This window comes from Musca autumnalis, unplaced genomic scaffold (assembly GCF_047663935.1).
Source record: "Musca autumnalis isolate F117 unplaced genomic scaffold, ASM4766393v1 scaffold_5, whole genome shotgun sequence".
Lineage (NCBI taxonomy): Eukaryota > Metazoa > Arthropoda > Insecta > Diptera > Muscidae > Musca > Musca autumnalis.
In genome coordinates this window covers 31182774-31471131 of record NW_027412088.1, presented here as the reverse complement: position 1 = coordinate 31471131, position 288358 = coordinate 31182774, and the positions used below count along the sequence as shown (strand labels likewise).

Genomic DNA, 288358 nt, shown 5'->3' with positions numbered 1-288358 from the left:
TGTCCAAACATAGTTTAAATTTGAAGATAAGCCACATCGGTCCACTCCTTCAGGTACCTCCCCCACAAAAGTTTAAAAATGTTCGGAAAAATTGTTCGTACGGTAACTCTTGAAGGGAGTGGCCGAATTTGTCTATACTTTACACATCCTAATATATCTACCAGATATAGATCTGGTTCAAATATGGACTATATTTGTCCACTCCATCCGGTACCTCCCACACAAAATTTCGGATAAGTTCACTTTAAGAGCTGCTATCGAATCACTTTAATTTTTGTTGAAGCAACTTGCATTCGCTGCCTCAATTACGATGGTAAAAGTTTTTTAGGGGCAAGTCCATACTTCTTGAGCAAACAGCCCGAAGATTGTAAAAACCCCCTATGGCACTATATGTTGTGGCTGGAGATCCACTTCCATAACGGTCAATGTCGATCCATTCCTTTTAGTATCTCCTCCGCAAAACTTTTTATCTTTAATCCTAATCAAAATTTTTGTCGGTTCAAACGGCCAAAATATTTAAAACCCCCTAAATACATACGTATTTTGGGAAAAAATTTTTTTCAATATACACAGGCTGAGGGTATACCTCTGTCGGCAAAGCCGACTGATACATTTTTACTTGTTTACAATTAAATTAATAGCTGAAGCTTCAAAACACGGATATTGAATGGATTTAACAAAAATGTCTGTCGTTTCCGTTATTTTAATTGTATGATTTTCTCATCTGGCAACGCAACTACAGTTGAGTTGCTATCCATAATAGTGGTCTTGCTTTATTTGCTGTTTATGAGACATGGTTGAAACCCTATGTTTCAACCAGAGCAGTTGCTATCCCTGGCTACTCGTTTGTGCGATATGATCGCCCGAATGTTAGGGTGGCGGTGTTGGCATTTATATTCGCGAAGGTCTTAAATATAAAGTTGTATTTCAGTCTGGGCACCCTTGTGTCTGCGAATCGCTCTTTATAAACTAATCTTGGGGTTTAGGAGAGTTCTGTTTGGAGTGGTCTATCTTCCACATGGTAATATTAATATACATGGATATATTCTGGCGCAGTATGACTATTGTTGTGGTTGGTGACTTCAACTGCACCTTTTTGATATATCCAAGTCTACAGACATGAGGAGCATCTGTCTTCGGCTTGGCCTTTCTCTTCAACATAATTCTTTGCCTACATACTACAATGTTGCTACTGAGTTTGTGTCGTTAATCGATTTCTGTGCCTGCAGCAATTCTTGTCCACTCAGTTTTTCTGGTCAGGTACAAAATCCAGCAATTTCGCACCACGCCTTTATATTTGGTGTAGTTAATATAAACTTAACTGTTTCGGAACGCATCGTAGAGTATCGTGACTTCAACAATATCGATTGGGAGAGTATGCTTAACTATTTAATTCAGACCGACTTTAGCTGGATATATGACACCTCGGATGTTGATGCTCAACATTCTTTTTTTGATTCGCTTATTGAGAATCTTTTTTCTTTTGTCCCGATTATCACGAAATGAGTTGTTAATGTTGTTGATCCCTGACTAAAATGTCGATCTGTAATTTTGGCTAACTCTCTACGTGGTATGACATATAAGGAGTATTTGCGAAACCCTTCTCAGCCTAATTGGACAATATATTGCTCTCTTAGAAACAGAGCGAAGTCTGTCCTTAGGAGTGAGCGTAGGAGACACTATACAAACGTTTTTGGTACGCTTGGCCCAACACAGGTTTGGAAATATCTACGTGCAGGAGGTTTTGTTGGTAATGACGACAATCATGAAACGAACTTTGATGCTACAGTCTTGAATGACTTCTTTGTGCAAAATGATATTGTTGGTAGTGCAGTTTTAGTAGATTCAAGCAATGTGAATGGTAACTATTCCTTTTTTATTTAATTGTGTTTATGAGGTGGATGTTTTTCAAGCCTTGTCGCGGATAAAATCTCAATCCTTAGGTGTAGACGGCATACCTATAAGATTTATTAAATTCATTTTACCATATATTGCTAGACATGTCACCTATTTCTTCAATACTATATTGACAACTTCAGTCTTTCCAAAAGCATGGAAAGTTGCACGCGTAGTGCCAATACCCAAATATAGGGAGTTAAATGGTATTGAAAACATGAGGCCTATTAGTATCTTGCAGGCCTTATCTAAAATCGCTGAGCAAATTGAGCATTTTATTGATAACTATCTTCTTAAATCATGCCAGTATGGTTTCAGACGAGGGCTTAGTACTACCTCGCTTCTGAGTGATTTAACTGATGCCATTAGAGAGACAGTTGAAAGAGGTGAAAATGGAGTTCTCGTTGCATTGGATTTATTCAAAGCATTTGATCGAGTTGATATTTCGAAGATGATAAGTAAACTTCGATCGCAACGTATAAATAAATAAAAAGATAGGATGCATCGCAAATAGTGGAAGAAATTACAGTTTGGAACTATGTATAAAAATCAAGAACAGAGGCAAAAAATTATTTAAAAAATCGCAAAGATCCTTTCTGGCCGCTTCCAAAAATTAACCGGTTCTTGCAGATATTTGATCTTAAACTCTCCACAAACATACTACATTCAAATATTCCATTTTTTGACGACTAATTTGGTGGTTTAAAACGAATTTATTGAAATTTTCTCAATTTTCTAAAGAGGCAAAATACTTAATTGACTCACTGTATGTATTTTATTGTTGTTATCAAGACTTATTGACGTTTTTTGAGAAGAACTATTGGACCCCACATCAGATCAATTCGTCCTTGGTCTTCTATGAGAAGATCCATTGGTCTTCTAATTGTTCTTCTATTGTTATTCAATGAGATCTTATCTTCTATGAGAAGACCAATACTTCTATGAGATCAATTGGCCCTCAATGAGAGGCCCATTGGCCTCCAATGAGAAGACCTATTGGTGTTCTATGAAAATAACTATTGATCTTGAGAGAAGCTATTGGCATCCTATGAGAAGTCCTATTGTACCCCCACATCAGATCAATTGGTGCCCAATGAGAAAACCTATTGGTCATCTGAGAGAAGATCTGTTGGTCTTCTATGAGAAGACCAATTGTTCTTCTTTGCCAAGACCTATTAGTCTTCTATGAGAAGATCTATTGGTCTTGTATGAAAAGATGTACTGCTCTTCTAACAGAAGACCTAAAAATCTTATATTAAATATCACTTGGTCTTCTATGAGAAGACCAATGTTTCTTATATGGGAAGACCTATTAATTTTCTATGAGCTGACCTATTGGTGTACTACGAGCTGACCTATTGGTGTTCTATGAGAAGAACTATTGGACTTCTATGAGAAGACCTACTGGTCTTCTATGAGCTGACTATTGGGTTCCATGAGAAGACCTATTGGTCTTCTATGAAAAGGCCTTTTGTGTTTCCATGAGAAGACCTATTGCAATCCTATGAGAATACGTACGCGGAGCCACATCAGATCAATTGGTCATCAATGAGAAAACTTATTGGTATTTTATGAGAGAGCATATTGGTCTTCTATGAGAAGACCTATTGATCTTCTATGAGAAGACCTATTGATCTTCTATGAGAAGACCTATCTTCTATGAATACACCATTTGTTCTTATATGGGAAGACCTATTGGTCTTCTATAGGAAGTCCTGTTGGCGTTCTATGAAAAGTCCTATGAAATCTACTGATTTACAGTTTGCGCAGCAGGAGTTAGGGAAAACTTCAAACGAAAGGTCATGTTGGAGGCCGCATTGAAGGTTAGGAAGTTGTTGCTGTGGTTACGCAAAATGTTTTTAGATATATCTTTCAGTTATTTGGTCCTGGTTTATCGGTGTCTGAGTCGGCCTCATCGTGCGGATCTTACTTGGGCTAAAACCACTCGTGTTTGGCTTGACAGCTGCGATTGTTGGGGTTGTCTACGAGTACGCTTCATATTCGCACTGTAACTAGGTTAGGTTAGGGGATGTGCAGCCACTAACATGTGACTGCGTCACTCGGTGACCTTCCGGTCCATTGTGATCATCCAGTAGAAAAAAGCTGCAAGAAAAGAGGGGATGGAAAAGAGAGGATAGGGGGAAGAAATAAAAAGAGGAAGTTGTAAGAAAGGTAAAGAACAAATAAATTACAAGAAAGTTTAAGAGGGGAGGAATAGTTTATAGGATGAAAAAATATTTATTGTTAATGGTAGGCATAATAGTTGAATTAATTTACGCGTTCAGGTTGCGCTGTCCCAGCCACTTCAGATTTTTGATGATGTTGTAGATCACAGCAGGTTCCACAGTTGAGTAGAAAGTTAGACACAGTGGAAAGTGAACACCTACTAATCTATGCCGTCTACGAGCCAAGGCTGGACAATGACGCAGGATGTGCTCGATCGTCTCTAACTCCTCCTCATTCTCACAGAGTCTGCAGTAGTCAGTAACAACCTCATCAAATTTGATCGTATGGGCCCTGATATAGCAGTGTCCAGTAATGACTCCCGTCGTTACTCTAACTTCAGCTTTACTCAGGTTCAACAGAGAGTTCGTTCTTTTGACTGACAGAGACGGCCATATGGATCTTGCCACAATGCACCTAGGTTCATTATGCCACAATTCACTGGCTCTTTCGTCAGAGAACGTTTCAATTTTTTGAAAGAAATGACAAATGGGTGGTTTGATAGAGGCAGCGATAGCTAGATCTGTAGACTGCGATCCTCGTCTAGCTAATTCGTCTGCTCATTCATTACCCAAATAGTCGCGGTGTCCTGGTACCCAGCATAGCCGGAAGCTGTTAGTTAGCGTTTCCAAGGCTGATCACTTAAGGACGACATCGGATTTGATGTTGCAGGATTTGATGGCTTTAAGAGCCGCTTGACTATCCACAAAGATAGTCACCGGTTCAAAGATTTCTGCATTCAAACTTTTTATCAATTCCGCTGCGTTCCAAATCGCGAAGATTTCAGCCTGGAAGACACTACAGTTGCTGTCTAGCCTGTAGCTGTACTCAAGAGATAGCATTTCACAGTAGACGCCAGCCCCGGTACCTTCCTCCATTTTGGAACCGTCTGCATAAAAAGCCAGACCGTCCAGAGGGGGGCTACTGCGGTTCCAGTCGTCTCTACTAGGTATAACGACGTCTATATCGTCAAATCTCAGGACCGGTGATATATAGTCGCTCAGTTTTCCGCGTTGGTTCACATTTATGCCTGATTCGTTCAGGATACATCAATGTCCATAGGTACAACCGCGCCAGAGATCCTGTTCATGCAGCCGTAGGGCCTGTCCACTAGATTGTGACAGGGATGCTCACGGCGATAACCCCCAAGCAAGTACTGCATCGACAACATAATTTTATGCTGATTTATTGGTAAAATCATCGAATGCTCATGAAGGTGGTCCGATGGTGTCGTGAGTTTTCAGGTCATATTGGCAGGTTTGCCTATTCAAATTATTTTCGTAAATGTGAACATAACCCATTGGGACAAAACCGGCATATTCTTCGACTGCGAAACGCAAACATTTACATACCACACCGTCGCCGCATAGCTTTACATAGTCTTACAAAGGTAAGACACCGACGAGATGTTTTTGTCAGCAATCCAAATGCTGCCGGTCGGCGATTTGAGAGCGTTGTTCCTACTTCTGATCTTGTTGCAAATAGCAGAGGGTTATGCGGAGGATTTACACGTGCTATTGGGCGTTACTCCCAATATCTAGATGTAGTTGGTGGTCGGAATCTGAACACCATCAAACAGGGTGGTAGTCAAAAAAGCATCTCGAGATCATTCCGGGCGGCCAATGGTCGAAATTTGAACGTTTTCACGTAAAATATACGAAAATTTTCTAAAAATTACGATTTCTGAGGCGGGCTACGTCGGTACCATCGACCCATATGTTCATGGAGACCTTCATTTCAGCCGTCTTGGTGGTGAACAGTGTGTCAGTGGATTTAGCGGCCGATATTTTCATACTACACAGATGGAAGAAATGGAAAATTTCGTAGATATCACCCCGCCTTGGGGAACTCCCAGTTTCACTTTACAGGTCTAAAGCAATTCGAATTCAAATTCGTTCGAATTTTCAAACTCCTGTTGTAGAATTTTTTTTGATTGAAAACAACAATTGATGAAATATTTTCTCAAAAAACAGAAGTTTGGTAGTAGTTCGAACGAGTTTGTATTATACCCTAGACAGACGGCAGCGTTAATTTGCATTAACTGCCTTAATTCAAATTAATTCGTGCATTATCCACATTCTTAATGCACAAAATCAAAGGAAATTTAAACTGAATTTAGCAATTTCAATATGGCAATGCTGTTGAAAATCAATTGTCTTTTATCAAATTTCCATGTTTAAGAAAATAAAAAGGGAAAGCAAATCAGCAATTTTCGCGTTTCTTCAAAATAAGTAGTGGTCTTTCGCGAGTAGAATAGCAGCTAATCGTTTTTCACGCCTTCTAACAAATATCTTTTTCAAATTTTTATTTTCGCAAAAAATTTCATTACCCACCATACCAATTCTATCGAAAATTATATCTTCCTCAAATGTTTTCTAAAGTTTTGCAATATTTTTATAATATTAAAAAGACTCAAAAATATCGCGAATAAATTAAATTTATTTTTGCTTCATCGTGGTGAAAAGATCAAAGGTAGAAAGTGTATTTGTTTCGCATATTTTGGCGAACTTTTGTAAATCTTTATGAAATGGTCTGCTGGGCACAAAAAAAAACAACACAACATAAATGCAGATACTATAGTCTGTCAGGGTGAAAAATTAATTCAAATTAGGACATTTTTAATGCAAATTAACTCTGCCGTCTGTCTAGGGTATAAGAATCGTCTAAGTGAAACAGGCCATTAGACTTATTTCCTTCTTACTTTTTATTTCCGACTTCCACAAAGACTGTTCTCGGCTGATATGACATATGACGGAATCCATGTTGGAGTAGTGCCTCTAAGATGTTCGCTACTGGCGACAGGAAGGAAATCGGCTTGTTTGACTCTCCTCTGTTGGTTATCGACAGATTGAGGACACTTGTCAAATGCTCATTTCCTCGTTTATTCAGTTACTTAAGCATTACCATTATCGGTGATAAATAGAGAACCACCCGAGAACCTTTGTTTTTATTGTTGTTTCGTTTCGTTTATTTTAATTTTTATTTCTATATAAACTATGTATATATTATTGAATATAAATATATTTGTTAGAATTTTTATTCCTTTCGTAATTTATATAAAATATGGTAATTATTAATGAAGAAAATATATACACAAATTATATAGAAATACAATTATGATATTCTACAAATAAATCAAGTGTTTTGAGTTCTGTTTTAAGAAAAACAATAAACCTTTAATAAATTCAAACCAAACCAAAGTCTTTTAATAAGCGAAACGGGGATAAGGTTATTAGAAATTACCAAAATCTTAAAAATCATCAATCATCAAATCATTAAAATCTCAGAAATAATTATCAAAAATCTTTAGTTTCGGGTAACATATATTTATTTATATAAAATAAATTTAAAAATATTCAATTTACAAAATATTTAAACACTGCACAAATATATATGTATGTAAATACTATGTATTTGGCTACACGTGTAATACATATTGATAAATTATTCTAAAACACATTGATATAAACTAATAGCTTCTGTCTGTTATTAGTATGGTCATATTTCATAAAAGAGGATACGCAAACGAGAGCTGCTTCTAAATTTTCCACTATGTTCTTTTTTTACAAATTTTATTTTTTATTTTTCTAATAGAAATGTTTTTGGCAATAATTCCATAATACTAGTGCACAAAACACGAAACGGTGGACTTAGGGGCTTGGCAGCATACAAGGGGAAATCCTTTTTAACCCCAAATTCGGCTAAAAACTGACGACAAACACCACAAGGTGTGGTGAATGAGCCCTCCTGTTGGGCAACAACAGCACATGCAACAAAATCACGTTTACCTTCACTGCAGAGAAGACACACAAGAAAAATGTTTATTGACAAATTGAGTTCATCATTGTAACTTATTTATTTCGAAATGTATTTGTTGGGGTTAATGGAGGGTATGGTTATTAGCATAGACAAATGAATTGTATAGACAAAGAAATGCTCTCACCAATGTTGTTAACATTGAGTTTGTTGAAAGAACGACTCAATTAAAAATGCCAATAAACACGATTTAATAATCTATGTGGGGTTAGTATTTGACGAAATCTATATCCTCAGATAGAAATAGAGAAGAAAATCTTTCCATTTTCCCCAAAAATCGCCTTCGAACAATTTTGAGTTTTTCTGTTTGAGTCGGTTGACAGCACATTACATGAGTATTTCTTTGTCTATATGATAATTTGTCTATGTTATTAGATTCATGGATGATTAGATATGGAAATGCTGGCTTTGATAATTATGATGATAAAAATATGATATTGATGTTTTAGAAGAAGAAAGATTTAAAAGATAGGTTCTTAAAATCGAAACACAATGGACGAACTGCCTCCGAGTAAAGCAGTCACCCAAACTATGAGATTGCATCGCATCCTTGAACCTGAGCCTAAAAACTGCCTAAAATCGAACATTGTGTATGCATTTCATAGAAAAAAACTTGGGCCAATATTTTTTTTCATATGACCTCAAAATTGGTAGGTTGGTAAGTTTTTCATGGTTGGTTAGTCATGACCAAACATCAAATATAGGTATGAGGTAGAGAAGCTTTAGGGGTTGATTACACTGTGCGACACGGCGTTTTTCCCTATCACTTCAACTTTCGCGGTTATGGGCTCCCAAAGACCTGAGGCTTTGAGGTCAAAAGGGATCATTTTGTACGACACATATCTTCTTAACCGCTTGGAATTTGGGATTACTCGTGGAGGCAATGTTGTAGTCCTAAAGAATAATAATTGTGAACACATAAAATCCATTCAGCTTCATCTTCAAGGTCAAAATTGTCAAGGTCAAATTTCCATTCTATTTTTTTCTCTGATTTTAGTCTGCAGATATCAAACCGATAAAAATTGAAGCAAACAACCAAATAGTAAAACGTTGCTTAGATTTCAATAAACAATTCTAGAACAAACGAACTCTGTAGAAACGGTACTTAATGGCCAAAATAGATAAACAAATGAGATTTGTATCCTCTTTTCTCGGTTTCACCAGCTGATCAAATATGAAAAGTCAAATCCCTTTATAAAAAAATTATTTTTGTTGTAATTTCCCCAACAACATAAAGAAAGTTTTGACATAACATATTCAAAATTTTACGATGCCACTACCTGGGTAATTGTGCCACGATCTATAGCTAAAGGTTCAAACACTTATTTTAATTGTATGTTTTTCTCTTCTGGCAACGAAACTTCAGTTTAGTTGCTATCTATAATCGACACCTTACATCGCGGTTTCAAAATATATGGTGGTAGTAAGCAGTACCGAATTCAAACAGCTTGTTATATCGACGCCTCCAAACAATAGTATGCTAAGTCGACTTAGCATGTTTTCAAGTTCTTTACATTTTTACATTTTACGTCCTTTAACTTAAATTCTGTCAAATTTTGGTAATGATCGGTCAATCCGAACAGAAGTTATAAACAAATGTTTACTTAGCATTGTAAATAAGGTCAAAGAAAACTATAAACTTTGAGAGCTTCTCCTGCAAAACTCACTTTTCAGACTTAGCATACTATTATTTGGAGGTGTCGATATAAACAAAAAATTTTTGCAGTCACCATATTAGACCCCCAGACGGCATTGAGATCGTAACGTATGCGGATGATTGTACGTTTCTGGCGTCGGGTACCTATCCTGATGATATCTATGAGAGACTGAACTCCTATTTAACCGATCTTACCCCCTTATTCCACGCGAGGAATATGCAGATATCCGCCACTAAATCGATGGCCACTCTGTTCACCACATGGAAGAGAGTTGAATATCAGGGTCGATGGTAGCAGAATTCCGACCACAAACTGCCCCAAAATTCTAGGGGTCGCATTCGACACCACTTTTACGTGGTCCTCGCATGCCACAGTTATCTGCTATAAACTGAAATGTAGGAACAAGATCCTCAAGTCCCTAGTCGGCAGCACTTGGGGAGCAGATAAAGAAACCACGTATAAAGCGATATGTCGGTCTGTGGTTAGCTATGCGGCGCCAGTTTGGTCCACGAATTTATGTGACACGTAGTGCGATAAGATTCAAATTTGTCAGAATGCCGCCTTGAGAACAGCAACAGGTTGCCTCCTCAAATCTACAGTGGACCATCTACATGAGGAAACAAAGATTCTTCCAGTACGACAACATATAGGAGAGAACCTCTAGATCAATAGGCATATCAGGCAGGTTTGAACAGCATTCACACAGACACAATTGCTAAGGCCATAAGCAATTATTGTGTGAATGCAGTCATTGGAGTACATCCCCCATCTATAGCAGCTGAAGAGTGTCAGCTGCCACGACAAATCAGAGTAGTTAGTTTTGGCTCAATTACGCTCGGGATATTGCAGTCGCCTAAATTCCTATTGGGCGGGAATCGATCGCACCGTGCAAGACATCAGCCCAGTATGCGGCATGGGCCCGCACGATACTAAGCACCTATTCAACTGCCCCGCCAAACCTACTCATCTAACTCCAGTGGATCTGTGGTTACATCCCATCGAAGTAGCCACTTTCCTGGAACTGGAGTAGACCCAGATCCAGATTGAACAGAGCGACGAACATACGAATATAATAATAGAACACTGTTACAACAACAATAACAACCAGAAAACAGAACAGAAATACAGAGCACCCTGAGAGTGACAGGGCGAAAAGGAGTGTGCTAGGGCGAAAAGGAGTGTCCTACGCCGTAAAAGAGCCCTCTCAGCCTAGCTGCTATCACCACAATTTATGATGAGAGATGTTTTCAATTTTTCAGCAGTTTCCAACCGATCATCAAACCTATGCTGCTACAACAACAACAAGAGCGGTATTGTTGACGTCATACGAAACTTGAGATCATCCAAAGGGCTACACGAAATCTGAATGGTATGCTCAATCAACTGGATGATCCTGAAGCTTGATACTATTTAATAGGTATCTTCAATTTATCGTTAACCTCTCATGTTTTACAAAAAGTTTGGAAAGTTGGTAGGGTGATCCCGCTAGAAGAGCGTGACAATGATATCAGCAAAGGTAAATCGTACAAACCGATTTCCCTTTTGGTCGCCAATAGCGAATATTCTAGAGGCACTACTAGAGGCACAAATGTTAGCGCTACGCAGTGGAAGAATATTCAAATCTGTCAGAATATCGCCCGCAGGACTACAACAGAGTGCCTCCTCAGTGACAGGCTACCCCCAACCAGGGACGTCAGGAAATATCTTCATGATCTAAAGAGAAGTCCAAAGGTAAAGAACGATAACCTCTAGACCAACGAGCCTATCAGGAGAGGATATCATTCACATCGATGCAGTCGCGCAGGCAGTACGGAGATAAAATCCCCTTTCTCCAGATTTTTTATGGACGTAACCAATCCAATTTGCAGAATTTTTGAGTCTGAGGAAATAGAGCCATTTGCGTTGCTACAACAACAACATAAGTGCGAAAGTTTTAAACGTGTGTGAGGTACTGAAAACGTTGTCGAATATAGTTCATATTCGAACATACTTTAAGTTTGAGAGAAATATTACGATATGCATAGTTTAGACCATTGTCAGTTGCTCCTTTCATGCCAAACTCCCATTTTAGTGTATCATCGTAGGATTTTTTAGGGCTTCAGACTATGTCAGGATGCCAACAAAAAGCAATATATCGCCTTAAACAGGACCAAAACGTGTTCCTATGGTAAACATTTAAAAACCATCCTTAGAGGAAAAGGATGACATTTTGTGAGGGTGGTGTCCAATATATTCAATCTTGGAACTTGTTGTGCGTTTGGAAGACCTTTTACGATGTGCTAAGATTCGGACAAATCAATTCGAAAATCATGGTGCTGATCGGAAGAGGTCTTGGCTCCCAAAAATAATTGTACTGACTGTGAAGCAAAATGCTTCAACAATTTTAAAACGATCCACGACACAAAAAACTGATCTTTTCCGAAAAAAAATTCTGGAAGAAATATTACGTTGTACAAAGTTTTCAGTAAATAGTGAACCGATATGGCCCATCTTTGAGCTTGATCTAAGTCTGGCAAAATGCTATGAGGTGCAAAGTTTGAACCAAATCGATCAGCCAGCCAGTCGGATGGACGGAGATGTATATATTGCCTCCAAATTGTCAGAAACGAATTTCGTCCTAACATGCTCGAGTCCTAAATCAGTACATAAAATCAGGGTTGTTGTGCAGACACATCGCTTGCTGAAGATCTGGAAGGGTCATCGGGTAATAGAAATCCATACCCTATGATTGGAACCAAAGGGTTCTATATCCCCTTTGCAAAAAAATTGGATAATTCTGTATGTTCAATGAAATAAAAAGTTTGGACCAAATGGGTTGTTCTTTTTTATGCCCTAAGCATTTATGCTAACGAGGGTATATACACTTTCATACGGCCAAAATGTGCCTCATCGAAATAATGGTTTTAGACCCCAAGTATGTTTGGACGAAATGTGTTTCAGACAATTTGGAGTTGATTTAGCCATGTCCGTCTGTCTGCCTGGCTGGGGCGCGCGATCAGTCGAAAACGGAGCAACGGATTCGGTTCAAAATTTGGCTTTTTTAATATTTTCCCCCAACTTAGTTTAAGTTCGAAGATGGGTTATATCGGTCCACTCCTTCCGGTACCTCCCCCACAAAAGTTCGAAAATGTTCGACAAATTTGTGCGCACGATAACTCTTGAAGGGAGTAACCAATTTGGCCCACACTTTGTACATCGTGCAAGTTCTACCAGACTTAGATGAAGTTTAAATATAGACTCAATCGATCCACTCCTTCGGGTACCTCCCACACAAAATTTCGAAAAGGTTTAGTTTAGGACCTGCTCTCGAATCGCTTTGATTTTTTTTGTACCAACTTGTATTTGCTGTCCCCCATACGACGGTACGAGTTTCATAAGGGGCAAGTCCATAATTCCTAAGAAAATAGCCTGAAAGGTGCAAAAAACCCCTATGACACCGTGTATAGTGGTTGGAGCGCAAGATAAATCTCGAACGGATCTGCCAATTCGGTCCAAAATTTGACCTTCGTAATATTTTGTCCAAACATAGTTTAAGTTCGAAGATAAACCATGTCGGTCCACTCCTCACAAAAATTCAAAAATCTTCTGAAAAAATATGCGCACGATAACTCTTGAAGGGAGTGACTGATGTAATCCATACTCTGCACATCCTAATATATCTACCAGATATAGATCAGGTTCGAATATTCTGCACTCCTTGGGGTACCTTCCACACAAAATTTCTGATAAGTTCACTTTAAGACCTGCTCTCGAATCACTTTGATTTTTGTTGAAGCGATTTTCATTCGCTACCTCCATTACGACCGTAAAAGTGTTTTCAGGAGCAGGTCCATATTTCTTGGGAAAACATTCCTAAAGGTGTAAAAAGCCCTATGTCACCATATGTGGCTCTCGAACTGTTCTACCGATTTGGTGCAACATTTGGTCTTCGTCATATTTTATCAAAACTTAGTTTCATGGGGGCAATACCGGTTCCCAACTTCCGGTACTTCTCCCCAATATTTAAAAAATGTCACTAAAATGTTAAGACGATATCACTTGAATGGTGCAACCAATTAGGTCCAAACTTTGGATCTCCTAATATTTTGTCAAAATTTAGTTTAACTTCTAAAATGGCCCATATCAGTCCTCCCTAAGGGTACCTCCCCTACAAAAGTTCAACATTTGTGTTAATGAAAAAGGGCCACAAAATTCTGAAGATACGCTAAATACATTCGATCTGTCCGTAGATGAAAGTTTCAATTCACATTGGCTGAGGGTATACCTCTGTCGGCAAAACCGACTGACACTTTTTTACTTGTTAGTGATTTTTTTAACTCTTGTGGGTGATTTACCGCCATCATTATACTTTATCTAAGATTCGCAGAAATATTACGATATGTAAAGTTTGGACCAATGCAGTACTCAGTTCGGGAGTTATCATGCGTACCAGCCGCAACACATGGTTGCCGTAGGTGCTTTTTTATAGGTTTTGTCAATTTCCCTAGGAACTATGGACTTACCCCTGAAAAAATTGTACTGCCGTAATAGGGGGTCCGAGGACAACCTGTTGCACAAAAAATCAAAACAATTGGAGAGGTGGTCTTAAACTGCACTTTTCCCAAATTTTGTGTGGGAGGAGCAGAAGTTGACCGATATATTCCATATTCAAATCCATTCTATGTCTGGTAGAAATATTGCGATGTGTAAGATGTGGACCATATCAGCTACTCCCTTCGAGAATTACTTTCGTGATCACTTTTTTTGCTAAAAATTTTGAATTTTTTGTGAGGGAGGTAGGTACCCGAAGGTGTGGACCAATATGGCACATCTTCGAAATTGAAGATTGGACAAAATATTATAATTGTTCCACAAACATCCCATAAGGAATAAGGGAGAGCTGACATGAATCGGGGTACACTCATTGATATGAGAGAAGTCTCCCTTGGACAAAATATTACGTCAGCCAAATTTTGGATCGAATCAGTTGCTCAGCTCGAGAGTTATCGTGATATCCAGCCAACCCAGACAGACGGATGGACAATGCTAAATCGAATCCAAATTGTTTGTCTGGAACGGATATCGTCTAAACATACTTGGGGTCTAAAACCATAATTTGGATGAGGCACATTTTGGTCGTATAAAAGTGTATATACAATCGCTGCCTAAAGGCTGATGGCACTCAAGATGGCATTCCATCGAACATCAATCAAACTTGGATATCGTTTAATTTGATGTTCGAACACCATGAACATTTTGAATAGAAATTAAGACAATTACCAAGTAGTGCGCCACAAATAGGGGTAATTGCAGCAGTCATATTATTGTTGCACATTGAGTTGTCAGTCCTTGGCTAGTAACTTGGCTGGATTGTGATTGAACGCCAGACTGCAGTCCTAGTTGTTCGTATAACACAAACAAAGTCGAAGCAATTTTGTTGGTTTATTTACTATTTTTGCAATAGTAATACGAATTGACTGAAAATTGCCAGTACGAGCTTTGTTTTTTCACTTCCATTCAGCTTACGTGTCTCTCCTACAAACAGAGACTTGGCGCAAGTAAACTTGGCTAATGTTTATTGAGACTCTGTATGTTATTCTATAGCAATGAGCAATTTTATGCAGGTATGTACAGTGACACAGAAAAGTGTACATACACCCTACAAAAATGCAGTTTTGGCTAAATTGTTGGGTTTTTTACAGCAACAACTGCACTGTGTGGCTCCTTGGTGACAAAATAACCATAATTACACAAATTTATTTTAATCTAATGCGTATATTTAATACAATTGAAGAAATTCAATTTTCACAACACAGAAAAGTATACATACACCCCAAGGAAATACGAGTATTATCGTAAAATTTATGGAATTAGTAGCAAAATTTATAAATTTTTTAGTTTTGGCGAGTGTCTCTGGGTGTCTGAGATATATTTTAGAGAAAAGAAAATAATTTTGTGGGGTCAAATGCCGTTATTTAGGGTCAAATTTCTTATATACCTCGTTAAAGCTGACCCTGGCTTAATTTTTTGCGTTTTTAGGTATTGTACCTTACGAAAAGCACAAAATTCGTATCAGATGGCAAATCTTGAGACCCTAGAAAGCTTTGAAGTTGTTTTTGTGCGTAATATACGTTCCTGAACGTCGATAAATGCACGTTTTCCCTCAGATTTCTCAGGAAGTGAATAGATTCCGCGGAATTCTTGGTGCAAATTACATATAGATGGCCTTGAATTGCCTTGTAATATTGTCGGATACAATCCTTGGGCATCAATTGACTCAGAAATGTACAATTATACGAAACGTTTCGCGCCTATAGTAACGGTAATGATCATAATACGATAACGCCGTTGTTCACAGTACAAATTTCATGCTTTTTTGGTAGTGCTTATATTTTGTTGCTTTAGAAGCTTTGGGAACAGGTTTGTAACAAAATATGTCTCATTTCTGATTCAATTAATGCCCAAGGATTGTATCAGACCATATTACAAGGCAATTCAATGCATTTTGTATGTAATTTGCGCCAGGAATTCAGCGGAATATATTCACTTCCTGAGAAATTTGAGGAAAAACGTGCATTAATCGACATCCAGGAAAGAATATTTTGCTCAATAACAACTCCAAAGCTTTCTTGGGTCTCAAGATTTGCAATCTGAAACTAATTTGGTGTTTTTATAAAGTACAATACCCAAAAAACGCAAAAAATGAAACAAGGGTCAACTTTAACGAGGTATATAAGAAATTTGACCCTAAATAACGGCATTTGACCCCCAAAAATTATTTTCTTTTCTCTAATATATATCTCAGACACTCAGAGACATTCGCCAAAACTAAAAAAATGTATAAATTTTGCTATTAATTCCATACATTTTACGATAATACTCGTATTTCCTTGGGGTGTATGTATACTTTTCTGTATTGTGAAAATTGAATTTCTTCAATTGTATTAAATATACGCATTAGATTAAAATAAATTTGTGTAATTATGGTTATTTTGTCACCAAGGAGCCACACAGTGCAGTTGTTACTGTAAAAAACCCAACGATTTAGCCAAAACTGCATTTTTGTAGGGTGTATGTATACTTTTCTGTGCCACTGTATGTATGGGGTGTATGGCGTTATCAGAAATGACAATAATTTGTATTACGAAAAAGGGGGTTTCCCACTTACCTTATGGCTTTTGCTGCGGCTGTTCTTTCAGCACATATCCCAGCAGTATAGGCTCCATTTTCAATATTACATCCAGTGTAAATTGAACCATCTGAAGTGCGAATGGCTGCTCCAACTGCAAAATTGCTGTATGGACAATAGGCATGTTTGCGAGCTTCCACGGCAGCTAAAATTAATTCTCGTACTGGAGCATCTGAAAGAAATTAAAAGGAAATATCATTCGTAGTTGGTTTAAGTATTTACAATTGATGGTTTCACTTAAGGACCCAGGAAAATGTTGTCCAAAAGAAAGATTTCGGTAAAGAAACCAATAAAGTGTTACCCAAACGGAAATTAAGATTTTTTGAAAGGTGCATAAATTCTTTTTATTGGCCATCACACCATTGCAGACACACCTGCCTGGGAGGGAGGCATTTATCAATGGCTAATATATTTAATGGAACACATCTTCTTGATAAACTGATAATATCACTCAAACTGATAATATCACTCATGTACCAGAATCAACAATAGAAGAATTCGAGATTTTCATCACATCTCCATTTCTTACCTAATGTATCAAATTCCCGAATGTTAGCCTCATCTTTGACACCATTTACAAAATAATTAGACATTTTGGTATAAACTTTGGTATAATTTAGACAATTAAAGCCAGTGATATGATGGGAAAGTTCCAATTAGGATGAATTCTCGTCTTTCTTTGTCGCTTTGTTGTAGTGGACTAAAATGACAGCTTGTGTTGGTATACAGAAAACAGCTGATTGTTTGGCAATAATTAAGGGAGACACATACTAAAAAGAGGATTCATTATTTTGCTAAATAAACAAACAAAATTATTATTTTTATGATTTCAAACTAATAATAACTTGTTATTAAATAATTTCAATGAAGATAAATTGTATAATTTTAAATATCTTCTATAACCTCTTCATTTCTTCTATGAAAAGTTATTTTCTTTCAAAGAGACTCTTAACTCTCTTTCCATTATAACTCTCCCCTGGACAATTGTTGTTCTTTTTGACAATTTATGTCTTTGTCACATGGCTGTATAATTTGCGTACTAAATTTTGGGTACTAAAATTATACCCTACGTCAACCGTGATTCATCTGGGTTTATTTTATGAAATAATTGAAATTACAAGCAGTGCAAGACAAATTAGACCGTGGACGTGTATTATAAAGTGTGCCTACGATCCCCAAGAAAGTCGAGCAGGCAATAACAACAAAGTTATTGCAAATCACAAATAAAACGTGTCAAAATAAGGGCAGCATTTTAACGCCAACACCACCTCCAACTTCATCAATAACAACAACACAACAACCACTGAAAAAATGGTAGATGTGGCCTCCGATAATCTTGAATTGCCACCTTTACGTAGTCTCGATGATTTTGTACTGGGTTCGGCTAGATTCCAAATACCCAACATCAAGGATTTCGATAAATGGGGCAATCGTGTGGTGAAGAATTTACTCTACTATCAAACCAATTACTTCCTCCTGTTTTTGGCCATCTATGGTCTAATGATGATTGTCAATCCAGTGAAAATCATTTGTGGATTAACCGTGCAGGCTATGATTATTGCCATTATCTTGCATTTCTTCAGTGGTCAAACGAGGTTTGTTCGCTTGAGGGTTCCCGCTGGCGGCGATCAACAGAAATGGTATATTCTTGGTGGAGCATTGTTGGTTGGATATTTATTGCTGCATTGGTTTGATGCTATTCTGTTGTCTTGCTTTACTCTATTGTTGCCATTTTCTCTTACATTCATACATGCTTCCTTACGTCTGAGGAATTTGAAGAATAAGGTCACAAATTTGGCTACTGGTGTTAGTTTGAGTCCCTCCACTCCAATGGGTGTATTTTTGGATGCATTCAATATTGCTGCTGATCGTGTGATGAGTTAAATTAAGTAAAAGAGGAGCGGGAGGACGGACGATGAGAAGGAGTTTTATGGAATGAGACAAGATTCATACAGCAACAACAATTACATAAACAATAACAACAAGATTTATTTTTAATTAAATGATGGTGGTAATGAGAATGATTTGATTAGTCGTTGGAAACGTTTTTATATACCAACCAGAAGGAGGAGCTGGAAGATAATCAAAAACATTTGGTAAGTCGCATACATTTGTACATCATAATTTATTAAATCAAAGCTTTTACACACCTTATTTTAGTGGGGTCGTCTTTATGTGTGCTATGGTGTAGGGAAAAGAAGATTAATTAGTTTCAAGTTTATTGCGTGACCGTAAAAAACAAAATCAAATGTCTATACCAACCTAAATATATTTGCTAAACATCACAACAATCACATTTTGGTTTTGTAGTACGATAATAACTGCACCATTATCTCAAAAGGGCTTAACCCACTTAGCGCCGAGAATTTTTTTTGCGAGAAAACTTAAAATTGCTTATGAAAACAAGTAAGAAAGTATCAGTCAGCTTTGCTGACACAGATATACCCTCAGCCTGTATATATTGAAACAATTTTTTTCCAAAAAACGTATGTATTTAGGGGTTTTTAAAAATTTTGGGAATTTGAACCGACAAAAATTTTCATTAGGATTAGAGATCAAAAGTTTTGCGGAGGAGATACTAAAAGGAATGAATCTACATTGACCATTATGAAAGTGGATCACCAGCCACTACTTATGGTGCCATAGGGGGTTTTTACATCCTTCGGGATGTTTGCTCAAGAAGTATGGACTTGCCCCTGAAAAAACGTTTACCATCGTAACTGGTAACTGAGGCAGCGAATGCAAGCTGCTTCAACCAAAATTAAAGTGATTCGATAGCAGGTCTTAAAGTGAACTTATCCGAAATTTTGTGCGGGAGGTACCGGATGGAGCAGACAAACATATTCCATATTTGAACCTGATCTATATCTGGTAGATATATTAGGATATGTAAAGTATGGACCAAATCGGCCACTCCCTTTTTTTCGGAACATTTTTGAACTTTTGTGGGGGAGGTACCTGAAGAAGTAGACCGATATGGCTTATCTTCGAACTTAAACTATGTTTGGACAAAATATTACTAAGGTCAAATTTTGGACCGAATCGGCAGATCCGTTCGAGAGTTATCTTGCACTCCAAACACCTCACATGGTGTCATAGTGTTTTTTTTTTGCAACTTTGGGGCTATTTTCTCAGGAAGTGTGGACTTGCCCCTGATGAAACTTGTACCGTCGTATGGAGGGCAGTAAATACAAGTTGCTAAAACAAAAATCAGAGCGATTCGAGAGATGGCCCTAAACTGAACTTTTCCGAAATTTTGTGTGGGAGGTACCCGATGTCTATATTGAAACATTATCTAATGGGCCGATTCCTTACAGCGAGGCGACTCGTGTCGCGTTGCCAGTTGCAATTTTTCCATTACGTATGGCAAAAGTCGCACGACGCGTCCAATTTTGTCGCCGTAATGTTCATTTTCCGGCGACAACAAATTAGCTGTCGCCGTTCATTTTTACTAACGAATAAAAATAAAATAAAAAAAAAATAAAAATAACTTGTTATCGACGATTATTTTCTATCGCTGTACGTAGTGCATTTTTTAAATTTTGTCGCAGAGACGATAGACGACGCGACATGACTCGCCTCGCTGTACGGAATCGGCCCATAAGTTTAGTACACATTTTACGATGAGCAAAATATGGACCAAATCGGTTACTCCCTTTAAGAGTTATCGTACATACAAATTTTCCGAACATTTTCGAACTTTTGTGGGGGAGGTACCGGAAGGAGTGGACTGATATAACCCATCTTCGAACTTAAACTAAGTTTGTACAAAATATTACGAAAGCCAAATTTTGGATCGAATCGGTTGATCCGTTCGAGAGTTATCGTGCGCTCCAGCCAGGCAGACAGACTGACGGACGGACATTGCTCAATCGACTCCAAATTGTCTGAAACACATTTCGTCCAAACATACTTGGGGTATAAAACCATTATTTCGATAAATGCTAAGGGTATAATAACGTAATATTTTTTCCAAAATTTGAAGATAAGCCAAATCTGTAAATTGCTTTGGGTACCTCATCCAGAAAAGTTCACAATTTTTTGCTAAAATAGTGCACACAATAACCCTCGAAGGGAGTAATCGATTTGGTCCAACTTTTCTCTAGAAGATGGACCATATTGATACTCCTCTTAGTTGACTTCCCACACAGAATGTTTCGGATCGTTTAATTTATTTTGTAGCAGGTTGTCCTCGAGGCGCATATACGGCTGTAGGCTCTGAAAAACCCGGCCGGCACCAACTGAAATAACTGATGATCAGGAGTTTTTCATCTGAGCAATATGGAAATGTCCGCCGCCAAATCCACTGCTACACTGTTTACCAGGTGGAACGTTTGAAATGACTCTTCCTCTGGATATATTGGTTGATGGTGTCCTGAGAGCCACCGTGGTGCAGTGGTAAGCACGTCCAACTTGCACTCAAAGCTTCTGCGTTCCAATCCCTGACCAGAACATAAAATTTTCAAAATATCATTGATGTTGTTGGAACATATGTCCTGATTCCGACCACTAGGTACCCCAAGATATTTGATGGTGTTTAAGTCGTCCGATCAAGCCACATCTCGAGGGTGCTGACGAAGAAACCTTGTTGACTTCTTATAAGGCAAAATACCGGTTATGCGACGCCAGTGTGGTGTGCAAATGTTAGCGCAACGCAGTGGAAAAATATTCAAACCTGTCAGAATGGCGCCCAGAGGACTGCAACGTGAAGAGACGAAGATTTAAACGGTACATCGACACAAAAAGATGTTGCTGGACAGTTGGACAGGCTTTCCTTTCCCAGGCATGTCAGAAGAGATCTTCATGATCTGGAGAGAGAGGTCCATAGGTACAAGCGAGCCTATCAGGCATGCTTGTGTATGCTTATATTGTTTCGCAGGCTGTATGGAAGTGCAGTGTGGATGTCGTACTCGGAGACCCCCCCCCCCAGCTGCCAAAGCAAAAATGAGTGATTTTAGCCCAGTTAAGATCCGGACTATGCAGCCGCCTCAATCCATATTCGGATCGAATTGATGGTACGATACCCAACAGACATTTTTGGACACAGAGGAAACAGGATCAGATAACTGCATACAATATACCCTTTGCTATAATAACAAAAATTATCAGCATAGGTTAGGTTAGGGGATGTGCAGCCGGAAGTTTAAGAGGGGAGGAATAGTTTTAGAGAAGGAAAAAGTTTTATTTTTAATGGTAGGCAGAATATTTGAAACATGATTTACGCGTTCAGGTTGCGCTGTCCCAGCCACTTCAGATTTTTGATGATGTTGTAGATCACAGCAGGTTCCACAGTTGAGTAGAAAGTTAGACATGGTGGAAAGTGAACACCTACTAACCTATGCCGTCTATGAGCCAGGGCTGGACTACGACATGCTCGATCGTCTATAACTCCTCATCATCCTCACAGAGTCAGTCTGCAGTAGTCAGTAACATCCTCATCAAATTTGATCGTATGGGCCCTGATATAGCAGTGTCCAGTAATGACTCCCGTCGTTACTCTAACTTCAGCTTTACTCAGGTTCAACAGAGAGTTCGTTCTTTTGACTGGCATAGACGGCCATATGGATCTTGCCACAATGCACCTAGGTTCTTTATGACACAATTCACTGGCTCTTTCATCAGAGAACGTTTCAATTTTTGAAAGAAATGGCAAATGGGTGGTTTGATAGAGTCAGCGATAGCTAGATCTGTAGACTGCGATCCTCGTCTAGCTAATTCATCTGCTCTTTAATTACCCAGATAGTCGCGGTTTCCTGGTACCCAGCATAGCCGAAAGCCGTTAGTTAGCGTTCCCAAGGCTGATCTACACTTAAGGACGACATCGGATTTGATGTTGCAGGATTTGATGGCTTTAAGAGCCGCTTGACTATCCACAAAGATAGTCACCCATTCAAAGATTTCTGCATCCAAACTTTTTATCAATTCCGCTGCCTTCCAAATCGCAAAGATTTTAGCCTGGAAGACACTACAGTTGCTGTCTAGCCTGTAGGTGTACTCAAGAGATAGCCCTTCACAGTGGACGCCAGCCCCGGTACCTTCCTCCATCGTGGAACCGTCTGTATAAAAAGCCAGATCGTCCAGAGGGGGGTTACTGCGGTTCCAGTCGTCTCTACTAGGTATAACGACGTCTATATCGTCAAATCTCAGGACTGGTGATATATAGTCGCTCAGTTTTCCGCGTTGGTTCACCTTTATACCTGATTCGTTCAGGATACATAAATGCCCATAGGTACAACCGCGCCAGAGATCCTGTTCATGCAGCCGTAGGGCACTGCGAGTTGCCTGACACTTAATGCTGAGACTCAGTGGTTTTAAGTTCAGCATTGCGTTCAGAGCAGCCTGTGGTGTACTCCTGGTGGCTCCAGTTATGAGAATCGAGGCAGCTCTTTGTACCTTGTCAAGCCGGATGTCGATTTTTGGGGCAGTGATTGCCACCAAACAAGAGAACCATAGGATAAGATGGGTCTAACCACGGTGTTATACAACCAGTGTATAATCGATGGGTTTAGACCCCAACATTTCCCAATATAATTCTTACATGAATAAAGTGCAATCAATCCTCTCTTCGCCCTTTCCTCAGCATTCCTGTTCCATCGCAATTGACAGTCCAGGTCTGTGCCAAGGTACTTTACCTCGGGCTTTGAACCGCGCACATGTCACCGTTACTGTAATTAGATAGAAAGATTAGATTTAAGCTCTTTTTACCTACTGTACAAGTCCTCACCTTGTCCCCCTCGGACGCGGCGAAGATGTCGAAATTGACATTGCTTAGTCCAGAAACCTTATTTTTATAGATATAAGGCTCCTGGACTAAGACAATGTCCACTTCAGAGGTCGTGAGGAACAAGAGTAGTTCAGCGGCGGCGGCTTTGCAATGATGTAGATTAATATGTAAGATGCGCAGCCTTTGCCGCTTCCCTACCCTTACTGAGTTTCGTGGGATGGACTCAGTCGAAACCACCGCACCCATCCTGAACTGAAATTCAGTTTTCCCTCACGTTCTCAAATTATCAGCATAGCTTACAATTTGAGAATCTGATTAGACCGAAACTATAAAGGACAACACCTTCGGGTACCTTCCTCATAATTTTTTTTTGTTTAAGTGCAGTTTGAGGAATGTTCTGAAATTTTTCAAAGGTCATGTTTACAGGGATATGATGCTTTTTCATGGGCAAGTCCAGGCTTTCTGACATAATGACCAAAAATATCTAAAAACAATCGAAAGGAGCTGCTGGCGTTGATCCAATCTTCACACATCTTAATATTTTCTCTCAAACTGAAATAAAGTTCCAACATGGACTATATTGAACTACTCCTTTGAGTAACTCCCCCGGAGCATATTGATATTTTAATTGCTGGTAGTTTTTGTGATCATGGCTTCTATCCCGAAATGTTCCAATATTTAGAACCATTCCTTCATACACCTCTCGCACTAGAGTTTTTAAAATACCTTCTAAAGTCTTCTCTAGATGGCAGAAAGTGTTCACTAGGTCCTTTTAAGGTCTTCTACAGTGGACAGAGGACCTTTAAGGTCTTCTATAGTATACAGACGACCTTTTAAGGTACATATTCGCTAGTAGACAGAAGATCTTTTAAGGTCTTTCCTAATAGACAGAAGATCTAACGTCTTTTATAGTAGACAGAAGAACTTTTAAGGTGTTCACTAAGGTGTTAAGGTATCCGCTAGTAGGCAGAAGATCTTTTAAGTATTTGCTAGTAGACAGAAGACCTTTTAAGATGTTGTCTATTAGATACAAGATCTTTTAAGGTCTTATATAGAAGAAAGAAGACCTTTTAAGGTATCCGCTAAAAGACACAAGACCTTTTAAGGTATCCGCTATAGACAGAAGATCTTTTACGGTATTTGCTAGTAGACACTAAGGTGTTAAGGTATCCGCTAGTAGACAGAAGATCTTTTAAGTATTTGCTAGTAGACAGAAGACCTTTTAAGGGGTGACCACTAGTAGATAGAAGACCTTTTAAGTTCTTCTTTAGTAGACAGAGGACCTTTTAAGATGTTCTCTATTAGATACAAGACCTTTTAAGGTCTTATATAGAAGAAAGAAGACGTTTTAGGGTATCCGCTAGTTGACACAAGACCTTTTAAGGTATCCGCTATAGACAGAAGATCTTTTAAGGTATTTGCTAGTAGTCAGAAGACCTTTTAAGGTTTTCTATAGTAGGCAGAGGATCTTTTAAGATGTTCACTAGTAGATACAAGACCTTTTATGGTTTTCTATAGTAGAAAGAAGACCTTTTAAGGTATCCGCTAGTAGACAAAACTCTTCTCATGTTCCAATATTTAGAACCATTCCTTCATACACCTCTCGCACTAAAGTTTTTAAAATACCTTCGAAGGTCCTCTCTAGATGACAGAAGATGTGTACTATGTCCTTTTAAGGTCTTCTACAGTGGACAGAGGACCTTTAAGGTCTTCTATAGTATACAGACGACCTTTTAAGGTATTCGCTAGTAGACAGAAGATCTTTTTGGGTCTTTTCTAATAGACAGAAGATCTAAGGTTTTTTTTATACTAGACAGAAGAACTTTTAAGGTGTTCACTTAAGTGTTAAGGTATCCGCTGGTAGACAGAAGATCTTTTAAGTATTTGATAGTAGACAGAAGACCTTTTAAGATGTTCTCTATTAGATACAAGATCTTTTAAGGTCTTATATAGAAGAAAGAAGACCTTTTAAGGTATCCGCTAGTAGACACAAGACCTTTTAAGGTATCCGCTATAGACAGAAGATCTTTTACGGTAGTTGCTAGTAGACACTAAGGTGTTAAGGTATCCGCTAGTAGACAGAAGATCTTTTAAGTATTTGCTAGTAGACAGAAGACCTTTTAAGGGGTGACCACTAGTAGATAGAAGACCTTTTAAGGTCTTCTTTAGTAGACAGAGGACCTTTTAAGATGTTCTCTATTAGATACAAGACCTTTTAAGGTCTTATATAGAAGAAAGAAGACGTTTTAAGGTATCCGCTAGTTGACACAAGACCTTTTAAGGTATCCGCTATAGACAGAAGATCTTTTAAGGTATTTGCTAGTAGACAGAAGACCTTTTAAGGTTTTCTATAGTAGGCAGAGGACCTTTTAAGATGTTCACTAGTAGATACAAGACCTTTTATGGTTTTCTATAGTAGAAAGAAGACCTTTTAAGGTATCCGCTAGTAGACAAAACTCTTCTCATGTTCCAATATTTAGAACCATTCCTTCATACACCTCTCGCACTAAAGTTTTTAAAATACCTTCGAAGGTCCTCTCTAGATGACAGAAGATGTGTACTATGTCCTTTTAAGGTCTTCTACAGTGGACAGAGGACCTTTAAGGTCTTCTATAGTATACAGACGACCTTTTAAGGTATTCGCTAGTAGACAGAAGATCTTTTTGGGTCTTTCCTAATAGACAGAAGATCTAAGGTTTTTTTATACTAGACAGAAGAACTTTTAAGGTGTTCACTTAAGTGTTAAGGTATCCGCTGGTAGACAGAAGATCTTTTAAGTATTTGATAGTAGACAGAAGACCTTTTAAGATGTTCTCTATTAGATACAAGATCTTTTAAGGTCTTATATAGAAGAAAGAAGACCTTTTAAGGTATCCGCTAGTAGACACAAGACCTTTTAAGGTATCCGCTATAGACAGAAGATCTTTTAAGGTATTTGCTAGTAGACACTAAGGTGTTAAGGTATCCGCTAGTAGACAGAAGATCTTTTAAGTATTTGCTAGTAGACAGAAGACCTTTTAAGGGGTGATCACTAGTAGATAGAAGACCTTTTAAGGTCTTCTTTAGTAGGCAGAGGACCTTTTAAGATGTTCTCTATTAGATACAAGACCTTTTAAGGTCTTATATAGAAGAAAGAAGACGTTTTAAGGTATCCGCTAGTAGACACAAGACCTTTTAAGGTATCCGCTATAGACAGAAGATCTTTTAAGGTATTTGCTTGTAGACAGAAGACCTTTTAAGGTTTTCTATAGTAGGCAGAGGACCTTTAAGATGTTCACTAGTAGATACAAGACTTTTTATGGTTTTCTATAGTAGAAAGAAGACCTTTTAAGGTATCCGCTAGTAGACAAAACTCTTCTCATGTTCACAGAAGACCTTTTAAGGTATTCTATAGTAGACAGAGGACCGTTAAAGTCTTCTATAGTAGAAAGAAGTTCTTCTAGGGTCATATCTAGTACACAGAGGACCTCTAAGGGTCTTCTCTAGTAGACAAAAGATCTTCTAAGGTCTTTGTGGCCTTTTTACAACGCAAGCCCGATTGGCTCCTTTTTACTTGTTAAATTATGTACTATACTATTATTGTCTTTATTTTTGTTCACATGACACAATTCACAGTATTATGTGTACGTTCACATGTCAGTACATTCTACACCTAAACTATTTTCTCTTAATAAGATTATTTGTTTAAAATGTTAAAAAAATATATATTTATTCTTTCTATTCTTTCTAGATGTCCCCAATATGGACCTTTTTACTAGAACGTCGAAGGAATGGATGTGGATCATCTTTTTACCTTGTAGTGTTTAAAGCCAAATATATAATGACACAAAACTAATGTTTTATTATCTCAATTATAATACATCAACGATTTTTCAAATCTATACAACAGTTGATAGCACGACTAATCAAAACGTATCTTATTTATAAACCTTTTTGAAAAATGGGAAACAACGTGTTTGTTTCAGTTTACGTTATCTTATGCAAAGTTCATTTAATACAATGATAATGTATGTATGTGTATATAAATAGAGTATTGAATTTATATCAATATAATTTATTGTCTTATAACATATTTGTAAACATAAACACTCTTCAAGATGTGTGTCTTGTCCACGAAATGAAAAAAAGAAGAAAATTTAAAACTCTTTATGATTAATTGTGTTTTTTCCCTTCTTTGCTTTTATATTTATTCTCCTTTCTCACCACAGAAAATATAACGAATTTTTTTTATAAAGTATTTCCGCAATTTTTAAATAAAACCAACAAAAAATATTCAAATATTTTTAATTTCATTGTTGTTATATATGAAAGAAAATACGAATACGAACAAGAATAAAAAAACCAAACTCCATTAAAATTCTTTAGTATATAATAATTTATTTTTTATATACTAATGACATATATATTAAAATGAAAACAGTTAATAAAAAAAAAAACAAAAACTTATAAACTTATTTTTTCTTTCAATTACAAATCCTAGTAAATCTCAATGTTTGATTAACAAATTAGCAACAATGTTTGTTGATACATTGGCGTTTATCATCTTCTAAGAGAAGCGATAATAAATGCCACAACAAAACCTAAAGGTCTATGAAAATGACGTAATGCCTATTTGTATACAAATTAATCATTGGTAATTTTGTACATTGTGTGTGTTTGTAGTTTGTACAGTATATTTCATAGGAATTGATTGTGATTGACGACAATCAGAGATACATAATTTCTTTCAAATGAATCAACAGAACATAAAAGTTAATTTTTTATTCAAGGGAAATATTGTTGGGACGATTATTAACGGTTAATGACAAACTATTATTTAATTTATATTCCTTAACTTCATTTTATTAACACCTTTAAAATAAAAATTCACTAATCTATCTATATGTATATGTATATAAAGTAGAAAAATGTTTGTAGGTTTGTTGGTTTGAAGTTTATGGACCCAAAACCGCTGAACCGATCTTCATGAAATTTTCAGAGTATATCACTCATGGCCTATGCCAAAATCAAGGATGTTTGAACACGTATGTTAGATATATTCACTGGACAATAGCCGTAGACTATCCCCGCATTTTCAGATACAATATCAGGAACCTATGACTTATCCTGATGACGTTATTTTAGTTTATAGTACTAAAATACGTAATTTTTCAAAGTCCGATCTGGGTTGTCAATAGTTTCCCTATATATATTCACCACAGATATTCCAAAAACAGTTTGGATCGAGCACATGTAATCTTCTGAAAGAATTTATTATGAAAAAACATCAATAAAATATGTTTTGCGACCGCAGATAACCAAAATGTGAATAAAAATGGTAGAATATGGTCCTAAATCATATATAAAGAGTGAAAGCTTCTGGAGATGTTGAATATTATAGTTATAAATTTCTTTTGTTCAGAGACTCATAATGAAATTTGATTTGGAACATTTCTTCTTTTGACACAATCCCCAAAAAGTGAAGTATATTAGGAGATGTTGACTCAGTATGGAATTAATTTTAATTAAGAGTCTAAAAGTTTAACAAATAATTTCTACCTGTAATATCTAATTTTGTAACGTCATTATTCTTAACAAAGTATTTAACTTAGATATCTAGTTTGTTCTGGGACTTATAGTGAAATTTTGTGTAGAATATTTCTTCTTTTAACAACTTTCGTCTAAAACTAAATTTCATGTTACTTTCATGCATCAACCCGAAAAAAGAACAAAACAAATTTATTCAAAAAATATTTGGGTGTTTTGGTGGCAAATTTGATGTATATATTTTCTTGATATATATTACAAATACATATTTCATTTATTCACCGACTTATATTGAAATTTGATGGAGATCTTTTTGGTCTTTGACGTCTTCTATCTAGAATGAAGTTTTGTGGGACAAAACTTAATAATCTCAGATATAGTACAACATTAACCCTAAAACGTGATTTTACTTTTGGCAGTTTCCTGGCGTTTAGGTACGATATAGAGTGTATTCGGGGACCTATAGTAAAATTTTATGACAAATAATTTTGTAGAATATTTTGACCTGTTACGATCACATTTTAAAGAAGTTTTTAAAACTTTTTGAAAAAAGGGACCAAAAAGACCCCTTTAGTGACTCGCATGAGGATTAATTTTTTCATAAAAAGATACCTCGCATTCTTGTCAGTAATATTGCCAAAGACACTATATACCTAAAATGCAAGGATTCCAAGGAATGTGATGTCGAATATTTCAAAACCTGTAGAAATGGGCGGAACTTGCCACGCCTATTTAGGTTACTTCTCGACGTAAACTTTTAAAACGCCGATACACGTATCTTCTTTTTTCGGTCCTCTTTCATAATCTGTGCGGGGTTTCTTGTAATTTTAATAAAAAGTTCAATTTTGTTGTACAGTGTTATGTTCTTGAAGGGACAATATTTCGAATGCTAGGTGCACTATGACTACCTTTTTTTTTAATTTCAACACGATCTGGGAAGTGTCATTAAATTCAACTAAATCACAAGAACTATCTTCGATGAAAGTTCCAAAACGGTCCTCTAACAGCCCTTAAACTGCAGACTGCAAAAATTCCAACGGCGGGTTCTTTCGTAGCGGATTGGCCCGAAACCATAGTACTTCGACCAGCGGCTGCCAAACCACCATCAAACCTATGCTTCTACTTAGGTTTCTATGTTGCTACAACAACAACCTCTTTGAGGTACCGAAAGAAGTTGTCCGATATAGACTTTATTGGACTTCTTGAGGAAATAAAACGAATTTTTTTTAAAGAATTCTCATCTGACCTCTAGAAGCAAAAAAACTTGGATTTTTTTTAAACAATTTAAGGGGGACGGACTTCTCGAGGAAAATAAACGTGGATTTTTTAAACAATTTTAGGTGGACTTCTGGAGGAAAATAAACTGGGATTTTTTAAACAATTTTAGTTGGACTTCTAGAGAAAAATAAACGTGGATTTTTTTAAACAATTTTGGGTGTATATCTGGAGGAAATAAACCAAGATTTAAAAAAAAAAATTAGGTGGACTTCTAGATAAAAATAAATGTGGACTTCTTGGGGAAAGAAACGAGGATTTTTAAACAATTTTAGGTGGACTTCTTGTGGATTTTTCGAACAATTTTAGGTGGACATCTTGAGTGAAATAAACGTGGAATTTTTAAATAACTTCAGGTGGACCACTTGGGGAAAAGTAAACGTGGATTTTTCAAACAATTTTAGGAGGACTTTTTTAGGGAAATAAACGTGGAATATTTAAAAAACATATTTTAAGAATTTTTATTGGACCTCTTGACGAAAATAATGGGCCGATTCCGTACAGCGAGGCGAGTCGTGTCGCGTTGCCAGTTGCAATTTTTCCATTACGTATGGCAAAAGTCGCTCGACGACGTCAAATTTTGTCGCCGTAATGTTCATTTTCCGGCGACAACAAATTAGCTGTCGCCGTTCATTTTTACTAACGAATAAAAATAAAAAAAAAAAAAAAATAAAAATAACTTGTTATCGACGATTATTTTCTATCGCTGTACGTAGTGCATTTTTTAAATTTTGTCGCAGAGACGATAGACGACGCGACATGACTCGCCTCGCTGTACGGAATCGGCCCATAAACGTGGATTTTTCTAAGAATTTTTATTGGACTTTTTTAACAATTTTATGTGGGCTTCTTGGGAAAAAACGTGAATTTTTAAACAATTTTAGGTGGACTTCTTGAGAAAAATAAATGTGGATTTTTCGAACAATTTTAGGTGAACTTCTTGAGTGAGTTAAACATGGAATTTTTAAATAACTTCAGGTGAACCTCTTGGGGAAAATAAACGTGGATTTTTCCAAGAATTTTTATTGGACATCTTGAAGAAAATAAACGTGGACTTTTCTAAGAATTTTTATTGGACATCTTGAAGAAAATAAACGTGGATCTTCCTGCCACACCAACATTAAACCTATGCTTCTACTTAAGTTTCTATGTTGCTACAACAACAACCTCTTTGAGGTACCGAAAGAAGTTGTCCAATATAGACTTTATTGGATTTCTTGAGGAAATAAAACGAGATTTTTTTAAACAATTTAAGGTGGACTTCTCGAGGAAAATTAACGTGGATTTTTTAAACAATTCTAGGTGGACTTTTTGAGGAAAATAATTGTGGATTTTTCAAACAATTTTAGGTGGACTTCTTGAGGGAAATAAACGTGGGATTTTTATTGGACCCCTTGAAGAAAATAAACGTGGATTTTTCTAAGTATTTTTATTGGACCTCTTGAAGAAAATAAACGTGGATTTTTTAAAGAATTTTTATTTTTTTTATCTCTTGAGAAAAATAAACGTGGATGAACGTTTGGGAGAAGAAATATTGCCGAATTTGTGCCGCCAACGCTGGATGGAGTGCGGTTGGATCTCTCTACGGAGGCGAAATACCTGGGAGTGATCCTGGACCATCGGCTAAGATGGAATAGGAACACAGAGGAGCGTACCAAGAAGGGTTTAATCGCGCTTTATTCCTGTAAGAACTCCATAGGCAAGAGCTGGAGTCTCAGACCACATGTAATACATTGGCTGTATAGGACAGTGGTCAGTCCCATTTTGACCTATGGTTGTATCCAGAGCCAGGGGAGATGAGACTGACTACATCTCACCAAGCCTGGACTTTGACACAGCTGAAGTATTAAACCCCGACAGGAGTGAGTGGGCACGAGGCAGACCACTTCCCGATAGTCTGTCGATCTTCACCGATGGGTCGAAGATGGAAGAAGGCACGGGATCTGGTGTGTTTTGTGAAGAACTAGACATCAGGAACTCATACAAGCATAATGACAATTATAGTGTTTTTCAGGCAGAAGTTTTTGCGGTTTTGAAAGCCTTGGAATTAATAGTGGGAATGGCGGATCTTATAGATAAGGCAGTCACTGTTTATGTGGACAGTCAGGCTGCTCTAAAAGCGTTAGGGTCATACAGTATTAAGTCCAGGATAGTTCAAAGATGCAGGTCTCTCTTAAAAACATGTAACATAGTTGTTAGGTTTTGTTGGGTTCCAGGGCATTGCAATGTTGAGGGAAACGAGATAGTTGATGAATTGGCTAGAAGAGGATCCCAATCCTCGGACCTCACGGTAGAGGATTGTGTCAAGCCACCTCTCTGCTTTTTCCTCGACAAACTCAGTAAGCTCTACGCAGAGAAAACCGTTAAAGTTTGCCAAGATGTGCCTGGATGCAAGGAATCTAAGTCAATCTGGCCGGTTATCTCATGGCGTAGAACTTCGTCCCTCCTCTCGCTGTGCAAATCAGAAATCAGAACCGTTGTGGGGTAATAACCGGTCACTGCGGAATAAGATCCATGACTTGCAAGTGGGATGGCAATAACATTGAGTACTGTAGGTTATGTGAGGATGAGGAGGAAACGGAGACAATCGAGCACCTTCTATGTAGATGTCCTAGACTGATGGTCAAAAGACATAGACTATTTGGTGAACATGTAATTGAATCTCTTTCCTACTTCGCCTCTATTGGTAGTTTACTGCAAGAGCCTTAAGTTGCTCTGGGGCAGGCCAGCACTGACCTAAAACCATTAGTAATTAAATCGTAGTTAGGTACTAAACCATTTTCCTTCTTTAAATAATCTGATTTCTCCAGTACAGTCACTAATTATTCTTACTCTTCTCTCTTGTCACACCAATTTCGCTTCCCTTCCTGTCCAACCTAATCATCTCCCCCCACACAGCACATTACATCAACAGACATATATCATCACCCACAGTCACACAGCACCACATACTCCATCCACAATGGGCACCACATCACTTGTCTTCCACACCACCAATATCTTCACACACTATCATCATCTGAAATAGCCACGCATCATCATCTACATCAGCTACTCCGAGTGGAGTAGCTGCCAGCATGGCAGTAACGCATCCTGAACCTAACCTAACGTTTGGGAGATACTTTCGATCAAAACGGTTACTCCTATATACCTCAGAAGTTCTTTTTAGTTCTTCCATATACCAAAGAAAACAGAGCACCTCTTGGGGTCTTCTATGGAAAACAACAATTCTTCGGATCCTTTAGAGACCTCTTCAGTTTTTAGGGTTTTCTAGAGACAAATAAGACCTGTTGAGGACTTCTAGAGACAACGGAAGACTCTTTGTGTCTTCTAGAGAAAATATAAGACTTCTAGTGACAACAGAAAACCCTTAGACTTCTTAGAGACAAGAGAAGACCTCTTTAGGTTTTCTAGAGTCAGCAGAAGAGTCAACAAAAGCCTTTTGGAGACAACAGAAGAACTCTTAAGGTCTTGTGGAGACAGTAGAAGACATTTAGCTTTTTATAGTACTGTAGAAGACTCTTGGGGTGTGCTATAAACAACAGAAGACTCTTGGGGTTTCTAGAGTTAACGGAAGACCCCTTGAGGTACTTTTAAAGGCTTCGAGAGACAGCAGAAGACTCTTAGGGTCCTTTAGAGAAAATAAAAGACCTCTTGAGGTCTTCTAGAGTCAAGCGAAGAATTTTAGGGGTTTTTAGAGGAAACACAAAAATTCCTAAAGTCTTGTGGAGACGGAAGAAGACATTTAGGATCTTCTAGGACAATAAAAAATGACCCCTGATATCTTCAAGAGCCAACAACAGAAGACTACTTAATGGCTTCTATATACACCAGAAGACTCTAGAGTCAACAGAAGATTCTTAGGGTATTTTAGTGTAAACAGAAGGCAGACAGAAAAAGGTTTTGATGGCCTAACAGTATCTAAGTTAGGTTCTTCTAGAAACAATAGAAGGAAAAGAAGAAGAAAATTACGTAATGCCTATTTGTATACAAATTAATCATTGGTAATTTTGTACATTGTGTGTGTTTGTAGTTTGTACAGTATATTTCATAGGAATTGATTGTGATTGACGACAATCAGAGATGCATAATTTCCTTCAAATGAATCAGCAGAACATAAAAGTAGGTTTTATTTAAGGGAAGTTATGTCGGAGGCGATTATTAACGTTTCATGATAAATTATTATCCCTAAGGCCTTATTCACCTGTTTTAACTCTTGTGCCAGACACTGAAAATAACACATGAAAATATTTTAGCTTTTAGGAGAGGACGGAGGTGAAGGAGCTCCCTTTCTCCCTTCTTACCCATAAGCTCAAAACATTTACATGAATATTTTCATAGTCTGGCACAAGACTAACCTCTCTATAACGGAGTGTTTTATTGCACAAGTGGGAATTCTCACACAAGATAACCACTCTTTAACGAATTGTTGTCAAAACAGAGAAAATATAAATGAGAAAGAAAACACATTAATAACGCTCTTTTTATTAAAGTGCACATTAAAAAAGAGAAGCAGAACCCATTTCAAAACGAATATTGTTTCAAAATAAGTGCCCTGTTGCTCGAAAATTAGACATCTGAAGGAAAACAACTGACAATAGTCTTAAAAAGGCTGGTATTGAAATGCTGATATTGAAATACAAAAATAGGGTTTTAACACGTATTGAAGATGTTACGATTGAAGACCATGTAATGTCGAAGGCGATACTTTAACCCACCCAGTCCATTTGTCGAATATATTCGACATTAAGCAATGTTTTACATGGACAGAAATTATTTTTGACACTGAAAGGGTTAACTAAGAATTATCCCCTTTTCGAGTCTCGAAACAATGTTCCCGATCATATTTTTTGTACCATTGCAAATTGTGAAGACTTTGATCAATCAAAGTGGCAAAGTGGCAAAAACAAATGCACACCTAAATAAAAATTCAAATTATGTTTATTCATATACTCACATTTGTTTCTTTATTACTCATGTATGTAGGTCAAATAAACCATTTAGCCTTGGTTTCCCTAGTAATTCTTCGGTCCCCAAGTGCTACGTTATAGAGTAGTTCGATTGTATTTCTTATTTTTTGCTGTGTTCCTGAACCTGTTATCGAAAAAAATTAGTAGATTCTTGCAGTACTGGAACAGACCATTTTATTTTATATGTATATTTAAAACAAAAATTATATAAATATAAAAATATAAATATAAAAAATAAAAATATATATAAAAAAACAAATAAAAAATATAAAAAAAGATACAGCAGTGCCTGCTGGACCATGTCAATAACAGACATATTCCAACCAAATCTAAAATGATTCCCCAACATGCAATTGAATTCTTTATCAATATGAGACGGGTATTTTATTTTTGAGGGGAAAATTCCCCTGCAATTTTAATTGTTAGCAGGTATGTATATACATACATATGTATATGTGTACGAGGTTCATGAAAAGAGAACAAGGAAAGATAATAATGTACATATGTACATATATAAAATCCATATAAAATATTTCCGATTTTTTAAAATTATTTTGCAGTAGCAAGTGTTTGCGCTGATTACGGGAATGTATTATGTTCTTCGAGGGAAGATGATCACAATGACTACCTGCTTTGTTTTTTCAAAATAGTCTGGCTTAATCCCATTGTTGTTGTTTTATTATTTTAAAACAACTAATTTATTAGTGGAAAAAGGTTTGGCATTTGTTCGCCAAGGGGTAAGGCAGGGAATACTAGTTTCGATCCACGCCACTGGATCTCATCAGTTCCCTTGTTTCTTGTTTGTGGATATTCTCCACCGAAGTTATTTTTCAATAACTTCTTCAACAAGAAACTTTTTACACCCAAACATCAATCGTCAGCTCGAAGTATAAATGTAAACAAAGAAAAAAACTTCAATGAGAAGTTTTTCCTTGGCAACCTAATACAACTCCGACGAAAGTGTTTACGAAACAAACTAAACCTTTTCCCACTGCTATGTGTCGTAGAATTTCTACGAATGCACATAACAAAATGTTGGTGGTAGCTAGTCGATGGACTCTTGAGGTCTTCTAGAGACAACAGAGAACTTCATGGGTCTTCTAGAGATAAGAGAAGACCTCTTGAGGTTTTCTAGAGACAACAGAAGAATCTTAGATTCATAAGACCTTAAGATCCTCTGGAGACATCAGAAGACCTCTTGCTGTCTTTTAGAGACAACAGAAAGTTCTTAGGGTGTTCCAGAGGCGTCAGAAGACCTCTTACGATCTTCTAGATGCTAAAGAAGACCTTTTGAGGTCCTCTGAAGGCAATAGAAGACTCCTAGGGTTTTCTAGAGACAACAGAAGACCTCTTGAAGTCTTCCAGAGACAACAAAAGATCTCTTGAGATCTTTTGGAGACAACAAAAGACTGTGGGGTCTTCTAGAGAAAACAGAAAACCTCTTGAGGTCTTTTGGAGACAACAAAAGACTTTTGGGTCTTCTAGAGAAAACAGAAAACCTCTTGAGGTCTTCTTGAGACAAACATAAAAACTTTTAAGGCCTTCTAAATACAACAGACGTTGTCTTTAAGTCTTCTGAAGACAACAGAAGATTCTTAGGGTCTTCTAGAAACAACAGAAGACATCTTAAAAACTTCGAGAGACAACAGAAGACCTCTTGAAGTCTTCCGGTCTAGAGACAACAGACAACTCTTAGGATCTTCTAGAAACAACTGTAGTGCGATTCTCTAGCACATTTTTTGAGTTACCGACCATTGTCGGTAAAATTAAAATGCTTATAATTTCGGTAATTACCGATGTTTTTCGGAAAGTTAGCGACGAGTAAAAAGCAGTCGTAAACTTCTACCGATAGCAAGAGTGTTGTCAACTTTTATTTGAACTTTTCATTCATAATTTTGCGTTTTAATTTTACCGATTTTTGTCGGTAGCTCAAAAATGTGTTAGAGAATCGCACTACAGAAGACCTCTTACGATCTTCTAGAGGCTAAAGAAGACCTGTTGAGTTCCTCTGAAGGCAATAGAAGACTCTTAAGGTGTTCTAGAGACAACAGAAGACCTCTTGAAGTCCTCCAGAGACAACAAAAGATCTCTTGAGGTCTTCTCTAGACAACAAAAGACTCTTCGGGTCTTCTAGAAACAACAGAAGACCTCTTGATGTCTTCTAGAGACTACAGAAAACTCTTTGGTCCTTTTAGAGACAAGAGAAGACCTCTTAAGGTCTTTTAGAGATAACAGAAGACTTCCTGAGATCGTTATATACAAAAAAAAAAAACCTCTGAAGGCAATAAAAGGCTCTTAGAGCCTTCTAGAGACAACAAAAAATCTCTTGAGGTCTTCTAGAAACAACAGAAGACATCTTAAGAACTTCTAGAGGCAACAGAAGTCCTCTTGAAGTCTTCTGGAGACAACAAAATACCTCTTGAAGACTTCTGGAGATAACAGAAGACTCTTCGGGTCTTCTAGAAACAACAGAAGACCTCTTGATGTCTTCTAGATACACTGGATGAGTCATAGGGTATTCTAAAGAAAACAAGTAAAAAAGTGTCAGTCGGTTATGCCGACAGATATATACCCTCAGCCAAGTGAAACTTTCACCTACGGACAGTTCTAATGTATTTAAGGTCTCTTCAGAATTTTGTAGCCCTTTTTGGATATTTGAACTTGCCGACAAAAATGTGGATTAGGCATTAACTGCACTAAGACACAAATGTTGAACCTTTGTGGGGGAGGTACCCTTAGGGAGGACCGATATGGGCCATTTTATAAGTTAAACTAAATTTTGCCAAAATGTTAGGAGATCCAAAGTTTGGACCAAATTAGTTGCCCCATTCAAGTGATATCGTCCTAGCATTTTAGTGACAGTTTTTAAATATTGGGGAGAAGTACCGGAAGTTGTGGTCCGGTATTGCCACATGAAACTAAATTTGGATATAATATGACGAAGACTAAATGTTGGACCAAATCGGTTGAACAGCTCTCCGACCGCCACATATGGTGACATAGGGATTTTTTACATCTTTCGGGCTGTTTTCCTAAGCAATATGGACTTGCTCCTGAAAAAACTTTTACCGTCGTAATGGAGGTAGCGAATGCAATTCGCTTCAACAAAAAAAAAGTGATTCGATTGCAGGTCTTAAAGTGAACTTATCCGAAAATTTGTGTGGGAGGTACCGGATGGAGTGGACAAATATAGTCCATATTTGAACCTGATCTATATCTGGTAGATATATTAGGATGTGTAAAGTATAGACCAATTCGGCCACTCCCTTCAAGAGTTATCGTGCGCACAATTTTTTCGAACATTTTTGAACTTTTGTGGGGGAGGTACCTGAAAGAGTGGACCGATATGGCTTATCTTCGAATTTAAACTATGTTTGGACAAAATATTACGAAGGCCAAATTTTCGACCGAATCGGCAGATCCGTTCGAGAGTTATTTTGCGCTCCATCCACTACACACGGTGTCATAGGGACTTTTTGCACCTTTCAGGCTATTTTCTCGGGAAGAATGGACTTGCCCCTGATGAAACTTGTGTCGTGGTATGGGGGCCCATGAATGCAAGTTGTTGCAACAAAAATCGAAGCGATTCGAGAGCAGGTCCTAATCTAAACTTATCCGAAATCTTGTGTGGGAGGTACCAGAAGGAGTAGACAAATGTAGTCAATATTCGAACCTGATCTATAGCTGGTAGATATATTAGGATGTGCAAAGTATGGATTACATCGGTCACTCCCTTCAAGAGTTATCGTGCGCACAATTTTTCCCAACATTTTTGAACTTTTGTGGGGGAGGTACCTGAAAGAATGAACCGATATGGCTTATCTTCGAATTTAAACTATGTTTGGACAAAATATTACGAAGGCCAAATTTTAGACCGAATCGGCAGATCCGTTCGAGAGTTATCTTGCGCTCTGTCCACTACACACGGTGTTATAGGGGCTTTTTGCACCTTTCAGGCTATTTTCTCGGGAAGAATGGACTTGCCCCTGATGAAACTTGTGCCATCGTATGGGGGGCCATGAATAAAAGTTGTTGCAACAAAAATCGAAGCGATTTGAGAGCAGGTCCTAATCTGAACTTATCCGAAATCTTGTGTGGGAGGTACCCGAAGGAGTGGACCGATTGAGTCCATTTTGAAACCTCATCTAAGTTTAGTGTGCAAAGGTTGCTTCCTTCAAGAGTTATCGTGCGCACAAATTTTCCGAACATTTTCGAACTTTTGTGGGGGAGGTACCGGAAGGAGTGGGCCGATATAGCCCATCTTCGAACTTAAACTAAGTTTGTACAAAATATTACGAAAGCCAGCCAGACAGACAGACGAACGGACATTGCTCAATCGACTCCAAATCGTCTGAAACACATTTGGTCCAAACATACTTGGGGTCTAAAACCATTACTTTGATGAGGCACATTTTGCCCGTATGAAAGTGTATATACCCTCGTTAGCATAAATGCTGAGGGTATAATTAAAGACCTCTTGATATCTTCTAGAGGCAACAGGAGACCCCATTAATTTCTTCTAACGTCAACAGAAGATTCTTAGTGTCTTTTAGAGACATTTAGGGTTTTCTTGGACAACAGAAGGCATTTTGAGGTCTGCTAGGGACAACCAACAGAAGGCCTCTCGTGGTCTTTTAGAGGCAAAAGAAGACTTCTTGATGTCTTTTAGAGAGACAAGGGAAGATTCTTAGGGTCTTTTGGCTATAACAAAATACCTGTTGAGGTCTTCAAGAGACAAAATACACTTACAAAAGACTTACGTTCTTCGTAGAGAAGACCTTTAAGTTCTTCTTATATAAGAAGACTTGTTAGCTCCCTCTATCTATCGAGAAATGCTTCCAGCGTAATGTTGACATTTCATATTCTTCTAAACTAATTGCAACAGTGATGACCATACAAATCTGCCCTCGTATATTCCTTGATCTTTTTGACTTTAAATTATTATCAAAATAGCAATCAGCAATCTCAACATGAACCACTGAATATGCAATAATTTTATTCATTAGTCATTCTACAACTTTTGCAGAATCCTAAAGATGTTGTTGAAATCATATTTTTATTTAACAATAATTTTATTATTATCGGAACCACTAGTTTTTGGTGACACTATTGATGAGGAGGTAATAATTAAAAAATGTGTTTGTCTATAAAAATAAATAACTTTCCCTATTTTATTGTACAACAACAAGTATACCGAGGATGAAAAGAATGAAATTGAATTATATCGTCAACTATTTCGTCGTTTAAATTTGATTATCAAAAGCAACATCAATGTGGAGGGAGATATACGAGAGCTGAAGGAGGCATTGGAGACTTTCAATAAAAAGTAAGTTCGAAAGAAAATCTTCGGAAGTATAAGTACCTTAAATGAAGCTTCATAGTCATCATTGTCGAAGATCTAAAATAACCCCATAAAATGATCCACTCTCCACTTATATTTTACAGATTTGACAATCAAACTTCCACGAGAATTCCCACTCCAACAACAATACCCATCTGTTGCAATAATACTCCCCACAAAAACAAAGATCCCTATGTAGACGATAAATTCACATGTTTTGGTGATGGTTGGATAATCATACAAAGACGTTATAATGGTGCTGAGAATTTTGATCGATCTTGGCAAGATTATAAAAAGGGTTTTGGAAACAATGCCCATGAATTTTTTATTGGTTTGGAAAAGCTCTATGCCTTGACACTTATCAAACCTCACGAACTGCTGATCGTTTTAAAAGATTTCGATAATCAGGTGCGTTATGCCCACTATGATAACTTCCGTTTGGCACCGGAAAGTGAAAGTTATCGCATAGAAGAATTGGGCCGTTATAGTGGTACAGCTGGAGATTCACTAAGTTATCATAAGGGGGCAAAATTTTCTACACAAGATCGTGATAATGATGCTCACGCGGATTTACATTGTGCCAAGAAATTTGGTGGCGGTTGGTGGTATCAGGCATGTCATGAGAGGTAAGTTTTAATTCGGAAGATTAAGAATGGTGATTTAAATGTTGTTTTATTCTATTTACAGCAATCTCAATGGCCATTATATTAAAAGTGATCACAATCTCAGTTATGCCTCTGGTATTCATTGGAAAACTTTTCGTCCCAATTGGTATTCGCTGAAATTCTCGCAGATGATGGTGCGACCAAAATGAATAAAAAAGGGATTACCAAATGGAAATATATACAGATTTTGGATCAAATAAAGTTGAGAAAATTGATGTAGAGGAGATTTAAATGGAAATGGCGACTTATTGAGATTTTCTATAGACAACAAAAAATTACTTGCGTTCTTTTAGAGACATCACTGATGTCTTCGGAAGAGAAAAGTGGATACTTGACGTCTTCTAGAGTGTATCAGAAACCTCTTGAGGTCCTCAAGAGACCACAAAAGACCTCCTGGGATCTTCTAGAGACAACAGAATACCTCTTGAAGTCTTCAAGAGACAACAGAATACCTCTTGATGTCTTAAGAGACCACAGAAGACGCCTCAAGGTCATCTAGAAGACACAGAAGGCTTCTTGAGGGTTTCTATAGCATACAGAAGACCTCTAGAGGTCTCTAGCGGAGACAACAAAACATCTCTTAAGATCTTCTAGAGAAAAAAGAAAACTTCTTGAAATCATCTAGCAACCACAAAATACCTATTGAGGTCTCCAAGAAACAAAAAACATTTTCAGGTTTGCTAGAGTCTACAGAAGGCGTTATGAAGTCTTCAACAGACCTCACAAGCCATTTTCAAGTCTTCTAGGGACAACAGAAGACTCTTGTGGTCTACTACATACCGCATAAGACCTCTTGGGGTCTTTCAGAGCTTATTTCTTTTAGAGACCACAGAAGACCTCTTCATGTCTTCCAGAAGCAATCTTGAGGTCTCCAAGAAACAAAAAACATTTTCAGGTTTGCTGAGTCTACAGAAGGCGTTATGAAGTCTTCAACAGACCTCACAAACCATTTTCAAGTCTTCTAGGGACAACAGAAGACTCGTGTGGTCTACTACATACCGCTAAAGACCTCTTGGGGTCTTCCAGAGCTTATTTCTTTTAGAGACCACAGAAGACCTCTTCATGTCTTCTAGGAAACGCAGAAGCCATTTTGGGGCCTTTTAAAGTCCACGGAAGACCCAATGAGGTCTTCTACAGTCTCCAGAAGACCCCAAGATGTCTTAAAAAGAACACAGATGATCCCTACAGGTCTTCTAGAGAGAACATAGGACCTTATCTGGTCTACTAGTGGCAAAAGTTCTTCTAGAGAAAACAGAAAACCTCTTGAGGTTATCAAGAGATCACGAAACACATTTTCAAATCCTCAACAGATTATGGAAGACATATTCAGGTCTGCTAGACCAACAGAGGACCTTTTCAGGACTTCTAAAGAAAAGCGAAACATAAGACCTCTTGTGGTCTTCCACAGCTAATTTAGGGACCACAGAAGACCTCTTCATGTCTTTCAGAAGCAACTTTGAGTTCTTCTAAAGTCTACGGAAGACCCAATGAGGTCTCCACAAGGCCTCAAGACGTCTTAAAAAGAAACACCTTTTCAAATCCTCAACAGATTGAAAGACATTTTCAGGTCTGCTAGACCAACAGAAGACCTTTTCAGGACTTCTAAAGACAAGCGAAGACCTCCGCAGGTCTTCAAGAGATCATGGAAGACCTTTTCAAGTCTTCTAGAGTCTACGGAAGACCTTTTCAGGTCTTCAAGAGACAATAAAGAACCTCTTGGGGTCTTTGAGGGAGTACAGAAAACTTTTTCCGGTCTTCGACCTGAAGACATTGAGGTCTTCCAGAGACCAAAGAACATCTCTTGAAGTCTTCGAGAGGTGACAGAAGGTCTATTGGAGTATTCTAGAGTCAACAGAAGATCTCTTGAGGTCTAGAGACAAAAAGTCCATTTGACATCTTCTACAGAATACGTTTGGAGGTCTTCTTAATTCTACAGAGGATCCCATGAGGTCTTCTACAGTAGCAGAAGACTTATTCAGGTCTTCTAGAGGCAAGAGAGGACCTTTTTAGGTCTTCTAGAGACAATAATAGACCTATTGAGGTTTTCTGAAGACAATATAGGACTCTTGGGGTCTTCTAGAGGCAACGGAATACAATTTCAGGTCTTCTAAAGGTAAGAGAAGATCTTTTCAGGTCCCCAAAAATCACAAAAACCTTTTCAAATCTTCTAGATACAATAGAACCCCTTTTCAGGACTTCCAAAGACAAGCGAAGACCTCCGGAGGTCCTTTTCAAGTCTTCTAGAGTCTACGGAAGACCTTTTCAGGTCTTCAAGAGACAACAAAGAACCTCTTTGAGGGAGTACAGAAAACTTTTTCAGGTCTTCGACCCGAAGACATTGAGGTCTTCTAGAGACCACAGAACACTTCTTGAAGTCTTCGAGAGGCCACAGAAGGTCTATTGGGGTATTCTAGAGTCAACAGAAGACCTCTTGAGGTCTAGAGGCAAAAAAGTCCGTTTGACATCTTCTACAGAATACGTTTGGAGGTCTTCTTAATTCTACAGAGGACTCCATGAGGTCTTCTACAGTAGCAGAAGACTTATTCAGGTTTTCTAGAGGCAACAGAGGACCTTTTTAGGTCTTCTAGAGACAATAATAGACCTATTGAGGTTTTCTGAAGACAGCATAGGACTCTGGGGGTCTTCTAGAGGCAACGGAATACAATTTCAGGTCTTCTAAAGGTAAGAGAAGATCTTTTTAGGTCCCCAAAAATCACAAAGACCTTTTCAAATCTTCTAGATACAATAGAAGACCTTTTCAGGACTTCTAAAGACAAGCGAAGACCTCCGGAGGTCCTCAAGAGATCATGGAAGACATTTTCAAGTCTTCTAGAGTCTACGGAAGACCTTTTCAGGTCTTCAAGAGACAACAAAGAACCTCTTGAGATCTTTGAGGGAGTACAGAAAACTTTTTCAGGTCTTCGACCTGAAGTCATTGAGGTCTTCTAGAGACCACAGAACACTTCTTGAAGTCTTCGAGAGGCCACAGAAGGTCTATTGGGGTATTCTAGAGTCTTCTAGACGCAACAGAGGACCTTTTTAGGTCTTCTAGAGACAATAATAGACCTATTGAGGTCTTCTGAAGACAGCATAGGACTCTTAAAAATCACGAAGACCTTTTCAAATCTTCTAGATACAATAGAAGACCTTTTCAGGACTCAAGAGATCATGGAAGACCTTTTCAACTCTTCTAGAGTCTACGGAAGGCCTTTTCGGTTCTTCAAGAGACAACAAAGAACCTCTTTGAGGGAGTACAGAAAACTTTTTCAGGTCTTCGACCTGAAGACGTTGAGATCTTCTAGAGACCACAGAACACTTCTTAAAGTCTTCGAGAGGCCACAGAAGGTCTATTGGGGTATTCTAGAGTCAACAGAAGTCCTCTTGAGGTCTAGAGGCAAAAAAGTCCGTTTGACATCTTCTACAGAATACGTTTGGAGGTCTTCTTAATTCTACAGAGGACTCCATGAGGTCTTCTACAGTAGCAGAAGTCTTCTTCTAGAGACAACAGAGTACCTTTTCAGGTCTTCTAGAGACAATAATAGACCTATTGAGGTCTTCTAGAGGCAGCGGAATATAATAACATGTCTTCTAAAGGTAAGAGAAGATCTTTTCATGTCCCCAAAAACTATGAAGACCTTTTCAAATCTTCTAGAGACAGTAGGAGACCTTTTCAGGACTTCCAGGGACAGAAGAAGAGGACCCCATTAGGTCCTCTAAAGTATCAGAAAACTTATTTGGTTCTTTTAGACACAACAGAGTACTTTTTCAGGTCTTCTAAAGCAACAGAAGATTTTTTTCAAGTTCCCAAAAATCACGAAGACCTTTTAAGGTCTTTTAGAGACAACAGAGGACCTTTTCAGGATTTCTAGAGACAACAAAAGACCTTTTCAGATCTTTTAGAAACAACAGATGACCTCTTGAGATCCTCAAGGGATCACGGAAGACCTTTTCAGGTCTTCTAGAGCCAATAATGTACCTATTGAGGTCTTCTGAAGACAGCATAGGACACTTGGAGTCTTCTAGAGGCAACGGAATACAATTACAGGTCTTCTAAAGGTAAGAGAAGATCTTTTCATATCTTCTAGATACAATAGAAGACCTTTTCAGGAGGTCCTCTAAAGTATCAGAAGACTTATTTGGGTCTTTTAGAGAAACAAAGTACTTTTTCTGGTCTCCTAGAGCAACAGAAAATTTTTTCAGTTTCCCAAAAATCACGAAGACCTTTAAAGGTCTTTTAGAGACAACAGAGGACCTATTCAGGATTTCTAGAAATAACAAAAGACCTTTTCAGATCTTTTAGGAACAACAGATGACCCCTTGAGATCCTCAAGAAATCACGGAAGACCTTTTCATGTCTCTAAAGACAATAATAGACTTATTCAGGTCTTCTGGAGACAGCATAGGAGTCTTGCGGTCTTCTATAGGCAACCGAAGACCTTTCCAGGTCTTCTGGAGACAACAAAGATATTTTCAATACTTCTAGAGATAACACAAACCGTTTTTAGGCCCTTTGGAGACAACATAAAACATATTGAGGTCCTCAAGAGATCACGGAAGATTTTTTCAGTTATAAAATGTTACGGAAGACCTTTATAGGTCCTCAAGATATAACGGAAGGCCTTTTCAAGTTGTTTAGAGACAACTGAATACCTTTTTAGATCTTTTAGAGACAAGAGAAGACCTCTTCAGGTCTTTTTAAGACAACAGAACCACTTTTAAGACCCATAAGAGATCACGGAAGAGTTTTCAGGTCGCGGAAGAACTGTTTAGGTTTTCTAGAGACTATAAAATACCTATTGACCTCTACTTGAGACAACAGAGGAATTTGGGTGTCTTCTAGAGGCAACAGAAGACCTTTTCTTGTCTTCTAGATGTATCAAAAGACCTCTAGAGGTCTTCTAGTGTCTCCAGAAGTTCTCTTGAGGTCTTTAAGATAGTTAGAATACCTTTTCGGCCTTTCTAACGATAACGGAACACCTCTTATTATTATTATTATGACTTAAAGGTTTAATTAAAGAAAACTTTTAAGGTCTTCCTAGAGTTAAGGCTTCTTTTCTTATAGAAGAATTGTAAAATCATTTTATAAAAGAGTTTAAAAGATCTTCTTCAATGGTTTCCTGTAGAAAAAGTTAAAGTTGTCGGCTAATATTTCCATTTGAAACTTACAGCTAACTTTACCCAAACATCTCATTTAATGCTAAATACTTCCTAATAACGCCATGAACTTGCAAAATGTTGTTTTCAAAGTTTGTAATACAAGAATTGTTCGGTGGCTATTGTAAAGACATATATCGTGACTCTTATCAATTTGTAACTGTCATATTTTATTAGGCCCATAACACGAGTGAGAATGGGAACACCCTCTATTGCGACTTGCAAACAACCCAAAAACAGCGGTTAATGGCAATATTCCGATTGATTTGATGTGACGAAACCACAAGGCAAAAAACACAAAATAACTGAGTTATTGATATGCCATTTGTGTCAACTCCGCCTCCCCCTCCAATTAGGTGGGAAAATTATGAATGCAACATAAACAGTTTGGATGGGGGAGGTAATTTACTTCAGTTTAGAAATTTGTCACACAAATTAGTTTTGATTTTCTTGTTGGGGTCTTGTCATTCGCATACTCGTAGAGAGATAGGTCATGGATAAACACGGCTATCGGGTGTGTGAATATAAAAATCGTTTGCAGGCCCAAAGTAACGGTTGGCGTAGTACATTTTATTATCCTGGCGGTGGTAATTATCGTGGCTATTGGTTGAAATCTCAACATCATCGTTTTGGTGTTAAGGAATCAAAAAGACATTTGATCTACGATGGCCAATGGTGTGAAGGAAAACGACATGGTTGGGGTATGATGCGTCGACGTTTGTCTGATGGTACAATGGAACGTATTTACGCCGGACAATGGCAAAATGATAAAAAATCGGGTGAAGGAAAACAATTTTATGCCGATGGTAGTATCTATTATGGTTGGTGGCGGGCAAATCGTCGTCATGGCTTGGGTATACAATGGTTTAGCACGGGTAATATTTATTTGGGTGAATGGCAGGTGGATATGGCCCATGGTCTGGGTGTGTGGTTTTATGGTAAGGATGATAAAATGTAAATTATATTTTTTTAATTTATTTATTTAATAGCTAATGGAAACCGCTATGAAGGCTACTTTGCAAGGGGGTTTAAGAATGGCGAGGGTACATTTTATCACATGCACAGTGGTCAAATACAAAAGGGCATATGGCAAGATGATGTGTGCAAAGTTTCCATGATGCAAGATGAGTTTCGTCAGCAGGCACAGAAGCCTACTTCGTATCCAATACCAGCGGTAAGGGCAAAGATTCTATGAGAAGATCTTAAAGTCTTCTATGAGAAGACATTTAAAGTCTTCTATGAGAAGACCTTAAAGTCTTATATAAGAAGATCATAAAGTCTTCTATGAGAAGACCTTAAATACTTCAATGAGAAGACCTACGAGTCTTCTATGAGAAGATCTTAAGGTCTTCTAAGAGAAGAAGTCTTTTATGAGAAGATCTTAAAGTCTTCTATGAGATGACCTCAGTCTTCTATGGGAAGATCTTAAAGTCTTCTATGAGAAGACCTTAAAGTCTTCAATTAGAAGACCATAAAGTCTTCTATGAGAAGACCTTAAAGTTTTCTATGAGAAGACCTTAAAGTTTTCTATGAGAAGACCTTAAAGTATTCTATGAGGAGACCATAAAGTCTTCTATGAGAGGACCTTAAAGTCTTCTATGAGAAGACCTTAAAGTCTTCTATGAGAAGACCTTAAAGACGTCTATGAGAATAACTTAAAGTCTTCTATGAGAAGACCTTAAAGTCTTCTATGATGAGAACTTAAATTCTTCTATGAGGAGACCTTAAAGTCTTCTATGAGAAGAACTTAAAGTCTTCTATGAGAAAATCTTTGTCTTCTATGAGAAGATCTTAAAGTCTTCTATGAGAAGATCTTAAAGTCTTCTATGAGAAGACCTTAAAGTCTTCTATGAGAAGATCTTAAAGTCTTCTATGAGAAGAACTTAAAATCTTCTATGAGAAGACCTTATAGTATTCTATGAGGTGACCATAATGTCGTCTATGAGAAGACCTTAAAGTCTTCTATGAGAAGACCTTAAAGTCTTCTATGAGAAGACCTTAAAGTCTTCAATTAGAAGACCATACAGTCTTCTATGAGAAGACCTTAAAGCCTTCTTTGAGAAGACCTTAACGTCTACTAGGAGAAGACCCTAAAGACTTCTATGAGAAGACCCTAAAGACTTCTATGATAAGACCTTAAAGTCTTCTATGAGAAGACCTTAAAGTCTTCAATGAGGATTTTATTGACATCCCTTGGACATTTCAGTTACGCCTAGCATGTCCCAAGGAATTCGTAAAAAAACTTTTTGCCGAATATTGGCTTTGTACCAACACCGCAACTAAATCACATGAGGTAAGTTGTGATGATATCCTGATATTGAACCAAGTGTCTTTGTAACCATATTAACACAATTAGGAAATCAATTGTTTAAAATTTGTGGAAAAATTCTGTTATCATATAAAACTGGAACCAAAAGCTATATCACAGTCAAAATTTATATTGGATGATTTATATTTTCCATGTACCTGCAAACTCCATGAAAAGCTAATAAGTTTACGTGAATTATAATTATCATCTCTTTACTTTCTCTTTCCTTAAAAAACAGGTCTTTCCAACCTCAATAAATAATGAATAAATCAATTTAGATCACAGTGTTTTAATTTGTTTAAATTTTTTAATGAATAACTAATATGTATGTACAAATATTAATTAATTCAGAAGGAAGAAAAATAACTGATCAAACAAGACTGTGCAAGAATCATGATACAATGAATAGGTAGCAGCAACTGCCGTTTTTGGTAACATAAGATGTCAAAATTTGACATAAATTCAATGCAATTGACACATTATGTTACCATCAGCTGGGCTTCAGCTGGGCTGATAATGCTACCTATTCATTGTATCATGGCAAGAATTCAAAATCATAAATACCATGTTGCCATATACATATTAAATTTATAGAGTTACCATACTACTGAACAATGTGGGAATTCAGTACATTAAAAAGGTAATACAAGAATAGTTACTAATTTGAAATTGCGAAGTCAAAAGGTAATGCTGGGTTTACATTTACAAAATCCACTCGATTTCTACGGTCAATTCCATTGCTTAAACGTCAAATGAAATCCCATGGATTTCAGATGAGTTTTTATTTGAAGTATACGCAAAGGAATTGAAACTTGAAATAGACTCGATTTCGTAAAAAACATAAACGTACTATAAGTCTCCAACATTGGCAGTCTCGGGGAACCTAACACCCCGTTTAACTTAACCGGATTTAATAAAGCCACTGGGTTTCAAATGTCGATTACATATCAACAACGTCAATAAATCCTCATAAAGTAGGTTATACCCCGGTTACACTATTGAAGGTTAGCCCACTGGGTTTAATAGATCCAGTGGGTTAATCTTTGCTGGTTACACTTAGCTTTTCGAGGATATAAACTGTCAGCTGATGTTTGTTTACGTATACATACAAAATAACTAATAAAAGGTCTGTCTGGTTACCCTAAAATTTGTAACAATTTGTACCAATTGTTGCTGGAAGTCGTCTGTTAACACAAAAAGTCAGCAAAAAAGAGCGATTCGAGAGAGACATTTTGACAGTTCTTTCACTGAGAGCTTGCAAATTCTTGCTGGACAAATTTCTTCTAGCAAGCACTTGCACTCTTCTTCTTCCTGCAAACAATCAATCATCTGTTTTAAGTTTTTCGTTGATTTATGTTTGTGAAAATCGAAAACAATTTTATTGTGGAAATAGCAAGCCTAATTGTATTGCTTTTTTGGCGAACAAAGTTGTAAAGTGGGAAAAATCCATTTTTGGGCCATTTTCTTTTTTATTTTTAATAAAATACAACATTTTTGCTTCCTCCATTGGCGGACAAATTGTTCTGTTTTGCCAAGTCAGCTGATTGCTTGCTGGTTTTTGCTGGGAAGGTGTCTGTTTACTTTTTACAATTTTCTAGCAAAAGAGAATAAAAACACCTTGCTCTCTGAGAAAGTTCTTGCTGGACAATTCTTGCTGGGAAAGTAACCAGACAGACTTAAAGTCGTGTGTTACACTTTTACAATTTCTCGTATGAGATATCGTCCTCTCTTTGGTCATATTGGTATATTTTACACACAGGGATACATATTTGTATCATGGTAACAATCGTAATTTTTGTTAAAAAAGTGTCTAATAAAAAAATAAATAATTTTATGATTTCCAAATAATTTTAGATTTATTAGCTCCATAAAATCTCATGCGACCAATCGTAAACGTGTAAAACACGACAAACTCTGTTGCAAAATCAGTTGCAACTTTTGGTACTTGTTTGCACAAATACCGAATACAACACAGTATTTTTGGTGGATTTGTGCCGGATTTAAAATAAACCCAGCCATGAGAGGACTTAAGTCCAATTTACATATGCATATTAAATGATTTCGTTTTACGAAATCCTAGAATCAAATGAAGTGTATTTACATCTGTTTTTTTTGCGTCATTTGCTTACGCACACAATCGCACATACACACTTATACAATAACACAAACACACGCACACAAAACCCAGTTGTTCAATAAATAGCAATTGTCTACTTTGACATAGGCATGTTACTAGTTACTCATGGATCCTAGTTACTTTACACCCAAAAATGGCACACAAAATAGCCTATAGCCCACTTTTGTCACTGGAAATGGGCTTCCTTGCCTATCATGTCAATTCACTAGTTACAGGTAATGCGGCGAGTAATATATTGACTATTTTATAGACTACCGATGGATAGTGTAATAGACAATGTTTCTCTCTTGTAATCTCTTTTCAACATTATTTCTTTTTTTTAACAAAATAGAAAAAATATTCTATCATTTTGTTTGTTTATTCATAATTAAAAAAACTTATTGACGCGTTTGTTGGGAAAAATTTAAGATGCAAAAAAAAAACGTTATACCAGCTGAATCATACGAAGGATGGATAATTTAAGAAGAATATTTATAATATATATGTATGTGGTAAGTATTGATAAATATCTTGTCACAATTCATTATAGCGACATTTCATAAAACTTCTATACATTTTATTTCAGGAAATTTCGAATGATCTGAATGACCCACGAGAAAAACATTCAAAGGACCAAATAAACATCAGTCGCTGTATCAAGTAGTCATACATTAGTTCCAGTATCAAGGATCAAGGTCTATATGTATACAAGATTATATTGTCCTTTGTAAAATATTTGCACTCCATGTATTAAAATAAAGTGTTGCTAATGCATATATGCATTAACCCATTTATCTGACTTCAAGTTACTAGTATTTTTGGCTATCATTTCTGACTACCGAATTGACTGGTTACTCGTAATGCACTGAGGAGACAATTGCCTTTCACACGACTATCGAATTGGGTGGTTACTGGTAATGCAGTGAGGGGACAATAGACCCCTTCCTATGACATACCCATGTTAAATTCACCAGTCTATAACATTGCGAGTAGATTGGGTGGTAACTAGGGATGTTTACCAGTAGCCAGCAAAATTACTAGTTATTCCCTAGTTACCCGAACAACTGGGAATATTTATTCAGAAAAATAGGAATTTCACAACACAAATGTGTATCAAATAACTTAAATTAATTCCAAAAACAAAAAAAAAAACATAATTTTTGCAAGTTTTTTAACCATTTATTTTCATTTTTGTCATCGTTTGAGTATTTTTGTTTTTCTACAACACACACAAACAAACAAAGACATCATAAAACAGTTGCATTTTTTGGTAGTTTACGACGAAAAAGCAGGGTTGCGTATAACAGTATGTGTTTTCGTGCGTTGTTTAGAATAAATGACGTAGCTATCGTCATTTATTATTGTATGGTAAATGACGCAAAATGTTGCCTCTTTTAGCAAATAAATGACGAAACAGCTCCAAATGACGAAAAAGTTGATAATGTAAATTGGACATTAGCTTTTCGAGGATATAAACTGTCAGCTGATGTTTGTTTAAGCAAAGACATAAATACAACTAAGACTAGACAAAATGCATGCAACAAAAAAATGTTTACGAAACTTTGTATAGAAACATTACCCTTAACAGGTTGCAGTTAATTCAAAATCGCAACCAAGGAGGAACATTTCATGTAATGGTATCAGAAACGAAATTTATGAATTCAAGGATCTATTCAAGAATAATTCTATGTCAATTGGATCGGTAAATTCGGTTAAATACGTAAAAATGTATAAAAGAAAAAAATTTTATATCACCATATCGTGATATAACCCCAGCAAAATTTGACGGAAGGGGTTCCATGCGATGACGTGATTTCATGGCATGTTTTGCATTGGTCCAAACGAAGTCGTGAAAGATCCGATCTTTTCATTAGCATTTGAACCCATGCAAAGGAAGTCGTGAAAGATCCGATCTTTTCATCAGCATTTGAACCCATTCCATCGATCCAATAGAGGTGAATTTTGTGTTTTTATTTATACAATTTTTCTTAATATATAAGATTAATTATTTACAATAGGCTTGATGTTGTCGGAGACTCGAAATCACAACCAACGTTGTTAAAACGCTCGTCGTAATGATAATGTCATTGCAAAGGGTTGGTGAAAATGACATGCCAAAGCATTGGTGGAAATGACATGCCAAAGCATTGGTGAATATGACATGTCAAAGCATTGGTGTAAATGACATGCTTTGGATCCAAAAGTGAATAACATCTTTTGGGGTCCACGCTCATATAAAATTCATCGATGAAGATGCTAAAAAGATGACATGCCAGCTTACTTGCACCCATGATTGAATGGCATCTTTGGCATCGAACATTTTGCTGGGAACATTATGTTAAATTCAAAAGCCATTCACTGAAGAATGATAGCAAACAAAATGTCTTATCTTGTTGTATTTATGTCTTTGGTTTAAGTATGCATACAAAATAACACATATGGTCTGTTCCTTTACTTCTGAAAATGGTAAAACCGGCAAACGTAGTAAAAGTTGAAAACTCCTCCATATGAATTGTATTGTGTCTGAAGTAAAGTAACGCTTTTCGAGTAAAAAGTGGTAAAACTTGAAGATTCTTGAACGTAAAGGAACAGAGCTATAAATATCAAAAAACACATTGACATTTTTTGTAAAAACAAGTGAGATAATAAGTGTGTCGTACTCGATAATTTGTAATAATTATTACAAATGTTTCAAAATTTGACAGTTATATAAAGGAAAAGTTGCTGAAAAATTTGTTTCAGCAACATTTAGTAAGTAAAAAGACACTCCAAATAATTGAAATATGTTGGAAACAAAAGAACATGAAAAAAAAAAAACAAAATATGTGAAAGGAAAACAAAAAGAAATCTACGGTTTTTATTCATAATTTTGCAACTGTTTTTGCAGTTGTCTGGACGCCTACGTCACACAGGCAATTTTCTATCATGTGTAAACGTAGGGTAATGCCTGGCGTTGTTTTTCGTATATATTAGTGCTGTTTTACATTTAAGCGACTTGTCTTACGATTTTTTGTCTTCTCTTTGCTCATCTTCGTAAATTTCACACACAGGGTTGCATTTTTTTGTAACATGGTACCAAGTGTACATTTTGTTAAAAATACTTAATGTAAAAAGAAGGTATTTTATAAAAATATGTTATACAAATTTTAAAATGCTTATAACAAATAATCATTTTATGCTTTAAATGATTTTTTATGCACAAAATTCATTGCAAAACTAAATTTTGTTTCAATTTCTCTTACTATGTTTTGCAACTCTGCCTAACAAGAATAACCACCACAAAGAGGAGACAAAAAATCGTAAGACAAGTCGCTTAAATGTAAAACAGCACTTATACCATTATTTACATCCCTGTGAACTCTCTGTTGACGTCCCCTATGAACAGCTGATCAAATCAAAACAAACAAATTAGATTTTTCAAATTCTTACACGACACCAAACCAAATTCCGAAAAAAATTCCTTCAAAATGGACATCTCAGCATTATCTGAGGATAAATTTGATGCTGTCGATTGGATAAATGAGAATTTCAAAAAATACAGTGAAGAAAATCATCGTTCACAGACTAATAAGAACGCTGCAGATTCTAACAGTGGTGGTGATGATAAAGTGGCAATAGAATTTATCAATAACTATGTTTCCAAACTCCAGTTGTATGTCCAACAAGTCAATTATGCTGTTGAGGAAAGTAGCCAACAATTAGTTGCTAATTTACCAAAAATAGTTAAAGATGTTAAGTCACTCCATTCAGATGTACGATCTCTTCAGGGCCGTATGTTGGAAATGCGTCAAGGTAAATGCACAAAACGACCACAAAAACGCGACAAAATCGATTTGTCGTCAATGAGAGACGTACCTAAAATTTTCTGACCGACATTTTTGCAGAACATTTCGAAGCTGAAAAACGTCATCTTGTGATACTTTTATAGCGGCTCGTAAAATAAAGGAATAGAAATTTCATTAAATTTTTTCGTTATTTTTTCATTAAATTTTATATTATGCTTTCATTTCCTTTCTATTTCATTAAATTTTATCCTAAATTTCATTAAATTTTATCCTATGCTTCTTCTTCACGACGATACTCTTTTCATTTCCTTTCTATTTCATTAAATTTTTTCGTTATTTTTCATTAAATTGTATATTATGCTTTCATTTAGAAGTGGCAGCTGTGCAAGAAGAAACCGGCGACTGTATGGCCACGTTAGAAAAGTTAAATTCCAAACAAATTAAGTTGCAGACAGCCAAGGAATCTCTACAGGAATCAGATGGTTGGGGTAACTTATTGTCACAATTGGAGGATAGTTTTGAAAAGAATGATTTGAAGGTAAGATTTAATTTAAAGTTAACAAGAAATTAGTGTCTTTTCAGAGATCTTCTGCCGATAGAAAACGTCTTCAAATTTAGAATACTAGGCAGTTCTGCAAATAAGATCTCAGGAGATCTTCTGTTGTATCTACATAATCCTAACAGGTGCGCTGTTTTCTCTAGAAGAAATCAAGAGGCCATCTGTTGTCTCTAGAGGACATTGCGAGGTCTTCTGTTGACTCTCCAGAATACCTCAAGAAGTCTTCTGTTGACTCTAGAAGATATAAAGAGGACTTCTGTTGACTAGAAGACCTGAAGAGGTCTCCAGATGATTTTCAAAAGTTCTTCTGTTCACTCTGGAAAACCTTAAGATGTCTTCTTTTGACTCTAGAAGATCAGAAGAGGTCTTCTGTTGACTCTAAAGGCCTTAAAAGGTCTTCTGTTGTCTTTAGAAGACCTCAAAATGTCTTCTGTTGACTCAGGAAGACATTAAGCGGTCTTCTTTTGATTCTAGAAGACCAGAAGAGGTCTTCTGTTGACTCTAGAAGTCCTTAAAAGGTCTTCTATTGTACCTAGAAGGCTTCAAAACGTCTTCCGTTGACCCTGGAAGACCTCAAGAGATCACCTGTTGTCTCTAAAAGACCTTAAGAGGTCCTTAAGTGGTCTTCTGTTGTCTCTAGAAAATCTATAAAGGTCTTCCGTTGACTCTAGAAGACTTCAAGAGGTCTTCTGTTGACTCTGGAAAAACTCAAGAGGTCTTCTGTATTCTCTAAAATACCTTAAGAGGTCTTCTGTTGTCTGCAGAAAACCTTAAGTGGTCTTCTGTTGTCTCTTGAAAACCTATAAAGGTCTTCCGTTGACTCTAGAAGACTTCAAGAGGTCTTCTTTTGACTCTGGAAGACCTTCTGTCGACTCTAGAAGGCCTTAAAAGGTCTTCTGTTGCCTCTAAAAGACCTTAAGAGGTCTTCTGTTGTCTCTAGAAAACCTATAAAGGTCTTTCGTTGACTCTAAAAGACTTTAAGAGGTCTTCTGTTGACTCCAGAAGGACTTAAAATGTCTTTTTTTGTCTCTAAATGACTTCAAAAGGTCTTCTGTTGACTTTGAAATACCTTAAGAGGTCTTCTGTTGTTTGCAGAAAACCTTAAGAGATATTCTGTTGGCTTTAGAAAAACCTAAAGAGATCTTCTGTTGACTCTAGAAAACCTTAAGAGGTCTTCTGTTGTCTCTAGAAAACCTAAAAATGCCTTCCGTTGACTCTAGAAAACTGCAAAGGTCTTCCGTTGACTCTAGAAGGTTTCTAGAGGGTTTCTGTTTACTCTGGAAGACCTCAAGAGGTCTTTAGTTGTATCTAGAAGACTTCAAAATGTCTTCTGTTGTCTTTGGAAGAACTTAAGGGGTCTTCTGTATTCTCTAGAAGACCTTAAGAGGTCTTCTGTTGACTCCAGAAGGCCTTAAAATGTCTTTTGTTGTCTCTAGAGGACTTCAAAAGGTCTTCTGTATTCTCTAAGAGACCTTAAGAGGTCTTCTGTTGACTCTAGAAAACCTGAAGACGTCTTTAGGTCTTCAGTTGTTTGTAGAAGACCTCAAGATTAAGATCTTCTGATGTCTCTAGAAGACCTGAAGAGGTCTTCTGTTGTCTCTAAAAGACCTGAAGAGTTCTTCTGTTTTGTCTAGAAGGCTTAAAGTGGTCTTCTGTTGTCTCTAGAAGACTTCAATAGGTCTTTTGTTTTTTTTTTTTTTTTTTTCAATATAGAAGGTCTTTTTACTATAGATGACCTTTAGACGATTCTACGAGGTTCTATTGGGTCCAAAAGCCATTATGTCAATTTTCATTACCCATTCTTAAACTTATTTTCACTTTTCTATTTGCAGAGTGTTTGTGATAAAATCGCCGCCTTACAGAAGAGCTTACAAGCCCAGGAACAGTTACCTGGTCACGAGGAACGTAAGTCTCAAGTTGAAGACTTTAAAAATCGCCTTGAAGCCTTAGCCTCCCCCAGTTTGGTGCAATGTTTTGCCGAAGGCAATATTGAGCAAGCTCAGCGTTACGTCAGTATCTTTGCTGCCATACATCGAAAACCACAATTATTGCAATATTATTCCACAGTACAGAAAACAGCATTACAACAGCAGTGGAAACAAACCATTGAAATGCAGGCCACCGAAACGGCTGGTCAACAACAACATTTTCTCAATCTATTCTATGATCAACTGTTGGAAAATTGTCAAAAACAAGTTAAATGGTGTGGTCAGGTATTTGGCGCAGGAGATGAAGAAGCCATCCAGCAGCCGTTGCGCATGTTGGCAGAATTATTGCCATCGCTGCAGCCTTCACGGGATAATCACATTTTACAATTGTTGAAGACATGCAATGAGCGTTTGGAACTTTTGCAACAATTTGCCCAGGCTAATCACAGCTTTGTCCTGCAATTGAATGCGTATTTGGAACAATCATCCATACAGATAGGTGATGATTTGAAGCAACAATTGGCTCATGCCATCTATGAATATTTCCATAAATTCATACAACAATACCCACGTTTGGAGGAGACACATCTTTCAACACAGGTCGATAAGGTTTTGGTGTCACAATCACATGCCAGTGATGCTGTGAGGCATTTAAAGGATAGTACCAGCAAGCTGTTCGATTGGCTCCACGAGGCCCTTAATCGTTGTTCTAATATTACCAACGATTTGGCTCTCTGCAAGTTCATCAATTTATTGGGAGGCATCTTCAAACGTTTGCTGGAACAATTTTCCAAGACGCAACGTCAATTGACTTTGAATATTGGCTCAAATGCCAATCAAACGAATTCCGATAGTAATTGGTCAATGCTGCAATATACTTTGGCCTTACTGGAATGTCTTGCCGATTATCATCAGAAGCTGCAAAAATTTGAAAAGACCCTGCAGGAACGTTTGACGCTATTAAAACAAAAATTGGAAGAATCCAATAAGAAAAACCTCAACATCTATCAAACCTATGATTCGGGAGAAAGGCACAGGATTCTAAAGAACATAGACGACTTGCAACAAAAACGTTTGGAGTCACAGTTGGACAATGCCTTGAATAATGTGGGTATTTTCGCCAATATCTATGAGTCGTTGAAAACATTCTTTGGGGAAACCCACGACATCACTTTGAGCATATTACTACAACCCTTGGAATCCCATTTGGCTGAAATCCAACCACCAGCCCAATTGCAACAGGGTCATATGCAAGATATGCCCACCTTTAGTTTTGCTCCCCAGGAAAGTATTACACAAATTGGCCAATATCTTTTGACATTGCCCCAGCATTTGGAACCACTACTGCTGTCACCGTCCACCCTACTCAAACAAGCCTTGGAAATGTGTCACATTAAATATGCCCAAGCCATACCATCAGCCGATATTCTCCTCTCCCTTGTGGTGGCACAATGTTGTGTTCTCTACCAATCTCAGATACTACAAATCAAATCTTTATCGAATGCCTCTTCTAAACAATTGGCTGTTGACATAGAATATCTGTCAAGTGTTGTTGAGGAATTGGGTTTGTCATTGACCACATCGTTAACGCAAATCTTGACATTGCTCAAGGCCTCGCCGGAAAATTACCTGTCGTTGAGTACAGGTTGTGAGCCACGTTTAGTAACGGCCATAAGACAAATGCGCAATATTATTTCAACACAATAAGTCGCATGGCTAACGGTTTTTATTGTTGGTTTTCTTTTTTGCATAATTTACGACTTTGCCGCCCGTTAAATGTGTCGTCTATCTTTTTTGTAATAATTACTATAAAATAGTATTTTTTGCGTAGGCATTCCGAAGAATTTTAATTTTATGTTTACAACAACAGCAGCACATAATTTGCATAGTCTGGCTATAAAAATATACGGTAATAATAAAGTAACAAGTGGCTTATCGAACCGCATCGATCGCCACCTACCCTTATATGGAAGTGAATTGAAAAAATGCAACACTTTTAAAATCAATTTTTGTTCTCAATAAATATTCTTATCTTAAAATATGCCCGAGAAACCATATATGTAGGTAAATGCATACATATATAGAATGGATGTTACAAGAGCAATGCAACCGCATTAAGTGTCGAGAGGTAAGAATGAAAATATTTTTCTTTTCAATTTTTTTTCGTTTTATATATCTATTTATTTGATATTTTCATTTCGTGGCCAAAATTCGATCAAAGTATAGTAGATTCCATCACAATTTATTTATAAGCTTTATAATTTTAATATCCTGATAGAATAATGGTCACCATTCCGGTCTTACTCGCTTTAAGCTTGTATACGATTCTCTAAAAAAATATTGTATACTCAGCATTTGTCGAAAAATCGATATTCTGGAGGGTATATAAAGTTTGTAAAGCATAGAAATAATTATTTGCGTCGCTCTTTGAGTAAATGAGCGATATGACTGATCCTGATGAAATTCTGAGTCGATCTAGCTGCATGTTTGGTCCGAACTAGCTTTAATTTGAGGATCCCAGTGGCCACAAAACTTCTCCCACCAAAAGTTGCCAACATGGGTCGATGTTTTGGTATAGCCCACATATAACAGTACCTCCCGGTTTTAGGTATTTTGAGGATTCTAGCTACAATTTTTAGCCGAACTAGCTGTAATTTGACACGGTGTGCCTTAACCAAATTTAAATGGAAGGTGCTTACACCTGGGAAGTTTTTGCAGATTCTGAAACTACAATGCTCATAGATGAGAAATATCAAGAAACAAAAAAAAAAAAAAAAAATCGCCGGAAGGATTTTCAAATAAATCTCGACTTAAATTCACATTTTTAGGGGTTCTCTAGGTTTTCACGATTTTGCTGGGAAACCGCGAGTCCTACGTAAATGGACTGTATCGCCTCCTTATAAAACAATATCATGCTCAGTGCGCCTTAACTAACTTTTGATGAAAACCGCTTACACATGGGAAGATTTAGCGGATTCTGAAACAGCAATGTTCATAGATAAGAAAAAAAAAAAAAAAAAAACAGAAAAAAATCCTCCGGCGAATTTTTAAATAAATCGCGATCAAAATTCACAATTTTAGGGGTTTTTTAGGGTTTCACGATTTTGCTTGGAAACCGCAAGTCGTATCGAAATGAGTCTAAAGAAAATGTTGTAGCCGTGAAAATTCTCTAGGTTTTACCAATTTTGAGATATAGAGGTTCAGTCCAAATTTTTAGGTTTTTATCTTAAGTCTTGAAGATTTTTCTTGGAAACCGCAAGTTATATCCAAATGGGACTAAAGAAAATGTTGAAGCTGTGAAAATTCTCTACAAGATTGTATGATTTATTTTTTCCTAGGTTGTACCATTTTCAAGATAAATAAGTTTAATTTGGGAAATTGCAGTAATGAGATTGTTTTATAAGGAGGCGATACAGTCAGTGCATTGTCTCAATTTGAACTTCTATATCTCAAAATCGGTAAAACCTACGAAAATATCATAAAGGTCAATCTTGTGGAGCTACAACATTTTCTTTAGGCCCATTTACATAGGACTCGCGGTTTCCAAGCAAAATCGCGAAAACCTAAAGAACTCCTAAAATGTGAACTTAAATCGCGATTTATTTGAAAATCCCTTCTGCGATTTTTTTTTGTTTCTTGATATTTCTCATCTATGAGCATTGTAGTTTCAGAATCTGCAAAAACTTCCCAGGTGTAAGCACCTTCCGTTGAGAGACGATTGAGCACTTATTATGCCGTTGTCCAATGCCCAGGACCGGGAGAATTCAATTGTCAGAGATGATAACGTATGTTCTATCATCTCTGACAACATTCTGCCAAGCCGACAACACTGCTTCTTCTCGCCAAGGGTCTGAAGTGGCTTCAACATGAACAAACTACAGCATCTTAATACGGCAAACCTCCTTACTCGCTCTCTCTGTCTTTACAAATAATTTCTCAATCCGTAGCACTTACTTAATCATTCTCAACTATCTTCTAATTTACTTAATTATTCCTTTTTCTTACTTCTAAACTCGATACCTCCTATGCTATTATTTCCTTTCTTTTCTCCTACCCTTACTATAGGATGAACACAATGGACCATAAGGTCTCCGAGTGGAGTGGCTGTCCAACACGACAGCTGCGCGTCCTTTAACCTAACCTAAGCACCTTCCATTTAAAATTAATTAAGGCGCACCGTGTTGAGGTTCCCAGTTATCGAAAAACTTGTCCACAAACAATTTTCAACATAGATCCAAGGTTTTTGGTACAACCCACATATTTTATATAAATTTTTTAAGCGAACTACCTGTAATTTCACATTTGAGGTCCCCACTTGTCACAAAATTTCTCCATATCAAATTGTCAACATTGGTCCATAACACTTTGATATAGGCCCCATATAAAGATGGCGCCCGATTAAAGACATTTTTAGATACATTTTCTGACCTAATTTGTGCATTTTCACGGATAGCTGTGGTCATAAAATATCCCCATTTTGAGCTGTGGACAGGAAAAAATTCTAATTATTCCAATTTACTTACTTAGCTGGCCCATTACATTGTTATGTCACCCTCGTTGCGCCCTCTACAATCCATGCGACGCATTACATCTATTTCACCCTTAAATTGACAAACGTTTTCTGCAAGGTGGCAGCATTGTTGCTAAATGACGTGGCACATGAACTGCAACCAACTTCAGTTGCAACCGAAGGGAACACGATCTTTTCTTGTGGATGCAGTAGCAGCGAATAGACAACAAAAGAAACTTGCAAAAAAAATTGTAGTCTGGACATAACATCTAACACTGTCCGTTTTAACAAACCGCCGAGTCACGTGCGAGTGCAATTTTATTTTTGCAAATAATTGCTTATTGTGCTCTTTGGATTAAATAAAACAAACCATAAATTACATCAGGGTAAGTTTTCCTTTGCCGCAAACAAGAAAATTGCAATAGGAAAAAAAAAAACAGAAATTTATGGAAATTTCCATTGCAGACCATAGCACGAGGGAATGATAACGGTACTCCCTCGTGCCACCATTATCATTGGTACCCGTCAATGGACATGCAGTTAAGGTCCAAGAAACGCAACAACGTTTATCCATGACAGTTTCCAGTAAATCCAAAATGGCCACAAAGATCGACTGCTGCCATACAATGATGTCATCATAAGCTTACGCCACATAACCTCCACCTAACGTCGTCCATAGCCAGGTTACACCACCATCCGCAATATTGCACAATTTGCCTCAAACAAACGAAATAGCCCAATATCAATCATCTACAATAATTTTGCGAAAAATCATTACGCGTGATCGGATAAAAATCCGTACGGAAACGTGCCTTAACTGCCCATGTGTCCAGCTGTACCGCGCTGCTTCACAGGTGACCTCAGCAAAACGTTCGCCACGCAACAACCCTTGATAGTTCGTCTGTACCAAACGAGTGATACCATCCTATAAAAGCCATCTAAATCATATAAAATCCTCTGTGATGAAATCTACCACAGGCCCGGAACGGTTCAGCCTATACCATCGCACTCATCTGTTCAGAGACATCACCATGGATGCGTATATCAATTTTTGAATCGACAGTGCCGATAACCTGTGAGAAGTCCGGAACTTTTCAGCCCCAACCACCATATACCATCTGTCAATAGTCCGTACTCGGCAGCCCTCTACACCACAATAGCCTCACATTCAATAGCCTTCATCGCCGTCCGGATTATTCAACATCTGCCCAAATCAGTGAATATCATCAACTACCATCATTATACTCTCATAGTCCGTGACTTCCAACATCATCACCTGACAAAAGACCGCAACTTTTCAGCCTCAATCATCATCCCTCAATAACCGAAACTTATCATCATTTTATCAATCATCCCTTCAATAACAGTACTGAACTTTTCAACATCATCATTCTATTGTAGCAGACCGGAATTTTTCAGCCTGGTATCGTCATAATCACCTGCCAATAGCACCGAATTTTCTTTTACCAATCTCAACCCACCTCATGGCCTATCGACGACATCCACCGTCACCATTTGCAGCTAGGAACCTGATTTTATTCCAGTCTTTGTCTACGTCACTTCAGTATTTAAGGAATTATCATCAGAACATTCTCATCATCACAACAAGTAAAAAAGTATCAGTCGGCTTTGCCGACAGAGATATACCCTCAGCCTGTGTATATTGAAACAATTTTTTTCCAAAAAAACGCATGTATTTAGGGAGTTTTAAAAATGTTGGGCGTTTGAACTGACAAAAATGTTGATTAGGATTTAATATCAAAAGTTTTGCGGAGGAGATACTAAAAAGAATGGATCTCCAGCCACTACATATAGTACCATAGGGATGTTTTGCTCAAGAAGTATGAACTTGCCCCTGAAACAACTTTTACCATCGCAATTGAGGCAGCAATGCAAGTTGTTTCAACAAAAATCAAAGTGATTCGAAAGCAGGTCTTAAAGTGAACATGTATCCGAAATTTTGATTGGGAGGTACCGGATGGAGTGGACAAATATAGTCCATATTTGAACCTGATCTATATCTGGTAGATATATTAGGATGTGTAAAGTATGGACCAATTCGGCCACTCTCTTCAAGAGTTATCGTACGCACAATTTTTCCGAACATTTTTGAACTTTTGTGGGGGAGGTACCTGAAGGAGTGGACCGATATGGCTTATCTTCGAACTTAAACTATGTTTGGACAAAATATTACTAAGGCCAAACTTTGGACCGAATCGGCAGACCTGTTCGAGAGTTATTTTGCCCTCCAACCTCCTCACACGGTGTCATAGGGGTTTTTTGCAACTTTCAGGCTATTTTCTCAGGAAGTATGGACTTGCCCCTGATTTAACTTATACCGTCGTATGGAGGGCAGTGAATACAAGTTGCTAAAGCAAAAATCAAAGCGATTCGAGAGATGTTCCTAAACTGAACTTTTCCAAAATTTTGTGTGGGAGGTACCCGACGGAGTGGACCGATTGAGTCCATATTAAAACCTGATCTAAGTCTGGTACACGCTCCACGATGGGCAAAGTATGGACCAAATCGGTTACACCCTTCAAGAGTTATCGTGCGTACAAATTTTCCGAACATTTTCGAACTTTTGTGGGGGAGGTACCGGAAGGAGTGGACCGATATAGCTCATCTTCGAACTTAAACTAAGTTTGGACAAAATATTACGAAAGCCAAAATTTGAACCGAATCGGTTCATCCCTTCAAGAGTTATCGTGCGCTCCAGCCAGCCAGACAGACAGACGGACGGACATTGCTCAATCGACTCCAAATTGTCTGAAACACATTTCGTCCAAACATACTTGGGGTCTAAAACCATTATTTCGATGAGGCACATTTTGCCCGTATGAAAGTGTATATACCCTTCATAGCCTAAAGGCTGAGGGTATAAAAAAATGAAATTAGTCATCAACAGCTGACAAGACAAAATACCTTGCAAGTAAACAAACCCCATGAGAGGGCATTCAGACAGTAAGTCAAAGATTGTAGAGATTAAATAGAATTGTTGCTCAGTATTTGTTTTGCGTCTTAACCCAAATATGTTATCATGCTAATCAATTCTATTTCAGCTTTATTTAAAATTGTTGACAATTATTAGAGATAATAATTTTTTTGCCATTTATACTACCGAATTTATTAACGCATTAATTATACCCAATACGTCATAAGTCATATTGCCTTTAATTATTAAATTTCTGCACTGTGTGCAAATATCATTGTGAATAGTTCCGATAAACTCGATTTTATTCATCATTCCGTTCAGATAAGAACTGAAGCATATTTCTAGGCATATTAGTTAATTTTTGTTATCTAGTATTAAGCAGTGGATAACTATCAAATTTCTGTTAACATCCGATGTTAGTCCCATCTGCTTAATAACAGTAGTGTGTTAATAACAGACCCCGCATTCAAACGAGCTCGTTAGGAAGGGAAGGGTTAAAAGTTATTCATCTTTTATTTGCATAGTGGCACTCAAATGTAGAGATGGGATCACCATATGGGTGATTAATTGTACATATTTCAAATTCCGAATTTTCTACGCATCTGACTGAATTTTGTTAGTCATAATTGTACTGATTAAACAGTAGCACCTGTTTTCAAAATCTCATTTTTTTTAAGAATTTTGGAGACGATCCTTTTATTATTAGCTATATACTAGTTTATCATTCCATATGATTTTTTTTAAATTTGTTAATGTCTATCCCAGACTATTAATAATACTTTTTCCTGAATTTTTAACTGAATTGATCTAGTATTCTGAAATCTACGTTAAGCTCAATTAGACATCAGGATTCAAAATTATAGATATACTTATTAATACCTTTCGATTTTCTAAAAAATAGTGCACAATGGCACAACAAACTGGGATGGACATCCGTTCATTTTGAATCATTTTTTTTAGTTATCCGGTGTATGCATATTTACACCTAATAAACAAATTGTCAATTATTCACGTCGTACTTAAGTAATCAATATTCCCAGAATTTATTGTTGATCTAGTTTCTTATATGTAAGAAATTTTCTATATTGAGTTATTACCCTCTGAATAAATGGATAAGTGAAATGTTATACGTAAATAATTCTTGAGCATTATGGTGTGCTAAAAGGCTTTCGGTAAAGGTAAGGTAGGAGGAAAGGGTCAGCCAATGAAAGTTTTTGGGAGTCCTCATCATCGATGAGATTTTGTAGAAAATCCATTGGGAGGGCATGGTATCCCAACAAACACCTTGGGTACCCATATCAACAACAGCAACATCATATCATTTTTCTTCTTTAAATAAAGCATCCTGTTTGTGGTTGTGAATTAATAATGAATCAATTTTGTTTATGGCTAGTCAGGAGTGGCCACTGAGCTAGACCGAATTTCTTCAATGGCAAGTGTATACCAGCGACATCTTGGTATGCCTTATTCCCCTTTACACTCCAAGCTAGTTACATAACAACATAACATTTGTTCCATAGACCGAACTAAGAAAAGATCTCCAAATCTCTCTGTTTAGTGCTTCGCTTTTTGGAATACCGCGCCTCCATCGACTTGTTTGCGCCATCTATTCTTTAGCCTGCCAATTCTGCGTGCACCGCCATGTGGCTCGAATTTATACGCCTTTTTAGCGGGTTCATCATCGCTTATTCTTATTATATGGCCTAGCCAACGCAATACGTTTAACTATATTGATGTCGTTGTATATCAGATACAGCTCGTGGTTCATACGACGTCGATATTCACCGTCAACGCAGATAGGTCCGAACAATTTTTCTCTCAAACACGCCAAGCACTGCCTTATCTGCTTGCGCAAGTACCCAGTCTCCGAAAGCATACATCAGAACGGGTAGTATCAGTGTTTTGTAAAGCGTTATTTTTGTTTGACGAGTTGTGGCTTTGTTTTTAAAGTGTTTACTTAAGCCAAAATAGCGTCTGTTGGCCAATACAATTCTTCTTTTTATTTCACAACTGATGTCGTTTGTTGTGTTTACGGCGGTGCCGAGGTATACGAAGTCTTTTACTACCTCAAAACTAAAGGAACCAACTTCAACAGTTGGTCCGATCTCAATGGACGCATTGCGCGTCGACACCATCAATTTGGTCTTTTCTCCGATCACCGCCAGACCCACTTTAGCAGATTCTCCTTCGACGTTCATAAAGGTATCAGTTACTTCTTTTACTGATCGTCCCATGATGTCTATATCATCAGCATAAGCAAGTAACATGTGATTATTGGTGTAGATTGTGCCACTTCTTTTGACGTTTGCCTCTCGTATAACCTTTTCCAGCAGGATGTTGAAGAGATCACACGAAAGGCTGTCTCTTTGTCTGGGTCTTCTCCAGCATTTGCCGAAGGGACCAGATATTTGGTCAATGGTGGACTTGCCAGGTCTAAAGCCACATTGGTATGGTCCAATTATTTCGTTGACCATTGGCTTTAGTCGTTAGCACAATATCCCTGACACTACCTTATAGGCAATATGGAGAAGACTTATGCCCCTATAGTTGGAGCATACAGTCTTATCTCCTTTCTTGTGGACGGGACACAGGATGCTCAGGTTCCAATCGTCGGGTACGCGTTCTTCCTGCCAGATGGTGCTAACTAGCGATGCATACACCTTATCAGCGCATCGCCTCTGGTTTTAAACAGCTCGGCTGGTAAACCATCGGATCCTGCTGCTTTATTATTCTTTAGCCGGTTGATTGCTGTTTTTACCTCATCTTGGCCGGGAGGTATACATTCTATACCATCTTCTGGGATTGGATCTGTGGTATCATCGTCTTCGCTAATATTGGATACCAGCAGATTAGAAAAATTTTCCTTTCATATCCTGAGCACGCTATCTGTATATGTTACCAGATTACATTGCTGGTCTCTACAGGAGGATGTGCCTGTACCAAAGCCATCTGTTTGATGTTTCACTCTTTGGTAGAATTTTCGGAGTTCATTCTGGCTCCTGTACATCTCGATTTTTTCACACTCCCGATTTTCCATTTCTCTCTTTTTCTTGCGGAAAAGACGTTTCTCTTCTCTCCTTTTCTCCCGATATCTCTCTCGTGCGCTACGCGTTGCTACTGATTGTAAAGTTGCTCTATATGCCGCATTTTTCTCTTCGGTAGCAGCCCGACACTCCTGGTCATACCATGAATTCCTTTGTGGAGGTCTCTGGTATCCAAGTATGGATTTTGGGGCTTTTGGAGTGGACAATATTTTGCCATTGTGTTGTTATGTTATCGGGACAAGGAGTGCTCTCATTAAGCAATTGGGGTAGTTGAGTGGAATATGCTGTGGCTATCTGTTGTGTTTGCAGCCTATCGATGTCCAACTTCCGCATTGTGTCTGTTTGTGCTTTATTTGCAACGTTTAGACGGGTACGTACCTTTGCTGCAACAAGGTAGTGGTCAGAATCAATGTTTGCGCCTCGGAACGATCGTACATCCACCACGCTCGATGAATGTCTTCCATCTATCTCAACGTGATCAATTTGATTTCTTGTTCTTTGATCTGAGAGCCAGGTGCCCTTATGAATATCGAGATGCTTAAATCTGGTACTGCTAAATACCATGTTTTTCGCAGCTGAAAAGTCTATCAGCCTCCTACCATTGTCAGATGTTTAACTGTGGATACTGAATTTCCCGACTGTTGAGCCAAAGATATTCTCCTTTCCAATTTTGGCATTAAAATCGCCTAGAATGATTTTTATGTCATGGGCAGGGCAACGGTCATATGTTTCTTCTAAGCGCTCGTAAAATATATCTTTGGTCTGTTCGTCCTTTTCTTCAGTGGGAGCATGAGCGCAAATAAAGCTGATGTTGAAGAATTTAGCTTTTAATCGAATTGCAGCAAGTTTTTCATTCACTGGGGTGAAGCTGGAGACCAGATGTTTTAGTCTCCGACTAACTACGAATCCGTAACCAAACTCATGCTTTACGTCATGGCAGCCATAATAAGATAATAAGTCCGAGTAATGTCACATGGGCTATAAACAGCTTCTCTCCCTAGAAATCTCCGGGGTCAGATGGTATCATACCAAGAATGCTGCAAAGTACTGAGACCATAATAAATCCTTGGCTAGTGTACATTTATAGTAGATGTATATCCCTTAACTACGTTGTAGCGAGTTGGAGACAATTCAACGTTATCTTCATACCCAAAGCAGGAAAGCGTAGTCATAAAAAAGCTAAAGACTTCAGACCCATAAGCTAACATCATTTCTACTTAAGACGCTCGAAAGATTGATCGACGTGCATATTCTAGATTCTAGAATCTAGAAAATATGGACAACTTTAACAACATATCTTCCAGTCAACACGCTTACATAAAAGGACGCTCGACAGATACAGCCCTACACGAAGTCGTTAGGACACCTTGGCTGCTTTTCTGGATATAGAGTACCACAGCGATAAAACGAGCTCTAGAGAACTTCGGCGTGGAATCATTCATCGGTAGCTGGATAGCCACCATGCTCCAACGTAGAGTTATTACTGCCTCACTGGGAAACAGTACGCTGTCAAAGCACGTAAATAGAGGAACTATATCGCCACTGCTTTGGCTCCTTGTCTTTAATGAAACCCTTATCAAACTTGACCATATGGAGATTAAGGTGGTTGCTTATGTGGACGATGTGGTAATACTCGTCTCAGGTTTGTTCTTCTCCGTGATAAGTTACATCATGAACGGGGCCTTGAAATCACTAGATACTTGGGCCACAAGCTGTGGCCTGGGTGTGAACCCAGAGAAAACTGAGATGGTGCTATTCACCACAAAGACCAAATATTCAATCCCCAATCTACCACGACTAAGAGGTCAAGAAATACCTCTATCAGGGCGAAACCTATAACTCTGCGTGTTGCGTGTGCGTTAAAAAAAAAAAAAAATACATGTATTTCAATTTGTATTTTTGAACGCACACGCAGAGTTATAGGTTTCGCCCTCATATCACGCTAAGTACCTAGACGTCATCCTAGAAAGCTGTCATGGAAACGTAACATGGAACATCGTGCTCACAAAGCAACCGTTGCATACTACACATGTCGCAAAATGTTTGGGAGCCGTTGGTGCCTTAAACCTATAATGTTATGGATGTACACCAGCATAATAAGACCAATTCTCACATATGGAGCACTACTATGGTGGCCAACAGTGGAAAAGAAAACTACACAGAAAAAACTATATAGTATACAAATATCCGCATGCATCGGGGTGACAGGGGCAATTCGAACTTATCCGGCTGAAGCCCTCAATATTATGATGCACATTCTGCCAATAGACATACACATCAAAGTAATTGCAACATGTAATGCGGCAAGGCTGCGGGCTCTAGGAATATGGAGCGATAGAGCCTACGGACATGCGTGCGTGCTTCACAAACTACCTAAAGAAATAGCAACTACTGCTGATTACTGCGCTCCTACAATGACATTTGATCAGCCTTTTGAAGTCAAATTTCCAAGCAGGAAAGAATGGAATAATGGATCACCACTGACAGGTCATGACATCAAGGTATACACAGATGGCTCCAAGATGAAATGTGGAGTCGGCTCTGGTGTCTTCTCAGATGACAATTCCACACATCAACTCGACAGTCAAGCGGGCACATCGAAGCTAGTGAAAGATTGTAAAGAAGAACTTGCTAAACTAGAGCGTCTGTCAAGAGTAAAGGTAGAGACACAATGAAATACGCCGCTTTTTCACGCTCAGTTTCATGTAAGAGACTAAAGGCCAAGTAATACCTAATTCAAATGAATTAGGCAGCATTTGAATTAGGTAGTACTTGGCCTTTAATCTTTTACATGAAACTGAGCGTGAAAAAGCGGCGTATATCATTGTGTTTCTACCTTAACTCTCACCGGGATCCCAGGCCATAAGGTACTTGATGGGAACGAAAAAGCGGACGAACTAGCCAGAGCAGAATCCGCCTCTAACGAACTCCCAAAATCGTCAGTCGCAACACCAATGGGAGTGGTTAAAGGGGATATCTTCAAAAACTATATATCATTGGCCGAAAGAAGATGGGACAAAACGGAAACATGCCGAATATCAAAATCTACATGGCCTCAATACAACGCCAAACGCACAATGTTCCTAATCAGCCAAAATCGAAGGAACCTGGCAAGACTTATTGCAGTGTTAACCGGTCACTGGGCTATTGGTAACCACGCAAATAAATATACCACACAACGACCACTGTCGCAGCTGCGGAGATGAAGAAGAGGAGGAAACTGTGGAGCATCTCCTCTGTTCCTACCCTGCACTAATGCAACGACGATTTAAAGCTATAGGACGACCGTTCCTTTATAATATCGCCGAGATAGCCGAAGTAGGTCCGGGAGACCTTTTGCGATTTCTCAACTCATCAGGCTGGATTTAACAGCCAATTTATTAATACGAAATAACAATCCTTGAACGAGGGGTGTGGTTTTCAAAACGGTATTCCTTACATACTAACCAACCAACCAGACAGGATGCCATCCATATCTGACGGATCTTTTCACACTGTGCTGGTGCTAGAAGGGTTAGATTTAGAGGTTGACCTCTTTCTCACACAGGCCTAGCGGGAGATACAATGTGTAGCTTTATGATGAAGATTGTCTATGTCCTCAGAGACCAGGGCTTGTAGGATGCACAGGGACTCACCACTCCGTCAAATTTATCAAAAAACTGTTTTTTTTTTTTTTTTTTGAAAAAGGTCCATAGCAGAAGCACAACATGTTATGGCTTAAGGCCTCGACGCATAAGAGTTGCCGCATCTCTACGCGGCTGAATGTGTGCTGAAACACGATTTTCGTATGCTTTGACTTTTGACTTAAAGCCGGAAGAACATGCAACTTATAAATTAAGAAATAATCTTATATGACGAGGCCTTTACACTTTAACCTTTCCAAAATGGTACCATAGGTTAGGTTAAAGGACGCGCAGCTGTCGTGTTGGACAGCCACTCCACTCGGAGACCTTATGGTCCATTGTGTCACAAGGGTGGCTTGATTGAGTTATCGATTTCGATGTCGTTTGACTTAGATCCGCGACGCGCCATTTCATCCGCTTTTTCATTTCCCTCGATGTCGCAATGCCCCGTGACCCAGCACAAGGTAACGATTGATCTTAGGGCCTCCAAAGCTTTCCTGCAGTGCAAGACCGCAGCAGACTTGATTGAATGGGATCTAAGTGATTTTAGGGCCGCTTGACTATCCACATAGATAGTCACCGGTCCAGCTATGTCCCCTTCCATGTTTTTTATCAACTCTGCTGCAAAGATTTCGGCTTGGAAGACGCTACAATTTTCGCTTAGCTTGTACGACATCCGTAAGTTGAGGGTATCGCTGTAGACGCCCGCTCCTGTTACCCTTTCCATCTTGGAGCTGTCGGTATAAACCTCTATACCGGGTAGAGGTGAGGAATTATGGGTCCAGGCTTCTCTGTCAGGTATACGAACTTCAATTTCGTCGAAGTGTAATTGTGGTGATATATAGTCACTGATTACCTCCGATAGTCCAGATCGTCGTAAAATAACTGCGTGGCCATAGTCGAAGTTGCGCCATGAGCTTATCTCCTTGAGTCGGAGAGCACTCTTTGCTGCCAACTTTTGCACCACGAGATTCATCGGATGAAGATCCAGTAATACATTGCGGGCAGCCTGTGGAGTGCTTTTCATGGCACCGGTATGAACGGTATTAATCTTGTGGAGAAGGGATGTCTTACTTAATGCATTCCACCATACCAATGAACCATAAGTTAGAATAGGGCGAACTATGGCCGTAAAAATCCAGTGGATGACCTGTGGTTTCAATCCCCTACTCTTACCAATAGAGTTCTTGCATGCATAAAGGGCTGTAAGGACTCTCTTGGCACGTTCTTAGACATTCCTTTTCCACGTTAGTTGGTGGTCCAGGATAATGCCAAAATACTTGGCCTCTAGATAGAGCTTTAGGGTCACTCCATCCAGCGTGGTGTAGTTGCTATCGCTTAACCCAGCAACCTTATTTTTGTATAAATGGGGCTCCTGGATTAAGACGATGTCAACTTCGGATTTCTTGAGGGCTATAAGAAGTTCAGCAGCAGTGATGCAGATTAATCTGCATTATGCGAAGCGGCTGCTGCTTCCGTTCCTCCACTACTTTCGTCCTAGGCGGAATCTGATCCATCCTAGACCAAAATGTAGTTTGCCCTCTCGAGTCTTTAGGTAATCTTGCCCCTGAGTGTCTATTGACACCCTGATGGCAACACCTCCATTTTCTGGATTGTGGCTGACCAGATTCCATGTGCTGGTCTGAATAGTGGGGTTTTGTCTGCTGAGTATAGTCAGTATGCGTGCGGGATCCACAGGTGGAGGTGGCACCCATGCTGACAACACTCTTCTGAAAGGGACATCTTTGACACCAACGACTGCCAGTTGACACTCCTCCCAGAGTTCGCCAAGGCCCTCTATCGTGGAACTGAGGAAATCCAGAGATTTCCTATTTTCACAACAGATGACCCTAACGCCTCTGTATGGAGCGGCACTGCCAAATTGGATGTGTTTTGGAGGTTCCCCATTCGCCTGCGAACACGATGTCACGGGATCCACAGGTGGAGGTGGCAACCATGCTGACAACACTCTTCTGAAAGGGACATCTTTGACACCAACGACTGCCAGTTGACATCCCTCCCAGAGTTCGCCAAGGCCCTCTATCGTGGAAGTGAGGAAATCCAGAGATTTCCTATTTTCACAACAGATGACACTAACTCCTCTGTATGGAGAGGCACTGCCAAATTGGGTGCGTTTTGGAGGTTCCCCATTCGCCTGCGAGGACGATGTCACGCAGACGAGTTTCGATAAGTAGCCATCGATCCCCTCTGATTATCCAATCAGGGTCAGATCTATCGATGACCGCTGCTCCCAACTCGTCCGGCACCATCGGTCTGCCCGTTCTTTTTCCCCTGCTGTTGTTCTTGAGATCAGAACCGGAAGATTCCTTGTGGGCCAAGTTAGCTTGTGAGGCTGAACTGGCTGCGACATCTTTCCTGTTCCCAGTCTTAGGGCAACCGCCTGGGGAGGTATGGATATTGGGTTGTTGACCTGGAGTGGGTCTCTTAATACTAGGGGTGGCTCCTCCATTGACCTATCTCTCTTCACCGCACTTTTTGGTGGAGATGGATTGGTGCGGAGATCGGTTTTCGGTCGGACTTCCCAGATTTGGAGCTCTTATGATGCTTCCCCTTCGACTTGACTGCCTTTTCCTTTGATGTTTGTCCTGTCTGTGTGTCGGGACATCCCTTTGAAGAGAGCTTTGAGGTCGAAGGAGACGAATCATTTAATGGTTTTAGGATCATGTCAGCATCGCTCCCGGTTTAGCCCTTGGGGGCTGTGGGAGTCGATGTAGGCATTGACCTAACCTCTTCATTAGCCATTAAGAGAGAAAGTTTACTGATATCAGGATTTTTCTTGGGTAAGTGAGGGTGAGGGTGAGATCTTTCGATCTCACTCACTACCTTGAGATTAATCTTGATCAGCTTACATTCTCTCAGCGTTATAGATGAGGGTTCCTTGTCAATGTACTTCCTAAGGAAGTGCATTGCTCTGTGGTACGCCCTCCTCTTTTTGGCCCATTGACTTGCAGGGCTATCTGAGTCCTTGTGAGCCAGCAAAATGGTACCATAGTTTGCAGTTGCTCTGTTCGAGAACCTGCAAGAGTCTACTATTTTTGAAATACTTATAATTTTTTCTTTTATAAATTTTTTTAAAAAGTTGTAAATTTTTGCAGGTTCTGGAACAGAGTAAAAGTCAGAGATATTTGTCTAGAACTCTCACGGCGTGCATTGTCTCAATTTGAACTTCTATATCTCAAAGACGGTAAAACCTACGAAAATATCATAAAGGTCAATCTTGTGGAGAATTTTCACAGCTACAACATTTTCTTTAGGCCCATTTACATAGGGTTCGCGGTATTTAAGCAAAATCGTGAAAACCTAAAGAACCCCTAAAAATGTGAACTTAAATCGCGATTTATTTGAAAATCGCTCCGGCGATTTTTTGTTTCTTGATATTTCTCATCTATGAGCATTGTAGTTTCAGAATCTGCAAAAACTTCCCAGTTGTAAGCACCTTCCATTTAAAATTAGTTAAGGCGCACCGTGCTCATGGAATCTATTCGGACTTTTGGGTCATCATTAAAAAAATCGGTTTTTAACTTAAAATGAGTTAAGTTTATTGTCGTAGGCCCAGAGCAGAGGTGTTAAAACTTGAAAATGTGTTTATCCGTTGCAGTCCAAACAACGACTGATGCTTACTCTCAATTTACGCTACCGTGAAAAAACGAAGGAACAAGTGTCGTTTAGGGGCACCTCTCGGATCGGTCCGAAATTTTAACCATAGGGAGCCCTTGGGACCCTGAACACAACGATATTTAATTTTCCGGGGGGAAGTCCATACTTCCCGAGATATGGGTCTTGTCATTTCGGAGATTTCGTACTTGTTACACCTTTAGGTCGTTTATGGGCACCTCTCGGATCAGGCTGAATTTTTTACCATAGTTAGCCCTTGGGACGCTGAACACAATGATATATAGTTTCCAGGGGGGAAGTCCATACTTCCCCAGATATGGGTCTTGACATTTCGGACAGGGGGAAAAATTGGGCTACTCTATTTTGATTTGAGACTTTCTCCTATGGACAGGGACAAAAATGGGCTACGCGATCAAAACCCTCTTTTAAATTGAAAGTGTTCTTAAGTAGCCGGCCTTCGGCCGGTGATTTAAGACTTTCTCCTATGGATAATGACAAAAGGGGGCTACGCAAACAAAACTTTCTTGTAAATTTAAAGTTTCCTAAGTAGCCGGCTTCGAACAGGAATTTAATACATTCTCCTATAAACAGGTGTAAAAATAGGTCGCGTGCATAAAAGTACTCTCCGTAAGCTTTAAAATGATGCCCATATTGCCCACGTTAGAATTGTAAAACGGTCAAGACCCATATCTCGGGAAGGATGGACTTCCCCTTGGAAAATTATATATCGTTGTATTCAGGATGCCAAGGGCTACCTACTGTAAAAACTTCGGCCCGATCCGAGAGGTGCCCATAAATAACCTAAAGGTGTGAAGAAAGTATGAAATTTCCAAAATGTCAAGACCCATATCTGTGGAAGGATGGACTTCCCCCCGGAAAATATATCGTTGTATTCAGGATGCCAAGGGCTATCTACTGTAAAAATTTCAGCCCGATCCGAGAGGTGCCCATAAACAACCTAAAGGTGTGAAGAAAGTATGAAATTTCCAAAATGTCAAGACCCATATCTCGGGAAGTATGGACTTCCTCTCGCAAAATTATATATCGTTGTATTCAGGATGCCAAGGGCTACCAACTGTAAAAATTTCAGCCCGATCCGAGAGGTGCCCATAAACAACCTAAAGGTGTGAAGAAAGTATGAAATTTCCAAAATGTCAAGACCCATATCTCGGGAAGTATGGACTTCCCCCCGGAAAATTATATATCGTTGTATTCAGGATGCCAAGAACTATCTACTGTAAAAATTTTAGCCCGATCCGAGAGGTGCCCATAAACAACCTAAAGGTGTGAAAGTACGAAATTTCCAAAATGTCAAGACCCATATATCGGGAAGTATGAACTGCCCCCCGGAAAATTATATATCGTTGTATTCAGAATGCCAAGGGCTACTACTACTACTGTAAAAATTTCAGCCCGATCCGAGAGGTGCCCATAAACAACATAAAGGTGTGAAGAAAGTACGAAATTTCCAAAATGTCAAGACCCATATCTCGGGAAGTATGGACTTCCCCCCGGAAAATTATATATCGTTGTATTCTGGATGCCAAGGGGTACCTACTGGAAAATTTTCAGCCCGATTCGAGAGGTGCCCCTAAACGACATTTAAGCCGAAACGAACACCCTTGGCCTAGGAAAAAATTTCACCCGGCAAACTTGTTTTTACTAAATTTATCAACTATCTACCCCATTGTGTGTAGTGCATTCATGAAACAAGGGAATTATTCCCAACACACTCTTTAATTTAAAATTCTCATCATTCTTTTGTTTATTGCACTTCGTATTTTGGGGAAGAGAGAATAAAAATATGCATTCTCAATCTGACCAGTTTAATATGCGGGCTCCGGCTCCCTATGAAAAATCCAACTGGTTCTTAATGTGCGTTTGTCTGCCTTGTTTTGTATGCGACTCTTCTACCATCAGACATGTCCACACACTATCGTTTTCGTGACAACAAATTACCCGTATACTTTCTTTGTTTATATCTGTCATTTACCCTAGAAAAAGGCTCTCCCAAATACCAAAATGAAAAGTTGTGTGAACACCCCTGTTCAACTAACTAAAACAGATTCTCTCTTGCTGCCTCATATTAAGTGTTACTCACAGCAGAATCTATCTTTTTGTTGTCAACTCAACCAACCACATACGAATTACCGAATTACTCACAGAAGAAAATAACTAAACAACACAACAAAATTCTGAATTCAGTTAAAGCATAACCGAGTACCAGTGAATACGTCGTGTTTCTTACTTCGCAAAAACAACGGAAAGGCGTGCGTTTTGAAATAAAAATTTTAGAATTTTCTTTTTGAATGTCTCAATGACAGACCGTATGACCGGACGACAGTGCGTTAAAGAACAACAACTAAACAAAACAACCAACCAACAAAATTGTTGTTTCTCCGCACAGAAATAACAGAAAGTTCTTGAAAAAATATTAAAAAAGAAAATAAGTAAAGCCAACCAAGAAATAGTGAAGAAAATCAGTGAAAAAATAGTGGATAAATTGTGACCAACAAAGTTATCATCTACTTTTTTAGAAGTTAACAAACAAAGCAAAAAGTCATCGTCTCCTTCAAAACAAAACCAACAAAACCCGGAAGAAAGGCAAGTAGAAAACAAACGTTTTGTGTTGTGTGCAATTCAATAGCTCAGAACGCAAAGTCTGACATAAAATTTAGATGCGAGCTCAATGAATCATCGTCATCATCCATTCCGGTTAACATTTAATAGTTCCCACAGTGTTTTTATTTTTGTTAAGTGTATTACTTTAATACACAATTTTATGTCATCATTATTATTTTTTTCTAAAGTGTCCCCCAAAAAAGTGTTACCCACATTTGTATCTGCCTACCTACCTGCCCACCTTAGTCACTTGTCCAGTGAAAGTTGTGGTGTACTCAAAACTAAATTATCATTGCATCTTCCGCCCCTGCCAGCAAATGTGAACCAGCAAAACAAAACAATACTCCAGCAACAACAATTCTGTGTAAAATTGTTAGTTGATGAGTCTTTGTGGCGGCTTGAATAATATTGCACTTCTCGCCCGTCATGGCAACAAAATATTGGTTTGGCGTTTTATGTGTTGGTTGGTTGTTATTGTTGGTAGTAGAATGTACTTAAAAAGGCAGTCATTAAAAACAAATTCATAAAGTTTTTCTATTCTAGCGAGCAGCTCACGAACATTTAGCCATATACCCTACACGCTATGTTTACCTGGGGGATAATGAACTGAATTCTTAATTCGTTGGAATCGAAATTGTAACCCAAATTTATAATGAAATTGTAACCCACAAAAATTTGTTAAAGGTTTCACAGAAAACACGTAAGAAAGTATCAGTCAGCTGGGCTTAAATGTCGTTTAGGGGCTCCTCTCGGATCGGCATCCTGAATACAACGATATATAATTTTCTGGAGGGAAGTCAAGTCCATACTTCCCGAGATATGGGTCTTGACATTTCGGAAATTTCGTACTTTCATACCTTTAGGTTGTTTATGGGCACCTCTCGGATCGGGCTGTAATCTTTACACTAGATAGCCCTTGGCATCTTGAATACAACGGTATATAATTTTCCGGGGGGAAGTCCATACTTCCCGAGATATGGGTCTTGACATTTTACAATTCTAACGTGGGCAATATGGGCATCGTTTTAAAGCTTACGGAGAGTACTTTTATGCACGCGACCTATTTTTACACCCGTTTATAGGAGAATGTATTAAATTCCTGTTCAAAGTCGGCTACTTAAGAAACTTGAAATTAACATGAAAGTTTTGTTTGCGTAGCCCACTTTTGTCATTGTCCATAGGAGAAAGTTTTAATTCCCCGGGCGAAGGCCGGCTACTTAAGAACACTTTCAATTTAAAAGAGAGTTTTGATCGCGTAGCCCACTTTTGTCCCTGTCCATAGGAGAAAGTCTTAAATCCCCTACCGAAGGCCGGCTACTTAAGAACACTTTCAATTTAAAAGATAGTTTTGAACTCGTAGCCCAATAATAACTTAATAAATTATTATTAGAAAATCTAATTACCATTATTAATTATTGGCGGCATTGGAAAGTACTCTTCGTGAGCTTTAAAACGAGTCCCATATTGCACAGGTCCCATAAAAATAATGGTGATAAAAGTAAAAAAGTCAAGACCCATATCTCGGGAAGTACGGACTTCCCCACCGAAAGCTATATATCGTTGTGTTCAGTGTGCCAAGGGCTATCTACTGTAAAAATTTCAGCCCGATCCCAGAGGTGCCCATAAACAACATAAAGGTGTTACAAGTACGAAATTTCCGAAATGTCAATACCCATATCTCGGGAAGTATGGACTTCCCCCGGAAAATTATATATCGTTGGAATCAGGGTCCCAAGGGCTACCTATGGTAAAAATTTCGGACCGATCCGAGAGGTGCCACCTAAACGACACTTGTTCCGTCTATAGGAGTTTTTATACCCTCAGTATTTATGCTAACGAAGGTATATACACTTTCATACGGGCAAAATGTGCCTCATCGAAATAATGGTGTTAGACCCCAAGTATGTTTGGACGAAATGTGTTTCAGACAATTTGGAGTCGATTGAGCAATGTCCGTCCGTCTGTCTGTCTGGCTGGAGCGCACGATAACTCTCGAACGGATGCATAGATTCGGTTCAAATTTTGGCTTTCGTAATATTTTGCCCAAACTTAGTGTAAGTTCGAAGATGGGCTATATCGGTCCACTCCTTCCGGTACCTCCCCCACAAAAGTTCGAAAATGTTCGGAAAATTTGTGCGCACGATAACTCTTGAAGGGAGTAACCGATTTGGTCCATACTTTGCCCATCGTAAAATGTGTACCAGACTTAGATAATGTTTCAATATAGACTCAATCGGCCCACTCCTTCGGGTACCTCCCACACAAAATTTCGGAAAAGTTCAGTTTAAGGCCATCTCTCGAATCGCTCTGATTTTTGTTGTAGCAACTTGTATTCACTGCCCTCCATACGACGGTACAAGTTTCATTAGGGGCAAGTCCATACTTCCTGAGAAAATAGTCTGAAAGTTGCCAAAAACCCCTATGGCACCGTGTGAGGTGGTTGGAGCGCAAGATAACTCTAGAACGGATCTGCCGATTCGGTCCACAATTTGGCCTTAGTAATATTTTGTCTAAACATAGTTTAAGTTTGAAGATGGGCCATATCGGTCCACTCCTTCAGGTACCTCCCCCACAAAAGTTCAAAAATGCGCGGAAGATTTGTTCATACGGTAACTCTTGAAGGGACTGGCCGAATTGGTCCATACTTTACACATCCTAATATATCTAATAGATATAGATCAGGTTGAAATATGGACTATATTTGTCCACTCTATCCGGTACCTCCCACACAAAATTTCGGATAAGTTCACTTTAAGATCTTTTCTTACAAGGTCCATGGGTCTTCATACAGAAGATCAGTATATCTTTCCAGAAATTTTAATAGATATTTCAACAGAAGGCCTATAAGTCTCTTCACGGCAGATCAATGAATCTTCTCAAAGAAGATCCATAGATATTCGCAAGAAAAACCCGTAGATTTTCTCATAAAAGGTTCATAGATCTTTTCACAGAAGATCAAAATATCTTCCCAAAGAAGATCTAATATCTTCACAAAGAAGATAAACAGATCTTCTTACAGAAGATCCTGACATCATCTCACGGAAAAACAATAGGTCACAATACGAGTTCTCATAGAAGATCAACAGATATTTTCTTAGAAGGTCCATGGGTCTTCATACAGAAGATCAGTAGATTTTTTCAGAGAATCTTAATAGATACATATTCCCACAGAAGATCTATAGGTATCCTCAAAAGATCTTCTCACAGAAGATTTAAAAATGTTCTCAAAGCAGATCCATAGATTTTCTCAAAAATATCCATAAATCTTCCCATAGGAGATCAGCAGATCTTCTTACTGAAGATCAACAAATTTTCTCGCAGAAGATCAACAGATTTTCTCACAGAAGTTCCATAGATCTTCTCACAGAGGATCAACGAATCTTCTCACAGAAAAGCAATAGGTCCTTTCACAGACAATCTACAATTCTTTCTTTAGAAGATCCATGGGTCTTCATACAAAGACTCAGTAGATGTTTTCAGAGAAAGTCAATAAATATTTCCACAGAATATCGATAGGTCTTTTCACGGAAGATCAATATATCTTCTCATGCAAGATTAATAGATGTTCTCACAGAAGATCGTTAGATCTTCTCACAGAAGTTCAATAAAGAAAGAAGCTCCATCGATTTTCTCCTAAAATATCCTAGATATTCTCAAAGATCAATTAATCTTCTCACAGAAGTTCCACAAATCTTCTCACAGAGTAGATCAACAGATCTTTTCTTAGAAGGTCCATGGGTCTTCAGAAAATGTCAATAGATATTTCTACAGAAGACTTACAGGTCTCCTCACAGAAGATCAAAAGATCTTTATAAAGAAGATGAACAGATCTTCTCACTGAAGATCAATAAATCTCTCAATGAAGATCCATAGATCTTCTCAAGGCACATCCATTGATTTTGTCATAAAATATCCATACATCTACTCACAGAAGATCAACAGATATTCTCATAGAAGATCAAAAGATCTTCTCACAGAAGATCTACAGGTCTTTTTTAGAAACTACAAGGGTCTTCGTACTGAAGATCAGTATATCTTTTCACAGAAATTTCAAAGGTATTTCCACAAAAGAGCAATGGGTCTCCTAACGGAAAATCAATAGACCTTCTCACAGAAGATCAATAGATGTCCCACAGAAGATCAATAGATGTTCGCATAGAAGATCCATAGATTTTCTCAAGAAAGATCCATAGATTTTCTTATAAAAGATCCATAGATCTTCTCGCAGAATATCAACCGATCTTCTTAAAGTGGATCAAAATATCTTCACAAAGAAGATCGGCAGATCTTACCACAGAAGGTCAACAGATCTTCTCATGGAAGATCAAGATGCGGTGATCACAGGTGATCAACGAGATCATAAAAGATCAACGGATCATTTTCTAGAAGCGTCTTCATACAGAAGATCAGTAGACTTTTCACTGGATGTCAATGAATATTTTCACATAACATCAATAAGTCTCCTCACGGAAAATCAATACATTTTCTCACGGAATATCGACAGATCTTCACTCAGAAGCAGCATTCCGCAGCTCTTTACACGCAAAGAGAGTTTCTCTCTCCACTCACTAATTGAAAAACCATGCACTGACAACAATGTTTGCTCAAATTTTTGTTGTTGTATGCCGATTGCTGCTCAGAAGATCAATAAATTTTCTCACAGATCTTCATGCTGAAGATCAGCCATGCACGCGTCTTTACGAAAAAGTTAACTAAAACTCTCTTTCCCATACAAAAACCCAAAATAGCATTCTCTTCTTGTGCACCATTGCTGAAGATAGACAATAGATCTTCACGAAGAAGATCCATAGATTTTCTCACAGAAGAGCTATAGACATTATCACAGAAGATCCATAGATCTTCTCACAGGGCATCAACGAGTCTTATCAAAGAGGGCAAATGGGGATTTTCAAAGGAGATCAACGGATCTTTTTCTTAGAAGGTCAATGGGTCTTCATACAGAAGATCAGTAGATCTTTTCACAGAATGTCAATGCATATTTCCACAGAAGATCAATAGGTGTACTCACAGAAAATCGATAGATCTTCTCACGGAAGATCGACAGATCTTTTCATAGAAGATCAATGATCTTCTCACAGAATATCAGAAAATCTTCTCTGAGAAGATCAATATATCGTCTTGTAGAAAATCAATATATCAACAGACTCTCTCACCGAAGATCTATAGAAGATATATCTTCTAAAAGGAGATTAGTAGATCTTCTCACATATGGTCCATAGATTTTCACACATACAGTACCCAGAATGCGGATCGGATTTAAGAAGAACATTTCAAGGCGTAAAATTAAAAAAAATTAAGACGTCTATTTTTTTATAAAAAAAAAATTGTAAAAATTTATTTAAGAAAAATGTTTTTAGGCATGGTAGAATAAGAAAAGGTAGCAGCAATACACAGCTGACTAAACTGGGTTGTAACGTTAGTGTCAAATTTCATATGACATTTTTTACATATATTTCTATTTCGATGTACATTAGGGACATATATTTTTTGAGAAAAAAATATATCATTCGGAAAAAACCATTTCCCAGAAAGACTTCTTCATATCAATGATATGTAACCTCCTCCAAGTTCGAACGATAAGCCGCGCTGTAAATCCCCGCTTGTAGAGGCGATACAACGTTTGTTAATATGTGAGGTATTTTGTTAAAATTTAAAAAAATAAAGCCCTAATAAACATGTGCTTCTTTGATTTCTAAAACAAAACATTGAAACAGCTTCTCCTTTTTCTATGAATTTCCAGCGACCCCAAACTTTTCTGCAAGAATTCTACTTTCTGCGAAAATTTATGCATTTAGTGGAATGATGTGGAACCATAAAAATTGAAAATGTAACGAATTTTCATTCATGTTTTCCAAAATATTCAACCAAATGTGAAAAATTATTAGTTTTTTAAATTCCAATAATTTATAGACATTTCCTTGTTTTGTTTACAAATACAATTGGCAGTAACGTTACAAACAAAAACAAATTGCTTTGTGGTTGTTGTTCGAGTTGTATTTGTTGTAGTATTAACTTTACCTTGTATTTGTTCTACCATGGTTTTTAGGAGGGAATTTATTTGTTCAAGGAAATATTGTTAAATTTTGGAATTTTTAAGAAAAAGTTTTCACGGCGTGAATTTTATTTTAAAAAATGTTTATGGCGTTGATTTTTTTAACAAAAAAAAAAATTCAACTCTCAAATTTTTTGAAGAAAAAAATTTTCAAAAAGCGGTATTTTTTAAGAAAACATTTTCAGGGCGTGGAGTATTAAAACAAATTCAAGGCATGGAGTTTTATAAGAAAAAAATTTCAAGGCATGTTTTAAAAAAAATGTTCATGGGTTGAAATTAAAAAAAAAAATCAAGGCGTGGGATTTTTTAAGAAAAAATTTCTAGGCTTGGAATTTTTTAAGAAAAAATTTTCAAGGTGTGGAATTTTTTAAGAAGAAGGATTCAAAGCGTGGAATTTTGTAAGAAAAAAATTCAAAGCGTGGATTTTTTAAAGAAGAAAAATTTAAAGATTGGAATTTAAAAAAAAAATTAAAGCTTGGAATTTTTTAAGAAAAAAATTCAAAGCTTGGAATTTTTTAAGAAAAAAATTCAGGTCTTGGAATTTAAAAAAAAAAAATTTCAGGGCTTGGCATTTTTTAGGAAAAAAATTTCAGGGCTTGGACTTTGTTAAGAAAAAAAAGTTCAGGGCGTGGAATTTTTTAAGAAACAAATATCAGCGCTTGGAATTTAAAAAAATCAAGGCTTGGTATTTTTTAAAAATTTCAAGGCGTTGAATTTTTTAAGAAAAAAATTTCAAGGCGTTGAATTTTTAAAGAAAAGGTTTTCAAGGATTAATTGTTTTATGAAACAGTTTTCAAGGCTTGAATTATTTAAGAACAAATTTCCAAGGCTTGAATTTTTTATGAAACTAAGGCATGCATTTTTTAAGGAAAAGAACAACATTTCAAAGCATGGATTTTTTAAGTAAAATATTTAAATTTTTGGATTTTTTTTAAGAAAAATATTTTAATTTTTGGAATTTTTTTTTGAAGAAAAATATTTCAATTTTTGGAATTTTTTAAGAAAAATATTTAATTTTTTGGAATTTTTTTAATAAAAATATTTAATTTTTTTTAATAAAAAATATTTCAATTTAAAAAAAAATATTTCAATTTAAAAAAAAAATATTTCAATTTTTTTAAGAAAAATATTTCAATTTTTGGATTTATTTTTATAAAAAATATTTACCTACTTACTTAGCTGGCCCATTACAGAACATTTGTTCCATAGACCGAACGAAGAAAAGATCTCCAATTCTCTCTATTTGTTGCTTCGCACTCTGGAATACCGCGCTTTTTCATCTCATCATCTACTTGTTTGCGCCATCTATTCCTTGGCCTGCCAATTCTGCGTGCACCGCCACGCGGTCCGTATTGATACGCCTTTTTAGCGGGTTCATTATCGCTCATTCTAATGATATGGCCTAGCCAACGCAGTCGCTGCATCTCGATACGTTTAACTATATTGATGTCGTTGTATAGCAGATACAGCTCGTGGTTCATGCGACGTCGATATTCACCGTCAACGCAGATTGGTCCGTAGATCTTTCGAAGAAATTTTCTCTCAAACACACCAAGCAATGCCATGTCTGCTTGCGCAAGTACCCAGGCTTCGGAGCCATATATCAGCACGGGTAGTATCAGTGTTTTGTAGAGCGTTATTTTTGTTTGACGAGATGTGGCTTTGTTTTTAAACTGCTTACTTAAACCAAAGTAGCATCTGTTGGCCAATACAATTCTTCTTTTTATTTCACAACTGATGTCGTTTGGTGTGTTTACGGAGGTGCCGAGGTAGACGAAGTCTTTTAATACCTCTAAATTATAGGAACCAACTTCCACAGTTGGTCCGAGCTCAATGGACGCATTGCGCGTCGACACCATCAACTTGGTCTTCTCGCCGTTTACCGCCAGACCCACCTTAGCAGATTCTCCTTCGACCTTTATAAAGGTATTAGTTACTTCTTTTACTGATCGGCCCATGATGTCTATATCATCAGCATAAGCAAGTAACATGTGGCTATTGGTGTAGATTGTGCCACTTCTTTTGACGTTGGCCTCTCGTATAACATTTTCTAGCAGGATGTTGAAAAGATCACACGAAAGACTGTCTCCTTGTGTGAAACCTCTTTTGGTACCAAACTCTTCGGAGAGGTTCTTTCCTATTTTAACTGAGGACCTCGTGTCAGTTAAAGTCATTTTACAAAGCCGGATGAGCGGGGATACCAAATTCAGACAAGGCTTGGAATACCTTTGAACGCAGCGGGCTGTCGAAGGCTGCTTTATAATCGACAAAAAGATGGTAGGTGTCGATTTGCATCTCTTGGGTCTTCTCCAGGATTTGCCGCAGGGTAAATATCTGGTCAATGGTAGACTTGCCAGGTCTAAAGCCGCATTGGTATGGTCCAATTATCTCGTTGACCGTAGGCTTTAGACGTTCGCACAATATCCCTGACACGATCTTGTAGGCAATAGGGATTAGACTTATGCCCCTATGGTTAGAGCATACAGTCTTATCTCCCTTCTTGTGGACGGGGCACAGGATACTCAGGTTCTAATCGTCGGGTACTCGTTCTTCCTGCCAGATGGTGCTAACCAGCTGATGAATACACCTTATCAGCGTGTCGCCTCCAGTTTTGAACAGCTCGGCTGGTAAGCCATCGGCTCCTGCTGCCTTATTGTTCTTCAGCCGATTTATTGCTGTCTTTACCTCATCTTGGCTGGGCGGTATACATTCAATACCATCTTCTGGGATTGGGACTGTGGTATCTTCGTCGTCTTCGCTGCTATTGGATACCAACAGTTTTGAAAAATGTTCTTTCCATATCCTGAGTACACTATCTGTATCTGTTACCAAATTACCTTGCTGGTCTCTACAGGAGGATGTGCCTGTACCAAAGCCATCAGTTTGATGCTTGACTCTTTGGTAGAATTTTCGGACTTCATTCTGGCTCCTGTACATCTCGTTTTTTCACACTCCCGCTTTTCCATCTCTCTCTTTTTTCTGCGGAAAAGACGTTTCTCCTCTCTCCTTTTCTCCCTGTATCTCTCTCGTGCGCTACGCGTTGCTAGGTATATTTTCAAATCGTGTAATTTTTATGAACAAGTTTTCAACGCGTGAAATTTAAAAAAATGTCAAATCTTATAATTTTTAATAAAGAATTTTTAAGGGGTAGAATTTTTTTGAGAAAAAAATTGCATGGTCTGGAATTTTTTTAAGAAAAAACTTGAAGCCTTGGAACTTTTTTTTAGTAAGAAAACTTTTTCAAGGCTTGGTTTTTTAAAGAAAACTTTTTCAATGCGTGGAATTTTTATAAAAAAAAAACTTTTCAAGACGTGTTTATTTTTAAGAAAACTTTTTTAAGGCATGGCATTTTTTTATGAAAAAAGTTTCAAGGCTTGGAATTTTTTAAAAAACTTTTTCAATGCTGGATTTTTTTAAGAAAACATTTTCAATGCTTAGAATTTTTTTAAGAATAAATTTTCAAACATTGGATTTTTTTTAAGAAAAAAATTTCAAACTTTGGAATTTTTTAAGAAAAAAATTTCAAACTTTGGAATTTTTTAAGAAAAATATTTCAATTTTTGGATTTATTTTTATAAAAAATATTTTCAAATCGTGTAATTTTATGAAAAAGTTTTCAAGGCGTGAAATATAAAAAAATGTCAAATCTTATAATTTTTAAGAAAGAATTTTTAAGGGGTTGAATTTTTTTGAGAAAAAAATTTCAAGGCCTGGTATTTTTTGAAGAAAAAAAGTTGAAGGCTTGGAATTTTTTTAAGAAAACAATTTCAAGGCGTGTTTAAAAAAAAAAAACTTTTTCAAGCGTGTTTTTTTTAAAGAAAAAATTCTTAAGGCTTGGAATTTTTAAGAAAACTTTTTCTATGCTTGGATTTTTTTAAGAAAAGTTTTTCTATGCTTGGATTTTTTAAAGAAAAAATTCTCAAGGCTTGGAGTTTTTTAAGAAAAGCATTGAATTTTTTAAGAAAAAATTCTCAAGGCTTGGAATTTTTTGAGAAAAAATTTTCAAACGTTGGAATTTGTTAGGAAAAAATTCTCAAGGCTTGGAATTTTTTTAAGAAAAAATTTCTCAAGGCTTGGAATTTTTTTAAGAAAAAAACATTGGAAAAATATTCAAGCCGTGGAATTATTTTTTAAGAAAAATTGTTCAATGTCGATGCATAGATTTTTATACCCTCCACCATATGGAGGGTATAATTAAATTTGTCATTCCGTTTGTAGCACATCGAAATATTCGTCGGAGACCCTATAAAGTATATATATTATTGATCAGCATAAAATTCTATGTCGAATTGACCATGTCCGTCTGTCCGTCCGTCCGTCCGTCCGTCTGTCTGTCTGTTGAAATCAAGATACAGTTCGCAATTTAAAAGATAGAGAGTCAAAATTTGGTACAGAAGTTTCTATTACTTGCAGGATGGTTGGTATTGAAAATGGGATATATCGGTCCACGTTTTGATATAGCCCCCATAGAACGGTACCTCCCGATTTTCGGTATTTTTAAGGTTTTAGCTTCATTATCCTACCAAAATGGCTGAAATTTGGTACGTAGTCTTCCTTGGGGGTATAAAACTTTCCCCCAGAATTTTGTCGGTATCGGTCTACACCTTCATATAGCCCCCATAGAACGGTACCTCCCGATTTTCGGTATTTTTAAGGTTTTAGCTTCATTATCCTACCAACATGGCTGAAATTTGGTACGTAGTCTTCTTTAGGGGTATAAAACTTTCCCCCAGAATTTTGTCGGTATCGGTCCACACGTTCATATAGCCCCCATAGAACGGTACCTCCCGATTTTCGGTATTTTTAAGGTTTTAGCTTCATTATCATACCAAAATGGCTGAAATTTGGTACGTAGTCTTCCTTGGGGGTATAAAACTTTCCCCCAGAATTTTGTCGGTATCGGTCTACACCTTCAAATAGCCCCCATAGAACGGTACCTCCCGATTTTCGGTATTTTTAAGGTTTTAGCTTCATTATCCTACCAACATGGTTGAAATTTGGTACGTAGTCTTCTTTAGGGGTATAAAACATTCCCCCAGAATTTTGTCGGTATCGGTCCACACGTTCATATAGCCACCATAGAACGGTACCTCCCGATTTTCTGTATTTTTAAGGTTTTAGCTTCATTATCCTACCAAAATGGCTGAAATTTGGTACGTAGTCTTCTTTAGGGATATAAAACTTTCCCCCAGAATTTTGTCGGTATCGGTCCACACCTTCATATAGCCCCCATAGAACGGTACCTCCCGATTTTCGGTATTTTGAACGTTGTGACCTGAATATTCTACCGAAATGTCTGAAACTTGGTATTTAGACTTCGTTGGGGGTACCTAAACTTCCCCTTTACATTTGTCAGTATCGGTCCACGCCCATATATAGCCCCCATGGAAAGGTATCTCCCGATTTTTCGTATTATGAAGGTTGTGTCTTTAATATTCCACATAAAATGGCTGAAATTTGGTATTTAGTCTTCAATGTGATATTAAATTGTGTACTTCTTGATTCTCTTACCGAAATATAGGAAATTTGGTATTTAGTCTTCTTTGAGCCTAAAAACTTTCCGTCAGAAATTTGTCTGTATAGATCGACGTTTTGAAATAGCCCCCATAGAATGGTGCCTCACATTGTTTTACCGAAATTGCTGAAATTTAGTATTAAGTCTTCTTCATACACGAAAGAAACTAATTATTCCATTTTACTTCAATACAACTTGTGGTGGAGGGTATAACAAGTTCGGCCCGGCCGAACTTAACGCCGTTCTTACTTGTTTAATACATTAAAGTCTCCTCCACTTTATAAATCTTTATATATTCAATCACTTCGTTTCTTGGAGTCCTGTCATTATTAATCTGTCACAACTGTCTGTGGTGATAAGAACTTACTGAATATTGTCACCAACCAAAAAAAAAAAAAAAAAAAAAAAAAAAATTAAACAAAAATCAATATTTGCAACAACAACAACCAATGATGCAAAATACGAAAATCGACAACAATAATCTGTCGTTAACCTCGATTAAGGTTCATCAATGTAAGCGGTTACCGCCACCCCACATAGAGCAAAAAATGTGCTGACATGCGGAATTAGGGTTTTCGTTTTTAAAAAATTCTCGTTGAATTGTTTGTTGTTGCTGCTGCTATTCAACTATTTGCTGGGGGTATGTATATCGCGGGGCTATTATCTCTTGGTTTTTGTTTTTTCTACAGATTCGTAAATATGTGTACCCACAAACAAAAAAGGTGTCTCCAGCTCAGAGGGTGCCCTCAGTCTGACAGGCGGCGTGAAAAGCTAAAAACAACAAACTTTTTTTTTGCAAAAACAATAAACTTTGTCAATATTTTTGCAAAAACAACCAATCATATGTTTGTTTCTCTCACTATCGCTCTCTTTATGGGAGCTTAATTAAGAGATTTATGACCAAGAGAAATCTTATCAATGGGGAGAACGAACCTTTTTTAGTGGGGCCAATTTACTCTGTGCCATAAATATGCGTGAGAATTAGCAAATCTCTTCACACTTCACTATAGGTAATTTGCCCAGTTTTTGAGGCAAAAAGTCGATTTTGCAACTTTTAATAATAATAATTTTTTAGTTGGCATTAAAAAAAGAACATGTCAAAATTTATTAATATGAATGATATATTTCAAAATAGCGTCATTATCGCGGTTTAAATTGCAGTCAAAGTGAGAATTTCGAAGAAGAACTAAAAAATATATATATTGTAAGACATATTTCAATGTATTTAAAACCGCGGAAAAATAAACCAAATGTAAATATATGTAAAATGGAATAGATTGGTAATTGCGAGAGGAATTTATTTAATATATAATATAGCTTAAACATTATGGGTAGCGACCAAAAAACACAAAAAGTCAAAAATAAATATTTTATTTTTCTTAAACTCACTTCATATAGACTTATACTAAATTGGCCGTGTTTGGCCGGGATTCTGCTATTGGGAATATCTTCAGGTTCAGGGTTCTGAATCAACTACATAATTACCAAGGTGCGATTTTTTGCGTTTTTTGAGTTATATCACTTTTTTGAAGGTGCCCTCCTTGCAGAAAAATATATATTTTTTTAATTTTTTGTTTGGTGAAAGAAATATTAAATACGAAAAAGCATCCGATTTGACCTAAAAAGACATTTTCTTTAAAGAAATATTCACCATGTGTTCTAAAAATGTACATACGTGTTGTGGTCAACATTTTTGTTAATTATAGCTGTAATAAGTTCTAACTAGGGATCATGATTGCGTGATTTATTTGGACCTTTAAAAATATAATATTTATACAGATCTTTTCGCGAATAAATATTTTAAACATATCAATGTTTATAAAAATCTTTTGGCGGATCAGTACTTTAGTTCATTGTAACCGTTTTTCTGTTATTGTAACCACTTTTATTGGGTTGGAACGGATAAAATAGGTAAAATGAGAATAGGGGGTAGGAAAAAGAAAAGTTGTTCGTTATATCCTGCGTTCGTTATAGACGTATTCGTCTGTAAAATTTTTATTAAAGCCTACTTTTAAATATCATATATTTAAATATTTGAAATAGTGCTTAAATTCGTCGCTATCCGCTTCTGCTTTAAAGCGGGCCTGAAAATCGTAACAAATTGTAAAAAATTCTATTCGCGGGGTAACAGCTTTTGTTTGTTATAGTCGTGGTTGTTTTAAGAAGTTGAATGTGTGTACAAATATTAAGAAAAATTCTTTGGAAACATAAAACATTGTTCGCTATAAACGCAGTTTCTTATAACCGATGTTCGCTATATCCGAATTTTACGTTGTAATTCTTTGTTTTATCTTACTTTTGCATATAAAGCAATAAAAATGTATAAAAAGCCCACATATCCACCGCTATTAATTTTTGCCTCAAAAACAGGCCAAATTACCTATAGTGCACTTCTGGGGGATATTGGAATAAAAAAAAAACGTTACAACAACAACTCAATAGGAAATAATAAATATTCGTTTTGTATTTGTAAATAAGTAAACGAGCCTATAATAAACAAATATCAGTTTTTATTGTTGCTTTTTATGAATAAATATTTTTGACGAGAAGACTATTTGCTAATAGGCTGTATGAATGTTTTTAAAGTTTTATGTTTATTTTTCATTCAAATTTTTAGCCTAGTCTAGAATTTTTTTTGGAATTTTTGAAAATCATCAAATTTGCATTTCATTAGATTTTGAATTATAAACACAAAACATATAGTATATTTTTTTTGATATGGTATAATAATATACATATTTATGTTGTTGGCTAGAAATCAAAAGTATTTGCCTTTGATACATAACCATATGTATTTATTTACATATGTATATTATCCATATGTATGGAATGTTTAATTTATTTCTTTGTCACAATATAAATAAATACTTCGCATAATTAACGAAAGCAGGCGTGGATTTTTATAAGAATATTTTTTCAAGGCGTGGATTTTTTTAAGAATATTTTTTCAAGGCGTGGATTTTTTTAAGAATATTTTTCTAAGGCGTGGATTTTTTTAAGAATATTTTTCTAAGGCGTGGATTTTTTTAAGAATATTTTTCTAAGGCCTGGATTTTTTTAAGAATATTTTTCTAAGGCGTGGATTTTTTTAAGAATATTTTTCTAAGGCGTGGATTCTTTTAAGAATATTTTTCTAAGGCGTGGATTCTTTTAAGAATATTTTTCTAAGGCGTGGATTTTTTTAAGAATATTTTTCTAAGGCGTGGATTCTTTTAAGAATATTTTTCTAAGGCGTGGATTTTTTTAAGAATATTTTTCTAAGGCGTGGATTTTTTTAAGAATATTTTTCTAAGGCATGGATTTTTTTAAGAATATTTTTCTAAGGCGTGGATTCTTTTAAGAATATTTTTCTAAGGCGTGGATTCTTTTAAGAATATTTTTCTAAGGCGTGGATTCTTTTAAGAATATTTTTCTAAGGCGTGGATTCTTTTAAGAATATTTTTCTAAGGCGTGGATTCTTTTAAGAATATTTTTCTAAGGCGTGGATTCTTTTAAGAATATTTTTCTAAGGCGTGGATTTTTTTAAGAATATTTTTCTAAGGCGTGGATTTTTTTAAGAATATTTTTCTAAGGCGTGGATTTTTTTAAGAATATTTTTCCAAGCCACTGATTTTTTTAAGAATATTTTTCCAAGCCACTGATTTTTTTAAGAATATTTTTCTAAGGCGTGGATTTTTTTAAGAATATTTTTCTAAGGCGTGGATTTTTTTAAGAATATTTTTCTAAGGCCTGGATTTTTTTAAGAATATTTTTCTAAGGCGTGGATTTTTTTAAGAATATTTTTCTAAGGCGTGGATTCTTTTAAGAATATTTTTCTAAGGCGTGGATTCTTTTAAGAATATTTTTCTAAGGCGTGGATTTTTTTAAGAATATTTTTCTAAGGCGTGGATTCTTTTAAGAATATTTTTCTAAGGCGTGGATTTTTTTAAGAATATTTTTCTAAGGCGTGGATTTTTTTAAGAATATTTTTCTAAGGCGTGGATTTTTTTAAGAATATTTTTCTAAGGCGTGGATTTTTTTAAGAATATTTTTCTAAGGCGTGGATTCTTTTAAGAATATTTTTCTAAGGCGTGGATTCTTTTAAGAATATTTTTCTAAGGCGTGGATTCTTTTAAGAATATTTTTCTAAGGCGTGGATTCTTTTAAGAATATTTTTCTAAGGCGTGGATTCTTTTAAGAATATTTTTCTAAGGCGTGGATTTTTTTAAGAATATTTTTCTAAGGCGTGGATTTTTTTAAGAATATTTTTCTAAGGCGTGGATTTTTTTAAGAATATTTTTCCAAGCCACTGATTTTTTTAAGAATATTTTTCTAAGGCGTGGATTTTTTTAAGAATATTTTTCTAAGGCGTGGATTTTTTTAAGAATATTTTTCTAAGGCGTGGATTTTTTTAAGAATATTTTTCCAAGCCACTGATTTTTTTAAGAATATTTTTCTAAGGCGTGGATTTTTTTAAGAATATTTTTCTAAGGCGTGGATTTTTTTAAGAATATTTTTCTAAGGCCTGGATTTTTTTAAGAATATTTTTCTAAGGCGTGGATTTTTTTAAGAATATTTTTCTAAGGCGTGGATTCTTTTAAGAATATTTTTCTAAGGCGTGGATTCTTTTAAGAATATTTTTCTAAGGCGTGGATTTTTTTAAGAATATTTTTCTAAGGCGTGGATTCTTTTAAGAATATTTTTCTAAGGCGTGGATTTTTTTAAGAATATTTTTCTAAGGCGTGGATTTTTTTAAGAATATTTTTCTAAGGCGTGGATTTTTTTAAGAATATTTTTCTAAGGCGTGGATTCTTTTAAGAATATTTTTCTAAGGCGTGGATTCTTTTAAGAATATTTTTCTAAGGCGTGGATTCTTTTAAGAATATTTTTCTAAGGCGTGGATTCTTTTAAGAATATTTTTCTAAGGCGTGGATTCTTTTAAGAATATTTTTCTAAGGCGTGGATTCTTTTAAGAATATTTTTCTAAGGCGTGGATTTTTTTAAGAATATTTTTCTAAGGCGTGGATTTTTTTAAGAATATTTTTCTAAGGCGTGGATTTTTTTAAGAATATTTTTCCAAGCCACTGATTTTTTTAAGAATATTTTTCTAAGGCGTGGATTTTTTTAAGAATATTTTTCTAAGGCGTGGATTTTTTTAAGAATATTTTTCTAAGGCGTGGATTTTTTTAAGAATATTTTTCTAAGGCGTGGATTTTTTTAAGAATATTTTTCTAAGGCCTGGATTTTTTTAAGAATATTTTTCTAAGGCCTGGATTTTTTTAAGAATATTTTTCTAAGGCGCGGATTTTTTTAAGAATATTTTTCTAAGGCGTGGATTTTTTTAAGAATATTTTTCTAAGGCGTGGATTTTTTTAAGAATATTTTTCTAAGGCCTGGATTTTTTTAAGAATATTTTTCTAAGGCCTGGATTTTTTTAAGAATATTTTTCTAAGGCGTGGATTTTTTTAAGAATATTTTTCTAAGGCGTGGATTTTTTTAAGAATATTTTTCTAAGGCCTGGATTTTTTTAAGAATATTTTTCTAAAGCGTGGATTTTTTTAAGAATATTTTTCTAAGGCGTGGATTTTTTTAAGAATATTTTTCTAAGGCGTGGATTTTTTTAAGAATATTTTTCTAAGGCGTGGATTTTTTTAAGAATATTTTTCTAAGGCGTGGATTTTTTTAAGAATATTTTTCTAAGGTGTGGATTTTTTTAAGAATATTTTTCTAAGGCGTGGATTTTTTTAAGAATATTTTTCTAAGGCGTGGATTTTTTTAAGAATATTTTTCTAAGGCGTGGATTTTTTTAAGAATATTTTTCTAAGGCGTGGATTTTTTAAGAATAATTTTCTAAGGCCTGGATTTTTTTAAGAATAATTTTCTAAGGCGTGGATTTTTTAAGAATAATTTTCTAAGGCCTGGATTTTTTTTAAGAATATTTTTCTAAGGCGTGGATTTTTTTAAGAATATTTTTCTATGGCGTGGATTTTTTTAAGAATATTTTTCTAAGGCGTGGATTTTTTTAACAATATTTTTCTAAGGCATGGATTTTTTAACAATATTTTTCTAAGTCGTGGTTTTTTTTAACAATATTTTTCTAATGCGTGGATTTTTTTAAGAATATTTTTCTATGGCGTGGATTTTTTTAAGAATATTTTTCTAAGGCGTGGATTTTTTTAAGAATATTTTTCTAAGGCCTGGATTTTTTTAAGAATATTTTTCTAAGGCGTGGATTTTTTTAAGAATATTTTTCTAAGGCCTGGATTTTTTAAAGAATATTTTTCTAAGGCGTGGATTTTTTTAAGAATATTTTTCTAAGGCGTGGATTTTTTTAAGAATATTTTTCTAAGGCGTGGATTTTTTTTAAGAATATTTTTCTAAGGCGTGGATTTTTTTAAGAATATTTTTCTAAGGCGTGGATTTTTTTAAGAATATTTTTCTAAGGCGTGGATTTTTTTAAGAATATTTTTCTAAGGCGTGGATTTTTTTAAGAATATTTTTCTAAGGCGTGGATTTTTTTTAAGAATATTTTTCTAAGGCGTGGATTTTTTTAAGAATATTTTTCTAAGGCGTGGATTTTTTTAAGAATATTTTTCTAAGGCGTGGATTTTTTTAAGAATATTTTTCTAAGGCGTGGATTTTTTTAAGAATATTTTTCTAAGGCGTGGATTTTTTTAAGAATATTTTTCTAAGGCGTGGATTTTTTTAAGAATATTTTTCTAAGGCGTGGATTTTTTTAAGAATATTTTTCTAAGGCGTGGATTTTTTTAAGAATATTTTTCTAAGGCGTTGATTTTTTTAAGAATATTTTTCTAAGGCGTGGATTTTTTTAAGAATATTTTTCTAAGGCGTGGATTTTTTTAAGAATATTTTTCTAAGGTGTGGATTTTTTTAAGAATATTTTTCTAAGGCGTGGATTTTTTTAAGAATATTTTTCTAAGGCGTGGATTTTTTTAAGAATATTTTTCTAAGGCGTGGATTTTTTTAAGAATATTTTTCTAAGGCGTGGATTTTTTAAGAATAATTTTCTAAGGCCTGGATTTTTTTAAGAATAATTTTCTAAGGCGTGGATTTTTTAAGAATAATTTTCTAAGGCCTGGATTTTTTTTAAGAATATTTTTCTAAGGCGTGGATTTTTTTAAGAATATTTTTCTATGGCGTGGATTTTTTTAAGAATATTTTTCTAAGGCGTGGATTTTTTTAACAATATTTTTCTAAGGCATGGATTTTTTAACAATATTTTTCTAAGTCGTGGTTTTTTTTAACAATATTTTTCTAATGCGTGGATTTTTTTAAGAATATTTTTCTATGGCGTGGATTTTTTTAAGAATATTTTTCTAAGGCGTGGATTTTTTTAAGAATATTTTTCTAAGGCCTGGATTTTTTTAAGAATATTTTTCTAAGGCGTGGATTTTTTTAAGAATATTTTTCTAAGGCCTGGATTTTTTAAAGAATATTTTTCTAAGGCGTGGATTTTTTTAAGAATATTTTTCTAAGGCGTGGATTTTTTTAAGAATATTTTTCTAAGGCGTGGATTTTTTTAAGAATATTTTTCTAAGGCGTGGATTTTTTTAAGAATATTTTTCTAAGGCGTGGATTTTTTTAAGAATATTTTTCTAAGGCGTGGATTTTTTTAAGAATATTTTTCTAAGGCGTGGATTTTTTTAAGAATATTTTTCTAAGGCGTGGATTTTTTTAAGAATATTTTTCTAAGGCGTGGATTTTTTTAAGAATATTTTTCTAAGGCGTGGATTTTTTTAAGAATATTTTTCTAAGGCGTGGATTTTTTTAAGAATATTTTTCTAAGGCGTGGATTTTTTTAAGAATATTTTTCTAAGGCGTGGATTTTTTTAAGAATATTTTTCTAAGGCGTGGATTTTTTTAAGAATATTTTTCTAAGGCGTGGATTTTTTTAAGAATATTTTTCTAAGGCGTGGATTTTTTTAAGAATAATTTTCTAAGGCGTGGATTTTTTTAAGAATATTTTTCTAAGGCGTGGATTTTTTTAAGAATATTTTTCTAAGGCGTGGATTTTTTTAAGAATATTTTTCTAAGGCGTGGATTTTTTTAAGAATATTTTTCTAAGGCGTGGATTTTTTTAAGAATATTTTTCTAAGGCGTGGATTTTTTTAAGAATATTTTTCTAAGGCGTGGATTTTTTTAAGAATATTTTTCTAAGGCGTGGATTTTTTTAAGAATATTTTTCTAAGGCGTGGATTTTTTTAAGAATATTTTTCTAAGGCGTGGATTTTTTTAAGAATATTTTTCTAAGGCGTGGATTTTTTAAGAATATTTTTCTAAGGCGTGGATTTTTTAAGAATATTTTTCTGAGGCGTGGATTTTTTTAAGAATATTTTTCTAAGGCGTGGATTTTTTTAAGAATATTTTTCTAAGGCGTGGATTTTTTTAAGAATATTTTTCTAAGGCGTGGATTTTTTTAAGAATATTTTTCTAAGGCGTGGATTTTTTTAAGAATATTTTTCTAAGGCGTGGATTTTTTTAAGAATATTTTTCTAAGGCGTGGATTTTTTTAAGAATATTTTTCTAAGGCGTGGATTTTTTTAAGAATATTTTTCTAAGGCGTGGATTTTTTTAAGAATATTTTTCTAAGGCGTGGATTTTTTTAAGAATATTTTTCTAAGGCGTGGATTTTTTTAAGAATATTTTTCTAAGGCGTGGATTTTTTTAAGAATATTTTTCTAAGGCGTGGATTTTTTTAAGAATATTTTTCTAAGGCGTGGATTTTTTTAAGAATATTTTTCTAAGGCGTGGATTTTTTTAAGAATATTTTTCTAAGGCGTGGATTTTTTTAAGAATATTTTTCTAAGGCGTGGATTTTTTTAAGAATATTTTTCTAAGGCGTGGATTTTTTTAAGAATATTTTTCTAAGGCGTGGATTTTTTTAAGAATATTTTTCTAAGGCGTGGATTTTTTTAAGAATATTTTTCTAAGGCGTGGATTTTTTTAAGAATATTTTTCTAAGGCGTGGATTTTTTTAAGAATATTTTTCTAAGGCGTGGATTTTTTTAAGAATATTTTTCTAAGGCGTGGATTTTTTTAAGAATATTTTTCTAAGGCGTGGATTTTTTTAAGAATATTTTTCTAAGGCGTGGATTTTTTTAAGAATATTTTTCTAAGGCGTGGATTTTTTTAAGAATATTTTTCTAAGGCGTGGATTTTTTTAAGAATATTTTTCTAAGGCGTGGATTTTTTTAAGAATATTTTTCTAAGGCGTGGATTTTTTTAAGAATATTTTTCTAAGGCGTGGATTTTTTTAAGAATATTTTTCTAAGGCGTGGATTTTTTTAAGAATATTTTTCTAAGGCGTGGATTTTTTTAAGAATATTTTTCTAAGGCGTGGATTTTTTTAAGAATATTTTTCTAAGGCGTGGATTTTTTTAAGAATATTTTTCTAAGGCGTGGATTTTTTTAAGAATATTTTTCTAAGGCGTGGATTTTTTTAAGAATATTTTTCTAAGGCGTGGATTTTTTTAAGAATATTTTTCTAAGGCGTGGATTTTTTTAAGAATATTTTTCTAAGGCGTGGATTTTTTTAAGAATATTTTTCTAAGGCGTGGATTTTTTTAAGAATATTTTTCTAAGGCGTGGATTTTTTTAAGAATATTTTTCTAAGGCGTGGATTTTTTTAAGAATATTTTTCGAAGGCGTGGATTTTTTTAAGAATATTTTTCTAAGGCGTGGATTTTTTTAAGAATATTTTTCTAAGGCGTGGATTTTTTTAAGAATATTTTTCTAAGGCGTGGATTTTTTTAAGAATATTTTTCTAAGGCGTGGATTTTTTTAAGAATATTTTTCTAAGGCGTGGATTTTTTTAAGAATATTTTTCTAAGGCGTGGATTTTTTTAAGAATATTTTTCTAAGGCGTGGATTTTTTTAAGAATATTTTTCTAAGGCGTGGATTTTTTTAAGAATATTTTTCTAAGGCGTGGATTTTTTTAAGAATATTTTTCTAAGGCGTGGATTTTTTTAAGAATATTTTTCTAAGGCGTGGATTTTTTTAAGAATATTTTTCTAAGGCGTGGATTTTTTTAAGAATATTTTTCTAAGGCGTGGATTTTTTTAAGAATATTTTTCTAAGGCGTGGATTTTTTTAAGAATATTTTTCTAAGGCGTGGATTTTTTTAAGAATATTTTTCTAAGGCGTGGATTTTTTTAAGAATATTTTTCTAAGGCGTGGATTTTTTTAAGAATATTTTTCTAAGGCGTGGATTTTTTTAAGAATATTTTTCTAAGGCGTGGATTTTTTTAAGAATATTTTTCTAAGGCGTGGATTTTTTTAAGAATATTTTTCTAAGGCGTGGATTTTTTTAAGAATATTTTTCTAAGGCGTGGATTTTTTTAAGAATATTTTTCTAAGGCGTGGATTTTTTTAAGAATATTTTTCTAAGGCGTGGATTTTTTTAAGAATATTTTTCTAAGGCGTGGATTTTTTTAAGAATATTTTTCTAAGGCGTGGATTTTTTTAAGAATATTTTTCTAAGGCGTGGATTTTTTTAAGAATATTTTTCTAAGGCGTGGATTTTTTTAAGAATATTTTTCTAAGGCGTGGATTTTTTTAAGAATATTTTTCTAAGGCGTGGATTTTTTTAAGAATATTTTTCTAAGGCGTGGATTTTTTTAAGAATATTTTTCTAAGGCGTGGATTTTTTTAAGAATATTTTTCTAAGGCGTGGATTTTTTTAAGAATATTTTTCTAAGGCGTGGATTTTTTTAAGAATATTTTTCTAAGGCGTGGATTTTTTTAAGAATATTTTTCTAAGGCGTGGATTTTTTTAAGAATATTTTTCTAAGGCGTGGATTTTTTTAAGAATATTTTTCTAAGGCGTGGATTTTTTTAAGAATATTTTTCTAAGGCGTGGATTTTTTTAAGAATATTTTTCTAAGGCGTGGATTTTTTTAAGAATATTTTTCTAAGGCGTGGATTTTTTTAAGAATATTTTTCTAAGGCGTGGATTTTTTTAAGAATATTTTTCTAAGGCGTGGATTTTTTTAAGAATATTTTTCTAAGGCGTGGATTTTTTTAAGAATATTTTTCTAAGGCGTGGATTTTTTTAAGAATATTTTTCTAAGGCGTGGATTTTTTTAAGAATATTTTTCTAAGGCGTGGATTTTTTTAAGAATATTTTTCTAAGGCGTGGATTTTTTTAAGAATATTTTTCTAAGGCGTGGATTTTTTTAAGAATATTTTTCTAAGGCGTGGATTTTTTTAAGAATATTTTTCTAAGGCGTGGATTTTTTTAAGAATATTTTTCTAAGGCGTGGATTTTTTTAAGAATATTTTTCTAAGGCGTGGATTTTTTTAAGAATATTTTTCTAAGGCGTGGATTTTTTTAAGAATATTTTTCTAAGGCGTGGATTTTTTTAAGAATATTTTTCTAAGGCGTGGATTTTTTTAAGAATATTTTTCTAAGGCGTGGATTTTTTTAAAAATATTTTTCTAAGGCCTGGATTTTTTTAAGAATATTTTTCTAAGGCCTGGATTTTTTTAAGAATATTTTTCTAAGGCGTGGATTTTTTTAAGAATATTTTTCTAAGGCGTTGATTTTTTTAAAAATATTTTTCTAAGGCCTGGATTTTTTTAAGAATATTTTTCTAAGGCGTGGATTTTTTTAAGAATATTTTTCTAAGGCCTGGATTTTTTTAAGAATATTTTTCTAAGGCGTGGATTTTTTTTAAGAATATTTTTCTAAGGCCTGGATTTTTTTAAGAATATTTTTCTAAGGCCTGGATTTTTTTAAGAATATTTTTCTAAGGCGTGGATTTTTTTAAGAATATTTTTCTAAGGCCTGGATTTTTTTAAGAATATTTTTCTAAGGCGTGGATTTTTTTTAAGAATATTTTTCTAAGGCCTGGATTTTTTTAAGAATATTTTTCTAAGGCGTGGATTTTTTTAAGAATATTTTTCTAAGGCGTGGATTTTTTTAAGAATATTTTTCTAAGGCGTGGATTTTTTTAAGAATATTTTTCTAAGGCGTGGATTTTTTTAAGAATATTTTTCTAAGGCGTGGATTTTTTTAAGAATATTTTTCTAAGGCGTGGATTTTTTTAAGAATATTTTTCTAAGGCGTGGATTTTTTTAAGAATATTTTTCTAAGGCGTGGATTTTTTTAAGAAGACCTTCTGTAAAAGGCCTTCTAAAATTTCTGTGCTATTATTTCAAGCTTGGATTATTCGTGGTTCAATTTTGCCTCAGATGAATCAACCTCTTCATCTGTTTCCGTTCTTCGTGCTTCCATACACGTGTGCCAATTGTATACGACATAAATTCCGTTCCACTTAGCAAATTAAGCCACAACGCATGAATATCCCACTTTGATACTACCGCTGACGAATTTGACATGAAGACAATAAAGATGACAAACATATCATTTTCAACAGCAGCGCTCTAACCTGTCTGGGTCAGAAGACCATGGTAATTTATTTATTTTTATTAATTTAAATTAATCAACAAAATTTCATTCAAAAAAATCCAAAGCAAAATGCACATTTTTCAAAAGCCATTGAAGAGGAATGTCAATGTCGTGGGTACGGCTGTGGGTTAAGTACTTTGGATTAGAATTCTAATGATGTACCACCTGCCGTGGTGTTTGAATGCAGCGGCAGCAGCCAGCACCAGATTACTGTAACCATCATTTGTGGTTAATTTACAGAAGCTGTACGAGTATTTGGCTGAATGGCTGGCTGGTTGAGTGCTGCTCTAAATGTTGTGCGCATGTGGGGGAGTAAGGAAAAGTTGTCCAGCTTTTTTTTGTGCACACCAACGTCATCGCAACTCTGGAGCTCACACAGCAAACTGTTGGACAAATTTGTAGTCAGTTCATTTTTAACCGTTAACGGATGTAGTTGCCTTGCTCGGAAAACGCCAAAGCGAACGGTGAATAAATTGAAAGTGTTCCTTAATTTAATCAGGAGAGAAGTGAAGTGACAAATAGAAAACAACAACAATAAAAAAGAAAACCCAACAACAACAACATAACAAGAGTTAACACATCGATTAACACATTTGGCAAAAAGGAGAGCTTAGAATAAAGATTTTCGCATTAAGTTTTTGTTTCAGAGGTAGAAGTCCGGAATTTAAAACGTAAGACATGGCAGTTGAAATGTCTAGGGAGTACAAAGAAAAACCAAATTTCGAAGAAAACAGTTTGCGAGTGGGTTGATTTTCGGAATAAAAAGGATATTCGTTTGTAACTTTAGGAAGTGCTGGGATTCCCTTGTGAATATTTAGAGTAAATTCGGGAGGCCATTTTTTTAATAGACCTTAGAGGTGCTGTATTCTCAAGAGGGGTTTTATTTGATTTGATACCTAATACGTGGAATGTTTTTAGAAAGTGAGGAGCAATTCAATGTGGATAAACAAATGGGACAACGTGGAACGGAAAACAATAGAGAAAGTTTTAAAAAGGATGAAATAGGAATTTAATGCAATAAGCTTGGATTCTTATAAACTATTTGTCATGTTGTGCATTTTTTAATAATATTCTTGAAGGCTTCGATTTTTTTACAAAATATTCTTTCAAGGCGTGGACTAAAGCATTTTTTTTTTTAAAGTTTGGATTCTTTAAAAAATATGTTTTCAAGGGGTAGATTTTTTAGATATAGTTTTTCAGGGCATTGATTTTTAAGAACATTTTGCAAGGCGTACATTTTTTATGAATATTTTTTGATGGCGTACGTTTTTTATAAAACAATGTTTTAAGGCGTAAATTTTTTATACAAAATACTTTTTCAAGTCGAAATTTTTTTAATTATTTTTTTCATGGTGTGAATTTCTTATAAAATATTTTTTCAACTCGTAAATTTTTTATAAAATATTTTTTCAAGTCGTAAAATATTTTTGAGGACGTGAATTTTTTATAATTATTTATCTAAGTTTTAAGTTTTTATATAATATATTTTTTTGAAATCTTTAATTTTTTATATAATATTTTTTTAAGACGTGGATTTTTATAAAATATTTTTTTAACTCTTTAATTTTTTATATAATATTTTTTCAAGTCGTGAATTTTATAAAATATTTTTCCAAATCTTTAATTATACCCTCCACCATAGGATGGGGGTATATTAAGTTTGTCACTACGTTTGTAACTACTCGAAATAATCATTGTAGACCCCACAAAGTATATATATTCTTGATCAGCGTGCAATTCTACATCGATATAGCCATGTCCGTCCGTCTGTCCGTCTGTGGAAATCACTCTAGCGTCCGAACGGATTGACGTAGGTTGATGAAATTTTGGGAAAATATGTTATATTTACGTAGGACTTTTGGTATTGAAAGCGGGCTATGTAGGTCCACGCTTTCGTATAGCCCCCATACAAAATGACGCGTGACGCGTCGTCGTTTTAAGGAATTTTTAAGATATTTGGCCCATTTTACCACCGAATTGGTTGTAATTTAGTACTTTGTGTCTCCAGAGGCCAAAAAATATTCCTACCAAAGTTGGGTTATATAGGTCCACGTTTTGGTATAGCCCCCATATAAGGCCCCATATAAAGTACGCGTCATTTTAATATATTTTGAATGTATTAGACCCATTTGACCACAGAATTAGTTGTACTTTGGTATTTTGTGTCTTCAGAGGCCAGAAAACATTCCTACCAACGTTGGGTTATATAGGTCCACGTTTTGGTATAGCCCCCACATAAGGCCCCTTATAAAGTACGCGTCATTTTAATATATTTTGAATGTATTAGACCAATTTGACCAAAAAATCGGTTGTAACTTTGTATTTTGTGTTTCCAGAGGCTAAGAAACATTTCTACCATAAAATGTTTATATAGGTCCACGTGTTGATATAGCCCCCATAATACAATACCTCCCGATTTTCGATATTTTGAACGTTTTAGCCTCATTATCACACCGAGATGTCTGAAATTTGGCATTTAGTCTTCTTTAGGCGTATAAAACTTTCCCCCAGAAATTTGTAGGTATAGGTGCACGCCATCATATAGCCCCCATAGAACGGTACCTTCCGAATTTCGGTATTTTGAAGGTTGTGGCCACATTAATCCACCGAAATGGCTGAAATTTGTGGTGGAGGGTATAAAAAGTTCGGTCCGACCGAACTTAACGCTTTTCTTACTTGTTTTTTATATAATATTTTTTTTAAGACTTGGATTTTTATAAAATATTTTTTCAACTCTTTAATTTTTTATATAATATTTTTTTTAAACCCTGAATTTTATAAAATTCGAAATTTTTTTAATTATATTTTTCTCGGTGTGGATTTCTTATAAAGTATTTTCTGAACTCAATTTTTTTTATAAAATATTTTTTCAAGTCTTAAAATATTTTTGAGGACGTGTATTTTTTATAAATATTTTTTCAAGCTTTAAGTTTTTAGAACATATTTTTTCAAATCTTTAATTTTTTATATAATATTTTTTGTAAAACTTGGATTTTTATAAAATATTTTTTCAACAATTTATTTTTTTATATAATATTTTTTTCAAGTCCTGAATTTTATAAAAAAAATTTTCCAAGGCGTAAATTTTTCAATGTAGTAAAGTTTTTTTAAATATTCTTCCAAGGCTTGTATTTTATTATAAATATTTTTTTCAAGTCCTAGTTTTTTTTTAAATTTTTTTTTAAAGGTTTCTCGTTTTTAAAAATATTTTTTTCAGAGGCGTGACCTTTTCTATTTTATAAAAAGTTTTTTTTCCTATTTTACAAAAGTCATGCCTCTGAAAAAAAAAATATTTTTAAAAACTAGAAACCTTTAAGAAATATTTGTAAAAAAATCTACGACTTGAAAAAAATATTTATAATAAAATACAAGCCTTGGAAAAATATTTAAAAAAAATTTGCTACTTGAAAAATTATTTTTGAAAAATTTACGCCTTGGAAAAAATATTTTATAAAATTCAGAACTTGAAAAATATTGTATAAAAAATTAAAGAGTTGAAAAAATATTTTATAAAAATCCACGTCTTAAAAAAATATTACATAAAAATTAAAAATTTGAAAAAATATTTGAAAAAATTCTTCAAGACGTAAATTTTTTATAAAAAAAAACTTTTCAAGTCGAAATTTTTTTAAGTATTTTTTTTTACGGTGCTGATTTCTTATAAACTATTTTTTCAACTCGAAAATTCTTTATAAAATATTTTTTCAAGTCGTAAAATATTTTTGAGGGTTTGGATTTATTATAAATATTTTTTCAAGTTTTAAGTTTTTGTAAAATATCTTTTCAAATCTTTAATTTTTTATATAACATTTTTTTAAGACGTGGATTTTTATAAATTATTTTTTTAACTCGTAAATTTTTTATATAATATTTTTTAAAGTCCTGAATTTTATAAAGTATTTTTCCAAGGCGTAAATTTTTTAAAAATATTTTTTCAAGTCGTAATTTTTTTTAAATTTTTTACCAAGGCTTGTATATTATTATAAATATTTTTTTCAAGGCGTAGATTTTTTAAGAACATTTTTTAGGCTTGTAGTTTTTAAAAATATTTTTTTTTTCAGGGACGTGACCTTTTTATAAAATACTTTCTTCAAGGCGTAGATTTTTATAAAATATTTTTCAGGGGTATGTACACCCGTCTTGCACGCAGAGGGTCTGAGGTTCGATTCCCAAGCCAAGCAACGTCAAATTTTCAACGGTGGCAAAATACCTCTCAGTTAGGTTGGTGACATTTCCTGAGTATTTCAGCCATGTACAACTTCTCTACAAGTGGTGTCTTCAGACACAACGTTCGGACTCGACGTTAAACAGTAGGTCCCACATCATTGAGCTAATATGAAACGGGGTGCACTCATTGATATGAGAGCAGTCCCCTTGTCCGTTATGGGATGTTTGTGGAACAATTATTATTATGTTTTTAAGAATATTTTTTCACGGCGTGTAGTTTTTAAAAATATTTTTTCAAGGCTTCGATTTTTTTAAGAATATTTTTTCTAGGCATGTAATTTTTTAAAACATTTTTTTCCAGAGGCTTGACATTTTTATAAAATACTTTTTTCAAGCGTGACTTTTTTTCAAAATAATTGTTTTCAATGCTTGGATTTTTTAAAAATATTTTTAATGCGTAATCTATATATATATAAAATTCTCCTGTCACGGTGTTCGGCTTTGAACTCCTCCGAAACGGCTGGACCGAATTTGATGAAGTTTTGTATGTGGAGTTTGTAGGTCTGAGAATAGGTTTTTAACTACTTTTTATAGTGGTCAGTGGAGTGACCAGGGTACCTCCCACACATTTTTTTTAACAAAACGTAAAATCGAAGATATTTTTCAACCTATTGCTTAAAAATTTTTTGCAATGCTATAGTAATTATTGCCCTGACCCTGAATGGTCATCGTGGAAGTGCAAAACCGCGGTCCACATTTTTTTCCAAAATGTATAATTGCAGATAATATCCTTAAAGTTAGTACGCGTGTCTTTAAAAGCGCTATAAACACTGGCTTCAATAAGCTAGACATTGCGGTTAACTTCACAATTTTCACAGTAAAATTCGGATAATTTGAAATAGCACTTGACCAAAATTCCAAAACAATCGATTGGGAAATCAGCCAAAGTTCTTCAAAATATCGAAATAACAGCTTTCAATGCTAATTCTCATAGTATAACGGGAGGCAGTGGTCTCGGGTAACCTCCCCCACAGCTGTTTTGACCAAAACGTGAAATTTCAGATATTATTATTGGTAAACATGACACTGGTAATTGTGGTCTACATCATTAGTTGGTGTGTTGGTAGTAGAAATCCGTTGTAGAAAAAAGTTGTTGTAAATGTTTATACCGGGACCTCAAAAACGGGCCAGCAAAGCGGACCGGGTCAGCTAGTTTTTTTATAAAATATTTTTTCCAAGGCGTGTATTTTATTAAAAAATATTTTTTCAAACCTTGGATTTTTTAAGAATATTTTTTCAAGTAGTAGTTTTTCAAGTAGTTTTTAAAAATATTTTTACCAATGTCGTGACCTTTTTATAAAATACTAATTTCAAGGCTTGGATTTTTTAAAAATATTTGTTAATGCGTGATCTTTTTATTAAATATTTTTTTCAATGCTTGGATTTTTTAAATATTTTTTTTTCACGTTGTAAATCTTTAAAAAAGAGTATAAATGAAAAAATCCTCGACATGAAAATTATTTTAAAAAATCTCTAAAAAATATTAAAAAAATACACGCCTTGAAAAAATATTTTATAAAAATCTTGGAATTCAAAAATATCTTATAAAACATTTACTACTTGAAAAAGTATTTAAAAAAAAATCTTCAAAAATCCACGACTTGAAAAAATGTTTTATAAAAAAATCTACGACTTAAAAAAATACTTTATAAAAAATTTACGACTTAAAAATATTAAAAAAAATCAAAAATCCACGCCTTGAAAAATATTTTTAAAAAAATCTTCAAAAATCCACGACTAAAAAAATATTTTATAAAAAAATTACGACTTACGAAAAAATATCTTAAAATCCACGCCTTGAAAAAAAATATATTTAAAAAAAGAATCATAAAAATCAACGACTTGAAAAAAAATTTTATAAAAAATCAACAACTTAGAAAAAAAAATTGTATAAAAAATGTACGACTAAAAAATCATTTATAGAAAATGTGGATTATTTGTTGGGCATAGATTTTTGTTAAAGGCGTGAATGTTTTTACAAATATTTTTTCAAGTTGTAGATTTTTTAAATGTTTTTTTCTCAAGTTTTAGATTTTTTAAACAAATCATTTTTTCGAAGCGTGGATGTTTTAAAAATATTTTTTTCAAGTTTTAGATTTTTACAGAAAATATTTTTTAAGGAGTGGATTTTTGAGGAAAATATTCGTTCGAGGAGTGGATTAAAACAAATCAATGCCTGGATGTTTTAAAAATATTTTATCAAGTTTTGGATTTTTAAAGAAAATATTTTTTTTAGGAGTGGATTTTTTAAAAATCATTTTTCAGGAGTAGATTTTTTGAAAACTTTTTTTAAAGTCGTACATTTATTTATTTAATATATAATATTTTTTCAAGTCGTAAATTCTTTATAAACATATATTTTCGAGTCGTAAATTTTTATATCTATATATATATAAAATTCTCCTGTCACGGTGTTCAGCTTTGAACTCCTCCGAAACGGCTGGACCGAATTTGATGCAATTTTGTATGTGGAGTTTGTAGGTCTGAGAATAGGTTTTTAATTACTTTTTATAGTGGTCAGTGGAGTGACCAGGGTACCTCCCACACAATTTTTTTTAACAAAACGTGAAATCGAAGATATTTTTTAACCTATTGTTTAAAAATTGTTTGCAATATGGTAATTATTGCCCTGACCCTGAATGGCCATCGCGGAAGTGAAATATCGCGGTCCACAATTTTTTTTTTCAAAAATGTATAATTGCAGATAGTATCCTCAATGTTAGTACGCGTGTCTTTAAAAGCGCTATAAACACTGGCTTCAATAATGTAGACATTGCGGTCAACTTCACAATTTTCACAGTAAAATTCCGATAATTTGAAATGGCACTTGACTAAAATTCCAAAACAATCGATTGGGAAATCAGCCAAAGTTCTTCAAAATATCGAAATAACAGCTTTCAATGCAAATTCTCATAGTATAACGGGAAGTAGTGGTCTCGGATGACCTCCCCCACAGCTGTTTTGACCAAAACGTGAAATTTCAGATATTATTACTGGTAAACATGACATTGGTAATTGTGGTCTACATCATTAGTTGGTGTGTTGGTAGTAGAAATCCGTTGCAGAAAAAAGTTGTTGTTGTAAATGTTTATACCGGGACCTCAAAAACGGGCCAGCAAAGCGGACCGGGTCAGCTAGTATTTTATAGAAAAGGTCGTATTTGTTTTATAAACATTTATTTTCAAGTCGTATATTTTTTATACATATTTTTTCAAGGTGCGTATTTTTTCAAAATATATTTTCAAGGCGTGAACTTTTTATAAAACATTTTGTTGATGCTTGGATTTTTTAAAAATAATTTTTTCAAGTCGTGAAATTTTGATAAACTCTTTTTTTAAAGTCTTATATTTGTTATTAAAAAAATTCAAGTGGCAAATCGTTAAAAAACAAATTAAAACAAAACCGCGCTTAGAGAAAATATTTAAAAAATCTCCAAAAAATTACGCCTTGACAAAATATTTAAAAAATCTTAAAAAAATCCACGACTTAACAAAAATTATAAAGATTGTACGACTTAAAAAAAAAATATTTAAATAAAATCTTCAAAAATCCGCGACTTGAAAAAATATTTAAAAAAATCCATGAGTTGAAAAAATCTTTTATAAACAATTTACGACTTAAAAAAATATCTTTAACAAGTAAAAAAGTATCAGTCGGCTTTGCCGACAGAGATATACCCTCAGCATGTGTATATTGAAAAAAAATTTTCCCAAAATACGTATGTACTTAGGGGGTTTTAAAAATTGTTGGTGTTTTGAACAGAAAAAATGTTGATTAGGATTAAAGATCAAAAGTTTTGCGGAGGAGATACTAAAAGGAATGGATCGACATTGACCGTTATGGATGTGGATCTCCAGCCACAACATATGGTGCCATAGGGGATTTTTAAACTCATCGGGCTGTTTGCTCAAGAAGTATGGACTTGCCCCTAAAAAACTTTTACCATCGTAAATGAGGCAGCGAATGCAAGTTGCTTCAAAAAAAAAATCAAAGTGGTTCGATATCAGGTCTCAAAGATAACTTATCCGAAAATTTTGTGTGGGAGGTACCGGATGGAGTGGACAAATATAGTCCATATTTGAACCTGATCTATATCTGGTAGATATATTAGGATGTGTAAAGTATAGACCAATTCGGCCACTCCCTTCAAGAGTTACGGTACGAACAATTTTTCCGAACATTTTTGAACTTTTATGGGGGAGGTACCTGAAGGAGTGGACCGATATGGCTTATCTTCAAACTTAAACTATGTTTGGAGAAAATATTACTAAGGCCATATTTTGGACCGAATCGGCAGATCCGTTCGAGAGTTATCTCGCGCTCCAACCACCTCACACGGTGTCATAGGGGTTTTTTTTGCAGCTTTCATGCTATTTTCTCAGGAAGTATGGACTTGCCCCTGATGAAATTTGTACCGTCGTATGAAGGGCAGTGAATACAAGTTGCTAAAACAAAAATCAAAGCGATTCGAGAGATGGCCCTAAACTGAACTTTCCCGAAATTTTGTGTGGGAGGTACCCGAAGGAGTGGACCTATTGAGACCATATTGGAACATCATATTACTCTGGTAGAAAGTTTACGCTATACAAAGTATGGACCAAATCGGTTACTCCCTTCAAGAGTTATCGTGCGCACAAACTTTCCGAACTTTTGTGGGGGAGGTATCGGAAGGAGTGGACCGATGTTGCTCATCTTCGAACTTTAACTAAGTTTGGGCAAAATATTACGAAAGCCAAAATTTGAACCGAATCGGTTCATCCGTTCGAGAGTTATCGTGCGCTCCAGCCAGCAGGACAGACAGACAGACAGACGGACGGACATGGCTAGATCGACTCCAAATTGTCTGAAACACATTTCGTCCACCCCATACTTGGGGTCTAAAACCATTATTTCGATTAGGCACATTTTCATCGTATCAAAGTGTATATACCTACCCTCCTTAGCCTAAAGGCTGAGGGTATAAAAACCTTCACAAATCCGCGACGTGAAAAAATATTTTATTAAAAATCCACGACTTGAAAAAATAGTTTATACAAAAATTACGAATTGAAAAACTATAAAAAAAATCTTCAAAAATCCAAGCCTTAATTTTTTTTTTTTTAAATCTTAAAAAATGCACGCCTTGGAAAAATATTTTTTTAAAAAATCTTAAAAAATGCACGCCTTGAAAAAATATTTTTAAAAAAAATCTTAAAAAATCCACGCCTTGAAAAAAATATTTTTAAAAAAATCTTTAAAAATCCACGCCTCGAAAAACTATATTTTAAAAAAATCTCCAAAAATGCACGACTTGAAAATTTTTTTAAAAAATCTTGAAAAATTTAAAAAAAAAATCTTCAAAAATTTTAAAAAAAATTCAAAAATCCACGTCTTAAAAATATTTTTAAAAAAATTTTATAAAAAATCCACGACTTGAAAAATTAGTTTATAAAAATATAGGAATTGAAAAAATATTTTGTAAAAAAATCTTCAAAAATCCACGCCTTGAAAAAATATTTTACAAAAATCTTCAAAAATTCACGCTTTGAAAAAATATTAAAAAAAACGATCAGTAAAATTTTGCAACACTGTCAGTTCGTTTTGAAAAACATTACTCTCTGTAATAGAGGGTAATAAATGAAGTTAAGCCATTGGGGGAATACTCCAGCTTAAGCAATCAAATGAGATTGAATCTTCAACAATAAACAAAACAAACAAAAAACAGCGAAAGACACGCGCAAGGGAGTTTGTAATAAATTCCAACAACAATCACTCACAGACAACTGTGATGATGTTTTTCAACTTACAGAACTCGATGAGTTCTTAGTTGATACGTGTTTGAAAATATTTTGGTTCTGATTTTTTTTTTGGAAAAGCCGAAAAGATAGTTTGATTCTCATTTATTTGAGAATGCTAGACACTTAAAGAGTTCGGTTTTTCGCTAAAAAAGGCATAATTTCAAAAAGCTGAAAAGCCAATTGATAATTCCCTTCGCCGGGATAAAATCATGATATTGGCAGCGATCAGTAAAAATTTGGAACACTGTCAGTTCGTTTTGAAAAACATTACTCTCTGTAATAGAGGGTAATAAATGAAGTTAAGCCATTGGGGGAATAGTCCAGCTTAAGCAATCAAATTTAAAAAAAAATCTTCAAAAATTCACGACTTGAAAAATTCTTTAAAAAAATCTTCAAAATTTCACGCCTTTGAAAATATTTTTAAAAAAATCTTCAAAAATACACGCCTTGAAAATTCTTTATAAATAATTTAAGGCTTGAAAAAATATTTTATAAAAAATCTATGGCTTGAAAACATATTTTTTTAAAAAATCTAAGCCTTGAACAATATTTTAAAAATATATTAAAAAATCCGGGCCTAGAAAAAATATTTTAAAAATATATTCAAAAATCCAGGCCTTGAACAAATATTTTATAAAATATATGAGAATTGAAAAAATATTTTATAAAAAATACAAGCCTTGAAAAATCCCTCAAGAAAGTTCACAATTTTCACTTAAGTGCAGTTGAAGGACTGTTTGAGGGTAGTTATGAAATTTCATCGATTTTTCATCGCAGTGACTAACTAAAATGGCTAGTGGACATGATAACCATCGTAAAACTTAAATCAAGTTCGAAGATGGACTATATCGGACAAAACTCTCCACAAAAGTTAAAAAAAATCGCATAGAAGATCTAAAGATTTATTGTATCAATAGAAAACCTTAAGATGTCTTCTGTCTATAGAAATCATTAAGAGTACCCTAGGACATCTTATGTCTATAGAAAAAATCAATAATTTTTTATCTATAGAAAACCTCAAGAAGTCTTTTATCTGTACTTTAAGATGCTTTCTGTCTTTAAGAGGAGGTCTCCTGCCTATAAAATACCTCAAGAGGTCTTTTGTCTCTTTTTGACGTTTGTCTATCCAATCTCACTTCCTTTACTCGTTCCTATTAGATTTTTGCATAGTGTATTTTTTGCTACCGATATCTATTTACGCTCTGTCCTTTTTTTACCCTGTGTTATGTATACCCACAAAAAAAAAAAAACACAACAACAACAAAGAATACAAAGTAATGATAAATTCCGATACTAACAGGATAAAAGTTGAAGTGAAAAGAAAACAAGTAAATCAAATAATAAACTGATTTCAAGTTCGCGTGTGTGTGCGTAACAAATATTGAATAAATAAATACACAAATGAACTGCAAATATTTATTATTTGCACATTTAATTTAGTGTGAATAATTTTTCATGTGCTCCCCCCTTTTGTGTCCCTCTTTTTCTCGCTAAACAACAAATAGGAGTCAGTCCTTTGAAAATCAATGTTCCTTCCATTGTGTGGCTGTAGAAAATTTTAAAATAAAAAAAGAGAAAACAAAAATTAAGCAAAGAAATTAACCTAAAACCGTCTCATACTGACTTGCCAACCAACAACAACAACAATTTGGAAAATAAAAATATTTTTTAACCATTTTTTGGAAATTAAGGTAAGTTTCTTAATAAAAAAATATTTACATATCCTTTTTTGTTGGGTTTTTCCTTTTCCTTTAATGGTTGCCAAAGAGAGTTTTTTTTCTTCGTTATCTCTCCCACGTAATCTCCTTGAAGCCACAGACATGTGTAGCTATGCTGTTGTTGTTTTTTTTTTCTTCTTCCTTATAACAAAGGATACCCCCCAGAAGAGCAAGAGAAAGACTTTGCAACTGAAACCCCTTACTGGGAGCAAAGAATCCTAGAGACAGAGTAAGAGAGAGCGCTCTGGGAAAAGAGATGTTGTTGATGGGCGACAGAAAAAGTGCGTTTGTCTTGTTTTGTTTGTTTGATTGGATGGTTGGTTGGTTGTCTTAACAACAACTTGTGAATGGGTTGCATTTAACCTATTGCTTAGTTTTTCAAGGACATTCATTGCCAAGCATTACGTATGTATGCTTGCCAATATCACACATACACACATATTAATGGCTGTGTGTTCATAGTTTCCTTTTTCCTTACTCTATTTATTATGGCTTTTCCATTTTTTTTTCGTAGATGTTTTATTGTTGTTATTTGTGGTTGCTGGGGCATCTTCTGTTTTTATTCTCCCTCGCCACCACATTCTCACTTAACATTCATCAACTTTGTAAAATAACTTGTTAGCAAACATGCCATGCCATGACTAGGAACATTAATATACATTCCTCCAAACTTATATAGACATACAAACTGTCTTATATTTGTATGTATGTGGATATGTGTGTATGTGTGTATGTATAACAATAGCTTTAAAGCAGGCGAATAATTTGCATGCGAATTTGTTGCACTATTCGCGTGCAAGAAAAGTTTATCCTTTAGACAACAAATTTGTTGGATCAAATTGACAGCAACAATTTACTGCCTGAAGGGCAAAATAATGGCTGTCATTGAAATTTGTCGTTACGCTAATAGCTTAGCTAAGGATAACGAATATCTTTAAAATAAAAAGAAAACAAAATAAAGATATAAAATAAAATCAAACCGAAGTGAAAGTCTTAATTAAAAAGTATCAGTCAGTCGGCCTTGCCGAAAGTGATATACCCTCAGCCTGTGTGAATTGAAACTTTCATCTATTGACAATATCGAATGGAATACCGGCTACGCAACCGAAACCCTTTTCCACAATAATTATGTATTAGGGGGTTTTCAGATTTTGTGGCCCTTTTCGAGGAGGTATTAACTTGCCGACAAAAATATAGTTGGATTAAAGCTGAAAAGTGTTGCGGAGGAGGTACCTGACAGCCATATCTAAAGATAGATAGCGCTCTCTTCAGTGATTTCAGTTGATCACCGCATAACTTAAATGTTTTGGGCCACTGTGTCAGGAAGCATGGAGTTGATCCCAAAAAAAAAAAAAAAACATAGTATCGCTGTAAACAAGACCGCAAGGAGTACCTTTGGTAAAAATTTCCAAAGGATCCGCAAAACAAACCTTAAACTGCACTTAAACAAAAATGTTGGACTTTTGGGGGGTGGTACCCTAAGTATCTAAGATTCGCAGAAATATTACGATGTGCAAGGTATGAAGCAACTCGGTTACTAACTTCGCGAGTTATCGTGCTCACGATTTTAGCGAAAAATTTTGAACTTTTGTGTGGAAGGCACCTGAGGAAGTTGGCCGATATGGCTCTTCTTCGAAGTTAAACTAAGTTTGGGCAAAATATTATAATAATTAATAATTGTTCCACAAACATTCCAAACGGGACAAGGGAGACTTCTCTCATATCAATGAGTGCACCCCGATTCATATTAGCTCAATGATATGGGGGACTTACTGTTTATCGCCGAGCCCGAACAGTGTGTCTTAAGACACCACTTGTAGGAAAGTTTTACATTGCTGAAATACTCAGGAAATGTCGCCAACATTACTGAGGGTCATTTTGCCACAGTTGAAAATTGGTTGATGTTGCTTGGCCGGGGAATCGCCGCCGTGCAAGGCGGGTGTGCATACCATTGCACCACGTGGCAACCAAATAGGCAAAACATTACAAAGGCCAAATTTTGGACCGAGTTGGCTGAATCCGAATCCGTTCGAAAGTTATCGTGCGTACCAGCAACTACCCATGGTGCCGTATGGTTTTTTAAGCTTTCGGACCATTTTATCAGGATGTACAGACATTGCCCCTTAAACAACTTGTACCGTCGTAATGGGGCCAGCGGATACCAGTTGTTGCAATATAAAAACAAAGCGATTCGAGAGCAGGTCTTAAACTAAACTTATCTGAAATTTTTTTGTGGGAGGTACACGAAGGATTCCATATTCGAACTTGATCTATGTATCGCAGAAATATTACGATGTGCAAAGTATGGACCAAAACGGTTACTGCCTCCGAAAGTTCCCGTGCGAACCATTTTAGTGAAAAGTTTTGAACTTTTGTGGGGAACGTACCCTGAAGGAGTGGACCGATATGGCCTATATTAGAACTTGATTTAATAATAATAATAGTAATTGTTCCACAAACATCCCATACGGGACAAGGGAGACTTCTCTCATATCAATGAGTGCACCCCGATTCATATTAGCTCAATGATATGAGACCTACAGTTTATCGCCGAGTCCGAACGGCGTGTCCTAAGATACCATTTGTAGAGAATTTTTACATGGCTGCAATACTCAGGAAATGACGCCATCATTACTGAGGGATAATTTGCCACCATTGAAATTTTTTGATGTTGCCTGTTCGGGGAATCGATCCCACGATCTTCAGCGTGCAAGGCGGGTGTACAGCTTAAGGCCCATTTTCCCAGGGAGAATGGACTTGCCCCTGAAAACTCTTCTACCGTTGTAATGGGGGCAGCGAATACAAGTTGTTACAACAAAAATTAAAATGATTCGAGAGATGGTCTTAAACTGCACTTTTCCGAAAATTTGTGTGGGAGGTACCCTACGGAGTGGACCAATATAGTCCATATTTGAACCTGATCTATATTTGGTAGAAATATTACGAAGTGGAAAGTATGAACCAAATCAGTTACTGCCTTCGAGAGTTATCGTGGGCGCCATTTTAGCGAAAAATGTTGAACTGTTGGTGGGGAAGGTAACCCGAAGGATTGTACCGATATGGGCGATCTTCAAACTCAAACTAAGTTTGGACAAAATATTACGAATGGTAAATTTTAGACCCAATCAAGAGAACTTCTAGCTATATATGCCCTCCTAAATGCCTTCTAGCTATAGAAACCCTCCTAAAGATCTTCTAGCTATATCCCTTCTAAAGGTCTTCTAGCTAAAGAAGACCTTCTAAAGGCCTTCCAGTTATAAAAGACTTTCTAAAGGTGTTCTAGGTATAGAAGTCCTTCAAAATGTTCTTTGTCTATAGTAGATCTTCTAAAGGACTTCTATCTATAGAAGGCCTCAAAAGGCTTTCTATCTATAGAAGATCTTCAAAAGGTCTTCTAGCTATAGAAACACTCCTTAAGGTCTTCTCTATAACAGATCTCCTATAGTATTCTAATCATAGAAGATCTCCTAAGGTCTTCTAGCTATAGAAGACTTAATAAAGGCCTTCTAGCTATAGAGGACCTCCTGAAGGTCTTCTAGTTATAAAATACCCCTAAAAGGTCTTTTAGCTACAGAAGTCCTTCTATAGGTCCTCTGTCTATAGAATACCTCCAAAAGGTATATTAAAGGTTGTAGAATACCTCCGAAAGGACTTCTATTTATAGAAGATCTCCATCGGTTTTCTATCTATATAAGACCTCATAAAGGTCTTCTAGTTATAAAAGAGCTTCAGAAGCTATTCTAGCTATAGAAGTACTTTTGAAGGTCCAATGACTATAGTACACTTCCTAAAGGTCTTATAGCTAAAGAAGCCATCCTAAAGGCCTTTTAGCTATAGAAGACCTCCAAAAGGTATTCTAGCTACAGAAAACTTCCAAAGGATCCTCTACACGCAGAGAAAAAATATTGTAGGAACAACCATATTCTAAGAACAAAATAGTGTCTTTTAAAATTCTTAAAATATGTATTGTTGGCGCCACAATATATTTTGTCTCATTATGCTTTCTAAGTCCCGGTCCACACTAGCGTGAATTTCATTAAAAAATTGCATGAAATTTGGCGTTTCTAGATCGAGTCCCATAGTAAAGTAAAATCATGAAATTGCTGTGGTGGGGAATTCGATCTAGAGACGCCTAATTTCATGCAATTTACCAATGAAATTCACGCTATTGTGGACCGGGACTAATAAAAAATATATGGTTGAAACAACAATATATATTTTCAGATTTTTAAAATAAACTATTTTGTTCTTAGAATATGATTGCTCCAACAATATCTCTTCTCTGTGTTTAGTTATAGAATAGCTCCTAAAGGTCTTCTAGTTATAAAAGATCTCCAAACAGCCTTTTTGCTATAGTAAACCTCGCAAAGGTCTTCTAGCTGCGGAAGACCCCAAAATGTCGTCTAGAAATAAAAGAAAATGAAAATGTTTTGCAGCTATAGAAGACCATTTAAAAGGTAGACCGTCTAAAAGTTCTTGGTATATAGAAGGTAAGGTATTTATATGCCGGAGACCTCTTATAGTTTTCTATATGCAGAAGATATCGCAGGTGTTCTTTCTATGAAGATCTGCCAAGGTCATCAGTCTATAAAATATATTTTTTTGAATTATTTTTTGTTTTAAATTGTATTAATTAAATAAAAAAACGGATTTTGAAAAATATAACATTTTTTAAAAAAAATTCTTTGATGTAAAGAACAATTTTTAATTTATTCAAAATTTTTTTTTTTCAATTTGAAAAAAGTAATATGAAAAAATAATAATTTTCTTTATAAAGAATTACAATTTTACTTTTAAAAGTACATATTAAAAAATATATTTTTATTTAATGTTTGTTTTATTTGGGTTGAAGTTTCAATCTCATTTGATTGTTTTTAAGTCTGGAGTATTACCCCAATGGCTTAACTTAATCAGTACCTTCTATTACAGAGAGTAATATTTTTCAAAACGTCCTGACAGTGTTGTAAAATTTTACAGATAGCTACCAATACCATGATTTCGTCCCGGCGAATGATTTTTTTTAGAGAAAAACCAAACTCTTTAAGTGTCTAGTATTCTCAAATAAATGAGAAGCGCACTCACTTTTCAGAACAAAAATATTTGCAAACAACTATCAGCACGTATCAACTAAGAACTCATCGAGTTCTGCAAGTTGAAAAAACATCACCACAGTTGCCTGTGAGTGAGTGTTGTTGGAATTTATTTCAAATTCCCCTTGCGCGTGCCATCCGCTGTTTGTTTTGTTTTGGTTGAAATTTCAATCTCATTTGATTCTATTTAAGTCTGGAGTATTACCCCAATGGCAATGGCTTAACTTCATCATTATCTTCTATTACAGAGAGTAATGTTTTTCAAAACGTACTGACAGTGTTGCAAAATTTTACTGATAGCTACCAATATCAAGATTTCATCCCGGCGAAGGGAATTCATTCAATTTTTTTTTTAATTTGGAAAAAATAATTTAATTTAATAATTATAATAATTCATTATAAACTATTTTATTTATTTTAACTAAATTGTTAGTTCAAATATTATTGTGAGGATAATTAAAAAATTTAAAAAAAAATTCAAAAACTTTTTTGAATTTTTTTTTAATAATCTTCAATCTTAACTTTTAATTGCGAAAAACAATATAATATTAAATAGAACATTGGTGGCGTTTATTTATTTAATAATATTAAAAAATAAAACAAAAAAATAAAAAATATTTTTTTTTTTGAAAAATAAAAAATAGTTGTTATTTATTTTGTTTAGTAAAATTTTTTAATTAAAATATATTAATTGGGAGCAAAATTAAAATCTCTTTTTCCAAAAAATTAAAATTTTTTTAAATAACATTTATTCAAGTTTAATCTCTAATTGCAAAAAAAAAAAAACAATAATTAAATAAAATATAGTCTATTATTCGTTATAAAAACAATGAAACGAAAATAAATTTTTTTGCCAAAAAATAAGCCAGACTATTTTGAAAAATCAAAAAATAATAAAATAAAATAAAATAAAACATAGTCTATTATCCATTAAATTTAGTTGAACTTTTTAATTATAAAATTTTAATTGCGAGGAAAATTATGATCTGTTTTTTTTAATTAAGATTTTTTAATATTTTATTTTTTACAATTTTTTTTTTTGAAATTATCTTTATTATTTATCATTATTTTTTAATTGAGAAAATACTGTAATTTAAAAATAAACAACAAATTTAATTTTCTGTTTTTTTTTTGAAAATTTAATTTAAAAAAATAATCATTTTCATCACATTTAAAATATTATAATATTGGTATTTTTTTATAAAACTGTTTAAAATAATAATTTTTAAAATATTTTTTTTTAAATTAGAATATTTTAAAAATTATTATTTTAAACAGTTTTATAAAAAAATACCAATATTATAATATTTTAAATGTGATGAAAATGATTATTTTTTTAAATTAAAGAATGAATATACAATTTTATGGGGAAAAAAATTAATTTAGGTTTAGAAAAAATAATTTTGTTTCTTTTTAAAGAATTATTATTATTTTTTTTTTGAAAAGTATTAAAAGCTTTAAAAAATATTGAACTTGTTTGAACAAATGTCTTCTTCATTCTAAGGAAAAAATTGCAGTAAACCACGAGAAAATCGTACATTGGAGCCTTAGACTAAATTCCATTTCCACGAAATTAGCTCATTATCTCTTACTCGTGTTAGAGACAGCTGCCCAGGTGACACCACCACGTGCTTAGCGAGCTTGATATTATAGAGGTACCATGATTTATCCTCGACTTTGCCAAGTTAAAGCCAATTGCTTACCATCTCCTACGTTACCCTAATACTTTTATTAAATTTTATTATTCACAAAAAATAAATCTTCACTACAAATATGCATCACGGATTTCCCTTCCGATGGTGATAATCACATTGTCGCCATAAACGCTTTAATCAATAAAGTTTTTGCCTCAAAGATAATAAAGATCAAATTTGTTAATAAAAATTACCGCAAAACATCCTTAAAGTTATTTGTTGACCAAGTAATAAATGAACATTGTTGGTTGGTTGGTGTTGTTGTACAGATATGAAAAGGAAGTACTGTGGATGATGAGGCTGCTGATGATGATGGCCTTGTTAACTAACGTTCATTGTGTTAATATTGTCGTAAAAGTTAAAGAATTTTTCTTTTATAACGGAAAATGTCAATAAACCAAAGTTTTGTCTTGTTGGTTTGGCTGGCTGGTGGACTGCTGACTGGTATAGCCTTTTGTTATGACACATTGATTTCTGTGACAACAAATTGTGTAAAATGTCAATGATTTGTTTGTTAAATTTATTGAGACATTGTTAACAGAATGTTTTTTGGTGAGGAGAGAGATATGGCAATGAATGGTCTTTGATCTGCTGACCATTCAGGGAATGTCAAAGTGAGAAGTTATGGCTTTGTTGGAAAGCAACAAAATAATTCTGTGTCTTAGTTAGTGACCAGGAATTACTTTTAGTAAAAATTTTTATTATCTGGGATTAAAATTCTCTCAATAAATGAAATTTAATATATAGTAATACTCGATTTGTTCTCAAGATAGCTCTTGAAGGGAAGGACCGATTTGGTCCATACTTTACGCATCCTAATATATCTACCAGATATAGATCAGGTTTGAATATGGACTATATTTGTCCATTCCTTCGGGTACTTCCAACACAACCCGATTTGGTCAAAAATTTGGCCTTCGTCATATTTTGTCCAAACTTGGTTTAACTTCTAAAATGGCCCATATCGGTCCTCTCCTTAGGATACCTTCCCCACAAAAGTTCAACATTTGTGTCCAAGTGCAGTTTAGGGTCTGTTCGGAGATCCTTTGGAAATGTATGTTTTCCGTGGACAAGTCCATGCTTCCTGGCATACTGGTCCAACAGGTGTACGATAACCCACTGAAATGACTAGTGGGCGCGATATCTATCGAAAAGATATGACTCTCAAAATAAGATCCACTTCCGTAATGCACTATGTCGGTCCATTCCCTCCTCCGCAAAACTTTTGAACTTTAATCCTTATCCACATTTTTGTCGGCAAGTTCAAATGTCCAAAAAGTCCCACAAAATTCTGAAAAGTTCCAATTCATATAGGCTGAGAGTATATCTCTGTCGGCAAAGCCGACAGATACTCTCCTAGTGCCTCCCACTATTGCTTAAATTACATTGTGAACACAAATGTTGGGGCAGAGATAATGGAGATGAAAGACCTTGGTATGTGTATATTAAAAACCCCGAAGGACAGATGCGCCGTGAGTCGAACTTCCGCGTTATGGCGTGATGAAGTTTTTGCAAGAGACCCTGTAAGCCATCATGAATTAGCATTATATCTCTCACGGCGGATTTGTCCTTCGGGGTTCATAATATACTCACCAAGGCCTTTCTTCCCCAAGAGGAATTTTCCGTGCCCCAGACTTTCACCTCCCTTTTGTTGCACAGTGTTATCTAATCTAATCTAATCTAATCTAAAAAAATGTGTTCAGCTAGGTGAAAGGTACCACCTAAGGGGCTATATCAAAGAGTCAACCTATCTTTAAATTTTTTGGCGGAAAAGTTTTATAGCTGCAGGGAAATTCAAGAGTCAAATTGAGGGTAGTTTCATCAACACAATGTAGACCCTCAAAAATGGACCCATGTTGACGAATTTTAGTGAAGAAATTTCGTGACTACTGAAAATTCCCCGAAAATCGGGAGGTACAGTTATAGGGGGGGGGGGGGGAGATATACCAAAACATGGACCTATATTGACGATTATTTTTGAATAGACAAAATTGTAGCTAAAATTCTCAAAATATCGATCATTACATCTCCCGAAAATCGGAAGATACCGTTATATGGGGGCTATACCAAAACATGGACCTATGTTGACGATGTTTCGTTGGAGATGTTTTATGACCACTGAGAACTTCAAATGTCAGCTATTTCGGTTAAAAACTGTAGCTAAAATTCTCAAAATACCGAAAATCGGGAGGTATCGTTATATGGGGGCTATACCAAAACATGGACCTATGTTGACGATGTTTGATGGAGATATTTCGTGACCACTGAAAACCTCAAATGACAAATTACAGCTAGTTCGGTTAAAAATTGTGGCTAAAATTCTCAAAATACCGAAAATCGGGAGGTACTGTTATATGGGGGCTATACCAAAACATGGACCTATGTTGACGATGTTTGATGGAGATATTTCGTGACCACTGAGAACCTCAAATGTCAAATTGCAGATAGTTCGGTCACAAATTGTGGCTACAATTCTCAAAATACCGAAAATCCGGAGGTACCCTTATATGGGGGGCTATACCAAAACATGGACCTATGGACCATGGACCATATCCTTTGGGATATAAGTTTGTTGATCACTAGGAACCCTAAGTGCCAAATTATACCTAATTTGGTCTGCAAATGTGGCGAAGAACGTCAAAATACCTCAAATCCGGAGGTACCGTTATATGGGGGCTATACCAAAGAGTGGACCGATATAGCCCATCTTCGAACTTGACCTGCCTATGCAAAAAAGACCCTCGGGTGCAAAATTTCAGCACTCTGTCTCAATTATTGCGGACGCTAGAGTGATTACAACAGACGGACATGGCTAGATCGTCTTAGAATTTTATCCTGATCAAGGGTCGCAAATGATTAGTTCGATGTGTTACAAACGGAATGACAAACTTAATATACCCTCCATACTATGGTGGAGGGTATAACAAGTTGTAACAAATTAAAATATTTTCCAAAATTTTTAAAAGTTAACATTTTGTGTTTAATTAAATACAAAATTTAATTTTTTTCAGGAAAAGGGGATTAAAATAGGGTTTGGAAAGATAATCATGTTTTTAAAAAATATTCAATTAAATGTTTGGGAAAAAATAAAATTTGTTGTGAAAAAAGAAATTATTTTAAATAAAAATTTTTGAATGAATACAATTTGTTTGCAGCAAATTGTTTTGTAACTTTTCTTACTTTTTTTAATTTTTATCACCTGTTATTATTTTATCTAAAGTTTTTTTTTTTAATTTATTTTTTTCAGGTAAAATTAAACAACAAAAGCATATTGGCTGGGTATGTGGAACTTGGGTAGGGTTCACATTTTCAATACAAACTGCTTAGGTCATGATAGCACAATTAATTTATTTTGCTTCATTTTTCTCAACTTTTTTATTTTTTCAGGAAAAATAACAAAAAAAAAAAGCAAATCTTTAAAGAATTAATTTTGTTGAAAAGAAAAATAAAAATTGTTATGAACAAATAAACATTAAATGAAAAATATTTTTTGAAAAAAAAAATTCACAAATATTTTTTTAAAACAAAATACATATACATATGTATATTTTTTGAAAAAAAAAATATTTTTTTTTTTTGAGAAAAATAGTTTTTGGAAAAAAATATTTTTTTTTTTGAAAATAAAGCATTGTTGGCGTTTTTTCATTAGGATAGCTGTTTCAACATAATGCACAAAGACGTAATACCCTTTACCACAGTGTGTAGGGTATAAATAGAGTTTCTTCAAACAAATTTTTAATTTTTCCAAAAATATTTTTTTAATTTTTTTTCAAAGTTTGGTTTTCCTAAAAAAGACATAATTTTTCTAAAAAAATTTTAGTTTTTTTCTAATTTTTTTTAAATATAAAAAAATAGTCTGACTTAATCCCATTGTTGTTGTTTTAATATTTTCAAAGAACTAATTTATTAGTGGAGAAAGTTTGGCATTGTTCGCCCAGGGGTAAGGCAGGGAAGACTAGTTTCGATTCTCGAGCTGACGATTGATGTTTGGGTATAAAAAGTTTTTTGTTGAAGAAGTTATTGAAAAATAACTTTAATAACTTTTTCCTAAAAAAGACATAATTTTTCTAAAAAAAAAATTATTTAAAAAAATTGAATTTTTTTTTTTGAAAAAAAATTTAATTTTTTTCTAAAAAAAAATTTTAAAAATATTTTATCGGAAAATTTTTATTTTTTCAAGAAAAAAATAGTCTGGCTTAATTCCATTGTTGTTATTTTAATATTTTAAAACAACTAATTTATTAGTGTAGAAAGTTTGGCATTGTTCGCCCAGGGGTAAGGCAGGGAAGACTAGTTTCGATCCTCGAGCTGACGATTGATGTTTGGGTATAAAAAGTTTTTTGTTGAAGAAGTTATTCAAAAATAACTTTAATAACTTTTTCCTAAAAAAGACATAATTTTTCTAAAAAAATTATTTAAAAAAATTGAATTTTTTTCTGAAAAAAAAATTATTTTTTTTCTAAACAAAAAAAATTTTAAATATTTCTAAAAAAAAATTTTAAAAATATTTTATCGGAAAATTTTTATTTTTTCAAAAAAAAAAAAAAAAGTCTGGCTTAACCCCATTGTTGTTGTTTTAATATTTTAAAACAACTAATTTATTAGTGGAGAAAGTTTGGCATTGTTCGCCCAGGGGTAAGGCAGGGAAGACTAGTTTCGATCCTCCAGCTGACGATTGATGTTTGGGTATAAAAAGTTTTTTGTTAAAGAAGTTATTGAAAAATAACTTTAATAACTTTTTCCTAAAAAAGACATAATTTGTCTAAAAAAAAAAATTATTTAAAAAAATTGAATCTTTTTCTGAAAAAAAATTTAATTTTTTTCTAAAAAAAAAAAAATTAAAAATATTTTATCGGAAAATTTTTATTTTTTCAAGAAAAAAATAGTCTGGCTTAATCCCATTGTTGTTGTTTTAATATTTTAAAACAACTAATTTATTAGTGGAGAAAGTTTGGCATTGTTCGCCCAGGGGTAAGGCAGGGAAGACTAGTTTCGATCCTCGAGCTGACGATTGATATTTGGGTATAACAAGTTTTTTGTTGAAGAAGTTATTGAGAAATAACTTTAATAACTTTTTCCTAAAAAAGACATAATTTTTCTAAAAAAAATAATTTAAAAAAATTGAATTTTTTTCTGAAAAAAAATTCAATTTTTTCTAAAAAAAAAAAATTTAAAAATATTTTATCGGAAAATTTTTATTTTTTCAAGAAAAAAATAGTCTGACTTAATCCCATTGTTGTTGTTTTAATATTTTAAAACAACTAATTTATTAATGGAGAAAGTTTGGCATTGTTCGCCCAGGGGTAAGGCAGGGAAGACTAGTTCCGATCCTTGAGCTGACGATTGATGTTTGGGTATAAAAAGTTTCTTGTTGAAGAAGTTATTGAAAAATAACTTGGGTGGAGAATATCCACAAACAAGAAACAAGGGAACTAATGGGTTCCTGTGGCGAGGATCGAAACTAGTCTTCCCTGCCTTACCCCTTGGCGAACAATGCCAAGCTTTCTCCAGTAATAAATTAGTTGTTTTAAAATATTAAAACAACAACAATGGCTTAAGCCAGAATATTTTTTTTTTGGAAAAAATACAAATTTTCTGATAAAATATTCTTAAATTTATTTTTTTAGGAAACATTTTTTCTGAAAAAAAAAAATTAAATTTTTTTAAATTAAAATTTTTTTTTTTTAGAAAAATTAGTCATTTTTTAGAAAAAAATTCGTTGAATAAAATAAAAATATTAAAAAAATATTTTTGGAAAAATTAAAATTTTTTTTGAAGAAATACTATTTTTTTAATGAAAAGAAAAGAAATGGAAAACAGTTTTCGAAAACAACATTTCACCACTTTTTTAAGCATTTACCCAAAATTTTGTATTTTTTAATTAAATTAAAAATTTGAGATAAAAAAAAATTGACAAATTAAAAAAAGAGAGTTAAAAAATATTTTTTTTAGCTCTCAAAAATAAAAAAAAAACATTTTTCCACAACATCCCGTACGGGACAAGAAAGACTTCTCTCATATCAATGAGTGCACCACGATTCATATTAGCTCAATGATATGGGACCTACTGTTTATCCCGAGTCCGAACGGCGTGTCTTAAAACACCACTTGTGGAGAAGTTTTACAAGGCTGAAATACTCAGGAAATGTCGCCAACATTACTGATGGGTGTTTTGCCACCGTTGAAAAATTTTTGATGTTGCCTGGCCGGGGAATCGTACCACCGACCTTCTGAGTGCAAGGCGGGCGTGCATACCATTGGTGATCCTTTTGAAATTTCCATCTAAGGTTTTGCTTGTGGTCCTGTTTACAACGATATAATGCTTATCGTGGGCAAGTCCATGATTATTGACATCTCTAAAAATCCTACTGTGACGAACAAACACTACTGGTGGGCACGGTAAACCGAATAAAAACAGATGGGATGCAAATTAGACTAATTCCTTTATATTTAGGGAGCCTGGAAGATCTAAAAACTTATAGTGTCACCGTATATTGTGGGTCACACTTATATGGGGGTTTAACAATCCGAAGCCCCAATCCATGCTGTTATCTTTCTTATGCATACATATATTAGCTAATAGCCTTTAACGGCTGTTAAAAGTAAATTTCACCGGGTGACAACACAGGGTATTAAATTTCCGTTTGATATGATGGGACATTCAGGATAAATCGAGTCGATCGGGACCAATTCTATGTTGTTGTTGTTGTAGCAACGCATATATGTTCGGTTGTGTATTATTTCAGTTATCAAGTTCCTCTGTATCCAGACTCAAGAATTCTGCATCCTGGACTGGTTGCGTCCATCAAGAATGAGGAGACAGGTGAGTGGGGTTAGCTGGGCAGTTGAATAAATGCAGAGTATCGTGTGGTCCCAATCCACATGCCGGTCATATGTTGGGTATCGTGGCGTCAATTCTGGCCCAATACGAATTGAGGCGGCTGCATCGTCCGGATCTTAATTGAGCTAAAACCACTCGTGTTTGCCTTGGCAGCTGGCGTTCTTCTGCTGCGATGGATGGGGGATGGTTTCCAAGTACGGCATTCACACTGTATCTTCGTACTGCTTGCGCAACCATGTTGGTGTGAATGCGATTCAAGCCTGCCTGATAGGCTCGCGATTCTCTTTTATACCTTTGGACCTCTCTCTCTAGATCATGAAGGTCTCTCCTGACGTTTCTGGGTGGGGGGAGCCTGTCCATTAAATCGTGACAGGGATGCTCACTGCGGTAACACCCTAGCAGGTACTGCATCGACAACATCTTATTGTGTTGACGCACCGGTAAAACCGTCGCCTCCTCATGAAGATGGCCCACTGGTGTCATGAGGAGGCATCCTGTTGCAGTCCTCAGGGCGGCATTCTAGCAGGTTTGAATCTTCTTTCACTGCGATGCGCTAACCTTTGCGAAACACGCTGGCGCCGCATAGCTTATCACAGACCGGCCTATTGCATTGTAGGTGGTCAACAAGGTTTCTTTATCAGCAGCAGCTGCCGGCCAGCGACTTGAGAACCTTGTTCCTACTTCTGATCTTATTGCAAATAGCTGTGGCATGCGCGGACGACTTGAACATGCTATCGAACGTTACACCCAGTATTTTAGGGTAGTTAGTGGTCGGAATCAGTGCACCATCGACCAATATGTTCAGTGGGAGAACAGCGTGGCTGTGGATTTAGCGGCGGATATTTTCATATTCCTCAGATGGAAGAACTGCACAAGGTCAGCTATGTAGACATTTAACCTATCACATATGTCATCGACGATAGGACCCGACGCCAAGATCGTACAATCATCCGCATACATCACGGTCTCTATGCCGTCTGGAGGGTGTGGAATTTCAGAAAGGTAGAGGTTAAACAGTTCCGGAGAGGGTTTTGGACTTCTTGTTTGTGAATTCTACAAACGACCGGCGTCCACACATATAGTTGATTACCCAACGTTTCAAACATGGCTGATGATTAGTTTTCTCTATATCCTCAAACAGCTTGGCATGGTTGACGGTATCGAAGGTCTTCGATAGGTCAAGAGCCACCATGACTGTTCGGTCGCACGGCCTTTTCTGGTTCAGTCCTCTACTGATATGTGTGGATATGGCGTCTAATGCTGTTGTGGTACTGTGCATTTTCCGAAATCCATGTTGATGTTGGGCAACTGGAAAACACCTTCTCATCGTGGGGAGGAGTAGCGCCTCTAGGATCTTTGCTACTGGCGACAGGGGTGAAATCGGCCTATACGATTCACCTCTGCTGGCATCCTTGCCAGGCTTCAGTAGCGGGACCACCCTGCCAACTTTCCAGGCATCCGGAACAACATGGGTGGCTAACGATAGGTTGAGAACACTTGTTAAATACTCAACTCCAGGTTCATCCAGCTGCTTAAGCATTACCATCGATATTCGGTGCAGGCCCAACGCTTTGGATGATTTAGAGTTTCGGATGGCATCTGCAAACATCGCTCATCGTAAATAGTGTTGTGGTACCTCCTCGGCTGGAAGAGCTCTTCTTATACGGCGTAGCACACTTCTCTTCGCCCTATCACTCTCGAGGTGCTCTATGAACTGCGGGTTAAAATAACACGCGCACCTCTTTGGGTCAGTTACTGTCACGCCGTTAAAAGTAACAGCCATTCTGTCATCCTTCTTTTCCGGACTCGAGAGTGATTTAACCCTTGCCCACAATTTACTTATTCCAGCACCAATGTTGCATTGCTTCAGATGGTCTAGCCACTTTTTTCGCTTATGTTCGCCCACTAGCCTGTTGACGTCAAGAGTAAGTTCTCTAACTCTTGGGTCTTCAGGGTTCGTACGACGAAGCTCATCACGCTCATTTGCTAGTCCCGTCGCCTCTGCTGGGAAATTTGGTCTTATTTCGGGTAATCGACCAGCAGGTATGTAACGAGCGGCTGCTGCAGTGATGATGTCCGGAAAGTTCTCTCAGCTACCCGAGGATCTATGAAGTCGGGTGGTCTATTTACGGAGACGATGATAGGGAGGTGGTCCGAACTAAGGGAAATGACGGATTGCCAGGATACGTCATTTATCAGACCTGGTGCCACAATGGTGATATCTGGCGAGCTGTGGCAGTTTCCTCTAATCCTCGTAGGAGCGTCTTCATTCACCGTGCAAAACGTGGAGCTATCAATTTGCTCAGCCAGCGCTGTACCCCTCTGGTCATTACCTAGGACGGAGTGCCAAAGCTCATGATGAGCATTGAAGTCCCCTAGCACCAGACGGTTATCGCCCTCTAAAAGCAAACTAATATTGGGCATATAACGCCGGGCACAGCTATTCATCGGCGGTATGTACACATTAAGCAGCTCTACCTCGGCAGTACCACACTTTACTGCTACCCCCATACACTCCATGTATGGGTCACTAGAGCCAAGCTCAAGCGAGATAGGTCTGTACTGGACTGTACTGGTGTATTAGGAAGGCAAGTCCTCCTCCTCCTCCGCTTCTTGTGCGATCCTTCCGCAAAACGTTGTAACCATCACAACGTAAGCTACAGGTGGCGGTGAGCTTTGTTTCCTGGATCGCGGCGACCATGATGTTTTTCCGACTCATTAAGTCCACAATTTCACTGACCTTATTGCGGAGACCGTTGCAATTGAATTTCAGGAATGATGCATTTCCGTGCCGTTGAACAACAACATGTGGTGTTAGATGCTGCATTTGTTGTTGTTGTTGTTGGGGAGACTGCAGGGGCGTCTCGTATTCCGACGACGACGTAGAAGAAGCACTGGGTGATGTGCTGACGCAGCAAGCAGCAACATACCTGCCGCTGTAATCCCGGGTGCTACTAAGGCCAGAGCACCCACGAAAATGCACCCATTCCATACATCCATTACATCTCACCGTTGTTGACATGTGGTGGCCCGGGGTTCATTTCTATCCCGGCACGGACCAGAAGAGCTCGGAGCAGACATTCCGCGATAAATTGCCGCTCCCATGGTGAAAAAAATACACGAACACAAACACATACTTGTTGAGGTGACGGCCCCCGGTCGAAGATTCCTCCGAGTCAATCCGGTGCATAGAACCGGCCGTCGCGGGATTGACCAATTCTATGTTACGCTCCTTACATAAAATAATTAAAATAGTATACCCATAAAAATTTAAGCTAACACAAAATTATATTAAAATATTTAATTGAACCATAAAAAAAATTATACCTTCATAGAATAGAAAAAACAATAAACATAAACACGAAGCCTTCTCATCTTAATTTTCTCGAGGAAATTCATTAAACATTATTTTTTATAACGCATTACACAGATAGCTAAAATGTTTTGTAGCGTTACGACGTTATATCGTCTCGTTTTTGTTTCTTTTTTCTCTCTGTTATTCATGACTTTGTAACAGACATGCGAATAAAAGCAAACAAATACCGGAGAGAACAGCTGGAACAAATTGCTTTATGTAAAATTCATTGCCGACTTCATTGTTGTTGACACGAGGTGTAGAAAATGAAGAACATTTCTCCAAGAATGATTAGAAGATAGCTGCTGCTGCTGCTGCTATGGTCGGTTGCAAGAAGTTTCTGTTTCTGGGTTTCGGCGTTGTTCGTTGTACAGCAATGAGCAGTGAACCATTTTTCAAATGTCAAATGTCTTGAACAAAAGAATGGAAAATCAGTTTATATTAAAAGTGAAAAGGTTACATTTTCTTCTTCTTGGAAGCTCTTGAAGTATTAATGTAACAGGTAGAGAGACAGGCGTCTAAGAAACAAGTAAAAAAGTATCAGTCGGCTTTGCCGACAGAGATATACCCTCAGCCTGTGTATATTGAAACAATTTTTTCCCCAAAAAAGTATGTATTTAAGGGGTTTTAAATATTTTGGGCTTTGAAGCGACAAAATTTTTGATTAGGATTAAAGATACAAAGTTTTGCGGAGGAGATACTAAAAGAAATGGATCGACATTGACCATTATGGAAGTGGACCTCCAGCAACTACATATGGTGCCTATGGGGTTTTTACACCCTTCGGGCTGTTTGCTCAAGAAGTATGGACTTGCCCCCGAAAAAAATTTTACCATCGTAATTGAGGTAGTGAATGCAAATCGCTCCAACAAAAATCAAAGTGATAAAAGAGGAGGTCTTAATGTGAACTTCTCCGAAATATTGTGTGAGAGGTACCAGAAGGAGTAGACAAATATAGTCCATATTCGAACCTGATCTATATCTGGTAGATATATTAGGATGTGCAAAGTATGGATTTCATCGGTCACTCCCTTCAAGAGTTATCGTGCGCAAAATGTTTTTGAAGTTTTGTGGGGGAGGTACCTGAAGGAGTGAACCCATATAGCCCATCTTCGAATTTAAACTATGCTTTGATAAAATATTACGAAGGCCAAATTTTGGACCGAATCGACAGAACCGTTGGAGGGTTATCTTGCGCTCCAACCACTACACAAGGTGTCATAGGGGCTTTTTGCACCTTTCCGGACATTTTCTCAGGAAGTATGAACTTGCACCTGCTGAAACTTGTACCGTCGTATGGGGGGAAGTGAATACAAGTTGTTGCAACAAAAATCAAAGCGAATGGAGAGCAAGTCCTAAACTGAACTTATCCGAAATTTTGTGTGGGAGGTACCCGAAGCAGTGGGCCGATGAAGTCCATATTGGAACCTCATCTAAGTCTGTTAGAAATTTCACGATGTGCAAAGTATGGACCAAATCGGTAACTTCCTTCAAGAGTTATCGTGCCCACAAATTTTCCGAACATTTTGGAACTTTTGTGGGGGAGGTACGTGAAGGAGTGGACCTATGTGGCCTATCTTCGAACTTAAATCAAATGTGGACAAAATATTTCGATACCCAAAATATGAACCGAATCGATTGATCCGTTCAAGAGTTATCGTGCGCACCAGCCAGACAGACAGACAGACGGACGGACATTGCTAGATCTACTCAAAATTGTCTGAAACGGATATCGTACAAACATACTTGGGGTCTAAAGCCATTATTTCGATGAGGCACATTTTTGGTCGTATCAAAGTGTAAATACCCTCTTTAGCCTAAAGGCTGAGGGTATAAAAGGTATTAGTCGGTTTTGCCGACTCTCCTCAGCCTGTGTGAACTGAAACTTTCATCTATTCACAATATCCAATGGAATACCGCCTACGCAAACAAACTCTCTTTGCCCAATAATTATGTATTAGGGGGTTTCAGATTTTCTGGCCCTTTTCGGGGCATATGAACTTGCCGACAAAAATTATATTGGAATTAAGGCTTAAAAGTGTGGCGGAGGAGGTATCTGAAGAAATTCATCGCCATAGTCCCTTTTAAAATTAATTTTTTTTTGGGAGTCATTTCTGTTCGATAGATAGTGTACCATCCAGTCATTTCACTTGGTCATCGTATAGCTTAGAGGTTTTGTACCACGATGTCATGAAGACTGGACTTGCCCATGGAAAACATAACATCGCTGTAAACAGGATCATAACGAGTAACAACGGCATACATTTTGAAGGATCTTCGAACAGACCCTAAACCGCACTTAAACTAAAATGTTGAACTTTTGTAGGGTAGGCTCACCAAGGCAGACGAACAATATGGACCTTTTTCGAAGTTAAACTAAATTTGAACAAAATCCAAAGGACCAACTCGGTTAGTGCCTTCGAGTGTTATCGTGCGCATCATTTTAGGGTAAAGTTTTGAACATTTGTGGGGGAGAAACCACAAGGAGTGGGCCGATAAGGGCTCTTGTTTGAAATTAAACTAAGTTTGGACAAAATATTACGAAGGCCAAATTTTGGACCGGAAAAAATTTTATCTTCGTAAATGGGGGCAGCGAATATAAGTTGTTACAACAAAAATTAAAGCAATTCGAGAGCAGCTCTTAAACTGCACTTTTCCGAAATTGTGTGGGAGGTACCCGAAGGGGTGGAGAGATATGACCAATCATCGAACTTAAACTAAATTTGGACAAAATATTGTCTGTGAAAAAACTTCAACCTTCGTAATGGGGGCTGCGAATACAAATTGTTGCAACAAGAAACAAAGCGATTGGAGGGCAGGCCTTTTACTGCACTTTTCCGTAATATTATGTAGGAGGTACACAAAGGAGTGGACTGATAGTATAGTCCATATTCGAACCTGATCTATGTCTGATAGAAATAATTTTAATTGTTATACAAACATCTCAGGCGATACTTGCCCCTGAAAAAAATTGTACCTTCGCGATGGAGGCAGGGAAAACAAGTTGTTACAATAACAAGTAAAAAAGTATCAGTCGGCCTTGCCAACAGAGATATCGGCCTTTTTGTAGAAAATTTACTTCTGTTGAAACTGAGGTATGGGGTATTGTATCTCGCGAATTGTTGTAATATACCATAACTTTTGAACGCATTTAGGTAAAATGAACTGTTTTAGCACGATTCACCGATGGATTTCTTAAAATTATAATTTGAGCGGAAGCTGTGGTCATATTAATGTAAAAAAATAGAAAAAAATCGTTGAAGGAAACGAGTTTTTTTAAGTCAGTTTTCAATTAGTGGCTTTACAATACAATGTAGAGTATAATGTTCAAAGAAGAAGTTAAAGATTACACTTCAGAGATGAAGTTTCTAATGTATGATTTTTTAATATAACCACCGCATCAATCTCAAACGGATGCTGACATTTTGAAGACTAAAAAATTGGGTTTTTGAATTTTTGCTCTAATCGGAACGCGCAACTGTACTCGTTTAAAAACTGATTATGAGATTGTAGTACTCGCGATTACGAATTTTTTGATGTATAACCAGGGCGTGTAGCCTTCAAAGGTTCACAACAATCTCAGCTTAAAGTCGAAATTTTTGTGCGTATTTTTTTTAAAAAAACCAGTTTTTTGGATTCAAAACTTACAAATGCCTTTCGATTTCAGTGGAAACCCGCGTGAATTTAGTTTTTTTACGTTCTGAATCTAAGAAGCCTTTGCGCGTCTAAATCCATCCACTAGATCGGCGGATATGATACCCCTCAAATTTCGAAAATATGCAAAAATATTTTTGAAAATATCGCGTATTTAGACGCCTTTTAGATGTGTTATTCCTACTTAGATAAATAGAGCGAAACACATATTTAAAATGTGCGAAAACAGATATTGAAAAAAGTTCGCGAATCCGGAGATATAATAGATTTTTTCTAAAAACTGAGTGCGATGCTACATCCACGGTTCTTGATGGATCGCATTGAAATGACATAGGATGATGTATTTTTTAATGGTGATCATTGAAATCGGATGCGCATAAAATGCAAATGTACTTCGTGGAAATTATGGGCATTTTACAGTTTTTTGCACCATAACATGCAACTGATGCTACATCGTGGTCGTCAAATGGAATTTCACAAAGTGTATATCAAGCAAGAGGGATTGATTCGCTGTTTTGGAAAATCGGATGCGCATCATGTCATTTTCACTATTACGCGGTTTATATGCGTTTCAAATGTTGTAATATTCAATATAACATTATTTTAATGTTATGCCACAATTGGAATTCCTTGTGATTTAATATAATGTTCTAAAAATATTCGCCAATAGGAAAACTATAAGTGAAAAAGTTGTTGCAACGGAATATCTTCATTATTGCGTGAAATTTGGACGAAAATTACGAAGAACTCAATCATTTTTTCTTCAACATCTATATATATAAAAAAGGATGATGTTAGTTACTACGCTTATAACTCAAGAATGGCTGAACAGATTTTGACAATTCGCACCAATTCGGAATGGTCTCATGGCAGAAAAGGATAAAACCTAAAAAAATCGCGAAAATTTGCGAAAAATTTGCAAAAACATTTTTTCAATAAAGTCAATTTTTCCACAAATTTCTATCGAGCTTCGCGTTTGCAGTAAATCTTGGCACTTATTTGGACAGTTTTTGGCGAAAATTGTATTTGCACCTACTGTGAGGGTCCATTGTACGCCTCAGTTTTGTCAATTTTTGAAAGTTGTATAGAAATTTTTATTCACAATCAAATCAATTTTCATTTATTTTCAAGCGTCTTTTTAGGAAATTAACAGCGAAAAATGGTTAAAAGGGCTTAGTTTAGAGTTTGTAAAGATTAGTGGTGGTTTCGGTCAGATACCGATTGAAAAGACTAAGATGATAATGCCAAAAGTGGTTTCCAGAGTTTTGAGGAAGACGTACAAATCCACAAAATTGGTGGGTTAATTGAAACATCAAGAGCTCCGAGGTAATTTCATTGAAGATGTGGCATATATGTATACTTTTAAACCGTAGGTAAAAACATCATCGAAAGATAAACTTCCGATGTATGCGGTATAATATTTAAGCTGTACCAGATATATTTTGATACTGTTTAGATTCTGCCATGATACAAAAAAAAAAATTATTCCCCCACTGTAAAAGGAGTATGAATTCAATCAATTTAGTTCCAGCAGAGCTGGAAGGCAATTACAAACGGCGAAATTAAATATAGGGTGACCAAGTAATCGACAACAGTCACGTGTTAGTGTGACAAGACTTCAAGCATCCGAAACACACAAAGAACGCAACTAATCGAAAAGCTCTGTCCATGTTACCAGAGCCATTGCATCTAATACCGAATTTGCAGTGCAAATATAATTCGGGAGATCACATTATATAGAGAAGTCAGAAAAAATAAGTAAAAAAGCGTTAAATAGAGAAGTTAGAAAAAATAAGTAAAAAAGCGTTAAGTTCGGCCGGGCCGAACTTTTTATACCCTCACCATAAAATATTTTGAACTAAAACGGAATAATAATATTCTTTCCTGTCCACAATTTTAGACGAAGATATTTTGTGACCTCTGATACCTAAATAAGGTAAAAAACATAAAAAATGTATTCAATCGGTAAGGAACCTTATATGGGGCTATATCAAAGTGAAAATCGGGAGGTACAGTTATATAGGGGGCTATACCTAAACATGGACCTATGTTGACAGTTTTTGGTGGAGATATTTTGTGATTACTAGAAACCTCAACGGTATAATTACAGGTAGTTCGATCAAAAATTTTAGCTAAGATACTCAAAATACCAAAAATCGGGAGGTACGTAATATAGGGGGGCTATACCAAAACATGGACCTATGTTGACAGTTTTGGTGGAGAAGTTTTGTGACCACTGGGAACCCCAAACGTGAAATTACAGGTAGTTCGGTCAAAAAATGTAGTTAAAATCCCCAAAATACCGAAAAAGTGTTCCGATATAAGATGGGTTATATCGGAACACTTTTTCGGTATTTTGGGGAACTTGACCTGCCTATGGAAAAAAAGACGCTCGGGTGCAAAAATATAGCACTCTAGCTCAATTATTGCGAACGCTAGAGTGATTACAAGAGCTGGGCAGACAGACAGACGGTCATGGCTAGATCGTCTTAGAATTTTATCCTGATCAAGAATATATGTGCAAATGATTAGTTCGATGTGTTACAAACAGAAAAACAAACTAAATATACCCTCCATACTATGGTGGAGGGTATAAAAACAGACGAAGGAGGTTACCTGATAACGATCGGATCAAAATGGGTAAATAGGTTAAAATGGGTTAATTGATTAAAACGCAAATTTAAATAAGCACTATATTCAGCATTAAATTCAAATTCATATTCAATTGCTTGAGTGAAATATCGTGTTCAGTGGTGGAAACAAGAATTGCAGAAAACCATCGATTATGAAACGAGTAGGGCGTTATGATATTTTTTTGCTTCAACTGCGCTACCAAATATTTTTATTTACATCGCAAAACGTGTTATTTGCTTAAAAAATATATCTTCGTCCCGATTTAGAGATACCTAATTTTTTTCGCGGCTATTGTCAGTTTATAGAAGAGAGAGTCGAGGAAAATAGAAACACTTTGCCTCTCAGTACCTTATATCTTCGTCAAACTGACAATTGTCGAAAGTACAATTGTCTAATGTGCATCTGCTTCAAACATCGTCCTAAACAGTTCAAAACAAAGAAATATTTGCCATTGAACAAGGTGATAGCAATAATAGTATTATAGGTTTGAACCAAAGCCATAAAGTTCTGTACCTAACAAACTGCGAGACGAAGTTCGCCGGGTCCCCTAGTTTCCTATAAAACCATAAAAAAATAAAATTAGAATAACATATTTTTTATTTTTTTCGTCACATTTTCATTGTATTTTTGCAAATAACACGAACACTATAGCTCTAAACTTCACGACTTAGGTTTCATTTTATTCCTCACAATGTCTGGATGCTGCTATAATTTTTTTATATATTTTTTTGTAAGTATAAGCGCTATTGTTTCAAAAATATGTTTGTAAATACGTGAAATTATTTAATAAATTTAATTTTTCGCGAATCCATTGAAACTTTTTGAATTTTTTTTTGCATATTCTCAAAGGGTGCGAATTCAGTTAACGACAATTGGATATAAGAGCTTACTATATTAAGCCGCGATTTTTTTAGAATTTTTTCTAATAAGCATAATTAAAATGGTCATATCTTTTGCGCGCAACAATCAAAGTTTGTAACGAAAACAGATTTGGAATGACGATTTTTTTCTTAATCTATGTACCAAAAATCATAGATGTAGTATCAAAATTTTTTTTTGATTTTTTTGAAATGGAAAAGACGATTTTAGACATTTTTGCTGATATACCCTCAGCCTGTGTATATTGAAACAATTTTTTCCCAAAAAAACATATGTATTTAGGGGTTTTTAAAAATTTTGGGCATTTGAGCCGACAAAAATGTTCATTAGGATTAGATATCAACAGTTTTGCGGAGGAAATACTAAAAGGAATGGATCTACATTGACCATTATGGAAGTGGATCTCCAGCCACTACATATGGTACCATAGGGGGTTTTTACACCCTTCGGCTGTTTTCTCAAGAAGTATGGACTTGCCCCTGAAAAAACTTTTACCATCGTAATTGAGGCAGCGAATGCAAGTTGCTTGAACAAAAATCAAAGTGATTCGATACCAGGTCTTAAAGTGAACTTATCCGAAATTTTGTTTGGGAGGTACTGGGTGAAGTGGACAAATATAGATATATTAGGATGTGTAAAGTATGGACCAATTCGGCCACACCCTTCAAAAGTTACCGTACGAACAATTTTTCCGAACAAAAATCAAAGCGATTCGAGAGCAGGTCCTAAACTGAACTTATCCGAAATTTTGTTTGGGAGGTACCCGAAGTAGAGGAACGATTTAGTCCATATTGGAACCTCGTCTAAGTCTGGTAGACATTTCACAAGTTGCAAATTATGGACCGAATCGGTTACTTCCTTCAAGAGTTATCGTACGTACAAATTTTCCGAACATTTCTGAACTTCTATGGGGGAGGTACCTGAAGGTTATGTTGCGCTCCAACCACCTCACACGGTGTCATAGGGGTTTTTTGCAGCTTTCAGGCTATTTTCTCAGGAAGTATGGACTTGCCCCTGATGAAAGTTGTACCGTCGTATGGAGGGCAGTGAAATCAAAGCGATTCGAGTGATGGCCCTAAACTGAACTTTTCCGAAATTTTGTGTGGGAGGTACCCGAAGGAGTGGACCGATTGAGTCCATATTGAAACCTTATCTAAGTCTTGTACAAATTTCACGATGGGCAAAGTATGTACCAAATCGTTTGCTCCCTTCAAGAGTTATCGTGAGCACAAATTTTCCGAACATTTTCGAACTTTTGTGTGGGAGGTACCGGAAGGAGTGTAAACTAAGTAAACTAAGTTTGGACAAAATATTACGAAAGCCAAATTTTGGACCCAATCGGTTGATCCGTTCGAGAGTTTTCGTGCGCTCCAGCCAGACAGGCAGACAGACAGACAGACAGACGGACGGACATTGCTCAATCGACTCCAAATTGTCTGAAACACATTTCGTCCACACATACTTGGGGTCTAAAACCATTATTTCGATGGGGCACATTTTGCCCGTATGAAAGTGTATATACCCTCGTTAGCATAAATGCTGAGGGTATAAAAAGATGACAGCACTGTTGTTAACGGTACGGTTGAGAGGCTACCTTATTTTGATCGATAACTCATAGAAAAAATCGTTAAATACCGAAATGAAAATAACATTTTACTTAAGATGTAAGAGAGGCCAAAACGAATCTGGACTCTGTAAACTTAAAGCCCGATTAAAGATTTATTTGTACTTATCATCACCTATGTCAACCATTGATTGACATGGGCCTAATTTTTTTTGTTACACATATAAACAGGGATTCTACTGTAGAATTCTACTCATTATTCATCTCCATTACAGCCAACTTGTTTCGTATATTTTCCCTTGTTATTAAATACAAAAATGATTCTAGGAAGATTAATTTAAACCATTTGAAAAAAGTTCTCAATTGTCATCCACAGTTTCATTGCTGGTAATGGATTTCAATTGTGGTGATTTTGTTTTCAACTGCGAACAACACCTCATTCTCGTGGCACTTTGGAGGGTGGTACATTGCATTGCGTTGATTCAATCCAATTACCGGATAATAGATGACAAACAAATCGACTAGTCGCTTGGTTGGTGGCAATGGTCAGAGAAAAATTTGTGTACAAAACTGTGAATTAGTCAGAGATGGACAACTATTGCCATTTCACAACAACAATATTTAGGGGCTCTAAAAAATTATAAAAGATAATTTAAAAAATTACAAAAGATAATTTTAATAACCTTTTAAAAAAGGCTATTTTTTAAGAATTCTTTTATAATTTCTCCCCAAAATTTTTTGAATTATATTTCTATTTTTTTTTATTTTTAATGCGTGATACCACAATTCTTGTCTTTGAAAACTTTTTAATTTTTTTAATTTTTAAAATAAAAAATTATAGTTTTCTACAAAGTAAATTTAAATTTTCTGCTAAACAAAAGAATTTTTTTAATTTTGTTTCTAAAAAAATTAATTTAAAAAATACAATAAATGGGAAAAATACGAAAAATGTGGAATGATGTTTTCGAAAATATGTTACATATTTTCATTTTTACTCTTTAAAAAATATAATTTAAAAAAATAATTTTTTCCAAAAGAACATATTTTTTTTAATTAACATTAATTATTTTAGATAAAAAATAATTTTTTCCAAAAAAGAAAACAATGGTTTTTTTCCAAAGACAAACAATTATAATAAAACATTTTTTTTAAACAAAAATGAAAAATATTTTTTTGAGTAAAATAAAAAAATTGGACAAAAGTTATAATTCATATTGATTAAATTATATTTATTTTTATTACATGTCTATTTTCATTAATTTTAAAAAAATTATAGTTTTCTCCAAAGTAAATTTACATTTTTTCCTGCACAAAATTATTTTTTTTTTATTTTTTCCTAAAAAATTAATTAAAAAAAATACAATAAATGGAAAAAATACGAAAATGTGGAATGATGTTTTCGAAAATATTTTACATATTTTCATTTGTACTCTTTAAAAAAATATAATTAAAAAAATATTTTTTTTCCAAAAGAACATATTTTTTTAAAGTTATTATACCCTATACCACAATGTGGAAAAGGGTATAATAAGTTTGTTTTCCCAAAAATTCATGTAACGCCGCGAAATATTCGTCGTAGACCCCTCATGTGGTATACCAAACTTCATATCTCGACGAGATAAAGCGATTTAGCGATGTGTGTCCGTCCGTCCGTCCGTCCGTCTGTCCGTCCATTAAAAATTGTAATCAAGCTAGAGGCCGCAATTATGGACCGATTGTCACGAAATTTAGTATGGAGGTCGGGTTTGGACCAGAATAGAACTGATTAGTTTTTGGCGATGATCGTGAAATGTTAAAGGGATGAAATGGACCAAAAACAAAATTTTTGCTCGATTTTGTAGCCGCTCTGTAGGTCGCAATAATAGTCCGATCGGCGCGAAATTTTAAACGTAGTTTTGGTTTGAGATGAAGAAGTAGCGTGCAAGTCAACGGTATGATCGGATAATATTTAGCGGGTTAAATTGATCAAAACTTTTGTGTGAAAATTGGTAAAATTTCTAATGCACATCTTATAACTTTATCCCAAGAAGACGCGTTTAGTGGTATAGGGTATCACATGGTCGGCCCCGTCCGACTATAGTCTGTTCTTACTTGTTTTTTTTTTAAATAATTTTTTCCAAAAAAAAAAAACAATGGATTTTTTCCAAGGACAAAAAATTATAATAATTATACCCTCAGCCTTTAGGCTAAGGAGGGTATATACACTTTGATACGATGAAAATGTGCCTCATCGAAATAATGGTTTTAGACCCCAAGTATGTTTGGACGAAATGTGTTTCAGACAATTTGGAGTCGATCTAGCCATGTCCGTCCGTCTGTCTGTCTGTCTGTCTGTCCTGCTGGCTGGAGCGCACGATAACTCTCCAACGGATTAACCGATTCGGTTCAAATTTTGGATTTCGTAATATTTTGCCCAAACTTAGTTTAAGTTCGAAGATGAGCTACATCGGCCCACTCCTTCCGGTACCTCCCCCACAAAAGTTCGAAAATGTTCGGAAAGTTTGTGCGGGTGATAACTTTTGAAGGAAGCAACCGATTTGGTCCATACTTAGCACATCGTGAAATTTCTATCAAACTTAGATGAGTTTCCAATATGGACTCAATCGGTCCACTCCTTCGGGTACCTCCCACACAAAATTTCGGAAAAGTTCAGTTTAGGACCTGTTCACGAATCGCTTTGATTTTTGTTGTAGTAACTTCTATTCACTGTCCTCTATACGACAGTACAAGTTTCATCAGGGGCAAGTCCATACTTGCTGAGAAAATAGCCTAAAAGTTACGAAAAACTCCTATGACACCGTGTGTAGTGGTTGGAGCGCAAGATAACTCTTGAACGGATCTGCAAATTCGGTCCAAAATTTGGCCTTCGTAATATTTTGTCCAAACTAAGTTTAAGTTCGAAGATAAGCCATATCAGTCCACTCTTTCAGGTACCTCACCCCCAAGAGTTCAAAAATGTTCGGAAAAATTCTGCGCATGATAACTCTTGATGGTAGAGATCGATTTGGCCCATGCTTTGCCCACCCCAGTATATCTACCAAATATATATCAGGTTCGAATATGGACTACATTTTTCCACTCCTTCGGGTACCTCCCACACAAAATTTTGGATAAGTTCACTTTAAGAACTGCTCTGGAATCAATTTGAGTTTTGTTGAAGCAACTTTCATTCACTGCCTCAGTTACGACGGTAAAAGTTTTTTCAGGGGCAAGTCTATACTTCTTGAGAAAACAACCCTAAAAGTGTAAAACACTCTATGGCCCATGTAGTGGCTGGAGAGCATGACAACTCCCGAACCAAATACTGAGTTGATCCACACTTTGCATATCGTTATATTTATTCGAATATTAGATGAAATTCGAAGGCGGTGCTTGTAGGTCCACTCCTTCCGGTACCTCCCCCTCAAAGTTCGATAATATTAGCTAAAATAGTACACGCTATATTTGTCGGTTCATACTCTTAAAATTTTCAAAACCCCTTAAATATATACGTTTTTGGAAAAAAGTGTTTCAATTCACACAAGCTGAGGGTATATCTCTTTCGACAAAGCCGACTGATCCGTTTTTACTTGTTTTTTTTTTAATGAATAATATTTTTTTGAGTAAAATAAAAAAAGTGGACAAAAGTTATAATTCATATTGATTAAATTATATTTATTTTTATTATATTTCTATTTTCATTAATTTTTGAGAACTTTTTCCTATTGTTTTTTATTTTTTTTTTAAATTACACTGTACAACACAAAAAATAATTACAAGATAATTCGAACAGATTAGGAAAGAGGACCGAAAAAAGAAGAAGATACACGTATCGGCATTTTGAAAGTTTACGTCGGGAAGTAACCTAAATAGGCGTGGCAAGTTCCGCCCATTTCTACAGGTTTTGAAATATTCGACATCAGATTCCTTGGAATCCTTGCACTTTAGGTATAAAGTGTCTTTGGCAATATTACTGACAACAATGCGGGTTATCTTTTTATGGAAAAAATTAACCCTCATGCGAGCCACTAAACGGGTCTTTTTGGTACTTTTTTTCAAAAACATTTGAAAACTCCTTTAAAATGTGGTCGTATCAGATCTTTTTTCATTTTTACTCAAAAAACTTCAAATGAATGAAAATGTCGAAAAAAGGTCTTTAAAAAATTATAATTATTTCCAAAACAATTAAGTTAATGTTTTCTAAAATATAAGTTTCCCAAAAAAATGTATTTTTCCTAAAATTAATTAATTTTAATTTTTCCTAAAAAAAATTACATTAAAATAATTTAAAATAATAATAATAAAAAAAAAATAAAATAACCATGGAGTTTTTTCTCTTTTCATTTTTACTCAAAAACATCAAATGATTCAAAATGTCAAAATAAATGTCTTTAAAAACTTCAAATTTTTCCAAAAAAAAAAATTTAAGTTTAATTTTTTCTAAAAAACATATGTTTTCCAAAAATGTATTTTTTTCCCAAAATTAATTAGTTTTAATTTTTCAGTTAATTTTTTCAGTTTAATTTTTTCTTAAGAAAAATATTTTTTTTTTTAAAACAATGGAATTTTTTCTCTTTCCATTTTTACTAAAAAAATCTATTTTAAAAAAAAAAAAAAAATAAACGTTCTTTAGTTTAATTTTTATTATTTATTTTTTTCCAAAAAACAATGCTGTTTTTTTATCAGTTTTACTCAAAAATGTCAAAATAAATGTCTTTAAAAAATCTAATTTAAAAAAAAAAATAAATAAATAAAAATAATAATAATAATTTATTTACTTTTTTAATTATTTATTTAATTTAATATTTATTCATTAATTATTTATTTATTTTTCCTTTATTTTATTTATTTATTTTATTTATTCTTCCTTTATTTTATTTATTTTTTATTTATTTATTTATTTATTTACATGAGTTTTTTCATTTTTTCATTTTTACCCAAAAAACGTCAAATGAATGAAAATGTCAAAAAAATGTCTAAAAAATTATAATTATTTGCAAAACAATTTTTTAAAATTTAATTTTTTCTAAAAAATAAGTTTTCCAAAAAAAATATTTTTTCCTAAAATTAATTAATATTAATTTTTCCTAAAAAATTAAAATTAAAATAATTTAAAATAATACAAAAAAAAAATGTAAAAAAACCATGGAGTTTTTTCTCTTTTCATTTTTGCTCAAAAAAAATCAAATGAATGAAAATGTCAAAATAAATGTCTTTAAAAATTCCAATTTTTCAAAAAAAAAAAAAAAAAATTAAATTTAATTTTTTCTAAAAAACATATGTTTTCCAAAAATGTATTTTTTTCCTAAAAATAATTACTTTTTAAGAAAAATATTTTTTTTTTCAAAAAAAAAAAAAAAAACAATGGAATTTTGTCTCCTTTCCATTTTTACTCAAAAAATCTATTTTTCAAAAAAAAAAAAAAAATACGTTCTTTAGTTTAATTTTTATTAATTTATTTATTTTTTATTATTATTTTATTATTTTATTATATATTTATTTTTTTTTTTCAAAAAACAAATGGAGTTTTTTATCAGTTTTACTCAAAAATGTCAAAATAAATGTCTTAAAAAATCTAATTTTTAAAAAAAAAAAAATAAATAATAATAATAATAATTTATTTATTTTTGTATTTATTTTATTTAATATTTATTTATTTATTCTTCCTTTATTTTATTTATTTTTTTTTTTATTTATTTATTTATTTATTTAATTTTTTTTTGTTATATTTTTTCTAAACTTATGTTAAGTTCAGGGATAATCTATATCGGACAATACAAAAGTTTAAAACATTCACTTAAGTGTATTATTTATTTATTTATTTATATTTTTATTTATTTGTTTATTTATTTATTTATTATTTGTTTATTTATTTATTTATATTATTTTTATTTATTAATTAATTCATTTATTTATTTATTTATTCATTCATTAATTAATTTATTAATTAATTTATTTATTTATTTAATTTATTATTTATTTATTAACTTATTTATGTATTTGTTAGTTATTTATTTTTTGTGTTTTTGTGAAGTAAATATGAGAAATAAATTTTTCTCAATTTTTTAAATTTTTAATACGACAGTATTAAAAAAATCCCAGTTGCGTTTATTTCAGTTTGTTATGGCAACACTGTTTTAGTGGCAAACAAATTACATTTATGAGGGAAAACGGGAAATGAGACTAAAAGAGAGCAAACTAACCCAGTAACTGTAAAAAAGAATCGCCTGCACATGGCTGAGTGGTTTTTGGGGTACATGCTGACTGCCTACAGAAAAACGATGATGTACTTGACACATGACAGGAAAAATATAAACTTGTCATCGTCTCATAAAAGTAACAGTTACATGAATTAGCAAACTTGAAATGTAGCAGAGCAGAAACTAAGAGAGGTTGGTGTCACTCACAAGCACACAAACATACCCATAGATAAATATAAACTAGGCCTTTGTAGTTCTAAAGAGGGGAGTTGGGGGTTGATTCTCTTAATGACCCCTGCAATAAGGCTTAACTTCCCCCACTCAATGAGGGTTTACAACAATGTCAAATGGGGCACCAGTTAGCAACCACAACGGCGTCATCACAGCATCTCTCGTTGTTCGCTGTCATTGTCCACCACAAAATGGTCAATGTGTGGTGGCCTGACCATTAGTTTACCCTTGCAATTACATTGTTGGGTGGGGGACGACAAATAAATGCCTCGGTTAAAGAGTGTCAAACCAATGTCGGAAGTGTAAAACAAACTGTTGCTTATATTTCATTGTCCGAGTTGTTGTTGTTGCTGCTGTTTTCCTATATGTATTGTTTTGTATACAATTCAATTAACGTACTCGCCTGCTGGTTGCAGCCTACTGGTGGTGATGGCGATGTTGATATAGTGACAACAATATTTAATGGTCATCATGTATTAAAACAAATTATTCTATTGTGATTTACATACACACATACCTTCTTTATAATAAATTAAGAAGTGTATTGAAGGCAAATAGGGGAAAAAATCTATTTATGGCTTTATTGCAATATTGTACATAAAAAAATGTATCTTAAACACCAGCAATCTATAAGCTGGTTATGGTGATAGGATAGGAAATGTACCACTTCGAAATACTGGTATTTTGGAAAGCAAGTATGTTTGATCGGAATCCGTTTTAGACAATTTGGAATCGATTTAGCACTGCCCATCCTTCGTCGATTTATTTGACAGGCAGGTGCGCTCAATAACTCTTGAACAGATGAACCAAACTTGGATCAAATTCGAAGATGGGCCATGAGTTATTTTGTCATTATCTCAGAAAGCATGCACCACGAACACAAAATAATGTATATCGGTGTGATTCCGATCACAAGGACTATCTTCGGTGGAAACTTCCAAACCATTTTCGACCCGTCTTTAAACTGCACCTAAGCAGAAGTTTTGATTTTTCGGGAGTGTTGTACACGAATGTCAACCAAGTGCTCCTACTTCTGATATTTTCGCAAATAGCAGTGGCTTGCGCGAACGCTGGCACCATCGACCATATGTTCAGGTATGAACGGTGTGACAGTGGATTTATCGGCGGATTTTTTCATATTCCGCAGATGGAAGAACTGCACTAAACCTGCTAGGTAGATAATTAACCTATCACATATCCTGGGCTGAGAGGACTCTTATATGGCGGAACACACTCCCCTTCGCCCTATCACTCTCAGAGTGCTCTATAACATGGACACCTTTTCGGATATGTTACTGTAATGCCATCATTCATCCTTTTTCCCCGGATTCAAAAGTTATTTAACCGTTGCCCCCAATTTACACAATCCTGTGTCAATGTTCCAGTGCTTCAGGGGATTAGAAGCATCCTTTCTGTACAAAAGGGTCCTTAGAAACACCCTTTCTAGTGGAAACACTAGGAACACTCTTCTATAGAAAAATATTTTTAGAAGCATAATTTGCTATAGGAAACAGTCCTTAGAAGCACCCGTTATATTAGGAAGGGACCTTAGGATACCCTTTGTATATGTAAGGGTAACAGCCTTTGTACAGGAAAAGGGCCTTACCTTTCTGTACCTTTTCGGTTCTAGTAGCACCCTTTTTGTAGGTAAAGGTCCTTACAATCAACCTTTTTGTAGAATAAGGTCCATAGAAGACCCCCAAAAACACCCTTTCCATAGGAAATATCGTCTAATTTCGGCGGCAGTAGTGCCTGTACCTTTTCGGTCCATAGTAGCACCCTTATTGTAGGTAAAGGTCCTTACAATCATATTTACAGAATAAGGTCCATAGAAAACCCTTAGAAACACCCTTTCTATAGGAAAGGGTCTTTGGAAGCACCCTTTCTATAGGAAAGGGTCTTTGGAAGCACCCTTTCTATAGGAAAGGGTCTTTGGAAGCACCCTTTCTATAGGAAAGGGTTTTTTGAAGCACCCTTTCTATAGTAAAGGGTTTTTTGAAGCACCCTTTCTATAGGAAAGGGTTTTTGGAAGCACCCTTTCTATAGGAAAGGTTTTTTGGAAGCACCCTTTCTATAGGAAAGGGTTTTTGGAAGCACCCTTTCTATAGGAAAGGGTTTTTGGAAGCACCCTTTCTATAGGAAAGGGTTTTTGGAAGCACCATTTACGTTCATTTGCTAGTCCTGTTTACTCTGCTGAGAAATTTCGTCTAATTTCGGCGGCAGCAGTGCTGATATCCTGGAAAATTCTTTCAACTACTTGAGGGTCGAATGGGCTGGACAGCTTTATCAAGCAGTGATTGGTCGATCAGCGTTTCCATGGTTGAGAAAAGTCCCTCTATCAGAGTTTTAAAGTCAGGTGGTCGTTAACGGAGATGATGTTAGGTAGTTTGTCTGAGCCAAGGGTCGTGTTGGCAAGACACGTAATTTATTAGACAGGTTGTCACAATGGTGATATCTGGCAAGCTGTCGCAATCTCCTCTTATCCTTGTGGGAGCACATTTGTTCACAGTACAAAATGCGGAGCTATCAATATGCTCCACCAGCGCTGTTTGCTTCTGGTCATTGCGTAGGACCGAATGCACCAGGCACCAGGTCAGCCTCAGAAGTTCATCAATTCCCTACATCCATTACATGTGGTCAATGCCGAACTGGCAAACGGAACAGATCAATACCCGGGAAACTTTTCTATCTCAACACGGGCCAAATGCAGGTTCGGAACAGGCATTTTGGGATATTTTGTAACTATCAGGTGATAAAATTACACGAAAATAAACATATAATTATTGAAGTGACGGTCCAGTTTTTGAGTTGTTATCTCAAGATGTATCAGAGCCACTGGGACAACACTCGGTAGAAATTCCATAAAGTATCAGGAACTACCCTTTAACAGCATTTAAGCACTCATTTTAAGCTATTGTGAGGGAGGTACCCGAAGGATTTCTTAGGTATAGACCTTAGTAGATCTTGTGGATCATTATCTTAGGAAGGATGGACTTGCCCACGAACAAATTATATGATTGTAATCAAGAGCTCAAGCACTACCTTCTGTGAAAAATGTAAACACGTCCTCGAACAGTCCTTAATCTGCACTTGATGTAAAATGTGTGCAATTTTATCTCATTCGGATAAAAATTTCTACAAAATTTTTACATTTCTTTAAATAATACCTATATTGTTAATCGAATTTGTACCTTGAAACCCTTAACCACAATTGCCTCAACACATGCATCCCTGGTATGTGTGTAAGGGCACACGGTTACTGTTGTAATAATTGCACTTATTGTAATTGTTTATAGAAGAAGAAGAAGAATAAATCTCATTTGCTCACAGTTTAATTTGATTTATTTATTATTATTTCTCCTTCTTTTTTGTTTTGTTTATTTATTTGTTTATTGCAATTTCAATTGCATTACTTAACGGCGAGTGTGGCTATGAGGGAACAGAGAGGAGGCAATCACAGTTCTCAGGAAAGTTCCGTTTTGTTCTTCTGTCATCATCATCCATGGTGATGATGTGATTGTGGCAGCATGAAACCCAACTACAGTCATGCAAGTTAACCAACAGCACCGCTAACATGGATTTGTTGATGACTGTAGATTGAACTGATGCCGTGGCTTACTGTGGCCTCCTTACTGTGTACCACAGACACCCGAGTATCATCAATTTAATTAAATGGCATTACTGCTGGCTGTTTGTTGGGGCTTTGAGTTTATTTCGTTTATTACATTTAATTCAAATGGCTTTAATTGAATTGATTGCAATTGGCTATATAATAAAAATCGGTAAGGGAATGGCTTAAATGATTATTGGCATGTGTGAGTATTATTTAAACTATCAGCTGCACTTGATGTGTAGACCATATTATGTGTAGACAGGCTATCTCTAACATAAGTGTAAATTACAATCTCGCTTTAGGTTATTGTCCGTATTCATCAATAGGGCTTTCCTTTTGTTGTCATCTTGATTAGAATTTTATTCAGATTCATATCCAAAACGGATGGATAGTGGTGATGATGATGATTGATATGTGTCAGATGTTGTTTGTAAAGATGGACTGTCATCATCACCCTTCTTAGATTGAATTACATATGCTACATAGCTAATGGGGATTTATGTCAAGATGTAGAAATTTCATAGAATACCATTAGTTGCTAAAACATTTATTTCCCAACAACAAACAAACAATTCAATTTATTAAACATTTTCTAATTTTAGTTCAATGATCTGTTGACAGATTACATGTTTTAAAAAAAGGTAATATTTGGCTTTACCACCTAGAATTGTCATACAATGTAAAACGTATTGTATCAAAAAATTATAGCAATGCCAAGCATGCACTTTACAACGTCACACAATGCACATAATATTTTGTTCACTTTCTGCTTGTGTGTGCCATTCTTTTTCCGCCCCAAACATACCTAACCTTGGCTAAACAAAGCGTGTTGGCTCTCATCAGCCATGCGATTTTCAATGTTAAGTATTTCTGAAAAAGTAGAACAAACATCGTTTTGTACGAGTTTCAATTTGCTTCCTTTTCTCAACGAAACATATGGTAAAAACATTATAGAAACAAGCAAAAAAATCGTTTATTTAGTGATGCGGATCAGTAAACACATAAATAAAATCTCATCGGACTATTTTAAAAACAAGTCCATATTTACATTAGGCAATTTTCCTTGCGGCAGGCATTTGTTAGTTTGTCGGTGAGAGAGGGTGTTGAGCGACAAAGGGTTACCATATGCCTCACCTCTCTCTCTCTCTCTATCAAACTGACAATTGCCGTATGGAAAATTGTCTAATGTAAATATGGACCAAATAATTATAAACATAGTTAACAGAGTTTGCATGCAATAAAAAATATGATATCGTAATTTTGAAATTATTTTGGAAATTTGGTTTAACGACAACACGAAGCGTATGATTAACATCGACGATACAACATAAAATAAACATACGCAACCGTGTACATTTATGTTTATAGCCTCAGCCTTCAGGCTAAAGAGAGTATATTAGGGTTATGACTTTTTGACTTTTTTTCTCAAAAATGATTTCCTGTAGCAGGGATGAATGGACTTTTGCCTAATAATCACTACACTATCGTTTATTCCATTGAAATATAAAAAAAGTTCACGCACAAATCGATTTTAAAAAAATAATTTTTTGAAAAAATATATGAAATGAAAAAAATTTTTTTTTTTTAAAAATTATTTTTTTTGCACGAATGAATAATTATAAGTTATAATATAACTATAATAACGTTTATTTCATTCAAATATTAAAAAAGTCGCGAAAAAAGTCACTTTGAAAAAATTTTAATTTTTTTGTTAAAAAATTATATTTTTGTTTTTTCAAAATAGTCTGGCTTAATCCCATTGTTGTTGTTTTAATATTTTAAAACAACTATTTTATTAGTGGAAAAGATTTGGCATTGTTCGCCAAGGGGTAAGGCAGGGAATACTATAGTTTCGATCCACGCCACTGGATCTCATCAGTTCCCTTGTTTCTTGTTTGTGGATATTCTCCACCGCAGTTATTTTTCAATAACTTCTTCAACAAGAAACTTTTTATACCCAAACATCAATCGTCAGCTCGAAGTATAAATGTAAGCAAAGAAAAAAGTTCAATGAGAAGTTTTTCCTTGGCAACCTCATACAACTCCGACGAAAGTGTCTGCGAAAACAATTCAAACCTCTTCCACTTGTGTGTGTCGTCGAATTTCGACAAATGCACACACCAAAATTTGGTTGGTCTGCTTTACAGCAAAAACAACACACGTCGTGCCAGTGTCTTCAATTGATGTTTGGGTATAAAAAGTTTCTTGTTGAAGAAGTTATTGAAAAATAACTGCGGTGGAGAATATCCACAAACAAGAAACAAGGGAACTGATGAGATCCAGTGGCGTGGATCGAAACTATAGTATTCCCTGCCTTACCCCTTGGCGAACAATGCCAAATCTTTTCCACTAATAAAATAGTTGTTTTAAAATATTAAAACAACAACAATGGGATTAAGCCACAGTAAAAAAACGCCACAATGCTTCAAATTATATTTTTGAATAAAAGCGTTTACGACATTTTTACGATACTCAGAATTGAAGAAAAATAGTGAGAAATAAATTTTATGTCATTTTAATTATCTCATGCGGCTCTGAAGTTTATTTTCAATTATATATCTGTTTTCAGTGACTTCAAAAAATTGTCCATAATTTTGATAAATTCAAATTTTAAAATCATTTTGTGCGTGAGGTTTTTTCACCGAATCACCTTATAATTAAGATTTTATGTAATCTTATGGCAAAACTCATCACGCAGGGATATGAGATTGTAAAAAAGTCATAACCCTAGAGTATATACTAGGGTGATGAATTTTCGACAATTTTTTTTCTCAAAAATGATTTCCTGTAGCACGAATGAATGAACACGGTGTGCCTTAACCAAATTTAAATGGAAGATGCTTACACCTTGGATGTTTTTGAAGATTCTGAAACTACACTGCTCATAGATGAGAAATATCAAGAAATCGCGATTTAAGTTCACATTTTTAGAGGTTCTTCAGGTTTTCACGATTTTGCTTGGAAACCTCGAGTCCTATGTAAATGGACCTAAAGAAAATGTTGTAGCTGTGAAAATTCTCCACAAGATTAACCTTTATGATATTTTCGTAGGTTTTACCGTTTTTGAGATATAGAAGTTCAAATTGAGACAATGCCCATGACTGTGTCGCCTCCTTATAAAACAATATCATGCTCAGTGAGCCTTAACTAACTTTTGATGAAAACCGCTTACACATGGGAAGATTTCGCGGATTCTGAAACAGCAATGTTCATAGGTAAGAAAAATAAAAAACAGAAAAAAATCGCCGTAGGGATTTTTAGATAATTCGCGATCAAAATTCACAATTTTAGGGTTTTTTAGGTTTTCACGATTTTGCTTGGAAACCGCAAGTCGTATCGAAATGAGTCTAAAGAAAATGTTGTAGCTGGGAAAATTCTCTACAAGACTGACCTTTAGGCTTTTTTTTGTAGGTTTTACCATTTTTGAGATATAGAGGTTCAGTTCAAATTTTTAGGTTTTTATCTTAAGTCTTCAAGATTTTGCTTGGAAACTGCAAGTCATATCAAAATGGGACTAGAGAAAATGTTGAAGCTGTGAAAATTCTCTACAATACTGGATGATTTATATTTTCCTAGGTTGTACAATTTTCAAGATATTTATGTTTAATTTAGGAAATTGCAGTAATGAGATTGTTTTTTCTAAGGAGGCGATGCAGTCAGTGCATTGTCTTAATTTGAACTACTATATCTCAAAAACGGTAAAACATACGTAAATATCATAAAGGTCAATCTTGTGGAGAATTTTTTTACAACATTTTCTTCAGGCCCATTTACATAGGACTCGCGGTTTCCAAGCAAAAACCTAAAGAACCCCTAAAAATGTGAACTTAAATCGCGATTTATTTGAAAATCCCTCCGGCGATTTTTTTCTTGATATTTCACATCTATGAGCATTGTAGTTTCAGAATCTGCAAAAACTTCCCAGGTGTAAGCACCTTCCATTTAAAATTAGTTAAGGCGCACCGTGTGAACTTTTGCCCATAAATTACTAAAAAAGTATAAAAAGTTTTACGTACAAATCGATTTAAAAAATATTTTTTTTTTTTGAAAAAAATTATGAAATGAAAAAAAAAAATTAAAACAAGAACGGCATTAAGTTCGGCCAGGCCGAACTTTTTTATACCCTCTACAAACGAGTTATATTGAAGTAAAATGGAACAATTAGTTTCCTTTCGTTTGTGAAGAAGACTATTTACCAAATTTCAGCAAATTTCGTCGATCTATACCGACAAATTCATGCGGAAAGTTTTTAGACTCAAAGAAGACTAATTACAAATTTCCGATATTTCGGTAAGATAATGTGGCTAAAACCTAAAAAATACCAACATTAAGAGGTATGCTTCTATGGGGGATAAAGGAAGACGTGGACAATATTCAGTCATTTCGGTGGGTTATTGACGTCACAACCTTTAGAATTACGGAAATCGGGAGCTTCCGTTCTATGGGGGCTATATAAAGGTGTGGACCTATACCGACAAATTTCATATGGGAAGTTTTATACCCCAAATTATGACTAAACACCAATTTACAGTCATTTCGGCTTTATATTGAGGCCACAACCTTTAAAATACTGAATATCGGGAGGTGCCGTTCTATGAGGGCTATGTGAACGCGTGGACCTACACCGAAAAAATTACGCGGGAATGTTTTATACCCCCCAGCGAAGACTAAGTACCAAACTTTAGCCATTTCGAAGGAATATTTGGCCCACAACCTTTAAAATACCGAAAATCAGGAGGTAGCGTTCTATGGGGGCTATATGAAGGCGTTGACCTATACCAACAAAACTCTGGGGGGAAAGTTGTATACCCCCAACGAAGACTAAGTACCACATTTCAGTCATTTTGGTGTGATAACAAGTAAAAAAGAGTCAGTCGGCTTTGCCGACAGATATATACCCTCAGCCAATGTGCAGTGAAATTTTCACCTACCGACAGATCGAATGTATTAAAGGTCTCCTCAGAATTTTGTGGTCCTTTTTGGACATTTGAACTTGCCGACAAATATGTGGATTAGGAATTAACTGCACTAAGACACAAATGTTGAACTTTTGTGGGGGAGGTACCCTTAGGGAGGACCGATATGGGTCATTTTAGAAGTTAAACAAAATATTGACAAAATATTAGTAGAACGTTTGGATCAAATTTGTTTCCCCTATTCAAGCGATATCGTCCTAGCATTTTAGTGATATTTTTTAAATATTGGGGACAAGTACCGAAAGTTGTGGACCGGTATTGCCCCATCAAACTAAGTTTAGATATAATATGACGAAGACCAAATGTTGGACCAAATCTGTTGAACAGTTCGAGGGTTGTTGTGCTCTCCGACAGCCACATATGGTGACATAGGGATTTTTTACACCGTTCGGTTCGTTTTCCTAAAAAATATGGACTTGCCTCTGAAAAAGCTTTTACCGTCGTAATGGAGATAGCGAATGCTAATAGCTTCAACAAAAATCAAAGTGACTCGAGAGCAGGTCTTAAAGAGAATTTATCCAAAATTTTGTGTGGGAGGTACCCGAAGGAGTGGACTAATATAGTCCATATTCATATAGTCCATATTCATAAAGTATGGACCAATTCGGCCACTCCCTTCAAGAGTTACCGTATGAACAAATTTTCCGACAATTATTGAACTTTTGTGGGGGAGGTATCTTCAAACTTAAACTATGTTTGGACAAAATATTACTAAGACCAAATTTTGGACCGAATCGGCAGATCCGTTCTAGATTTATCTTGCGCTCCAACCACCTCACACGGTGTAATAGGGTTTTTTTTGCAACTTTCAGGCTATTTTATCAGGAAGTAAGGACTTGCCCCTAATGAAACTTGTACCGTTGTATGGAGGGCAGTGAATACAAGTTGCTAAAACAAAAATCAAAGCGATTCGAGAGATGGCCCTAAACTGAACTTTTCCGAAATTTTGTGTGGTAGGTACCCGAAGGAGTAGGCCGATTGAGTTTATATTGAAACATTATCTAAGTTTGGTACGTACATTTTACGATGGGCAAAGTATGGACCAAATCGGTTACTCCCTTCAAATTTTCCGAACATTTTCGAACTGTTGTGGGGGAGGTACCGGAAGGAGTGGACCGATATACCCATGGACCCATCTTCGAACTTAAAGTAAGTTTGGGCAAAATATTACGAAAGCCAAATTTTGAACCGAATCGGTTGATCCGTTCGACAGTTATCGTGCGCTCCAGCCAGACAGACAGACAGACGGACGGACATTGCTCAATCGAGCAATGTTGTCTGAAACACATTTCGTCCAAACATACTTGGGGTCTAAAACCATTATTTCGATGAGGCACATTTTGTCCGTATGAAAGTGTATATGGCAACAAGTAAGAAAAGTATCAGTCAGCTTTGCCGACAGAGATATACCTCAGAATGTGTATATTGAAACATTTTTTCCCAAAAAAACGTATGTATTTAGGGGGTTTTACAAATTTTGGGCGTATGAACCGACAAAAATTTTGATTAGGATTAAAGATCAAACGTTTTGCGGAGGAAATACTTAAAGGAATGGATCGACATTGACCATTATGGGAGTGGATCTCCAGACACAGTATATGGTGCCATAGGGGGTTTTTACAACCTTCGAGCTGTTTGCTAAAGAAGTATGGACTTGCCCTTGAAAAAAATTTGCCATCGTAATTAAGGCAGCGAATGCAAGATGCTTCAACAAAAATCAAAGTGATTCGATTGCAGGTCTTAAAGTGAACTAATACGAAATTTTGCGTTGGAGGTACCGGATGGAGTGGACAAATATAGTCCATATTTAAACCTGATCTATATCTGGTAGATATATTAGGATGTGAAAAGTATGGACCAATTCGCCCACTCCCTTCAAGAGTTACCGTACGACCAATTTTTCCGAACATTTTTAAACCTTTTTGGGGGAGGTACCTGAAGGAGTAGACCGATGTGGCATATCTTCGAACTTAAACTATGTTTGGACAAGATATTACCAAGGCCAAATTTTTGACCGAATCGGCCGATCCGTTCGAGAGTTATCTTGCGCTCCAACCACCTCAAACGGTGTCATGGGGGTTTTTTGCAACTTTCAGGCTATTTTCTGAAGAAGTATGGTCTTGACCATGATGGAACTTTTACCGTAGTGTAGGGGACGGTGAATACAAGTTGCTAAAACAAAAATCAAACCGATTCGAGAGTAGGTCCTAATCTGAACTTATCCGAAATTTTGTGTGGAAGGTACCCGAAGGAGTGGACCGATTGAGTCCATATTAGAACCTCATCTAAGTCTGATAGAAATTTCACGATGTGCAAAGTATGGATCAAAACAGTTACTTCCTTCAAGAGTTATCGTGCGCACAAATTTTCCGAACATTTTCGAACTTTTGTGGGGGAGGTACCGGAAGGAGTGGACCGATATAACCCATCATCGAACTTAAACTAAGTTTGAACAAAATATTACGAAATCCAAATTTTGGACCGAGAGTTATCGTGCGCACCAGCCAGCCAGACAGACGGACGGGCATTGCTCAATCGACTCCAAATTGTCTGAAACACATTTCGTCCAAACATAGTTGGGGTCTAAAACCATTTTGCCCGTATGAAAGTGTATATACCCTCGTTAGCATTAATGCTGAGGGTATAAAAAGTACCATTTTAGTACTTTTTGAAAATTTTAATTTTCCATCCCTGCCCTACACCATTTTACCCCTTTTGCATAAGCCACTGGTAAACATTTATTTTAGGGAATATTATCCGACTATCAGCAAACTCAATATCCTTTTTCGTCTCTGGAACTCCCATTATTTGCCAACATTTAGTAACGATCCGATCAAAATTGCGGCCTGAAACGTGATTTAAAAAAAAGAAAATTGGGTCGGAGCATCTGCCTATCCCCATCTCCATCAATAGATCAGCCGACCTCAAAACCTCAAAATCTCTGAACCTCACTGGAAAACCAATCCCAGGGCGGTAGGTTTTTCGATACTGGATTGACCCGGAACCACACAATACCCGTTTCCTGGCCAGCGGCTGCCACCTCAGTGTACATGTGTTTGTATTTTTATCGTTTTTCTGTCTTGGGAGCAACATATCCCGGAATGACAGTTCCGGAGTCTTTGGGTCCGTGCCGGGACGGAGGAAACCCAAGAACGAATGTGGTTATGCTCAGTTTGTCACATCCACCACATCCGCATCCACCACACTCAATCTTCCGTGAGATGGAATCTATGTCGGGAGTGGGTGTATCTCAGGGGTTGCTCTGGACTCGTCCGTGCGAGGGACTATGTTGCTGCATGCTGCGTGAATACAGCTCCCAGTGAGTCGTCGTCATATGAATACATATAATGTCGTAGGAGGTAGCAGTCAGGTGTAGAACTGCCGAGGTAGAGTTGCTGAACGTATACTTTCCACCAATTAAGAGCTCTACTCCAGGTTATGGGCCTAACATAGGCCCTCTTTTGAAGGTCATAATCGTCGGGTCTTTAGGGACTTTAATGCTCGTAATGAGTTGTGGCATTCGGTCCTCAGAAACGAACAGAGGAGTATAGGGCTGGTTGAGCAGATTGATAGCTCTACGATTTGCAGGGTCAATGAGGATGCCCCTATCAGAATTAGCTTAGAGTGTCATTCGATCTGACAAATAACGACACCTAAAAACTCATCCTTTCTCTCATCCTTTCCTTATAATCATCTCCATAAGCAGACCGCCCGACTTCTTCACCTCTGAACGCCACACTTCCATTAATCATGGGAAAGCTGATTGACCTACTTTCAAGAAGTTTATCAAATACCGCTTCATAGAACTGTCCACTGCTTCTCAAGTTTGGGTAGAAGAAAGGATGTTCCGACACATCATCACAGCTGCAGCAGCTCGATATATACCTGGAGGTTGAATACCCGAAATGAGACCAAATTTCACAGCAGAGACGGTCCCGACTAGCATATGATTATTATGATCATTACCTTTTTCAGGCCAATCTCAGTGACCTAGCCACCCACGAACCAATAAAAAAAAGAAGATAGGATCCAAAATGGTGTGTAAGCTACTTTAATCAAAAATTTGCCGAGCAACCGGGAGTGATAGAGGGAACAGTACAATATCACTTTATATCTCTTCTTGCAGAGCCGGAACCACCACAATTTATAATTTACTGGAAGCTGGCACTGGAAGTTAACAGTTTGGTCGGTGAGCACAAGCGCCAGCATCAGCCACAGCTATCAACTTGCCGATCATAAACATGGGTTTCACAAGCAGTTACGTATGCGGATGAAAGGTGCAATTAAAGCGTCAAGTACCTTTTCTGATGTAATTTGTGAAAGGCTGGGGCCTAATTATGTGATTCGATTCGATCGAGAATTTACTCGTGAATAAGTTTTCGACACGAGAAAAAAACGGCATGATAAGACTCGATCGAAATCACTGATCGAATGTTTCGAGAGTAACCGGTAATCGAACTATGTGTTCTTTGGGGAAAGTTATGAAGGTAGATGTCAAAAAATGTGTTTATTTCAAATCAAAAACTAAAAAACAAAATTATGAATGAAAAAATGTAAATATTTGTGGAATTTTTTGAACAATACATTGAATAATAATTTCGGAATGAAGTTGTGCTAAGAAAATATGAAAATTATTAATGTTTGCAAAATTGTTTTGTCATTCTTGTTACAGATTGCTAATACATCTACCTTAATAATTCTCTCTCAAAATAAATGAGAGAATTTGGTGGGTGTTTTGCATTAGCCTCTCTGAGAGAGTATTTCCTTTGGTAAACAACGGGGGATGAACTATTTAAAATGCACCTTATTAAAAGTTGTTCACCTATAAAATAAAGCCTATCTATATATATAAAAATGGTGTAAAAAATGTATAGTAATTCATAAAATGAGAACGGCTAGGCCGATTTCTGTAAAATTTTTTGTCAGTTATTCGTATTTTCGAGGAGAAGGTCTTTACGGAAGAAAATTTTGGAAAATATCTCTGGAAATGTCGGAAAATGGGAAAAATCGAAAATTGAGTTTTCTCCTTAATAGCGAGACGAAGTTCGCCGGGTCCGCTAGTTAATATTAAATAATTTTTTGTTTTGCAGAAATGCTTATTTTTTCAACTTATATTTTAACGACTGCAAACACTAATTTTTGGTTAATGATAGCATGCATATGTATTTATTTTATTTATAATTTTTTCACAATTTCTTAAAACGACTGAAAAGGACTTTTCCCAATTTCTCTTATTTTGTGTAAAAAATGTTCACAATTATTTACTAATATCATTTTTCCTCTATAAACCGTCAATAAACAACAATTTTTTACATTTTAAACACAAATACAATAAGAAATCTTTCATTTTGTTTGTTTACGATAGGCCATTTGGCTACGAGAAATTACTCGCAAATTTATGCTCAATTTCTCGATAATTTTACTCGATAACGAATGTTGTCATCCCAACTTTGAGTACTCGGGTCGAAACAACTCGATGTCGAATCACGTAATTAGGCCCCTGAACTTCTATTTGATCGATCTTACCGCCTTTTTCACTCGAGAAATATGAAAATATCCGTCATTATGTCAAGGGACACTCGTTTTACCGTATGGACTGCGGAGTTGAATGTCCTGGTCTATGGGAACGGAAATTCGACCAATAACTTCACCAAGATTATATCCACAGTATATCCACGTCATCCGCTTATGCTACAACTATCTGCGACAAGCTGAGATATAGCATCAATAGAGAAACTTTGTTGATCACATATGACATGATAGGTCGGTCTGTGGGAAGCTATGCGACGCGAATATAAGTACAACGAGATGTAACAGTATTCCAACCACCCTGAGAACTGGGTGTGAAGGTGAAAGCTATCCTAATCACATCTGGTGGATAGGATCCTACCGCCCAGGAAAGTCAGAAGGGATCTTCATGATCTACAGAGAGAGAGAGAGAGAGAGAGAGAGAGTGAGACGTTCAACTATATAAGTGATAACCCCTAGATCAGCAAGCCTATTAAGGAGGTTTAAATAGCTTTCACACAGATGCATTAGCAGCTATCGACAAACATGAGTAGTTTTGGCTCATCTACGTTCGGGATGGTACAGCTAGGATTGATGACACCGTGCAAAAACAAAAAACATCTGCCAAGCATGTTACGCAGGCCCGCACGACACTCTGAACGTCATAAACTGCCCTGCCAAATATACTCAATAAACTCCAGTAACACCAAATTTGTCGTCTTCTCTCCATTGAAGACCTTTAGATGATCTTCTGTCTATAGAAATACCTTAGAAGGCCTTCTGCCTAGATAAGATCTTTGGAAGGTCTTCTGTCTACGGAAGACGTTTAGAAGATCGTCTGTCTGTAGAAGATCTTCAGAAGTTCTTCTGTTTATAAAAGGACCTCTATAGAAGACGCTTAGAAGGCCCTCGGTATATATAAGACCTTTGATATGTCTTTTACCTATAGAAGACCTTTTAAAGGTCTTCTGTTTACGGAGGTCCTTCTAAAGTTTTTAGTCTATAGAAGATCATTAGATGGACTGCTTTTTATAGACCCTTATGAGGTCTTCTGTCTATAGAATACCCTTAAAAGATCTTATGTCTATGGATGACCTTTAAAAGGTCTTCTGTCTATAGAAGACGCCTAGACGTCTTCTTCCTTCTATGGAAAATCTTTAGAAGGCATTCTGTCTGTAGAAGACTTTTAGATGGTCTTCTCTCTATAGAAGATCCTTAGAAGGTCTTCTGTCTATAGGACGTTCTTAGGTCATCGGTCTATAGAGGACCGTTAGCAGATCTTCTGTCTATAGAAAACATGTGAAATTCTTCTGTTTAAAGAAGGTCTTCTGCCTATCGAAGACGCTTATAAGGCCTTCTGTCTACGGAAGACCTTTAGAAGGTCTTCTGTCTACAAAAGATCCTTAGAAGGTCTTCTTTCTATAGAAGACCCATAGAAGGTCTTTTGTCTATAGGACGTTCTTAGGTCATCGGTATATAGAAGACCTCTAGAAGGTCTTCTGTCCATAGAAGACGTGTGAAATGTCTTCTAGAAGATCTTTGGAAGGTTTCCTACTTATAGAGGTCTTCTGTCTATAGAAGACCTGTGAAAGTCTTCTGTCTAAAGAAGGTCCCTAGAAGGTCTTCTGCCTATCGAAGACACTTATAAGGCCTTCTGTCTACGGAAGACCTTTAGAAGGTCTTCTGTCTATAAAAAATCCTTAGAAGGTCTTCTGTCTATAGAAGACCAAAAGAAGGTCTTCTGTCTATAGAAGATCCTCGGTCTATGGAAGACCTTGAGAAGGTCTTTTGTCTATAAAAGGCCTGTAAAAGGTCTTATGTCTTTAGAAGACCTTGAAACTTCTTCTTTCTAAAGAAGGCTTTTATAAGGTATTCTGCCTATAGAAGACGCTTAGAAGGTCCCCTGTCTATAGAAGACCGTTAGAAGCTTTTCTGTCTATAGAAGACCTGTGATAGGTCTTCCACCTACAGAAGACTTTTAGTAGGTCTTCTGTCTATAGCAAACCTTTAGGTATTCTGCCTATAGAAGACCTTTAGAAGGTCTGGTACATATAGGTATTCTGCCTAGAGAAGACCTTTAGAAGGCCTTCTGCCTACAGTGAGCTTTTTGAAGGTCATCCGTCCATAGAAGAAGACCTTTAGAAGGTCGTCTACCTATAGGAGACCTCTAGAAGGTCTTCGGTTTGTAGAAGACCATTGGAAGGTCGTCTATCTATAGAAATCCTTTGGACGGTCGTCTGTCTATCGAAACCCTTTCGAAGATCTCCCGTCTGTAGAAGTCCTTTAAAGAAGTATTTTGTCTGCAGAAGACCTTAAGAAGAAGACGCTTAGAAGGTCCTCCTATAGATAGAAGACCTTCTAAAGGTCTTCTGTCTATAGAAGACCTGTGAAAAGTCTTCTACCTACAGAATCCATTTAGAAGGTTCCTGACCATATACGACTTTTTGAAGGTCTTCTGTTCACAGAAGCCTATAGAAGATTTTCCGTCTGCATAAGACTTTTTGAAGGTCCTCTGCCTATAGAAGACCTTTAGTAAGCCTTCTGCACACAGAGAGCTTTTTGAAGGCCTTCTGTGTACAAAAGAAGACATTTAGAAGGTATTCTACCTAAAGAAGACTTTTTCGAAGATCATCCGTCTGTAGAAGACATTTAGAAAATCTTCTCGCTATAGAAGACCTGTAGAAGGACTCCTGTCTATAGATAACATTTGAAGGTCTTCGGTTTGTAGAAGACCATTGGATGGTCGTCTGTCTATAGAAGACTTTTGGAATGTTGTTTGTCACTAGAAGACCTATCGAAGATCTCCCGTCTGTAGAAGTCCTTTAAAGAAGTATTTTTCTACAGAATACCTCTATAAGGTCTTCTATCTACATACCAACATTAGGCTGTCCCAATTTTGTGATCGACTACTGTACTGTTATTGTTGATAAATATGAATACAAAAATACAATCTTTTGGGGGGTGTGTGTGTGAGTTTATTTTTGTTTAGCAGATAAATTTATTGCATTTTCTGTTGTTTATGGGGCGCTCGCTCTCAGCTCTCAGCTCTTTGGGTTTTCGTGTTTTTGTGTTATTTTCTGTTTTTCTTTGGTAGAATATGTGTTTTGTTTTTAAGGTTGCATTTTGATGCGTTTTGTATTTTCTTTTTGTTATTGTTGTTTTATGAAACATTTCATATAAAATAGGCAGCGAAATGACAACATTTTTTCATTCAATTACCATCAATTGTGGCGTTATTACCGAACAAAAATAAATACTAAAATCGAAATAAAGATCGGAAATCGCACTCGTAACGTTGTGGCAAAGCAGCCATTGTGGATTGCTCGTGGCACGGGCGTTATAACGCTTTACCTCAAAACTGATTATCGGCCAATTGATTATTTTGATTTGTTGATATTTTCTTGAGGCGTGTGTGTCTCAATCGTTTGCAAACAAAATAGTTGAAATGCGAATTCTCATCTAATCTAAAGAAGTAGCAGAGCGAGACGAGTCTATTGACCGAGACTCTGTTATCACTTTGCAAGTTTTTTTTTTCACTTCGTGATTACAATTTTTGTTTACTATCGACCGACTGCCTAGAAATGAGAAAATAACTAAATTACGGTAGTTGTCGTCAGTCAGTTTTCCGTGTTTGTATTCGAAGATGAGTACAACGACGAGTGCTGGGCGGCGGTAGTGTGATAATTTCATTCACAACAAATGTGGCAAAATAGTTCGTTCGTTTTTTTATTCTTCTGAAAAACAAAAGAAAAGTCAGCCAGCAAATGATGCTGTTCAAAGTCAATGTCATCGTGTGTAGAATTTGAAAAAATAAAACATCATCATCAACAACAACAAAACACAAAGTGAAAAAATACATATTACGAAATGAAGGCTAATTAAAAAAAATTCAAAAAAAATTAGCACGCGAAATGTTTGATTTCTTTTGTTTATTATTATTTTTCGTTGTTGTTGTTAGTTCGTCGTGTTTTATTTAGAAAGTGAAATAAACAAAAATGAAATTATAATTTCAGAAAAATACAGCATTCTAGAATTGTGTTATTTTATTTGTTATTTTATTTAGTGGCCAGCAATAACAACAATGTGAAGTCAATAATTATTTCTTCTGCGAAAAGAAATATTTTGTTTTAAACAAAAATAATAAATAAATACTTATTTTAATTCTGAAATAAACAAATAAAATTATTAGCAAACATGAGAAAATTATTGTTGTAAGTTATTGTGTGTGCAATGTTGAGATGTTTCTTTTTTTAAATAAAAAATCAAAGAAATTTTGAGATTGGTGCTTTAAATTTAAATAAATAAATAAATAACTAAATAAATAAATAAATAAATAAATAAATAAATAAATAAATAAATAAAATAATAAAATAAAATAAATAAATAAATAAATAAATAAATAAATAAATAAATAAATAAATAAATAAATAAATAAATAAATAAATAAATAAATAAATAAATAAATAAATAAATAAATAAATAAATAAATAAATAAATAAATAAATAAATAAATAAATAAATAAATAAATAAATAAATAAATAAATAAGTAAATAAATAAATAAATAATAATGAATGAATAAATGAATGAATGAATGAAATAAAAAGTAAATGAAAATAAAATAATTAAATAAATAAATAAAAAGTGGTGGTATGGTCAGTTGAGAAATATTTTTTGTATCGTTTATTGGAGCTCTCAGATCGGTTTGAAATGTTTACCATAGGTAGTTCAGGATAACAAGAACTGCATGTCATGATTTCGAATCCCAAGCATTATTTAGCCCTGTCCATCCGTCCGCCTGTTTGTTGCTGTTGTAACAGTATTTGACATGTTTGTAACCTCGTTTTCCTGCTTTATGCTCGCTCTTTGTCTATCTCCAGTTCTAGGAATTTGGGACCACCGATCTACTGGAGTTAGTTGAGTAGGCTTGGTGAGGCAGTTGGAAAAGTGCAGTGTGTCGTGCGGGCCTGTGTCGCATGTTAGGCAAATGTTTTGCACGGTGTCATCATCGATCATTGCCCTATAGAAATTCAGACGGTAGCACCATTCCAAGCGTAGTTGAACCAAAACTACTCTGGCTTGTCGCGAAAGCTGACGCTCGCTCCTCAGCTGCAATAGATGAGGGATATTCTCCGAGGACCGCATGCACACTATAGTTGTTTATATTATCTGCGTTTTAAACCTGCTAGATCGGTTTGTTGATCTTGGGGTTCTCTCTTGACATGCCTGGGTGTCACTATATGGTGATTAGGATGGCTCTCGCGGTAATACCATAGTGAATACTGCAACGAAAGCATGTCATTGTGTTGCTTTACTGGAAGAATCTTTGTCTCCTCATGTAGACAGTCGTCCACTGAAGACATAAGAAGGTACCCTACTGCAGTTCTCAGGATGGCATTCTCAGCTTGTCGCAGATAGGTGTGGCATTCGCGGTCGACAATGTTGTCGAATGTGACTCCTAGAATTTTGGGGTTGTTTGTGGTCGGACACTCAACTCTGTTCTCACATCGGCAGTCCATGTGGCGAACAGAGTGCCCGTAGATTTAGTGGTATATTCCTCTCATGGAAAAAAGTGGTTGATCAGTCAAAAAGGACTTCAGCCTTTCACAAATGACATCAGGAAAGCTACCTGACGCCAAGATCGTATAATCATCCGCATACTTTACGATCTCAATACCGTATGGAGGTGGTGGAATGCAGTTCCGGTGTTATCACCCTACCTTGGGGAAGTCCATGTTTCAATTTACTTGGGGCTTAGACTTCTTGTTTCTGAACTCCACGTACGATTGGCAGCCACGCATATAATTGAATATCCAACGTTTGAAACTTGACCATTGCTAGACTGCTTGTTTGTTTGAGGATATACAGCGTGGAGTGTTTGGCAGCTTTTGACAAGTCGAACACCACCATCACTATTCTATCACACGGCTTGTTCTTATTGAGTCTTCGACTGATATGCGTGATAATGGGGTGCAGCGCTGTTATCGTGCTGTGATGCTTACGAAACCCATGCTGATGATCAGCAACTGGATAGCTATTTCTGACGCTGGGGAGGATTAAAACCCCATGGGTCTTTGCTACGGGCGACGAAAGCGAAATAGGTCTGTACGATTAACCTTTGCTGGCATCCTTGCCTGCCCCATTTTCCAGATTTCCCTAACGATATGGGTTGCTAGCGACAGGTTGAAAACTTTATTTAGATATTCGACTCCCAGCGCATTCAGTTGTTTCAACATTACCATGGAGATTCCATTAGGACCCCACGTTTTGGAGGACTTAGCGTTCCTGATGACATTCGCAACATCATCCATTGTAAATTGTGGTGATTCGGCAGGGAGAGATCTAATGTGACGTAGTACTCTTCTGTTAGCCCTGTTACTCCTGGGGTGCACGACAAATTGTCGATCGAAACAAGTTACAGACGTCTTTGAATCAGTTTTCGTAACGTCGCCAAACGTAACTGAGGTCATATATTCCTTCCAGGGTTAGAGAGTAACTTAGCCTTCGCCTATAATTCACCTCAGATGATTTAGCCACTTATGCTCACCGACCAACCTGTTAACTTTCAGTGTCAGCTCCCTTACTCTGGGGGTCACTGGGATTGACTCAACGAAACTCGTCAGGCTTATTTACTAATCCGTCTCTGGTGGCAACTTTTGTCGCACTTCCTGCATTCGAATATCAGGTATATGACGTTAGGCTGCAGCAGTAAAGATGTCTCGAAACGTCCAGGTTTGGACAGATCTCTGAAACGGGAATTGACTAATATTCCCTAAAACTAAAACAATTAACTTTCCCATGATTAATAAAAGTGCTATGTACGGAGGTGATTACGTCGTACGCTCTGCTGATGTAGAGGAAATGTCCTGACTCGAAAGAAACAACGGGTTGCCAGGTGACCTCATTTGTCAGACCAGTAGTGGAGTTCTGTAACTTATTTTTGAGTTACCGACAAAAATCGCTATAATTAAAACGCAAAATTATGAATGAAAAATGTTGGCTTAAATCTAGTTTAGTAAAAACTCTCCGATTTTTTCGAAATTTTTTCCATAGGTAGATATTTTTACGCTGATTACGGGAATGTAAAATTTTCTTGGGGGACGGACCCGGTTACCCGGTTATTCGACCCGAAAGTCCGGGTACCCGGTACCCGATAGACCCGATTCTACTGAACCGATTCTTACAAAATGAAGGTATTATAACAAATGGCACCATTTTGGAAAGGTTGAAGTATGAGCTATAAAATTACGTGAATTAATTGAGCACCCATAATGGGCCCTTTTTCGACTATTTGAGGGTTTTATGGAAAAACCCGGGTCCAAAAAGAGGTATTTTGTCATCCATTTCAGTAGTATATTGAGGCCACAACCTTCAAAATATTGGATATCGGAAGTTACTGTTCTACGGGAGCTATATGAAGACGTGGACCTATAGCGATAAATTTCAGATCGAATATTTTATACCCCCAACGAAGATGGTGGGATACTTAGGCCACAAATCCTTTTCTTCTAAATTTTAAATTTTTCTCTCATTCTAAGATCAATATCTCGGGACCCAGTGAAGGTATTATAACAAATGGCACCATTTTGGAAAGGTTGAAGTATGAGCTATAAAATTACGTGAATTAATTGAGCACCCATAATGGGCCCTTTTTCTACTTTTTGATGGTTTTATGGAAAAACCCGGGTCCAAAAAGAGGTATTTTGGTTATAACATCTGAACCCCTGGAGATAACCCCATATGACCACTTGTTGGATAGGTAGTTTCATAAGCTTTCCAACGATACCCATTTTGTAAGAATCGGTTCAGTAGAACCGGGTCTATCGGGTACCGGGTACCCGGACTTTCGGGTCGAATAACCGGGTAACCGGGTCCGTCCCCCAAGAAAATTTTATATTCCCGTAATCAGCGTAAAAATACATACCTCTGGAAAAAATTTCAAAAAAATCGGGGAGTTTTTACTAAACTAGATTTGTTCCAAAATGTTAATTTAAGTTGACAACACTCTTGATACTACATTTTTGTTCCTACCTTACCGAAAAATGTCGTTAATTACCGAAGTTATAAGCGTTTTATTTTTACTGATTTTTGTCGGTAACTTAAAAAATGAGTTACAGAATTCCACTACAGGTGACACAATGGTTATGTCTGGCGAACTGGGACACTCTCCGCTAATTCTGGTAGAGGCATTCTCATTGGCCCTACCCCTATAACCAAGGACCATATGCCACAACTCATGATGGCCATTAAAGTCTCCCAAGACACTCTTGCCCTCCAAAAGAGGGCTAATGTTGGGTATTTATTCCAGACATACATTACATGGACAATATTGGCCCTCTTCTTTGGGTACCTCCCACACAAAATTTCTAAATTTTTCGCATAAGTCCAAAAGTTCTAAATCCTGCTGTGACCAGCTAAAATTGATCGACCATAAACATCGAAAGGTGTGAATAACATCGTAATATTTTTATACCCCACACCACGCTGTGGTAAGGGATATTATGTCTTTGTGCATTTGTATGTAACATGCCTAAGGAAAAGAGATAGACCCATAGTTCCTTCTAGGGATATGCATAGAATCACTTTCTGAGTCGATTTATGCATGTCCGTCCGTCCGTCTGTACGTCTGTCCATGTATTTTTGTTCGCAACGTACAGGTCGCATTTTTTGTCGAATTCAGCTGAAAATTGGGGAATATAATTTTTTTATCCATAGGACGAACGCTATTGCTTTTGGTGAAAATCGGTTCAGATTTGGATATAGCTCTCATATATATGTTCGGCCGATTTGATGCATTTTTCTGTACCAAACACGCTATATATGTCCGATTTCGATGAAATTTGGAATGTGTGACTGAATTCGGTCTAGAAAAAATTACGCCAAATTATATCGAAATCGGTTCAGATTTGGATATAGCACCCATATATATTTTCGGCCGATTTGGCGTATTTGCGGCACCAAACACGTTACATACGTCCGATTTTGATGCAATAAGGAATATGTGACTGAATTCGGACTAAAAATAAATGTGCCAAATTACATCGAAATCGGTTCTGATTTGGATATAGCTCCCATATATATTTTCGGCCGATTTGACGTATTTGCTGCACCAAACACGCTATATACGTCAGATTTGGATGAAATTTTGAATGTGTGTCTGAACTCCGTCCAGAAATACGTGTGCCAAATTATATCGAAATCGGTTCAGATTTGGATATAGCTCCCATATATATTTTCGGCCGATTTGACGTATTTGCAGCACCAAACACTCTATATATGTTTGATTTTGATTAAATTTTGAATATGGGACTGAATTCGGTCTAGAAAAAATTACGCCAAATTATATCGAAATCGGTTCGGATTTGGATATAGCTCCCATATATATTTTCGCCCGATTCCAGGTATTTGCAGCACCAAACACTCTATATATGTTTGATTTCGATGAAATTTTGAATGTGTGACTGAACTCGGTCTAGAAATAAGTGTGTCAAATTTTATCGAAATCGGTTCAGATTTGTATATAGCTCCCATATATATTTTCGGCCGATTTGACGTATTTGCTGCACCAAACACGCTATATACGTCCGATTTTGATGAAATTTGGATTGTGTGACTGAATTCGGTCTAAATATAAATGTGCCAAATTACATCGAAATCGGTTCAGATTTGGATATAGCACCCACATATATTTTTGGCCGATTTGACGTATTTGCGGCACCAAACACGCTATATACGTCCGATTTTGATGAAATTTTGAATGTGTGACTGAACTCCGTCTAGAAATAAGCGTGACAAATTATATCAAAATCGGTTTAGATTTGGATATAGCTCCCATATATATTTTTGACCGATTTTTGGTATTGGTGCACGAAACTCGTTATATATGTCCGATCTCAATGAAATTTGGAATGTGTGATGGAATTAGGTCTATAGATATAGATGTGCTGAATTATATCGAAATCCGTTCAGATTTGGATATAGCTCCCATATAAGTTTTCGGCCGATTTTTGGTGTTTGGTGCACGAAAGACGTTATATATGTCCGATCTCAATGGAATTTGGAATGTGTGACGGAACTAGGTCTAAAAATAAATGTGACAAATTACATCGAAATCGGTTCAGATTTGGATACAACCCCCATATATAGTTTCGCCCGATTCCAGGTATTTGCAGCACCAAGCACTCTATATTTGTTTGATTTTGATGAAATTTGGAATGTGTGACGGTCTTTGGTCTAGAAATATATGTGCCAATTTATATCGTAATCTGTTCACATTTGGATTTAGCTCCCATATGTATTTTACCTATTCACAGTGGTGTAGGGTATCATACAGTCGGCCCCGCCCGACTTTAATCCTTTCCTTACTGGTTTTTTAATTAAAATCATGTCCGAAGTTGGGCAAATCCTTCCAGTCCTCCTTCACAAAAATTCAAATGCAGTTTGAGGACAGTTTGACGATTACTTTGAAATATTCATCAACACTCTTCCTTGTGATTACATACGAAATTGAGTATCCGAGTTTTTCGAAACATGGCCACTCGCAATTTTTCTCCCAAACGTTCGTACGTCAAGTTCCTTGAAGGTCTATGTGGGGCGACTCCTACGGGTACCTCCCTCCCAAAACTTCGACATTTTCGAGATTGTTTTTGACATTTTTACCGAAGGTAGTCCTTGTGGCCATTCTTACAGCGATATAATTGTGTGTTCAAAGGCAGGTCTATAAGTCCTGACATAAAGGCCTGAAAACCCTAAAAAATTCTGTAGTGACCAATTAAAATAACTGCTGGATGTAGAGCTTCTCTTCCACATTGTACACCCATTCCCCTTTTGATGATATCAATGAGTTCCTTTTATGAATCGACGTTCTGTTTGGTGTAAAACCACCCCCAACCACACTCCTCTATATTATCTTGAGACTTAGGCTTTGATGACTGATGACCTGCATTTCTATTGAGTGAATATATAGAAGACCTTCTTATTGTATAAGCAATAGGCAGCAATTTTATTGTCTTATAATTCGACCTATATATGTACATTAATGTTTCAATTATAAAGAGTATTTTAAATCAGGTTGAGGCCCTTGACTTTGAACAGGATACAGTTGGACTTATCTAAAAAAAATAAAATTTCTTTATTAAATACCCTCTCACTTAAAGAAATTTTAATATATTTTTGAAACTTACATTTAATATTCTATGTGATTTGAATCATTCCATGGGGCCTAATCGTACATCAAAACTTGCGGTCATACCTTCGGTGACATTAGACTTCTCATCTAGCAAAACTTGTTCGGTAGTTCCGTTATTTTCATTTGAAGCGCTGACATCAACAACATCCTTTTCATCTGCGCTCAATGTATTAGGTTTAAAATTTTTATGGCTGCAACGATGACGAGGATGATGTCCATGACGACCATGATGTCCATGCCTATGTTTTCTATGTTTTCCAAAATATTCTTCATCACTATCAGCATTTGGATTGACATTCTTTTCTTCCATAGGATTTGCTTCTTCATCCTTCTTTTCCTTATTGTTTTCATGATGATGACGATGTCCATTGTGGTGACGATCACCGCCATTTTCCTTGGATTCACTTTCATTCTTAGCTTCATCAATATTTGTCTCATCCTTAGCTTCATAATGATGTCTATGGTGATGGCGATGGTGGCCATCATGGCGACTATGGTGATGATGGCGGCAATGATGATGAGATTCTTGTTTGTACTCAGCACCCTGATATTCCTCACTCGTTTTATCATTTTGTTTTTCATCTTTGTTATCGGGTTCTTCAATATTTTTCTCGTCAGTTGATTCACCGTGATGTCTATAGCGATGATGACGGCCACCATGGTGGCAATGATGGTGAGATTGTTGATTTTCCTCAGCCCCATTCAAAACATTTTCGTCGTGATTTTCTTCACTTGACTGCATGGAATGTCTGTAATGTTTAAAACGTCCCCAGAAACCATGATGTGGCATTTGATTCTGACCTTCTTTATTATCACCAACAACGACATTTGCCACCTCCTCACTTTCCTTTTCTTTGTTGGTATTTTCAAGAGCGATTTCCGGTTTAACTAGGGTTTGAGGCTGATCAACAACTGATTTATGTAGGCCACGATGGTGAGCACGTCTCAAATGATGCCTATCATAGTGGTTGATATATTGGTTATAGGGTCCATGGGATCTAAGGCGTCTGTAATGTGTTAAGGAACCACGATGGCGGTGCAGTCCATGTAGCCTGCCATGTCCCGATTTTTCACCATTATGCTCCTTGTGGCGTCTTGCCTGGCTTATTACAATCAAAGCCAGCAACAGGATGAGGATGGGAAGGATTTTCATTTTTTTAATTTATTTATTTTTCACTTTTAATTATCTTTGAAAATTATTTTAAAATCTTTATTAATGTGGAGTTCTTTGTTTTAGCAGTCTCTGAATCACTTTTTTTATTTTCTCACTTCTCTCTTAGTCCGTCTCGAATGAAATGTGTCTTTGCAATCTGACCAAAGCTTATTATATACTGCCCACATTTAAAAATACAATTATGTAGAAGTGGAAATGTATAGGCTTGAAATTCTACAGCTTTGGTTTCTTATCAGTAGCGATGAATTTCTTTTTTTCTTCTTCTCGTTCTTCTTATTCTAGCTCATGGAATGGAATCAAAACAAAAACCTCAAAAAATTGCGCATAAGTTAAATATGCTCTGGGGGATTTTTTGGTTGTTTACAGCTTCTTCCGAAATATGCGGTTGTTTTTTTAGGAAGCCAAAACATGACCTTTAACTTGTCTTTCATGCAATTTCATCAGCATATCTGCTGTGAGGTGGTGTTACATGTATCGAAATAGTGCCGAGAAGAATTGATGGAAAGAATATCTAAAGCTCACTCAGCTATTAACCGCATATATTTTTACACAATTGTTTTTTATACCCTACACAACACTGTGGTAAGGGGTATTATGCCATAGGAAGAACGCTATTGTTTTTGGAGAAAATCGGTTCAGATTTGGATATAGCTCCCATATATATTTTTGGCCGATTTGACATATTTGCTGCACCATACACGCTATATACATACGTCCGATTTTGATGCAATATGGAATGTGTGACTGAATTCGGTCAAAAAATAAATGTGCCAAATTACATCGAAATCGGTTCAGATTTGGATATAGCTCCCATATATATTTTCGCCCGATTTGACGTAATTGCTGCTCCAAACACGCTATATACGTCCGATTTTGATGAAATTTTGAATATGTGACTGAATTCGGTCTAGAAATAAGTGTGCCAAATTATATCCAAATCGGTTCAGATTTGGATATAGCTCCCATATAAATTTTCGCCCGATTTCACGTATTTACTGCACCTAACACGCTATATACGTCCGATTTTGATGAAATTTTGAATGTGTGACTGAACTAGGTCTAGAAATGAGTGTGCCAAATTATATCGAAATCGGTTCAGATTTGGATATAGCTCCCATATATATTTTTGGACGATTTCACGTATTTTTCTGTACCAAACACGCTATATATGTCCGATTTTGATGAAATTTTGAATGTGGGACTGAATTCGGTCTAGAAATAAGTGTACCAGGTTATATCGAAATCGGTTAGGTTTAGATATAGCTCCCATATATATTTTCGCCCGATTTCAGGTATTTTCTATACCAAACACGCTATATATGTCCGATTTTGATGAAATTTGGAATGTGTGACTGAATTCGGTCTAGAAATAAGGGTGCCAAGTTATATCGAAATCGGTTCTGATTTGGATATAGCTCTCATATATATTTTTTCGCCCGATTTCACGTATTTGCTGCACCAAACACGCTATATATGTCCGATTTTGATGAAATTTGGAATGTGTGACTGAATTCGGTCTAGAAATAAGGGTGCCAAGTTATATCGAAATCGGTTCAGATTTGGATATAGTTCCCAAATATATTTTCGGCCGATTTGACGTATTTGCTGCCCAAAACACGTTGTATGAGTCCGATTTCGATGCAATTTTGAATGTGTGACTGAATTCGGTCTAGAAATAAATGTTCGAAATTATATCGAAATCGGTTCAGATTTGGATATAGCTCCCATATATATTTTCGCCCGATTTCAGGTATTTTCTGTACCAAACACGCTATATATGTCCGATTTTGATGAAATTTGAAATGTGTGACCGAATTCGGTCTGGAAATAAACGTGCCAAATTATATCGAAATCAGTTAAGATTTGGATATAGCTCCCATATATATTTTCGGCCGATTTCACATATTTTCTGTACCAAACACGCTATACATGTCCGATTTTGATGAAATTTTGAATGTGTGACTGAATTCGGTCTAGAAATAAGTTTGCCAAATTATATCGAAATCGGTTCAGATTTGGATATAGCTCCCATATATATTTTCGCCCGATTTCAGGTATTTTCTTTACCAAACACGCTATATATGTCCGATTTTAATGAAATTTGGAATGTGTGACTGAATTTGGTTTAGAAATAAGTGTGCCAAAGTATATCGAAATCGGTTCAGATTTGGATATAGCTCCCATATATATTTTCCCCCCGATTTCACGAATTTGCTGCACCAAACAAGCTATATACGTCCGATTTTGATGAAATTTGGAATGTTTGATTGAATTCGGTCTAGAAATAAGTGTGCCAAAATATATCGAAATCGGTTTAGATTTGGATATAGCTCCCTTATATATTTTCGCGCGATTTTACGTATTTGCTGCACCAAACACACTATATACGTCCGATGTTGATTAAATTTTGAATGAGTGACTGAATTTGGTTTAGAAATAAGTGTGCCAACTTATATCGAAATCGGTTATGATTTGGATATAGCTCCCGTATATATTTTACATATTCACAGTGTTGTAGGGTTTCATATAGTCGGCCCCGACTTTGATCCTTTCCTTACTCTGTTTTTTTCATACTTATTTACATCCATGTTGTTGTTGTTGTAACAACATATGATATGTTTGTATATTCGTTTTTCTGCTTAATGTGGATCCGGGTCTATCTTCAGTTCTAGGAATGTGTGGCCGCTTCGATGGGTTGTAACCACAAAGCTATTGGAGTTAGTTGAATAGGTTTCGACAGAGCAGGTGGAAAGGTGTGTCATGTGGCATGTGTTGGGCAATTTTTTTGCGGATTGCCATCAATCCTTGCCCTATAGGAATTTAGACGGCTGCATCCCGAGTGTAGTTGAGGCAAAACTACTGTGGTTTGTGACGGCAGCTGGTGCTCCTCAGCTGCGATAGATGGGAATGATGTCTGAGGACCACATTCACACAATAGTTGTTTATGCCATCTGAGATTGCATCTTTGGGAATACTATTTTAACCTGTTTGATAGGCTTGTTGATCTGGGGATTCTATCTTGTATCGTTAAGTCACTCTTTCTAGCTCATGTAGATCCCTCTTGTCATGCCTGGGTGGGGTGGTTAGGGTGGCTCTCACGGTAATACCCGAGCAAGTACTGAAGCGAGAGCATATAATTGTGTTGATGTACAAGAAGAATCTTCGACTCCTCATGTACATATGTATATGATCCATTGAAGACAGGAGGAGGCACCATTTTCTCATTACAGCATTTTGACAGATTTGAATATTTTTTCTATCGCGTTGCACTTATATTCGCGGCCCACATTGCCATCTCATTAATAATCGCAGGTCGATCTATAGCGTTATATGTGATCAGATAATTTGATTAAAATAACTTGCGCATCTTTTCGAATCAGTCTGATCCGGCATCGTATCTTCCTTCTTTCAAGAGTGACTTAACCGTAAGCCAGAATTCTCTAATTCCGGCTCCAATATTACAACTATTCAGATGATCTAACTACTTGTTCCATTTCTGCTCACCTATCAATATATAAACTTCTACTGTCAGCTCTCTAACTCTGGGGTCACTAGGTTTGACTCGACGAAGCTCATTAGCTAGTTCCGACGCATCTGCTGGGAAATTTGTTCTCACTTCGGGTATTCGGTCAGGTATATAGCGAACGGCTGCAGCTGTGTTGATGTCCCGGAACATCCTTTCTTTTGTCCAAACATCAGAAGTTTCGACAGATCTCTGAAGCGGTCATTAGTGAACTCTCTGAAACTAGGCAAATAAGCTTTCCCATAATTGGTGAAAGTGCGGCGTGCAGAGGTGACAAAATCGGACGGTGTGCTTATGGAGACGATAATGGGGTGATGGTCTGATCCATGTGAAATAAACGATGGGTTGCCAGGTGACGTCATGTGTCAGACAAAGTGACACGAAGTGACTGGTGAACTGTGGCACTCTTCGCTAATTCTGGTAGGGGCGTCCTCATTGACCCTGCAATGCGTAGACCCATCAATCTGCTCAACCATCACTATGCCCCTCAGATTGTCTTCAAGGACAGAATGCCACAACTCATGATGATCATTAAAGTCCCTCAAGACCAGTCGGTTAGGGCCCCCAAAAGCGGGCTAATGTTGGGTCTGTAACCTGGAGTACAGCTATTTATCTGCGGGATGTATACATTAAACAACTTTACGAATTTTATCACACATTTATTTAGCTCAGACACACGTTTAGCGGAGACACACTTTGAGCTTTACAAGCGTAGATGACTTTTGGGGTCAATATAGTAGAAAACCCTGGGATCCACCTATTCTATAGTTCATTACTCTGGGGTTCAATCACTTCTATAATAGATATACCCAGGGTGATTTGACTATAGAAAACCTCAATAGCCTATAGGAGACCTCTTGAGGCTTTCTGTGATCTATACATAACCTCAACATGTCCTCTGTTATCGATGGAAGACCTCAAAGGCCTACCGTTGTTTCATAGAAGACCACAGAAGTCTTCAGGTTACTGTAGAAGACTTTAAAGGGTCTTCTGTTGTTTTCTGATGTCCATAAAAGACCTTAAGAGGTCATCTGAAGTTTATAGGAGAAATCAAGGCATTCTGTCTTCTGTTGTCTTCTGAATCCATAAAAGACCTTAAGAGGTCTTCTGAAACCTAAAGGAGAAATCAAGGCCTTCTGTTGTCCATAGAAGACCTAAGGAGGCCATCTTTTTTGTCTATAGAAGACCTCATACAGAAAAAAAATCGGCGATAAAAAAATTGTCGTATTGACGAAATTCGATAAAATTTTTTGATAAAATAAAATTGTAATATTGACTAAAATATTTATCGATTTTTTTATATTGAACTGATAAAATATTTCAAATTTTGACACACAAAAAAATTCGGCGATAAAAAACAGTATCATATTGACGAAATTCGATAAAATTATTTGCTCACAACGTAAAAATACAACTGATAAAATATTTCTCATATTGACTAAAATATTTATCGATTTTTTTATATTCAACTGATAAAATGGAATATTTTGATAAATATTTTTGTCAATAGGTGAAATATTTTATCATTTGTATTTTTACTTTGTGATCAAAAAATTTTATCGAATGTTGTCAATATGACATTTTTTTATGGCCGGAAAATCGATAAATTTTTGATTGAATCTTTGACTTTTTTTTATCAAATGGCTAAAATATTTTTTTGTGCATATCAAAAAAAATGTGGAATATTTTGATAAATATTTTTGTCAATAGGTGAAATATTTTATCATTTGCATTTTTACTTTGTAATCAAATAATTTTATTGAATTTTGTCAATATGACAATTTTTTATCGCCGGAAAATCGATAAATTTTTGATTGAATCTTTGAATTTTATTATCAAGTGGCTAAACATTTTTTCTGTGCAGGAGATGTTGTGATGTTTACAGAAGTCCTCAAGAGGTCTTCTGTTGTCTTAACAGGTCTTCTCTTGTCCATGGGAGACCTGAAGAGGTCTTATGTTGTCTTCAAGGCCTTTTGTTGTCCATAGAAGACCAAAAGAGGTCTACAGTTTTGTAAAGAAGACTTTATGAGGCCTTCTATTATCTGTAGAAGACATAAAGAGATCTTCCGATGTCTATAGAAATCCTCAATAGGACTTGTTTTGTCTACAGAAGTCCTCAAGAGGTTCTTTGTTGTATATATAAGACCCCCGGTCTAAAAAAGTCTTCTGTTGTCTATAGAAGACATCTAAAGATCTTTTGTTACCCATAGGATACCTGAAGAGGTCTTATGTTTTCTATATGAAATCTTAAGCGGTCTTCTTTGGTCTAAAGGAGACCTTAAGAGGCCTTCTTTGGTGTATGGGAGATCTCAAGAAGTCTTTTTCGGTCTATAGATGGCCTCAAGAGGTCTTCTTTTGTCTATAGACGACTAAAAGATTTCTTCTGTTGTCCATAGAAGTGTTCACGGTGTATTCTGGTGTCTATAGAAGACTACAAGAGGTTTTCTGTAGTCCTCAAGAGGTCTTCTTTTTTCAATAGAAGGCCTCTCAGGTCTTCTGTTGTCTATGGAATACTTCAGGAGTCCTTTTGTTGCCTTTTTTCTATAGATGACCTTAAGAGGTCGTTTTTGGCCTGCAGAAGATCTTTAGAGGTATTTTGTTGCCTACGGAAGACCTCAAGAGGTCTTTTTATATCTATAGGAGCCCTAAGGGGGTCTTCTGAAGTCTTTTGGAGACCTTAAGAAGTCAAGACTTTTTTTGTTAACTTTCTCGTTGGAGTTTAGCTGAATTATCGAAGATTTTATCGCAAGTGAAAACGGAAAGCCGAAGAGATTCCACATAACCACCAAATTATGCAACCGGTTTCGCTCTTGTCTTTAGAAGACCTCAGGAGATTTTGTGTTGTCTGTAGAAGGCCTCAAGAGGTCTTCTGTTTTTTAAGATGACCTCCAAATGTCTTCTGTTTTGCATAGAAGACCTCAAGAGGTCTTCTGTAGTCTATAGAAGTTCTCGGGAGGCTTTCATTTGCTTATAAAAGCCCTCAAGATGTCTTCTGTTGTTTAGAGAAAACCTTAAGAGGTCTTTTTTGTCTATAGAGGACTTCAAGATGTCTTCTTTTCTCTGTAGAAGCCCTCAAGAGGTCTTCTGTTGCCTATAGAAGATCTCAAGATTTTTTCTGTTGCCTATAGAAGACTACAAGAGGTCTTCGGTTGCCTATAGAAGACCTCAAGAGGTCTTCTGTTGTCTATAGAAGACCTCAAGAGGTCTTCGGTTGCCTATAGAATACCTCAAGAGGTTTTCTGTTGTCTATAGAAGACCTCAAGAGCCCTTTTGTTGTCTATAGAAGACCTCAAGAGCCCTTTTGTTGTCTATAGAAGACCTCAAGAGGTCTTCTGTTGCCTATAGAAGACCTCAAGAGGTCTTCTGTTGCCTATAGAAGACCTCACGAGGTCTTCTGCTGTCTATAGAATACCTCACGAGATCTTCTGTTGCCTATAGAAGACCTCACGAGATCTTCTGTTGCCTATAGAAGACCTCAAGAGGTCTTCTGTTGCCTATAGAAGACCTCAAGAGGTCTTCTTTTGCCTGTAGAAGACCTCAAGACGTCTTCTTTTGCCTATAGAAGACCTCAAGAGGTCTTCTGTTGCCTATGGAAGACCTCAAGGGGTCTTCTGTTGCCTTTTGAAGTACTCAAGAGGTTCTTTGTTGTATATATAAGACCCCCGGTCTGTAGAACACATCTTCTGTTACCCATAGGATACCTCAAGAGGTCTTATGTTGTCTATAGGAAATCTTAAGCGGTCTTCTTTGGTCTAAAGAAGACCTCAAGAGGCCTTCTTTGGAATATGGGAGACCTCAGTAAGTCTTCTTTTGTCTATAGAAGGCTCAAAGATTTCTTCTGTTGTCTATTGAAGTTTTCAAGATGTATTCTCTTGCCTATAGAAGACCTCAAGAGATTTTCTTTTGTCAATAGAAGGCCTCTCAAGTCTTCTGTTATCTATGGAATACTTCAGGAGTTTTTTTTTTTGTCTAAAAAGTACCTCAAAAGGTCTTCTGTTATCTACAGAAGGCCTCAAGGTGTCTTCTTTGTCTATAGAAGGCTTCTAGAGGTCTATTTTGTCTATAGAAGACCATAAGAGGTCTTTTTGGTCTCCAGAAGACCTTTAGAGGTATTTTGTTGCCTATGGAAGACCTCAAGAGGTCTTGTGATATCTACAGGAGACCTAAGGAGGTCTTCTGATGTCTTTTGGAGACCTCAAAAAGACAAGACTTTTTTCTTTTTTATTAATTTTCTCGTTGGAGTTGAGCTGAATGACCGAAGATTTTTCGCAAGTGAAAACGGAAAGCCGAAGAGATTCCTACACAACCACCAAATTATGCGAACGGTTTCGCTGTTGTCTTTAGAAGACCTAAGGAGATTTTGCGTTGCCTAAAGAAGGCCTCAAGAGGTCTTCTGTTTTTTAAGATGACCTCAAAATGTCTTCTGTTGTCCATAAAAGACCTCAAGAGGTCTTTTGTAGTCTATAGAAGACCTCGAGAGGCCTTCAGTTGCTTATAAAAGCCTTCAAGATGTCTTCTGTTGTCTAGAGAAGATCTTAAGAGGTCTTTTTTGTCTGTAGAGGACTTCAAGAGGTCTTCTTTTCTCTGTAGAAGCCCTCAAGAGGTCTTCTCTTAGCCTTAGATTACCTTATGTGGTCTTCTTTTGTGTGTAAAATACCTAAAAAATTGTGGACATAGGCCAACGTTTTGATATAGCCGCCATATAGACGGATTTCAGATATTTTCAAGTTTTTAGCTGAATTAGCGGGTGCCACCGTGGTGCAATGGTATGCACGCCCGCCTTGCACGCAGAAGGTCAGTGGTTCGATTCCCCGGCCAGGCAACATCAAACATTTTTCAACGGTGGCAAAATACCCCTCAGTAATGTTGGCGACATTTCCTGAGTATTTCAGCCTTGAAAAACTTCTCTACAAGTGGTGTCTTAAGGCACGCCGTTCGGACTCGGCGATAAACAGTAGGTCCCATATCATTGAGCTTAATATGAATCGGGGTGCACTCATTGATATGAGAGAAGTCTCCCTTGTCCCGTATGGGATGTTGTGGAACAATGTTTTTGTTTTGTTAGCTGAATTAGCTAAAATAAGTTATTTGGTTTTTCCCAGGGTCAAAAAACTTCCCCACATAATATTGTGGGTATTGGCACTTTCGTAACATAAAGAAAAATTATTTATTCCACATATGTTCAGAATATTTTACGGTGGAGGGTAAAAAAAGTTCGGCGCGGCCAAACTTACTTCTTCCTTCTTGTTCAATATTAATGGCAAACCTTCCTCCGTATTATGAAATAAACATCCGATAATTTATCTTAAAAAAATGTACTGTTATTTTGAATACCAAAATAATACCTCTAATTGGAAACCTCTTTATTTAGCTTTCGGAACAACCGACTGAATAATTGTTACTTATTTTCTCTTAATTCCAATTGGCAACCTCGTATCATTTCAATTGAAGACCACCACTTTTTATTTACAACAACACAATTTGTATTTGCATTTTTTATTTTATAAAAAAAAAATTTTAAAAATATATATTTATTAAAATTTCCAAATTTTCTCCCAAAACCCAACCAAAAAACCTACCTCTCACACGTGTAGCAGTTTAATCATGGCCGATATTACATCACAATCGGGACAAATGCGAACGAAATTGGGTGATATCGTTGAACACAGTTCGACGGCAATCAATGAAGCAACCGAGGTCACAAAAGGATTGCGGAATGTGGTTGGATGGTTAAAACAGGTGGATGAAATGAAATTTATGCTTAAAAGAAAAAAAATAAACTTCTAAACTTATTTCTCTATCTCAGTGTTGTACCAATTTTTGTATTGTTTTGTGTTTTAGATTTGTCACTTTGTGTTATTTTTTGAATTTTTGGTTTTCAATATTGGGTGGAAATCTATAAAAAAAATGTTCCAACCAATTTAAGAATTTCAGATACAGAAATGTTAATGGAAGAAAAATTGAGGCCATGCTTAAAGAAGGGAGCTTTACAAAACCCCAATTTTTCTTTCAGGAAACTTTTTGTGTCGGATTCCTGAAAAACGACAATTGAGAACGAGAGGGGTTTACATGGGACCTACCGATTTTTAGAAACTCTACACCATAGTCGTAATTATTGTCCTGTAAATCCCCCTTAAGATGACCAATTGTTTTATCGTTTTCACATGTACCTAAATCAAGGAACATTGAGTGTGGACTTCGAACCGACAGTCCAGTCAGTCACTGTAACTGAAGGGGAACATTCCGACATCGTTGAAAATTGTTCTTTTTAAAGATATTTTCTCAGTGACTGGCTACGGAGCCCAAACACTGTACATGTGAAAATGTTGCACTTATTTTAATGTTTCCGCACTGTACCTATGTAGAAATAATTTCCGATTTTTTGTTGTTATTGGCTTGAACGAGTTATTTTTCCTTTTGAGTTGAAGTATTGGAAAGTAATTTTATTATTTTCAAAAAAGGGGATTTCCCCAACATTTTTATTAGCTTTGTTTTGTGTTATAGATTTCCCTTTACCTTCTTCCTCTTCTTGTACTGTTTGTGTGTTTTCTCGCTGTGTATCGAATCGAGGTGTGTGTTTTGTGTATGCTGTAAAAAGGCTTTCTATCTGGAATTATCCAAAAAAAAAAAAAAAAAAAACAAACCTACCATAAAATACAACCAATAACAAATTCTCTCTTCCCTTCCCAACAGGCTTCCATAGAGGTACGTGAAGCGGGTAAACGTGCCGTAACACAAATCCAAAGTTCCAATCCGAATTTCCTCTCCAACGAATTTGATTTGGATGATCCAGAACTACTATCGCCAACATCTTCCTCTTCAGCAGCTGGTGGTGGCGGTGTAACAGACGAAACCAAATACGACACAAAATCCCTATCAAATCAAGATCTATCACGCAACTCACGACCCTCTCTCAGTCAACCACAAAGTCCTCGGGCCCGCGGCCGTATTGATAATTTTACCGCCGGCTATCATCGTTCCACATCGATTATAACCCAGTTGGAAAAATCAAAAGTCCTATTGAAAATGTCATCAGAACAGGAAATCAAACCATTGACCATACTGCATTACAATGATGTCTATAATGTTGATCCTACGACAGAAGTTGAGCCCATTGGTGGGGCAACAAGATTTTGTACAGCTGTCAGGACATTTGATGTTGATGATCCTTTGGTCCTATTTAGTGGTGATATTTTTTCGCCCAGTATGCGTAAGTAGAGACAATTTAGAGATAGATTATCGAGGATTTTCAATTAATGAATCTTTTTTTCTTGGTTTTCCAGTAAGCACCTTCACCCAAGGTGAACAAATGGTACCTGTACTCAATAAAATTGGAACACACTGTGCCGTATTTGGAAATCATGATTTTGGTAAGTTGAAGATGAGAAAATGGGTTGGACTACATATGTACATAAGTTCCCACAAATACCACAAGAGGTGTTCTGTTGTCTATAGAAAACCTCAAGAGGTCTTCTGTTGTCTATAGAAGACCTCAAGAGGCCTTCTGGTGTCTTTAGAGGACTTCAAAAGTTCTGCTGTTGTCTTTAAAGGTCTTATTAGAAGACCTCAAACGGTCTTTTGTTGTCTTTAGAATACCTCAAGAGGTCTGATGTTGTCTATAGAATACCTCAAGAGGTCTTCTGTTGTCTATAGAAGACCTCAAGAGGTCTTCTGTTGCCTATAGAAGACCTCAAGAGGTCTGATGTTGCCTATATAAGACCTCAAGAGGTCTTCTGTTGCCTATAGAATACCTCAAGAGGTCTGATGTTGTCTATAGAAGACCTCAAGAAGTCTTCTGTTGCCTATAAAAGACCTCAAAAGGTCATCTGTTGTCTATAGAAGACCTCAAGATGTCTTTTGTTGTCTATAGAAGACCTTAAGGGGTCATCTGTTGTCTATAGAAGACCGCAGGAGGTCTGATGTTGTCTATAGAATACCTCAAGAGGTCTGATATTGTCTATAGAAGACCTCAAGAGGTGTGATTTTGTCTATAGAAGACCTCAAGAAGTCTTCTGTTTCCTATAGAAGACCTCAAGAGGTCATCTGTTGTCTATAGAAGACCTCAAGAGGTCTTCTGTTGCCTATAGAAGACCTCAAAAGGTCTTCTCTTGCCTATAGAATACCTCAAGAGTTCGGATGTTGTCTATAGAAGACCTCAAGAAGTCTTCTGTTGCCTATAGAAAAGCTCAAGAGGTCTTCTGTTGTCTATATAAGTCCCCAAGAGGTCCTCTGTGGTCTATAGAAGACCTCAAGGGGTCTTTTGTTGTCTATAGAAGACCTCAAAAGGTCATCTGCTGTCTATAGAAGACCTCAGGAGGTCTGATGTTGTCTATAGAATACCTCAGGAGGTCTGATGTTGTCTATAGAATACCTCAAGAGGTCTGATGTTGTCTATAGAAGACCTCAAGAGGTCTTCTGTTGCCTATAGAAGACCTCAAGAGGTCTGATGTTGTCTATAGAAGACCTCAAGAAGTCTTCTGTTGCCTATAGAAAAGCTCAAGAGGTCTTCTGTTGTCTATATAAGACCCCAAGAGGTCCTCTGTGGTCTATAGAAGACCTCAAGAGGTCTTTTGTTGTCTATAGAAGACCTCAGGGGGTCTTTTGTTGTCTATAGAACACCTCAAAAGGTCATCTGCTGTCTATAGAAGACCTCAGGAGGTCTGATGTTGTCTATAGAATACCTCAAGAGGTCTGATGTTGTCTATAGAAGACCTCAAGAGGTCTTCTGTTGCCTATAGAAGATCTCAAGAGGTCTTCTGTTGTCTATAGAAGACCTCAAGAGGTCTTCTGCTGTCTATAGAAGACTTCGAGAGTCTTCTGTTGCCTACAGAAGACTCCAAGAGACCTCAAGAGGTCTTCTGTTGTCTATATAAGACCCCAAGAGGTCCTCAGTTGTCTATAGAAGACCTCAAGAGGTCTTTTGTTGTCTATAGAAGACCTCAAGAGGTCTGATTTTGTCTATAGAAGATCTCAAGAGGTCTTCTGTTGCCTGTAGAAGACGTCAATATGTCTTCTGTTGTCTATAGAAGACCTCAAGAGGTCTGATGTTGTCTATAGAATACCTCAAGAGGTCTTCTGTTGTCTATAGAAGAACTCGAGAGTCTTCTGTCGCCTACAGAAGACTCCAAGAGACCTCAAGGGGTCTTCTGTTGTCTTTATAAGACCCCAAGGTCCTCCCCCAAGGTCCTCTGTTTTCTATAGAAGACCTCAAGAGGTCTTCTGTTGTCTCTAGAAAATTTCAAGGGGTCTTCTGCTACCTATAGAAGACCTCAAGAGTGTTATGTTGTCTTAAGAAGGCCTCAAGAGGCCTTCTGTTGTCTATAGAAGACCTCTAGAGGTCTTCTGTTGTCTATAGAAGACCCCAAAAGGTCCTCTGTTGTATATAGAAGACCTCAAGAGGTCTTCAAACCAACCACAATGACGCTCTATGGACTGCAACAGGTTGACTCCTTATGTCTTCAGTGGACCATCTAAATGAGGAGACAAAGATTCTTCCAGTACAGCAAAACAATGGCATGATTTCGTGGCAGTATTGACTTGGGTGTTACCTAATTACCATATGGCGGTTAGGACCACACCCCAAACCTGGCATGTTAGGAGGGATTTTTATGATCTAGAAGGAGAGGTTCGACAAGAGAGAACCCCCAGATCAGCAAGCCTATCATACAGGTTTGAATAGCATTCACACAAATGCAGTCGCAGATGCCATAAACAACTATCGTGTGAATGTGATCCTAGGGGAACATATCCCATCTATCGCAGCTAATTAGTGTCAGCTATCACGACAAAACAGATTAGTTAGTTTTGGCTAAACTATCTTCGGGATAGTGCAGCCATTTAAAGTCCTATAGGATACTGATCGAGGACACTCAACAAACTCCAGTAGCTTTGTGGTTACAACCCATCGAAGCTGCCACATTCCTAGAACTGGAGATAGACCCATAGCCAGATTAAGCAGAAACACGAAGTTACAAAAACATATCATATGTTGTTACAACAACATGGATGTAAATATGAAAAAAAATTGTGTATAATTATATGCGGTTAATTGCTGAGTGAACTTTACATATTTTTTCTCTCAATTCTTTCCGGCACTATTTCGATAAATGTAACACAACCTCACAGCAGATATTCTGATGAAATCTCATGAAAGACAAGTTAGACGTCATGTTTTGGCTTCCTAAAACAACAACTGCATATTTCGGAAGAAGCTGTAAACAACCAAAATTGTCATTAGAAAAAATCCCCCAGAGCACATTTAACTTATGCGCAATTTTTCGAGGGTTTTGTTTTGATTCCGTTTCACGAGTATAAGAAGAACAACAAGAAGAAGAAAAGAAAGTCACCGCTACTGATAAGAAACCAAAGCTGTAGAAGTTCAAGCCTTCCACATAATTTTCATTTTGAAATGTGGACAGTATATAATAAGCTTTGATCGGATTGCAAAGGCACATTTCATTGGAGACGGACTAAGAGAGAAGTGAGAAACTAAAAAGCAATCCAAAGACAGCTAAGAATTTCACATTTGCAGAAGAAATTTAAAAATTATTTTCAAAAATAAATAAAAGTGAAATTTCAAGTAAATTAACAAAATGAGAATCCTTCCCATCCTCTTCCTCTTGCTGGCCTTGGTTGTGATAAGCCAGGCAAGATACCATAAAGAACATCATGGTGAAAAATCGGGACATGGTAGACTACATGGATTACATCGCCATCGTGGTTCTTTAACACATCACAGACGCCTTAGATCCCATGGACCCTATGGTCAATATGTCAATCACTATGATAGACATCATTTGAGACGTGCTCACCATCGTGGCCTACATAAATCAGTTGTAGATCAGCCTCAAACCCTAGTTAATGCGGAAATCGCACTTGAAAATACCAACAAAGAAAAGGAAAGTGTGGAGGAGGAGGTGGCAAATGTTGTTGGCGGTGACAATAAGGAAGGCCAGAATCAAATGCCGCATCATGGTTTCTGGGCACGTTTTAAACATTCAAGACATTCCATGCAGCATACGGAACACAATCACCAGAAATCAAGTGAAGAAAATCAGGACGAAAATGCTTTGAATGGTGCTGAGGAAAATCAAGAATCTCAACATTGTAACCTTGGTGGCCGTCATCATCACCATAGACATCATCGTAAATCGAATGATGAGAAAAATGTTGAAGGAGCTGAAAATCAAAATGACAAAACAAGAGAGGAATATCAAGGTGTTGAGGACAAGCAAGAATCACAACATCATCGTCGCCATCATCATGGTCGCCATGGTGGTCACCGCCGCCATCACCATACACATCATTATGAAGCTAAGGATGAGACAAATGTTGATGATGCTAAGAATGAAGCTGAACCCAAGGAAAATGAACAAAGAAATGAGGAACAACAAGGTACCCATCATGCTGATCGGCATCACCATGGACATCGCCATCATCATGAAAGTAATATGACAAATAAGGATGAAGAAGCAAATCCCTTGAATGAAAAGGATGTAAATCCAAATGCTGATAGTGATGAAGAATATTTTGGAAAACATAGAAAGTGGCATGGACATCATGGATATCATACTCGTCATCGTTGCACCTATAAACATTCTAAGAATGATACATTGGGCTCAGATGAAAGAGATGTTGATGTCACCGCTTCAAATGAACATAACGGAACTACCGAAAAAGTTAGATGAGAAATCTAATGTCACCGAAGATATTGCCACTAATTTTGATGTACGATCAGGCAATATGGAATGAATCAAACGCAGGGAACATTAAGTGTAAGCCAGAAATATCTTTAATTTTCCTCAAGATAATAGATAAATCCAAGTGTATCCTTTCTAAAGTAGAGGACCACCAAAACCTAAGTTCAAATACTCTTTGCAATGTAAAGACATTAATGTAAATAAAATAGCTGCATATTGTATCTCTTATTGTTTATTATTTCTGGCCACCAACAACAACTGCTAGCGTTTTCAGTTCTATAGAAATTCAGAACTTCAACATTTTTTTCGAAAGATATTCTTTCGATTCCAAATGATATACCTTTGAAATAAAGTCGTAAAGTCATCATCCTAGTGCACATACCCTCACTAGCCTAAAGGCTGAGGATATAAATATGCATTGGTTAAGGTATGATTGGTCAGTAGTACTGGTGACAAAGTCAATAGTATGTCAATAATGATTTACTGTAGAGATTTCCTCCAGGGTACTTTTTACACATTCTCATGGCACACAGAATAGCTGGAAGACACAAAACCTTGTTTCAACTTGTACAAAGTCTGAATCAGGAGTAAATTATTGACACCAGAAGCTAATAGATTGACCACCATCAGTTGGTCTAGGCTAAATGTTCTTCAAAAAATATTCTTTAAAAATCCACGTTTTCCAGCCTAAAGGTGCTTCAAAAATAATCTTTGATTGTGAAAAATGTAATGGGAAATTTTACCACCACCCAACGGCCGTCCAGTTTCATTGCCTACGACATTTGACATTAGCCATGGGAAGTTGGTCTTTTTGATGAGTTCGACGAGGACATCAAGGCCGTGATCTGAATCTGACCTGCGTTCATGGAATTTAAAGGAATAACTGTCAGCTGCAATATACATCCTACCGATAGATAAATAGCTGTACACTAGATTATAAGCCCGACATTGCCCCGCTTTTGGAGGATCATAACCAACTGGTCTTAGGGGACTTTAATGCTCATCATGATTTGTGGCATTCGGTCCTCGGAAATGACCAGAGCGGTATAGTGCTGGTTGAGCAGATTGGTAGCTCTACGGTTTGCATGGACAATGAGGACGTCATGTGTGGAACTGTCGATGTAGAGTTACTTAACGTCCGCCGATAAATCGTTGTACTTCAGGTCATCGGCCCAACATTAGCCCACTTTTGGAGGGTCATAACAGACTGGTCTTAGGGGATTTTAGTGCTCATTCTGACCAGAGGGGTATATCGCTGACAAATTAGAGCCACCAGTGCTAGCGGAGATTGTCAGTTCGCCAGACATAACCATAGTGTCACCTGGTCGGACAAATTGTGCCATCTGGTAACCAACGCATCGTTCCTCTTGGGTCATGTCATCTTCCTATAATCGCCTGCATGAGCAGATCGCCCAATTTTATCACCTCTGAACGCCGCACTTTCATCAATCATGGAAAAGCTAATTGGCCTAGATTCAGAGAGTTCACCAGTCACCGCTTCAGATGTTCGGGTGGCAAAGAGGACGTTCCAAGACATCATCACAGATGCTGCAGCCCAACGCTATATAACTGCTGAACGAATATCCAAAGTGAGACCAAATTTCCCAGCAGGTGCGACTGCATTAGCAAATGAACGTGATGAGCCTCGTCGGGCCAACACCAGTGATTTCAGGGAATCAGGGAGCTGACACTGGAAGGTAACAGGTTGTTCGGTGAGCATAAGCGGATTAATTGGCTAAAACATCTGAAGAGTTGCAACATTGGAGCCGAAATAAGTAAATAGTGGGCAACGGTTAAGTCACTCTTGAAACCTGGAAATAGGTAAGGAAGAACTCAGTCACGTTTGGCGCCGTTACGCTGACTGATCCGAAAAGGTGCGCAAGTTATTTTAATCAACAATTTGTCGAGCACCCCGTGTGTGACAGGGCGAAGAGAAGAGTAGTAAGTCGCATTAGATTTCTATCTGCCGAGGATAAACCACCACAATTTACAATGGATGATGGGGGTTATTCCGAACGAAAATTCACCATGAGTTTGGTCTTTCCGCCGTTTCAATTAAATGGATAGAGTGAGAAACCCCACGCGGAATTTACGTTCACAATAACCCGCGCTGTTGCTAATGCAATCAGCAACAAAGCTTTGGACCCTGGTGGAATCGCCATGGTAATGCTGAAACAGCTGGGTCAGCCGGGAGTCGAGTATCTCACCAAAGTTCTCAACCTGTCGCTAGCCAACCACATTGTTCCCGAAATCTGGAAAATGGGTTGAGTTGTCTCTCAACTGAAGCCAGGCCATAATGCCAGCAAAAGTGAAGAGACCGTACGGAACCATTTCGCTTTTGTCACCGGTAGCAAAGACTTTTGAGGCTTTACTCCTCCCCAGCATCAGCAATAGCTATCCAGTCGGCGATCATCAGCTTGGGTAAGCAGCACAACAGCGTTATACGCCTTCTTCACAAATATTAGTCGAGGACTCATCTAGAACGAGCCGTGTGATATGACAGTGATGGTGGCGCCCACCGGAAGCCTTCGACAGTGTCAAGCACTCCATACTGTTTGGGGACATTGAGCAGACAACCCTTCGGCCAAGTTTGAAATTTTATATATGGACGCCAGACGTACGTTGAATTAAGAAACAGGATGCCCAAGTCCTGCAGAGTGAAACAGGGAGTTCGCCAAGGTGAAGTGATATCTCCGAAACTGTTTAATCTCTACCTCTCCTGTATTCCAACCCCTCCAGACGGCTTTGAGATAGTACGTTATGCGTATGAGTGTACAATCTTGGCGTCAGTTACCTTCTCTGATGTCATTTGTGAAAGGCTGAAGTCCTATTTGATCAATCTTATCACCATGCGAGGAGTATACAAATATCCGGCCTAAATCTACGGCCACTCCGTTCACAACATGGACTGCAGCGGTGAACACTGAGTTGAATGTCATTGTCGATGGTAGCAGAATTAGGATCCACGCATGCCACAGCTATCTGCAACAAGCTGAAATGTAGCAACAAGGTCCTCAAGTCCCAAGCCGGCACTTAGGGTGCAGATAAAGAAATCCTTGTTGACCACATATTTATATCGCGATAGGTGGGTCTTGGGTAAGCTATGCGGCATAGGTCCGCGAATGTAAAAATATTTAAACCTGTCAGAATGCCGCCCTGAGAACTGAAACAGGATGCCTCCTCATGTCTTCAGTGGACCATCTACAATATGGCGAGAAAAAGATTATTCCAGTACAGCAACACAATGGTATCGACACGTTGCAGTTGGGTGTACCGTGAGTGTCATCCTAATCATCATATAGATGATAGAACCCCCACACAGCCATGTCAGGAGGGATCTTCATGATCTAGAAAGAGAGGTGATCCGCCGTTACAAGGGAGAACAAGCCTATCAAGCATGTTTGCTTAGCATTCACACAGATCCAGTCGCGGATGCCATATACAACTTCCGTGTGAATCCGGTCCTCTGAGAACATACCCCATCCATTGCAGCTGAGGGGTGTCAGCTGGCACGACGCTCGAAATGATGCAGCCATCTAAATTCCTATAGGCCAAGGATTGATGACACCGTGCAAAACACTTTTATAGCAAGCCACACAGTCCCGCACGACATACTTTACCATTTCAACTGCCCAGCCAATAGCTACTCAACTAATACCAGTAGATTTGTGGTTACATCCCATCGAAACAGCCGCGGTTCTTGAATTGTAGATAGGCCCAGGACCAGATTAAGCAGAAAAACGAACTTACAAACATATTATGTGCTGTTACAACAACAACGCTCCGTGTTAGTTTTATTGTCTCAATGTAGTTGTTGTTTCTTTTTTGTCCGCGCTTTACCAAAAAATGTGCGCAAATGTTTACTGTATTCTCAGGTTAAGTGTTATGTCCTATGGATATAAGGATGGTTTTCCAACTTCGCAGAGTGTCCTTGTGTTAGCTGTGGCATTTCTTTAGTTCGTAATCTCTCGTACGAAATTACCGTAAAGAAAATTCTGTTTTTGGGCTCATCCATACTCTTTCCTCTCCGCCTGATAAGCCTAATAATATATCCTCAGCCTTTAGGCTAGTGTGAGTATGTGCACTAGGGTGATAACTTTTTGATTTTATTTCAAAGGTATATCATTTTGAATCGAAAGTATCTTTTTGGAAAAAACTTGGAATTTCTGAATTTCAATTGGGTGAACACGTAGAACTGAAAACGCTCGTAGTTGCTGTTGGTGTCCAGAAATAATAAACAATAAGAGATACAATAGGCAGCTATTTTATTCACATTAATGTCTTTACATGGCAAAGAGTATTCGAACTTAGGTTTTGGTGGTCCTCTGCTTTAGAAAGGATACACTTGGACTTACATATATATTATCTTCAAGAAATGTTAATATGTTTTGCCTTATTACGTAATATTCCCTGCGTTTAATTTATTCTATTTTGCCTGATCATACATTAACATTTGTGGCAATACCTTCGGTGACATTAGACTTCTCATCAAGCAGAACTTTTTCGGTAGTTCCCTTATTTTCATTTGAAGAGCTGGTATCAACATCCTTTTTATCTGCGTCCAATGTATCAGTCTTAGAATGTTTATGTTTTCCAAAATATTCTTCATCACTATCAGCATTTGGATTGACATGCTTTTCTTCCAGAGGATTTGCTTGTTCATCCTTCTTTTCCATATTGTTTTCATGATGATGACGATGTCCATGGTGATGATGATCACCGCCATTTTCCTTGGATTCAGTTTCATTCTTAGCTTCATCAACATTTGTCTCATCCTTAGCTTCATAATGATGTCTATGGTGATGGCGGTGGTGACCACCATGGCGACCATGATGATGGCGATGATGATGATGAGATTCTTGGTTGTCATCTACACCTTGATTTTCCTCACTTGTTTTATCATTTTGATTTTCATCTTTGTTATCAGCTACTTCAACATTTGTCTCATCCTTAGATGCACTATGATGTCTATGGTGATGATGACGGCCACCATGGTGACGATGTTGAGATTCCTGATTTTCCTCAGTACCATTCAAAGCATTTTCGTCGTGATTTTCTTCACTTGATTTTTGGTGATTGTGTTCCGAATGCTGCATGGAATGTCTTGAATGTTTAAAACGTCCCCAGAAACCATGATGTCCCATTTGATTTTGAACTTCCTTATTGTCACCGCCAACAACTTTTGCCAGCTCCTCCTCACTTTCCTTTTCTTTTTTGTTATTTTTAAGAGCGATTACCGGTTTAACCAGGGCTTTGGGCTGATCTACAACAGATTTACGTAGGCCAAAATGGTGAGCACGTCTCAAATGGGTCCATGGGTTCTAAGGCGTCTATGATGTGTTATAGAACCACGATGGCGATGTAATCCATGTAGTCTACCATGTCCAGATTTTTCACCATGATGCCCAGTATGGCTTCTCGCCTGGCTTATTACAACCAAGGCCAGCAACAGGAAGAGTATGGGAAGGATTCTCATTTTATTAATTTACTTAAATTTCACTTTTATTTATTTTTGAAAATAATTTTAAAATTTCTTCTGCAAATGTGAAATTCTTTGTTTAGCTCTGAATCACTTTTTATTTTTCGTCGCTTCTCTCTTAATCCGTCTCCAATGAAATGTGGCTTTGCAATCTGACCAAAGCTTATTATATACTGCCCACATTTCAAAATAAAATTATGTTGAAGACGTGTAGGCTTGAACTTCTACAGCTTTGATTTCTTATCAGTAGCGGTGACTTTCTTTTCATCTTCTTGTTGTTCTTCTTATTCTCGTGGATTAGAATCAAAACAAAAACCTCAAAAGTTGCGCATAGGTTAAATATTCTCGGGGGATTTTTTTTTTCTAATGGCAATTTTGGTTGTTTACAGCTAGGAACCCAAAACATGAACTTTAACTTGTCTTTCATGAAATTTCATCAGAATATCTGCTGTGAGGTGGTGTTACATTTATCAAAATTGTGCCGCAAAGAATTCAGAGAAAGAATACGTAAAGCTCACTCAGCAATTAACGGCATATAATTATACACAATTATTTTTATCATATGTAACGTTGGACCTCACTTTCTAGATCATAAAGATACCTCCTGACATGCCTGTGAGGGGGGCGTTTCTTATTCAGCAAGTACTACAATGAGTGCATGCAACTGAAAGAATCTTTGTCTCCTTATGTAGATGTCAGCGCGACATTGAAGACATCAGGAGACACCCTGTTGCAGTTCTCAGCGCGTCATTCTGACAGGTTTGAATATTTTTCCATTGCGTTGCACCGGCCTATCGCGCTATATGTGGTCAACATGATTTCTCTGCCGGCTAGAGACTTGAGCATCTTGTCCTCACATCTCAGCTTGTCGCAGATAGATGTGGCATGCACGGACGTCGTGAACATGCTGGCGAAATGTGACACCCAGGAATCTGAGGATAGTTAGTGGTCAGAATTCCGCTACCATCGACCATGACATTCAACTCAGTGCTTACCTCTGCAGTCCTTGTGGTGATCGGAGTGACCGTAGATTTAGTGGCGGATATTTGCATATTCCTCACATGGAGAAGGTGGTTAGATGAGTCAAATAGGAATTCAACTCTTCACAAATGACATCAGAGAAGCTATCTGATGCAAAGATCGTACAATCATCCACATACGCTACGATTTCAATGCCGTCTGGAGGGGTTGGAATACAGGAAAAGTGGATGTTAGACAGTTCCGGAGATATCACCCTACCATGGGGTACTCCATGTTTCACTCTAGGGGCTTCGGCTTTTTGTTGCTGAATTTCACGTTCAAACTTCGTCGGAGGGTTGTCTGCTTAATGTCTGAGGACAGCGTGGAGTATTTGACAGTATCAAAAAAATTTGATAAGTTGGGCGCCACTAACACTGGAGGGGTTGCAATACAGGAAAAGTGGATGTTAGACAGTTCCGGCTATATCACCCTACCATGTGGTACTCCATGTTTCACTCTAGGGGCTTCGGCTTCTTGTTGCTGAATTTCACGTTCAAACTTTGCCGGAAGGTTGTCTGCTTAATGTCTGAAAGCAGCGTGGAGTGTTTGACAGTATCAAAAAATTTGACAAGTTGGGCGCCACCAACACTGTCCTATCGAAAGGCTTGTTCTGGTTGAATCTTCGAATATTTTTTTTTCCACACATATAATTGATTATCCAAGGCTTCAAAGTAGACCAGAGGCTGGTCTGTTTAATGCCCCCAAACAGCTTGAAGTAATTGGCAGTATCAAAAGCTTTTTATAAGTCGGGCGCCACCAACCCTGTCCGATCGCACGGCTTGGTCTGGTTGAGTTCTAGACTAATATGTGTGGAGATGCGCTGCACGCCATGTGTCGTGCTGTGTTGCTTACGAAATCCATGCTGATAATTGGCAACTGGATAGCTATTTCTGATGCTGGGGAGGACTAAAGCCCCAAGAGTCTTTGCTACGGGCGACAATATCGAAATGGATCTATACTTCACTCTGGCTAATATGTGTGGAGATGCGCTGCACGCCATCTGTCGTGCTGTGTTGCTTACTGAATCCATGCTGATAATCGGCAACTGGATAGCTATTTATGATGCTGGGTAGGACTAAAGACCCAAGAGTCTTTGCTACGGGCGACAATATCGAAATGGGTCCGTACGGTCTCTTCACTTTTGCTGGCATTGTGGCCTGGCTTCAGTTGGGGGACCAACCAACACATTTTCCAGATTTCGGGAACGCTGTGGGTGGCTAGCGACAGGTTGAGAACTTGGATAAGATACTCAACTCACGGTTCATCCAGCTATTTTATCACTACCATGAAGATTCCATTAGGGTCCAAAGCATTGGATGATTTAGCGTTCCTGATTGCATTAGCAACAGCGGAGGTTATTCTGAACGTAAATTCTGCGTGGGTTTTCTCACTCTCTCCCTTTAATTGGAAAGGCGGAAAGACCAAACTCACGGTAAATTTTCGTTCGGAATAACTCCCATCATCCATTGTAAATTGTGGTGGTTTATCCGCGGCAGATAGAAATCTAATGCGACGTAGTATTCTTCTCTTCGCCCTGTCACTCCCGGGGTGCTCGACAAGTTGTCAATGGATCCAGAGCTCCCATTTTCTCGTTTTTACTCGCGAGTGAAAAGTACTCGCAGGGGGAGTGCTCGAAGAGTGCGAGTAAAAAGTCCGGTTTGCTCGTTTTTACTCGCGAGTGAAAAATACCTGCGAGTGGGAGTACTCGAAGAGTACGAGTTTTACAAGAAGTTTACTCTTTACTCTTTTGTTTTATTTGGGAGCACTCGCGGGTATTCTTGGTTTAAAAATAAGAGTACTCGAAATAGAGTACGAGTTTACTCGAAGAGTAAAATCGAGTGAAAAAAATATTTTTTTGCCGTTTGTGTGTAGTAGCGAACAGGTTTTGATGTCCCTGTGGACTGAATATGGAAAGAGCAAATTGTTCGGAGATTCAGAGGAGGTTGTTCCGAAGTTCGGAAGAGGGTGGTCGGAGGTCCAGAGGAGGTTGTTCCGAAGTTCGAAGGAGGGTGGTCGGAGGTTCAGAGGAGGATGTTCCAAAGTTCGAAGGAGGGTGATCGGAGGTCCAGAGGAGGTTGTTCCGAAGTTCGGAAGATAGTGGTCGGAGGTGTAGATGAGGTTGTTCGGAAGTTCGGTGGAGGGTGGTCGGAGGTCCAGAGGAGATTGTTCGAAATTCGGAGAAAGGTGGTCGGAAGTCCAGGGGAGGGTGGTCGGAGGTCCAGAGGAGGTTGTTCCGAAGTTCGAAAGAGGTTGGTCGGAAGTTTTTCGGAACTCCGAACTCCTTCCTCCCACTCGTTTTTTCTAGCAGAACTCGTACTCTTCAAGTACTCGTACTCGCAAACACTTTTCACTCGCGAGTAAAAACGAACAAGTCTGAAATATGCTTCGCGAGTAACGAGTAAAAATAGAGTATACCCGATTTATTTTTTTATAATCGCGCGAGTACTCCCGCTTAACTCGCTCGAATTTCACTCGCGAGTAGAATTCTAGCGAGTATTTCGGAGCTCTGTTCGGATCAGTCAGCGTAATGTCGCCAAACGTGACTGAGTTCCTATCTTTCTTCCCTGTTTCCAGGTTTCAAGAGCGACTTAACCGTTGCCTACTATTTACTTATTTCGGGTCCAATGTTGCAACTCTTCAGATGCTTTAGCCAATTGATCCGCTTATGATCACCGACCAACCTGTTAACTTCCAGTTTCAGCTCCCTGATTTCCTGCGGTCACTGAGTTTGGCACGACGAAGCTCATCACGTTCATTTGCTAATGCAGTCGCACCTGCTGGGAAATTTGGTCTCACTTCGGGTATTCGTTAAGCAGTTATATAGCGTTGGGCTGCAGCATCTGTGATTATGTCTTGGAACGTCGTCTTTGCCACCCGAACTTCAGAGGGGTTTGACAGTTCTCTGAAGCGGCGACTGGTGAACTCTCTGAAACTAGGCCAATTAGCTTTTCCGTGATTGATGAAAGTGCGGAGTTCAGAGGTGATGAAATCGGGCCGTCTCCTGATGGAGACAATTATGGGGAGATGATCTGATCCAAGAGAAATTACGAGTTGCCAGATGATGTAATTTGTCCGACACAGATGATATAATTTGTCTGGCGAACTGTGACACTCTCCGCTAATTCTGGTAGGGGCGTCCTCATTGACTCATTGAAACGTAAAGCTATCAATCTGCTCAGCGAGCACTATACTCCTCTGGTTATGCCGTAAGTCATGATAAGCATTAAAGTCCCCTTAGACCTGTCGGTTATGACCCTCAAAAATTAGGCTAATGTTAGACCTATAACCTGGAGTACAACGATTTATCGGCGGAATGACGTTATGTAACTCTACATCGGCAGTTCCACACATGATGTCCTCATTGACCGTGCAAACAGTAGAGCTATCAATCTGCTCAACCAGCACTATACCAGACCAGAGCGGTCATTTCCGAGGACCGAATGCCACAAATCATGATGAGTTTTAAAGTCCCCTAAGACCAGTTGGTTATGACCCTCCAAAAGCGGGTTAGGTTAGGTTAGGTTTGGGGATGTGCAGCCACTAAATTGTGACTGCGTCACTCGGAGACCTTCCGGTCCATTGTGATCATCTAGTAGAGAGAAGAGGGAAAAGCTGTAAAGAAAAGAGGAGATGGAAAAGGGAGGAGAGAGGGAAGAAATAAAAAGAGGAAGTTATTAAAAAATAAAGAGCAAATAAATTACAGGAAGTTTATGAGGGGAGGAATAGTTTTAGAGAAGGGAAAAAATTTTTCTTTGATGGGAGGCAGAATATTTGAAAAACATAATTTACGCGTTCAGGTTGCGCTGTCCCAGCCACTTCAGATTTTTGATGATGTTGTAGATCACAGCAGGTTCCACAGTTGAGTAGAAAGTTAGACACGGTGGAAAGTGAACACCTACTAACCTACATATGTCGTCTACGAGCCAGGGCTGGACAGCGACACAGGAGGTGCTCTATCAACTCCTCCTCATCCTCACATAGTCTGCAGTAGTCAGTAAAGGCAGTTAATGGTAAAGGCCCTGATATAGCAGTGTCCAGTAATGACTCCCGTCGTTACTCTAACTTCAGCTTTACTCAGGTTCAACAGAGAGTTCGTTCTTGTGACTGACAGAGACGGCCATATGGATCTTGCCACAATGCACCTAGGTTCATTATGCCACAATTCACTGGCTCTTTCGTCAGAGAACGCTTAAATTTTTTGGAAGAAATGACAAATGGGTGGTTTGATGGAGTCAGCGATAGCTAGATCTGTAGACTGCGATCCTCGTCTTGCTAATTCATCTGCTCTTTCATTACTCATATAGTCGCGGTGTCCTGGTACCCAGCATAACCGAAAGCCGTTAGTTAGCGTTCCCAAGGCTGATCTACACTTAAGGACGACATCGGATTTGATGTTGCAGGATTTGATGGTTTTAAGAGCTGCTTGACTATCCACAAAGATAGTCACCGGTTCAAAGATTTCTGCATCCAAACTTTTTATCAATTCCGCTGCCTTCCAAATCGCGAAGATTTCAGCCCGGAAGGCACTACATTTGCTGTCTAGCCTGTAGGTGTACTCAAGAGATAGCCTTTCACAGTAGACGCCAGCCCCGGTACCTTCCTCCATCTTGGAACCGTCTGTATAAAAAGCCAGACCGTCCAGAGGGGGGTACTGCGGTTCCAGTCGTCTCTACTAGGTATAACGACGTCTATATCGTTACTGGTGATATATAGTCGCTCAGTTTCCCGTATTGGTTCACATTTATACCTGATTCTTTCAGGATGCAACCATGCCCATAGGCACAACCGCGCTAGAGATCTTGTTCATGCAGCCGTAGGATACTGCGAGTTGCCTGACACTTAATGCTGAGACTCAGTGGCTTTAAGTTCAGCATTGCGTTCAGAGCAGCCTGGGTGTGCTCCTGGTGGCTCCAGTTATGAGAATCGCGGCAGCTCCTTGCACTTTGTCAAGCCTACTGGATGTCGATTTTTGGCGCAGTGAGTGCCACCAAACAAGAGAACCATAGGATAAGATGGATCTAACCACGGTGTTATACAACCAGTGTATAATCGATGGGTTTAGACCCCAACTTTTCCCAATAGAATTCTTACATGAATAAAGTGCAATCAATCCTCTCTTCTCCCGCTCCTCAGCATTCCTGTTCCATCGCAATTGACAGTCCAGGATTGTGCCAAGGTACTTTGCCTCGGGCGAGAGTTGAAGCTGCACTCCATCCAGTGTTGGTGGTTCAAATACGCCGAGCTTACGCTTTCTCGTGAACATTACCAGTTCTGTCTTGGTTGGGTTTACTGCAAGGCCATTGACCTTAGCCCAGCGCGACAGCGTCGATAATGCTCCCTGCATAAGCTCCGAAATGGTTGACGGAAACTTACCGGAAATCAGTAGTACTACGTCGTCCGCATAGGCAACAACTTTTATACCTTGATTGTCCAGGTCATTCAAAATATTGTTTATAACAAGTAGCCACAGTAACGGTGAGAACACCCCTCCTTGGGGTGTGCCTCTAGTTACTGTTTTCCTAATTTTTGTCTCCCCAATGCTGGAGTTTAAAATTCTGCTTTCTAGCATATTATTTATCCAACAAGTTAGAGGTTCAGGTGTGTTAACTTTCTTAAGTGAAAATTTTATGGACTCAAGTTCTATGTCTAGAAAGGCAGCCAAGGTAAAGTTTGAGTTTTCCATATTCCTCTCAATGAAGCCAACCACCTCATGCAAGGCAGAATCCACAGATTTGCCTTTGATATAGGCGTGCTGTGAGTTGCTTATAGAGGCGGTGTCTACATGGCTCCTTATCTCCAGATCGATCGATATAGCCTACAGTACAGCTATTTATATATCGGCAGGATGTATACGACAGCTACTCCTTTAAATTCCATGAACGCAGGTCATTAGAGCCAGGCTCAAGCAAGTTAGGTCTGTATTGAACAGACTGGTGCAATAGGAATGCTAATCCCGCACCTGCACTTCTGGTGCAATCCTTCCTAAGTACGTTGAAGCCATCACAACGCCTAAACCGCCGCGACCATAATATTCTTCCGACTCATAAAATCCACTATTTCCTCGATCTTACCTCGAAGTCCATTGCAATTCAGTTGCAAAAAGGATGCATTTCAGGGACTGGAACAGCAACGCTGGTGTTAAGTGCTGCGTGTACGGCTGCTGTTGGCAGGACTGCGAGGGAATCTCGTATTCTGATAACTGCGACGACTCACTTGGGGCTGTGTTTACGCAGCGTGCAGCAATATAGTCACTGTCGTAGTCTCTAACTTAGACAAATCCAAAGATGCGCCCACTCGCGGTATCTATTGCTTCTCACCGAAGTTTGTTTAGGTGTGGTGGAAGCGGACGTAACAAACTCCTCCTCCGTATGTGCTCGGACTAAAATAATCCGGAGTAGGCATTCCGTGATATGCTTCTTAAAAATACAAACATATGTATGTACACTGAGGTGGCAGCCGCTGCCCGGAACACGGGTGTTATGTGGTTTCGGGTCAAACTTGTATCGAAGTACGCGCCGCCTGGGTTCATTTAATGATTACTTGTTCTCCCCCGACAACCACTGAGTACCAACATTTTAATAACTTTCTTTCCCTTTCTATCTTCTTTCAGATCACGGCCTCGACGTCCTCGTCGAACTCATCAAAAAAACCAACTTCCCATGGCTAATGTCAAATGTCGTAGACAATGAAACGGGACGGCCGTTGGGTGGTGGTAAAATTTCCCATTACATTTTTCACAATCAAATTTCAATCGGCCTCATTGGCTTGGTCGAAAAGGAATGGCTTGAGACGCTACCCACAATCGATCCCAAAGAGGTAACCTACATTGATTATGTACAGGCTGGCAATAAGCTGGCCGAAGAATTACGTAACGAAGGCTGTGAACTGATAATTGCCCTGACGCACATGCGAACACCGAACGATATTAATTTGGCCGAACATTGTCCCGGCATAGATCTCATCTTGGGTGGCCACGATCATGTCTATGAAATCAAAGATGTCAATGGCATAAAAATCATTAAATCCGGTACAGATTTTCGGCAATTCTCTAAAATCACAATACACAAGGAACGCGATGAAAATGGCAAGCTAAAAATCGATGTAGAACCGGTTGATGTAACGGCAAAGTATGCCGAGGATGAGGAGCTGAAAAAAGTATTGGCAACATATTCAGAAGTTATAGAGGCTAAAATGACTGAAGTTTTGGGTACCTTTGGTGTTGAACTGGATGGTCGGTTTTCCACAATACGTACCCAAGAAACGAATTTGGGTGATTGGGTGTGTGATGTGGCATTGGCGGCAACGGGGGCAGATGTGGCTCTAATAAATTCGGGTACATTTAGATCGGATCAAATACATCCGCCGGGTCCATTTACAATGAGAGATCTGGTGAATATTATACCAATGCGGGATCCTTTGATTTTGTTGGAAATCACAGGCAAATGTTTATACGAGGCTTTAGAGAACTCAGTATCAGGCTATCCTAAACTGGAGGGTAGATTTCCTCAGGTAAAAAAGTGTTGTTTTATTTCTTTTTCCACTTATCTAATATATTCTTCACTTCATTTTAGGTATCTGGTGTAACATTTGCCTTTGATCCCTCCAAACCCCCGGGTCAGAGAATTGATCCCCAACTGGTGCAAGTGGGCGATGAGTATCTAAATATGGAACAAAAATATAAAATCTGTATTAAAAGTTATATTTATAATGGCTGTGATGGTTTTACCATGTTTAAGGACGCTAAAGTATTGGTAAGTTTATTGGAAAGATTATGTTTCCGTGCCTATTTGTTACTGATTTGTGTTTCTTTATCTTAGATGGATGATGATTCCTGCCCCGAACTGGGTCTAACCGTACAAAATCACTTTAAAGCAATAAATTTACGCACCGGCAAAGGTGGTCATCACACCAAACATCGACAATCATTGGTAACGTTATCCCGCCGCCACAGTATGGTCCAAATGCTGGACAATCTTGAGTTGGATGGTCCATCGCCGATACGCAAATTATCCGGACATCAAACAAAATCAATAGACTTATCGAATACGAATTGCTCAAAGGTAAGAATTCTAGGAAAAATTACGATTTCAGAAAATGTGAAAAATGTTATACACTTTATCCAAATAACGTGAATATGTTATCTATGTTAATCGGATAATGGGAATATGTTATCCACTTTATCCATATCCAAATAAGGTAATATATTATCCACATTATCTATGTAAATAAGGTGAAGATGTTATCCACTTTATCCAAATAACATAAACATGTTATCCACATTATCAGATAACCTCAAAATGTTATCATCATTATTCAAATAACGTAAATGCATATGTTATCCACGTTATTCAAATAACGTGGATGTTATCCACATTGTCTAAATAATGTGGATATGTCATCCACATTATCCAAATAATGTAAATTTGTTATCCGCGTTATCCAAACAAAGGTAATATGTTATCCACGTTATCCAAATAAGGTGAACACGTTACCAACGTTATCCAAATAATGTGCAAATGTTATCCCCATTATCCTAATAACGTGAATATGTTATCAACGTTATCCAAATAAACTAAACATTTTATCCACGTTATAAAATAATTTGAATATGTTATCCGTGTTATCCAGAGAATGCAAATATGCTATCGACGTAATCCAAATAACGTGAATATGTTACCACATCCAAATAAACTTAAAATGTTATCCACTTTATCCAAATAACCTGAAATTGTTATCCGAATAACGTAAAAATGCTGCCCACTTTATCCAAATAACGTGAATATATTATCCATATAACGTAAATATATTATCCACGTTATCCAAATAAGGTGAAAATGCATGTCGTTATCCAAATAACCCCAAAATGTTATCCACGTTATCCAAAATGTTATCCACATTTTCCAAATAGCTTGAAAACGTTATCCACATAACATAAAAATGTTATCCACATTATCAGATAACCTCAAAATGTTATCCGCATTATCCAAATAACGAGAAAATGTTATCCACGTTATCCAAATAACGTGAAAAAATTATCCACGTTATCCAAATAACCTTAACATATTATCCAAATAACCTTAACATGTTATCCACGTTTTCCGAATAATCTGAAAATGTTATCCACGTTATCCAAATAACGTGAAGATGTTATCCTGGTTATCCAAATTACCTCAAAATGTTATCCACGTTATCCAAATAACGTAAAGATGTTATCCACGTTATCCAAAATCTTATTCACATTATCCAAATAGCTTGAAAACGTTATCCAAATAACGTGAATATGTTATCCACATTGTCCAAATAGCCCACCTTATCAGATAACCTCAAAATGTTATCCGCATTATCCAAATAACGAGAAAATGTTATCCACGTTATCAAAATAACAAGAAAATGTTATCCACGTTATCCAAATAACCTGGATATGAAAATGTTTCCACGTAATCCATATTACGTGAATATATTATCCAAGTTGTATACATAACCTCAAAATGTTATAATAACCTGAACATGTTATCCTCGCTATCCAAATAACTTGAAGATGTTATCCACGTTATCCAAATAACGTGAAAAAGTTATCCAAATTACCTCAAAATGTTATCCGCGTTATCCATGTAACGTGAAAATGTTTCCACGTTATTACGTAAATATATTATCCACGTTGTATACATAACCCCAAAATGTTATAATAACCTGAACATGTTATCCACGTTATCCGAATAACATGAAAAGTTTATCCACGTTATCCAAATAACCTCAAAATGTTATCCACGTTATCCGAATAGCCTTAAAATGTTATCCACGTTATCCAAATAATGTGAAGATGTTATCCTGGTTATCCAAATTACCTCAAAATGTTATCCACGTTATCCAAATAACGTCAAGATGTTATCCACGTTATCCAAATAACATAAAAATGTTATCCACATTATCAGATAACCTCAAAATGATATCCGCATTATCCAAATAACGAGAAAATGTTATCCACTTTATCCAAATAACGTGAAAAGGTTATCCAAGTTATCCAAAGAACCTCAAAATGTTATCCACGTTATCTAAATAATGTGAAGATTTTATCCTGGTTATCCAAATAACCTCAAAATGTTATCCACGTTATTCAAATAACGTTAAGATGTTATCCACGTTATCCAAATAACATAAATATGTTATCCACATTATCAGATAACTTAAAAATTTTATCCGCATTATCCAAATAACGAGAAAATATTATCCACGTTATCCAAATAACGTGAAAAAGTTATTCAAATTACCTCAAAATGTTATCCGCGTTATCCATGTAACGTGAAAATGTTTCCACGTTATCCATGTAACGTGAAAATGTTTCCACGTTATCCATATTACGTGAATATATTATCCACGTTGTATACATATATACATACCCCCATTATTATAAGTCTTCTTTTGTTATAGTTTGGATTTACCGAACAGATTTATACCGTTGCGGTTAAACTAAAGTTAAAAGTGATGATGGAATTTCAAGGAGGAGCTTCTTTTCATTAACTTTCAATGTGAAAATTATATTTTTTATGCCTCCAAATTAGTTTATTTTGCATTTTCAAATCCATCAGATAGTAAAAGAACACATGTAATAATGGCCCATATCCTCAAAATGTTATAATAACCTGAACATGTTATCTACGTTATCCAAATAACGTGAATATGTTATCCACATTATCCAAATAACGTGAAGGTGTTATCCACATTATCCAAATCACCTCAAAATATTATCCACGTTATCCAAATAACGTGAAGATGTAATCCGCATTATCCAAATAACGAGAAAATGTTATCCACGTTATCCAAATAACGTGAAAAGGTTATCCACGTTATCCAAAGAACCCCAAAATGTTATCCACGTTATCAGAATAACCTCAAAATGTTATCCACATTATCTAAATAATGTGAAGATTTTATCCTGGTTATCTAAATTACCTCAAAATGTTATCCACGTTATCCAAATAACATAAAAATGTTATCCACATTATCAGGTAACCTAAAAATGTTATCCGAATTATCCAGCTAACGAGAAAATGTTATCCACGTTATCCAAATAGCCTCAAAATCTTATCCACGTTTTCCGAATAATCTGAAAATGTTATCCACGTTATCCAAATGACGCGAAGATGTTATCATGGTTGTCCAAATTAACTCAAAATGTTATCCACGTTATCCAAATAACGTGAAGATGTTATCCACGTTATCCAAATAACATAAACATGTTACCCACCTTTTCATATATCCTCAAAATATTATCCAAATAATGAGAAAATGTTATCAGCGTTATCCGAATAATGTGAAAATGATATCCACGTTATCCGAATAATGTGAAAATGTTATCCACGTTATCCAAATAACGTGAAGATGTTATCCCGGTTATCCAAATTACCTCAAAATTTTATCCACGTTATCCAAATAACGTGAAGATGTCATCCAGGATATCCAAAATGGTATCCACATTATCCAAAATGTTATCCACATTATCAAAATCACCTCAAAATATTATCCACGTTATCCAAATAACGTAAAGATGTAATCCGCATTATCCAAATAACGAGAAAATGTTATCCACGTTATCCAAATAACGTGAAAAGGTTATCCACGTTATCCAAAGAACCCCAAAATGTTATCCACGTTATCCGAATAACCTCAAAATGTTATCCACATTATCTAAATAATGTGAAGATTTTATCCTGGTTATCCAAATTACCTCAAAATGTTATCCACGTTATCCAAATACCATAAACATATTATCCACATTATCAGGTAACCTAAAAATGTTATCCGAATTATCCAAATAACGAGAAAATGTTATCCACTTTACCCAAATGATCTCAAAATATTATCCACGTTAGCCGAATAACCTGAAAATGTTATCCACGTTATCCAAATAACGTGAAGATGTTATTCCGTTTATCCAAATTACCTCAAAATGTTATCAATATTTCGTGAATATATTATCCACGTTGTATACATAACCTCAAAATGTTATAATAACCTGAACATGTTATCCACGTTATCCAAATAACATAAAAATGTTATCCACATTATCAGATAACCTCAAAATGTTATCCGCATTATCCAAATAACGAGAAAATGTTATCCACGGTATCCAAATAACTTGAAAAAATCATCCACGTTATCCAAATAGCCTCAAAATGTTAACCACGTTTTCCGAATAATCTGAAAATGTTATCCACGTTACCAAATGACGCGAAGATGTTATCATGATTATCCAAATTAACTCAAAATGTTATCCACGTTATCCAAATAACGTGAAGATGTTATCCACGTTATCCAAATAACGTGAAGATGTTATCCACGTTATCCAAATAACGTGAAGATGTTATCCACGTTATCCAAATAACATAAAAATGTTATCCACATTATCAGATAACCCCAAAATATTATCCGCATTATCCAAATAACGAGAAAATGTTATCCACGTTTTCCGAATAATCTGAAAATGTTATCCACGTTATCCAAATGACGCGAAGATGTTATCATGGTTATCCAAATTAACTCAAAATGTTATCCACGTTATCCAAATAACGTGAAGATGTTATCCACGTTATCCAAATAACGTGAAGATGTTATCCACGTTATCCAAATAACATAAAAATGTTATCCACATTATCAGATAACCCCATAATGTTATCCGCATTATCCAAATAACGAGAAAATGTTATCCACGTTATCCAAATAACGTGAAAAGGTTGTCCACGTTATCCAAATAACATCAACATGTTATCCACGTTATCCGAATAACCTGAAAATGTTATTCACGTTATCCAAATAATGTGAAGATGTTATCCTGGTTATCCAAATTACCCCAAAATGTTATCCACATCATCCAAATAACGTGAAGATGTTGTCCACGTTATCTAATTAACGTGAAGATGTTATCCACGTTATCCAAAATGTTATCCATATTATCCAAATAGCCTGAAAACGTTATCCACATTATCCAAATAACCCCAAAATGTTATCCACATTATCCAAATAACCCCAAAATGTTATTCACATTATCCAAATAGCCTGAAAACGTTATTCAAATAACCTGGAAATGTTGTCCACATTACCCTAATAACCTGAAAATTGTATCCAAGATGTTATCCACGTTATCCAAATAACATAAAAATGTTATCCACATTATCAGATAACCCCAAAATGTTATCCGCATTATCCAAATGACGAGAAAATGTTATCCACGTTATCCAAATAACGTGAAAAGGTTATCCACGTTATCCAAATAACATCAAAATGTTATCCACATTATCAGATAACCCCAAAATGTTATCCGCATTATCCAAATAACATCAAAATGTTATCCACGTTATCCGAATAACCCAAAAATGTTATTCACGTTATTCAAATAATGTGAAGATGTTATCCTGGTTATCCAAATTACCTCAAAATGTTATCCACATTATCCAAATAACGTGAAGATGTTGTCCACGTTATCTAATTAACGTGAAGATGTTATCCACGTTATCCAAAATGTTGTCCATATTATCCAAATAGCCTGAAAACGTTATCCAAATAAACTGAATATGTTATTCACATTATCCAAATTACGTGAAGGTGTTATAAAATAAATAACCTCAAAATGTTATCCACGTTATCCGAATAACCTGAAAATGTTATCCACGTTGTCCAAATAACATGAAGATGTTATCCTGGTTATCCAAATAACATAAAAATGTTATCCACATTATCATATAACCTCAAAATGTTATCCGCATTATCCAAATAACAAGAAAATGTTATCCACGTTATCTAAACAACCTCAAAATGTTATCCACGTTATCCGAATAACCTGAAAATGTTATCCACGTTATCCAAATAATGTGAAGATGATATCCTGCTTATCCAAATTACTTAAAAATGTTATCCACGTTATCCAAATAACGTGAAGATGTTATCCAGGTTACCCAAATAACGTGAGGATGTTATTCACGTTATCCAAAGTGTTATCCACATTATCCAAATAGCCTGAAAACGTTATCCAAATAACGTGAATATGTTATCCATATTATCAAAATAGCCTGAAAACGTTATCCAAGTTATCCGATTAACCTGAAAATGTTATCCACGTTATCCAAACAACGTAAAGATGTTATCCACGTTATCCAAATAACATAAAAATGTTATCCCCATCATCAGATAACCTCAAAATGTTATCCGCATTGTCCAAATAACGTGAATATGTTATCCACATTATCCAAGTAGCCTGAAAACGTTATCCAAGTTATCCGAATAACCTGAAAATGTTATCCACGTTATCCAAATAACCCCAAAATGTTATCCACATTATTCAAATAGCCTGAAAACGTTATCCAAATAACCTGAAAATTTTATCCACGTTATCCAAATAAACTGAATATGTTTTTCACATTATCCAAATTACGTGAATAAGCTTTGCACATTTTCCAAATAACGTGAATATTTTATCCAAATAATAATTAATATTTTTTTCTTGCAGATGTTACGTCGTGCTTCCCTCGATGATTTGGAACAAGCCAGTTGCCAATTGGCCCCAAAAATACAACATAGAATAATACGCATACAAAACGAAGAGGTAAGTTTTTTACAAAAAAAAAAAAAAAAAAAAAAATAAACGTACATTTGTAAGGTGTCTTAGGTATGTTCGTCTGTTGGAACTACAATAGAGTTCCAATATTTATGATAGAACTTTGAAACTGGCTGAAGAGGTGAAAGAGGATGCAATGGTTAGCGTTCGCTTGGTCATGCTTATAGAAACTCATTACATGTTGGATTCCATTTGCAGTCATGTAGAACTACCTTACAAGTGTTTTTGGGGTGTGTTCGACACGATATATGCTAGGGAGCTCGAAATCAATCCTCAAGTTTTTGATCTTAAGATTTTCACAAATCAGTTCAAAATAGACTTTTGAATTTTTGACAACTTAAAATCCACTGTAATCGAATTCATGAACGATTTTAGTTCTTAAAGAATATTTTATATTTTTTATATTGTTATTTTTTAATTTTATATTTTTGTCATCAGAAAAAAATCGATCACGAAAATTTGACTTTCCATATTCTCAAAAGTTGACTTCTATTTTTAGACTTTTCATCCAAGTGCCTTGTTTTTAGATTTTCACTTCGCTGTTGTCTTGGTCGAGGGTATTAAAGGTTCAGTTTGGCCGAGCTTTATGTCGTTTTAAATGTTTTTTTCTTTATTTCATTGCATTGATTTCCCCCAAAGGATTAGGGACCTGTATTTTTGATTTTGAATACCGTATTTCTTTCGATAGTAATGCAATTTTTCATCATTTTCTTCTTCTTTTCCCTTCCAGCACTATAACCAACTGCTTATGAAAAAGGAGACTTCCATCAAAAACACAACAATCACTGAAGCCGAGGATGAATAATTTTCCATCTGTTTTGATATTCGAATATTATGAAAATTCCATATAAGATAACACAAACACAACTCCTACTCCTTAAACTTAACTATGGCGATATTTATAAGGGAAAAAAACTAAAACAACAACAGCAACAACAAATATGGAATATAACAAAATACACTCAAAACTAAAAAAACAACAACAACAAAAATGTAATGTAATCAGCAACTAAAAATCGTCCTTTGCTAACAGGAAAAAAAACAACAACAACTCGATAGTTAAGGTACTCACAAAAAACTAATTACTCGCGCTCCTTCTCCTCCTCCTTTTGTTTTCATTGTAAAATTAGTAATAAGTATTTATTGAATTTATGAAAATTAATCACAAAACACACACACAAACAAACTAACAAAATGTTTTGTTTAATTTTTAGATTTTTTCTATTATTTTTTAATTCATTTTTATTTATGTTATATTTTTTTAGTTTTTGTTGGGGAGCTGGGTTTCCCCAAATTGAAAGGGGTTAGAATTTGAAGCAAAATTATAAACACAAACGGAGAATAGTAACAATAACAAAATTTACTTGAAAATTTATTTTGAAAATAACAACAATATCCGGGTGTCACGAAATATAGAGATACAAAATGAAACAAAATCTTGAATTCAAAATTTTTTTTATAATTCAGGGAAATTTAATTTGCTATTAATTTTTATAATTTTTTCCACATATTTCGCCAACATCCTTCTTTCATCCTTAAACGTTCTAAAAAAATATTTATAATATTATTATTTTTATTATTAAACCAATTATACACAAATCCATTCTAATGCCTATGTAGTTGTTATTTTTCAATTTTGTTTTACACTTTGTTTACTTTATTTTATTAATTGATATTAAAAAAAAATAATAATGATATTATTGAAAATGCCTTCTTCTATTATAAATATAATTATTTTATGAATTACAACAAATTACACAACAACAAAACCAATGTAAAGAACCTCTTCACACAATTTATGATTTATTTTAAAACAAAACAAAAAAATTATTAAAACAAAAACCAAAAAGCTTTAAATAAATGATATTGTTGATGACGGCAAACAAGGCGAGAGGAGAGTAAAGAATAAGACAAATTAAATGAAATTGAAAAGCAAACAAAACTAGTAAAGTTTAGGCAAAGGTAACAAAAACGACTCTTATGGCAAAAGTTAAAATGCAATGCACAGTTTTTTTTTCGAATTTTTTGTAGCACAAAATAAAAACAAATGCAACTAAAAAAAGATAATGATTTTAGTCATAATTTATTGATTTTATATAGAAAATATATATATTAAAAAAGAAAAAAAAAAACAAACTAAATAAATTATTATTTATGTACATATTTAGTACATATGTATATGTAAAACGCATACGCTCACCCATACTCATAACTATTATAATTACACATACATACATACATTCTATAATTAAAACAAAGAAATAACATTAAACTAAAAACTCAACAAATAAATAAATAAAAAAAAAAACAAACTGTAATGAAATACAAAGACAAAAAAGTTAAGACATACTCAAAATTAAACTAACAAATAAGAATAAATAAAATAAAAATTAATAATGGAAAAATAATTCAAAGATTTTGTTTTATTTTTAAAATGCTTTCGGCGTAACAAAGATCTTTAAAAGGTCTTTTGTCCATCGAATATCGTTAGAAGGACTTCTGTTCTTTAGAACACTTTTACAAGGTCCCACATCTAAAGAAGAGCTTAAGAAGCTACTTTATCTATATAAGAATTTTTAAGGTAGTCTTAAAAGAAATCCTAGAAAATCTTTAAAAAATCTTCTGTTTATAGAAGACCTTTCAAAGGTTGTCTGTCTAACGAAGATCTCTAGAAGAAGATTCTTAAAAGGTCTACTGTAAAGATGGTCTTTTATCAAAAGAAGACCATTAGAAGGTCTTTTGTCTACAGAAGGCTTATTCTTAGAAGACCTTCTGTTCATAGAAAACCTTTAGAAGGTCTTCTGTCAATAGAAACCTTTCGAAGATCTTCTGGCCATAGAAGACCTTTAGAAGATCGTTTAGCCATAGAAAACCTTTAGAAGGTCGTCTGGCCATAAAAAATCTTTAGAAGGTCGCCTGTCATAGAAGACCTTTAGAAAGTCGTCTGTCCAGAGAAGAACTTTAGGAAGTCGAATGTCTATAGATTATTTTTAGAAGGTCCTCTGTCCATAGAATACCTTTAGAGAGTCGTCTGCCTATCGATGACGTTTAGGTCCCTAGAAAATCGTATGTCTATAGAAGGTATTTTGTATATAGAAGCCGTTTAGAAGCCAGGTCCGACAAAGTTTTTTGAGCTACTTTAACAAATTATTACGATTTTTTTCTCTAAAATAATTTTTGTTTTTGAAATTTCAAATGAAAACTGTATATATATTGTATAGATATTGTTCTGAAGGTTCTGTACTGAAAATGTACTTTATCAACAAGTTGTCTGAAGAAATATTTAAAATGTTTTTGTTTGTTTGAGGGAAACTTTCAGTAAAACTGAATTCCTTCCTTATGCCATACCTGTGTTTTGGAATTCGAATTCAAAAGGATTACAAATTTATAGATAGCGGAATCCTATGCAAATGCATATATGGTTAGGATGGTCGTAGAGAAAATCTGATTAGACAGAAACTCGCTTTATTACAAAATAAAACGAATTAGGCCCAGAAATTTTTGCATATTTTGCATATTCTGCAGATCGTGAATATTTTGACATATTTGTACATATCTGCATAAAATGAGCATATGCAAAAATATATTCAAGGATTTGTGGTCTAAATATCCCACCGAAATGGCTGAAATTTGGTATTAAGCCTTCGTTAGGGGTATGCAACTTTACAACTGAAATCTGTCCGCATAGGTCCACGTCTTCATATAACCACCATAGAACGGTACCTCCCGATTTTCGGTATTTTGAAGGTTGTGGCCTCAATATCCCACCGAAATGGCTGAAATTTGGCATATAGGTTTCGTGGGGGGTATAAAACTTCCCACTTGAAATTTCCCGGTGTAGGCTCACGTCGTCATATAGCCCCCATAGAACGGTACCTCCCGATTTTCGGTATTTTGAAGGTTGTGGCCTCAATATCCCACCGAAATGACTGAAATTTGGTATATAGGTTTCGTGGGGGGTATAGAACTTCCCACCTGAAATTTATCGGTGTAGGCTCACGTCTTCATATAGCCCCCATAGAACGGTACCTCCGGATTTCTGGTATTTTGAATGTTGTGGCCTCAATATCCCTCCGAAATGGCTGATATTTTGTATTAAGTCTTCGTTGGGGGTATAAAACTTTCCACCTGAAATTTATCGGTATAGGTCCACGTCTTTATATAGCCCCCATAGAATGGTACTTCCCGATTTTCGGTATTTTGAAGGTTGTGGCTTCAATATCCCACCGAATTAACTGAAATTTGGCATTTTATCTTCGCTATGGGTATAAAACTTTCCACCTGAAATTTGTCGGTATAGGTCCAAGTCTTCATATAGCCCCCATAGAACGGTACCTCCCGATTTTCGATATTTTGAAGTTTCTGGACTCAGTATCCCTCCGAAATGGCTGAAATTTGGTATTAAGTCTTTCTTGGGGGTAAAAAACTTTCCACCTAAAATTTGTCGGTTTAGGTTCAGGCCTTCATATAGCCCCCATAAAACGATACCTCCCGATTTTCGGTATTTTAAAGTTTGTGGCTGTGGTTATACATTTCTCTATTTTATTGTCTTGTCTGAAGAGAATTTTAAACAGAAAAATTGTACACACAAAAATTTTTGTACCTATTATTGAAATATTTGTTGCATAAGAAAATATGTAAAATGCATAAATTTTGCATATGCAAAAATTTATGCATTTTGTATAATTTTGCATATGTCAAATGTTTCGATTGCAATGTAATCAGAAGCCAAAAATATGTCCAGCCTCAAAATTTGACATGAATCGGACCAAAAATAGGGGTTGCATAAAATTCCGCTGTCTACAAATTCATTATTGTGCGGATTAGAAGTACATAAAATGAAGTGTCTATTGGACAATATGTACGACATATCAAGGGTTTTCCGTTGAGTATATCTGGGGTGCCACCATGGCAAAATACCCCTCAGTAATGTTGGCGACATTTCCTGAGTATTTCAGCCATGTAAAACTTCTCTACAAGTGGTGTCTTAGGACACGCCGTTCGGACTCGGCAATAAACAGTAGGTCCCATATCATTGAGCTAAATATGAATCGCGGTGCACTCATTGATATGAGAGAAGTCTCCCTTGTCCCGTATGGGCTGTTTGTGGAACAATTATATTATATCTCGAAAACCAATTAGAAAATTGATTTACTGCCTTATACCCCGGTTAAACTTAACTGGATTAACCCAGTGGGTTTGGATTCCAAATGTCAATTCCATAGCGCAAACGTCAAATAAATCCTCTCGAAATGGGTTAACCCGGCAAAAAAACTCTAGTGTAACCGTACTATTAATCAAAATTTTGTATTCTTATTATACCCTCAGCCTTTAGGCTAGAAAGGGTATATACACTTTCATACGGGCAAAATGTGCCTCATCGAAATAATGGTTTTAGACCCCAAGTATGTTTGGACGACATGTGTTTCAGACAATTTGGAGTCGATTGAGCAATGTGGGTCCGTCTGTCTGGCTGGATGGTGCGCACGAAAACTCTCGAACGGATGAACCGATTCGGTTCAAATTTTGGCTTTCGTAATATATTGTCCAAACTTAGTTTAAGTTCGAAGATGAGCTATATCGGTCCACTCCATCCAGTACCTCCCCCACAAAAGTTCCAAAATGTTCGGAAAATTAGTGTGCATGATAACTCTTGAAGGGAGTAACCGATTTGGTCCATATTTTGCACATCGTGAAATTTCTACCAGACTTAGATGAGGTTCCAATATGGACTCAATCGGCCCACTCCTTCGGGTACCTCCCACACAAAATTTCGGATAAGTTCAGTTTAGGACCTGCTCTCGAATCGCTTTGGTTTTTGTTGCAACAACTTGTATTCATTACAGTACAAGTACAAGTTTCATCAGGCACAAGTCCATACTTCCTGGGAAAATGGCCAGAAAGGTGCAAAAAGCCCCTATGTAACCTTGTGTAGTGGTTGGAGCGCAAGATAACCCACCAACGGATCTGTCGATTCGGTCCAAAATTTGGCCTTCGTAATATTTTATCAAACCATAGTATAAATTCGAAGATGGGCTATATCGGTCCCCCACTTCAAAAATGTTCGGAAAAATTTTGCGCACGATAACTCTTGAAGGGAGTGACCGATGTAATCCATATTTTGCACATCCTAATATATCTACCAGATATAGATCAGGTTCGAATATGGACTATATTTGTCTACTCCTTCTGGTACCTCTCACACAAAATTTCGGATAAGTCCACTTTAAGACCAGGGCCCTATTCCACGAAACAACTTATCGCTTTTCATTTTGCATTTATCAAAAAGTAGTTATTTTGAAAAGTGATAACCTTTTTTTGTTCCACAAAATTACTTTTCAATTTCCCTTGCTCTTAGCAAATTTGTCTATCACTGTTCTTTTAGCACAGTTGTTGTGCTCTCTTGCTCAATTTTTCCGCCATATTGGTAAGTCTCTCTTGCAAAGTGTGAATGATATTTGTTCCACAGAACGTTTTATCATCTTTGCATTATTTTTTACTTGGCAATAACAAATAAGACATGTAAAATTGAGACGAGCGAAAAAATGAAATGAAACTGATATTATTAAAAGTAAATAAAATAAATTAAATTAAACTGAAATAAAATGAAACAAAATAAAATAAAATAAAATGAAATAAAATGAAATAAAATGAAATAAAATGAAATAAAATAATATAAAATAAAATAAAATAAAAAAATAAAACAACATAAAATTAAGTGAAATAAAATAAAATTAAATGAAATAAAGTAAAGTAAATTGAAATAAAATAAAGTTAAAAAATAAATAAAATAAAGTAAAATAAAATAAAATTAAGTGAAATAAAATAAAAATTAAGGGAAATACAAATAAAATACAATAAAATTAAGCGAAATCAAACAAGTAAAAATCGTTATGTTCGGCATAGAGTAATTAGTTTTCTTTCTCCACAAAGTGGAGAAGTTACTTGTCAAATTATAACTAATTCGTTCTAGAAATGTATCTAAAAATCTTAAAATAGCTGAAATCGGACGGTACTGCTATATGGAGGCTATAAAAAACGTAGACCTATATCCATAATTTTTTGTGGAGACGTTTCTTGGTGATTGACTGAATTATACCTAATTCGGCCTGGAAATGTAGCTAATAACCACAAATCAGCTGAAATAGGGCGGAATATTGGGGGCTATAATAAAAGATGGGTCTAAGTCGGTAAGTTTTGGAAGCATATGAAAACTAATTGGTTCTGAAAACGTAGCTAAAAGCCTTAAAATAGCTGAAATCGACGGCACTGCTATATGGGGGCTATAACAAAGCTCAACTTCCAACTTGATTTAAGACACGTGTGAACAGCATTTTATCCCCCTATCTCAACTCGTTCGGAAGAAAGCGTGATTACAACAGACGGACGGATGTGGTTAAATCAACTTAGAATTTTACGCTGATCAAAAATATATGTATATACCTTATAGGGTCGCAAATGATCATTTCGATGAGTTACAAATGAAATATTATGGTGGAGGGTATAGTAATAAATAAAAATAGTCTCTTAAATAGAGTTTAGTCTAAATGTAAAATCGAGAAACATCGATTTGTGAGGTTGTTCGCAGGGTGCAAGTTCGGAATGGGGTTGGTCGTAGGGTGGAATTTCGGATAGTGAGAGTTCGAAGTAGGATGGTTGATTCAGAGGGTAGAAGTTCGGAAAAATCTTTACAATTTCTTGTCATAACCGTGTTTTCAGTATTTCCGAACAAAATCTCGCTGTAACAATGTACATTGGCAAAGAGAACGTTTACCTCGCAAATTTAAGGCAAACTTATCAAAATTTGATCTGCAAAATCAAAATGCAGAGTTTTCTGTGGAACGAAAGGGCAAATTTTTTTGCAAAATCTTAGCAAAATACGCTTTGCCGTTACAACTTTTCACTTAGCAGAAATAACGTTTGTGGAACAGAAATCAAAAAAAGAGCTACATTATTTTGAAAAGTAAGCAAACTCACTTTATAATTAGCAACTTATCACTTATCAAAAAATAATGGTTCTGTGGAACACTTAACTTTGAGCATTGTCAAAAATATTGATAAGTGCAAAATGAAAAGTTGATAAGTTGTTTCGTGGAATAGGGCCCAGCTCTCGAATCACTTTGATTTTTGTTGAAGCGATTTGCATTCGCTACCTCCATTACGACGGTAAAAGTTTTTTTTTCAGGGGCGAAGTCCATATTTCTTGGGAAAACAGCCCGAAAGGTGTAAAAAACCCCTATGACACAATATGTGGCGGTCGGAGAGCACGATAACTCTCGAACTGTTCAACCGATTTGGACTTACATTTGTGGGCTGATTCCGTACAGCGAGGCGAGTCATGTCGCGTCGTCTATCGTCTCTGTGACAAAATTTAAAAAATGCACTACGTACAGCGATAGAAAATAATCGTCGATAACAAGTTATTTTAATTTTTTTTTTATTTTATTTTTATTCGTTAGTAAAAATGTACGGCGACAGCTAATTTGTTGTCGCCGGAAAATGAACATTTCGGCGACAAAATTTGACGACGTCAGGCGATATTGCCATACGGAATCGAAAAATTGCATTTGACAACGCGACACGACTCGCCTCGCTGTACGGAATCGGCCCATTGGTCTTCGTCATATTATATTCAAACATAATTTCATGGTCCATACCGGTCCACAACTTTCGGTACTTCTCCCCAACATTTAAAAAATGTCCCTAAAATGCTAGGACGATATCACTTGAATGGGGCAACCAATTTGGTCCAAACTTTGGATCTCCTAATATTTTAGTTAAACTTCTAAAATGACCCATATCGGTCCTCCCTAAGGGTACCTGCCCTACAAAAGTTCAACATTTGTGTATTAGTGCAGTTAATTCCTAATCCACATTTTTGTCGGCAAGTTCAAATGTCCAAAAAGGCCACAAAATTCTAAAGACACCTTAAATACATTCGATCTGTCCGGAGGAGGAGTTTCGCTTCACACTGGCTGAGGGTATCTATCTGTCCGCAAAGCCGACTGACACTTTTTTACTTGTTTGATCTGACTTCGGTTATTCAACCAGCAGGTCTGTAGGGAGCGGCTGCTGCAGTGATGATTGCCCGGAAAGTTATCTGAGCTTCCTGTTGATGCGGAATATTTCAAGAAATCTAAGGCTTGGAATAGGGTAGTAGGAGGTTGTGTATAACAAGATTGGTAAATTAACATCCAAAGCATTTTATGCATATCGAACTTAGCCACTTTTTACAAAACCTGGGATTTTTATACCCTCAGCCTTTAGGCTAAAGAGGGTATTTACACTTTGATACGGCCAAAAATGTGCCTCATCGAAATAATGGTTTTAGACCCCAAGTATGTTTGTACGATATCCGTTTCAGACAATTTTGAGTCGATCTAGCAATGTCCGTCCGTCTGTCTGGCTGGCTGGTGCGCACGATAACTCTCGAACGGATCAATCGATTCGGTTCAAATTTTGAGTATCGAAATATTTTGTCCAGATTTGATTCAAGTGCGAAGATGGGCCATATCGGTCCACCCCCTCTGGTACCTCCCCCACAAAAGTTCCAAAATGTTCGGAAATTTTGTGGGCACGATAACTCTTGAAGGAAGTAACCGATTTGGTCCATATTTTGCACATCGTGAAATTTCTACCAGACTTAGATGAGGTTCCAATATGGACTCAATCGGCCCACTCCTTCGGGTACCTCCCACACAAAATTTCGGATAAGTTCAGTTTAGGACTTGCTCTCGAATCGCTTTGATTTTCGTTGCAACAACTTGTATTCACTTCCCCCCATACAAGGGTACAAGTTTCATCAGGTGCAAGTCCATACTTCCTGACTTCCCACTGCTTCGGGTACGTCCCACAAAAAATTTCGGATAAGTTTAGTTTAGGACTTGCTCTCGAATCGCTTTGATTTTCGTTGCAACAACTTGTATTCACATCCCCCCATACAAGGGTACAAGTTTCATCAGGTGCAAGTCCATACTTCCTGAGAAAATGTCCGGAAAGGTGCAAAAAGCCCCTATGACACCTTGTATAGTGGTTGGAGCGCAAGATAACCCACCAACGGATCTGTCGATTCGGTCAAAAATTTGGCCTTCGTAATATTTTATCAAAAGATAGTATAAATCCGAAGATGGGCTATATCGGTCCACTCCTTCAGATACCTCCCCCGACGAAATCCATACTTTGCACATCCTAATATATCTATCAGATATAGATCAGGTTCGAATATGGACTATATTTGTCTACACCTTCTGGTACCTCTCACACAAAATTTCGGATAAGTTCACTTTAAGACCTGCTCTCGAATCACTTTGATTTTTGTTGAAGCGATTTGCATTCGCTACCTCCATTACGACGGTAAAAGTTTTTTCAGGGGCAAGTCCATATTTCTTGGGAAAACAACCCGAAAGGTGTAAAAAACCCCTATGTCACCATATGTGGCGGTCGGAGAGCACGATAACTCTCGAACTGTTCAACCGATTTGGTCCAACATTTGGTCTTCGTCATATTATATCCAAACATAGTTTCATGGGGCAATACCGGTCCACAACTTCCGGTACTTCTTCCCAATATTTAAAAAATTTCACTAAAATTCTAGGACGATATCACATGAATTGGGCGACCAATTTGGTCCAAACTTTGGATCTCCTAATATTTTAGTTAAACTTCTAAAATGACCCATATCGGTCCTCCCTAAGGGTACCTGCCCTACAAAAGTTTAACATTTGTGTATTAGTGCAGTTAATTCCTAATCCACATTTTTGTCGGCAAGTTCAAATGTCCAAAAAGGGCCACAAAATTCTGAAGAGACCTTAAATACATTCGATCTGTCCGGAGGAGGAAGTTTCGCTTCACATTGGCTGAGGGTATCTACACACTTTTTTACTTGTTTGGTCTGACTTCGGTTATTTAACCAGCAGGTCTGTAGGGAGCGGCTGCTGCAGTGATGATTGCCCGGAAAGTTCTCTGAGCTTCCTGTTGATGCGGAATATTTCAAGAAATCTAAGGCTTGGATTAGGGTAGTAGGAGGTTGTGTATAACAAGATTGGTAAATTAACATCCAAAGCATTTTATGCAAATCGAACTTATCCACTTTTTACAAAACCTGGGATTTTTCTGTTTGTAATCTGGAACAATATTAATTATACTTCAGAACCATGTATGCGTAAGGTAGGTAAAGGAAACTATAAAAAAGTTTTATTTTAATAATCGACTGTTATAGATCTGAGAAGCCCTGAAAACAAGTTACGAGTATAAAGGTTTAATAGAACTTAAAAACTTATTCCTTTAAAATCGCTGTGTGAAGACTTTGATATACTTTAATACACCGTGATGCAATGGTATGCACACCCGCCTTGCACGCGGAATGTTCGGGTTCCATTCCCAGGCGAGACAACATCAATTATCTCTCAGATTAATGTTGGTGAAATTTCCCGAGTATTTCAGCCATGTAAAACTTCCCTACAAGTGGTCTCTTCAGACACTCAGTTCGGACTCGGCAATAAAACGTAGGTCCCAAACCATTGAGCTAATGTGAGACCTTGTCTCAATTATTCCATTTTGGGATGTTTGTGTGAACATTTATTATTACTGAGAGTTCAATTGAGAGTAGTAAATGTATAGTGGTTTTTGAATACGATTACGGCTAGGTTATTGTATTAGCATAAATAAATAAATATTACAATTACATGAAAAGAAATCTATGAAACTCCTTACCTTCCTTTAAAAATAGATCCTCATTTAGGAACTAATAATAATTACCAATCCAAAGGGCCGGGACGCAAACTGCTTCGTAGTTCTCTCGTAGCTGTATTTCCCTCCACTTCGTTTACATGATCTTCAAATCAAATAAATGATGCAAGTTTTCATTTTCTAAACTAATATTTCGTTTTATTAAAATTTGCATTTTATTTTAAGGCAGGTTAAAAAAAGTTTGGTTACATTTTTGGAAGATCCGGTTAATATTGAATTGATTTAAAATAGGTATTATTTACTATGTTTTCGAAAAAAAAAAGAAATCTATGGTATGGTAGGATAGTACAACACATGTAAATGTCTTTTGAAATGCCAATTTAAAAATTATGGCACAATTTCGATCATTTTGATCCAAAGGTAAAAAAGAAAGAAACAAACAAAACAACATGAGAGTTATAATAGTCATGGACTAATGCCCGTTGTTGAATACCATAATGTTACTTGATTTGAAAAATATATAGTTTTGGTTTAAGGCAAACGGTTTCCACACAATAATTAAAAATTTCTTTGCTTTTGGAAAAACTTTAGCCCCAATCCATGCTTCAATAGTTCTCAGAATAATTCACTTAATTTGATTTAGTAGTTGTTGTTGGATCATTAATTGTTGTTGTTAATACATAAAATGGTTTTTTTAATCAATCTTTGTTGTGTTTTTCTTCTTCTGTGGGTTATTAAATGCTATTAAACATAAATACAGAAAGAATATATATTAAAAATATAAATAATAAAGACACATTGTTTGATAGGCGGTTCGTTTGCAACTTAAAAACTCAATCATTGGTTGAGCTGTTCTTAACGGTGTTGGAAAGTTGGAGTGGCTGGTGTCACAGTACTCTCCACCCACATCTTTTTGTCGTTTCATCTTAATCCAATTGTAAAACTAATGTTTTTGTGGCACTGGCTATATAATAGGCACATTCACGTACATCTTTGTAGTATTTGGTAATGGCTGTCTTATCATCGGTTTCCAGGGAATTGCGTAAATTTTCACAGCTATGCTGTATTAAAATATTGTTGCGTGTTAGCTGCATCAGCGTTTCACGTATTGTTTCATTGCAGTTTGCCTGTGGAAGAGAATTAAGGGATATTTTTTTAGAATAACAATTAAAACAAGTGAAAAAGTATCAGTCGGCATTGCCGACAGAGATATACCCTTAGCTTGTGTGGATTGAAATACTTTATTTCTCAAAAAACTTACGTATTTAGGGGTTTTTTTTTAAAACAATATGGATAGGATTAAAGCGCAGAAATTTGCGGGGATATCGATAGATATGGCTTTTTTTAAACTGAGTTTCGACAATATTTAGAGTACCATTTAGGCATCGGAGGGTCCACTCCTTCCACCTTCGAATTTCATCTAATATTCGAAGAAATATTACGATATCTAAAGTGTGCACGGTTCGAGCTCTCCAGTCACTACATATGGTGCCATAGAGGGTTTTTACAACTTCCAGGTTTTTTTCCTCAAGAAGTAGGGACTTGCCCTTGAAAAAACTTTTACTGTCGTAACTGAGGCAGTAAATGCAAGTTGCTTCAACAAAAATCAAAGTGATCCGAGAGCAGTGAATTTATCCAAAAGTGTGTGTGGGAGGTACCCGACGGAGTGGACAAATATAGCCCATATTCGAACCTGACCTATACCTATAAGATATATTAGGATGTGTAAAGTATGGACCAAATCTGTCACTCCCACAAGAGTTATCGTACGCACAATTTTTCCGTACATTTTTGAACTTTTGTGGGGAAGGTAACTGAAGGAGTGGACCGATATGGCTTATCTTCGAACTTAAACTAAGTTTGCACAAAATATTACGAAGGCCACATTTTGGACCGAAAAGGCAGATCCGCTCCAACTACTACACACTGTATTATAGGGGTTTTTTGCACTTTTCACACTATTTTCTCAGGAAGTATGGACTTGCCCCTGATGAAACTTGTACCGTCGTATAGGGGGCAGTGAATATAAGTTGCTACAACAAAAATCAAAGCGATTCGAGAGCAGATCCTAAACTGAACTTTTCCGAAATTTTGTGTGGGAGGTACCCGAAGACGTGGACCGATTGAGTCCAAATTGAAACCTTATCTAAGTCTGGTACACATTCCACGATGTGCAAAGTATGGACCAAATCGGTTACTCCCTTCAAGAGTTATCGTGCGCACAAATTTTCCGAACATTTTCAAACTTTTGTGGGGGAGGTACCTGAAGGAGTAGACCGATATGGCCCATTTTCGAACTTAAACTACGTTTGGACAAAATATTACGATAGCCAAATTTTGGACCGGCTCATCCGTTTGAGAGTTATCGTGCGCACCAGTCAGACAGACACATTGCTAAATCGACTCCAAATTGTCTGAAACACATTTCGTCCAAACATACTTGGGGTCTAAAACCATTATTTCGATGAGGCACATTTTGCCCGCATGAAAGTTGATATACCCTCGTTAGCATAAATGCTGAGGGTATAAGAAATCAGTCGACCTTGCCGACAGCTAAATACTCTCCCAACATATGACTTAAAATATGAATTAATAACAGGAGTGCGGGGTAACCTAAATGTCCTTCTAGAAAGATTTCTAATTTAAAAAAGAAGTTGCATTCAAGAGCAAATATTAAGGCTTTTGTGGGGGAGGTATCAGAATCAGGCGCCTACTTATTTCAATGCATCCTACTATTCCCAAGGGTTGAATCGGAGGAATCTTCAACAATTGTGTGTTTGCGTTCGTATATTTGCCACCATGGGAGCGGCAATATACGCCAAAATCCCTGCTACTAGCTCTTTTGTTACGCGCCGGAATAGAGAAGAACCCCGGGCAATGAATTTGTTCCATTTGCCAGATTCGTATCCACCATATGTATATCAACTTCGGTGAGATGTAAGGAATGGCTGCACTTTAGAGGCTGCTCTGGTCATAGTCACCTGTAGGAGTTATGTTGTTGCTTCTGCTCTATAGCATCTCCCAGTGTGTCTCCAAATTCGTCTTTGTCGAAATACGGGACATCACCGCAGTCTGTCCAACAACAAGACACGCAGCATCTTATATCACATGTAGTTGTTCAGGGCCCCGGAAATGCATTGTTCGTACAATTCAATTACAACGGTATCCTCAGCAATGTTAGCGAAATTGTAGATATTATGTGTCGGAAAATATCAGGGTAACCGTGATCCAGGAAAAAAAGCTCATCATCACCTGTAACTAGAAGGATTGTACAAGAAACGGAGGAGGAGAAACTGTCATCCTTATACACCAGTCTGTCAAGTGCAGACCTATCTAGCGTGAGATTGACTCTAGTGACGTATACATATAATATGTGGGGTTGCAGTACACTGTGTGACTACCGAGATACCGTTGCTCAATGTGTAGCTAGAGGACTCAATGCTAATCATGAGCTTTGGAATTTCGTACAGCACTGGCCGGTCGAATTGACAGCTCCATCATTTGCACGGTGGACGAAAACGCAGATATTTGAGATTACCATAGTTCGCCATACACCATCAACGCTCACTGTGAGCTTTTGCATTCCGTCCTAGGCATTGACCAGAGGGGTATAGTGCCTCCAGCATTGGGGAGACAAAAATTAGGAAAACAGTAACTAGAGGCACCCCCCAAGGAGGGGTGCTCTCACCGTTACTGTGGCTACTTGTTATAAACAATATTTTGACTGATCTGGACAATCAAGGCATAAAAGTTGTTGCCTATGCGGACGACGTTGTACTACTGATTTCCGATAAGTTTCCGTCAACCATTTCGGAGCTTATGCTAGGCGCATTATCGACGCTGTCGCTTTGGGCTAAGGCCATGGCCTTGGAGTAAACCCAACCAAGACAGAACTGGTAATGTTCACGAGAAAGCGTAAACTCGGCGTATTTGTACCACCAACACTGGATGGAGTGCAGCTTCAGCTTTCGCCCGAGGCAAAGTACCTTGACACAATGCTGGACTGTCAATTGCGATGGAACAGGAATGCTGAGGAAAGGGCGAAGAGAGGATTGATTGCACTTTATTCATGTAAGAAGAATTCTATTGGGAAAAGTTGGGGTCTAAACCCATCGATTATACACTGATTGTATAACACCGTGGTTAGACCCATCTTATCCTATGGTTCTCTTGTTTGGTGGTACTCACTGCGCCAAAAATCGACATCCAGTAGGCTTGACAAGGTGCAAAGAGCTGCAGCGATTCTCATAACTGGAGCCACCAGGATCACACCACAGGCTGCTCTGAACGCAATGCTGAACATAAAACCACTGAGTCTCAGCATTAATTGTCAGGCAACTCGCAGTGCCCTACGGCTGCATGAACAGGATCTCTGGCGCGGTTGTGCCTATGGGCATGGATGTATCCTGAACGAATCAGGTATAAATGTGAACCAACGCGGAAAACTGAGCGACTATATATCACCAGTCCTGAGATTTGACGATATAGACGTCGTTATACCTAGTAGAGACGACTGGAACCGCAGTAACACCCCTCTGGACGGTCTGGCTTTTTATACAGACGGTTCCAAGATGGAGGAAGGTACCGGGGCTGGCGTTTACTGTAAAAGTCTATCTATTGAGTACACCTACAGGCTAGACAGCAACTGTAGTGTCTTCTAGGCTGAAATATTCGCGATTTGGAAGGCAGCGGAATTGATAAAAAGTTTGGATGCAGTAATCTTTGAACCGGTGACTATCTTTGTGGATAGTCAAGCAGCTCTTAAAGCCATCAAATCCTGCAACATCGAATCCGATGTCGTCCTTAAGTGTAGATCAGCCTTGGGAACGCTAACTAACGGCTTCCGGCTATGCTGGGTACCAGGACAACACGACTATCTGGGTAATGAAAGAGCAGATGAATTAGCTAGACGAGGATCGCAGTCTACAGATCTAGCTATCGCTGACTCCATCAAACCACCCATTTATCAATTCTTCCAAAAATTTGAAACGTTCTCTGACGAAAGAGCCAGTGAATTGTGGCATAATGAACCTAGGTGCGTTGTGGCAAGATCCATATGGCCGTCTCTGTCAGTCAAAAGAACGAACTCTCTGTTGAACCTGAATAAAGCTGAAGTTAGAGTAACGACGGGAGTCATTACTGGACACTGCTATATCTGGGCTCTTACCATCAAATGGGATGAGGATGTTACTGACTACTGCAGACTCTGTGAGGATGACGACGATGTCCAGCCCTGGCTCGTATACGGCATAGGTTAGTAGGTGTTCACTTTCCAACGTCTCTAACTTTCTACTCAACTGTGGAACCTGCTGTGATCTACAAAACAAAAACATTGTTCCACAACATCCCGTACGGGACAAGGAAGACTTCTCTCATATCAATGAGTGCACCCCGATTCATATTTAGCTCAATGATATGGGACCTACTGTTTATCGCCGAGTCCGAACGGCGTGTCTTAAGACACCACTTGTGGAAAAGTTTTTCAAGGCTGAAATACTCAGGAAATGTCGCCAACATTACTGAGGCGTGTTTTGCCACCGTTGAAAAATGTTTGATGTTGCCTGACCGGGGAATCGAACCCCCGACCTTCTGCGTGCAAGGCGGGCGTGCATACCATTGCACCACGGTGGCTGTGATCTACAACATCATCAAAAATCTGAAGTGGCTGGGACAGCGCAACCTGAACGCGTAAATTATGTTTCAGATATTCTGCCTACCATCAAAATAAAACTTTTTTCTTTCTCTAAAACTATTCCTCCCCTCTTACTTTCTTGTAATTTATTCGTTCTTTACTTTTTAATAACTTCCTCTTTTTATTTCTTCCCCCTATCCTCTCTTTTCCATCTCCTCTTTTCTTTACAACATTTTCCTTTGTTTTCTACTGGATGATCACAATGGACCGGAAGGTTTCCGAGTGACGCAGTCACAAGTTAGTGGCTGCACATCCCCAAACCTAACCTAACCTACAGCGCCGGTCGAGCAAATTGATAGCTCCACATTTTGCACGGTGAACGAAGGAGGAAGATAAGAGAAGATTACCATAGCTCACTAGATATTACCATTGTGGCACCCAGTCTGATACATGACGTGTCTTAATAACCCGCCATTTCTCTTGGCTCCGATCACCCTCCTATCTTCGTCTCCGTTAACAGACCAGAGGTTATGAAGTTCTCTGACCGACGTACTTTTTTGAACCATGGAAAAGCTGCCCATTCCATCAGATTCCCGGGTAGCTGAGAGAATCATCATTACAACTGCCTCCGCTCGCTACATACCTGAATAATAGCTGAAGGCAACGGGACTAGCAAATGAGCGCAATGAGTTTTGTCGTACAAACCCTTCAGACCCAAGAGCTCCGCCACTGAAGCCAAACAAGAATCTCAGCAGAGGGGATACAGACCTATTTCCCTCCAGTCGCCAGTAGATTCTACACCTTTTTTCAGATGTAATTCGAAACATTTTAGTTGTAATTCGTAACATTTCATTTGTAATTCGAATTATTCTATTTGTAATTCGAAATATTCCATTTGTAATTCGAATTATTCTATTTGTAATTTAATTATTCCATTTGTAATTCGAATTATTTTATTTGAAATTACACATGAAATAATTCGAATTATAAATGGAATAATTCGAATTACTTACTTACTTACTTACTTAGCTGGCCTTTTACAGAACATTTGTTCCATAAGCCGAACTAAGAAAAAATCTCCAATCCTCTCTGTTTGCTGCTGTATTTTCCCAATCTGGGATATGTAGCTTTGTGATATCTCGTTTCACTTGTTCGCTCCAACGAAGCTTTGGCCTTCCAGATCTGCGAGAACCTCCATGCGGCCCGTATTTATACGCCTTTTTAGCGGGTTCATCATCACTCATTCTTATAACATGGCCTAGCCATCGCAATCGTTGTATCTCGATTGGTTCAACTATATTGATGTCATTGTATAGTTGGTACAGCTCGATGTTCATACGACGCCGATATTCGCCGTCAACACAGATTGGCCCGTAGATCTTTCGAAGAATTTTTCTCTCAAACACACAAAGCACTGCCTTATCTGCTTGAGCAAGTACCCATGCTTCGGAACCATACATTAGCACGGGTAGTATCAGTGTTTTGTACAGTGTTATTTTTGTTTGACGAGAGGTGGCTTTATTCCTAAACTGCTTACTCAGCCCAACACTATTCTTCTTCGTATTTCACAACTGATGTTATTTGTTGTGTTTATGGCGGTGCCGAGGTAGACGAAGTCCTTTACTACCTCAAAATTATAGGTACCAACATTCACAGATGGTGCGGTGTTTATGGACATATTACGCGTCGATACCATCAACTTGGTTTTTACGCCGTTTACTGCCAGACCAACTTTAGCGGATTCTCTTTCGACTTTTGCAAAGGTGTCAGTTACTTCCTTTACCGATCGACCCATGATGATCGACCCATGATGTCAATGTCGTCGGCATAAGCCAGTAACATGTGGCTGTTCGTGTATATCGTTCCATTTCTTTTGACCTTCGCGTCTCGTATGACCTTTTCCAGCAGGATGTTGAATAGATCACACGACAGGCCGTCTCCTTGTCTGAAACCTCTTTTGGTAGTAAACTCTTCGGAGAGGTTCTTTCCAATTTTAACTGAGGATCTCGTCTCAGTTAATGTCATTCTACAAAGTCGAATGAGCTTTGCAGGAATACCAAAATCAGACATGGCTTGGAACACCTTTGAACGTATAGGGCTGTCGAATGCTGCTTTATAATCGACGAAAAGATGGAAGGTGTCGATCTGCATTTCTTGGGTCTTTTCCAGGATTTGTCTCAAGGTAAATATCTGGTCAATGGTGGATTTGCCAGGTCTAAAGCCGCACTGATAGGGTCCAATAATTTCATTGACCATAGGCTATAGTCTCTCACACAATATGCCAGATACTATCTTATATGCAATAGGGAGCAGACTTATGCCCCTATAATTGGAGCACACAGTCTTATCACCCTTCTTGTGGACTGGACATAGGATGCTCACGTTCCAATCTTCGGGTACGCGTTCTTCCTGCCAGATGGCGCTAACTAGCTGATGCATACACCTTATCAGCGTGTCGCCTCCGGTTTTGAACAGCTCGGCTGGTAGGCCATCTGCTCCTGCCGCCTTATTATTCTTCAGCCGGTTTATTGCTGTCCTTACCTCATCTTGGCTGGGCGGTATACATTCAATACCATCATCTGGGATTGGATCTGTGGTATCTTCGCCGTCTTCACTGCTATCGGATACCAACAGTTTGGAAAAATGTTCTTTCCATATCCTGAGCACACTATCTGTATCAGTTACCAAATTACCTTGTTGATCTCTACAGGACGATATTCCTGTACCAAAGCCATCAGTTTGATGCTTCACTCTTTGGTAGAATTTTCGGACTTCGTTCTGTCTCCTGTACATCTCCATTTGTTCACACTCCCTCTTTTCCATTTCTCTCTTTTTCTTGCGAAAAAGACGTTTCTCCTCTCTCCTTTTCTCCCGATACCTCTCTCGTGCGCTACGCGTTGCTACTGATTGTAAAGTAGCCCTATATGCCGCATTTTTTTCTTCGGTAGCAGCACGGCACTCCTGGTCATACCACGGATTCTTTGGTGGAGGTCTCTGGTATCCAAGTACTGATTTTGCGGCTGTTTGCATGGAGTGGGCAATATTTTGCCATTGTGCTGATATGTTATCGGGACGAGAAGCGCTATCATTAAGCAATTGGGTCAGTTGAGTGGAATATGCTGTGGCTATCTGTTGTGTTTGCAGCTTGGCGATGTCCAACTTTCGTGTTGTGTCTGTCCGTGCTTTATTTGCAACGTTTAGACGGGTACGTACCTTTGCTGCAACGAGGTAATGGTCCGAATCTATGTTTGCTCCTCGAAACGATCGTACATCCAACACGCTCGATGAATGTCTTCCATCTATCACAACGTGATCAATTTGATTTATTGTTCTTTGGTCTGGAGACAGCCAAGTGCCCTTATGAATATCGAGATGCTTAAATCTGGTACTGCTAATTACCATGTTTTTTGCCGCTGCGAAGTCTATCAGCCTCATTCCATTGTCTGATGTTTCACTATGTAGACTGAATTTCCCAACTGTTTGTCCAAAGATATTCTCCTTTCCAATTTTGGCATTAAAATCACCTAGAACAATTTTAATGTCATGGGCAGGACAACGGTCATATGTTTCTTCTAAGCTCTCGTAGAATATATCTTTGGTCTGTTCGTCCTTGTCTTCGGTTGGGGCATGAGCGCAGATAAAGCTGATGTTGAAGAATTTTGCTTTAAATCGAATTGTAGCAAGTCTTTCATTCACTGGGGTGAAGCTGGAGACCAGATGTTTTAACCTCCGACCAACTACAAAACCGCAACCAAACTCATGCTTTGTGTCATGGCAGCTATAATACACCTTTAGGTGTTGTTGTGACATCTTTCCCAGTCCATCGTATTTCCTGTATGGCAGTAATATCGGCTTTGTACTTTCCAAGTACGTCTGCCAATGCGAAGACTGCACCTTCTCTATAAAGAGTGCGAACATTCCAGGTGCAGATTCGCAGATCATGGTCCTTAAAACGTTTGCGGGGTTCGTCAACTTTAGAGGAGTTTGTTTTTCTTTTCTTTCGTTTTTTCATAGTAGGCTGTTTTTTTCGAATTACAAATGGAATAATTCGAATTTCAAATGGAATAATTCGAATTAGAAAAGGAATAATTCGAATTACAAATGGAATAATTCAAATTTCAAATGGAATTATTCGAATTACAAATATAATAATACGAATTACAAATGGAATAATTCGAATTACAAATGGAATAATTCGAATTACAAATGGAATAATTCGAATTACAAATGGAATTCTCGAAATACAAATGAAATGTTACGAATTACAAATAGAATTCTCGAATTACAATTAAAATAATTCGAATTACATCTAAAAAAGGTGTAGAGGCCAGAGAACATTTTCACAGCTGCCCAAAATCAGCATGGATTCCTAGAAATTCACAGCACCACAACAGACATTGCAAGCCATGTTCACACTGAACCAGAACAGGTCGTGCGACCGATTAGTCATGGTGGCTTTTTACCAATCCAAGACCTTCGAAAAGTTTTCCCTTCAGTCGTGTTTGAAACGTTGGATGCTCTGGAAATAAGAAGCCTAAGACCCTTAAAGTGGCTTTAACCTCAACCTTTCTTAAATTCCACACCCTCCAGAGGACATAGAGATCGCAGTGCATGTGGATAATTGTTTGATCTTGGTGTCGGCTCCCATCCTCGATGACATATGTATTTGATAGGTTACATATCTAAAAATCTGACTTTGTGAAGTTCTTCTGAGGAATATGAATATACCCGCCGCTAAACCCACTGCCACATTGTTCACAACCTGGACGGCTGAAATGATGCTCTCACTGAACAAATTGGTAGATGTTGTCCAGACTCCGATCACTAACTACTCTAAGGCATTGGGTGTAACGTTCGATGGCATGTTTACACAGTTTTTTGCAACAAGATCAGAAGTAGGGACAAGTTCCTTAAGTCGCTGCTCAATTTACAAATCCAATTTCCATAATTTTTACAACAAGTGTAATTTTGGGTCATTTCCCCAAGAAAAAATTATACAGTTATAACCATGATCACAAAAACTAACCGCCTTCAAAATTTCAAAATGATCCCGAAAAGTGTCCTTAAACTGCATTTAAACCGGAAAGTGTTGAACTTTTGGGTAGGAGGTACCTGAAGGAAGAGTCGGTGTAGTCCATTTTCAAACTTGGAGTGAATTGGAGAGAAAAACTCTTTTGATAGGCTATTGTACTCGTCAGTCTTTTTAGTTTGTCACAGTATGATTTTCTAGAGCATTCGGTCCATTATGACAGGAAGTATGTATTTACCCACGGAAAAAATTATGCCATTGTAATAAGGACCGCATTGATTACCTTCGGTGAAAATTTCAAATCGATTCTCGAACAGTTCTTAATCTGCACTTGTGCGAAAATGTTGAACATTTCTGAAGGAGGTGCCCAAAGTATTTGTCTACGCATAGACCTTCTTGAAAGTCACTGTAAATTTGGAAGAAGCATTACGATTTGTAAAGTTTCAACCAATTCGGATACACTTATTTTTAATTGCTGACGCAGGGTATTTTAGAGCTGTTCGTGGGCACTTTCACAGGAAGCATGGAATTGCCCACGAAAAAAATTGTATTATTTTTATCAGAACCACAATTATTTTATTGTTTTAATCAGGACCACAAGGACTACCTTCGGTAAAAATTCGAAAACAATCTTCGAATAGCCTATAAACTACCCTTGTTCAATAAAATTTTAACTTTTGTGGGGGAGGTACCTGAAGAAGTGGAAAGATATAGTTTGGGAGAAATATTCCAAATATATTATTTTCTTTCAAGAGTTATCTTGCACACCAGCATCGTATGTATTTACCCTTTTTAGCTGAGGTTATAAAAACCAACTTTTATAGCCCCATTCAAAAATCAATATACATAATTACTTACCGGTGTTGTGAACACATTTATCAATTCCAATACTGCTGCTCGAATACGTTCAGCACAGGGTATCAAGGTTTCCTTGTTGTTAGGATCCTGCATAGAGTGAATTAATTCCTTAAGGCGATGTGTTACAATATCTGCCTTTTGATTAACTTCTTCGGTGAAATTTTTATTCGCCGTATCGATACCGGCCATTTGATACATTGAAGTGGTGTTACGTGAATCTGCTGATGCTTTGCTGACATTTGTTTGTAAACGTCGTTCATACATACTGGCCGGTCGTTTTATTGTCGATTGTTGGGAATTTGTTGTTGATGAGGATGTTGAGGTTGAAGAACTTCCCGCATTTGATGTTTGTACATTGTTATTCCCAGCAAATGTCGATGATGTGGAATTCAAACCTTCAGGCAGGGAGTGGGGTTCGTGATCGTTGTCGTCTGTCTTAAAATCAATGCGTCTGTTGGTGTGGTGATTGATTTGTAAAGGTGGTTGGTTGATGGGTGGTTATTGTTGTAGAAAATAAACATAAAAAATTAAAAATTGCAACAACAAATAAAAAAAGAAATTAAATTAAAAAATAAAAAAAAAAATATTTAAAGAAAAGAACATAATCCTCACAATGGCTCATCATAAACACTGTTATTGGAGGCTGAGGCAGACGATGATTGTTGCGGCTGTTGTTGTTGCTGGTCAACATTGGAAAATTTCGATTTCAATTCTGAATTTTCATTGGATAATTTTTGTACAACATTTCTTAGCTGATTGATTTCCGAGACATATTCATTGATTTGTTTGCGCAAGTGCAGCATTTCGAAATTTTTCACTTCTTCGGGTGGTTTGGCTGACTGATGCACAATGGCCTTTGAAAATTAAAAACAAAAAATAAAAAATGGAAAATAAATAATAAGAAATTGAGAAAAAATAAATAAAAATTAAGATATAAACTATTTTTTCAACAAAATCTAAATAAATTGTTTAAACTACAAACTCATAAAAATATATTTAAAATATTTGAACGTTAAAAACATTACTAAAACACATTTTTTTCGTTTGTTTTTTTATTAAAGGTATCAAAATTTTATTGTATAATTTGTTGAAAATAGTTTAAATTTACTATGACTAGATGAAGGCTAAATCTAGATATAATTTAAGCGGTATAATGATATTTACAGGGCAATCATGAATAAAAAACCTTTCCCCATTTGCACAATTTTGTATTTCCATATTTTTGTCCAAAAAGAGAATATTTTAGTCAATTCGGCAAGAATATTCTAGTAGTTTTCAACATTTTAAAATATTGATTTTAAAAGAATTTCGCTTTTTAAACTTATTTTCCGTGCTAAAAATTCCGAGGGAAATATTCATGATTGCCCTGATAATATTAGCTTCTAATGACAAATGCATTTTAGTATATATTAAGATGAAGGATGATTTTGTGTAAGTATCTATTGAAACAATTTACTAAATACGTTATTTTCGATGCATCATTATCGGTATAAACCTACTTATGAATTTGAAATTTCAATTGCTAGTTAGGTTTAAAACCGATTTAAATTGAATGCAAAAAAAAACTTCATTTAATAACATCAATTGATATCCTTGAATAGTCATCTACATCATCATACCCTACACCACTACATTTATGGGGGTTATTCTGAACGAAAATTCCCCGTGAGTTTTGTCTTTCCGCTGTTTCAACTTAAAGGAGAAAGTGAAAAAATCTAACCGGGAAATTTCGCTCAGAATAATCTAATCTAACTTCGCTGGATTGCATTTAAAATTTACTGAAATGTTTATTGGCTTTTTTTCATTTTGCATTGTCCAATCAATTCATCTCATTTTTTTTTTTTTTTTTTTTTTTGCAATACTGAATCGATTTGAACACCTTTCCATTGCCGACCCACCGCAGAAAATTATGAAAAATACCACAAATAGTGCTTTTTATCCCGATTCCAACCATGTATTGCTTTTGTTGCGGAAATGTATACTTCCCGAGTTATGAGCCTCCAAAGATCCACAAAGACCCTAACCTATAACTTTGGCAAAACATCGCAGAAAATTATGAAAAAACAAGTAAAAAAGTGTCAGTCGGCTCTGCCGACAGATATATACCCTCAGCCAATGTGAATTGAAACTTTCATCTACGGACAGATCGAATGAATTTAAGGTCTCTTTCGAATTTTGTGGCCCCTTTTTGGACATTTGAACTTGCCGACAAAAATGTGGATTAGGAATTAACTGCACTCAGACACAAATGTTGAACTTTTGTGGGGGAGGTACCCATATGGAGGACCGATTTTAGAAGTTAAACTAAATTTTGACAAAATATGAGGAAATTCAAAGTTTGAACCAAATTGTTACCGCGTTCAAGAGATATCGTCCTACCGATTTATTGAAATTTTTTAAATATTGGGGAGAAGTACCGGACGTTGTGTGCCGGTATTGCCCCATGAAACTTAGTTTGGACAAAATATGACGAAGGCCAGACTTATCGTGCTCTCCAGCCACTACACATGGTGTCATAGGGGGTTTCTACACCTTTCGGTCCGTTTGCTCAAGAAGTATGGACTTGCCCCTGAAAAAACTTTTACTGTCGTAATTGAGGCAGCGAAGGATAGTTGCTTCAACAAAAATCAAAGTGATCCGAAAGCAGGTCTTAAAGTGAACTTATCCGAAATTTTGTGTGGGAGGTACCCGAAGGGGTGGACAACAATAGTTCATATTCAAACCTGATCTATATCTGGTAGACATATTAGGAGGTGTAAAGTATGGACTAAATCGGTCACTCCCTTCAAGGGTTATCGTGCGAACAGCTTTTTCGAACGTTTTTGAACTTTTGTGTGGGAGGTACCTGAAGGAGTGGACCGATATGGGTTATCTTCGAACTTGAATTATGTTTGGACAAAATAATACTAAGGCCAAATGTTGGACCGAATCGGCAGATCCGTTCTAGAGTTATCTTGCGCTTCAACTACCTCACACGGTGTCATAGTGGTTTTTTGCAACTTTCATGCTATTTTTTCAGGAAGTATAAACTTGCCCCTAATGAAACTTGTACCGTCGTATGGGAGGCAGTGAATACAAGTTGCTAAAACAAAAATCAAAGCGATTCGAGAGATGGTCCTAAACTGAACTTTTCCGAAATTTTGTGTGGGAGGTACCCGAAGGAGTAGACCGATTGAGTCCATATTGAAACCTTATCTAAGTCTGGTACACATTTCAGGATGTGCAAAGTATGGACCAAATCGGTTACTCCCTTCAAGAGTTATCGTGCGAACAAATTTTCCGAACATTTTCGAACTTTTGTGGGTGAGGTACCGGAAGGAGTGGACCGATATAACCCATCTTCGAAATTAAACTAAGTTTGGGCAAAATATTACGAAAGCCAAAATTTGAACCGAATCGGTTCATCCGTTCGAGAGTTATCGTGCGCTCCAGCCAGCCAGACAGACAGACGGACGGACATTGCTCAATCGACTCCAAATTGTCTGAAACACATTTCGTCCAAACATACTTGTGGTCTAAGACCATTATTTCGATGAGGCACATTTTGCCCGTATGAAAGTGTATATACCCTCGTTAGCATAAATGCTGAGGGTATAAAAAATACCACAGATAGTGTTTTTTATTCCGATTCCAATGATGTATTGCTTTTGTTGCGGAAATGTATAAATGTCGAAATCAGTATAAACATCACTATTTGTGGTAATTTTTTTATAATTTTCTGCGGTGGTTTGCCAAAATTTTAGACTAGGGCCTTTGTGGAATTTTGGAGGTCCATATCTTGGGAAGTATACATTTCCGCAACAAAATCAATACATCGTTGGATTCGGTGAAAAAGAGTATTATCTGTGGTAATTTTCTAATAATTTTCTGTGGTGTTTTGCCAACATTTTAGACCAGGGCCGTTGTGGAACATTGGAGGCCTATATCTCGGGAAGTATACATTTCCGCAACAAAAGCAATACATGGTTGGAATTGGGATAAAAAGCACTATCTGTGGTAATTTTCTCATAATTTTCAAAAGTGGGTCGGTAAAGGAAAGATAAGCCAATCGATTTGTATTGAATAGTAGATGGAAATATCTGGCGTTTTTTTTCTTTCTTTATATTTAGCGGCGGTGTTGTAGTGATGCAGTGTAGTAATTATGACTAGAACAATTGTTACTTATTTTAATCAATGATTTCTTCACTAGTGTGTGTGTGTTTGTTTATCTACCTCGATTTTGATGGTTAACGTTAAGTGTTTGTCCATTATCACTATTAATATCCATAGTTCTTTTGATTTTTCTTTTTTAGTTAAATACAGAAAAAATGTTTATATAAATTTGTTAAGCGCGGGCTACATTTCACATCGATGTAAATTGATGTAAATAAACGTTAGTATCAAACACCTTCTACTCTTTTTTTTTTCTCGAAAAAAGATACAATAAATCTACTTATTATCCAACACCGCTAGCTTAAGTTTATCTCAGTCTAAGTGCTTAACCGAAACTATTGTTGAGTTTTAAAATTTTCTGTCGCATTAAATTTACCTGTTGGGCCATGGGAGGCATTGGCTCATAATCATCATCGGCAACGGGATCATAAATTGGTTCATCGTCGGATAAATTTGGATCATGATAATCATTGCCAATGCCACCACCACCGCTGCTGCTGCTGTTGTTATTATTGTTGTTGTGATTGTTGAAACCATAGAAGCCTGATAAATTATTATTTGGCATAGATGATGATGTTGCTGCTGCTGTGGCTGGTGTAGGTGGTTGGGGTCCATCTAACGGTCGTAAATTTGCCATATTTTGACGACGTCGTGCATCAATTAAAACATCCGTTAATAGGCCATTGAATTCTGCACGACTGAAACGTGCTAATTTTTGACGACCCTGAAAAGGTGAATGGGAGAAATTGAAAATATGATGTAATTAAACAATTGGCCATGGGAACAAATGTTGAGAGGCCAAACAAAATACTTTGTTGTTAACATACCTGATTACGTGTGGCACTTAGAAATGGATTGGCTGGTAAAAATGGTACACCAGCAACATTATCAGCATTGACAGTGGATGTGGACCAAACTGAATGAAAGAAAAAGAAAGAAAAGCAAACAAATAAATAATTGTATAAATTTCAGCCCTGCTATACTTACTTGCTTCATTCTCCCTACGATCCACTTCATCATACAAATCCATAACTAATTCCTCAAAGATTTTATTCGGTACCAATTGAAGGCGGCCACGTGCAATTTTCAATTGTTCACTTATTTCACTTGTGTGTGCTTCGGGTATAACCAAATGGCGACCAGACTAAAAAGAAAACAAACAAAAAACAATAAACTCCTCTTTCGAAACAAAGCCTATGCCATTTACCGCATGATCTGGTTTCTTGCCACCCAAAAACATAATAATACGATCGGTGACCTCATACATGGCATCCAATAAACGTTCAGCAATCAATGTATGATTATTGGCTTTGGCAACTTCAAGTGGCGTCAAGCCGTTACCATCGACAACATTTATTTCGGCGCCATGCACAATCAACAATTCAATTTGTGAAGCTTGGCCAAATTTGGCCGCCACATGCAGCGGCGTAGAACGTTTCTCTTCGTGGAAGAAATTCGGATCAGCACCTTGTACCAAAAGTCTTAATGATGTCTCCAAATTACTTGTCCGCACACTGGCATGCAGTTGTTTGCTTAATTCATGTTCCAAACCAGTTGATCCGCTTATGTCGTCATCGGTATCTTGTAAATTTGGCTTAAGGACAAATGCCAATTGAACATGTTTTGCTTTTATGAAATCCGATTTGTTGGGATGCAGAGGATCTTTGGGTGTGGGTTTACGTAGGCGATTTTGTCCCTTATTACCCGATGTTGTACTATCGAGTAAATGATGTTCCCATACACAATTCGCGCCATGGGCATTGAGGGAATTAACGAAATTCAATACTGAAGGTTCCCAACTTCCTTGACGCAGAGATTTGACAATCGATATATGACGACCCAAACTACGATGTATCGAACAACAGTCAGAGCAGAGTAGTATGCCACGATTTATGGAGGCCCATGATGGATCTGAAAGGGAAAGAGGTTGAAATGTTTTAGAAGGAGAAAATCGAAGCGAGTGTAATAGAAAAATACAACCGACGAACTATCTGGAAATATAAAATTTTAAAATCTCTATAACGAGTTGAATTTTTAAACAAAATAGTCTAAAATGTTTCTTTAATGCGTTTAAGTGCGCAACAGTCCCAAGGGCTTCCTTGTGCACACATGATAAGGTATCTGCGAGAAGGGCTTATACTAGAGTTAAACTGGACAAGTTTATGTTGTCAAAACTGTGTTACTGGACATTCTTCGACAAATCTATTGACCAATCTTTGCAGAAGAAAAACTTCAACGTCGGAGATTTACAACTTATGCTCCCAATGACATCTTAAACATTTCCTTCCAAAGAAGTAATTTGTATTCATATTGCGTTCACGCTATTATGACCTCTTGCGTCTTGAAATGATTTAGAATAGAAATTCTTCTCTATAACATCAAGATTTCTATTAATGAATTTCTACGAGTTTTTTATTCAATTGTTCACTTACCCGATGCACCACAATCTCCACAAACTTCTGTTGGTATACGTGTTTTACTTCGTGACATCTTGGCGTTTTTTAAACTTGTATTACTTCCACTAGCTGCTCCTCCTGAACTACTGCCCCCACCAAAACTACTGTTACGTTGTTTATCTGTAGCCGATCGTAGTCCCTTGCCAGATGATGATTGGCTATCACTTCCGGTGAGAGTGGGGTGGCTATTGTTTGTGCTAGCTATAAATAGCTTTTTATGCGCTTCTACAACTGAGCTAGCGAAACACATTCATGCCCCTTTTTATGTGATCTGTTTTACATAAAAAATAATTATGTTGCACCACCAAATGCACCAAGAGCACACTCTCACTTGAGTGTGTTTGTATGATGGATGAGGGTGTTGTTCTGTTGGTTTGGTGATGGCCTTATTAGACAATAATAGAAAAACCCACCCACCCAATTTCCTTTTTGGGAAAAAGAAGTTGTAAACGTAGATCGCCACAATACGTCGTCAATAACTGTTGATTATTATAACAAACGCCTTGAATTTGTATATATTAATTATTTCTAAACTTTATTTGTACTTTATGCTGGGCAAAACAAGACAAGATTTGCCAATTAGAGAGATATTAGGGTTATGAAGGCTGACTTTTGTAAATAATTAAAAGGGTTCTGTAGATTGAATCAACGGCGTCATATATTTAGGTAACTTTGTACTTTATGCACACACACCAAACGAACGACAAACTTCTTCGTCATTCTTGGTTTAAAATTTAAAAAAAACAAATCAAATAAATACTTTCACCGCTCGAGCAATGTGTTTTGGTTGAAATTTTGAGATAGTATCGCCATGAAATTCGGTAATGTGGGGGAAAACAAACAAGGAAATTAATTATACCCTCTACCTTTAGGCTAAAGAGGGTATTTACACTTTGATACGACCCAAAAATGTGCGAAATAATGGTTTTAGACCCCAAGTATGTTTGTACGATATCCGTTTCAGACAATTTTGAGTAGATCTAGCAATGTCCTTCCGTCTGTCTGGCTGGCTGTTGCGCACGATAACTCTCGAACGGATCAATCGATTCGGTTCAAATTTTGGGTATCGAAATATTTTGTCTAGATTTGATATAAGTTTGAAGATGGGCCACATAGGTCCACTCCTTCAGGTGCCTCCCCCACAAAAGTTCGAAAATGTTAGGAAAATTTCTGCGCACGATAACTCTTGAAGGGAGTAACCGATTTGGTCCATACTTTACTCTTCCTAATACATCTAGCAGGTATAGGGTCTGGTTCAAATATGGTCTATATTTGTACATTCCTTCGGGTACCTCCCACACAAATTTTCGGAAAAGTTCAGTTTAGGGCCATCTCTCGATTCGCTCTGATTTTTGTTTTAGCAACTTGTATTCACTGCCCTCCGTACGACGGTACAAGTTTTATTAGGGGCAAGTCCATACTTCCTGAGAAAATAGCCTGAAAGTTGCAAAAGAAACCCTATGACACCGTGTAAGGTCATTGGAGCGCAAGATAACTCTAGCTCTAACTCTAAATTTGGTCTTAGTAATATTTTGTCCAAAAATGGTTTAATTTTGAAAAGATGCCATATCGGTCCACTCCTTCAGGTACCTCCCCCACAAAAGTTCAAAAATGTTCGGAAAAGATGTTCATACGGTAACTCTTGAAGGGAGTGGCCGAATTGGTCCATATTTTACACATCCTAATATATCTACTAGAAATAGATCAGGTTAAAATATGGACTATATTTGTCCACTCCGTCGGGTACTTCCTTCACTAAATTTCGGATAAGTTCACTTTGCATTCACTGCCTCAATTACGATGGTAAACGTTTTTTCAGGGGCAAGTCCATACTTCTTGAGCAAACAGACCGAAGGGTGTAAAAATCCCATATGGTACCATATGTAGTGGCTGGAGATCCACTTCCATAATGGTCAATGTAGATCCATTCCTTTTAATATCTCCTCCTCAAAACTTTTGATCTCTAATCCTAATGAACATTTTTGTCGGTTCAAATTCCCAAAATTTTTAAAAACCCCTAAATACATACGTTTTTGGGAAAAAATTGTTTCAGTATATACAGTGTCCCACAAATGTGATTTTGAGCCATACCGCAGTTAGTGGTGTTTACTAATTGGAATAAATAGATGCATTCACCTGAAATCTATGATAAATTTACATTATTGAGAAAATGTATATTCCCGTTCAGAAAAATTGGGATGCCTTAAGGCATAACGTCATATATAAAGGGCATAATTGAAGTGTATTACCTCTAATATTAGGTTAAATCAGAGGTATATTGTTTCAAAACGCTATTGTTTCAAAATTTATTGTTGTGCATCGTAAAGTGATGATATCTGCTATCTGAATCTGAATTTTTTCCTATCAGTAACAAATTCGTAGCTGAAAGCAACCGTAAACGAAATTAATGCTCAAACTTTGGTTATTTGTTATTGTATTAAAATCTGCTTTTATTTGTATTGTATATAACGGTGCTCTTGAATCAACTTTAAACGAGTGAAGCTTACACCTGGGTTTATAGATGAAAAAAATAAAAAAAACCCATTTTTAGGGTTTTTCAGGTTTTGACCATTTTGCTGGAAAACCACAAGCGTTATCCAAATGGAAATAAAGAAAATGTTGTAGCAGTGAAAATTCTTGTTCTTTTATGATATTTTCCTATTTTTGAGATATAGAAATTCAAGTTGGGACAATTCACTGACTGTATCGTCTCCTTATAAAACAATGTCATGACAGCAATTTCCCAACTTAAACTTATATATCTCAAAAATGGAAAAACCGAGGAGCCAATTTTCAAAGCTACACCATTTTCCTTTGCCCCATTTCGATAGGACTTGCAGTTTCCAAGCAAAGTCGCGAAAACCTAAAAATGTGAACTTTGACCGCGATTTATTTAAAAATCCCTCCAGCTATTTTTTTGTTTTTGGATTTTTCTCGTCTATGAATATTGCTGTTTCAGAATCCGCAAGAACTTCCCGGTTTAACGTTGGTTCAAGAGCACCGTGATATAGTACCCTCAGTTGTTAGGCTAATGATAAAAATGTAACCCGCGTTACAATTTGGAGTCGATTTATGCCAGTTCGTCCGTCCGTCAGTCTGTATGGCTCGAGCGCATTGTAACTCTCGAACAGATCAAAAGATTTTGTCCAAAATTTGGATCTCGCAATATTTTGTTCAAACTTCCTTTGGACACTTCCCCAGCCAGACTTGAAAATGTTTCCCTAAAATCACGAGCAAAGTCCAATTCGATTTTTTCGAGACCTAGAGTACTTTCGAATATGGTTCGATTCACTTGATGGCTTGTTTATAGCGATATTGTATTTTTTGTGGGTGAGTCAATGGTTATATCAGTATTGGTCCAAAAGCTGTAAATCATACGCTGACCAAATTAAAATTAGGCCCACTTCCAAAATGGACGATATCAGTCGATTCTTTCAGGTATCGTCTGTACAAACATTCAAAACTTTTGCGCTTTCATCGAAGTTACATTTTTGATCAGAACGCCAACAATCGAGAAGTTGTACACCCCAAATATTTCGAAGTTATTGTCGGAAAGTTTATACGTCCAAGAAAGGAGACGAAATTCTGAAACTTCCTCGGTATACAATTTACAGAACAAAAATTGGCTATGTATCCCGTATTCGAATATGGGTTTTTTGAATTTTTCTTATAATTGGAGGGCGCAACCAGATAAATACCCAAACTATTTATTGGATTGTAGAACTCGTGATTCCACGTCGTTTGATGTATATCTCATGAGTGTGCTTCGTACAGTTCACTAGTAATAGGATTTTTTGGTGCGTAGATTTTCTTTAAAAACCAATTTTTTGGCTACAAAATTTACAGCTGTGACTCAGGTACCCTTGAACCCCGCGTGATTTTAGTTTTTTTACGAGCCAGATCTAACGAACCCTCCCGCTTTCAAATCCATCTACTAAAACCGCGGTTGTAGATACCATGAAAGTAGGAAATTCTGCAGAATTATATTTTGATGATTCCGCGCATTGAACCGCGATTTTCTTTGGCTATTTTTACATAAATGGAATCCTTTATACGCGATGATATTATTTTCCAAAATCGTGTGGCATAAATTACCGAGATTCTGGAGTAATATTCGTATTTCATGTAAAATAGAATTTGGTAGCACATCCGCGGTTCTTGACGAATTTGTTTAAAATTTGTTATAATGACGTATTTTTATAGGCGGTCACTGAAATCGGATGCGCCTTATAATCTTATGTACATCGCGCTATTTATACCCACATTAAGGTTTTTTGAACAGTAAGATGCAGCTGACGGCACACTTTTGCCGCTGAATGAAAAGTGGAAAATCGCTACATATTGGTAGAGATGCCCTCGCTGTATCTGAAAAGCGCATGCGCCTTAACTAATTTTAACGAATTCGCGAATTATACGTTTTTTAACTTTTATGTTTTTTCTTTGGTTGTAATTTCAATATTACTTTCTATTTCATTATCCTATTGTTTATCAAAGTAAGCAAATACACTTTCGGGTTTGTCATCGCATTTACCCTGAAGAAGTTTCAGCGAAGTCCGTCAGTCCTTGCATCGAAATTTAGCGAAATAGTAGGATAACTCCCAAAAATGTTTTTTTCTATTTCGTCTTTTGTTGTTGCTGTAATATGGCAGTTATAAATCCTATCGTTAAAATTTTGGTCTCATATTTTTCTACGCGTTGTCTAGAATCTGTACGTATTTATTTATTTTTATTTTTTCGAGTTTTATTTGGACTCTAAATTAGAATAAATTAAATTTACTCCAAGATTTTTTCAGTATTTCTTGATTTTCCGCGAAAATAGAAATAAATTTAGTAAATATTTAGGCATCTACGGATAGATATTAAATGCTGTTAACGCTTTATATATACATTTTCAAATTACAGCAAAAATTGAATTTTTAAATATTTGTTCTTTATAAGAAAATAAAACCCCCCATAACTTTGGAGCGCAGCATCCAATTTTGTGAAAGCGAAAAGGTTTGAAACCACAACTTTTTTTCTTAATCTATGTTCCAAAAATTGCGGATGTGCTCGCAAAACATTTTTAAAATGTCTTCCAATGGAATTGCAAAGAAATTTGAAATTTACCATATGTACTTTAAAGGATAAACGGCGTTATGTTTGGGTCGAACTGTTTATATCCTCCAAACACTGTATATATCTATTCCACATATTCGTACTTTTTGCATGGAAGTTCTTCCACCAAAAGGATTTCCAAAATCCAAATTTTTAAAAATTATGCTAATAGCCTCAACAACACAACACATGGTCGTATGTCAAACTGTCCTGAGTATGCTTATGTCAAATGACGTCTGGCGACACTGCGTGTTGCCTAGGCCAGAAGGTTTTTAGGGCCCCTCATACATAAAATCATAAAAAACCCTTTAAAATAGCTTTACGTAACGATACATAACATTTTTAATTTTCATGATTTTTGGTGAAGTTGGGCCCCCCCCGAAATGAAATCCTGCGTACGTCCCTGCGGCCAACATTTTGAAAACCCCCCTAAATACATAAGTTTTTTTTTTGGAAAAGAAAGTATTTCAATCCACACAGGCTGAGGGTATATCTCTGTCGGCAAAGCCGACTGATACTTTTTTACTTGTTTTTGTTGAATCAACTTGCATTCGCAGCCTCAAGTACGACGGTAAACGTTTTTCAGTGGCAAGAGGACCTTGCACATGTGTTCTATAACTAACTTATGGTCTTTTATAGTCAGTAGGCCTTCCAAAGATCATATCGTCTGCTCCGTCGGAAAAGGTCGTAAGTCCCTTTCAATAAATTTTTCAGGAGGAAGAAAAAATATTCCAGCGCTTTCTGTATTAAAGATTTTATTATGGTGCTAAAGGCAGTATTTTTCGTTTATTTATTCAGCTTCAATACCTGTACTTCATTTGATAAAATTCCGTCGCGTTTGAGAGATAATTGGATGTCTTTGGACTTACGACCTTTTCCTTGTACAATTTTGTATTTTTGTAGGGACTTACGACCTTTTCCTACAATTTACGGACGTTTTTAAAATAAAATATTTATACTTTACAAAACAATGTGGAATGGATATTATAAGTTTGTTTTGTCCAATATTCGTGTAACATCGCGAAGTATTCGTCGTAGACCCCTCCCCTGGCCATTTTTTCATATCTTGACGAGATAAAGCGATCTAGCTATGTGTGTCCGTCCATCCATTAACAATTGTAATAAAACTACAAACCTCAACTTTGGACCAATCGCCACGAAATTTTGTGGAGAGGTCGGGTTCCGACCAGAAGTGACCCCATTAGATGTTGGTTATGATCGAAAGGTGTGAAATGGACCAAACCCACAATTTTTACCCGACTTTGAAGCTGTCCTGTAGATCGCACTAATATTCCGATCAGAGCGAAATTTTAAGAATGATTTGAGTTTAAGACAAATTATTAGCGGGTTAAATGGACCAAAACTTTTGTGTGAAATCTTATACATAAAAGACAATGTGCGTATGTTTGTATGTTCCGCATATACTCAAATACGGCTGAACCAATTTTTTTGAAAATTTCAGAGAATATACAAGGAACAACCGGGGCAGACCCTATTTTTCAAAAAACGCTTTTTTTTTTGTAAAAGTTATGAAAGTATCGGTCAGAAAATTAATTTGGGAGGCAAAGGTTGTTGAATCTCCAACCCTAAGTACTTATTCCATGTAATTTTCAGATTATGCACAGGGATGTCCCTTGGTTTAAGTAGGCTATATATGTATTTTGTTGAATTTCGGAGGAGCGGGTTACACCTGTGCCCTATTTTTTAAATGCGCTATATATAAAACTTACGACCGATTCCGTTTCCCCAATCCTGGGTACATATTTAAGCAATAAGACCCGACCAGAGTAAAATTCGAAGTCGGTATAACCATGACCGTCTGTCCGTCTTTTGAAATTAAGATACAGATCGCAATTTTTAAGATAGATCTTCGTGATTTGGTATAGAAGTTTCTATTACTTCTAGGATGTTTGGTATTGACGTCATCAGAGCTTCCAGAATCACCCTTAAAACCATAGGCAACTAGACCCATGACACCATCGTCTAATTCCATTCCAAATTCATACTGCTCTTTGTTAGCAAAAATCATGATGCCTTCTTAGTTTAATATCATTTCAATCACTTATTATTTTAGAATCATTTAATAATATAAACATTGCACTTACCCGTCCGTTGGAAGGTATTACTTTATTGAATTCAGAATACAAACTAATCTCGTTATGTGAATAAATGTCCCAAGAGAAACCACAAATTACCATTTGATAAAGTTAAGTAAGATATACGACAGTAAAAACAGTAAAAATTTTGATTTTTTTTAAAAATTTGTCAATATATGAGGTAACGCCGAACACATACAGCATCCCAATTTGTATCAGTGAAAAGGCCAGAAGTCCATCTTTCATAATCAGTTCGCTTATAGGGGAAAATAAATTTTAAATATTAATTTTCGTTGCAATATAAAAATGATCACATTTTTGTTCAAAAGTTTGGTCCACAGGCTCCGCCAAATATCATCCGATTATCATCCAAAGGTGTAGGCTAGTTCTTTACATTGTACCCCAACCATGGATGACGTTAAACATTATATCTGAACTACATTAGCTGTAGTATTCTTTTAAAGTATACATTTCCCTGTGGACTTACGACCTTTTCGTACTCAAATTTGTACGTTTTGTGGACTTACGACCTTTTCCGACAAGGGCAAAACATATAGAAAAACGCCACATACTACCATTTTCTTTGTATCATACGACGTGTTTTGACTTGTACTATCATCCTGTAACAAAAACGCGATTTCCAAAAAAAGTGGACTTACGACCTTTTCCGACGGAGCAGACGATATGTTGAATGAAAATTATTAAAAGTTCTTTTATGGAGAGAACCCCTCATAAATAGAGAATGATCTCTAAATGTTTTCTATAGAGAAAACCCCTACAAAAGGTCTTCCATAGACACAAGTACAAATACTAGAGACAGAGTATCTTCAAAAGATTTTCTATAAAACAAAAGATCACCTCTAGAACTTTTTAAGGGTTCTATCGATAGATTGGTTTGGTTTTAGGACGGCAGCTACTCCACTCGGAGACCTTGAGGTCCATTGTGATCATCTTTAACCCTTTCGACCCCAACGTTGCTTATAAGCAACTTCGATTTTTAGCATGGTTTAATTTGAAACTGATGGGATTTTCTCATCAAAACTTGCATTGGTTTGGTTAATTGAAGTTCTGAGAATAAAAAACAGCAGCAAAAATATCAGTAATGTGACGATCGACCTATTTATTATGCGTTATTCACTATGAAGTCTAGCAAATCGGGCGCTCTAAAAAAATAGTGCATAAAGTAAAGTTAAAAAAAAATATTTATAAACAATAATTTTAAATGTGGCATTGTTCCTTTACAATATTTTTTTCTTTTTTGAAGTTGCTTATAAGCAACTTTGGTCCACGATGATAGTGAAAACCATTGAAATCGAAAATATGAACAAACCACCTAAACGGCTCTGGAAACAAATATACAAGCCATTCTGGAGCTCGACTGAAAAAAGTCTTCTGATGAAGAAAAAAGTCTTCTAATAACTCCCGAAGTTTGAAATCTTCGAAAATCCTTAATTTGGAGCTAACAAGCATTGATATCACGAAAAAATAATTTTTAGACATTCGGTTCTGGAGCGGGGCCGAAAGGGTTAAAAGAACTTGTGTGTAGTGGTTGGTCTATTGCAGATTTTGTTGATGTAAGTGGTTTGATGTGATGAAATGGAGACTTGGTTGCTGAGGTTGTGGTGAGAGTTGCAGTTTTATCGATAGATACGGGCTTTAATAACATTTAAGGGTATTTTAATGGTGTAGAACTAAAAAGACCTTCTACAGGTTTATTAAAAGCAGATAGCAGAGTACTTTCTTAAAGACTTCTATAGAAAAAATTCCGCCATATTGTTACTCGCTTGTTACTCTTTACGAAAATTGTAAAAATTATCAAGGAATTATGAGTAAAAATTCAGTGCGGAATTTGTTCTCTTTCCCCAATTTCACAATTTTTTATTTCCATATTTATTTCCAAAAAGAGAATATTTTTGTCGATTCGGTGAGAAAATTCCATAATTATTGCTCTGTTCCAGAACCTGCAAGAAGCTACTATTTTTTACTACGATAACATTTTTTCCTTTATCTTATCGGAAAAAATAGTAAAAATTAGTAGATTCTTGTAGTTCTGGAACAGACCATATGTGATTCAAGTAGTTTTCAAAATTTTATTGATTTTAAAAGAATGTAAACTTTAAAAATTATTTCTGTGCGGAAAATTCAAAGTGAAATATTTGTGATTGTCCTGTATATGTTAAATCTGGAAATGCGCCTAAAGATATGCAATACATAAATACTTTGCAACAAATTCTTAAGTGAATATAATGATTTTTTTATTTTAATTTTATATTTTGTTGTGAATACTTCAAGAAGTACGGTACATGAAAAAATACAACAACAAAAAATGGATGAGAAAAAAAGTGTTATTATATTCCTTTACTGAAAAGTACCCACATATGCTTCGCATATGGGGCAGTGATGATCCAAACTTGTACATGCGTTCAAGCAATAGGGTAAACAACAGCAACCACTGCAATGAAGTGAAACATAATGAAAAATTATGAAAAAAATCTAAAAAATTTTAAATCGCCATAAATTCATACTTACATGCACGTAAGACAAATGCAAGCTAGATGGGTTTTCCAGGTGTTTCTACGCTTTATAATGGTCTTGTTGCGGCATCGACACTGAGGACAAGTCATTATTACCGGTTTCGGTCCGACAGGTTGATAAGTTTCGGTTCCAATATTGTTAACACTAATCACGGGTGCTTGTTGGAAAGCCCCCGACGTTGAGGGTGCGGCTGGTCTATGGGTTGACGGCGTAACATTGTTGGTATCCATTTCTGGATTAATGTTATATAGTTTATCGTATGGTGGAGGTGAATGGGCATGTTTTAAAGGTAATTCCATTGCAAGAATCCTAAAGAAATAGGTATGTGTGTGCGTGTGTTCTTAGTAATTATTTTCATAAATTTTGTTAATCATTTATTTATCTTACTTTTGGACACTCAATTCTAAGCAGAAAAAGTACTAATCACTCAAATTTGAAGTAGCACAAATGTATTTGCTTCCGTAGCTTCTGAATGAAGTCTGGATTCGTCGACGGTTAATCTACAATAGCCATGTAGGTGCCCGCCTTTGCACTAACGTTGATCCCAACTCACACGAACACTTGTGCTCATTTAAAGCAGTCGTTGTTCAAAATAAAACTAAAAGGTTTGAGCTGCTAAATTTTTCGATAAGAAAGACGACATCCTGACTTATGTACGTAACAGATGTTCATTTCGGTGTCCAAGATATTTACATTGTAGCACAATTAGTGAATATAAATTTTATTTTCCCTTTTGATGGCTGGGATGAGAAAAAAATTGTTATATAAATTAAAGGCTTATCAAGAAATTGATGCTTTTAAATACGAACACGAATGCAAATGTATACATTTTTTACATTTTTTCTTCGTCGTTGGAAATATATGTAGTTGAACTTCTCTATAAGGAATAATTCTCTATTAGGATTTATCTTATAGCTTTTCACACAAAATAGTTTGTTTATGATGTTATAGAGAAGTTTCACTGTATCTTGTATTTGTTTGTTCTTTTGAATGTCTACAAAATTTTTATCAAATCCCATAGTGCGGTATCAAACGTCACTTACATTCGCCAAACATGAAACTCGAATTTTAATAATTTTTTTCTTAAAAAGGGATTGTCGTTTCGTTAAGTTATCGGAATGGCGTATTTAAATAGCATCGCAGTAAGCTAAATATATTTACCATATCACACCAAACGATGACCAGGGAATTACCTTAATGTTAGGTTGGCATTTGTTGTGGGTGTGTGTCAAGGAGGAGTAGAGTCACCAATGTCTTACGAGTTTCCCACAATCCCTACTGTAAGTGCACGATCATCTCATCTGGTGTAGATGTTGATGTTGTAAACGCCAAAATTAATAAGTAAGGAAAGACACCTTAAGCTATAACCTTTCAAATCAACACTGATCTTTAGACATACATAGAAACTTCCCGACTGAAGCCTCGAAGCTTGCTGACCTCAGAGACTCTACCAGAAAAACCAACCGGTCGGAATTCAGGATCTCAATAAGGAAATAAATATGTTGGTATCCAACCACAAAAAAGTAATATGGCGGAAACAACTTTGAGGTCCCCGACATGTGGAAGGTCGGAAAAATAGTCCCAGTTCCAAAACCTAGCAAACATTCCCACATAGGCAGCTCCTACCACCTCATTACTCTTCTATCACCAGTTGTGAAGGTCCTCGAGTTCATCCTACTACCATACTTCACAAAGCATTTCCGCCTGGCCGTTCACCAACATGGTTTCAGAGCTGGAAGAAGCACGAATACAGCCCTCAGTGAAGTCACGACAAGGATCACATATGGATTAAACACCAAGAGGCCACATAAAAGAACCGTATTAATGGCTCTGGACTTGTTGAAAGCCTTCGACACTGGACACTGTAAACCACACTACTCTCCTGAGAGACCTCTCGCCCTAACTACCTCAAGAGATGGTTGGTAAACTATGTGACAGGAAGACAGTCGTATGTGGAATTCCCCCCCCCCCCACCCCCCCAAGCAGGGAGAACCTCAAGGTGTCGTACTATTCGCACTGCTCTTCAATTTTTATGTATCAAAGGCCCCAACCCACCTGGTAATGTGCTTTTAATATCTTACGCTCACGACTGCACAGTAATGTCTATCGGCAGAAACATCCAAGACATAGAGTCAAACATAACAAACTATCTCCCCTCCATTAAAGCCTTCTTCGAAGATTCAAATCTGCAGCTATCCGCCACTAAGTCCTCAGCTACTATCTGCACATCGTGGACAAAAGAGGTTAACGCTCAGTTAAATATTTACATACGCGGACAGGTCATCCTGAGACCAAGAACATTACAATACTAGGCGTCACCTTCGACAAACTCTTCTTCTTTTGTAAACATGCTGAAATAGTGGGGAAACAAAGGAACAAAGCGCTTGCTGGTGGTACCTGGGGAAAACACAAAGAGACTATATTTACCACCTACAAAGCCATAGGCCGCCTCCTCATTGACCACACAGCTCCGATATGATTACCAGGATTAAGCGATAAGCAATGGGAAAATCTTCAAAGTCACTGTCGAACCTCGGAAAGTATGAAGATAGGACCTTCTCACTCACTCTCGAACCACGGAAAGTATGAAGATGGACCTCACTCACGTTTGACGACGCTACGCTGACTGATCCGAAGAGGTGCGCAGGCTATTTCAATCGACAGTTTGTGGATCAACCCGGGAGTGACAGGGCGAAGAGAAGAGTAGTACGTCGCATTAGATCACTACCTGCCGAGGATAAACCACCACAATTAACAATGGATGATGGGGGTTATTCCGAACGAAAATACGCCGTGAATTTCGCCTTTCCGTCGTTCCAATTAAAGGGACGCTACATCATCCAATGCTTTGGACCCTGATGGAATCTCCATGGTAATGCTGAAACAGATGGATGAGCCGGGAGTCGAGTATCTCACCAAAGTTCTCAACGTGTCGCTAGCCAACCACATCGTTCCCGAAATGTGGAAAATGGGCTGGGTGGTCCCCTTACTGAAGCCAGGCCATAATGCGAGCAAAAGTCAAGAGACCGTACAGACCCATTTCGATATTGTCGCCCGTAGCAAAGACTTTTAAGGCTTTACTTCTCTCTAGCGTCAGAAATAGGTATCCAGTTACCGATCTTCAGCATGGATTCCGTACGCAACACAGCACGACAGATGGCGTTCAGCGCATCTCCACACATATTAGTCCAGAACTCAACCACACCAAGCTGTGCGATCGGACAGGGTTGGTGGCGCCCGACTTATAAAAAGCCTTTGATCCTACCAATCAATCCAAGCATTAAACAGACCAGCCTCTGGTCTATTTTGAAGCCTTGGATAATCAATTATATGTGGGGAAAACAGTCGTATGTGAAATCCAATGCCCGGTACAGTGAAAGTGGAAGTTCCCCAAGGCGGAGAGATGTCTCCGAAACTGTTTAACCTCTACCTCCCCCTGAAACCCTAACGTATGCCATTTTCATACATATTATTCGAAGATTCAACCACACAAGCCTTTCGATGGGACAGTGTTGGTGGCGCCCAACTTATCATATTTTTTTGATACTGTCAAACACTCCACGCTGTCCTCAGACAAATTCAGCAACAAGAAGCCGAAGCCCCTAGAGTGAAACATGGAGTACCCCAGGATAGGGTGATATCTCCGGAACTGTCTAACATCCACTTTTCCTGTATTCCAACCCCTCCAGACGGCATTGAAATCGTAACGTATATGGATGATTGTACGATCTTTGCGTCAGATACCTTCTCTGTTGTCTCATCATTCCTGACTCATCTTACCACCTTGTTCACGCGAGGAATATGCAAATATCTGCCACTAAATCTACGGTCACTCCGATCACCACAAGGACTGCAGAGGTAAGCACTGAGTTGAATGTCATGGTCGATGGTAGCAGAATTCTGACCACTAACTATCCTCAGATTCTAGGGGTCACATTTCGCCAGCATGTTCACGACGTCCGTGCATGCCACATCTATCTGCGACAAGCTGAGATGTAAGAACAATATGCTCAAGTCTCTAGCCGGCAGAGAAACCATGTTGACCACATATAGCGCGATAGGCCGGTCTGTGCAAGTGCAACGCAATGGAAAAATATTCAAACCTGTCAGAATGTCGCGCTGAGAACAGGGTGCAAAAGGGTGTTCTCCTCATATCTTCAATGGACGACCATTAACATAAGGAGACAAAGATTCTTCCAGTGGCATGCAGTCGTTGTAGTACTTGCATGTGTTTGTATTTTGGTCTGTTCCAGAACTGCAAGAATCTACTAATATTTACTATTTTTTTCCCGATAACATAAAGGAAAACATGCTATCGTAGTAAAAAATAGTATCTTCTTGCAGGTTCTGGAACAGAGCATTTGTTTCGTTTTTCTGTGTTGGGAGCAGCATATCCTAGAATGTTTGCTCCGGATTCTTTTGGTCCGTGCCGTGACAGGGAAAAACCCAGGACCTATATATGTATTTGTGTTCGGTTTGTCACATCCGCATCTTCAGCCATGTACAATCTTGGGTGAGAACAACTAGCTGAACAACAACAAGCTGAACAACAACTACAGCTTAGAGCGTTGTGATGGTTACAACGTATTAAGGACGGATCTCACCAGAAGTGGAGTTGGGGGATTAGCTTTCCTTTTGCACCAGTCTGTTCAGGCAGCAGTCAGGTGTGGTATTGCCGAGATAGTATTGCTGAACTTATACATTCCGCCGAGAAATAGCTGTATCTCAGATTACAGGCATAATATTAGCAAGCTTTTGGAGGGTCATAATAGTCTGGTCTTGGGGGACTTTAATGTGCATCATGAGATGTGGCATTTGGCCCTCGGAAACGGGTAAAGCACTGGCTGAGCAGATTGATAGCTCTACGTTTTGCTCGCTCAATAAGGAAGCCCCTACCAGAATTAGAGGGGAGTGTAACAGTTCGCCAGACATAACCATCGTGTCACCTGGGGCTCAATTCTATGAAAATTTGAAATGCAAACTTTTATAAAGGAAATAAATGTCAAATGGAAAAAATATAAGCTCTGTTCCTTTACGTGCAAGAATCTTTAAGTTTTACCACTTTTTACTCGAAAAGCGTTCCTTTACTTCTGAAATGAAAACTTTTATAAAGGAAATGAATGTCAAATGGAAAAAAATATAAGCTCTGTTCCTTTACGTGCAAGAATCTTTAAGCTTTACCACTTTTTACTCGAAAAGCGTTCCTTTACTTCTGACACCATACAATGCATATGGGAATAGTTTACAACTGTTACTACTTTTGCTGGTTTTACCATTTTCAAAAGTAAAGGAACAGACCAATAAAGAAAATATTTTTCATTTCAAATTTTCATAGAACGATAATCCAGCCACTGGTTTGACAAATGACGTTACCTGACAACCCGTCATTTACCTTGGATCAGACCATCTCCCAATAATTGTCTCCATTAGCTGACCAACTGATTTCATCACCTCTGAACGCCGCACATTCGTTAATCATAAGAAATCTGATTGGCCGGGTTTCAGAGAATTCAGCAATCGCCGCATCAGAGAGCTGCCCAGTCCTTTGAAGTTTGGGTAGCGGAAAGGACGTTTCGAGACATCATCACAGCTGTAGCCGCTCGCCATATACCTGCTGGTCGAATATCCGAAGTAAGACCAAACTTTCCAGCAGAGGCGTGGGGATTAGTAAATGAACGTAATGATATTCGTCGTACCAACTCCAGTTACCTCAGAGCCAAGGAGCTGGCACTGGAAGTTAACTAGTTGGTTGGTGAGCCGGAATAAGTGAATTGTGGGCAACGGTTAAGTCACTCTCGATCACTGGAAAAAAGGACCGCAGTCAAGTTGGGGATATTACGCCCACTAATTCGGAGAGATGCAGATGTTGTTTTAATCGATATATTGTCGAGCATCCCTGAACTGACAGGGCGAAGAGAGTGATATCTCGGAAACTGTTTAACCTATAACTTTCCTGTATTTCCAGATGGCATCAAAATTGTAACGTATGCGGATGAGCAAGATCCTGGTGCCAGGTACCTTCCCTGATGACATCTGTGAAAGACAACTCCTATTTGATCGATCTTCCACCTTTTTCTCTAGCCGGCAGCAATTGGGGTGCAGATAAAGAAACCTTGTTGACAAAAACAGATTCAAACCCTGAGAACTGCAACAGGGTGCCTCCTCAAGACTACAGTGGATCATCTACATGGATAGGCAAAGATTCTTCCGGTACAGCAACGCAATCAGATGCTTTCGTTGCAGTTCTTGCTTGGGTTGTTACCGTGAAAGCCATACCAATCACCATCTGGTGGGCAGGCCCGATACAGTCAGACACATCAGGAAGGATATCCACGCTCTATAGGGAAAGGTCCAGCGATACAAAAGATAACCCCTAGATCAACAGGCATATCAAGCAGGTTTAAATAGCATTCACACGGACGCAGTTGCTAAGGCCGTAAGAAAATCTATTGCAGCTGAGGAGCATTAGCTGCCACGACAAACAATATTAGTTTTGGCACAACTACGCTCGGAATATTGCAGTCGCCTAAATTCTTATTGGGCGGAAATCGATCAGGCCGTGGAAGGCATCTGCCCAGCATGCGGCATGGGCCCGCACGAAATAAAGCACCTTTTAAACTGCCCCGCCAAACCTACACATCTAACTCCAGTGCAACTGGAGATAGTCCCAGAGCCAGGTTGAACAGAAGAAGGAACATACAAATATAATAAACACTGTTACAACAACAACGGCCGAATGCAACGTAAATCCTCGATGGAGGCCACGAAGAAAATGGAAGCCGATGTCAAGGCAATAGAAGAAGTCATGATATCGTACAAAAACGACAGAAAATATACAGTCAAACTTGCCAAGATTCCACAGGAGCAAGTCAATAATGCTCTGCGCGAGGCTAAGGAAACCAAGGTAGCTAAGAAAAAATTACTAGCGGCTAATTAAGAGGCAGAACCCAAGGTCAAGGCTATGAAGAAGAAGTAATCCGAATACGGCATTCACACTAGTGCCTGAATGTTATTCATACCTGCCTGATAGGTTCGTTGATCCAGAGGTTCTCGTTTATACCTTTGGATATTCCTGGGGGCGGTAAGACCCCAGCAAACATTGCATCTACAACATCTTGTTGTGTTGATGTCTCCTCATTAAGAAGGGACACTTGTGTCACGGAGAGGCACCCTATTGCAGTCCTCAAGGTCTTCAAGTTATAGAAGTTCTCCTAAAAGTCTTCTGGGTCATCTGAGAGAAGATCTTCTAAGCAGAGAAGACCTCCTAAAAGCCTTCATGTCAGAGAAGATCTCCTAAAGGTCCTCTCTAATAGAAGACTTTTTAAAGACCTCTATAAGGTCTTCTATATATAGAAGGCCTTCTAAAACACCTCTAAGTATAGAAGACCTCCTAAAGGGCTACTAAGTAAATAAAAAAGGTCTTCAATGAAAAGAAGGTCCTCTACGTAAAGAAGGCTTTTTAAGGTCTTCTAAGTAAAGAGTACCTCTTAAAGGTCCGCTATGTAAAGAAGACCTCCTTAAAGTATTCTAAGTGAAGAACTACTCCCGAAGGTCTTTTAAGGAAAGAATACCTTTAAAGTCTTCTAACTAAAGCAGACCTCCAAAAGGTCCTCTAAGTAAAGAAGATTACTTAAGGTCTTCAAAGTAAAGAACTACTCCTGAAGGTCTCCTACGGAAGGAAGACCTTCTAAGGTTATTCTAAGGAAATAAGAACTTACAAAGGTCTTCTAAGGAAAGAAGATCTTCTAAGGGTATATTAAGGAAAGAAAGGGTCTATAGAAGCACACTTACTTTTAGAAAGGGTCTATAGAAGCACACTTACTTTTAGAAAGGGTCTATAGAAGCACACTTACTTTTAGAAAGGGTCTATAGAAGCACACTTACTTTTAGAAAGGGTCTATAGAAGCACCCTTTCTTTCACAAAGGGTCTATAGAAGCACCCTTTCTTTCACAAAGGGTCTATAGAAGCACCCTTTCTTTCACAAAGGGTCTATAGAAGCACCCTTTCTTTCAGAAACTGTCTATAGAAGCACCCTTTCTTTCACACAGAGTCTATAGAAGCACCCTTTCTTTCACAAAGGGTCTATAGAAACACCCTTTCTTTCAGAAACTGTCTATAGAAGCACCCTTTCTTTCAGAAACTGTCTATAGAAGCACCCTTTCTTTCACACAGAGTCTATAGAAGCACCCTTTCTTTCACAAAGGGTCTATAGAACCACCCTTTCTTTCACAAAGGGTCTATAGAACCACCCTTTCTTTCACAAAGGGTCTATAGAAGCAACCTTTCTTTCACAAAGGGTCTATAGAAACACCCTTTCTTTCAGAAACTGTCTATAGAAGCACCCTTTCTTTCAGAAACTGTCTATAGAAGCACCCTTTCTTTCACACAGAGTCTATAGAAGCACCCTTTCTTTCACAAAGGGTCTATAGAAGCACCCTTTCTTTCACAAAGGGCCTATAGAAGCACCCTTTCTTTCACAAAGCGTCTATAGAAGCAACCTTTCTTTCACAAAGGGTCTATAGAAGCACCCTTTCTTTCGAAAAGGGCCTATAGAAGCACCCTTTCTTTCACAAGGGTTCTATAGAAGCAACCTTTTTTTCACAAAGGGCCTATAGAAGCACCCTTTCTTTCACAAGGGTTCTATAGAAGCAACCTTCCATTCACAAAGGGTCTATATAAGCACCCTTTCTTTCACAAGGGGTCTATAGAAGCAACCTTTCTTTCACAAAGCGTCTATAGAATCACCCTTTCTTTTAGAGAGGGTCTATAGAAGCACCCTTTCTTTCGAAAAGGGCCTATAGAAGCACCCTTTCTTTCACAAGGGTTCTATAGAAGCAATCTTTCTTTCACAAAGGGTCTATATAAGCACCCTTTCTTTCACAAGGGGTCTATAGAAGCAACCTTTCTTTCACAAAGAGTTTATAGAAGCACCCTTTCTTTCACAAAGCGTCTATAGAAGCACCCTTTCTTTTAGAGAGGGTCTATAGAAGCACCCTTTCTCTCAGAAAAGGTCTATACCCTTTCTTTTAGAAGGCGGCTTTGTGGGAGGCTTAAATATTCTCCACTGTGTAGCTCTAACATTTGGATACCACATTGGCGCCAAAAAGTTTACCACATACCGGCATATTGCTTTATAAGACGTGAAAAAGATTTCTTTGGCAACACCCCTAGTGGTGCAACCTGCGACTTGAGAATCTTGTTTCTACTACTGATCTTTTCGCGAATAGCTGTGGCTTGCGCGGCGAGTTATACATGCTGTGGAACTAACCTAAAATTCTTCCGTAGACAGAAGGCATTCTAAAGGTTTTATTTGAACAGAAATCTTTTTAAATCTCTTCGGCAGGCAGATGCCCTACATAAAGTCTGCAGACAAATGCTTTAAAAAAATATTCTGAAGAAAAGACATTGAAATGTATTCTATACTGGAGAAGATTTCTATCCATAGAATACCTTTTAAAGGGCTGCTATAGAATGAAAGAATTCAAAACCTATCTCACAGCTTCCAAACAATATTGACCTCTATTGCAAATTTCTGTACACTAGCTTCAGACCTTCTGTCTGAGTGTTAATGATCACTGATCAGCGTCTGTGACCTTTACGAGCATTGCAAAAGTTACATGTTAGATTTATGGAAATGCGCCTAAAGATATGCAATACATAAATACTTTGCAACAAATTCTTTGGGGAATAATAGGTATATTTTTTTTATTTTATATATAATTTTTAAGGATACTTGGAAATGTACGGTACGTGAAAAAAATCCAAAGAAATGGATGAGAAAAAAATTGTATATTCCTTTATTGAAAAGTACCCACATATGCTTCGCATGTGGGGCAGTGGTGATCCAAATTTGTGCATGCGTCCAGACAATAGGGTAAACAACAGCAACCGCTGTAATAAATAATAAAAAAAAAAACGTTCCGAAAATCATCCCAAAAATATATCAAATTGCCATAAATTCATTCACACTTACATGCACGTCAAACAAATGCACGCTAGATGGGTTTTCCAGGTGGCCCTACGCTTTATTGTAGTCTTGTTGCGGCATCGACACTGAGGACAAGTCATTATTACCGGCTTCGGTCCAACAGGTTGATAAGTTTCGGTTCCAATATTGTTTACATTAATTACAGGTGCTTGCTGGAAAACATCCGACGAGGTGGCGGCGACTGGTCTATGGATTGGTGTTTCATCGTTGGAATCAATTTCCGGATAAATGTTATTCAGTTTGTTGTAGGGTGGGGGTGAAGGGGCTTGTTTTAAAGAACGTTCCATGGCCAACAATCTTGAAGAAACGGAAATGCGGGAATAAACTTAGTAATTAATTGTATAAATTTTATCGGTAATTTTTTTGTGCTTATTAAGCATAATATTTTTCTGGATACACAATTTTCAATTAGAAAACATACCAACAATCACTCAATTTGAAGTAACCCAAATTTCAATTGTTTCCGCAACTTCTGAATTGTCCGAATTCGATGACTGTAGATTTAAAACTAAACGTTTTGGTCTTAAAGTTTTCAATGCGAGAAATGTGACTCCTTGGCGTATGCATACATAGCCGATGTTGATTTTATTGTGCACTTTGGCGTCAACGATATTTGCATTGTTCCAAGAAATACACTGAGAAAATATACAATTTGTTTTCCCTTTTAGGGCTAATGTGAGGAAACATGTATGATCTAAAGGTAAGGTCACATTAGGCAAATATTTGCTCCAATGACAGGCAGTGTGCGCTTATTGAGAGCAGGTGAGCGAAAATATTACATTGAAATTTATGCTCACTTGCTCTCAGCAAGCGAACACTGCCTGTCGCTGGATCAAATATTTGCCTAGTGTGACCTACCTTAAATAATGGTAATATATTATAGGGAAATATATGTTTTATAATACGAACACAATAGAGAGTTAGGCCACACAATTTATAAGGTCATACATAAAACTTTGTAGAAGAAATTAGTTATAATAATTTCTCAAAAAGACCTCCGAAAGATATTCTAGGTGTTGAAGACTTCTAAATGGTCTTCTATGTATGTATAGAAGACCCTCTACAGGTCTTCTAAATATTCTGTACATAAAAGATCTGTATGAGGTCTTCTATTATAGAAGACCTCCGAAAGGTCGGTACTGAACAGAAGATCTCCTAAAGGTTTTCTTGGTATAGAAGACATCCAGAAAATCTGCTATGTACAGAAGATTTCCCAAAAGGTCTTCTAACAAACGAAGAACCCATAAAGGGCCTCTAATTAGAGAAGACCTCTTAAAGGTCTACTAAGTGTAAAATACCGCATAAAGGTCTGCTAAGTAAAGAATGCCTCCCAAGTGTCTTCTAAGTAGAGAAGTCCTTTTAAGCATATTTTCTGTGGGAAGATCCCCCAAGGGACTTCTAAGTAAAGAATACCTCATAAAGGTTCTCTATGTAAAGACGACCTTCTAAAGGACTAATAGTATAGACGTTATCCTAAAGGACTTCTAGGTATAGAAGAGCTGATAAGAACTGATAGGTATAAAAGATCTCCTAAAGGTCTTCTGGATAAAGAAGACCTCCTAACGTTATTCTGTGTGTAGAAAACATTCTCAAGATCTTCTAGCAAAAGAAGACCTCCGAATGGCCTTCTAATTAAAAATACATCAAAATTTATCCTGCTTAACGAAGACCTCCTAAAGGTCTTCTGTGTAAAGTTCTTCTAGTTATAGAAGTTCTCCTAAAAGTCTTCTGGGTCTTCTAAGAGAAGATCTTCTAAGTAGAGAAGACATCCTAAAAGTCTTCTCTATATAGAAGACCTTTTAAAGGACTTCGAAGACCTCCTAAAGGTCTTCTATATATAGAAGACCTTCTAAAGGACCTCTAGGTGTAGAACACCTCCTAAAGGTCTACTTAGTAAATAAGACCTCCTAAAGGTCTTCAATGGAAAGAAGGTCCTCTACGTAAAGCAGACTTTCTAAAAGTCTTCTAACTTAAGAACTACTCCCGAAGGTCTTCTAAGGAAAGAATACCTTTTAAAATCTTCTAACTAAAGCAGACCTCTTAAAGGTCGTCTAAGTAAAGAAGATTTCTTAAGGTCTTCAAAGAAAAGAACTATTCCTGAAGGTCTAAGGAAAGAAGACCTTACAAAGGTCTTCTAAGGAAAGTAGACTTTTCATCCTTCTTTTGTACACCTTTCTTTCAGAAAGGGTCTAAGCAAGCACCCTTTCTTTCAGAAAGGGTCTAAGGAAGCACCCTTTCTTTCAGAAAGGGTCTAAGGAAGCACCCTTTCTTTCAGAAAGGGTCTAAGGAAGCACCCTTTCTTTCAGAAAGGGTCTAAGGAAGCACCCTTTCTTTCAGAAAGGGTCTAAGGAAGCACCCTTTCTTTCAGAAAGGGTCTAAGGAAGCACCCTTTCTTTTAGAAAGGGTCTAAGGAAGCACCCTTTCTTTCAGAAAGGGTCTAAGGAAGCACCCTTTCTTTCAGAAAGGGTCTAAGGAAGCACCCTTTCTTTCAGAAAGGGTCTAAGGAAGCACCCTTTCTTTCAGAAAGGGTCTAAGGAAGCACCCTTTCTTTCAGAAAGGGTCTAAGGAAGCACCCTTTCTTTCAGAAAGGGTCTAAGGGAGCACCCTTTCTTTCAGAAAGGGTCTAAGGGAGCACCCTTTCTTTCAGAAAGGGTCTAAGGAAGCACCCTTTCTTTCAGAAAGGGTCTAAGGAAGCACCCTTTTTTCAGAAAGGGTCTATAGAAACACCCTTTCTTTTAGAAAGGGTCTATAGAAACACCCTTTCTTTTAGAAAGGATCTATAGAAACACCCTTTCCTTCAAAAAGGGTCCCTTTCTTTTCGAAAGGGTCTATAGAAACAACTTTTCTTTCAGAAAGGGTCTATAGGAACACACTTTCTTTTAGAAAGGGTCTATAGGAACACCCTTTCTTGTAGAAAAGATCTATAAAAGCACCCTTTCTTTTCGAAAGGGTCTATAGAATAACCCTTTCTTTTAGAAAGGGTCTATAGAAGCACCCTTTCTTTTAGAAAGGGTCTATAGATGCACCCTTTCTATAGAAACACCCTTTCTGTTAGAAAGGGTCTATAGAAGCACCCTTTCTTTCAGAAAGTGTCTACAGAAACACCCTTTAGTTTAGAAAGGGTCTATAGAAGCACCCTTTTCTTTTAGAAAGGGTCTATAGAAACACCCTTTCTTTCAGAAAGTGTCTATAGAAGCACCCTTTCTTTTAGAAAGGGTCTATAGAAGCACCCTTTCTTTTAGAAAGGGTCTATATAAGCACCCTTTCTTTTAGAAAGGGTCTATAGAAGCACCCTTTCTTTTAGAAAGGGTCTATAGAAGCACCCTTTCTTTTAGAAAGGGTCTATAGAAGTACCATTTCTTTTAGAAAGGGTCTATAGAAGCACCCTTTCTTTTAGAAAGGGTCTATAGAAGCACCCTTTCATTTAGAAAGGGTCGTTAGAAGCACCCTTTCTTTTAGAAACGGTCTATGGAAACACCATTTCTTTTAGAAACGGTCTATGGAAACACCATTTCTTTTAGAAAGGGTCTATAGAAGCAACCTTTGTTTCGGAAAGGGTCTATAGAAGCAAAACCTTTCTTTGAGAAAGGGTTCATTGAAACACCCTTTCTTTTAAAAAGAATCTATAGAAGCAACCATTCTTTCAGAAAGGGTCTATAGAAGCAGCCTCTTTTTCAAAAAGGGTCTATTGAAACACCCTTTCTTTTAAAAAGAATCTATAGAAGCAACCATTCTTTCAGAAAGGGTCATAGAAGCACCCTCTCTTTCAAAAAGTGTCTAAAGAAGCACCCTTTCTTTTAAAAAGTGTCTAAAGAAGCACCCTTTCTTTTAAAAATGGTCTATAGGAGCACCCTTTCTTTAAAAAAGGGTCTATAGAAGCAACCATTCTTTCAGAAAGGGTCTATAGAAGCACCCTCTCTTTCAAAAAGGGTCTATTGAAACACCCTTTCTTTTAGAAAGGGTCTATGGAAGCACCATTTCTTTCAGAAAGGGTCTATAGAAACACCATATATTTTTGAAAGGTTCCATAGAAGCAACCTTTCTTTCAGAAAGGGTCTATAGAAACATCCTTTCTTTCAGGAAAGGTCTATAGAAGCACCGCTTTTTTCAGAAAGAGTCTATAGAAGCACCCTTTCTCTCAGAAAAGGTTTATAGAAACACCCTTTCTTTTAGAAAGGGTCTGTAGAAGCAACCTTTCTTTCAGAAGGGGTCTATAGAAACACCCTTTCTTTTAGAAAGGGTATATAGAAGCACCCTTTCTTTCAGAAAGGATCTATAGAAACACCCATTCTTTTAGAAATATTCTGTAGAAGCAACCTTTCTTTCAGAAATGGCCTATAGAAACACCGTTTTTTTCAGAAAGGGTCTATAGAAACACCCTTTCTTTTAGAAAGGGTCTGTAGAAGCACCCTTTCTTACAGAGAGGGTCTATAGAAACACCCTTTATTTTAGAAAGGGTATATAGAAGCACCCTTTCTTTCAGAAGGGGTGTATAGAACCACTCTTTCTTTTAGAAAGGGTCTGTAGAAGCAACCTTTCTTTCAGAAGGGGTCTTTTAGAAAGGGTGTATAGAAGCAACTTTTCTTTTAGAAAGGGTCTATAGAAGCGCCCTTTTTTTCAAAAAAGTCTACAGAATCACCCTTTCTTTCAGAAAGGGTCTATGGAACCAAAGGTCTTCCAAGTAGAGAAGACCTTCCCAGCAAAAATTCGGATCCAGTAGTCATTACGTAACCCATTACAAAGTAATGTAAACAAGCTTCTTTTCCCATTACAAGTAATCTGAAAAGTAATGGGATACTACTAACTAAGTAATGAGGACGGTGGCACAGTGAGTGTGTGTCCGACTATAAATCCCAGGGTTGTGTGTTCAACGCTCACTGTCGGCATGCGAGTTTTTTTTTTTTTTTAATTAAAAAATAACACTGCACATTTAAGTTCTTAAGCAACCCTTAATGTTCGTGTGCGTTGCATAGTATGTAGTGTCTTTGGCTAGAAATCAGAGGGTTCGTGTGTTCAACTCGCACAGCGACCGAAATAAAATAAAGTAAAATAAAAGTACGACGTGTGATGAAATTTAAAAAAAATCTCTACATCAACTGTTCTAAAAATAGAATTTTTTCAACTTACTTTTCAACTTCTAGTGGCCACAGAATAACTAGTTATTCTAGTGGTCATAAAATAACTACAAACTGAGTGCGACATGCCCTTGTAAAAATAATGGGGAAGAAAGGGGGTTTGCGAGTAGTAGAGAGTTTCTAAGTAGACAAGACTTCTTAAGACCTTCTAAGTAGAGAAGACCTAGTAAAGGTCTTCTAAGAAAGAATGTCTTATAAAGGTCTTCTAAGTAAAGAATATCTTATAAAGGTCTTCTATGTAGAGAAGACCTCTAGGTATATCAGACCTCCTAAAGTCGGTATAGATGACCACCTAAATGTATTTTATGTATAGAATACATATTTAGACCTCATAAATGTCTTCTAGACATAGAAGACCTCCTAAAGGTTATCTAAGGCTTCTAACTAAGGAAGTTCCTCTAGAGATCGTCTAAGTAAAGACTACTTCCTAATGGCATTCTAAGTACATAAGACCTCCTAAATGTCTTCGTAGTACATAAGACCTACTAAAGGTCATCCATGTATAGAAGATCTCTTGAAAATCGTATTCTTTCCTTTCATTCATTTCTCTCAGCGTTTAATTTACTTCAATTTTTTTCAGAAATATTGAAATTGTTTATACTTTTTACTTTTCTTTGTATATGCAGCAGAGCGACAGAGGCGTGGCGACACATTATCCTTTCTCTCTCTCTTTTCTTACCCTATCAAAGGCGATATAAATTATGCCACCATTGTACTTGAAGTACGCACATAGATTTCTGTTTAATAATTTTCGCCTACGTCAGTGTAATATGGTGGCGATAGTATACATACAAAAATATGCACAGATGTATGTTTGAAAGAATAGTTTGCTGGATTTCTGTTGTTGTTTTAGTTCCTATTGCAGTACAGCGATGTCGATCATTGGCGTTAATGACCGCAACATAATTATGCAAAAGATTGTGCTATTTGCAGTAGCGTCTTAAAGGCGACATATGATCATAAATATGTACATACATACATACATACATATGTACATGTGTATGTAGGTTCATATGTAAATGGGGGAATACCACTATATTGTGTTGCGGGTGAAGCTTACTGCAGTCAATTTTTTTAATAAAGCAATATGAGCAGAATAAATATGGGGAATACAATGTATCGATCAAGCTTTTAATCATTCAGAGACTAGGCAACGTACATTCAATAACATTTCGATACAAATGTTACAATAATTATCCGATGCCAAAGCGGATGATGCCATGAGTACGAAATCATCAACTTTTACGATTGTCAAAAGCTAAATGTTTTGACAAAAAATGTATATTATATATGTCACGGTTTCTGACGGGCCATCTATGGTGCCAATAGCTAAAATCAATGCCAGGTGATGAATTATAAGTCAGCCAGAAACCGCACCATTAAGAAGTCTTATATCAATAGAAGACCTTTAGGAAGTTTACTATATATAGGAGACTTTTAGGGGTCTTATGTACGTAAAAGACCTTCAGGAGATCTTCTATACAAAGTAGACCTTTAAGAGCTCAAATATACAAAAGAGACCTTAGATGGTACTCTATAAATAAAATACCTTTTAGACTCCGTCTACGCACCTTTATGTCGTGTTCTGTATATGGAATACCTTAGGAGGTCTATTATACAAATAATACCTTAAGGAGGTCTACTATAGTCAGAAGAACTTAAAAAGGTCTTCTATATTTAGAAGGTTTTTTTATACATAGAAGATATTTACATGGGCTTTTGTACATAGAAGACTTTCAGGAGGTCTTCTATAAATGGAAGATATTGAGGAGGATTCTATACATAGAAGACTTTAAGGAGGGCTCTACGAGGCCTTAGGACGCCATAGAAGACCTTATGAAGGATTTCTACACTCAAAAGACCACTAAGAGGTGTTCTGTACTCTAAAGACTTCTATAGTTAGAGGACCTCTTGAAGGTATTCTATATTTATAAGAGCCTTTCAGAAGTCTTCCGAACATAGAATATCTTTAGGAGGTATTTATACATAGAAGGCCTTCTGTACACAAAATACCTTTAAAAGGTGTTCTGTTCATAGAAGACCTTAGGAGGTATTTTATGCACAGAAGATCTTAAGGAGGTCTTCTGTACTCAGACCTGTAGAAGATCTTTAGAATTAGGCGGTGTGTAAAATCGTGTAAATCAGGGTAAGATGATGAGTCGATCTATGCATGTCCATCCGACTGTCTGTTGTAATCACTCTAGCATCCACTAAAATGGAGATAGTACGTTGAAAATTTGGGAAGATGTGTTTTTTTGTTGCAGGCTGGTTAAGTTCGATGATGGGCTATATCGGTCCACGTTGTTTTGTAGCCCCCATATAACGGTACCGATTTCAGGTGTTTTGAGGATTTTAGCTATAGGCTCCATATAAGCGTACCTCCCGATTTTCGGTCATTTGTAAATTTTAGCTGTATTTCTCGGCCGAACTTGTTGTAATTTGGCATTTGAAGATACTTTTGGTCGCAACACTTCTCCACCAGAAGTTGTCAATATAGGACCATGTTTTGGTATAGCTCCGTATAACGTGTATATGTCCCATATAACGATACCTTCCGATTTTCGTTATTTTGAGGGTTTTATTTATATTGCTTGACGGAACTACCTGCAATTTGAGGTTCCCTGCAGTCACAAAACTTGTCCACCTAAAATTGTCAACATAGGTTCACACTTTGATATATGTATTCCCCATATAAAGGTACCACCTGATTGAACATATTTTTTAGATTAGATAATTTAGGCATTTGGGGTATCCGTGGTCGAACAATTTTTTTACCTAAAATTGTGGATAGGAGAAAAACAATTATTTCATTTTTAGTTACAAATAGTTTATGGTGGAGGGTATAAAACATTTGGCCCGGCCGAACATAAAGACTTTTTATTTGTTTATACACAGAATACTTTTATAATGTCTTATATTCATAAAATGTCTTTTAAAAGGTCTTCTTTAGACAGAAGAGCTTTAGGAGAACTTCTATATACCTTCATATACAAGACTTAAGGATGTTTTTTATACTTGAAAGGCTGCAGGAAGAGACCTTTGAAAGTCTTTAGGAGCTTTTTATAGTTAGAAAGCCTTTTGAAAAATTAATTCCTCAAAAAATTTGTGAATTTTAACTCTTTCTTTGAAAAATTCTCACCTTCAAATAAAAATATGACAAAAATTAAAAAAATGAATTCCCTAAAAAATTCTCTCCGTGAAAAAAAAATGTTGAAAAATTAATTCCTTTAAAAAATTTTGATTTAAAAGATATTTTCAAGTAATTCTAAACTTGAAAAAATATTTTTAAAAACTCCACGCTTTAACAAAAATATTTAAAAAATCAATTCTTTCAAAATTGTTGAAAAAATTCTCTCCTTGAAAAAATATTTCTAAAACAATCAACTCCATGAAAAATTTTCTTAAAAAAAATCAGACCTTGAAATATTCAATCATTGAAAAAATATTCTCAAAAAATCCACGCCTTGACAAAAATATTTAAAAAATTAATTCTTTGAAAATTATTGAAAAAAATCTCTCCTTAAAAAAAATATTGTTGAAAAATTAATTCCTTTAAAAATTGTTAAAATTGAATTCTCTCCTTGAAAGATATTTTCAAATAATTCTCAAGTTGAAAAAATATTTTTAAAAAATCCACGCCTTGACAAAAATATTTAAAAAATCAAATTTTAGAAAATTGTTGAAAAAATTCTCTCCTCGAAAAAAATATTCCTAAAACAATCAACTCAATGAAAATTTTTCTAAAAAAAATTCAGGCCTTGAAAAATTCCCTCATAAAAAAAATATTCTTAAAAAATCCACGCCTTGACAAAAATGTTTAAAAAATCAATTCCTTGAACATTTTTGAAAATATTCACTCCTTAAAAAAATATTCCTAAACCGTCAACTCGATGAAAAATTTTCTTAACAAATTCAGGCCTTGAAAACTTCCCTCATTGAAAAAATAATATAAAAAAATCCACGCCTTCTCAAAAATATTTTAAAAATCAATTCTTTGAAAATTGTTGAAAAAATTCTCTCCTTGAGAAAATATTCCTAAAACAATCAACTCCATGAATAATTTTCTTAAAAAAATTGAGGCCTTGACAAATTCTCTCAATGAATGAATGAATCATAAAAAATCAATTCTTTGAAAATTGTTGAAAAATCCACGCTTTGACAAACATTTTTAAAAAATAAATTCTTTGAAAATTGTTGAAAAAATGCTTTCATTGAAAAAATATTCTTAAAACAATCAACTCCATGAAAAATTTTCTTAAAGAAATTCAGGCATTGAAAAAGTATTCTTAAGAAATCCACGCCTTGACGAAAATATTTAAAAAATCTATTCTTTGAAAATTGTTGAAAAAATTATCTTCTTGAAAAAATATCCTAAAACAATCAAATCCATGAAAATTTTTTCTTTAAAAAAATCAGGCCTTGAAATATTCCCTCATTGAAAAAACTTTTTTAAAAAATCCACGTCTTGACAAAAATATTTAAAAAATCAATTCTTCAAAAAACGTTGAAAAAATTCTATCCTCGAAAAAATATTCCTAAAACAATTAACTCCATGAACAATTTTCAGAAAAATAAATCAGGCCTTGAAAAATTCCCTTTTTGAAAAAATATTCTTAAACATCCTCGCTTGACAAAAATATTTAAAAAATCGGGCCTTGAAAAATATTTAAGAAATCAATTCATTGAAAATTGTTGAAAAAATTCTCTACTTGAAAAAATATTCCTAAAACAATCAACTCCATGAAAAATTTTCTTAAAAAAATTCTGCCCTTAAAAAATTCCCTCACTGAAAAAATATTCTTAAAAAATCCACGCCTTGAAAAAAATATTTAAAAAATCAATTCTTTGAAAAAATATTCCTAAAACAATCAACTCCATGAATAATTTTCTTAAAACACTGTAAAAAAAGTTCAGGCTGAAAATTTCTCTCATTGAAAAAAATATAAAAAATCCACAACCTTGACAAAAATTTTTAAAAAGTCAATTCTTTGAAAATTTTTGAAAAAAATTGTCTCCCTCACAAAAATATTTAAAAAATCAATATTGTTTTAGGAATCAACTCCATTAAAAATTTCTTAAAAAAATTCAGGCATTGAAAAATTCCCGCATTGAAAAAAATATTCTTCAAAAATCCACGCCTTGACAAAAATATTTAAAAAATCAATTCTTTGAAAATTGTTAAAAATTCTCTCCTTGAAAAAATATTCCTAAAACAATCAACTCCATGAAAAATTTTCTTAAAAAAATTCTGCCCTTAAAAAATTCCCTCACTGAAAAAATATTCTTAAAAAATCCACGCCTTGAAAAAAATATTTAAAAAATCAATTCTTTGAAAAAATATTCCTAAAACAATCAACTCCATGAATAATTTTCTTAAAACACTGTAAAAAAAGTTCAGGCTGAAAATTTCTCTCATTGAAAAAAATATAAAAAATCCACGCCTTGACAAAAATTTTTAAAAAGTCAATTCTTTGAAAATTTTTGAAAAAAATTGTCTCCCTCACAAAAATATTTAAAAAATCAATATTGTTTTAGGAATCAACTCCATTAAAAATTTCTTAAAAAAATTCAGGCATTGAAAAATTCCCGCATTGAAAAAAATATTCTTCAAAAATCCACGCCTTGACAAAAATATTTAAAAAATCAATTCTTTGAAAATTGTTAAAAATTCTCTCCTTGAAAAAATATTCCTAAAGCAATCAACTCCATGAAAAATGTTCTTAAAAAGAAAAAAATTAAAAAATCCATGCCTTGAAAAGTGTACTTAAAAAAATCCAAGCCTTGTAAAAAACTTCTAAAAAATCCATGCCTTGAAAAATGTACTTTAGAAAAACCAAGCCTTGAAAATAAAAACTTTTAAAAAATCCACGCTTTGAAAAAATCTTTTAAAAAATCCACGCCTTGAAGAATATTCTTACAAAATCCACGCTTTGAAAAAATATTCTTTAAAAAATCCAACCCTCGAAGAAATCTTTTAAAAAATCCACCCTTTAAAAAATATTCTTTAAAAAATGCAACCCTCGAAAAAATCTTTTAAAAAATCCACGCTCTGAAGAATATTCTTTTAAAGTTCACACTTTGAAGAATATTCTTAAAAGTCCAAGCTTTGAAGAATATTCTTTAAAAATCCATACCTTGGAGAATATTCTTAAAAAATACACTCTTTGAAAAATATTCTTAAACAAATATTCTTGAAAAAATCCATACTTTGAAAAATATTCTTTAAAAAATCCACCCTTGTAAATATTCTCTTAAAAAATCCACGCCTTGTAAAAATATTCTTAACAAATCCACCCCTTGAAAAAATATTCTTAAAAAAATCCAAGACTTGAAAAACATTTTAAAAATCCACTCTTTGAAGAATATGCTTTAAAAGTCCGCACCTTGAAGAATATTCTTAAAAATCCACGCCTTGAAAAATATTCTTACAAAAAACCCACGTCTACAAAAATATTCTTGAAAAAATCCAAACTTTGAAAAATATTCTTAAAAACTACACGACTTCAAAAATATTATTAAAAAATCCATTCCTCAAAAAAAAAAAAAAAAAAAAAGAAATCCATGCCTTGAAAAGTGTGCTTTAAAAAAATCCAAGCCTTGAAAAAAGCTTCTAAAAATCCATGCCTTGAAAAAATTTACTTTAGAAAATCCTAGACTTGAAAAAAACTTTAAAAAAATCCACGCTTTGAAAAAATCTTTTAAAAGATCCACGCCTTGAAGAATACTCTTACAAAATCCACGCCTTGAAAAAAAATCCACCGTTTGAAGAATATTCTTTAAAAGTCCACACCTTGAAGAATATTCTTAAAAATCCACGCCTTGAAGAATATTCTTACAAAAAACCCACGCCTTCAAAACTATTCTTGAAAAAATCGACACTTTGAAAAATATTCTTAAAAAAATCCAGGCCTTCAAAAATATTCTTGAAAAAATCCGTACTTTGAAAAATATTCTTAAGCAAATCACGCCTTGAAAAATATTCTTAGAAAATTCAAAACCTTGAAGAGATAATATTAAACAAATCCACGCCTAGTTAAAATATTTTTTAAAAACTCCACTCCTTGAAAAATATTCTTAAAAAAAATCCACGCCTTGAGCAAATATTCGTAAAAAATCCAAGGCGGATCCTAAAGATGTCTTCCTCACTTTCAGGTTATCTTTTAAGCATACATAGGAAATCGCCAGGAGATCTTCTATTTAGCTTCAGCTAGGTGAAGACCTTTAGGATGCCTTTCATATATCGAAAGAGGTTCACTAAACCTAGAAAATTATTAAAGAAAACCTTTAGGGGATCATCCATACACTGTGTAAATGTTAGTAAATGTATACAAATCGTCAAGAGGTCTTCTATACATAGCATACGTCTTTCTTAATATCCAAAGTCCTTAATACCAATTCTTCTGGTGGGCCTCTACTATAGACCCTTTAATAACAAAATGTCCTTTATTAAAGCTGTTTCCACTGTTTTTCCTTTAGATTGGTTTGGACTGGTTGAAGCTATTCATAGAATGAATCTGATTTTTAGGTCCAGTACTCTTTCTCAGGATTGCAGTGGAAATTAGTTGGGAGTTGGTGATTTGGTATTTTCTTGGCTTCAGAACCTAGGCCAGTAGGCCTATTCTGTAACTGTTATCAATTGAAAAGTTGTTAAAATTTCTTTTGTTTTTGTAACAACTACAAAGCAAACAAATGAAATTGTTGTAAAATAAACAATGAATAAAGTTGTTAAAAGGCTACAGAATAGGTACCCAGGGTTACTTATGTATCTGCATAGAACCTTTCTCCCACCTACATATAGCAGCATCTGTATGGTTCTCAATTATGTATGAGAAGCATGCCTTCATTTATCCATCTCCCTTGTATAAGTATGTAAATCTACATATATATTTATATAAATATGTACGATAACAACAGCTCCGATGACATCATTTTTTCAAATTGATTTGCGGTTTTGTCCACTGCACAAAAAGAACTTCTAAAATAAGCACAAGTGAGTCTTATTTGTTTTCTTTGGGTATTCGTAACTCGAACAAATTGAAAACATTTTTTTTTCTTTTTGGTTTGTTTATTTCTTTGGCATAGGCAAATTCTTATGGTTGGAGTGTATGTTCCATATGTACGTACATATGTATGTACATATAATTTTTTGTTTATTTGTCATTGAAAATATTCCATATGATATATTCGTTTGTTTTTTGATATCACCTGCACCTTAAGAACTACTCAGGAACATTTTTTCAGCTACCCCAATAACGACTCATTTAGGGGACATAAAATTTAAAAGTTCTTGCAATTTATTCGGAGTGGCCGAAAAACAAACAAAATTCAAACAATTGAATTTGTATCCATTAGTCAAAGGGAGAAACACCATAAAAACAAACAAATAAATACCACAAAACAACAATCACACATAACATACATACATAAGTACATATCGTCCAACAACGAAACACGAATCTTAAGTGTCGAATTGAAGTGTCAATATATCCCCAATTGTGTTATTTTGAATTTATCTCTGCTCCGTAAAGTGTCAAACCCTAAAGGCTTTCTTTGCGAAATAAAGAAAAAATCTACGTCAGGGCAGACAAATGGTGCAGCGATTAGTTGTGCATTCTGCTTTATCTCCTTGTTTTAGAAAAGCTGCTTTTTGGGTGCCGTCTAAAGATAAGTTCGGTGGTGGTGGTGTGTAAATTGCCAATTAAGATTTTCTTTTTTAACGACCTGTTATCGCTTGATGTGAGTGATCGACCGCCGATTGTCCAATATAGAGAGAGACTATACAACACATTAACTTGATTCGAAAGCCAATGATTTGTTAGTACAGATGTGTGGGTGTGACGAGGAAACGGTTTGGTTTGCTTGGAATAAACATAAGTTGAGTAAAACAATGTTGGCGATTTTGCATTTGTTTGACCAGATTTTCCTATTAATTTCCGGATAAAAAAGTGGTTTCTATGTACAGAAGACCACAAAAGTTTCTTCTATGTAGAGAAAATAAGGGGGTTTCTGTTTAAAGAAGACCTATAAGGGGTGTTCTATGTAGAGAATCTATCTATACATATAAAGTAGAAAAATGTTTGTAGTTTGAAGTTTATGGACTTAAAAACCGCTGAACCGATCTTCCTGAAATTTTCAGAGTATATCACTACATGGCCTGAAAGTAACATATGTTATAAAAAGTTTTGAAGTTCCGCGTTGATCCGGAGATACCTCAAAAAAATTAGATTTTTATGCATTCTATAGGTAACAGACAGTCTCCAAATTTTGGATGTGTGAAGGAATTTGGTCTAGAAATAAATTTGCCAAATTATGTCGAAATCGGTTCAGATTTGGATATAGCTCCCATATTTATTTTCGGCCGATTTCATGTATTTGATGCACCACACACGCTATATATACCCGATTTTAATGAAAGCTGGAATGTGTGCCTAACATTGGCCTACAAATAAATGTGTCAAAATATATTTTATCTTATTCGGGGTAGCGAAGCGCACCGGCTTCAGCTTCCAATTCTATATATAGCGAAGACCTCCAAAGGGTATTCTATATAGAGAAGACCTCCAAAGGGCATTCTGTATAGAGAAGACCTCCAAAGAGTATTCTATATAGAGAAGACCTCCAAAGGGTATTCTATATAGAGAAGACCTCCAAAGGGTATTCTATATAGAGAAGACCTCCAAAGCGCATTCTATATAGAGAAGATCTCCAAAGGGCATTCTATGTAGAGAATACCTCCAAAGCGTCTTCAATATTGAGAATACCTCCAAAGGGTATTCTATATAGAAGAGACCTCCAAAGGGTCTTCTATATAAAGAAGGCCTCTAAAGCGTCTTTCATATAGAGAAGACCTCCAAAGGGTATTCTATATAGAGAAGACCTTCAAAGGGTCTTCTATGTAGAGAATACCTCCAATGGGTATTCTATGTAGAGAAGGGATCTTCTATATAGAGAAGACTTCCAAAAGTTCTTCTATATAGAGAAGACCTCCAAAGGGTTTTTATATGTACATAAAAGCTACAAACGGTCTTTTATGTAGATAAGACCCCCAAAGGGTCTTCTATGTACAGAAGACCTTCCAAAGGGTATTCCCTGTAGAGAAGACCTTCATAGGGTCTTCAATGTAGAGAAGATCTCCAATGGGTCTTCAAGATATAGAAGAACAGGGGTCTTCTATTTAAAAAAGGCCTCCAAATGGTCTTCTATGCAGAAAAGATCGCCAAAGGATCTTCTTATTATTGAAAAATAGTTTATACAATTTCAACCCTGAACTATATAAAGACGTCTGGTCTTTGTAAAGACATCTGGTCTCTGTAAAGACCTCTGGTCTCTATGAAGACTTCTGGTCTCCAAAAACGACCTCTATAAAGAGTTAAAAACTCTCTAAAACCCTCTGTCCTCTATAAATACTCTGGTCTCTATAAATATCTCTGGTCTCTATTAAAATCTTTCTGTTCCATAAAGACCACTGGTCTCTTTTAAAACCTCCGGTCTCTATAAAGACCTCTGGTCTCTAAGAAGACCTCGGGCCTTTATAAAGCCTCTGAGCTCTCTTAAGACCTGTGGTCTCTGTACAGAACTCGGGGTTCCATAAAGACCTCTGGGTTCCATAAAGTCATGTGGTCTTTATGAAGACCTCTGCTCACTGTAAAGACCTCTGGTCTCTCTAAAAACCTCTGGTCTCTATAAAGACCTCGGGCCTTTACCAAATCCTCTGAGCTCTCTTAAGTCCTGTGGTCTCTATAAAGACTTCTGATCTCTATAAAGACCTCTGATCTCTATACAGGCCTCTGGGTTCCATAAAGACCTCTGGGTTCCATAAAGTCATCTGGTCTCTATAAAGACTTCTGGTCTCTATAAAGACCTCTGGTTCTTATAAAGTCCTGTGGCCCCTATAAAGACCTCGAGTCTCTATAAAGACCTCTGGCCTCTATAAAGAACTCTGGTCTCTATAAAGACCTCTGGTCTCTATAAAGACCTCTGGCCTCTATAAAGACCTCTGGTCTCTATAAAGACCTCTGGCCTCTATAAAGACCTCTGCCCCCCTATTCAGTAACTTTTTAACAACTTTACTCATTGTTTATTTTACAAAAATTTCATTTGTTTGTTTTGTAGTTGTTACAAAAACAAAAGAAATTTTAACAACTTTTCGACCGATAAAAGTTACAGAATAGGCCTACTGGTCTCTATAAAGACCTTTGGTCTCTATAAAGACCTCTGGTCTCTATAAAGACCTCTGGTCTCTATAAAGAACTCTGGTCTCTATAAAGACCTCTGGTCTCTATAAAGACCTCTGGTCTCTATAAAGACCTCTGGTCTCTATAAAGACCTCTGGTCTTTATAAGGACCTCTGGTCTCTATAAAGACCTCTGGTCTCTATAAAGACATCTGGTCTCTATAAAGACCTCTGGTCTCTATAAAAACCTCTGGTCTCTATAAAGACCTCTGGTCTCTATAAAGACCTCTGGTCTCTATAAAGACCTCTGGTCTCTATAAAGACCTCTGGTCTCTATAATGCCCTCTGGTCTATATAAAGACCTCTGGTCTCTATAAAGACCTCTGGTCCTTATAAAGACCTCTGTTCTCTATAAAGACCTCTGGTCTCTATAAAGACCTCTGGTCTCTATAAGGCCCTCTGGTCTCTATAAAGACCTCTGGTCTCTATAAAGACCTCTGGTCCCTATAAAGACCTCTGTTCTCTATAAAGACCTCTGGTCTCTATAAAGACCTCTGGTCTCTATAAGGACCTCTGGTCTCTATAAAGACCTCTGGTCTCTATAAAGACATCTGGTCTCTATAAAGACATCTGGTCTCTATAAAGACCTCTGGTCTCTATAAAGACCTCTGGTCTCTATAAAGACCTCTGGTCTCTATAAAGACCTCTGGTCTCTATAAAGACCTCTGGTCTCTATAAGGACCTCTGGTCTCTATAAAGACCTCTGGTCTCTATAAAGACATATGGTCTCTATAAAGACCTCTGATCTCTATAAAGACATCTGGTCTCTATAAAGACCTCTGGTCTCTATAAAGACCTCTGGTCTCTATAAAGACCTCTGGTCCCTATAAAGACTTCTAGTCTCTATAAAGACCTCTGGTCTCTATAAAGACTCTGGTCTCTATAAGTATCTCTGGTCTCTATAAAGACCTCTGGTCTCTATAAAGACCTCTGGTCTCTATACAGACCTCTGGTCTTTTATAAAGACCTCTGGTTTCTATAAAGACCTCTGGTCTCTATAAAGACCTCTGGTCTCTATAAAGACCTCTGGTCTCTATAAAGACATCTGGTCTCTATAAAGACCTCTGGTCTCTATACAGACCTCTGGTCTCTTTACAGACCTCTGGTCTCTTTACAGACCTCTGGTTTCTATAAAGACCTCTGGTTTCTATAAAGACCTCTGCTCTCTATAAAGACCTCTGGTCTCTACAAAGACCTCTGGTCTCTATAAAGACATCTGGTCTCTTTAAAGACCTCTGGTCTCTATAAAGACCTCTGGTCTCTATACAGACCTCTGGTCTCTTTACAGACCTCTGGTTTCTATAAAGACCTCTGGTTTCTATAAAGACCTCTGGTCTCTATAAAGACCTCTGGTCTCTACAAAGACCTCTGGTCTCTATAAAGACCTCTGATCCTTTTAAAGACGTCTGGTCTTTTTAAAGACCTCTGGTCGCTATAAAGACCTCTGGCCTCTATAAAGACCTCTGGTCTCTATACAGACCTCTGGTCTCTATAAAGACCTCAGTAGTGCGATTCTCTAACTCATTTTTTGAGTTACCGACAATTGTCGGTAAAATTAAAATGCTTATAATTTCGGTAATTACCGATGTTTTTCGGTAAGTTAGCGACGAATAAAAAGCAGTCGCAAAGTTCTACCGATAGCAAGAGTGTTGTCAACTTTTATTTGAACTTTTCATTCATAATTTTGCGTTTTAATTTTACCGATTTTTGTCGGTAACTCAAAAAATGTGTTAGAGAATCGCACTACTGGTCTCTATAAAGACCTCTGGTCTCTATAAAGACCTCTGGTCTCTATAAAGACCTCTGGTCTCTATAAAGACCGCTGGTCTCTATACAGACCTCTGGTCTCTATAAATACCCCTTGTCTCTATAAAGACCTCTGGTCTCTATAAAGACCTCTGGTCTCAATAAAGACTTCTGGTCTCTATAAAGACTTCTAGTCTCTGTAAATACCCCTTGCCTCTATAAAGACCTCTGGTATCTATAAAGACCTCTGGTCTCTATAAAGACTTCTGGTCTCTACGAGTATAAAGACCTCTTGTCTCTATAAAGACCTCTGGTCTCTATAAAGACCTCTGGGCTCTACAAAGACTTCTGGTCCTTATAAAGACCTGTGATCTATATAAAGTCCTCTGGTCTCTAAAAAGACCTCTTGTCTCTACAAAGACTTCTGTGGTCTCTATAAAGACCTCTGATCTCTATAAAGACTTCTTGTCCTTATAAACCCCTGTGGTCGTATAAAAACTTTCTGTCTCTAGAAAGACCTCTGGTGTTTATAAAGACCCCTGTGTTCAATAAAGAACTCTGGGTTTCATAAAGACCTCTGGTCTCTAAAGAGGTCTCTGGTCTCTATAAAGACATCTGGTCTCTATAACGACTTTTTGTCTCTGGTCAATTTGAGGATCTCTGCTCTCTATAAAGACTCTGGTCTCTATAAATACCTCTGGTCTCTATAAAGACCTCTGGTCTCTATAAAGACCTCTGGTCTCTATAAAGACCTTTGGTCTCTATAAAGACTTTTGGTGTCTATATCGACTATTATAGCCACTGGTCCCTATACAGACTTTTGATCTCTATAAAGACCCTTTATCTCTATAAAGACCTCTGGTCTCTATAAAGACTTTTGGTGTCTATATCGACTTCTGGTCCTTATAAAGACCTCTGGTCTCTATAAAGACTTCTGGTCCTTATAAAGACCTGTGGTCGCGACAAAGAGCTGTGGTGTCTATAAAGACCTCTGGCCTCTACAAAAACCTGTGGTCTCTATAAAGACCTCTGGTCTCTGTAAAGACCTCTGGTCTCCATAAAGACCTCTGTGTTCCATAAAGACCTCTGGTCTTAATAATGACTTCTGGTATTTAAAACGACATACGGTATCTATAAAGACCTCTGGCCTCTATAAAAACCTGTGATCTCTATAAAGACCTCTGGTCTCCATAAAGACCTCTGGTTTCTATAAAGACCAGATCCAAAAGGGTCTTCTTTGTTTTGAGGACTTCCAAAGAAGACTTCTATGTATAGAAGACCTCCAAAGGGTCCTGTATGTGTAGAAGACTTCTAAAATGTACCCTAAGGGTCGTCTATGTATAGAAGATACATAGAAAACCCTCCAAAAAATCGATACTCTTTGTCGTCTTTTGTTCCATCGAAAAACCAAATTTTTCTGGTCTTCTACACATAGAAGTCCTTTTCCATTGAGTAACCGTCATTTCCCTGAATTTCCTTCAGTTCAATTATGAAATCATAACTCAAACTCCTGCTGCTCAATTTTGTTAAATTAGCCACACACAAAACATAAATCACCTAATTGAGAGTTGTGGGGTTCATGTCGATGTGGTCAATTGGTCACTTGGTTAACTGGTCAAACTCCAAAGCAGAAATATGTAACAAACAATCCAATTTCATAAAATTACGGTTTCAATAGAAAACAAATGGACAAACACAGAAAATAGTTTGTTGTTTCAATTTGACCATTGAGGAGTTTACAATGCAAACGTTTTTCTTTTTTTCACTCTCGGCACTTGGTCACCGATATTTTATTTATGACTGTTTTTCATTTCTGTGCTACAACACCACCAGCAATTGGTTGGTGGTAATGTTGTTGGCGATGATGATGACGACAACGACAATGTCCATGCTAACGACAACAACGGCGAGTGGGAAGACCATTCCATTTCTTCTTGTTTTTTTCATTTGCTTTGCCTGTGTAATTTTCATTCATTGATTTTTCTTTGGTGTATTTTGTTTTTCATTGTGGAGCCAGTCACATATCTGAATGACCAACAATAATGTGATACAAAAAAAAAAAAAACACACACACACACACACAGCGACAGAAAAAAAATCAGCAACGACCTGGCCAACAATCTTTGGAAAGTGCTAGCTATTATTGTTACATAAACGCGATCATTGCCTCCTTTCATTGTTAGACCATTTATTTGTTGTGTTGTTGTTTTTTTCTGAAACGATAGGAAAATAGTTCGGTTATATGTGTTGTCCATTGAGAAATAATTTAGGTGTATACTCGATTATGAATAATGTTGCATTTATTTTTTTTTTCAATGGAGCTATGATTTCCATAGCAAGTAAAATATGTAACTAACTCTTTATTTGGAAAAATGCATTTCTTTTTTTATACATAAGAAAGGGCCTTATGTAGAGAGCGTCTTCTATGTATAAAAAAGGTTTTTTTTCTACGCCTCTACTACGACTGCTGTATGTTCACTTGTTTCCCTGTTTTCACTCCGAACTCAGAACAATTACTATCAAATTCATCACACTTTGCATATTTCCAAATGTGTTGATAGTAGGAGTCTCCTTCGTTTTTCTCGCAGCTACTTTTTTTATTAAAATTCACATATAAACCAATAGGATGAGGACAACATCAACTGAATTTTTACCAGAATAATAACATTCAGATCTGCCTGGCCTCGAACTTAATATCCGGAATGACTTTAAATGTAGTTTGATCCGGTCATCTTGGAGTAAGAAGAACCGTACCGTCTGTTATAGATCAGAATCAACAAAATTTATTTCCGGGATCTTCAATAATGTTAATCTGGACTCTACGGATACTTCTGAGAATGCACTACTGTAAATAAATTACACATATTCTGCAATGATGAGTAGTTCTAAGTATACCAGAGCCTCATAAATAATATTTTGTGTACAAATGCTGCAATGAGTCCGTTATACAAACGTCTCTTTGGTTTCTTTAAAAGTAGCAATGATCTAAATTATAAGACCATGTCCTCAATACGGATCGTAAGTTATCGTTTCTAAAGAGACCAGTGCTCTTCGCAGTAATATAATACCGTCCACAAAAAGCCTTCGGCCTTAGCGCGCTCCCGACAGCATCCAAATACTTCAGATCGAAAAATATACAACCGATTAACTGCGAGTTGGCCGCATCCGAATACTTTAATGGCGAGCAACACATAAGATTACCTACGAGACGACAGCATCTGCACATTTCAGAGTCCAGTCACACATAAGATTAGCCCCGAACCGACATCAATCCGATCATATCAACTATATCACCATCGAACCGGTTATTTCAATCAGATCACCAACGATCCAACCACGAACTACCCGATTAACATCGAGCCGATCATATCAACGCCATAACTATAGAGCCAATTAGAACAAACCAATCTGGCCTCTATAAACACCTCGGGCCTCTGTAAACACCTCTGACCTCTATACATTTGACCTCTCTAAAAACAACCTATGGCTTCTATAAATACCTCTGGCCTCTTTAAAACATTTGTCTTCAATATAGTTGTTTGGGATCCATTAAGACCTCTGGCCTCTATAAAGACCCCTGATCCCTACAAAGTCCTTTGGGGTCCATTAAAACCTCTGGCTTCTATAATGACCTCTTGCCGCTATAATAACTTCTGGCCTCTATAAAGATCTCTAGTCCCTGTGGTCTCTATAAAGACCTCCGTCCCCTATAAAAACATCTTGCCTCTATAAAGACCTCAGGCTTCAATAAGACCTGTGGCCTTTATAAAGACCACTCGCCTTTATAAAAACTTTTGGTTTCTACAAAGTCTTCTGGCCTCTATTAAGACCTCTTACCTTTATGAAGCGGAGCTCCGAAATACTCGCTCGAATTCTACTCGCGAGTGAAATTCGAGCGAGTTCGAGCGGGAGTACTCGCGCGAATAGAAAAAATAAATCGAGTATACTCTATTTTTACTCGTCACTCGCGAAGCATATTTCAGACTTGCTCGTTTTTATTCGCGAGTGAAAAGTGTTTGCGAGTACGAGTACTTGAAGAGTACGAGTTTTGCAAGAAAAAACGAGTGGGAGTGAAAATATTCGAAATAGAGTACGAGTTTACTCAAAGAGTAAAATCGAGTATAATCGAGTAGGAAACATTTATTTTTTTGACCGTTTGTGTGTTTGCAGGTTCAGAAGAGGTTGTTCCGAAGTTCGAAGGAGGATGGTCGGAGGTCCAGAGGAGGTTTTGTTCCGAAGTTCGGAAGAGGATGTTCAGAGGTCCAGAGGAGGTTCTTCCGAAGTTCGGACGAGGGTGGTCGGAGGCCCAGAGGAGGTTTTGTTCCGAAGTTCGAAAGAGGGTGGTCAGAGGTCCAGAGGAGGTTGTTCCGAAGTTCGGAAGAGCATGGTCCGTCCACCATCTTCCGGACAACCTCCTCTGGACCTCCGACCATCCTCTTCCGAACTTCCGAACAAAACCTCCTCTGGACCTCCGACCACCTCCTTCGAACTTCGGAACAACTTCCTCTGGACCTCCGACCACCTCCTTCGAACTTCGGAACAACTTCCTCTGGACCTCCGACCACCCTCTCCGAACTTCGGAACAACTTCCTCTGGACCTCTGAACAACTTGCTCTTTCCATAGTCAGTCCACAAGGAACATAAAAACATATTTTTTCACTCGATTTTACTTTTCGAGCAAACTCGTACTCTATTTCGAGTATTTTCACTTGTACTCTTATTTTTAAACCAAGAGTACTCGCGAGTGTTCCCAAATAAAACAAAAGAGGGGACAGGATTCATAGAAGAGCTCCGATTTGCTCGTTTTTACTCGCACTCTTCGAGTACTCCCACTTGGGAGTACTTTTCACTCGCGAGTAAAAACGAGCAAATCGGAGCTCTTCTATGAATACCTCCGATCTCTAGAAAGATCTCTGGCCTCTATAAAGACCTATGGCTTCTATAAAGGTATGTGGTCTCTATAAAGTCTTCCGATATCTACAAAGACCTCAGGTCGCTATAAAGACACCTGGGCTCTATAAATACTTCTGGCTTTAATAAAGGTGGTCTCTATAAAGACCTGTAGCCTATATAAAGAACTCCGGTCTCTATGATGACCCTGGCCCTTTTAAAGACCTCTGGCCTCTTTAAAGACCTGTGGTATCCATAAAGACCTCCTTTTAAAATACCTCTGTTTTCTATAAAAACTTTTGGCCTGTTTAAAGACATCTGACCTCTATAAAGAACTCTGGCCTCTATAAAAAAACCTCTGACCTTTATAAAAACCTCTGGGCTTTATAAACACATCCGGCCTCTATAAACACCTCTGCCCTCTATGAAGACCCCTGGCCTCTTTAAAGACCTCTGGCCTCTGTAAAGACCTCTGGCCTCTTGGAAGACATCTGGGCTCTATAAAGACCTCTGGACTTTAAAACGACCTCTGGCCTCTTTAAAAACGTCTGGTTTCTGGCCTTATAAAAACCTCTGGCCTCTATATAAACCTTTGGTTTCTAAAAAAGACCTCTGCCCTCTATGAAGTCCTCTGGTCTCTATAGAGCCCTCTGGTTTCTATAAAGCCCTCTGGCCTCTTAAACGACCTCTGACCTCTGTAAAGATCGTTGGCCTCTATAAAAACCTCTGGTTTCTAAAAAGACCTCAGTCCTCTGTAAAGTCCTCTGAAATCTATTAACACCTCTGGCCTTTATAATGGCTTCTGTCCTCTATAACGACCTCTGGCCTCTTTAAAGACCTCTGGTTTCTGGCCTCTATAAAAACCTCTAGCCTCTATATAATCCTCTTGTTTCTTAAAAGACCTCTGATCTCTTTGAAGTCCTCTGGTCTTTATAAAGCCCTCTGGTTTCTATAAAGTCCTCTGGCCTCTAAAAAGACCTCTGGCCTCTATAAGGACCTATGAATTGCTCTGGTCTTTATAAATACTTCTTTGTGGCCTATATACAGACCTGTGGCCTCTATCACGACCTTTGGTCTCTATAAGCACCTCTGGCTTCTATAAAGACATCTGGCCTCTATAGGGACCTCGGGACTTTATAAAAACCTCAGGCTTCTATTAAGAACTCTGTCTTCTGGCCTCAATAAAGACATTTTTCCTCAATACAGGTCTCTGGCTTCTACAAAGACCTCTAGTCGTTATAAAGACCTTTGTAGACTTCTGATACGAATATAATTTTCAATTAAAATATATTCATGTCATTTTGATCTTGTTGATTGTTGGATTTATTTCAAATTGGCTGCCCAAAATTTCCTTTAAACTTTGCCGCCAGCTTTGGTACTTTCAGCTTATGACAATTGTGGCCATTATAACGAATCAATTTGATGGTTGTTCAAACTAAAATAATAGTTCTGCTCTGTTTTGATGTTGAATCTGTTTGTTGCAGGTTTTTCCAATCACAAAATTGTCCAAAATTTTCCTCACGTTCCTGTCACCCGTTTTTTCGTTTTTCGGAGACTAGCTACTCAAATTAATTGTAAGCGTTGTAATTGTGTAATAATGGGGCAATTAACTCCGTCTATGACTTATAGAACCATGTAACGGCATTTGACAGCATGACTAAGCATTGAGCGGCGGCGTTGATAGGTGATGTGGAAACGATCGGCGGCGGTAGGCATTGTTGAATGAATGCCGTGGTTGATGCTGGTGCTTCGAATGTGGCAAACGGCAACCATAATGGAAATGCTCGCCAGCCAATGATGGAGAGTTGGCCAGTTGAAAATAGTGTGGTCCGAGAGTTTTCTGGCAGTTGTTGTGAAAACTAACATCAATAATGGGCTTTAACGAATATTTCAACACTTTTTTATTTAGCAAACATAAATGGACAAAATCAAAAGAGAAAAAAATAGTCCATATTCTAGTGCAGATTTTTTTTTGCAAGTAAGTGTCGTTTCTAAAAGCTTCCAGACATATAGGTTTTTACTACACATTTAACGTGTAGCGAGGGAGGTGCGGGAATGTTGGTAAAGTTATGCTATATCACATGATATTTTATTGCCGGGTAAAGCTCAGGTAATTACACCTGTGGTTTCTATAAAGAGCTCTGATCTCCACAAAGACCTCTGGTCTATATAAAGACCTCTGCCCCCTATAAAGGTCTTTGGTTTATAAAGACCTCTGGCCAGGACCTCTGACACATATATAAAGACCTCTGGTCTTTATGAAAACCTCTGGTCTCTATAAAGGTCTCTGGTCTCAATAAAAACCTCTGGTCTCTATAAAGACCTCTGACCTCTATAAAGACCTTTGGTCTTCATGAAGACCTCTGGCCTCTATAAAGGTCTCTGGTCTATATAAAGACCTCTGGCCTCTATAAAGGTCTCTGGCCTCTATAAAGGCCTCTGGTCTCTATAAAGACCTTTGGCCTCTATAAAGACCTCTGGTCTCTATAAAGACCTCTGGCCTCTCTAAAGACCTCTTGCCTCCATAAAGACATTTGGTCTTCATGAAGACCTCTGGCCTCTATAAAGGTCTCTGGTCTATATAAAGACCTCTGGACCTTATAAAGACCTCTGGTCTTTATAAAGCCCTCTGGTCTCTATAAAGGTCTCTGGTCTCTATAAAGACCTCTGGCCTCTATAAAGGTCTCTGGCCTCAAAAAAAACTCTGGTCTCTATAAAGACTTCTGAACTCTATAGAGACCTCTGGTCTCTATAAAGACCTCTGAACTCTATAAATACCTCTGGTCTCTATAAAAACCTCTGGTCTCAATAAAAACCTCTGGTCTCTATAAAGATCTCTGACCTCTATAGAGACCTCTGGTCTCTATAAAGACCTCTGGCCTCTATGAAGAGATCTGGTCTCTATAAATACCTCTTGCCTCTTTAAAGACCTGTGGTTTCTATAAAGACCTCTGGTCTCTATAAAGACTCTGGTCTCAATAAAAACCTCTGGTCTCTATAAAGATCTCTGACCTCTACAGAGACCTCTGGTCTCTATAAAGATCTCTGACCTCTACAGAGACCTCTGGTCTCTATAAAGACCTCTGGCCTCTATGAAGACATCTAGTCTCTATAAAGACATCTTGCCTCTTTAAAGACCTCTGGTTTCTATAAAGACCTCTGACCTCTATAAAGACCTCTGGACTCTGTAAAAACCTCTGGTCTCTATAAAGACCACTGAACTCTGTAAAAACCTCTGGTCTCTATAAAGACTCTGGAAATTATAAAGACCTCTGGTCTCAATAAAAACTTCTGGTCTCTATAAGGACATCTGACCTCTGGAACTCATAAAGACTTCTGGTCTCTATAAAGACCTCTGACCTCTATAAAGGTCTCTGGTCTCTATACTCTGTAAAAACCTCTGGTCTCTATAAAGACCTCTGGAAATTATAAAGACCTCTGGTCTCAATAAAAACTTCTGGTCTCTACGAGTATAAGGACCTCTGACCTCTGGAACTTATAAAGACCTCTGGTCTCTATAAAAACCTCTGGTCTCTATAAGGACCTCTGACCTCTATAAAGGTCTCTGGTCTCTATAAAGACCTCTGACCTCTATAAAGACCTCTGATCTCTATAAAGACTTCTGGTCCCTATAAAAGTCTCTGGTCCCTATAAAGACCTCTGGTCTCTGTAAAGGTCTCTTGTCTTCATGAAAACCTCTGGTCTCTATAAAGACCTCTGACCTCTATAAAAACCTCTGGTCTTCATGAAAACCTCTGGCCTCTACAAAGGTCTCTGGCCTCTACAAAGGTCTCTGGTCTCTATAAAGACCTCTGACCTATTTGGAAACCTCTGGTCTCTATAAAAACCTCTAGTCTTCATGAAAACCTCTGGCCTCTATAAAGGTCTCTGGTCTCTTCAAAAACCTCTGGTCTCTATAAAGTCCTCTGCCTTCTATAAAGACTTCTGGTCTCTATAAAGACCTCTGGAACTTCTAAAGACCTCTGGTCTCTATAAAGACCTCTGGTCTCTATAAAGACCTCTGGTCTCTATAAAGACCTCTGGTCTCTATAAAGACCTCTGGTCTCTATAAAGACATCTGGTCTCTATAAAGACCTCTGGTCTCTATAAAGACATCTGGTCTCTATAAAGACCTCTGGCCTCTATAAAGACCTCTGGTCTCTATAAAGACCTCTGGTCTCTCTAAAGACCTCTGGAACTTATAAAGACCTCTGGTCTCTATGAAGACCTCTGGTCTCCATAATGGTCTCTGGTCTCTATAAAGATCTCTGGAACTTATAAAGACCTCTGGTCTCTATGATGGTCTCTGGACTCTACAAAGGCCTCTGGCCTCTTTAAAGTCATCTGGTCCCTATAAAGACCTCTGGCCTCTATAAAGACCTCTGACCTCTATAAAGACCTCTGGTCTCTATAAAGACCTCTGGTGTCTATAAAGACCTCTGACCTCTTTAAAGACCTCTGGCTTCTGTAAAGACCTCTGGTCCCTTTAAAGGTCTCTGGTCTCTATAAAGACCTCTGGAACTTAAAAAGACCTCTGGTCTCTATAAAGACCTCTGGTCTCTATAAAGACCTCTGGTCTATATAAGGACCTCTGGTCTATATAAAGACCTCTGGTCTCTATAAAAACCTCTGGTCTCTATAAAGACCTCTGACCTCTATAAATACCTCTGGTCTCTATAAAGGTCTCTGGACTCTATAAAGGTCTCTGGCCTCTATAAAGACCTCTGGTGTCTCTATGAAGACCTCTGACACTCTATAAAGACCTCTGGTCTCTATAAAGACCTCTGGTCTCTATAAAGGTCTCTGGCCTCTATAAAGACCTCTGGTGTCTCTATGAAGACCTCTGGAACTTATAAAGACCTCTGACCTCTATAAAGACCTCTGGTCTCTATGATGGTCTTTGGACTCTATAAAGGCCTCTGGCCTCTTTAAAGTCATCTGGCCTCTATAAAAACCTCTGACCTCTATAAAGACCTCTGGTCTCTATAAAGACCTCTGTTCTCTATAAAGATCTCTGACCTCTATAAAGACCTCTGGCCTCTGTAAAGACCTCTGGTCCCTTTAAAGGTCTCTGGTCTCTATAAATACCTCTGGAACTTAAAAAGACCTCTGGTCTCTATAAAAACCTCTGGTTTCTATAAAGACCTCTGACCTCTATAAAGACCTCTGACCTCTATAAAGACCTCTGGTCTTTATGAAGACCTCTGGCCTCTATAAAGGTCTCTGGTCTCTATAAAGACCTCTGGAACTTAAAAAGACCTCTGGTCTCTATAAAGACCGCTGGTCTCTATAAAGACCTCTGGCCTCTATAAAGACCTCTGGTCTCTATAAAGACCTCTGGTCTCTATAAAGGCCTCTGACCTCTATAAAGACCTCTGGTCTCTATAAAAACCTCTGGTGTTCATGAAAACCTCAGGCCTCTATAAAAGTCTGTGGTCTCTATAAAGACATCTGGTCTCAATAAAAACCTCAGGTCTCTATAAAATCCTCTGACCTCTATAAAGACCTCTGGTCTTCATGAAGACCTCTGGCCTCTATAAAGGTCGCTGGTCTCTATAAAGGCCTCTGGAACTAAAAAAGACCTCTGGTCTCAATAAAAACCTCTGGTCTCTATAAACACCTCTGACATCTATGAAGACCTCTGATCTCTATGAAGACCTCTGATCTCTATAAAGACCTCTGGTCTCTATAAAAGTCTCTGGTCCCTATAAAGACCTCTTGTCTCTATAAAGGTCTCTGGTTTAAAAAGACCTCTGGCCAGGACCTCTGACAATTATGTAGAGACCTCTGGTCTCTATAAAAACCTTTGGTCTTTATGAAAGTCTCTGGCATCTATAAAGGTCTCTGGACTCTATAAAGACCTCTGAAACTTATAAAGACCTCTAGTCTCAATAAAAACCTATGGTCTCAATAAAAACTTCTGGCCCCTATAAAGGCCTCTGGCCTCTATAAAGACCTCTGGCCTCTATAAAGACCTCTGGCCTCAAAAAAATTAAAAATTAAATTAAGAAAATTATACGTTTACTAGCGGCCCCGGCGAACTTCGTCTCGCTATTAAGGAATAAAATTTCATATAAAAACTCAATTTTCGATTTTTCCAATTTTCCGACTTTTCCAGAGGGATTTTCCCAAATTTTTTTCCGTAAAGACCTTCTTCTCGAAAATCCGAATAACTGACAAAAAATTTTACAGAAATCGGCCTAGCCGTTCTCATTTTATGAATTACTATACATTTTTTACACCATTTTTATATATATATATACGTTTATTTTACCAAAATTCCCCTACGAACCTCGTCACCTGCTTAAAAACACATTTTGCACATTTGTAAATATGCGAACATTTGCAGTGGTGACATGCGTGCCTGAGAAAAATCTCTTGTGGCCCAACAAAACATTGTCATATGTGGTGGTGGTGGCGGTTGGTGTGCTCCCTCGGCTTAAATCTTATCCATATCACCCCGTGTTAAGTGCCACACCGTCAGATCAGCAAATCGTAATGGCATAACTTGGAATTATGTTCGGCAAGAGACACACACTTACGAACATACCTATGGCTAAGCAAAAAAGAAATCTGTATGTTGGACAGTTAGTATCTCTTTTGGACTTCTATCTTCCATTTGGATTTGTACTTTGAAGTTGTTTTGGTGTCCACTGTGTCTGTACCGGGTCTACTGTTACAATTTTGTCGCTATTTTATGTTTTTATTTGTTGTTCTTGTTGTTGGTTTTATTGCTGTTTTTGTGTGTTCATTTGTCTGTTTTGGCCTGTTGCTGTGTTGTCTGATATCTAATGTTGTTGCAAGTTGTCCAAGATACTCAGCGTTTTTGTTTGTTTTTTTTTTTGTTTTCTCAGCCAACGTTTATCTGAGCAGTTTGATCTTGTCAGCACACAGACTTTACTAATCCATCATGTGTTGGAAATCGCTCTTGGACGTTTGTCTTGACTTGGTTGGCCGATCACTTGGTTGGCCTATTCGGCAACATGCATTTTTATAACGAAACAAAAACAAAAATGTAGCAATCTTACCTGCTTACCCTCAGCACCAACAACAGCAGCAGCCTCTAAAGGCATTTCTTGGTGCTTTAGTTGCCTTTTTTGCCATTTCGTTCGCCTAACATTTTTTTCTGCACTGCACTCTTTCGTTTGGTATGTGCGTTTAACAATCTAAATTATCATATTTTAGAGGAGCTACAGCAACAACAACAACGAACACCAAGAAGAAAAAATGCCGTTTGCAGTTAATAATTTCCACATTTGTCCATTCTCCTATGGAGTAACATTCTGCAGGATTTGTTAGGCCTACAACTAGCTAGGTAGCCACACATAAATAAGACTGGTAAAAAAGCTAAACCACTATTCTAGAATATATCTATCGATCGGTAATCACCTTCCCCCCTCTCACACCATTATAATGATGGGTTATCCATCCATCGGTGGTTGTTCGTTGCATTTGCCCGTTTATTTTGTTTTTTTTTTTTCTATTTTAATAAATTCAATTGAATAAATTGTTTAAACTATTTCAAAATTTATGTAGGCATTTTTAGTTGAAACTCCAACGAAACAAAAACATGACTGCCATGTGACGGACTGTGTCAACCAGTCAGTTAGTCACTCAGCCACCAATCGAATTTTGTGAAACGGGGGAAATTTGACAATTATTACAACAATGTTGCAAATTTATTTAAACGAAATAAAAAAAAAACGAAGTGATTT

General features: G+C 36.6%; 10 protein-coding genes across 32 annotated transcripts; 5 read left to right on the top strand and 5 right to left on the bottom strand.

Moving 5' to 3' along the window:
- Nucleotides 1–7689: 7689 nt before the first annotated feature.
- LOC141406799 (cytidine deaminase) lies at nucleotides 7690–17432 on the bottom strand. Its single transcript, XM_073992837.1, has 3 exons — nucleotides 17291–17432; nucleotides 16741–16933; nucleotides 7690–7912 (listed from the first exon to the last, which is right to left on the bottom strand). The coding sequence occupies exons 1-3, from the start codon at nucleotides 17352–17354 to the stop codon at nucleotides 7699–7701; spliced, it is 471 nt and encodes a 156-aa protein (XP_073848938.1). The 5' UTR covers nucleotides 17355–17432; the 3' UTR covers nucleotides 7690–7698.
- Nucleotides 17433–17526: 94 nt separating this feature from the next.
- Nucleotides 17527–27935, top strand: Jwa (PRA1 family protein Jwa). Its single transcript, XM_073992835.1, has 2 exons — nucleotides 17527–18857; nucleotides 27216–27935. Exon 1 carries the CDS (start codon nucleotides 18073–18075, stop codon nucleotides 18643–18645), a length of 573 nt encoding a protein of 190 aa, XP_073848936.1. The 5' UTR covers nucleotides 17527–18072; the 3' UTR covers nucleotides 18646–18857; nucleotides 27216–27935.
- A 12311-nt stretch (nucleotides 27936–40246) lies between these two features.
- Nucleotides 40247–41500, top strand: LOC141406796 (microfibril-associated glycoprotein 4-like). The gene is made up of 4 exons (XM_073992833.1): nucleotides 40247–40376; nucleotides 40446–40582; nucleotides 40702–41223; nucleotides 41285–41500. The coding sequence occupies exons 1-4, from the start codon at nucleotides 40293–40295 to the stop codon at nucleotides 41409–41411; spliced, it is 870 nt and encodes a 289-aa protein (XP_073848934.1). The 5' UTR covers nucleotides 40247–40292; the 3' UTR covers nucleotides 41412–41500.
- Nucleotides 41501–46826: 5326 nt separating this feature from the next.
- On the top strand, nucleotides 46827–49021 carry LOC141406797 (MORN repeat-containing protein 3-like). Its single transcript, XM_073992834.1, has 4 exons — nucleotides 46827–47354; nucleotides 47406–47590; nucleotides 48623–48709; nucleotides 48773–49021. Exons 1-4 carry the CDS (start codon nucleotides 46910–46912, stop codon nucleotides 48923–48925), a joined length of 870 nt encoding a protein of 289 aa, XP_073848935.1. The 5' UTR covers nucleotides 46827–46909; the 3' UTR covers nucleotides 48926–49021.
- Nucleotides 49022–54168: 5147 nt separating this feature from the next.
- On the top strand, nucleotides 54169–59124 carry Cog7 (conserved oligomeric Golgi complex subunit 7). The gene is made up of 3 exons (XM_073988752.1): nucleotides 54169–54632; nucleotides 54997–55163; nucleotides 57017–59124. Exons 1-3 carry the CDS (start codon nucleotides 54308–54310, stop codon nucleotides 58817–58819), a joined length of 2295 nt encoding a protein of 764 aa, XP_073844853.1. The 5' UTR covers nucleotides 54169–54307; the 3' UTR covers nucleotides 58820–59124.
- Nucleotides 59125–76986: 17862 nt separating this feature from the next.
- On the top strand, nucleotides 76987–210158 carry LOC141386613 (snake venom 5'-nucleotidase). 22 transcript variants are annotated; one of them, XM_073955519.1, is made up of 10 exons: nucleotides 77196–77464; nucleotides 112990–113175; nucleotides 180899–181043; nucleotides 181998–182514; nucleotides 182588–182674; nucleotides 200113–201011; nucleotides 201074–201253; nucleotides 201320–201562; nucleotides 208003–208098; nucleotides 208841–210158. In XM_073955519.1, exons 3-10 carry the CDS (start codon nucleotides 180909–180911, stop codon nucleotides 208913–208915), a joined length of 2232 nt encoding a protein of 743 aa, XP_073811620.1. In that variant the 5' UTR covers nucleotides 77196–77464; nucleotides 112990–113175; nucleotides 180899–180908; the 3' UTR covers nucleotides 208916–210158. The 22 variants fall into 22 exon arrangements, with proteins under 22 accessions (XP_073811618.1, XP_073811624.1, XP_073811620.1 ...); XM_073955518.1 differs by lacking the exon at nucleotides 77196–77464 and adding an exon at nucleotides 101879–101944; XM_073955516.1 differs by lacking the exon at nucleotides 77196–77464 and adding an exon at nucleotides 101881–102151.
- LOC141405933 (uncharacterized) lies at nucleotides 170395–176189 on the bottom strand. The gene is made up of 2 exons (XM_073990823.1): nucleotides 170603–176189; nucleotides 170395–170530 (listed from the first exon to the last, which is right to left on the bottom strand). Exon 1 carries the CDS (start codon nucleotides 171758–171760, stop codon nucleotides 170627–170629), a length of 1134 nt encoding a protein of 377 aa, XP_073846924.1. The 5' UTR covers nucleotides 171761–176189; the 3' UTR covers nucleotides 170395–170530; nucleotides 170603–170626.
- Nucleotides 210159–219968: 9810 nt separating the features above from the next.
- Nucleotides 219969–238560, bottom strand: Git (ARF GTPase-activating protein GIT1). 2 transcript variants are annotated; one of them, XM_073957038.1, is made up of 9 exons: nucleotides 238343–238532; nucleotides 237902–238196; nucleotides 236677–237380; nucleotides 236457–236613; nucleotides 236297–236385; nucleotides 235846–236193; nucleotides 231930–232171; nucleotides 231318–231768; nucleotides 219969–220925 (listed from the first exon to the last, which is right to left on the bottom strand). In XM_073957038.1, exons 2-9 carry the CDS (start codon nucleotides 238173–238175, stop codon nucleotides 220725–220727), a joined length of 2466 nt encoding a protein of 821 aa, XP_073813139.1. In that variant the 5' UTR covers nucleotides 238176–238196; nucleotides 238343–238532; the 3' UTR covers nucleotides 219969–220724. The 2 variants fall into 2 exon arrangements, with proteins under 2 accessions (XP_073813139.1, XP_073813138.1); XM_073957037.1 differs by having other exon boundaries at nucleotides 237902–238560.
- An 8702-nt stretch (nucleotides 238561–247262) lies between these two features.
- On the bottom strand, nucleotides 247263–248225 carry LOC141406236 (lipopolysaccharide-induced tumor necrosis factor-alpha factor homolog). The gene is made up of 3 exons (XM_073991437.1): nucleotides 248038–248225; nucleotides 247645–247959; nucleotides 247263–247567 (listed from the first exon to the last, which is right to left on the bottom strand). Exons 2-3 carry the CDS (start codon nucleotides 247947–247949, stop codon nucleotides 247474–247476), a joined length of 399 nt encoding a protein of 132 aa, XP_073847538.1. The 5' UTR covers nucleotides 247950–247959; nucleotides 248038–248225; the 3' UTR covers nucleotides 247263–247473.
- A 9108-nt stretch (nucleotides 248226–257333) lies between these two features.
- LOC141406684 (lipopolysaccharide-induced tumor necrosis factor-alpha factor homolog) lies at nucleotides 257334–258211 on the bottom strand. The gene is made up of 3 exons (XM_073992576.1): nucleotides 258061–258211; nucleotides 257625–257936; nucleotides 257334–257542 (listed from the first exon to the last, which is right to left on the bottom strand). The coding sequence occupies exons 2-3, from the start codon at nucleotides 257924–257926 to the stop codon at nucleotides 257449–257451; spliced, it is 396 nt and encodes a 131-aa protein (XP_073848677.1). The 5' UTR covers nucleotides 257927–257936; nucleotides 258061–258211; the 3' UTR covers nucleotides 257334–257448.
- Nucleotides 258212–288358: the final 30147 nt, after the last annotated feature.

Excerpts from the sequence above, each read along its gene's own strand:
- LOC141406684 (XM_073992576.1), bottom strand. The coding sequence starts at position 257,926 with ATGGAACGTTCTTTAAAACAAGCCCCTTCACCCCCACCCTACAACAAA. Across the intron at positions 257,543-257,624 it reads TGCATTTGTTTGACGTGCAT|CGGTTGCTGTTGTTTACCCT; the intron begins GTAAGTGTGAAT and ends TATTTATTACAG.
- Git (XM_073957037.1), bottom strand. The coding sequence starts at position 238,175 with ATGTGTTTCGCTAGCTCAGTTGTAGAAGCGCATAAAAAGCTATTTATA. Across the intron at positions 236,194-236,296 it reads TAAGTGCCACACGTAATCAG|GGTCGTCAAAAATTAGCACG; the intron begins GTATGTTAACAA and ends TCACCTTTTCAG. Across the intron at positions 220,926-231,317 it reads TAAATGTGTTCACAACACCG|GCAAACTGCAATGAAACAAT; the intron begins GTAAGTAATTAT and ends TCTCTTCCACAG.
- Cog7 (XM_073988752.1), top strand. The coding sequence starts at position 54,308 with ATGGACATCTCAGCATTATCTGAGGATAAATTTGATGCTGTCGATTGG. Across the intron at positions 54,633-54,996 it reads TATGTTGGAAATGCGTCAAG|AAGTGGCAGCTGTGCAAGAA; the intron begins GTAAATGCACAA and ends GCTTTCATTTAG. Across the intron at positions 55,164-57,016 it reads TTGAAAAGAATGATTTGAAG|AGTGTTTGTGATAAAATCGC; the intron begins GTAAGATTTAAT and ends TTCTATTTGCAG.
- Jwa (XM_073992835.1), top strand. The coding sequence starts at position 18,073 with ATGGTAGATGTGGCCTCCGATAATCTTGAATTGCCACCTTTACGTAGT.
- LOC141406797 (XM_073992834.1), top strand. The coding sequence starts at position 46,910 with ATGGATAAACACGGCTATCGGGTGTGTGAATATAAAAATCGTTTGCAG. Across the intron at positions 47,355-47,405 it reads TCTGGGTGTGTGGTTTTATG|CTAATGGAAACCGCTATGAA; the intron begins GTAAGGATGATA and ends TTTATTTAATAG. Across the intron at positions 48,710-48,772 it reads CCGCAACTAAATCACATGAG|GAAATCAATTGTTTAAAATT; the intron begins GTAAGTTGTGAT and ends TAACACAATTAG.
- LOC141406796 (XM_073992833.1), top strand. The coding sequence starts at position 40,293 with ATGTTGTTGAAATCATATTTTTATTTAACAATAATTTTATTATTATCG. Across the intron at positions 40,377-40,445 it reads GTGACACTATTGATGAGGAG|TATACCGAGGATGAAAAGAA; the intron begins GTAATAATTAAA and ends TACAACAACAAG. Across the intron at positions 41,224-41,284 it reads TATCAGGCATGTCATGAGAG|CAATCTCAATGGCCATTATA; the intron begins GTAAGTTTTAAT and ends TTCTATTTACAG.
- LOC141405933 (XM_073990823.1), bottom strand. The coding sequence starts at position 171,760 with ATGAAAATCCTTCCCATCCTCATCCTGTTGCTGGCTTTGATTGTAATA.
- LOC141406799 (XM_073992837.1), bottom strand. The coding sequence starts at position 17,354 with ATGTCTAATTATTTTGTAAATGGTGTCAAAGATGAGGCTAACATTCGG. Across the intron at positions 16,934-17,290 it reads TCGGGAATTTGATACATTAG|ATGCTCCAGTACGAGAATTA; the intron begins GTAAGAAATGGA and ends AATTTCTTTCAG. Across the intron at positions 7,913-16,740 it reads GCCGCAGCAAAAGCCATAAG|TGAAGGTAAACGTGATTTTG; the intron begins GTAAGTGGGAAA and ends TCTTCTCTGCAG.
- LOC141406236 (XM_073991437.1), bottom strand. The coding sequence starts at position 247,949 with ATGGAATTACCTTTAAAACATGCCCATTCACCTCCACCATACGATAAA. Across the intron at positions 247,568-247,644 it reads TGCATTTGTCTTACGTGCAT|TGGTTGCTGTTGTTTACCCT; the intron begins GTAAGTATGAAT and ends ACTTCATTGCAG.
- LOC141386613 (XM_073955505.1), top strand. Across the intron at positions 201,254-201,319 it reads TTAAGGACGCTAAAGTATTG|ATGGATGATGATTCCTGCCC; the intron begins GTAAGTTTATTG and ends TCTTTATCTTAG. Across the intron at positions 201,563-208,002 it reads CGAATACGAATTGCTCAAAG|ATGTTACGTCGTGCTTCCCT; the intron begins GTAAGAATTCTA and ends TTTTTCTTGCAG.